Consider the following 288,358-nt stretch of genomic DNA (forward strand, 5'->3'; position numbering starts at 1 on the left):
TAGCCCCCTAGTGTTAACCCCTTTCCTGCCAGTGATATTTACACAGTAATCAGTGCATTTTTATAGCACTGATCGCTGTATAATTGTCAATGGTCCCAAAAACGTGTCAAAAGTGTCCGATTCTTCCGTCACAATGTCGCAGTACTGCTAAAAATCGCAGATCAACGCCATTACTAATAAAAAAAATAAAATTAATAACAATGCCATAAAATGCCATAAATCTTTCCCATAGTTTGTAGACGCTATAACTTTTGCGCAAACCAATCAATATACCCTTATCGCGATTTTTTTTTACAAAAAATATGTAGAAGAATATATATCGGCCTAAACTGATAAAGAAATTTATTTTTTTTTTAAATTGGGGGATATTTATTATAGCAAAAAGTTGAAAATATTGTTTTTTTTAAAAATTGACGCTCTTTTTTTGTTCATAGCGCAAAAAATAAAAACCGCAGAGGTGATCAAATACCATCAAATGAAAGCTCTATTTGTGGGGAAAAAAAAGACACAAATTTTGTTTGGGTACAGCATTGTATGACCGTGCAATTGTCAATTAAACAACACAGTGCCAAATTGTAAAAGATGCTCTGGTCAGGAAGGGGGTAAAATCTTCTGGGGCTGAAGTGGTTAACCAATTGAGCTATTTGGCACTGCGCTACCTTAACTGGTAATGGCGCGGTGATGCAGCACTCTACCCAAATTAAATTTATCAAATTTTCTTCACCCAGATAGAGCTTTCTTTTGGTGGTATTTGATCACCACTGGGTTTTTTATTATTTGCAATATAAACAAAAAAAGACTGAAAATTCAAGAAAAAACAAAAAAACAATTTTTTACTTTCTGCTATAAAACATATTCAAAATCACATTTAATCATAAATTTTGGCCAAATGTTTTCTGCTATATGTTTTTGATTTAAACAAAATCCCAATAAGTGAATATTGATTGGTTTGCATGAAAGTTATAGCGTCCACAAACTATGGTATATATATATATACTGGAATTTTTATTTTTTTATATTACTAATAGCAGTGATTAGCGCCTTACAATGGGACTGCGATAGTGCGGCGATCAATTTGACACTAACTGATGCTGGGGGGAACTGACTAACTGCCACTGACATAACCAGTGACATTAATACAGCGATCAGTGATAATACTATACACTGTCACTGTACTAAGGACAATATCTGGGAAGGGATTAACATCTAGAGTGATCAAGGGCTTAAATGTAGGAATGCGTCAATTCCATATTTTTTTTTAGCGAGTACTGATACTATTTTTTTATTACTCGCCGATACCAATTATCGATACTTGCCGGCAACGGTTTTGTTTATACTTCAGCATTCAGCAGGGTAACCCTGATGACAGCTGAATGAGTGATCAGCGGCCCCGTTTCTTAACTTTTTTTTTTTTTTTTTTTTTTTTGAGCAGTGTTAGTGTCCTGTTTAAAATGACACTAAAATTATAATTCTAGTACAAAGTATTGAAAAGGTATTTACACATGAAATAAATATATTTTTTTCATTTTTGGGCTTTTTCAATGTGATACGTGTAATTATATGATGAAGATGTAAAAATATTAACGAACAAAGCAAACAAAGACCCCCAAAAAGTTTTATTTATTAATAGTTTATAAAATAGCCTCCTTCAGAATCCCGTACGATAAACAGTGGCTTGCCCACGCATGTGCGGGAGTGACATCATTGCGGCTCTGGCCAGTCACACAGCCGGAGTCCTTAGACCTGGAAGGAAGACGGGTAAAGATAAAAGCGGCCTCCAGCGATGACATGGCCTCGCTGGAAGGCTTCATTTTCAGGTAAGTTTCACATAATGTGCTAGTACATAGCTCCCAACTGTCCCTGATTTCGAGGGACTGTCTTTGATTTGGAGCAATGTCCCTCTGTCCCTCATTCCTCCTCATTTGTTCCATAATTTTGGTCTGATCTATATAGTTGTATATAAAATGCACTTTTTATCTATTAAAAAGTGTTTTCCAGCACTAAACCTTTTTATACAATTTCTAAATTGCTGCATTTGTAAATTCCAAAAGCCGATATAAAAGAATAGTAGTGGTAAAAAAAAGCACTTGTGGGTTTAACCAATCTTTTTCTCCTTTAAGGGGCGTGGCCAGGGGTGTGTCCTATGCCTGCATACTTTTGCTGATAGGTGTCCCTCATTCCCATCTCAAAAAGTTGGGAGGAATGCTAGTGTGCGATGCATACTAGCACACTATGGCTTTACTGCAGGTCAGATGAAAAAAAAAGTCACCCAGCAGTTTACAACCATTTTAAAAGTGTGCCTATCTATGTGTAATGTGTGTAAAGTTTGCTGCTTTTTACTAAAGCTTGATCCCCCTGTACAAAGCTCTGTATTGTTTACCAACACAGCTCTGGTCTGTGATTGCACTCAGCCAATCAGCAGTGTTCTGTACACCAGATGTCTTGCTGATTATTTGTACCTTATTTGTACCTGTGTTGTTAAATTCATTTTACAAACTTTTTTATTTGGTACAAAGAAATAGTACAAAAAGCTTATTGACATATGCCATAAAATGTACAATCAAAGTAATTTCTACAAAAAGGAATAACAATATATATTAAGCGGTTCTTGAATAGAGTATACATTTATATATAAATATAGCAATTCCTATTATACATTAAACTCTATATTCATATAATACTCTTTGGTGAACTTCAGTATTTGGTAGAATTATTCAGGGTTAAAGAAGAGATTAGCATGGTTATACCATGGGTCCCATTTCTTTGTGTAGAATTGGTTAGTGTTTTGTTTTGTGTGGAATATTTTTTCCATTAAATTAATATTGTTAATTCTGGTTTTCAAATGTGAAAGAGGAACTGTGGGGGATTTCCAATGGTATGCTATCAACCAGTGTACAGCAACACATATTGTGTGGATCAATCTCATATTATGTATAGAGAGACCGATGATAGGGGAAAATAGGAGACAGTTATATATAGTGAGGTTTTTGTTGCTATTTGAGATTTTGGAGGCAAATTTTTCCAGTTGTTTCCATATCTGAGTAACTCTATCACAATCCCAGAAGATATGAGAAAAGGATCCTGCTGAATTGCAACCTCTGAAACATGTATGAGGGGTGTCAGGGAAAATAGCATGAATTTTAACTGGAGTATAATACCACCTTGTAAAAAGTTTGATTGCAGTTTCTTTGATCGTGATTGATCTTGTGCATTTGTGTAAGTTAGAGATACATTTGTCCCAATTTTCCATTGTAAATGAGAAATCACATTCTTGTTCCCACTTGAGCATATAGGGAAGTTTGGATTGTTCTGCATTATTGACTAGATTAGAGTAGATTTCAGATATCAGGCCTGCTCTCCTAGGTGTTTTTAGACAAATGTTTTCAAAAAATTATGGTGTGAGTGAGTTTACTGTTTGGAAATATGTACTAAAAAAATGTCTAATTTGGAGAAATTTATTAAATTCGGTATTGGGGATCTGATGTCTAGATTCCAATGAAGAGAATGAAGTGAAGTTGTTGTTTTCTAAAAAATTATAGAGGGATATTAGGTTATTATTTGTCCACCATGAAAAGTCTCCTCTCTCATTTGAGGTAAGGGGGAATTTTGGGTCACCAATAAAAGATGCAAGTGGAGGTGTGTTAGAGGTTAAGTTATATTTTTTGTTATGTAGTTTCCATAATTGATATGAATGTGAGACTAATTGATTAAGGTTGTCTAGGATGTGAGTTGATACTTTATTACCCCATAATATACTTGAGATAGAATATGGTTGGATGGAGTCTTTTTTTAAATCTAACCCATGGGACTTTGGGGTTGGGAATGTGCCATTGTGTTGTTTGTGACCATCTGGCGGCTAGGTAATAAAGCCAGAAGTCTGGGAGACCCAGACCACCGTTTTTCTGTGGATTGTGTAATACTGATCTAGATAGACGTGGATGGGAGTCTGACCAGATAAATGTATTGATTTCTGTTTGGAATTTAGTAATAGTTACTTTATTTAATCTGATTGGGAGGGCTCTAAATAGGTATAACATTTCTGGTAAGATTGTCATCTTAATCGCTGTAATTCGGCCAAGAAACGATATTTTAAAAGATTTCCATAATTTGAGCATCAATCTCATTTTTTGTATTAATGGGGTGTAGTTTTTTGAGGAAAGGTCATTAATATTTGGTGTAAGAAATATACCAAGATAAGGAAGAGAATCCATTGACCATGAGAAATTGAATGAGGAACGTAAGGAGTCTAATTGGGATGATGGGATGTTAATTGGCATACCTATAGATTTGGTGACATTCACTGTTAGGCCAGATAGTGAGGCAAATGTGTTAAGAGTATGTAGTAAATTTGGTAAAGCAATATTGGGTTGTGTGAGGAATAATACCATATCGTCCGCATACATACTCAATTTATAGGTATTATTGTTAGAATTATAACCTTTTATATCTGGGTTGTGCAGTATTTCTGTAGCTAAGGGTTCAAGTGCTAATGCGAATAATAAGGGAGATAGGGGACAACCCTGTCTCGTTCCTCTGCCTAGTCTGAAAAAGTCTGAATTACAGCCTGGTAATCTAATCCTAGTAGATGGGTTATGATAAAGAGCGTGAAAGGCGTGGAGAAATTCACCTAAGAAGCCGTATCTTTTCAGAACTAAGTCAAGGAAATCCCAGGATACACTATCGAATGCTTTATTGATATTGAGACTAAGAAGTAAAACAGATTTGGAGTTGATATTTGCGTCTTGTATTATGTTAGTGGCTAATCTAATGTTGTCTGTAATTTGTCTACCAGGTATGAACCCTGATTGGTAGGGGGAGATTAGTGAGGGAATTATTAATGCAAGTCTATTGGATAATAATCTACAGAATATCTTAAGGTCATTGTTTATTACAGAAATTGGTCTGTAGTTTTGTGGCAATGTGTGGTCTTTGTTTGGTTTTGGGATAAGAGACATATTTGCAAGAAGCATTTCTTTTGGGAACTGTTCTCCTTTAAGAATGTTGTTATATAATTTTGCTAAATTTGGTGTTAATAATTGTTGATATTGTTTAGAATAGAATGAGGTGAATCCATCTGGGCCCGGAGCTGAGTTTTTTTTAAGGGATTTTATTATATGATGTATTTCCTCCTCTGTGCATGGGGCGTTTAAAGCATCTATTTGTGTTTGGGTTAGCTTTGGAAATGGGATTTTCTCCAACCAGGACATTGCTGTGGGCGGGATCGATGATTTAGGAGCTGAAAGTAGGTCAGAGTAGAATTTTTTAAAGATAGATAATATTTCTTGTGGATGAGTGACTAGTTGGTTTGAGTTATTTTTGAGTTTATATACATGGGTGGGTTTTATAGATTGGTTAAGCTTGCGAGCAAACATTGACGAATATGCATTACTTGACAGGAAAAATTTTGCTTTTGACCATCTAAGGGACTTTTCTGCTTTATATGTGAGTAATGAGTCTAATTCATTAATTCATTACGTTTTTGGGATATTAATGAATATATGTTTGGGTCGTGCGTGTTGGTATGAATTTTGTATAGGTTGTGAAGATCTTTAGTAAGGGTATGGATTTTTTCCCATTTTAGTTTATTACATCTTGTTGCTCTTTTAATGAGAAGGCCTCTCAGAACAGCCTTATGTGCTAACCATAATGAAGTTGGCAAGATCTCTTGGGTGGAATTTAGATTGAAATAGTCTTTTATTTCTAAAGCGATCTCCTGGTTGTGTATGGGGTCTGTTAGAATTGATTCGTTAATTCTCCACAAATATGGAGTAGAAGTGAGGCCTATAAATTGAGTATTAAACGTTGTGATTTGATGGTCTGACCAAGCACACGGGTGTATTGAGGCGTCGTGGGAATTGGCAAGGATTATTGGGGTGCAAAAAATGTAATCAATACGTGAGTATGAATCGTGTGGGTGTGAGTAAAAAGTAAACTCACGGGCACCTAAATTCAATGATCTCCACGTATCAATTAGTTGTAAACTATTTATGTGCGTTATGGTTGTTTTTGAGAATGTTTTAGAATTTTGATTTTGTTTGCTGCGGTCTAAGTTAGGTTGGTAGGCCGAGTTAAAATCGCCACCTAAAATAATATGTGGTGAGTGGTATTGTTGTAGTATATTAAAGAAATTTGTGAAAAAAGTAGTTTGTAAATCATTTGGTGCATATACATTAGCAATCGTTAGTTCTCTACCTGATAACATTCCTTTTACGATGATGTACCTACTATCTTGATCCTTGTAAACCTGTTGAACCTCCAATGGAAAAGAATGGTGGATAAAAATTGCCACACCTTTAGTTTTGGAGGTGAATGTGGTATAAAAGGATTGATTAAAAGCTTTATGGAAATATGTGGGGTGTCCATCTTTCATGAAATGTGTTTCTTGTAACAATAATACTTTGGCATTTAGTTTTTTATATTGCAAGAATGCTTTTTTCCTCTTATGTGGTGAATTAAATCCTTGGACGTTGTGAGATAAGATTGTTATAGTCATGTGGTTGGAAACAAATTTGGGGGCTCATCAGGAAGTAATAAGATTTGATAAAATAAGGGAAATATGGTGTATAATTGACCAATTGTAATAGGGATAGATCCTGTAAAATAGGCGTACAAGGATTTAATCCAGTGAATAATCTTTACAATCAAGTGCAGCTTGAGGCATAACAAAAAAATTGTACCATCGTTTTTCTGTATAGTGTCTAAGAGTAACATAACATTAATTAAGAGTAAACAAAACTTGTAGTGAACAAACTGTATGGGGATGGAAAGAGAGTCATTTTCCAACCGACCGAGAGAGTTAAATCGAACCATAGAATTTAAACTCAGTCTTTGAGTATATGAGACAAAATTTTTGTGTCTAACAAGAGATAACATTAATAAGAACATAAAAAGATATATGAATAATCTTTTAGGAAAAATAGAAAACATTTCTCTAGTGAGAGAATATGTAGAGACTGAGAGGGGGTCAATCATGTCGGCATAGGCGGAACGCCACCTCCAATGTCATAGAAAAGTATAACTGTGCAGCTTATGTCTAGTATTCTAGAGCTTAAAGACGGTGTAATTGTATCTATTATTGATACCTAAGGGAAAGGGAGCTAAGGAAGAAAAAAAAAAAACTAGAAATAGATCCAAAAGTCTAGTGATGATGAAGAGCACACATATACAGATCAAACTTTAGATCTGTTGTACGGTTGTATACTAATACGTAATGAATAATATGCATTACTACTACTATACCAGAGAATGAAGCGTGTAATTGTAGTATTAACTGTTATATCCAATAGGTATAGTGATCTACTGAAGGTCAGGCCAAATTGTTGGTTAGTATAAGAGATGCAAAACCATGTTACTGCATGGGCGCATGTCTAGTGAGGATTGTGAGAAGCACACCTGTAAGAGAGCAAAAAGTGACTATGGTCTGGTTTTTTTAATTGGTATGTCTTTCCAATATATGACACAAGATGGCAGTGTTATGGTATGGTATAACATATAACAAAACTGCATTGAGACTAATAAAAGCCTGTGTAGAGAAAGATATTTAAGGCTTGTAGTGCCATGTTGCGACAGTAGATGTCAGTGTAGTGCCATTATTCAGATGAGCTTAGAAAGTCCATCTGAATATATTTGCCTTATTATGAAGACATACATTGAATTAATACTGAATTACCCTTAGTTACTCATAGATGTATGTGATTGCAAGACCTCGATAATTAGTAAGGTTGAGTAGGCACATACCAGTTATGTAATAAACTGTAAATAATACTGAAATATATATATAAAAAAAAAAAAGAAATTTAAATAGAATTAAATAAAATAATATGGAGTTTGCAAAAATACGTAAAAATGCATGCATCAAAATTCCCACATCTGCATAAATATAGTGGCAGATGCACAATGACTTATAATAAGCAGTGTATTGAGGAAGTAGAAAAAAATACACAAAAAAACTCCAGAAAAAAAATAAAAATATAAAAAAATTAAAATTAAAAATTAAAAAAATTGTCTTCCTGTTAAAGCTTTATGAGAGAATGAAAAGGGGAACTAAAAAGTCTTAGTAGCTCTTCTCTAGCTCCATTGAGCGGGATCGTGTCTGTATCTGCGTCTGTTTCCACGGGAAGCCGGGGTGTTCCAGATAGGTGCTGGGCTGTTTGTAGAGGGAGTACGTGGGAGGTTGCTGGGGTTTAGAAGACCTAATTTTATCAGGATGTCTTGACCTTCGGTGATGTTGGTGGCTACGTAGGTGGTACCGTTATGAGGAATTATTAATTTAAAGGGGAAACCCCATCTGTAGCGGATCCTTGCTGTAGAGAGAACTGAGGTGATTTCTTTCATTTTTCTGCGTCTATCAAGCGTTGCCTGCGAGATGTCCGGATAGATCTGTAGCTGAACTCCATCTAACGTGATGTTTCTGGTGCTCCGTGCGGCACGCATTATTTCTTCTTTAATTAGGAAATCTTTCATACAAAGTACAATATCTCTGGGGGGTTTATCAGGCGGAGGTTTAGCTCTAAGTGCACGATGTATGCGGTCACATTTGAAGGATTCGGGGTTTTGCTCTGGTAATAGAGATTGGAATAATTTTGTGGAGTATGCGATAAAATCTGTGACAGATTCTGGGGCTCCTCTTATTCTAAGATTGTTCCTTCTGTTTCTATTGTCCAAATCCTCCACGTGCGCTTGCAACTGGGAAAAAGCTGATGCAAGAGATTCATGTTCTCTGGAGAGATCATTATAAGCAATTGATAGTTCATCATGCTTATTTTCTAGCAGGTCAGTACGTGTTCCTATTGCTGCTATTTCCTGGGATAAGGTACACGTGGATTTCTGTATCTCTGTTTGGAATTTAGTGAGCAGTTTAGAGTATAAAGCTTCTAAGCTGTTGTCCAAATCTGATTTAGATAAGGGAGTGTACTCACTGCTTTTTGAAGATCCTGTGTCCATCTGTTGTAGGTCTTTAGCAGGGGGATGGGCGGCAGATGATGTAGGCAGGGTGCCAGCGCCATATATAGCCATGCTCTTCTCCTTTGATCTGAGCAAATAGTGAGTGAGAGAGTTCTGTTGACTCCGTCTCTTTTTTTGAGAATTCGGCATGCACAGATGATAGTCCGAGGGGTTAACTTACTTTCAGGCAGTTTTTATGAGTTTATGACCCCATTTAAGTGGCTTTAAGCCCTGAAGGTGCCAGAGCTCTGATTAGAAGCAGTCGCGCGCAGTCCCATGCCGCACATATACGCCCCTGTGTTGTTAAATTCATATGCAAAATGTGTAATTTACTTAAGACAATCATATGTGGTGTGCAGGCTCCATCTAGTGTTCCTTTTTGGTATTGCTGCAGTACTGTTTTTTTGTTTATTTGTATGTGTAACTAAGGAAGTTGTCAGCAACTAGGGAATTCTGGGTAGAATCTTGGCAGGAAGTGAACCATCCACCATTCTTTTCAACACATTGCAGGAAGTAAGACATGTCTTTCGCAATCTATCGCCATCACTCCTTAGATAACTTAAAATGTAAGTTTTTATTATCTCATCTTGTATTGTACATCATTGTTTCTGCAATGTATGCTGTATTGTATGCAATATTATACTTATTGAAGTCTATTTCTGTTATTTGTAGCTTCACCTGGCTTGTTCCTGGCTTGGGATAAGAAGGTTTAGCTATCTGCTCCTTGAGATAGAACAAGCAGGTCCCAGCCGTGTATCATTGGCCCAGGACTTGCTGACAGGCTCCTGCTGTATACAGTCACAGAGGGAGGCGGGCAGGGGGCGCGCATGCACGCGCCCTAAACCCAGAAGCTGCAATGTACAGGTATGTCGCTTCGCCTGCAGCCACTGCTCACCTGCAGTTAGTGGAGGATTAAGGTGGTCATGGGCCCCTAGGCTACTTTTTGTGTGGCCCCCTCCTAAGTATGCTTTACCAGAAAATAAATTATTTAGTGCCATGTGTAAAAGGGTAGACCTATATTACACGCCTCAAGTGCAACTCTCAGGTCTACAGCCCAAACACATTCAGACATGAGCCTACTATAAACAGCAATGCCACAGAAAAAAAGCATTTAAAATACACCTGCAAGCTGGTAGCAGATTTTACCTTTCTAAACCAACAGTTAGGCCAAAAACGTCTCCAGCGGCGGCTCCTGTTTAACTGAGGCAAAATCACAAAATCCTGACAGAGACCAATCGAAACGCTGTGTAATATTCCAATAAAATAAAAGCCATAAAAATACCATAAACAGCAGCAGCAGCACATAAAAGCAAGCAATAATCAACATCAGAACAATCATACGTTCCAACGGCAGGAAGTGCCAGCATCCATGGGCGCAGCCTTTCCATCGGACACCACTGCAATCCAGGAAACGGACCAGACTCACTCCCAGGATATCCGGCAGCTTTTGCCAACATGCTTGTTCACTATGTACCTTTGTGAGTACCTTTTTACAATTTTATTAAACTCCATGTTTTTTACTGCACTTAGAGTGGCACCTTTGTTTCATTTTCAGAGTACATATAACACGCACCCTAACATTAAGAGGGAAGTTTCAGAAAAAAAAACTTCCCACAGCCCCCTGCACAGTACACAGCCCCCTTTCCCTGCACAGTACACAACCCTCTGCACAGTACACAGACCCCCTGCACATAACGCAGCCCCCTTTCCCTGCACAGTACACAGACCCCCTGCACATAACACAGCCCCCTTTCCCTGCACAGTACACAGACCCCCTGCACATAACACAGCCCCCTTTCCCTACACAGTACACAGACCCTTTACCCTGCACAGTACACAGACATCTGCATAGTACACAGACCCCTTTGACTGCATATCACACAGGCTTCTTTCATTATAAAGACCCCCAGTCTCCTGGGAAAGAATACTCTAAAGTTGAGAAAACATCACTGCCAGCCCTTTCTCATACACCGCTCCTCCTGTGTCACTCATTGTAAATCAAAACTTCTAAATACCTCAATTAACTCAGTTCTTCGTGACCCGGTCATGTGACTGCTCTCCTCTGCTGTTTCATTGATGGTCACATGACCGCTCTCCTCCTGCTAACAAAGGCTACAGGAGGTGGAGTGGGAGGAGGAGAGCGGCCAGACAGAGCAGCTTTTTCCATTTACATTGAGAGTGACACACGAGGAGCTGTGCATAAGAAAGGGCTGGCAGTAATGTTTTTTCAACTTTAAAGTATGCTGGCAGCGCTGTCCCAGAGCCAGGAGAGGCGGTACAGCTGGCCTGATACCCCCCCAATGGGTGGCACCCGGGGCGGACCGCCTGATCCCCGCCCCCTGTTGGTAAAAAAAAAATTATCGGCGTATTTGTATAACACGCAGGCATGGTTTTTATTCTACATATACATAAATATATATAAATTAATAAAAATATCATGGCCAATCAGGGGCCCTTGCACACGTGGGGCCCTGGGCTGCAGCCTAGACCAGCCTGTGCATTAATCCACCACTGACTGCAGTACATTGCGGGTGGGCAGTCGGCAAGTGGTTAATGCATTGTGCCTAATTCAAAATACATCTGTGACAGTTTTGGTTCTGACAGCAACTTCAAATTCAGGTAGTTCTAATTTGCTCAACTTCTGCCGTAACACCCAGAAACAAATTCAAAATAAAACACAGACAATTTGTATCTTACGAAAGTGGAGCTAATTAGGACCGATTTTATTTTGCCATAAAGAGACAGATTTTGTGAAAACGTCTTGCATATGTTCTAAACCTGACGCAAAATGTGCCAAATTCAAGCACAAGCTCTAAACAGGTTAATGAATTTGGTGCGCGCTGCACCACTTGTAGAACATATGTGGGACATGTTCACAACATTTGACTGAGCCAGTCTTTATAAATTCCAGGGTGTATGTTTTAGAACAGTGATGGCAAACCTTGGCACCCCAGATATTTTGGAACTACATTTCCCATGATGCTCAGGTACTCTGCAGTGTAGTTGAGCATCATGGGAAATGTAGTTCCAAAACATCTGGGGTGCCAAAGTTCGCCATCACTGTTTTAGAAGTTTGTGAACACTAAATGCTGTTCTGACATTACCCTTACTGGAACCGGTTCAGAAGTTCTAAAGGGCACCAACAAATAGTAAATCAAACATGATCATACCGCCTGTTATCTGAGGTTATGCCTATTTACTATGTAAGGACTCATTTGTGCTTTGTTTTCTCTAGAAATAAAATTTACCGTCAGCTAGTTTTGAATGCAGAGATTACCTGATGGAAAAATCAATGATTTCAAGTACCAATTTTCCTGTTAAGGTTTGGTTGATTAAAATGTTTATTTTCTCATTAGCATTGGCTAATGATGGCTGTTGTCACTTTATACTAATTATACATGAAATAAAATCCTATTTAATGACTCATCATATCACATACATATTGTATAAATGGGAATTAAGCAGAATTGTCATCATGTATAATATTGGCACAGACAATTGGCTTCTACAATCTGACAGAAATTAACTTGGTGCTTTTACCCAACAATGAAAAGTTACAACACACATGGCAAAGAAACAGGTTCACTTTTCAGCCCAATTTCGCTTTAAACATAATAACTGAAAAAACTAGCCAAGCATGAAAAAGTAGCTTTAACCACATCAATACCAGGCACTTTCACCCCCTTCCTGCCGAGACCAATTTTCAGCTTTTAGCGCTGTCACACTTTGAATGACAATTGCGTGGTCATGCTACACTGTAACCAAATGAAATGTTTATCATTTTTTTTTCCACACACAGAGCTTTCTTTTGGTGGTATTTGATCACCACTGTTGTTTTGGGTTTTTTTGCAAAAAAAAACAAAACGTTTTTCTTAATTCCTTTAATAAAATGTTGTAAATAAGTAAGTTTTCTCCTTCACTGATGGGCACTGATGAGGCTGCACTGATGGGCACTGATAAGGTGGCACTGATAAGATGGCATTGATGGGCACTAATTGGCATCTGTAATGGGCACTGACAGGCATTACTAATGGGCACTTATTGGCATCTGTGATGGGAACTGACAGGCATTACTGATGGGCACTGATTGGCATTTGTGATGGGCACTGATTGGCATCTGTGGTGGGCACCTCTGATAGGGGCTGCACTGATAATCAATGCGCTGATTTTCAGTGCAAACCCCCCCCATCAGGAGAGCCACAGATCGGCTCTCTTCTGCTCGCTCTTTGTCAGCCCGAACTGAGGAAAGCTGATTACCAGCACTTCCTGGTTACCGCTGTGATCAGCTGTGGTTGGTCACAGCTGATCACTTGGTAATGAGCCCACGTCATAGGCTTTTTACAGAGATCAGAGATGCGGTGTGTCAGAGCGACCCACTGCACCACTGATCGGTTTACCGCTTATCCTGCTAGACATCATATGACACCCAGTCAGGATAACTGATCCCCTGCTCGGCCATCATTCTGCTATAGGCCAGGCGAGATGTGGTTAATTGTAATACTCTTGTCCTCACAAACAATAAGAGGAAAACTAATATAAAAGATAAATTAATTTAAAGAATGTTACCCCAACATTTCATATTCCTGATATGTGCCTGTTGTACTTGAGTTAAAAAAAAATCTTGTTCTCTTTGTATTGCTTCCTTTGTGTGAAATACTTGGTTATCTTGCCAGTTTCCCTGTTTTCCTATTTGAAACTGACCATACTAGGCATAGAAGCACATCCATCTCAGTGTGGTCAGTTTTCTGACTATGTTGGGAGAACAGCCTGTTTCTCCATCCCTACCTCTCGAAGCCTCTTATGCAGCTGAGATTAGAGATGATGTGTTCACTTATAAAAAAATAAAATAAAGGCTTTTCTATTTTTTTTAATTTACTGTATAAATGTTTTGCCTTTCATTTCTGTTTTAAACTGCATGGGATGTTTTACAAGAGAATGGTTCATATATACTTTCAATCACCACAATAAACCTAAAAAAAACCCACAACGTTGCCCCAGACAACCACACACACGCACACTCATATACCGCAGCCCTGACTGCTTTATAAACTAAAGCTGTATTCAAAAGTTTCAATGCTGATTACCATCACCATGATGGTGTAGCACCCCCTCAGTAGGCTAGTGTTAGGTACATTTAGTTTTTGGCCTTCCTGTATTCAGGGAGAGCAGTAATCGTTTATTAGTGTCTGTTCTAGGTTCTGCTGTGCAGGCTCAGCTAGTTTCTCCTTCATCCTCCTGATATTTGAGATACAGTTGGTGGGGGAGTTTGACTCTGGCCTACATATTCATGCTAAAGAAAAAGTGTGGTGTGCATTTGTGTTCAGTCCTCTTTACTCTGATATCCTAACTTAAATCTATTGGAACCAATTGCCTTCAGGAGTAGAGATGGAAAATTCCCGAAATTGTTAAGCCATGGAAAAAAACGTTTTTTTCTGGAAAAAAATGAAAAAAATTCAGTGAGTAGTTTTACAAACTGAAAGTAATTTTGTTACACAGAGAATGTGAAATACAGTGTATATAAAAGTATTATGTTTGAAATAAAAGTACAGCTTATTCAGTAAATAAACTAAACATGCTTTTAATATTTTTTTATTATTATTACAAATAGAATACCAAGGACTGTAGATGATAAGAACATTTCAACTATCCATGAGAGATAACCACCCCCCTTTTAGCTCATAATAATTTAAAAGTGTCCTGTCAATATGCATTTTCAGTTATTGACATTGCTGATCCAGAAGCATATATTGCTCTTGCAAGAGCTTGATCAATGTTCACCTGATCAAGTGCCATTTTATCTATAAATTAAGTATTACGTATTTTTGGGAGGCCGTGGTTTGCAACACTTCTTTACTTGAAGATGCTGCTGGTGAAGAAACAGATGATCCAGAAGCAGCAAAAAGAATGTTTGGGGCAGCACAGTGGTGTAGTGGTTAGCACTCTCACCTTGCAGCAATAGGGTCGCTGGTTCGGATCCCAACCAAGACACTACCTGCCTGGAGTTTGCATGTTCTCCCTGTGCCTGCGTGGGTTTCCTCTGGGTACTCCAGTTTCCTCCTACACTCCAAAGACATGCTGTTAGGTTTATTGGCTTCTGTCCAAAAAAATTGGCCCTGGTATGGGTGTGAGCTGGGGCTTTTGGAGGTGGGTGTGGTGGAGCACTGTGTAGATTGATGGCGCTACATGGGTACCTTAAATATATATAAAAAAATAATAATATAGTGGATGGGCATCTTGATGGGATGCAGTGTGTGGGGATAGGGACAATTGTGGGTGCTCACTCAGGTTGAACTGGATGGATTGGTGTCTTTATTCAACCTTACTAACTATGTAACTATGTTATGTTCCTGGAATGAAAACTCTGGAGGGAAAAGCTACTTGCACTTTCATTACGGTCCTCATCATTTCATTCCAAAATGTATTTTGTAGTGTGTTTAGGGCACCTCTGGCATGCAAGGATGTGTTTTGTTATCCTTGTAGCATTTGGAAAAGATTATTTAGTCTCACAATATGTGCAAATTGCAGCTTTGTTCTCAGTAGAAATCATACTGTGGAAATGTTTCCAAACTCTAGATTGAGTTGGTCTCGCCATTTTACTGAGAGGAAGAAAAGAAAAAAAACTATTTACTAAGCAGACTATAGGTAAACGCTATGCTGTGATGGTGGAGAACATTTATAGGAATCATTTAGAGGTTATAAAGATAAACTAATTTGTCAGAAAAATGTACCCTCTTACCGATCAATTCTTCTGGAAATCATCGGTGCAGCCTACTGTATCAGTGCCGCCTCAACAGTGCCCATCAATGCAGCCTATCAGTGACCATCAGTGCAGCCTCATCAGTGCCCATCAGTGCAGACTATCAATGCCCATAAATGCAGCCTATCAGTGCCCATCAATGCAGTCTGATCAGTGTCCATCAATGCAGCCACAGGGAGGAATCGGGAGGAGAGCCGGCCAGATCACACAGAGAGGGGATCTCCCGCTGTGACACAGCTTGGATCTGAAACGCCGGCCGCTGTCAAAGTCCCACCTCTCCCTTCCTCACAGTTTCCTGGCCCATTGCTGGGAGGAGACTCCCACTGATAGGCTGCATTGATGGGCACTGATAAGGCTGCACTGATGGATACTGATAGGCTGCACTGATGAGGCTGCATTGATGGGCACACAGAGAGGGGAACTCCCGCTACGACACAGCCTAATTTCAGATCCAAGCTGTGTCACGAAAGGAGTTCCCCTCTCTGTGTGATCTGGCCGGATCGTCTTTCCCTTCCCCACAGTTTTCTGGCCGATCGCTAGGAGGAGACTTGGCTCTCGGTTAACCCTGTCTGCTGGTGGAGCCCGCCCTCCCCCTTCTGATGCGGCACACACTCATCCTCAGCTATATTCCACTCAACAAATGTGGACAAGTGAGTGGAAAGTTTGAGGGCTGCAGAAAGCTCTACTGAGGATCTAGGTCACAGGCAACAAGTACAGAAGCTGACTAATACTGCAGGTGGCATTACGGTTTACAGGGCACAATGAGTACCTACCATGTGAATTCTAGAGACTTTTCTTTGCACTATTTGGGAAAGCCTACTACAGTACTTCCAGGACTATACTCCTGTTGAGGAGACCCTTTATATAATATAGTTAGCCTTCACATTCAAGAGGGAGGTTTCAACCTGAAAGAGCAGATCAGCATTAGAGTCCTCAGTTATAATTTTGTTAGAAGTTTTCAGATTATCCCAAGGCTCACTCTCACCTTATCCCAGTTCTTTCAGCATATAAATTGTAAAAAGACGTTCATGGGCTGATCTTTGACTTGAGTGACTATGAAAATGCTATGTGCCTGGTCACCATGTGCCTCTCAGGGAATGGAACCTGGTCTGAGGTCTGTGCTACAATGGTATCCTTCAGTGTGCACACAGTTTGTATAGTTTTGTCATAAAATGTATCCAGCTTGGTCTCTTCCCATGGGTGGTGCAAGGCTGCATCAAATGTGATCCAGCCAAACCTGCATTTTACTTTTAAGGCTGTTTCACACTGTTGGTCGGGGAGCAAAACAGATGTCTGAGGCATAGTTTTGCCGTCTGCTGGCTGCCCCACCCACAAATCTAAAATTACAGCCTGATAGGGCTGTACACATGTCGCACCCATGATGTTTCGCTTTGTGGCTGTGGCTTTCCTAAAACTCGGGTTGCAGAGTTTGACAGTTGTCATGCGATTAATTACAAAATTCTCCTTGGAATTGAAAAAAAAAAATAACTCAGATGTTCAGCAGGCAACCCCTGAATGCCTACTAACCACTGCTATACTATCTTGGATCGCTTTTCAAAGGGCGGTAAGTATTGACAACAGTGTGAAATTAGCCTTGGATGGATGTATTGCATTCATTCCAACCACTTTCACAAGCTGATATCACCAAGCTAACTATGGCAGAGCAGCATTGCACATATTAGGAGACTTTTTTGAATATCCAAAGTTATATCATCAGTGTAGGTATGAGAGTAGCATAGTAATCTGCTCCTAAAGTTGTGTGACCCCGCTTCCCTGAGTGTAGTCCACATGGCCCAGTAACTCTGTCCCCACTCTAGCAATCTTCAGACCTTCTTCCACACACATCCACACTGGGTCCTCGTCATCTTGCACGTGTGCCATGGCCATAGTCATGTCATTCTCCAGCAGTCCTGTCAAGTACAATTCATCCTGAATGAGGCTTATGTTGAAAAAAAAAAAAATAAAATGCTACTGCCAACCAACTTGTAAAAATGCTTTTTGCTTGGCTGGTTCTTTGTTGCACATGTAAAGTTTTGAAGCCTTCGGATCAGCATACCCAAACCCATGGCTCTGCTCCAGACTTGCCCCTTTCATCCTACATGGACAACCCAAAATGGACAGTCACTCCAAACCTTAGCTTTTCTTTCTGTGTTTAATTTGTCAAAAAAAGACTGCATATATTGATGTCTCCACCCAAAACCAACCTTTCGTGACTTATTTCACCACTTGCTCACCACCGATACAGGTTCCATAGCCCATCTATTGCTGCAGTCTGCCATTCTTATGCAATCAGCACATGTGTCAGAGCCCATTTATTGCTGCCGTCTATCATTCTTAACCGCTTCTACAAATACTGCCAGCAGGTTATCTGACTGAGTTAACCCCGCTATCCTCTCCTTGGCAGAACTTTGTATTTACTTCAACAGAAGTTCAAGCCTTCTAAGGAAAGAATTAGTTGCTCAAGTTCAACTTTAGTAGCAAATGTAATCACAAAAATGACTCCTGCTTACAAATCAATATTCATAAACTGACCTTTCCCACCAATTTCACATATTGAGTAAAAATCTGCTAATTACTTCACCGTTAAAAGGGATTATTATGGTTTCTTCACACTCTTCACTGTGTGTCAACTTAAGGGCCCAACTAAGCTGGCAGAAGAACCCAATACAAAGTTTAGTTGTGGGTTATAGCTCTGACAAATTTCCTAGAGCTTAAACATGGTCTCTTCTGACTGAGAGTCTACAAGTGAGTTAGCCTTGTGTTTTTTTTTTTTTTTTACTCTGCTTGCTTGGGGGGAAGTCTCTCAGTCTGAGAACTATCGTTTGCATCTTCAGTCTTGCAGGACAGGCGGGCATGTCTTGTGGAACTGTACTGTGTTGCATTATTCTTCTGCTATACTACCTCGCTTGTTGATAGCTTTGGTTAACTGTTTTCTTTGCCTGTCATACTATTCATTGATCATAATACAATCTAATCATTATTTTAGAAGTATGTGCATATTTTTCTTTGTGTGACAGCCAGGAAACTACCTGGCCAAGGTACTTTGGTGGTGTTAGCAGGGAGGGTGTTCTACCCAGGGCTTAGTGACAAACAGAGAGCCCAAATATTCTGTGGGGGCAGCCCTACTGCACATGTTTTATAACAAAAGTTTGAAAAAAATATATATATTTGTTTTAATTGTCTTTTTTCGTTTACATTATAAAAAAAAACAAAAAAACAATAGAGATCAAATACCACCAAAAAAGCTCCATTGTTGTTAAAAAAAAAATTATATAAATTTTATTTTGCGTACAGTGTCACATGACCATGCAAATGCCAGTTAAAGTAGCACAGTGCTCACTAGAAAAATGGTTTGGTTATGAAGGGGGTAAAACCTTCCAGTGGTCAAGAGGTTAAATAAGACCAAGTAGACAGAAATGTGAATGACAGCAACATTTCCAGAGGGTTGTGGTTGTTAAAACTATGACTGACATTGTGCTCATTCTTATGAATGTTTGACACACAGTAAAAAAAAAAGCAAATGTCTACAAGCACATCTGATGTACATGTTGAGACCAGGGGATTTTAGTAATAATTTTTTATTTCTTATTGAGCTAATTATCATTTATTGCATGTATTAATTTACTGTATTTTATCTCTTTTTCTTTAGAGCTGTGGAGGGAAATCTGTAATGGGTGGGGAATTGGGGCTGTTGGGTTAGATCAGTACTCTCACAGTACAATATCAGTATTGGAGGATATGAGCTTGCGACATGTATGGGGAGGAGGAGGTAATTGCCAACTGGCCCATAGTAAAAATATACATCATTACTTTGACGTTTTACCCCCGGTATAATTTATTACTATGAGAGATTCCGCTTCCCGGTCGTTTCCGGGCTTACTGGAGCCGTCTGTAAAGCCCAGAAGCCATCCAATGTGGTAGTTTGCTGGGTAGGATGTCAAGTGAGGGCAAGGTGGTCCCACTCAGCTCTATGCCCTTGGAGGACCGGAGCAACCTCTGACGTCACTTCTAGTTCTCGGGCATAAACAAATTATTTGTATTTTTTTTTTAAGTTAAAAAGGTAAATGTTTTTGCTTTTAAAGGTTAATGGTTGCTTGTAAAGGCAAATGAAAGATCTGGGGTCTTTTTGACCCCAGATCTCTCAATAAAGAGGACCTTATGATGTTTACATTCCTTGTAATAGGAATAAAAGTGATAAAAAAAATAAACAAAGGGACAGTGTAAAAATAAAAAGTAAAATAAATCAGAAAAAATTAAAGTGCCCCAGCTCTCTGTGATCGCGTGTAGAAGCAAATGCATTCGTAAGTAGAACCCGCATATATAAACGGTGTTCAAACCACACAAGTGGGGTATCACCATGATCATTAGAGCAAGAGCAATAATTCTAGCACAAGGCCTCCTCTGTAACTCTAAACAGGTAACCTGTAAAAATATTTAAAATGTCACCTATGGAGATTTTTAAGTACAGTAGTTTGTCGCCATTCCACGAGCATGCGCAATTTTACAGCATGATATGTTAGCTATCTATTAACTCGGTGTAACATCATCTTTCACATTATACAAACATTTTTGGGTAACTATTGTGTTTGTTTTAAATCATTAAAAAAATTCCATCCCAAAAATTGCGTTTGAAAGACAGCCGTGCAAATACTGTGTGACATAAAATATTGCAATGATCGTCATTTTATTCTCCAGGGTCTCTGCTAAAATATATATACGGTATGTATGTATGTTAGTAATTTTCTAGCAAAAAAATACTAATGTAAACTTGTAAACAAAAAGTTCCAAAAAACGGCCTAGTGAGCAAGTGGTTTTCTGACCCCTGCACTCTCTGTCTTACATAATTCTTACCCATGTTCTCTTTGAGTTATGCACTCTTGACCCCTGTACTCTGTGTGCTTTTTTCAATGTGTGCGTAATGAACTTATGAGTTCTGCACTCTGTGCATTATGCATTCCTAAGACCAGTTCTCTGTGCGTTATGAACTTCTGGCCCCTGCATTCTGTGCATTATGCACTCCTGGCCTGATCAATCCCTAAGTACATAAATATTTTGTGTTCATGGTGCTTTTGCAGTGTGTTTTTTAGGCACTATATGATTTTTTTTTTTTTGTGGAAAAAAAATCAGCATGCTGTACTTTATTTTCAGCGAACATGAAGGTATCTCAATGGTGTAAGCTCATTGAAATACATTCATATCTTAATAAAGCAGTACAGGACACAGGCTACATAGTCATAGATCCTAGGTTATAGGCTGCTACCTTCATGTGATTGGATAGCAAAAGCAAAGCTTTTGGACACGTCCGTCGTGGCGTACCCAAATAACCATACCCCACTCTGTGAAATCCTAAGGTTTTTGCTAGTGTCCCTAGGTGATGGACTTATTCTCATTGATGGAGAAGTTCCTATGCTTAACTAGTTCTTATTTACTTTGAATTCTTTAATCAACTCTTCAGTGAACTCTTCCATACCTTCTACTATAACAATGGAAGCAGTACATCTTGGATTGGTGAAACCTCACTAATATAAAGGTATAATAATTTATTATATGTAGCACGGTCCCCTAAGGGACTGCCTGGAATTACCTGCTCATCTGCACTGCCATGACCTGGTGAACATTCCAACCCAGCTGACACTCTGGGTTCAGACATCCTTGTATCACTGTAGAGTAATAAATCAGACAACCCTGCGTATTTATGTTCTGAGAATATTTACTGGAACAAATTAAAGGAGATGTTGTCACAAAAAGGAGTTCGTTGATCTGTAATGGATGTGACTATGAGTGTTTTGGTGAAATGCCTATTTCCAATATAACCATATAGATATAAGTGCTTACTTCAGCCTCTGCTATCAGCTTTAACCATATTCAATTAGATATCTGCCAGCTTACCCTCCCTCCATGTGGAACAGAACTGCAAGAGTTAAGAACAAGCTAAAGAAGATTGCGCCTGTTTTTTTAAGAACTGGAAACAAGACACCCAATTTAGCTATGATAGTTTGCTATTCCCTTATATAGATATAACCCAGCTAAAAGCTTAAACTTTGTCACAATAATGAATATGTATATCTTGTGGTCCACATATGCTTGTCTTATTTGATATTTGATTTGATAACAAAATATCCCGCTCACGGTATATTAGCCAGAGTCCAGGAAGTAATAAAAGCTACTGAACTCATGTATGTCTCAGTAGTTTACTTCAAGTGTGCACACTTTTACATTGAAGGTTAATTTGGCCAGGGAGACAGAAACAAAAGTACCGAATGGTTCTGGTTCGGTCCAAAACAGATCTGCTGAGTTCTAGGCAACAGGGCCAACTCAGCAAGGGAATTCCTCCGAAAGACACAAGGCAAATATTAACAAATGACAATATGATATATATACTTCCTTGAAGAAATAATGCTACCCCTTAAAGGATGTTTTATGCTAGCAGATTATACTGACACTATGCAGAGGATGGAACCTGGCCAGTCTATATTGCTACCCTAAGGAAAGAGTGCAGGTCTAGTAAAAATGATGTAATGGCCCTTGTATTAGCATTAGCATCAATGTCCCCGTTGCAGATCTGATAGTCTTCACTGGTACGTAGGAGCTTGTTAACTGTAATCCAATTAGGTGTGGTAGGAAGCAATATAGTTCATCTGCACTGCCATGACCTGGTGAACATTCCAACCCAGCTGACACTCTGGGTTCAGACATCCTTGTATCACTGTAGAGTAATAAATCAGACAACCCTGCGTATTTATGTTCTGAGAATATTTACTGGAACAAATTAAAGGAGATGTTGTCACAAAAAGGAGTTCGTTGATCTGTAATGGATGTGACTATGAGTGTTTTGGTGAAATGCCTATTTCCAATATAACCATATAGATATAAGTGCTTACTTCAGCCTCTGCTATCAGCTTTAACCATATTCAATTAGATATCTGCCAGCTTACCCTCCCTCCATGTGGAACAGAACTGCAAGAGTTAAGAACAAGCTAAAGAAGATTGCGCCTGTTTTTTTAAGAACTGGAAACAAGACACCCAATTTAGCTATGATAGTTTGCTATTCCCTTATATAGATATAACCCAGCTAAAAGCTTAAACTTTGTCACAATAATGAATATGTATATCTTGTGGTCCACATATGCTTGTCTTATTTGATATTTGATTTGATAACAAAATATCCCGCTCACGGTATATTAGCCAGAGTCCAGGAAGTAATAAAAGCTACTGAACTCATGTATGTCTCAGTAGTTTACTTCAAGTGTGCACACTTTTACATTGAAGGTTAATTTGGCCAGGGGGACAGAAACAAAAGTACCGAATGGTTCTGGTTCGGTCCAAAACAGATCTGCTGAGTTCTAGGCAACAGGGCCAACTCAGCAAGGGAATTCCTCCGAAAGACACAAGGCAAATATTAACAAATGACAATATGATATATATACTTCCTTGAAGAAATAATGCTACCCCTTAAAGGATGTTTTATGCTAGCAGATTATACTGACACTATGCAGAGGATGGAACCTGGCCAGTCTATATTGCTACCCTAAGGAAAGAGTGCAGGTCTAGTAAAAATGATGTAATGGCCCTTGTATTAGCATTAGCATCAATGTCCCCGTTGCAGATCTGATAGTCTTCACTGGTACGTAGGAGCTTGTTAACTGTAATCCAATTAGGTGTGGTAGGAAGCAATATAGTTGTCAGGGTACCATTGGCACCGAGTCGGGGCGTCGGCGTACGCCTATGCGCCGGCGCGCTCCGTTACGCGCTGTTCAGCAAATCCCTGTTGTTGCCAAAGTGCACATAAAAGTCCCCCTGTGCCTCTGGCACATTGCTGCTTCGTCTCAGCTTCGTGATCCTTGTATTTGAACCTGATTACTTGCTACCTATCTGACCCGGCTTGTCTGACCATCCGTCCTGCTCCAATCCGACCCGGCCTGTCCGACTATTCTTCTACTACCTGCCTGATACCGTTGCCGATCTCTGCCTGCCTACCGACTCTGCCTCTGCCTGCTGTTTTTGCCTGTCTCATATCCTTGCTGACCCGGACCGTCTGACCCTGCTTGTTCCTGTATAGTCCTTGCTGTTGCACCTTCAGCCTCAGCTCCAGAGACCTGTGCATCTCCAAGTGTTCCAGTTTGCTGCCTCCAGTCTCACCTGATCTGCAGTCCAGCCATCCCTGTGGGATCTCTCATCACTTTAGCATCAGAGACTCAGCTCAACAGGCACTCCTACCCCACTGTGCTCAGGAGACCACTGTCCCCACTCCAGTGGCTCCTGAACCAGCGTTGTATGAGAGGTCTTCTCCTACAAGTCAGGCTCTACTACCAGGTACCTAACAATAGTTCTTGTAGTGAGGAAGGCTAAAGATGTCTAAGCACAGTGCTCAAATAGATTTAGTAAAGTATTCCTAGGGTAGAGATGTCTGTGTAAAGTGTTCCAGTGAAACTATGACAAAGGATGGGTAAAGGTTGGGCGACTGCCCTCTCACCATCGACCAAACCATTACGATGTCTTCTGGATGGTGACTCGTGTAGCGACACTCATGCAGCGGATCCGCCATCTCGATCTCCCGATGTGAAGCTTGGTACACCGACTGGCAGATGACCGGAGCGGTGCTAGATAGATGTCCGACTTCAACCAGCACCATTAGGTATGGGTTGGAAGGTGGTACACCGCGTGTTAGGCCTCTACCTCTCCCTCCATGCACGGAGAGGGCCTTCTTGTGTCAGGCCCGGGAGGAAGAGAGCCCACCACGGGCTTTTGCTTTTTTTATAGCTACTCCCAGCAATCTTCCTAGTGGTAGCAAAGAACCTTGGGATACGTAATCCAGGTACATAATCATGCAAAGCAATTATTGGACGGGAGAACTACTCATCCCACAATCCCTTTTGTTTGGCACATGAATATTATGTCACCTGATACACTGATCACTAGAAGGACAGGCGATTCTTTGAAACACTGGAGGGCACGGTACTTTACAATTGTAGTCCATATTGCTACATCTAATTATAAGGTATAAGGCACTTCCTCCTGCCCTTTTACAATGAAGACTTAATATCTTCACCACATGCAGTACACTTGTTAAGCATCCCTTGAATAGTATTAATTTTTATGTTAATACTATCAGAAAACCAGAAATTAATTAGACTATGTTAACTATGGAGTGTTTAAACTTTCAAACTTGGTGGTAAAAATTACACCATTCAGAGCTTAGTCTCAGGTAGATTACCAGGTATTACCTCACAACACATATCACACTTTTAACACCACTCCCACCCTTTTGCAATGAGGCCTTTGCTACAGGATGGTCAACATCTTGTTGTGTATCCATCTCTGGACATACTTACCTCATTTTCGCACCCTACTCCATGTGAACCCCAAGGGAATACCCTCACCGATAGCAATGGTGGAAACCAGGTGCAAGGGAACCGTGACAAACATTTGCTCCGCCATCGGGTTGCAAAGCAATCAAAACTGTTCCGAGTGACAATGTTTCCCTTGCACCGAAGCAGGACCCTATTTTACACTGATCTCTGCAGCTGGTTCTAACTCTGTCTCAGGCATGAGACAAGTGGCCTACCTGACCTAGGCAATTTTCTCTGCAACTATGTCAGAATTTCTTTGACAACTAATGGCTTTAATATTATGTTTAACAGTCATGTTCAGAGCCCCAAAGCACCAGGCTTCTTCTCCACCTTTACCTTCTCTACCCGAGTTGGAAGTGGAACTACCTGCTTTAGAAGAGGTAGACTAGACGGAGAACAATAAAGGATAAGTTCACCTTTTGGGAACATGTTACATGTTCCACCCGTATTTATGGTGGAACATGTAACATGTTCCTAATGCTGCAGCCACTGCCCAATTCCCCCCCTCCTGTGACAGCAGTAAGGGAAGAAGTTCCCTGTACTAGCTGTCAGTTTTCGAAATCACACGGCTGCGGGCCCACAGTGCTCTGTGAATAAACTACAAGTTCCAATATCCTTTGCTATGGTACAGTAGTTCATTGATTCTTTCTATCTGTGTATCTGTGTATCTGCTTGCTCGATGTACTGGCACACAGGTACACTGACAGGTCTGCAGGAGACCTGCATGGCACCAGCGATCTGCTGATCGCTGGTGCACTGCTTACAGGCTCCGAAAAAACTAAAATAATAAATGCACATTTTTTTTACCAGCAAGACATTACCAATTTCTGAAAAAAAATATTGCGCAATTTATGAAGACTGGGTTTCTCCTGAAAAGATTTTCACCCCTCCCAGAATCAAAACATTTTGAACTGCTCTGTTCTGCCATTTTAGTCTTAGCCTGGGTTCACACACAGACAGGCACTGCGGTGCCGATCGCATTCGATGTCTGTGCAATGCGAGTTCAGCCATACAGTTGTATGGCTGAACTCACATTAGATTCGCAGGAAAATAGTGCTGGACTTTTTTTTTTCCTGCAGTGGAATCAGATCGCATGGGTATTTTCACCCAAACAATCTGATTTCTGATCACTGCGATCTGTGAACCGATCTAGGGGTGTCATTAACATTGTATTGACACCCACAGTGGTTTGCAGAGGGCAGTGTGAACTGCCTGCAGGAGAGATGCGAAGCGGGAACCTGGCACTGGAATCGCGCCGGTTCCCGCAATGCATATGTGTGAACCTAGGCTAAAATATAAACATCTTAATGTGCCTATAGAAGATGTTCCTTCATTTAAGTATTCTGCAGACATAAAATTCAAGACTATCTTCAAAGCCTTTCTTTACTTTTGCAGGCCCTGCCCTGCAGCCAGGTATTGCTGCAATTTCTGTTTGTCAAACTGCAGCTAATTGGAATAGGGAGGGCAATGATCAACAATCAAGAGGATCCTGTCTTCCAGGACCGAACTCTGGTGGGACAGTTACAAACACTTCCGCCTTACTTTTCTGTGTTGATGCCTTGGAACAAGTCATGACAAACATTCCAGAAAGGCTCTAATTTCTGTCCATATGAACAGAATCTTATGGCTAAAAGCCCGGTCAGCTGAAGCTGCCTATAAAAGACTCCTCACTTGTATGTCCTTTGAAGAAGATAATGCACTTGACAAGTTCATGAGGGGTGTCACAAAAGGGAAAGGTTCTTCTTTCACAGCAGAAGGCTTCAAACCCCCCCCCCCCCCCAGAAGCCTCTACCTCCTCACGATGTTGACTAAGGTCCTCCCCTTACTTCATAGGAAAGCGTTATCACTGGCCAGTGCAGTCTCCAGCAAGTTTGTTAACTTGGAGAGGGGGGGGGGGGAGCAGGGCAGTGGCTTGCCATCATAGGCTCTGTTTTTTTTAATATAGACCAATGTAACCATGTATAAAAACCATACCTATGTATACAGGTGCTTGGCTAGAGACAGAAAGTGATTTAAGAAACTGTATCACGTACCTGGTGACAACTGGAATGTTGTGGAGGCCTCTTTTGCACCTCCTGCTCAACGGCAGAGAGTGTGAGGGCACGAAGCTGGCTGGCAAAGTTTGCTCTTAGGTGGGTGAAGCTAGGGGATGCAAAACAGCTTCACCCACCTAAGAGGAGATTGGCAGCAAAGCAGGAGATGGTATCAGAGCCGATGTGCAGGCAGTGACCAGTGGCAGCCGGGCAACCAGGGACTGAGTCAGCAGGCAGAGCAAGTCCAGGAAGCAGGCCAAAGTCGGTAACAGCCAGGTAACGCAGTACAGAATCAGCAGGCAAAGACGAGTCCAGTAAACAGGCCAGGGTCAGAGAGATCAGTAGAACAAAGTTAATGCAGGAGCAAAGGCAAGGTCCAGGAGAAAGCCAGGTCATACACAGGTAAGCACATACCTCCCAACTTTTTGAGATGGCAATGAAGGACACCTAATAACAAAAGTATGTAGGCATAGGAGACACCCCCTGCCACACCACCTTAAAGGTGAATTAAACAAAAAAAAAATGATAAAAGGTTTAGCAATGGGAAACACTATTTGAAAGATAAATAGTGCATTTTATATACAACTATACAGATCAGAGCAAAATGAGGGACAAATGAGAAGGAAAGAGGGACAGAGGGACTTTGTTCCAAATCAGGGACAATCCCGCCAAATCAGGGACAGTTGGGAGCTATGGGTAAGCAGGTTCAAATGATCAGGTCTCAGGAATACAGGTACAAGCTGAGGACCATTCAGCAACTGCTCATGGTGACAGACCAGTTTAAATAGGCCACTGGGCCAGATGTACAGTGCCTTGCAAAAGTATTCACCCCCTTAGCTTTTTACCTATTTTGTTACATTACAGCCTTTAGTTCAATGTTGTTTTAATCTGAATTATATGTGATGGATCAGAACACAACAGTTTAATGCCGCGTACACACGATCGTAAATTCCGCCAGCAAAAGTCCGATGAGAACTTTTGGTCGGAAAATGCAATCGTGTGTATGCTCCACCGGACTTTTGCTGGTGGAATTTCGGCCAGCAAAAGATTGAGAGCATGTTCTCAATTTTTCGGTCGGAAAAAGTTCTGATTGGAAATTCCGATCGTCTGTACAAATTCCGACACGCAAAATTCTTACGCATGCTCGGAAACAATTGGACGCATGCTCGGAAGCATTAAACTTAATTTTCTCGGCTCGTCGTAATGTTGTACGTCACCGCGTTCTTGACGGTCGAACGTTCAGAGAACTTTTGTGTGACCGTATGTATGCAAGCCAAGCTTGAGCGGAATTCCGTCGGAAAAACCATCCAAGTTTTTTCCGATGGAAAATCCACGCGTTGTGTATGGGGCATAAGTTGGTGAAGTAAACTTCGAAAAATATATACATAAAACTATTTTTCAGAAATAAAAAACTGATAATTGGCATGTGCGTATGTATTCACCCCCTTTGTTATGAAGCCCATAAAAAGCTCTGGTGCAACCAATTACCTTCAGAATTCACATAATTAGTGAAATGATGTCCACCTGTGTGCAATCTAAGTGTCACATGAACTGTCATTACATATACACACCTTTTTGAAAAGCTCCAGAGGCTACAACACCTAAGCAAGAGGCACCACTAACCAAACACTGCCATGAAGACCAAGGAACTCTCCAAACAAGTAAGGGACAGTGTTGTTGATAAGTACAAGTCAGGGTTAGGTTATAAAAAAATATCCAAATCTTGATGATCCCTAGGAGCACCATCAAATCTATCATAACCAAGTGGAAAGAACATGGCACAACAGCAAACCTGCCAACAGATGGCCGCACACCAAAACTCACGGACCGGGCAAGGAGGGCATTAATCAGAGAGGCAGCACAGAGACTGTGTGCTAAGGTAACCCAGGAGGAGCTGGAGAGTTCCACAGCAGAGACTGTAGTATCGCTACATAGGACGACAATAAGCCGTACGCTCCATAGAGTTGGGCTTTATGACAGAGTGGCCAGAAGAAAGCCATTACTTTCAGCAAAAAACAAAATGGCACATTTTGAGTTTGCAAAAAGGCATGTGGGAGACTCCCAAAATGTATGGAGGAAGGTGCTCTGGTCTGATGAAGCTACAATTGAACTTTTTGGCCATCAAAGAAAACGCTATGTCTGGCGCAATCAGTAACACATCACATCACCCAAATAACACTATCTCCACAGTGAAACATGGTGGTGGCAGCATCATGCTTTGGGGATGTTTTTCAGCAGTCGGGACTGGGAAACTGGTCAGAGTTGAGGGAAAGATGGATGGTGCTAAATACAGGGATATTCTTGAGCAAAACCTGTAGCACTCTGTGTGTGATTTGAGGCTAGGACCAGGGCCGTCTTAATGAGAGGACACACCTGGGCACTGCCCAGAGGTCCCAACTGCATGGGGGGCCCCTGCACTTTCCCCAAAGAAGCTGCTCCTTGAGCCCACACTGCCCAGAAATTGGGGGCCCCATGATGGCACTGAGAGTGATGGATAAACAGGGGAGACAGGCTGGCAGTGGTGCACTGTGCTGTGCAGAACGATACCTATTTCACAACCAGCAGGGAGGGGCGGGGCCAGAGCACCAGTGATGCTCTGACCCGCCCCATACAGTTTGCTCGGAGGCCGCTGGGTAGGAGCTGCAGTGGGAGCTGCTGAGTCGGCAGCACTGAGAGCCCGCCTGTGGAAGTGGCATTGTGGATGGTGTCATGGTGAGCCCAGCTGTCCAACACTGTTTTTACCAAAGGGCTTGGAATGCCCGGAGGGATGATCCCTCCTCCACCCCTCCTTCTGCCTGCATGATTTGATTGGTATTGGTGAGTCCAATGCTAGAGGTGGGCACATAGCCAAAAGTTCACATGCACTGTATCTCCATTGGAAAAGGGGGTGCTACATGGATGGAATAATGGTGCTGGGGGATATCAAGGGTGTATGGGGGAAAACAATGCTGAGGAGGGATCTGGGGTGTATAGGAGGTAGCAATGCTTGGGGTATCTTGGGTGGCTATAGTGTTAGAGGTATCAGGGATGTAGAGAGGCTACAGTGTAGGGAGTATCAGGGATGTAGTGGGGGTCACAATACAAGGGGTATCTTTTGGTATATGATAACAGTGCTGGGGGAATATCTAGGGTGCAGAGAGGGATCAGAGTGCTGGGGGGATATCTGAGGTGTAGAGGGGTCAGAGTGCTGGGGGGATATGTGGGGTGCAGAGAGGGATCAGTGTGCTGGGGGGATATTTGGGGTGTAGAGGGGTCAGAGTGTTGGGGGGATATGTGGGGTGCAGAGAGGGATCAGAGTGCTGGGGGGATATCTTGGTGTAGAGGGGTCAGAGTGCTGGGGGGATATCTTGGTGAAGAGGGGTCAGAGTGCTGGGGGGGGGGGATATATGGGGTGCAAAGAGGGATCCGAGTGCTGGGGGAATATCTGGGGTGCAGAGAGGGATCAAAATGTGGGGGGGGATATCTGGGGTGTAGAGGGGTCACAGTGCTGGGGGGGATATCTAGTGTGTAGAGGGTTCAGAGTGCTGGGGGGATATAATATACTTGTTACAACTGTCCTGAGCATCATTCTAGCAAATATATTATATGCACAGTACAGCTTTGTTACTTTATGTATGTAGTATTTTCCCACTGTTTCTTTGCAGTACAGAATGATTGTTCATGCAGTTAAAGCGGAGCTCCACCCAAAAGGTACCTACTTGATGTCTGTTTACCTGAGCTGTCTCCATTGTAGGGGCCCCAGAGCATTACTTTGCCCAGGGGCCCGTGATGCTATTAAGACAGCCCTGTATATAGCTATATAGATATAGATATATATATATATATATATATATATATATATATATATATATATATATATATATACACACAGAGATGTCATGAATAACACATTGCAGTATAAGGTATTGTTGTGGGCTGGCTTGTAATCCACATCATAAAATATTAAAATCAATAATGATTGCAAAATGTTCATATAATTCATTCTAAGCTGTAAATACATGATTATAATGCACCTAAAAACTTTTGCGTTTTGTGGAATTCACTCCACTTCTTTTTCAGGAGCGAGTGCAAGGTGCGTATAAGTCATCTTCAGATTCAGCATGGTGCAAGGTGCATATAAGTCATCTTCAGATTCAGCATGCAGTGTTTCAAATTGAGGGCTGCCAGGGATGTGTCTGTCCTGGGAGCTGTGGCAGTGGCACGTGGAAAACCGAGGTACACACATGCAAACCCCCAATGGCAATTTCTGTTGAACCCACATGTGGTGTGCAATGTCCTAAGAGAAAAGACCGCACACAGAAACACAGACTAGGCACACAGTTAACCCTTTGATCACCTATGATGTTAACCCATTCCCAGCCATTAGTACAGTGACAGTGCATATTTTTAGCACTGATCACTGCATTAGTTTCACTGGTCCCCAAAAAATATCCAGAATGTCAGAATGTCCACCACAATATCGCAGTCCTGTTATAAGTCACTGATCGCTGCCATTACTAGTAAAAAAATAAAAATATTCCATAGTTTCCAATCAATATATACTTATTGTGATCTTTTTACCAAAAATATATAGCAGAATACATATTGGCCTAAATTGTATAAAGAAATTAGATTTTTTCAATTTTTTTAATTGGATATTGAATTTAGACTTTATATATAATCCCTTTTATAATGTATATTCATCAAATAAATATTCTAATGGATGGATTTCTAAAGCTGTGGTGTGTCCTTTTAAAAAGCCATACTGCTGCTTTACAAAAATAAATCTTTATAAAGCGGAGTGGAGTGTGTTACAGAGGTATATGGCGGCACTCTGCTGGCTTCTCAGGACTTCGAACATTAATAAAAGGAATGGGTGTAAAGAAAAATCTGAGTGGTATTTCATGAATTGTGATATACTGAATGGATAAGTTGAGTATGGAGAAATCTAGAAAGCCCTGGAGCCATGAATCCTCTGGTTCCAGCCACACTATGGTGTCTTGGGAGCTGCTTGTGTCGCTGGTTACATGGAATTACTTCAACCTCTTCCCTGAATAAAGCTCTGTTCTGCTTTCTAATGAATCTGATGTCAGTTCAAGGTCATGTACTTGATGAGCTTGTCACAATATTTGTATTAATGGCAGAATTTAGTGTTGCCCATAGCAAGCACTGAACCTCCAGCTGTCTATTTTACAGGCAGGATTGAAAAGACATAAGGAAGCTGATTGGTTTCCATAGTAAACAGGGCTGTTGTATCATTATGAGACATTTCCTGTTATTAGGTGCTATGTTCCCTTGGAAGTGTAAAGGACAAGTGTAGAAACATGTTGGCAATAGCAAGCAATCAGTGTGCAAAAATGGCGTTGTTTGGAGAGCTTTGAATTATTGGACTTTATAGGCTTTTTAGATGAAGCAAAATGAACCAAATGTATTATATTGATTGAATGGGTTGTCATCTATAGATTGGTTATTCCTATTAAAGGAGATCAATCAAAAAAGCAAAAGATTAGTCAGTACCCTGAATTAACCCAATAGCATGTCTTTGGAGTGTGGGAGGAAACCGGAGTACACGGAGGAAACCCACGCAGGCACAGGGAGAACATGCAAAAACTCCAGACAGGTAGTGTCATGGTTGGGATCTGAACCAGCAACCTGGTTGACTTTTCCTACTAGGCAAGAATGCTACCCACTACATCACTGTGCTGCCTGTAGTGCCCAAAGCCCTATATATAAGATATCTTCTAAAAAGGTAAACAACCCTGTTGCCATAGCAACAAGTTTGTGTACATGTTTACAAACCTGAGCTGTAATATAGACAGCAGGAGGCTCTTTTTTATTTCTTTCTAAAATATTTTTACAGCTCAGGTATGTAAACAAAATGGTTGCTATAGCAACAAGGTTGTTTTACCTTTTTAGCTGACATCTCATGTATAGGGCCCTATGTTCTCTAGAAAAAGTATACATACATGTTGCCAATAGCAAGCAATCAGAGGTTCAGTTTTTTTTCATGTGAAGTGTGAAGAAATGACAGTGTTTGTTTGCTATGAGGGTAGTGGGGTCATCTTGTAAAGTCCCCTGGATTGTTTATTATGGGAAACCTGTACTGGGAGAATACAGAGACTGTGACTACTGATGTCTCTTTCTGAATATACTAGTTGCCTGGCTGTTATCCTGATCCATTGGTTTCTGTTCATTCTCCATCACTGATTGGGATCAAGTAAGAACAGAATTTTTTAATAAACATGCGGTAATGCAGAAAGCATGGAAACCAGAGCCAGCCAGGAGTCTAGCATTTTCAGAGGTCAGTTAGCAATGTACACCTTCATATTTCTCTCAGGATGAGTTCCCTTTTAACCATTTGGGGGAATCCTAGTAGTTCCCTAAAGCATTCATCCCTGGAAAAAGAGACTCTGCAATTCACATTGGCCACTGTGCGTACAGTATATTCTCCTTATCCCCTAATTTATTGCTGTCTGGGTAGCTATAGGAGAAATTCTGCTCACTTCTTGTTCTTCTGACCCCAGAGGATGTGAGGGGTAAGTCTTCACAATGGGGACCCAGACAGTGATAGAGACTTGTCAGCGGGATCTAAACCGCTCCCACTCTACTATTGTGACCAATCAGGTTATGGGATTACGTGATGGAAATAGAAATGCATTTTATTGCATTTATGATCTATTAAAATTGTATCCTTTTGATTGAAATCCACTTCCCCAAATGTATTATATTGATTGAATGGGTTGTCATCTATAGATTGGTTATTCCTATTAAAGGAGATCAATCAAAAAAGAAATGTATAATTTATCAAAGCGTGTATGTCCACCATTAGGGTTTAAAGTGTATTTTCTGTAAATGGGTGGTTTCTGAAAGTGCATAGGCAGTGCTGGATTAAAAAAAAAACTCATTGACAATAGTCCTATTTTAATGCTGCTTCAAATATAGTACATATTGTCCAGTGCTATTGTGTTCGCAAGAAGATATTATTTTGAATTTTTTCAATAGCTGTCATACACAATATGTTCCACTAGATGGCACCCTTGTATAAATACTAAACCTTTTATGCTGTGTACACACGATCGTAAATGCTGCCAGCAAAACTCAGATGAGAGCGTTTTGTCGCAAAATGTGACCGTGTGTATGCTCCATTGGTCTTTTGCTGGCGGAATTCCAGCCAGCAAAAGATTGGGAGCATGTTCTCTATTTTTCGGTCGGGAAAAGTTCCTATCCGAAAATAAGTTTGTCTGTATGCAATTCGGACGCGCAAAAAATCACGCATGCTCGGAAGCAATTTGACGCATGCTCGGAAGCATTGCACTTCATTTTCTTGGCTCGTCGTAGTGTTGTACGTCACCGCGTTCTTGACGGTCGTAAGTTCAGAGAACTTTTGTGTGACCGTGTGTATGCAAGGCAAGCTTGAGCGGAATTCCGTTGGAAAAACCATCCAAGTTTTTTCTGACAGAAATTCCGATCGTGTGTATGTGGCATTAGAAGTTCTTTTTTATGAAAAGTATGGGAACCAAGAGTACTGGCGTCCTTATGAAAAATACTAGTTGCCTGGCTGTGTCTGGTTATAACACTTTTGGGTTACAGAACATTCATGCTATGAATGTGCATCAAAATTGTATTTATAATTCCTTATCACATGAGGTTGTGTGCATCATCCCAGGCTCAGGTTTCCCATAGATAAGTAACATTTACATATTTTACATTTTAGACTGGGGTGCCTTTTTTTTTCATTTCTTTATAGAGGGAGGGGTTTGATTCGTAGTTTTTTATTTGTTGTCTGTGTTCTGATTGCAGAGATTTTCCCAACCTTTGTTCCGGTGGCCACGAAAGTGATAGACTTTGAAGAAGATTATCTACTGTAAAAGAAGTAGCTATGAAAAACACCTTACTCTTGTATTATGGAAGATTTCAGGTATGTTAACGCAAAGCAGTAAACCTGATTTTTTTTTACCCTCCTTTTCAACATACAAATGCGTTTTTTAGATCAAATCTTTCTGTTTTAATAACATTCCTTATTTCAGACCAAGTCATATCATTACTGGGTCTCTGTGCTTCTCTATTGAATACAGGTAGATCATGGCTGGTGGGAGGGGCCAGCTGGGTACTATACATAGCTTCCTGAAGACCTCACAGCACCCTGCCTCAGTACTCCTCTCAAGAGCCCTCAGCACTGATGCGAGCAGTGGGCTGGCTTTTGGGACGAGTTATGCAAATATTGAAATGCCACATGGGCGAGTGTCAGTCTGGAGGAGTGGGTTTACCTAGGGAGCCTGCATTTGCATGCAGACCACCATATGTAACACCCACATGTGACGCTGATTGGAAAAACTAAGATCCAATGAGTGAAAAGGATGGACTGGGGAGGAAAGTGCTAAATGATGATCGACATTTTCCAGCCAGAAAATGAGGTGCGCTCTGTCTGACAGGTTGCAGCTGCTCCCCTTAAGAACGTCTCCTATGATGAAACACCTTAGGGCGGGGCTAGTGCTGACTTCATCACGCCGTCGGACCCCCTAGTGGTTCATTTGTATACTGCGCTGTATTACTTTGCATAACGGGAGTACCTTTTCTCTATAATAAATAAATCGTATAAGCAGTTTTATTGTGATACATTCCTGCTGGAGAGGCCTGTGGGGAATGGGACAAATGGGAATCATTTGGTCTGTACAGGACAGTGCATTTGGCTGATCTCTAACGCCACACAGATCTCCTATAATTTGGGGTCTTGTGTTCCGGTAAGAGGCTGGTGTTTTCTATTTGGTGCTGGGATTCACAAGAGGTCACCGATGGATTTATGAATTATAAGTGGTGGACTTTTATGCATTTCTTTATGAATTATGTGCACGATTTGCACATTTTGAATGGACTTACATAGTAGATTGTGATTTAAAAAGCACAGCACAATATTTTTTTGAATTATGCAGTTTCTAATGCACACTGTGAGAAGGTCACAGTGTGCTTCTCACAGTATGCAGTACAATCAGAGTAAAGAATTTCAGTACAGGAGAGGAGCCTGTACAACTGTGCAAGACTCAAGGGAAGGCTTTTATGAAATTAGATCCCCTTGTGGGTTAGCTATTAAGAAGTCCAAAAAGTTGAGATGAATCTATAAATAAAGTAGAAACCCCTGAAACAAATACAATACTTCAAAGAGCAGCACCATGCAGAAACCAATTAAGAGATGACCAAACAGGATTGGACAAATCAGATCCGACACCATGTCAGTGGGCCCTATAGCAATCACCTGGTCTAGTATGGATATAGTTCCAGATTTGTGTCCTTATTCAATAACTTTACTAATTCTTGTGACACTGATTACCAGTCATTCAACCTTTTACTTTCACAAGATAGTTTAAACACTCTTCACAGGGCACTTTTATTAATAGTCTACATGGTAATCACAGCAATGGTCCAGGGCACAGTTATAAGTGTCATGGTGCTTTAACCACTTAAGGTCAGCCTTATAGGAGTTTTCATGCTACAGGGCAGCACCTCTGCTCCGGATCACGTGTATTTATTGTCGGGATCTGAGGGGTTAACGGGCAGCTGGGAGACAGTTCAGTCAACTTAAATGGCTTTATTCAGCAAAAAAACGTAAGAATAATGACAGATTTTGTCTTCATGGGCAGCTCAACACAACACAAGGTGCTCTGCTCATCAGTATAACAGTCCTTTATATCATGTTAGGATCCCATGCCTTCACCAACACCTAGTAAGAGCACCTCCCCCACAGTACACAAAGTGGGTATTAAGGGGGTTTTGGGAATTTAAATGAGGCCTGTGACATTCTATAGCCATACGCCTCCATCCCTGAACCTGAAATTTAAAAGGAATAGGTTTGGAACTTTAAATGAAGCACGTGACACATAGCTGGTAAAGTGGTCAAATGCAAGATAGCACATTGATTCTTTCATATACATTCAGATAACATGATGGCATATTATCATTACAATATATATATATATATACAGGGCCATCTTAATGAGAGGACACACCTGGGCATTGCCCAGAGGCCCCAGCTGCATGGGGGGCCCCTGCACTTTCCCCCAAAAAGCTGCTCCTTGAGCCCACACTGCCCAGAAATTGAGGGCCCCATGATAGCACTGAGAGTGATGGATAAACAGGGGAGACAGGCTGCCAGTGGTGCACCGTACTGTGCAGAACGATACCTATTTGACAGCCAGCAGGGAGGGGCGGGGCCAGAGCGCCAGTGATGCTCTGACCCGCCCCACGCAGCTTGAATGCTCAGGACTTGGAGGCCGCTGGGTAGGAGCTGGAGTGGGAGCTGCTGAGTCGGCAGCACTGTGAGCCCGCCTGTGGAAGTGGCATTGTGGATGGTGTCATGGTGAGCCCAGCTGTCCAGCACTGTTTGCACCAAAGGGCTTGGAATGCCCGGAGGGATGCTCCCTCCTCCACCCCTCCTTCTGCCTGCATGATTTGATTGGTATAGGTGAGTCCAGTGCTGGAGGTAGGCACATAGCCAAAAGTTCACATGCACTGGAAAAGGGGGTACTACATGGATGGAATAATGGTGCTGGGGGATATCAAGGGTGTATGGGGGAAAACAATGCTGAGGAGGGATCTGGGGTGTATAGGGGGTAGCAATGCTTGGGGTATCTTGGGTGGCTATAGTGTTCAGGGATGTAGAGAGGCTACAGTGTAGGGGGTATCAGGGATGTAGTGGGGTGACAATACAAGGGGTATCTTATGGTATATGATAACAGTGCTGGGCGAATATCTAGGGTGCAAAGAGGGATCAGAGTGCTGGGGGGATATCTGGTGTGTAGAGGGGTCAGAGTGCTGGGGGGATATGTAGGCGTTCAGAGAGGGATCAGAGTGCTGGGGGGATATTTGGGGTGTAGAGGGGTCAGAGTGCTCGGGGGATATGTGGGGTGCAAAGAGGGATCAGAGTGCTGGGGGGATATCTGGGGTTTATAGGGGTCAGAGTGCTGGGGGCATATGTGGGGTGCAGAGAGTGATCAGAGTGCTGGGGGGATATTTGGGGTGTAGAGGGGTCAGAGTGCTGGAGGGATGGAGGGATGTGTGGGGTGCAGAGAAGGATCAGAGTGCTGGGGGCATATCTGGGGTGTAGAGGGGTAAGAGTGCTGGGGGGATATGTGGGGTGCAGAGAGAGATCCGAGTGCTGGGGGAATATCTGGGGTGCAGAGAGGGATCACGGTGCTGTGGGGATATTTCGGGTGAAGAGGGGTCACAGTGCTGGGGGGATATCTAGGGTGCAGAGGGTTCAGAGTGCTGGGGGGGATATAATATACTTGTTACAACTGTCCTGAGCATCATTCTAGCAAATATATTGTATGCACAGGACAGCTTTATTACTTTATATATGTAGTATTTTCCCACTGTTTCTTTGCAGTACAGAATGATTGTTCATGTAGTTAAAGCGGAGCTCCACCCAAAAGGTGCCTACTTGATGTCTGTTTATATGAGCTGTTTCCATTGTAGGGGCCCCAGAGCATTACTTTGCCCAGGGGCCCATGATGCTATTAAGATGGCCCTGGCTAGGATGGGGGTTCACCTTCCAGCAGGACAATGACCCCAAACACACTGCTATAACAACACTTAAGTGGTTTAAGGGGGAAACATGTAAATTTGTTGGAATGGCCTAGTCAAAGCCCAGACCTCAATCCAATAGAAATTATGTGGTCAGACTTAAAGATTGCTGTTCACAAGCGCAAACCATCCAACTTGAAGGAGCTGGAGCAATTTTGCAAGGAGGAAAGGGCAAAAATCCCAGTGGTAAGATGTGGCAAGCTCAAATAGACTTATCTAAAGCGACTTGGAGCTGTGTTAGCTACAAAAGGTGGCTCTACAAAGTACTGACTTTAGGAGGATGAATGGTTATGCACATTGACTTTTTTTGTTATTTTGTCCTATTTGTTGTTTGCTTCACAATAAAAAAAAAAAAAAACATCTTCAAAGTTGTGGGCATGTTCTGTAAATTAAATGATGCAAATCCTCAAACAATCCATGTTAATTCCAGGTTGTGAGGCAACAAAACATGAAAAATGCCAAGGGGGGTGAATACTTTTGCAAGGCACTGTAGACTCCTATAGCTTTGAGTACAAACCTTGGGTGCACCGTACTGTGCAGAACGATACCTATTTGACAGCCAGCAGGGAGGGGCGGGGCCAGAGCGCCAGTGATGCTCTGACCCGCCCCACGCAGCTTGAATGCTCAGGACTTGGAGGCCGCTGGGTAGGAGCTGGAGTGGGAGCTGCTGAGTCGGCAGCACTGAGAGCCCGCCTGTGGAAGTGGCATTGTGGATGGTGTCATGGTGAGCCCAGCTGTCCAGCACTGTTTGCACCAAAGGGCTTGGAATGCCCGGAGGGATGCTCCCTCCTCCACCCCTCCTTCTGCCTGCATGATTTGATTGGTATAGGTGAGTCCAGTGCTGGAGGTAGGCACATAGCCAAAAGTTCACATGCACTGTATCTCCACTGGAAAAGGGGGTACTACATGGATGGAATAATGGTGCTGGGGGATATCAAGGGTGTATGGGGGAAAACAATGCTGAGGAGGGATCTGGGGTGTATAGGGGGTAGCAATGCTTGGGGTATCTTGGGTGGCTATAGTGTTCAGGGATGTAGAGAGGCTACAGTGTAGGGGGTATCAGGGATGTAGTGGGGTGACAATACAAGGGGTATCTTATGGTATATGATAACAGTGCTGGGCGAATATCTAGGGTGCAAAGAGGGATCAGAGTGCTGGGGGGATATCTGGTGTGTAGAGGGGTCAGAGTGCTGGGGGGATATGTAGGCGTTCAGAGAGGGATCAGAGTGCTGGGGGGATATTTGGGGTGTAGAGGGGTCAGAGTGCTCGGGGGATATGTGGGGTGCAAAGAGGGATCAGAGTGCTGGGGGGATATCTGGGGTTTATAGGGGTCAGAGTGCTGGGGGCATATGTGGGGTGCAGAGAGTGATCAGAGTGCTGGGGGGATATTTGGGGTGTAGAGGGGTCAGAGTGCTGGAGGGATGGAGGGATGTGTGGGGTGCAGAGAAGGATCAGAGTCCTGGGGGCATATCTGGGGTGTAGAGGGGTAAGAGTGCTGGGGGGATATGTGGGGTGCAGAGAGGGATCCGAGTGCTGGGGGAATATCTGGGGTGCAGAGAGGGATCACGGTGCTGTGGGGATATTTCGGGTGAAGAGGGGTCACAGTGCTGGGGGGATATCTAGGGTGCAGAGGGTTCAGAGTGCTGGGGGGGATATAATATACTTGTTACAACTGTCCTGAGCATCATTCTAGCAAATATATTGTATGCACAGGACAGCTTTATTACTTTATATATGTAGTATTTTCCCACTGTTTCTTTGCAGTACAGAATGATTGTTCATGTAGTTAAAGCGGAGCTCCACCCAAAAGGTGCCTACTTGATGTCTGTTTATATGAGCTGTTTCCATTGTAGGGGCCCCAGAGCATTACTTTGCCCAGGGGCCCATGATGCTATTAAGATGGCCCTGGCTAGGACGGGGGTTCACCTTCCAGCAGGACAATGACCCCAAACACACTGCTATAACAACACTTAAGTGGTTTAAGGGGGAAACATGTAAATTTGTTGGAATGGCCTAGTCAAAGCCCAGACCTCAATCCAATAGAAATTATGTGGTCAGACTTAAAGATTGCTGTTCACAAGCGCAAACCATCCAACTTGAAGGAGCTGGAGCAATTTTGCAAGGAGGAAAGGGCAAAAATCCCAGTGGTAAGATGTGGCAAGCTCAAATAGACTTATCTAAAGCGACTTGGAGCTGTGTTAGCTACAAAAGGTGGCTCTACAAAGTACTGACTTTAGGAGGATGAATGGTTATGCACATTGACTTTTTTTGTTATTTTGTCCTATTTGTTGTTTGCTTCACAATAAAAAAAAAAAAAACATCTTCAAAGTTGTGGGCATGTTCTGTAAATTAAATGATGCAAATCCTCAAACGATCCATGTTAATTCCAGGTTGTGAGGCAACAAAACATGAAAAATGCCAAGGGGGGTGAATACTTTTGCAAGGCACTGTAGACTCCTATAGCTTTGAGTACAAACCTTGGGTGCTTTGGGTTTTTCCTTGCCTCTTATCCCTCTCCCTCCATCTCTCCTCCTTCCCCCCCCCCCCCCCCTCCTCAATCTCTCTCTCTCTCTCTCTCTCTCTCCCCCTCTCCCTCTCCCTCTCCCTCTCCCTCTCCCTCCCTCTCCCTCTCCCTCTCTCTCCCTCTCTCTCCCTCTCTCTCTCAAATTTAACTTTTATAGTAAGTGCTAGCTACCAAGGGTTAGTGTGCTAAGTACTGCTGCCTGAGATACATATTTCCTTCGTACAGTTTCTATTGGTTGGCATTATATTTTGTATGGTATAATCAAGGGTTAATCCCCTTAAATCTGATAAACCTCACAGTCAATAATTTTGTCATGCGATTGGAGTATGCTTGTTGGCATGTGTTTTGTATTGCGATTTGTTCAATAAACATTTCTGTTAAAAAAAATAAAAATAGGCCACTGGGTTGCCAAGTGTGCACATTAATTGGTATGTACGTGTGTAAGTGCACGCATGAATGCGAGCAGGATGATCTATTGCCTCTTTGCCTAGAAGTATGAGCATGTGAGCGATGCACACACATGAATATGAGCATAAGCCTGCACTGGTTTTCTGGTGCTGGGAATCTGGTTTAATTTACAGTGTGCTGCAGTGATTTCTGTGTCTCACAATGGACTTCAGTTGAAATGGATTAACACTACCTTGCCTCCATTCATCAGGTACAGCTGACAAGCAGAAGGAGCTCATAAGACTTGCTGGTGGGCAGCATTAAATCATGGGAGATGAAGTTCAGGAAATAAACTTTACTATGGCAGTTAAGAGACTATCGGACTATAATTTCCAATGTGAGCCTGGTATAAAGAGAAACAGATAAAGAGAGCTGTATTTTACAGACTGAATACATAGAGATTTGGGATTTCCTCTTTGGCTTGAGGATACTGAGGTGTGCATATCTCTGCACCTGTGTGCACATCAACCTGCTACAAGTCTGCAGCCATGTGCCTCAGCAGCCTGACCAGATTTGTTCCAGGCAGATCCAGAAGTGAGCTGACATCTGAATAGCGGGACCCCTGTATCATTGGGACTGGTGAGAGGACACTGCTGCCATTAACCTGTTTCTGCTAGCAGAGACTGAGCACAAGGGGAATGGTCATCAAAATGGCAGCATTATTTATTGCATGCAAACTTTACTGGGGCTGTACTCATGTGCTCCACCATAAAGACCCAAATGCTAGCTGGCTGAAGAACTAGGGCTAAAAACTGCTCACATAGATAGCCGATTGACAAGAACTGCCTATTGTCCATAGTAAGATGTACCTCTTTAGAAAGTCTTAACTTTTATCGCTGCCTTTCCTATAGAGTGAATCCTAAAGTGGATATAGCCTTCTGTTTACAGGGGAGTATTGATTATTATGCTGGTGCTGTTTTCTAATGCCATTACTAATTGCTCTCCTGGCATCTCCTCTCTGGTGAGTGCACCCATAGAAACCCACTTTCTATGGGGACACTTGTGTGGGCTTGCTCCCAAGCCTTGCTGTCTGTGTCTATTGACAGGGACAGCAGGACTCGGCTCCGGCCCGTTCCCTCATCACTGGCTTTGATTGACAGCAGAGGGAGCCATTGGCTCAGCAAAGCCAGCGAGACCAGGGAGTAAGGGGAGAGAAGAGCTGCAGAAGTGCACAGTGCTGGATTGAATGAGGGCTTACAGTAGGTGGGTAAAAAGGGGGGGTGAAATCTGTTTAGGCTTTATAACCACTTTAAAAAGTGAAACGAAAACCCTTTTTGCCAAGGTGTAACTGATGAACAGATGCTCTTGCCAATCTAAATTAAAGATTCCAATTAGTCTCCTGATTTATTTCAGTAACCAAACGTGTACAAAGAAAAAATTGGCCAAAGTTTCAAAGCAGCAATCGTCTTTTGTCATGTTGCATCACCACAATCACAAACTGGTCTAATGATAAGTACTCCCTCTAGCAGAGTGCCTGCTGCACAATTTGAGCCCCACCAATAGGGGCTCGAGAGAAGACCAGGTATGTCTAGAGCCTACACTATGGTAGAAGTCTTAGTATATGTGAATGCTTTATATGGCCCTCCTAAAAAAAGCACCGCTCATCACCCTGAATGTAGCAAATGAGGTAGATATGTAGCATAAAAAACAATAATAAAACAATAATTTATACTTTAGCAGCCACTAAAAAACATGATACATAGTAAAAACAATAAAATAAACACTCAAAGTGACAGAGTCCCTTATAATATTGCAGCAGCGCTCCTTCTCAAATATTCAATGATGGCAAGTTTCAATATACTGTTCATATATAGCAATGTGATTCAGCAATGGATGACATATGTTAGATGTTTTGATCGTGAAGAAACACCTCCCACCAAACAATTCACCACGTGAGATGATCTCCCCTTTGGGAATGCACTCACCACATATGTGGAGATAATGCGCCTTGGATCTTATCACTTAATCTCCACCGCTCAACTCCAACCAGATTTTTAAGCCGCGTCATATAAGGATGTTCAGAATGATTAGTAGATTCAGCGGTACCAGCATCTAAAGTTACTTACAGGTCTTGCTTTGGTCCATCTCCTTCAATGTAATTAGCAGCATTCTGGAGCCAAAGGGAGAATCAGGGCATGCCAAGTTCAACTTTCACATGAAAGAGCTTCGTTAGGCAGGTGCTGGCACTCTCTCCTTCCGTGTTTTTGTTGTTCAGACAGTGGTTTGGCTCGCTGGGACTGGTAGTTCACCACCCCCACGTGGATGTCTTTTAGGAAGCGCACAGTGCTGGATTGAATGAGGGCTTAGGTGGGTAAAAAGGGGGGGTGAAAACTGTTTAGGCTTTATAACCACTTTAAAAAGTGAAACAAATACCCTTTTTGCCAAGGTATAACTGATGAACAGATGCTCCTGCGAATCTAAATTAAAGATTCCAATTAGTCCCCTGATTTATTTCAGTAACCAAATGTGTACAAAGAAAAAATTGGCCAAAGTTTCAAAGCAGCAATCGTCTTTTGTCATGTTGCGTCACCACAATCACAAACTGGTCTAATGATAAGTACTCCCTCTAGCAGAGTGCCTGCTGCACAATTTGAGCCCCACCAATAGGGGCTCGAGAGAAGACCAGGTATGTCTAAAGCCTGCACTATGGTAGAAGTCTATTTACAGTCTACTGTTGACTCTAAGAAGTCTCTGCCATTCTATTTATTTGTGGCAGGTTCCTTTAGGATGATTTTGATGGACCTATTCTTGCTGTACTTTAACTAGGTACATATAATATGTATAGCCAGCAGGGTCCAAGTTACACTAGTAGGTCCCTAAGAATTTCTTATAGATGGAAATATCTATGGAGCCTGGTGTCCTGGTGGATGCTTCTCATTAGAATATATCTCCTTTATATAAATAAGTAGCGGTAGAAATCCTTCCAGATGTACACAATAATATAGAGAAAGAGAACGGGGGACCCCAATAGTGAAGTATGTAAAAACTAGGTATTTATTTGATTACAGCCAAGATAGGTACTCACATAAAAGCAGGTAAATAGAGTAAAAAACAAAACGAGCAGCAAACTCGTGGCCTGATGTCACTTCCAGTGCCTGTCTATTCCAAAGCGTATCGTCACAATCACGTGACTTCACCAGGGACGTCATGTGATCGTGACAATACGCGTCGGAATAGACAGGCATCGGAAGTGACGTCAGGCCTTGATCTTGCTGCTCGTTTTGTTTTTTACTCTGTTCACCTGCTTTTATGTGAGTACCTATCTTGGCTGTAATCGAATAAATACCTAGTTTTTACATACTTTACTATTGGGGTCCCCCATTCTCTTTCTCTATATTAATGATGTGTACATCTGGAAGGACTTCTACTGCTACTGATTTATATAAAGGAGATATATATTCTAATGAGAGGCATCCACCAGGACACCAGGCTCCATAGATATTGCCATTTATAAGAAATTCTTAGGGACCTACTGCAGAACTCCGGAATTCTGGATAACCTCTTACTATTTTACACTGTTACCTTACAGCAGTAAGGTAAGGAGCCATTGCACCCTGAGGTGTGACTGCAGAAAAAATCACTAATTCACACCATCCCTACAACACAGAGGGGTTAATTTACTAAAGGTAAATAGACTGTGCACTTTGCAAAGTGCAGTTGCACTCTGCAAGAGCAGTTGCTCCAGAGCTTAGTAAATGAGCTGAAGCTTTGCCGACTTCCATCATCCAATCATGTACAAGCAAAAATGCTGTTTTTCTATTTTCCTTGCATGTGATTGAGTATTCTTTGCAATACCTTGCTTTGTGAAGCTTTACCTCATTTACTAAGCTCTGGAGCAACTGCACTTGCAGAGTGCCATTGCCCTTTGCAAAGTGCACAGCCTATTGGCCTTTAGTAAATTAACCCCAGAGTGTCAGTTGGAATCCAGCATTTTATTTTCTGCACTGCATCCACCAACATCTGTTTGAAGATTTATGCTCTCTTTGGACTTACCCCCTTTTTTTTTGGCACTAGCACTTTATTCTGTTTAGGATAGCATTGATTTGGATGCTATTCCTTTGTACGATATTCACCTATATCGCACATTGGAAGTTTATCACTCATATAATTTTGAGTACTCAGCACTTTAGATTGTCTACTATTATTTTGTATTTATATTGTGTCTTTTAAAGTGTATGTATTTGAATACTTTGGAGTCTATCATTCTGAACACTTAGCACTTCATAGTAGTCACTTAGCACTTTATTTATACTTGTTTATTATCACTTGGAGCGCAGCACTACCCATTGATTTTAAATTTACTGTGCTTAACCCTTTTATCCCCCTGTCCTGGGAGATCTGCGGAGCAGCTGGGTGGGCTGGTAGTACCTGCAGGCGGTTTAGCTTGGAGCAGTTCTACAAGAGAAGAGGCCCCCCTCGTGTCCTCCTCCTCTGCCCGCTGTGTGCTCCTCTGGCCCCCTGTCCTCCTTTCCGGCCACCTCCGCCCCAAGTGCTCTTCTGGTTCAGTGTCTTCCTCCTCCGCCCCCCTCACCGCCCGCAGCCGGCTTCCCTCCTTGCCTCCTCCGTTGGTTGGGGGGATGAGGGGGCGGAGGAGGAAGACACGGGACCAAAAGAGGACATGGGGCAGAGGAGGACACGGGGGGGGGGAGGACAGGGGGCCAGAGGAGCACACAGGGGGGCAGAGGAGGAGGACACGAGGGGGGCTGAAGGAGGACTCAGGGAACAGCAGGGAATGATCGGTGTGGTGGGAGGGACAGCTGCATGCACTGATCTCCCTGCATGGCTTTTCAGGCGCAGGAGGAAGAGAAGGAGAAGCCGCTGTTAGTTGAAAAGCCATGCAGGGAGATCGGTGCTCACAGCTGTCTCTCCCCCCGCACAGATCATTCCTGGCTGTGAACCAGGGCATGTGTGCAGTGTGGGTCCCTCCTCGCCTCTCCTGCTGGCTGGGAGGGGATGTGTCAGGATGGAGAGCGGAGGAAGGGGCCAGAAAATATGTAATTTCCCGACCCCTTTCTTTTCTGAATTGGACACAGTGAGTGATCGCTCCTGTGTCCTCTGATAACTGAGCAGTTTATGAATGAACGGGAGCTGCTGTCTCCTGTTTATTCATTTTCAATGCTGGGAAAGGGACTGGGGAATCTCTGTCCTCAGTCCCTTTCTCTGTCTCAAAGGGGAGATGTCAGGGGTCTGTTTAGACGCCTGATATCTCACCAAAGCCCATCAACAGGGCTGATTTAAAAAAATGCAATATATATTAAAAAAATTATAAAAATAAAATTGTAAAAAAAATATAAAATAAAAAAACTACCGACACCACTACCCCCTGCCCTACCAACACTGTCCACTGCCCCAACCCCCCCCCCCCCCAAAAAAAAAGCATTGTGAAAAAAATGAAAAATAAATTAAATTGTAAAAAAATAAAAAACTACTGACACCATCCACTGCCCTACTGACACTATCCACTGTCCTACTGACGCCGTCCACTGCAATGGATGATGTCAGCAGTGTGAAAAGCAGTGTGAAAGAAATCTAAAAAAAATTAAATAAATAAATAAACAACAACATTTTTAAAAATAATACTGTCCACTGCCCTACTGACACTGTCCACCCCCCCACCCCCCCAATCATTGTGAAAAACATAAAAATACAAAAATAAATAGTAAAAAAAATCTTAAAAATAAAAAAAATTCTGACACTGTCCATTGCTCTACTGACACTGTCCACTGCCCTACTGACACCATCCACAGGCCCCCAAAAAAGCATTTTGAAAAAATACAAAAAAAAAAAAAAAAATACAAAAAAAAAATTGTAAAAAAATAATAATAAAAAATAAAAAGAAATAACTACTGACACTTTCCACTGCCCTACTGACACCATCCTGCACATACTACCCACAGCTGTACACTCCACACTCTTCACGTGCACATTATATCCACCTTCATACACTCCGCACTCCTCTCCTGCACATGATACCCACCACCACACACTCCATACTCTTCTCCTGCACATAATACCCACCGCCATACACTGTACACTCCTCTCCTGCACATACTACTCACCACCGTACACTCCGCACTCCTCTCCTGCACATACTACTCACCGCCGTACACTCCGCACTCCTCTCCTACACATACTACTCACCACCATACACTTCACACTCCTCTCCTGCACATACTACTCACCGCCGTACACTCCTCTCCTGCACACACTACCCACCTCCATACACTCTGCACTGCTCTCCTGCACATACTACCCACCTTCATACACTCCGCACTCCTCTCCTGCACATGGTACCCACCACCACACACTCCATACTCCTCTTCTGCACATAATACCCACCGTAGTACACTCTGCACTCCTCTCCTGCACATACTACTCACCACCGTACACTCCGCACTCCTCTCCTGCACATACTACTCATCGCCGTACACTCCGCACTCCTCTCCTGCACAAACTACTCATCGCCGTACACTCCGCACTCCTCTCCGGCACATATTACCCACCGCCGTACACTCCGCATTGTACATTCCCAATTAACATTACTGCATTCTGCACTACGTAAGTCATCTCAGACTCTAATTAATTACACCTCCTTTAAGCCACGCCCGATATGTAATGCAATTTAAGCCACATTTCGCCACGGCGCGATATGCGACGCGGTTTTTTTGCAATGCACACGGGCCCACTCATTTCATGATACGCCCCTGGCTACATATAGTAAACTTTATGAATTTATTTTGTGGTATCTGTGTTGGTGTGTTGGTGTGTTGGCTGCAGTATCTGTGCTGAGCTGGTGGTCAGATGTAGAAAGTTGTGGAGCTGATGGAGATGGAAGGATGCATTTTCTGATATAAAGAAACGATCAATACAGTCACAGATTCTTGGTTCATCTGTTGATTTGATTACCATAGGGGAGTTTACACAGGTGATGTGATGATGGGATCTAAAGATTGGATCTATACCCTATATGAACTTCAGTAATGGACATTTGTTTTGATGGTGTTTGGGACATTTTATCATGCACCATTGTGACAATTGTAAATGTGAATTTTTCCAGTGCTGCTAATGTTATAATTCATTGTAACATATTTGTGATTATTTATTTTTTTATGTATAGTAGCAGCTATCATTATTTTAGTAATAGACATGATTATTGGTCTATGAGTGCAGGGAGAGAGGGATCATTTTGATTACTTCTTATGTTTATTTTTATTTTGTGGTACCATTTTCTACATGCCAAAAAAAATTTTATTTATTATTTATTGAAGAATTTTTTACATAGAATATGTCTGAGATGACTGTGGTGCCAGGAAATCCCATCATGGCCATAAACATTAAACATATTTATAATGCATCCTCTTAATAACTACATTAGAAAAGCAACAATAATTACTTAAAAATGCTTAGAAACAGGCTGTGATATCCTGGATATATAAATTCTCTGGGTGTGTGAGTCAGTCTTGTAATTACCAGACTTCCACAGAGTCGATAAACACAGTTTTATTTTACCTAGGAAATCATAGGATAACCATAAAAACAGTCAAAAAATTGTACAAAACGGCTACGCAAACCAAAATGCTCCAAACAGATGTATATTCAACCAATGGCTAAAACCAGCCTACTTGCCCACAGATGCAGATGTTCCGGGATAATTCCTCAGCTTTGACAGGCACCTGCAATGATGTTGTGTAGCCGGGCTGTGCTGAAGAGCTAGTGGGAAAAGTAGGAGCTTGTGATGTCCAGTGCTATCCATGCCACTGGGATCGAAACCTTCCGTCCGATTTCTAAATTCTAAATAAATTTCACCTTATAAGCAACGTTTACTTTTAAAAATAAGTGTGAAATTCAAAACTCCGGTGGATGTAACAAGCTGTCCGCTTGCCCCCTTCTCAGTGTATCCTTAGTGCGGACGAGTGCGGGGTGTAGCAAGATGGTGGCGACGGAACGTCACTTCCTTTACAAAACACTGGAAAAACAAAGAGGAAGCCACTGGAGGGATGGACTATGACAACATGTTTCGTGCACCTCCACCTTGTCAAGATAGAGCACAGCAATGAACTCATCTCTCTGCTCTTCTATCAGCATGCGCCTTGTGAGTATAGGAGCATTGCAACACAACTGACTAGCTTTGTGTGCTGCTTCATTCTCTGGCAGCCTGAGCTCTGTTGTACAGTAAATTGTGAGAGACTAATGTCAAGGAAAAAAGAAGCCATAAGGACTGCCACCAACTCAACCTTAAAGGGCATACCTCATCCTGAATAAACATAAAGCTAAATAAATGGGACTTTTAAGGTTGCAAAAATGTCGAAAAAACACAATTGATTTTATTCAGTACAAAAGAATGAATATAAAAAACACAAGAAACCTCTAAAAAAAAGTGCTATATGTAAAACATGCTTCAAGAACTCAATAAAGGGCTAGTAAAAACATTTCCTATAGGGACATTGTTATGCTTGCAAAATAAATACACATTTACAGATGTATGTCAAAGAGGAAGTAAACTTCCATCTTTAAATGTTACCTACAAGCGAATTCAGCTGCTCCAGGTGTGTAAGCAGGGCTCCAAGTTTAACAGCCCGTAGGTAGGGGTGCACACCCTGTCACTGCAAAAGAAACTTATGTGAAGAAACGGAGGATGACTGCACTACTATACATGATGCAGTTAGGATTTATTGGAAAAGTAAAAACATCAGCACACAATGGTACATGAGAAGGGGGACACGGGTGACGCGTTTCACACGGCTCGCATGCTTTGTCAGACAAAACGTTTATGTAAAACGTAGTGTAGAGACATTCTGCGACAAACGCATGTAATGTGGACAGTGCAATGTGTAGGTGGGGCTTAGTGTTGGTGTGGCTTGAGTGTAGGCGGGGACACAGGGGGCCCCATGATCTTCTATTGCCCGGGGGCCCCATGAGTTGTCAATACGCACCTGCAAGGAGTATTCATTAATTGTGTCCTTTGTTCACATTTTCAATCAAAAGCTGGACCCAATGGTTAAATGAAGGGGAAGGGGGACTCCAGGAGCTACCGGGGGGTATCTAGGAACACCATATTTGAACACCCACACATGTGGGCATCTATGAAGTACTGTGTGAATAGTGGTTATTTTTTCAATCCACCATAAACCTCCTCCCCTTCTTTTTTTTAGCATAGCTCCCAACTGTCCCTGATTTTGAGGGACTGTCCCTGATTTGGAACAAAGTCCCTCTGTCCCTCTTTCCTATTCATTTGTTCCTCATTTTGATCTGATCTATATAGTTGTGTATAAAATGCACTTTTTATCTTTCAAAAAGTGTTGCCCAGTGCTAAACCTTTCATCTAATTTCTAAATTGCTGCATATGTAAATTTCAAAAGCCTGTATAAAGGAATAGTAGTGGTAAAAAAAAGCACTTGTGGGTTTAATTTATCATTTTTTTGTAAAATTCTCCTTTAAGGGGCCTTGGCAGGGAGTGTATATTATGCCTACATACTTTTGCTAATAGCTATCTCAAAAAGTTGGGAGGTATGATTCTAGGCCTTAAAGTGATTGTAAACGATCACCTTGTAAAACAACCAATTCAGTTTAAAATAGAAATGAAAAGCAAAACATTTGTGTATAGATATAAAAATCTCTCTCTCTCTCTCTCTCTCTCCCTCTCTCCCTCTCTCCCTCTCTTTTTTATAAGTGATCATATTCCCTTTGTGCTCAGCTGAATAAATGCTGGGGGAGGAGAAGCAGTTGTACACTGAGCTTCCCAGTGAGATAGATAGTTTAGCTCTTAAGACATTGTTATTCCATCCATGGATTACTTTTGTGAGACTATGTTACTTAAAAACGCGTTACACAATACTTTATTTTCTAAACACCAATGATGTTTTCAGAATGTTTACAGAATGATAAGCAAAGTATATAGTATAATATATTGGCTAACATATGAAATGGAAAGCCCTTTTACCTGCTTCTGAAGCTGGCCATACACATAAAAAAGCGAAATCCGTAGATTCCCCCATCCATGTTAAACAGCATAGATGGATGAATCTAACACTTGCAGCAATTTTATTCTGATGGCTGATTGGTTACATGTAAGCGGGTTGAAATTAAGCTAGCTAGATTCTGCCCCGCACGGAAGGGTAAGAGTTAATGCCTTTCCAGGTTCTCTAATTTTGGTGTTTTTTTTTGGATCCACCCCTCTGGTAAAAGAGGGACAGTGGTCCGGAGCCGTAGTGGAGAAGAAAGAGAGTCCTCCAAGAGGCCCAAGAATTCCAGGGGGCCAATTCCTCCACATAGACAGCTACGCAGGGCAAAACACAGAGTAGCTCCTTATGACCGAATGAGCCTTCTGCAGAGTAAGGACCAAAAGAAGGAAGATAGTACCCCAGGTCCAGTTAGATTAATGACCGCTTCAGGGCTCAGTGAGGGAAAGTAAGGGGGATACATAAAAAACATTGGGGAATCCTCACAAATAGACCATGACTCGCACAGATAGTCGGCCAGACCCCTAAAATGGTAACTCAAGGGGGAACAGAATCTGGATGACATTTTAATCCATTCTGAGTTTACAAAGGTACCGACAAATGAATGGCTTTCAGAATATCCAAAAACAAAAGGGATATTCCACTGTGGAAAGTGTCAAATGTCCCCGTTCGTTGAGCGGACCAATGTATTCACGGATTCTGGGAAAGAAAAGAGGTACCAGATAAAAGATCTCATTAATTGTTCCACGTCTCGGGTGATATACTGTATATGCTCACTTGCTCATGTGATAAGATCTACATTGGTAAGACCAAAAGACAGCTTAAAATACGGGTCGGTGAGCATATGAGGGAAATCAAGGAGAAAAACCCCGAAAAGCCTCTGGCTAAACACTTCTGTATATTTCACAAAGTTAATCTGGGTGGCATGAAGATCAAGGGTATTTATGCCCTAAAATTATCACCAAGAAGAGGAGACTTCAAAACAGTGCTGTTTAGAAAAAAAAATGGTGGATTTATACGTTGAGATCGCTGGTTCCTTTTGGCCTGAATACTGAGATGAACCTTCAGATCTTTTTGGTGGAGTGAAATAGACAATAGTGTCAGGCGGTTTCTCCCAGTCGTTGACATCTTCTCTTGGATTAAACATTATAATAGATGTAGGCAGGCTTATTTAAGCACCTCATATTTTCTTTTTGATTTTTTAAAATGTGTAGTCGTTACACTTTTTGATCTGCCACAAATGTTTAGTGACCTTTTATTGGGTGAGATCCTTGAGGGACATGAGGGAATTGAAGTGCCATAGTAATTGTTTACGTTAGTGAATGGGAATCTGTTAGATTTTAGGATGAAGTTACAACAGTGTCACTTAAGGAGATGTGCAACAGGCGGCTATGGCTATAATCTTTACCAATATAAGGGGACAAATTGACAGATACACGTTGTCCTAACAAAGCTATGCTTGCACATTAGTGAAATGCGTTGACGTCATTGGTGCATCACGGGACGTCATGTAGACACGCCCCAACATTCGAACTTCATCAACAGCGGGATTCTTGAGATGATAGAGAGTTAGACTGAGGCACACCAAGAGCTGCACTATCTGGCTATAGAAGGCAGATGACAGTGATTTAATCATGCTTCAGGAGCACGGTAAGACCTATATATTACATGTAATTTGCTGCCTAGCAGGAGGACTCTAAGCAACAAGTCCCCTTGTGGACTTGTGCTTGGCTGGGTTAAGCTAGGGCTAGCAGGGGGTGTGTATGCACTGCGCAATTGAAGTACTACTTGTGTAACTGCTTTGCCTTTCTGCGGTCAGCTTGCATACTCAAATTTCACCCAAGTGCCTGTCACTATATAAGCTTACTCGCTCGTCACTGACTGGACTTTCTGGTATCTTTATAAATAAAAACAGCGCTCATTAAAACTAAATAAACAAAATGTACCCTTAAAGTCCCATTTCAAAAAGTGTCCTTCTAAAGGATTTATAACATTCCCAAGTCCAAAATGGGTCAAGCAACTCCAGTGATGTCCCCTCTGATGAAGCTTCTATGTGATGTTACCCTCCCGTCTGTGAAAAATCTTGAAAGAAAAAATACTATATACGGTGTAGTATGTCTGATACCATCAATAAATACCATGCGTTTATACTGTGCTTACAAAAAAAAAAGCCCCATCAAATCCAAATGTGTTCATATATACGTACCCTTACCCTCATGTATCTCAAATAAAGCCTTTCATAATATTTGCATGAGTCTGTCGTTTGTTGTCTCAACTTCTCCTCCAGACGGATTCTTTCCCTCCTCATCACAATATGGTGTTTTGGAAACTCCAAAAAATGAAAAAAAAAAACTCACATTAGTGTGATACTGTAACAACTTATTTCATCAACTGCAAAATCATATTACTCACATAACTTCATCTATAAGTACATCTCTTTAAACCTAGTATCAAATCTCCCGTGCATATTATATATATATATGTATCAGCCGCTCTAAGTACCTTACCGAAGGTGAGATTATAAGTGCATCCTCAAATAATCCTGATGAACTTTAATCACTTTTGCATCCAAACAAAATGCATATAGCCTATGATGCCCCTTTAAGCCCAGTGCAGTGTCAGGACCCTTATGCAATATATATATATATATATATATATATATATATATATATATATATATATATATATGTATGTATGTATGTATATATATATATATATACACACACACGCTATATTACCAAAAGTATTTGGACACCTGCCTTTACACACACATGAATTATAATGGCATCTTAGTCCTTAGGGTTCAATATTGAGTTGGACCACCCTTTGCAGCTATAACAGCTTCAACTCTTCTGGGAAGGCTGTCCACAAGGTTTAGGAGTGTGTCTATGGGAATGTGTGACCATTCTTCCAGAAGCGCATTTGTGAGGTGAGGAACTGATGCTGGACGAGATGGCCTGGCTCGCAGTCTCCGCTTGAATTCATCCCAAAGATGTTCTGTTCGGCAGTGTTAATTTTGGCAGCAAATTTGGATTTAGTTTTAGTCTTAGGACTAAAATGGCATTTTAGTTTTAGTCCCATTTTAGTCTTCTGCAATTGTTTTAGTTTTAGTCGTATTTAGTCGACTAAATCCCCAGTACATTTTAGTCGACTAAAATGTTCTACGTTTTAGTCTTACTAAAATCTCCAGTACATTTTAGTCGACTAAAACTCATTTTAGTCGTCTAAAATCTAATGGGTGTAATTAATTGTAATGCATTAGTTAACATTTCTCTACAATTTCCAAACTCATTATATACTGCTGGAGTGAAAAATCGAATATGTTATTTATTATGGCATTGAGGTATGAACATGCACTACAGACCAGTGTTAATTTTGAAGTCAAATTTCAATTTAGCTTTAGTCTTATGCCCCGTACACACGGTCGGACATTGATTGGACATTCCGACAACAAAATCCTAGGATTTTTTCCGACGGATGTTGGCTCAAACTTGTTTTGCGTACACACGGTCGCACAAAGTTGTCGGAATTTCCGATCGCCAAAAACGCGGTGACGTACACCACGTATGACGAGACTAGAAAAGGCCAGTTCAGAACCAAGCGCGGCACCCTTTGGGCTCCTTTTGCTAATTTCGTATTAGTAAAAGTTTGGTGAGAGACGATTCGCGCTTTTTCCAGACTCGTGGCTTTCAGATTGTTTTCTGCGGTTCAGTTTGTGCTTGTGGGTTTGTATCTGCTCTTCAGTGCGTGCAGTCAGTTCGTATTAGAGTTTTCTGTGCGATCTTGTCCGCTCGTTGCTGTTTTTCAGGTCGCTCTTCACAGGCCTTGCTGTCCTTCAGTGCGTTTTGTTACTTCGTTCTGAGCAGCCGACCGTTTTCTAGCCATGTTGCGTATACGTACTCCTCGTAGAGTTTGTGCTGTGCGGGGGCTTGGTGTTGGGGTCCTGACCTTGACACAAGTCCAGTCCATGAACAGGGTGGGGAGGAGTTCATGGACCAAGAATTGGTTGCTTCAGCGTGACCAGTTCTGTCATATGCCTTTGCTCCGTGAGATCCGTGAGAACAATCCTGATGATTTCAGGAACTTTCTCAGGATGACGGACCCCGTATTTCACCATTTGTTGGCTTCGCTGACCCCCTATATCAGCAGGCATCACTCTGGAGCAGAGGCTCGTCGCTACCCTGCGGTACTTGGCGACGGGGAGAAGTCTGCAGGACTTGAAGTTCTCGACAGGCATCTCCCCCCAGGCTCTGGGAATCATTATCCCAGAGACCTGTTCTGCCATCATCCAGGTCCTGCAGAAGGAGTATATGAAGGTAAGATTTTTATCCTTTAATATCACATTTTATTGTATATAATGTTTGCTAATGTATTGTATTTCTTTCCTCATTCCCTAATTGCCATGATTGTAATATGCTGTGAATGTCCCCTTTGTCCTCATTCATGCTGGAATTTTATGTAATTTTTTTACGTCCTTCATACATATTTGCCTTCACTTACCTCCCCAGCATGCTCTCCTGCCCCTATATTCACCTCATGTAGTCACGTAACAATGTATTTTATCAGCTCCATAGTAGTGCTTTACTCCAAACACCCCCTAAAATGTTTAGAAATGTGATTTGTGCTTTAAATTCAGATAGAGTGCTAGAGGCTTTTTTTTTGTGGTGTCCCCAAATCATTTTGAACCCTCCCCCCCCCCCCCCCAACTGCTAAGTCAGCTGATCCCAATTCTCTATCTATCCTCAATCCTCTATCAGCTGACTTTGCCAAACCCATACACACTATACCCACCTCTTTTGTGGATTTATGGATTAATTCCCCAAAGCATGTAGTGCAAGGGCCTGCCTGTATACTTTCAAATGGTACTTTTTCAAGTTTTTGTATACTATTATTATCTTGATAGGTAATAGCAGAATGTCCAAATGTGCTCAAATGTGTATAGTGTGTATTTATATCTTTGTATTATGACACTTCTTACCTGTCCAGTGGGCTGCCAATAGTGTAACTAAGGAGGGGCTGTTCCAAGCAATACCCATTATTTAGGCATTCATCTCTCAATGAAGTGGAGAGGGTTACCTGTCCAAGATCCCCCCCCTATAATGTTAGAAATGGCCCATGAGAGGGGGGGGGATATTATAGGTGTACCTTATACTTTGGTGTTGTAAAATTCCCCTTAATAAATGAATAAAATAAATGTATTTTTGTTTTCCTCAACAGTTTCCTTCCACGCCACAGGAATGGCAGGCTGTGGCCTCCCACTTTGCCCAGCGGTGGGACTTTCCTAACTGCGGAGGGGCAATTGATGGGAAACACGTCCACATCGTCCCCCCACCCAACTCGGGGTCGTACTATTATAATTACAAGGGGTTCAATAGTATTGTGATGTTGGCGGTGGTGTCGGCTACTTACGAGTTCCTGTATGTGGACGTGGGGAAGAATGGCCGGATGTCCGATGGTGGAATCATCGCCCAGATGGAGTTTTACAGGCGTCTCCAGAATGGCAGCTTGGACTTGCCACCTCCAGAGGAGAATGTGGAAGGACTCCCATTCGTCTTCGTTGCGGATGAAGCATTTGTGCTGGGGGACCATCTTATGCGGCCGTTCCCGATGAGGACCCTCACCCCAGAACAGAGGGTTTTTAATTACCGGCTGGCCAGAGCCAGAAGAGTGGTAGAGAACACATTTGGAATCATGGCCAGCCGGTTCCGCCTATTTCTTACACCCATCCATATGGCGGAGTATAAACTGAATCATATAATCCTGGCTGGCTGTGTTCTACATAACTTTTTACGGCAACATTCTGCCAACTATGCTGGCTCAGTTGGGCCTGAGGCCAGAATTATAAATAAAACAACCCTGACGGCGCTTGAAAGTGGCCGTCCTGGCTTGCCCTCCCTGAGTGCCCGTGATGTCCGGCTAAGATACCTTGAGTTCTTTGCGGGTAGGGGGGCCATCAATATGCCAAACAATTTGTGAAACCTTGATCAAATAAAACAAAAATTAAGCAAATCTTTGGTGACATTTACTGCTTGTGTTTGTTTTAGCTGAACCTGACCGAAATGTGGTGAGTCCTGAAACTGGCGTGATTGTGTAATCTTATACAAAGCACAAAGGCAAATACACTTTGCACTACAAGTGCACTTGAAAATGCACAGAAACTGCACTTGTAGTGCAAAGTGAATTTGCCCTTAGGAAATAACACCCATTGTCACAGAAAGCAGCAATTACATCACCACAAAATTAGCGTTGAGACAATAATCCACACATTCTTGATTAACAATCTTTTTAATACCTGCACAATCACATGTGCATTTAGAAAAGGTTTTTTAAAACAAACCAACATGTTTGTTGTATAACAATTTTTGGGGCGGCATTATCAAAAATAGAAATGTCCATTTAAGATAAAACAGGCATGTGTAAAACCAACAAGAAAGACACAAATCTTGAACTTACAAAGTTCACATATGGTAAAACTTGAAGGCAATATCAGACATGAGTATTTAGGAACTGTGTTTGATATTGCATTCAGATGGGGTGAAGTCACCCCAGGAAAAGCCAAATTTTGAAGATGCACACCAGTTTACGAATGTCAACATGTGCTAGCTGCCATCACGGGGGGATCAAGGGACGTGTTTTGGGGTAGCAACCCCTTCCTCTCAGCTACTTTATTATTGAGGAAGGTGTTGCATACCCAAAACGTGTCCATTGATCTCAAATTGATGGCAGATAGCACATGTTGGCACACTGTGTGCATCCTCAAAATTTGGCTTTTCTAAAAATCGCTAAAACATTTTTAACATTGTAGCGTACAAAAAAACAAAGTGATTTGGAAGGGTTTTAAACTCTCCCCAAAACATCAATGAAGTTATTATTTTTTTGAATAACATCATTGATGTTTTTCTTGATGTTTTCCAAAGCTAAATTACACCCCATGATCTCCCTAATCAGGATCTGTGCACTTTCAGAGGTGAAATGCCCTGGATCCACAACATCACGATCACCTTTACCTGAGTCTGTGGTCGCAGACACTGACCTGTTGTGGTGCCAATTTCCACCACGTCTTCTTCCTCCTCCTGCTCTTCTTGGGTTGGGGGTATTTCCCCTTCTTCCCGAGGTGGGGGATCTGTGGTCTCCTCGGATGAGGGGTGTCCTTCGAGTCTTTTCTCCCCTATGTAAAACAAAAATGGTATAATTAGCACACAGATATTTGATGGCCGAAATATAAAGATGAAACATTGCTTGGAAGTGGGGTACAATTGTCTATTTTGGCAGAGTTCCAAGATGTAGCATTTTTATTGTCCGTTGTCAAGCTTCAAGATTTTACCTGTCTTGTACAAGTTTCACAGATGGAGACCCCCCTATAGTATCCACTGGAGCACCTGTGTGGCCCCCCTAATAAAAATGGTGTTCTGGTGTCCCACACTAGTGCTCCAGCGTCCAGATGTGAAAACAGCTGCTGAGTGTCCTCTCCTTACACAGATACTAGTTTGCATTTCATTCTAGGCACAAACCCATCTACACAAACAAATATTTTTCATACAAGTAGGCCCTAAAAAATGTGGGCAAATGCATATGGCCTAAACAATGGTGTTTTATAGGCCGAAAGAAAAATGTTTGATACGAACGAATAATGGGCCCATGAACATGAAAGTTGCCATTTTAAACTGTACAACACTTAAGAAAAGCACATGGAGCAGCACGAATGTAATAAAGACAAAAAGAATAGGAACACAGCGCAACTACTTACTTTTTTGCAGCACTCTCCGGATCTTTCTGTACTGCTCGGGCTCTCTTAATTTCAGGTCCGACCACCGCTTCCTGAGCTGATCTTTCGATCGTCATACCCCGAAATTCCAGTGCAGACTTTTGACCACTTTCGCCATGATCTTGGCCTTTCTGATATTGGGGTTGGGGTAAGGTCCATACTTTCCATCATAGTCGGCCTTCTTCAGGATGTTGACCATCTCCAACATCTCCCCAAAGGACATATTTGAGGCCTTAAATTGTCTCCTTCTGGATCGGGACGTTTCCGGATCCGGGCTCTCCTCCTCCTCGTTGCTATAATTAGCACGCACCTGCTCTGACTTCGCCATGTGCTCTTCACCCACTGCGCTGAACGAAAAGGGGCGGGGAATAGACTAGAAAGAACGTCAGGGGCGGGCGGAGTTACACACATGCGCAGTGTGTATAAAGCGTGACACGCGTGCGTAGTACGTACGATCTGTGAGCGGAGGAAGGAGTATCGGAGGCGCCGATCGTGATAACGAAAGGTAAGAGACAAACTTGGGCCTATACTGCTTCTAGATTGAGGCCTATATTGTAACTAGATTAGGAGAGTTTTGCCTGACATTAGGGTTTGTCTTGTGTTGTGTCTTGCAGTGAAAATGGATATCTTGAACGATATCGACTTTATGGCAATCTTCATTGACATGTTCAGGGAGCTGCCTTGTCTGTGGCAGATAAACCACTAACATTATAAGAACCAAACAAAGAGGAAGGCAGCACTGGATCAATTGCTGGAAATAGTGAAGCAGGTGATCCCCACGGCAGACACCACCTATTTGAAGATTCTAATTGGTGGCCTGAGGAGCACTTATCTAAGGGAGCACAAGAAGGTCCAGGATTCGCAGAGATCCGGAGCAGCAGATGACATCTATGTCCCCAGGATGTGGTACTATGACAGACTGCATTTTCTGGCAGGTCAGACTGAACCCAGGTCATCACTCTCCAGTCTTCCTTCCACGCTTCCTTCCCCCCCAGCTGAGGCTTCTGACGCCCAACCTGGGCCTTCCAGGCAGCAACATGTGGAGGAGCCCAGCTTGAGCCAGGTATAGCATTCCTCTAAATGCTGTATTTATTGGAGTATAACACTCACTTTTTCACCCTGAAAACCAGACGCAAATAGCGTGTGCGTGTTATACGCCGATACTTCAATTTTAGCTGCCTCGGAGGGGACAGGGAGGGGGGCGGGACGAGCGCTGTCAAATTACATACAGTGAGAATCTCCTGTTTACTTGGCACCCTCTGTAATAGGAAGTCCCATCTCCTGGGCCCCCATTGGACCAGTGTTCTCTCTATCATAGGAGATTCTCACTGTATGTAATCTGTCAGCGCTCGCCCCGCCCCCCGACCCCCCGGTCCCCTCTAGGCTACAGATGGGCATCAATCAGGCTGCATTGATGGCAATGGTGAGGCTGCTGCATTGATGGCAGTGGTAAGGCTGCTGCATTGATGGCAATGGTGAGGCTGCTGCATTGATGGCAATGGTGAGGCTGCAGATGGGCATTGATTGGGATGCATTGATGGCAACGGTGAGGCTGCAGATGCGCACTGACCCTTATTTTGCTTCAAAGTTCCTTATTTAAAATTTCATTTTTTTCCTGAAACTTCCCTCTTAAAATGAATGCGCGTGTTATACGCCTGTGCGTGTTTTATATGCCGATAAATACGGTAGTTCAGGTTGTCCAATCAATGATGTTTACTAGATGTTAGTTTGGAGTACTAATTTATGTTTGTGATTGATGATGCAAAAACTAAAACCATGTCCCTTTTTCATACACAGGGAAGTCTCAGCCAGGAGGTGGCCGGGCCGAGCAGGCTGCCTGATATGCAGGTCCCTCCCCTACACCCGCAAAGAGAAAGTGGCAGGAAGAGGAGTACCCTAGAGGAGGCTGCCATAGGTCTCTTTTGGAAGGCTACAGAGGCCCTGGGAGCACCCCACACTGTGGAGGAGGACTTTGCTGGCATAATTGCCTGTAAAATGCAGCGGATGGAGGAGGGCCAACAACTCATGTGTAAGTCCTTAATGTTGGAAGCTCTCAATAAGGGGTTGAGGGGCCAAATAACATCTGCTACCCACATTTGTGACCTCACACATGGTCCTCCTCCTCCAGGTCCTTGTACTTCTCCTCCTCCTCCTCCAGGTCCTACTTGTCCTCCTCCTCCTCCAGGTCCTACTCCTCCTCCTGCCACATCTCCAACAGCAGAGCCACAGCCGGGAAGGAAGCCTGGAAAGAAGACCAGAAAGTGATGACCCTGGGTCCAGTCTGGTCTGGCAAAAGATGCAGCCTCTTGTGGTACCACAGCCTGGGGACACAGATGTCATCTGCTGCTTTCCGGATCTCTGGGACTTCTGGACCAGACTGCACTCCCTTACATATGGACTCCTCAGGCCACCAATTTTGATGTTAAAGAATTGACGTCTGCCCTGGGGGTCCAAGGCTTCGCTAATTTCTGCTGTTTCTCCAGCGTTGACTCCCTCTTTGTTTGGTTCTGAGCCCTTAATAAAGGATTTTTGGTTTCAATTATACTCTCCTATGTGTGTTTTACTTCAAAAAGGACAGTTTGTTTGTGAGGAGGCAGGTACATTTCTAAAGTACAATGTGAAATTAACAAGGGACACCAACACCAAACAATCTCCTTGAGATTAAATAATATAAGATATCAATGGTGTTGTAGTAACTTGGCACATAAAACACACACAAAAATATTCTGGAGTAAAACTACAAATAAAATAAAACAAAGATCAGCCTTGGAAAAAATACAAACCTAAAAAAAAAAAAAAAAAAAAAAAATGCCTTTAAAAAAAAAACAAAATAAAAAAATATTTTTGTCAGATGTGACAAATCAAAACATATTGAGGGAATCCCAATAAATAATAAAGAAAGAAGTTTGTGAGAAGTCTGTGTGAATATGAGCAGCAAAACTACTTTATTCTTCTCACATTATAAAGAAGAAGAGAGTGCGCTGTATTAAACCATTTTTAACATTGCACCGTGATGAAAGTATTGTATACATTGCGAACTCTAAGTTTACCAGATCGAGCTGTTCCGTCTCGGAATTTCTTCTGAGCATGCGTGGCACTTTGTGCGTCGGAACAGGCCACACGCGGTCGGAATTGACGCGATCGGATTTTGTTGTCGGAAAATTTTATAGCCTGCTCTCAAACTTTGTGTGTCGGAAAATCCGATGGAAAATGTCCGATGGAGCCCACACATGGTCGGAATTTCTGACAACACGCTCCGATCGGACATTTTCCATCGGAAAAGCCGACCGTGTGTACGGGGCATTAGTCTTTTGAATACAATGGCATTTTAGTTTTAGTCCCATTTTAGTCTTCTGACTAAAATGACATTTTAGTTTTAGTTACATAGTTAGTAAGGTTGAATAAAGACACCAGTCCATCCAGTTCAACCTGAGTGTGTGTGCGTGTCTACAATTATCCCTATTTATTTAAGGTACCCATATAGCGGCGTCAATTTACGCATCACTCCACACATACATCGCACACTCACGATCCCTACCCTCAAGGAGCCCACAATCCAAGGTCCCCAAACTCACTTTCATATACTAGGGCCAACTTTTGGACAAAAGCCAATTAACCTACCAGCATGTCTTTGGAGTGTGGGAGGAAACCCGAGTACCCGGAGGAAACCCACGCAGGCACAGGGAGAACATGCAAACTCCAGGCAGGTAGTGTCGTGGTTGGGATTCGAACCAGCGACCCTTTTTACTACTAGGTGAGAGTGCTACCCACTACACCACTGTGCCGCCATTTAGTCATATTTTAGTCATTTCAGTTGTTTTAGTTTTAGTGGTATTTTAGTCGACTAAAATAATATTCATTTAGTCGATTAAATGTTTTAGTTGATGAAATTAACACTGCTGTCGGGTTGTGGTGCAGGCCAGTCAAGTTCCTCCACACCTAACGCACTCAATCAGGTCTTTATGGACCTTGCTTTGTGCACTGGTCTGAATCATTTGGTGGAGGGGGATTATGGTGGGGGGTTGTTTTTCAGGGGTTGAGCTTGGCCCCTTAGTTCCAGTGAAGGGAACTCTTAAGGCGTCAGCATAACAAGACATTTTGGACAATTTCGTGCTCCCAAATTTTGTGGGAACAGTTTGGGGACGGCCCCTTCCTGTTCCAACATGACTGTTCACCAGTGCACAAACAAGGTCCATAAAGACATGGATGAGCGAGTTTGGTGAATGGTTTCCGATATCTCAATAACCATATGGACCAGGTGCACATGGCTATCCAGAGACACGTCGAGAAGTGCCACCTTGCATGGAGTACACATGACCATCAGGGTAAACCCCCTGCGGGCAGTCGAACATAGTCAGTGTGAGAGGTAGGGTCACAGTGCAATAAAGCAACGAGTGAACATCAAATTTTGCTACAAATTGGGGAAAGCGACGACGGAGTTGCATGAAATGTTGGTGCAAGTGAATAGAATGGAAGCCATGAGCAGAAAATGTGTTTACGACTGGTTCAAATGCTTTCGCAAAGGGAGGAAAACAACTTTGGATGAGCCACGCTCGGGTTAGCTGTCAAAAAGCAAAACCCCACCCCATGTTCAAGCGAGTGAGACAAATGCTGGCACGAGATCAGCAACTGACTATACAACTGATGGCGGAGGAATTGGGCATTAGCAAAAACACGGTTGCGCACCATCGTCCGCGAAGATTTGGGTAAGCTAAAGATCTATTCCCAGTTTCTGCGGCACAAACTAACAGACAGACACAAAGCAAAATGGATGAAAACCTCTGAAGATTTAATTACCATGCGTGACCAGGATCCATCCTTTCTGTGAAACATCGTTACAAGGGATGAGACCTGTGCATCAATTCTTGGCTCGGAGCAGTATACCTGTTCTCGATCATGCACTGTACTCCCTGATTTGGCGCCTGTGGACTTCTTTCTGTTTGTCCGCCTAAAGAACGTCATGAAAGGCGCATGTTTTTCAGACATGGCGGCAATCCAAGAATGTGTGGCAACAATTCTGCGATCGATTCCTAAAGAGGCCTTTGCTGACAGTTTCCAGAAGATTTATGAACAGTGACAAAACGTGTGTAGTGAAGGATGGAGATTATTTTGAAAGCCATTATAAGTAATTTGTTTGTATCTTCTGTTTTTTTTTTCTGATACCATTCACCAAACTTTTTAGACACACCGGACGTTTATTTGGTGTACGTTGTTTTTATATGCACTTTTGTGTTTTGTGTTATGGTGAAGTAAGCACTGTGTGTTTTTATAATTTAATACATTTTGATATATGTCTTTTACTCTTTAATATTTTTGGAATAAACTTAACTCATTAACTTATTAATTGCATTTTTGGAAGCCTCATATGCCATTGCAGTAGCTGCTATTTTGCCAAATGCAGGGCTTTGCCCTAGTAGTTGGGATTTTTGTCTCTGTAAGCTAAGTTTACCAAGCAGCCTATCATGAGCATGTGCCTGAGTTTTTGGACCTGTAACAGAAAATCAAGCCTGTCTCAGACAATATGATGCTTCTTTGGGTTTCAGACAGCACATTTGCAACATGAGGGTTACAAAGGGGACCAGAGCAGCCAATTATCAAGCAACAGTGCTGAATGGTGCCATGAGAAGATATTGCTCAAAGTGAGTGGCCCATCTCAAGTTTCACTGTAAAATGCCCGTGTTTTGGTATGGCTCTTTGTTTTTGTTGTTCAGTAGTTTAGTCATTAAGTCATGTCTGACTCTTCATGACCTCATGGACCATAGTGCGCCAGGCTTTTTTGCCTCCACTGCATCCCCGAGCTTGGTTAACTTGATGTTGATTGTTTCAATGATGCTATCTATCCATCTTGTTTTCTGTTGTCCGGTTCTCCTTTTTCCTTCCATGTTTTCCAGCATCAGAGGCTTTTCCAAGGAGTCCTCTCTTCGCATTAGGTGGCCAAAGTATTTGAGTTTCAGCTTCAGGATCTGTCCTTCCAGTGAATACTCAAAGCTGATTTCCTTCAAGATTGACTGGTTTGATCTTCTTCCCGTCCAAGGGACTTTCAGGAGTCTTCTCCAACACCATAGTTCAAAAGCATCAATTCTTTGGCGTTCAGTCTTCCTTATGGTCTAACTTTCACAGCCATAGGTTACTACTGGGAATACCATAGCTTTGACTATACGGCACTTTGTCAGTAGGGTGATGTCTCTGCTTGTTATAATGTTGTCTTGGTTTGCCATTGTTTTCCTCCCAAGAAGCAAACGTCTTTTAATTTCGTGGCTACAGTCATCGTCTGCTGTGATCTTGGCGCCTAGGAAGATAAAATCTGTCACTGCTTCCATTTCTTCCCCTATTTGCCAAGGAGTGATGCACATAATCTTAGTTTTCTTAATGTTTAATTTCAGGCCAGCTTTTCCTCTCTCCTCTTTCACCTTCATTGTGAGACTCTTTAGTTCTTCTTCACTTTCTGCCATTAGTGTGGTATCGTCTGCATATCTCAAGTTGTTGATATTTCTCGTGCTTGTGATTCGTCAATCCTGGCATTTCGCAAGATGTACTCTGCATATAAGTTATATAAGTAGGGTGACAATATACATCCTTGCCGCACTCCTTTCTCAATTTTCTTCAAACCAGTCATTTGTTCCATGTCCTGTTCTAACTGTTGCTTCTTGACTTGCATATAGTTTTTTTCAGCAGACAGGTTCTTCAGCCCGGGTTCACACCTATGCGAATTAGATGTGCGTTTCCCAACATCTAATTCGCATAGTAGGAGAATGTGACTGGCTCCCTATGGAGCCGGTTCACATATCTCCGGGGCGGCTGCGGAGCGCACTGCACAAAAACGCTGTACGTCTTTGGCTCCGTTTCAGGGGCAAATTCAGGCATAGAATCAGCCCTGATTCGTCCCTGAAATGGGGAACAGGGACACACAGCTCTCCTGTGCGATCCGCAGCCCAGTATAGTGTAAACCCGGGCTTACATGGCTCTTTACACTCCGGAAAATCAGTCATAAAAAAAAATTAATCGCTACACACTGGGCTGCAGCAACTTTAATTGTATAATAAATTGTAGCAGGGGTCACTGAGGTCTGACTAACTCAAACGGAGTAAGAAGAATGGGAATTTGTATGGAACACAGCGCCACCCTCAAAGTCAGTGATCGACAATTAGATTTCAATCATGAGTGTCAGGGCAGGTAGAGTCGAGAGACACAACTCAATTAACGCTGCTAAATGAGTCAGATTAAGACAGATCAAATTGAATCAAGCAGATTAGTTTGGATTGTAAAAACAGTAGTTAGTAGGGTCTTCAAATCCTCAAAGGATTTCCAATTAAGTCCGATTACATCTCCATAGAGGGGAACAGAAGGTCCAAATGGGTTGAACCGATTGTGTGAAAGGGGCCTAAGGCTGTTTTCTCATTGTAGTTTACCCACACCACGGATGCAGCGCAGTGCACCTGTGGCTTTCCTGCGGTTTAGCTGCACTTTGCCATAGATGTCTATTATATCCTGCAAGTGTGGTGCACTTTCTGAAAGCGCATCAAATCCGCAGGTAATAACAGAAGTCTATGGCTCGATGCAGGTAACCCGCAGGTGCACTGCTCTGCACCTGCGTATCAGTTTGAAAGCAACCCAGTAATCACTGCAGAACAGATGTGCCCATATATAGAATGTGATTTTAGTAATAAGCTTACCTTTAATAACAGTATTCCTTTCAGGTATCACCGGCTGTTGCTGTCCCAGTCAGCGTGCATTTGGTATCACTCTGCCTGTGACAGGAGTTGGCGCTATACAGGAAGCATCAACTTATGCAGCTCTGCTCCGCAGCCGCTTGCTTCCTCTACTGCTGGTTTCATTAACAAAACTGATGCTCTGGGATGGCGGATCAGCGACCAGCAAAATGGGCTTGGTATCTGCCATCCCAGAGCAGGAGGCCTACGGCCACATCAGAGGGCTCCACGGGTCACTGGTTGGGCCCCCCTGGTCTACCCAAATAATGTTGGATGTCTAAACAATGTATTTACCCTCTACCTAAAAGTAAATAGTGGCACTGGTATCAGAGTACTGTAAATAATGCAATAAATACTGTAAAATAACACCCAGTGACAAGTGTTAGTCACTGTATCAACAGTGACTGTAAAATAAAGTTAGTGATTTAAACAGTCCCAATTTTATCTTTGTGACTTCAAATATGCCCCTATAAGGATTGTGATAATCCAAATCTTTCTCCACACCGCGTGTAAATGTGCTTCCGCTCCCCCTAAGAAACACACTCACCAATTACAGATGCCTCGCACTCTCATGCTTGGCAACTAAACATTTACCTTCATAGGGTTATAACATTGCACTTTCTACATGCAAAAAATCCCTTAAAATCAATTTTTAATGGCCAAGTGGGTCCAATATTTTCTTTACCACCTTGTCTCAAAAATTGGGGGCTCTTCTATATATAAACTTGGGACGGTCAGGTAGAACTCCACCCAAATCTCTGTCCATACATAAAATATACCAGTACTTATTGAAAATAGTCTCAATTTCCGGGATATTTTTAATCCATGCCGGGTGATGGCTATTATTGAAAGATAAATAACTGTTGCAATCCGTTGGTTTAAAATAAACCCTAATACTTAGTTCATTCATATTCTTTTCAATAGTAATGTCCAGAAAATGAACGGTTTTTTCACTTATTTGGTGATCCAATACAATATTATTGTCATTGTTATTCAGATGGGAGATAAATTCCATAAACCAAGGGATCGCAACAGCTATTTATCTATCAAGAGTGGCCATCACCCGGAATGGATTAAAAATATCCCGAAGGGACAGATGCTTAGAGTGAGACGTAACTGCACCAAAGAAGAAGACTTCTACATACAAGTGAATGTATTAAAAGAGAAATTTGTACAAAAGGGATATAGATGGGATGTCTTGGATAAAACAATTAATGAGGTAGCCAATATAGCTAGAACCCAATGTCTAATTAGAAAGGATGTTCAGTCATCTACTGACCAATACCAATGGGGTTTCATATCTAACTTTCACTACCAGTACAAGGAAATTGAGAATATTTCAATAAGTACTGGTATATTTTATGTATGGACAGAGATTTGGGTGGAGTTCTACCTTAATGGCCCAAGTTCATATTTAGAAGAGCCCCCAATTTTGGAGACCAGGTGGTAAAGTAAAAATTGGACCCACCTGGCCATGAAAGAATTTTCTTTCGAAAATCTTATCTAAGAATTTTCTTTCGTATTTCGCACCATTGGTGGGCTGCAGCAACAGCTGTTTTTCGTACGGTAATCAAATTTGAGTAGTTGGACATGTTGTAAAATTTTTGAAAAACAAATGATTTTCTAATCAATGATGGGAGAATTGTGCGAGAAATGTAATCGAAAAAGAAATGCGCATGTGCAAGAAAAGAAAATTCCCGCAAAAAAAAAAAAGAAGATTCGCAGCCACGAAAATTCTTTTCTGTAGCAACATGAGGTAAAATTGATGGCTTGGTTGGCCGAATTTCAAAATCAATGGTGGCACCATCGGATCACAAAACGCACAAATTTTCTGATTTTCAAAAGAAAATTCTTTCGAGATTTGACCATGTATGGCCAGCCTTACTCTAAACTAATGACCTGTAGGGGCTTTTAAACATCACCTATGCAAAATATAGGATACTAAAGTTCATCATCGTTTTGCAAGCATGTGCAAATTTAAAACTTAGCATATTGGGTATCTTTTTACTCGGCACAACCTCATATATGCATATTTTACCAGAAATGTGATAATATTTTGTGTTTTTGTGCCCCAAAATTAACTGTAATATATTTTGTGTTAAAATGTTGCGCTTAATAAACTGTTGTGTAAATATTATGTGACATAAAACATTAGAACTACCTCTGACTCTGCTCTCTGAAAATATATAATGTTTAGAGTTTTTACCCAATCTTTAGGCCTAAAATGATTTTTTCTACCACAAGATCATAGATATTGGAATCCTGACGCGTTTTGACCCTGTTTGGGTCTTCTTCAGAGGATAATTGTTAACTGTGGGAATATAAGCATGTGTCAAACCAAATATAAAACTCAGCAATGACAAGCTTGCATATGTAACACAGCATATCTACCAAGATTGTATAATTACCAATCACAAGGTTTCCGATAGTTCAAAGTGTTCATGACGAAAAACAGGTATAGTCACTCCTGTGTCTTCTGTCTCCCCAATAACCGGTCAGCTCCTCAGGAAGCAGATGGTAGACCAACACATGCCTTATGAGGGATCACGCATATATAACCCCCCACAAACACGTGGGGGAGGAAGAGTAGGAAGGCGAACAGCGAAGGCATACACTGCACCCAGGGTGGAGTGACGGTGATGCTAAAATCAAATTAAAAGCAGGAAATAAATGATTTTCCTAGATAAATGATAGTTCCCTTAATACAGAACAGTTTGTTGATATTGGAGTGTGAATGCAAGGGCATGCAGGGGAGCAGAGGTATAGCAAAGATAGAGAGAGGAACGTAAAGGGAGGGGGAGGGGGAAAGGGGGGAAAAAAGAAGTGGGGGGGGAGGGAATGGGGGGGGGGGGGAGAAGGAAATGGGGGAGGAAAGACTAAATAAGGTAGGTGAAGGCAAAGAAGTGGAAAAGAAAAGTGAAATAAGTGAGAGGGTGACATGGTGAAACAGACAAACACCAGATCCCCTGCAACCCCTATAGAGGCATAAAGTAACGATGTTAGAGATGTTAGTACATGCACCAGTGTAAAAAACCAATATACAAGGTGAAGAAGACCAGCCTAGGCTGGAAAAAAAGAAAAAGAAAACAAGAAAGAAAAAAGAAAAAGAAAAAGAAAAAAGGGGGTGAAAGTGATGCAGTGATAGGGTAGAAAAAGAAGTGAATGAAAGTGAAGTGATAGGACGCAGTTATGTAAGTAAGACCCTACAGCAACAACCACCCACAGGATATTGTGAAATGAAATCAAACAAAACAAAGTGAAACAAAAACAAAACCAAAAAGTGCAAGGTGTATAGTGAAATGAAGGGGTGCATGAGGTGACAGCAGTGCTTGTTACCTAGTACTATGGACCGGGAAAGCTTGAATTAATTAGTCCGGTTCTGAAACATATAATGTCAGCATCAGACATCAATTGGATACAAGAGGGGGTATAATGATACAGTGCTCCAATTCCAAACATTTCAAAAGTACTTACCACTCAATATGAGCGGTGGTTGTGTGCCTGCATATGCCAGGGTGAGGAGAGGATCAATGAGCCTCCCCTGTGCCTGGACTGCTTTATAGGGAAGTGCTAGTTAATTGACTCGTCAGGTGCGGGTGCCTCGCCGCTCCCCTCCCCTCTCCCCACCCACCCATTAAGGGGAAGAGCAACACAGAAGTGTGCTCACTGCGTGACCCCCCCGACGTTCCGGAAGAGCGATTGCTCTGGGGTCCCCCGTCGCTTCCGCCGCAACCGACGTGACGTCACGCGCACCAGGTCGCGCGTGCGTGCGCACGGGGTCTAGAAGGGATCCGGGATGCCGCTGGCAGGCAAGAAGCGCCCAACCCAGGTGCTGACACCTAGTGGGCGCATTATAGAGACGCAGGGCCCAAGCGTCTCCCCTCTTGTCAGGAAGGCATGTGTGGCGTAGCTCCGCCCCCTAAAGGAGAACACAACCCCTCAAGGGGAGACAAAAGTATATACAGGAGGAAGAAAGAACAAGATGGTTATAAGTAATATTCAAAAACGTCCACACCTGCCATCGTCAAAACATCAACTGGGCATCTTGTATGGGATATACTAGGTCCTTATTGGCCTTAATGATATACACCGTATTGCACAATATTACAATCGCATTTGAGGAAATTACATAAACTGCAATAACACAGATCATTATAATGTTAAGTAGAAAATAGAAAAAACAGACATAAGAGAACTTTAAATCAAATAATGGAAGAACTGTAAACTGTTTTTCTAGGGCTGTATCGTATAGAGAGTGGGAGGATTGGACAAAGACAAATACCTGCTTTTATACATTATGCTTCGAACGGGAGAGTATGTCCCACTATCATGGATATTGCGAATGTTAGTGGTCAGTTTGTTGGTTATACAATAGCCCAACCACGGGTAAACCATGAGATGAAAAAACATGGTTTCTCCTGTTGGGGAATTAACGCTAATATTAAAGGGAATTTTGGTGAAAAGAGAAAGGAAAAAGAAAAAGAAAAAATATATACATATATAAATATGTATACGCGCATATACACATACGCATACACATCCATACATATATAGTGGTAATGTGATCCCTAACACACATAAGGACAGTAACCTAGGAGATTGGAAATGAAAAATTCCTTCTAGTTGGTTCATTGTGTCTTACCAGAGGAGAACCCCTGAAGGAAGGAAGCGAACGAAATGGATTCATTGAGGCCTGGTGGGGAGGTGGCCTGTAACTGGAATATCCATCTCTGCTCTTTCTGTAGCAGAGACTTATTCCAATCGCCACCTCTGGTTGGAATATGCATTCTGCATAGGGCCACAAAAGTGACTCTTGGGGTCCTATAAATGTGTGTTGAGATCACATGTCTCCCAATGGGGAGGTATGGATTCCCCACTTGCATACTGTATACATGTTGGGAAATACGCTTCCAAAATTCCTGCCTGGTCTTTTCCACATAGTAGGCGCCACATTCGCATTCCATGAGATATACTACTCCCTGTGTATGGCAGTTCACAAATTGTGTAGGAGTAAATGTATTTCCACTGGGAAGAACAAAGGTTTTGTCAAAGCCGACTGCTAGCAAGGGGATACAGTCGCTCTTGTCTTAAGAAGGCATACAACCAAGCCATAGGTCAATCTAGATCCCAGCTGCTATTTAAATCAAATCCCCCTAAGAGCCTTGAGGGCAATATGACCCGTATCATTATGCGCTATTCGCGACAACACAGAGCTATTAATAAAATTATCAAACGTCATTGGAGTATCCTCACGGATGATCCCAAACTGCGTGAGTTTGTCCATACGCATCCTACCATAACCTATAGAAGAGCTATATCACTACGAGATAAGCTTGTCCAGAGCGAATACACCAATGAGAATAGGAGACTAAAACACTGCTCCGTAGTGGGCTCCTTCCCCTGTGGACACTGTTCATATTGTTCATTTATCAAAAAAGACAAAACCTTTGTTCTTCCCAATGGAAATACATTTACTCCTACACAATTTGTGAACTGCCATACACGGGGAGTAGTATATCTCATGGAATGCGAATGTGGCGCCTACTATGTGGGAAAGACCAGGCAGGAATTTTGGAAGCGTATTTCCCAACATGTATACAGTATGCAAGTGGGGAATCCATACCTCCCCATTGGGAGACATGTGATCTCAACACACAATTATAGGACCCCAAGAGTCACTTTTGTGGCCCTATGCAGAATGCATATTCCAACCAGAGGTGGCGATTGGAATAAGTCTCTGCTACAGAAAGAGCAGAGATGGATATTCCAGTTACAGGCCACCTCCCCACCAGGCCTCAATGAATCCATTTCGTTCGCTCCCTTCCTTCAGGGGTTCTCCTCTGGTAAGACACAATAAACCAACTAGAAGGAATTTTTCATTTCCAATCTCCTAGGTTACTGTCCTTATGTGTGTTAGGGATCACATTACCACTATATATGTATGGATGTGTATGCGTATGTGTATATGCGCGTATACATATTTATACATGTACATATTTTTTCTTTTTCTTTTTCCTTTCTCTTTTCACCAAAATTCCCTTTAATATTGGCGTTAATTCCCCAACAGGAGAAACCATGTTTTTTCATCTCATGGTTTACCTGTGGTTGGGCCACTGTATAACCAACAAACTGACCACTAACATTCGGAATATCCATGATAGTGGGACATACTCTCCCGTTCGAAGCATAATGTATAAAAGCGGGTATTTGTCTTTGTCCAATCCTCCCACTCTCTATACGATACAGCCCTGGAAAAACAGTTTACAGTTCTTCCATTATTTGATTTAAAGTTCTCTTATGTCTGTTTTTTCTATTTTCTACTTAACATTATAATGATCTGTGTTATTGCAGTTTATTAATTTCCTCAAATGCGATTGTAATATTGTGCAATACGGTGTATATCATTAAGGCCAATAAGGACCTAGTATATCCCACACAAGATGCCCAGTTGATGTTTTGACGATGGCAGGTGTGGACGTTTTTGAATATTACTTATAACCATCTTGTTCTTTCTTCCTCCTGTATATACTTTTGTCTCCCCTTGAGGGGTTGTGTTCTCCTTTAGGGGGCGGAGCTACGCCACACATGCCTTCCTGGCAGGACAAGAGAGGAGACGCTTGGGCCCTGCGTCTCTATAATGCGCCCACTAGGTGTCAGCACCTGGGTTGGGCGCTTCTTGCCTGCCAGCGGCATCCCGGATCCCTTCTAGACCCCGTGCGCATGCGTGCGTGACCTGGTGCGTGTGCACGTGACGTCACGTCGGTTGCGGCGGAAGCGACGGGGGACCCGAGAGCAATCGCTCTTCCGGAATGCCGGGGGCACGCAGTGAGCACACTTCTGTGTTGCTCTTCCCCTTAATGGGTGGGTGGGTGGGGAGAGGGGAGGGGAGCGGCGAGGCACCCACACCTGACGAGTCAATTAACTAGCACTTCCCTATAAAGCAGTCCAGGCACAGGGGAGGCTCATTGATCCTCTCCTCACCCTGGCATATGCAGGCACACAACCACCGCTCATATTGAGTGGTAAGTACTTTTGAAATGTTTGGAATTGCCTTCCCTCAGGTGTGGTGTAGACCACCGCCATTAGGAGCACTGTATCATTATACCCCCTCTTGTATCCAATTGATGTCTAATGCTGACATTATATGTTTCAGAACCGGACTAATTAATTCAAGCTTTTCCAGTCCATAGTACTAGGTAACAAGCATTGCTGTCACCTCATGCACCCCTTCATTTCACTATACACCTTGCACTTTTTGGTTTTGTTTTTGTTTCACTTTGTTTTGTTTGATTTCATTTCACAATATCCTGTGGGTGGTTGTTGCTGTAGGGTCTTACTTACATAACTGCATCCTATCACTTCACTTTCATTCACTTCTTTTTCTACCCTAACACTGCATCACTTTCACCCCCCTTTTTCTTTTTCTTCTTTCTTGTTTTCTTTTTCTCTCTTTCCAGCCTAGGCTGGTCTTCTTCACCTTGTATATTGTTTGTTTACACTGGTGCATGGCTAGTACTAACATCTCTAACATCGTTACTTTATGCCTCTGTAGGGGTTGCAGGGGATCTGGTGTTTGTCTGTTTTACCATGTCACCCTCTCACTTATTTCACTTTTCTTTTCCACTTCTTTGCCTTCACCTGCCTTATTTAGTCTTTCCTCCCCCATTTCCCCCCCCCCCATTCCCCCCCCACTTCTTTTTTCCCCCCTTTCCCCCTCCCCCTCCCTTTACGTTCCTCTCTCTATCTTTGCTATACCTCTGCTCCCCTGCATGCCTTTGCATTCACACTCCAATATCAACAAACTGTTCTGTATTAAGGGAACCATCATTTATCTAGGAAAATCATTTATTTCCTGCTTTTAATTTGATTTTAGCATCACCGTCACTCCACCCTGGGTGCAGTGTATGCCTTCGCTGTTCGCCTTCCTACTCTTCCTCCCCCACATATTTGTGGGAGGTTATATATGCGTGATCCCTCGTAAGGCATGTGTTGGTCTACCATCTGCTTCCTGAGGAACGTACCGGTTATTGGGGAGACAGAAGACATAGGAGTGACTATACCCGTTTTTCGTCATGAACACTTTGAACTATCGGAAACCTTGTGATTGGTAATTATACAATCTTGGTAGATATGCTGTGTTACATATGCAAGCTTGTCATTGCTGAGTTTTATATTTGGTTTGACACATGCTTATATTCCCACAGTTAACAATTATCCTCTGAAGAAGACCCAAACAGGGTCGAAACGCATCAGGATTCCAATATCTATGATCTTGTGGTCAATAATACATTGTATTGCACATTGTTCCCAACAACGGGCACCGTCCGCTGTGTGTGTTTTTTATTCTATTTTTGCTTATTTAATATTGTAATCCAGTTCATGTCCTGGCTCTATAGGTCAGAATTTATTCATTTGTTTTTCATTATCTTTTTATACTAATAAAATTACGTTTTGACCATTCATTTTGTTTTTTATTGGCTGCTTTAAAGCCCCGTCAGGGGGTTCTTCTTTCATTTTTTTATGCATCTTTATGGGGTGCGCAGTCCATTGGTCTGTACTCATGTGAGTGTCTCCTGTCGATCATGATTTTTTCTACATGTTCAAAAACACCAAAATGGCTCTGGCAGCGAAAGGGTTAAAGGTTTGTCCACCGAATTATAATCAAACTTCAGTACTTCTACATCCAACTCTCCTCTTTTGAATAGGGGTTGGCTCAGTGACACCCTTATCTAGAGGGTCCCTGAAAAGCGGCAGGAATTGGCAGCTGACAGCTCACTCTGCACGAAAGAACAGGTAATCTTTGAAAGTACTGTTCACTTTTATTTCCGTTTCTTTTACTCTTATTGTGTATTTTGTAATATCTTTTTCCTATAAATATTTTCTTGCATCTGTTTTTTTTTTCTTTTATTAAAATAATATTTTTAAATTGTAAAGTGGAATCTCTAAATGCTCTAACCATAAATTAAAGAACCCTTTCCTCTGTGAAGGCTACAGTATTTTACATTCTGCACATTCATGTCTGAATGTGGCAATGGTGCATGTTTCTGTTAAAATGTGTGAAGGCAGCTATGATCAATCTCAGTCTGCTGGCACTAAGATTGTTATCCCATGAGCTGGAAAATCTCTGTATATAATGGGACTGAGAACACAATCGTCACATCGGGTGTTTTTCTTCCCTTCAGGCAATAGAAAAAAGCAGCATGGGAATAAAAAAGAAGGGGAATATCAAAAAAATGTATACACTGGAATATGAAGCCTAATTGCGCTTTCAGGTTCAATTAGCTAAATACACTGCTGAAAAAAATTAAAGGAACACTTTCTAATCAGAGTATAGCATCACATCAATAAAACTCCTGGGATATTGATCTGGTTAAGTAGCAGAGGGGGTTGTTAATCAGTTTCAGCTGCTTTGGTGTTAACCACTTGCCGACCGCCGCACGCCGATGTACGTCCAAACTTTGGCGGTGGATATCGTTGTTATGGCAGCAGCTAGCTGCCATAACCCCGGTATCCCCGTTTTCGTGCGGCGTATGGCTATAAGATAAAAGTGGTCTCTGCGGCGGATTCACCGCGAGATCACTTTTATCGGTGGTGGGAGAGGGGCCGTCGGTAGCGGCGGAGGCGATCGCGTCCTTCCCTGTGCTGTGCCTGGAGACTAGTGAGGCTAAGATGGCGCCCGCTAGTCTCCATCACACTGCTGGGCGGAAGCGATGTCAAAACGTCACTTCCGCCCATACGTCTTAAAAGCACATTTTTTTCAATGTCATTTTTTTAAATGACTTTTTTTTATTGCATTTTAGTGTAAATATGAGATCTGAGGTCTTTTTGACCCCAGATCTCATATTTAAGAGGTCCTGTCATGCTTTTTTCTATTACAAGGGATGTTTACATTCCTTGTAATCAGGGGCGGATCCGGGGGGGGGGCAACAGGGCAATTGCTCCCCCCCGAAATAGTAGCACTGACATGTCTTGATGCCAGTGCCAATGCCGCTGCCTCTACCCGAGTCTCTCTCTCACATCAGCCGATCAGCGGCGCCGAGAGAGAGACTCGCACTGACATGGCAGGATACCAGGAGGAGGAGGAGGTGGGTGGAGCCTCTTCCCTGCACTCGTTGCTAACGCCAGGGCCGCCTGGCGTCTAGCAACGAGTGACGTCAGCGAGTCACGTCGGACTCGCCTTGACTGTGACAGGTTAGACGAAGCTGTTGGCTAAACAGTCATGTAAGTGCAAGTGCAGGTACGGCGCTCGTACAATCACACTGAGAGGGGGGCTGGACGGGAAGCTGCTGGGTGGCTCGGCAGGGAGGAGGATGGACTGGCCAATCAGTGGGTGGCGGAGCAGAGAGATGACATCATCTCTCACCGCCCGGCGCCCGCCCTGCATTCTGGCAGTTCTGCCCTCACTCACTGTGCAGGCAGCAGAGAGATTACATCATCTCTCTGCTGCCTGACTCAGACTGGGATGCAGGAATTGACAATCCCCATTCCCCACCTTAGCAGGAAAGTAACTATCTGCAACTTGTGGCAGGTGATGTGGCAAGTGGACAATCCGCAATGTGTGGCAAGTGAACAATCCGCAATGTGTGACAGGTGACGTGGCAAGTGACAATCCACAACTTGTGGCAGGTGACGTGGCAAGTGGACAATCCGCAATGTGTGACAGGTGACGTGGCAAGTGACAATCCACAACTTGTGGCAGGTGACGTGGCAAGTGGACAATCAGCAATGTGTGGCAGGTGATAGTGGACAATTTGCAACACATGGCAAGTGACAATCCGCAGCTTGTGGCAGGTGACGTGGCAAGTGGACAATCCGCAACTTGTGGCAGGTGACGTGGCAAGTGAACAATCCGCAATGTGTGACAGGTGACATGGCAAGTGACAATCCACAACTTATGGCAGGTGACGTGGCAAGTGGAGAATCAGCAATGTGTGGCAGGTGATAGTGGACAAATTGCAACGTGTGGCAGGTGACGTGGCAAGTGATAATCTGGCAAGTGATAATCTGCATCTGGTGGCAGGCGATGTGGCAAGTGACCCACTCGGGGCTCCCACTGATTCTGCATTATGGTGAGTTGAACTATTTCATTTTCTATAACAATGTAATAATAGAAGTAATGTGTTTCAAACATCCTGACACTATAATAACCATGGTGCCATGATGATTGAAGCTCCGAAATTTCCCTGATAAATTGCCCCCCAAAAAACGTATTTTCTGGCAGTGCCCCTCCCGACACTAGACTCTGGATCCGCCCCTGCTTGTAATAGGAATAAAAGTGACACATTTTTTTTTTTAAACTGTGTAAAAATAAATAAAATCATGTAAAATAAATAATAAAAAATAAAAAAAAAAAGTTTAAAACCCCCCGTCCTGACGAGCTTGCGTGCAGAAGCAAACGCATATGTGAGTAGTGCCCGCACATGAAAACGGCGGTCAAACCTAACATGTGAGGTATCGCCGCGACTGGTAGAGCGAGAGCAATAATTCTAGCACTAGACCTCCTCTGTAATGCAAAACATGCAACCTGTAGAATTTTTAACCGTCGCCTATGGAGATTTTTGAGGGTAAAAGTTTGACGCCATTCCACGAGTGGGCGCAATTTTGAAACGTGACATGTTGGGTATCAATTTACTTGGCGTAACATTATATTTCACAATATAAAAAACAAAAATTGGGCTAACTTTACTGTTGTCTTATTTTTTTATTCAAAAAAGTGAATTTTTCCAAAAAAAGTGCACTTATATGGTGCAAAAAAAAGTATTGCATTGACTGCCATTTTATTCTCTAGGGTGTTAGAAAAAAAATGTATAATGTTTGGGGGTTCTAAGTAATTTTCTAGCAAAAAAACCTGTTTTAAACATGTAAACACCTAAAATCCAAAATGAGGCTGGTCCTTAAGTGGTGAATGAAATAACAATAGGTGCACTAGATGGGCAACAATGAGACAACCTCCAAAACAGGAATGGTTTTACAGGTGGAAGCCATTGACATTTTTTTCCCTACTCATCTTTTCTGACTGTTTTTCACTATTTTTACATTTGGCTAGGATCAGTGTTAATACTGGTACCATAAGGTGATACCTGGACCCTACAGAGGTTGCACAGGCAGTCCAACTCCTCCACAATGGCACATCAATTGCCAGAAGTTTTGCTGTGTCTATGAGTCTCAATAGCTTGGAGGAGATTCCAGGAGAAAGCTCTAGGAAAGCTGGACGGGCCCCTAGAAAGTCCTTAACCCATCAGGACTGGTATCTACACCTTTGTGAGAGGAAGAACAGGATGAGCACTGCCAGAGCGCTACAAAATGACCTTCAGTGGGCCGCTGGTGTGAATGTCTCTGACCAAACAGTCAGAAACAGACTTCATGAGGGTGGCCTAAGGGCCCGACGTCCTCTAGTGGGCACTGTGCTCACTGCCCGGCACCATGGAGCTTGATTGACATTTGCCATTGAACACCAGATTTGCCAGGTCCGCCACTGGCGCCCTGTGTTTTTCACAGATGAGAGCAGGTTCACTCTGAGCATGTGTGACAGATGTAAAAGGGTCTGGAGAAGCTGTGGAGAAAGTTATGCTCCCTTTAACATCATTCAGCATGACTGGTATGGTCACTGATAGTTTGGGGAGGCATATCCATGGAGGGACGCACAGACCTCTGAGGGCTAGACAATGGCACCCTGACTGCCATTAGGTATCGGGATGAAATCTATGGACCCATTGTCAGACCCTACGCTGGTGCAATAACTCCTGGGTTCCTCCTGGTGCATGGCAATGCCCGGCCTCATGCGGCAAGTGTATGCAGCCAGTTCCTAGAGGATACAAATACATAAGTGGTCCATATAGTGAACTTGGTGTTGAGTTATTCACTTCGAGGTCATCACAGAGAACCAGAGGGACACTCTTTACTTCTAGAGGAAAACAGATTTCATCACCAAATACAGAAAGGTTTCTTCACAGTAAGAACTGTGGAAATGTGGAACCGACTCCCTCCAGAGGTGGTTCCGGTTATTTTAACCACTTTAATACCACCCATTGCACATATACTGCAGCAGGGCTGCTCTATTGTACAAAACGCCGTACCTTTACGCCGTTTTATGCAATAGATTCTGCTGGCGCGTGCACACGCCCACTGCGCTCGGCAGGAGCGCACGCGTTGGTCTGGCAGACTCAATGTCCACCAGCCACCAGAAATCGCTCCACAGAGAGGCAGAATGGGGATCTGTCAATGTAAACAAGGCGGATCCCCGTTCTGACAGGGGACAATACTGAGATTCGCTGTTCCTAGTGATCAGGAACAGCGATCTTTGTGTTGTCCCAGTAAGCCCATCCCCCACACAGTTAGAACACACCCAGGGAACACAGTTAACCCCTTGATCGCCCCTAGTGTTAACCCCTTCCCTGCCAGTGTCATTTATACATTGGTCAGTGCATTTTTTTTAGCACTGATCACTGTAATAATGTCACTGGTCCCCAAAAAGTGTCACTTGGTGTCAGATTTGTCTGGCACAATGTCACAGTCCCACTAACGCAGATCGCCGCCATTACCAGTAACAACAATAAAAAAAATAAAAGTCCATAAATCTATCCCCTATTTTCTACATGATATAACTTTTGTGCAAACCAATCGCTTATTGCGATTTTTTTAAATTAAAAATATGTAGAAGAATACATATTGGCCTGATGAATACATTTTTTTTAATATATTTTTTGGGGATATGTATTATAACAGAAAGTAAAAAAATTGTTTTTTTTTTCAAAATTGTCGGGGTTTTTTTGGTTTATAGCGCAAAAAATAAAAACCGCAGAGATGATCAAATACCACCAAAAGAAAGCTCTATTTGTGGGGAAAAAAAGGACAATTTTGTTTGAGCACAATGTCGCACGACCGTGCAATTGTCAGTTAAAGCGGCGCAGTGCTGTATCGCAAAAAATGGCCTGGTCATTAGGGGGTAAATCTTTCCGGGGCTGAAGTGGTTGAAAAAGGTCTGGATTCTTTCCTGGATACTATTTTTATAGGTAAAGTTGATCCAGGGAACTTCAGATTGCCTCTTGGAGGATCAGGAAGGATGTTTTCCCCATGTTGGATATTGGATCATGCTTTACTGGGGTTTTTTGCCTTCCTTTGGATCAACTGTGGGTATAGGATTGTATATATAGGATTATATATTTTTTCTCCTTCTATTGGTTGAACTGGATGGACTTGTGTCTTTTTTCAACCAGACTAAGGGCTCTTTCACACTGACGATCCGTATGTCCGTTTTTCATCCTTCCGTTTTCAGATGAAAAACGGACATACATGTATTCCTATGGAGCGTCGCATGTCAGCGGTGACATATCCGCTGACATCCAACCCGCTCCGATCCGAAAAGTGTACGGTCCGTCATCATCCGATCCCCCATAGGGGAGAGCGGCGCTCTGACAGGTCCGTCGCTGCACAGTGTGCAGCGATGGACCTGTCATCTTTTTGCTCAGCGGGGATCGGCGGAGCGATCCCCGCTGAGCAAGTGGGTGTTCACGGGGGTGAAAGAGCCCTAACTATGTAACAGTCCCCTGGTAATCATTGGGAGGGACACCCTACACTGAACCCAGCATGGCAGGAGTTTTCTTACACTATCCTTTTTGCCCTTGGTAACCAGGCTCTCTGGAAATTGCTGGGATACAATCACTTAGCTTACAAGTGTAGAACGAAAAAATGTGTTTCGTTTTGTTTCAATTCATTATTTACATAAATTTGTTTTGTTAAATTTCTTTAATTTGTTTTCGAAATTCATTTAGTTTATTCAAATTCTAATCAATTCAAATGTTTTGAATTCAAATCGAATTCCATTCAAATTGCATTTGAATCAAATTTCATTCTCAATCAAATTTATTCTATTCGAAATTTGAATTTTGGAAGATGGTTATATTCTTTTCGATTCCATTCTATTCTATTGTTTTTTTCTATTCTATTTTTTTTAATTTTCTATTCTGTTCTTTTCCTTTCTATTATATTCTATTCTTTTCGTATTCAAATTTATTCTTTTTGAAATTTGAATTTCGGAAAACGGTTATGTTGTTATATTCTATTTAATGCTATTCTTTTCTATTGTTTATTATGTTATATTCTTTTCTATTCTATTATTTTATTTTCTATTCTATTCTTTTCTATTATATTCAAAGTTATTCTATTCGAAATTCAAATTTCAGAAGATGGTTATATTCTTTCTATTTTAATTCTAATCTTTTTCTATTTTTTATTCAATTCCATTATATTCCTTTATTTTCTTTTCTATTTTATTTTATTCTGTTCTTTTATTTTCTGTTTTATTTTGTTCTGTTTTACTCTATTCTTTTATTTGCTATTCTGTCCCTTTTTTTCTTTTCTATTTTTTTCTATTCTTTTATCTGTTTTACTCTATTATATTCTATTCTTTTTTTTTATTATATGCTATTATATTCCTTTATTTTCTATTCTATTTTATTCTCTTCAAAATTTTTAATTTGATTAGGAAACTATTTGAATTTTATCAGAAATTTAGATTTATTTCAGATTCATTTAAATTCGTTAATATCGTAATTCAGAAATTCGGATACATCCTAATTTCCGAATAACGAAAAATTATTCTGAATTTCAATTCGGAATGAAACGAACAGCATATTTCTATTACAATGGTTCACCCATTTAGAATGAGCAGTATCTCTGCTCAACAGTTGGTTTCACTGTGCATATACAGTATCTCACAAAAGTGAGTACACCCCTCACATTCTTGTAAATATTTTATTATATCTTTTCATATGACAACAGTGAAGAAATTATACTTTGCTACAATGTAACATAGTGAGTGTACAGCTTGTATAACAGTGTAAATTTGCTGTCCCCTCAAAATAACTCAACACACAGCCATTAATGTCTAAACTGCTGGCAACAAAAGTGAGTACACCCCTAAGTGAAAATGTCCAAATTGAGCCCAAAGTGTCAATATTTTGTGTGGCCACCATTATTATCCAGCACTGCCTTCACCCTCTTGGGCATAGAGTTCACCAGAGCTTTACAGGTTGCCACTGGAGTCCTCTTCCACTCCTCCATGACAACATCACGGAGCTGGTGGATATTAGAGACCTTGCTCTCCTCCACCTTCTGTTTGAGGATGCTCCACAGAAGCTCAATAGGGTTTAGGTCTGGAGACATGCTTGGCCAGTCCATCACCTTTACCCTCAGCTTCTTTAGCAAGGCAGTGGTTGTCTTGGAGGTGTGTTTGGGGTCGTTATCATGTTGGAATACTGCCCTGTGGCCCAGCCTCCGGAAGGAGGGGATCATGCTCTGCTTCAGTATGTCACAGTACATGTTGGCATTCATGGTTCCCTCAGTGAACTGTAGCTCCCCAGTGCTGGCAGCACTCATGCAGCCCCAGATCATGATACTCTCACTACCAAGCTTGACACCATCTGAGCCAAATAAGTTTATCTTGGTCTCATCAGACCACAGGACATGGTTCCAGTAATCCATGTCCTTAGTCTTCTTGTCTTCAGAAAACTGTTTGCAGGCTTTCTTCTGCATCATCTTTAGAAGAGGCTTCCTTCTAGGATGACAGCCATGCAGACCAATTTGATGCAGTGTGCGGCGTATGGTCTGAGCACTGATAGGCTGACCCGCCACCCCTTCAACCTCTGCAGCAATGCTGGCAGCACTCATACGTCTATTTCACAAAGACAACCTCTGAATATGATGCTGAGCACGTGCACTCAACTTCCTTGGTCGACCTTTGTGAGGCCTGTTCTGAATGGAACATGTCCTGTTAAACCGCTATATGGTCTTTGCCACCGTGCTGCAGCTCAGTTTCTGGGTCTTGGCAATCTTCTTATAGCCTAGGCCATCTTTATGTAGAGAAACAATTCTTTTTTTCAGATCCTCAGAGAGTTCTTTGCCATGAGGTGTCATGTTGAACTTCCAGTGACCAGTATGAGAGAGTGAGAGCGATAACACCAAATTTAACACACCTGCTCCCCATTCACACCTGAGACTTTGTAGTTTAGACATTAATGGCTATGTGTTGAGTTATTTTGAGGAGACAGCAAATTTACACTGTTATACAAGCTGTACACTCACTACTTTACATTGTAGCAAAGTGTCATTTCTTCAGTGTTGTCACATGAAAAGATATCATAAAATATTTACAAAAATGTCTGTGTGCTGACACTGTGGAGAGCAGACCTCTGTTGCAGCGGCTCTGTTACAGCGGCTTTGCGAAGCAGCTTCGGCCACCTGGCCTCCCATCCCTGGGTCCCGACCATCCCTGACTCCCCTCACCAGCCCCCCCTCCCTATCTGCTCCTCTACTCACTCACCGCTCATCTTCACGCCATAGCCAGCTGCCCGGCCGCTCAGGACACTCAGCGGCTCCAGCCAGCCCCCCCTGCAGTTGCACCGGACCCCCCCCCTTGTCCGCACCGACCACTGTCACCCTGACCCCTCGGCTGGCCGGCCGGCCGCTCAGGCCACTCCACAGTCCGGCCAGCCCCCCGCTCCATACACCGGGACCCCCTCCCCTCCCATCCGCACTCATCACTCCGGACGCTGCCTTAGTCAGCCGGCCGGCCGCTCAGGAAATTCCTCGGCTCCGGCCTAGCTTCGGCTGCTAGCCGGCAGCACTCTTCACTCCTCCTACCACCGCCCGATCGGCGGGCCGCCCCCCCCTCTTCCCTGCTCGATCATCCTCACCGGATCTCCCGCCACCTTCTGTGGACGGTCCGGGCATCATCGCAGGACAGCTTGGGCCTAGCCGGCGGCCATCTTGGTACCCCCATCACCGTCCAGCCGCGGCTCGGGCCCAGCCGGCGGCCATATTGGCACACGCAGACCTACTGTGCAGCTACTGAGGACCCGGTGCAGCATCGCAGGACACCCCCACTCCTGTGGCCTCTAGTGTCCAGCCACATCACCTCTGAGTGACCCGCTATCCAAGGTCCCTCCTTCAGTCTCCCCCCCTCCCCCCCCCCGGGACACCACCGCAGCCGCAGTCTAACCACCACATTCTAGCCACTAGATTCGGTGGGACAGACCACGGCTGCGGCCCAGTTCCAGCAGCCAGCCTCCCACACCCCCTCCCATTATTGTCCTACAGAGCACGGGCCACTCCACACCTGAAATCACCCATCCTGCGACCACTGGACCTCACCGCAGGGGCTCTGGTTATCCACCGGAGGCCACTCAACTTGAATCATCATAGATGCAGCCACCGCACCACCTACCTGTAAGTAGCATCAGATTCCCCCCCCCTTCGTCCGCTGGACCATCCATTCAGGTAAGCACAGGGGTACGTTAGCAGTTGATCCAAGGATTCCCGATCGCCCCTCGGGGGGTCAGGAAGGAATTTTTTCCTCTGCTGCACCATTGGCACTCGCAGCTAGGGGTTTTTCGCCTTCCTCTGGATCAACGACAGGGGGGTAGGTTAGCCGTACCTCCTCAAGTACCTCCGCACCAACTCCAGCCCGTCACCACACCGCTCCAGTAGCAGTGGTAGTCATCGGACCCCTCCATCCACCTGCAAGCGCATCACCACCACATCAGTACCACCATCAGAACACCCTTCCTACAAGCAACGCCGTCTTCCTCATCATGTGCAGCTTCAAATACACAGCAGACACCCTCCACAGGCTGAGAAACACTGCCGTAACTTTACCGACCGCCACTCAAAAGAGATTAAAAAAAGAACAATTACTAAGGACCAACCCTCAATCAACCAGGAAATGCAGGGAGACACCGACCCAACCGCAACAACTAACATGCGCCCTGATCAACACCAGATCTGCAGTCAAGCACAGGCTGGAAATCCACGACTTCGTCATCGAAAATAACATTGATTGTCTCTTCATTACAGAAAGCTGGCTAACACCTGACTGCAACACCATCCTAACTGAACTGGTGCCCGAGAACTACAGTATCCTAACCGAGCATAGAATCGGAAAAAAAGGAGGAGGCCTAGCAGTGATTTTCAAATCACATCTTGGGTTCACCAAACCAAACTTACAAAAACCAGTGCCTTTCATGGAAACACTCTCACTGCATCTTCAAACAACACCTCAGGACACATACTACTATGCTACAGACCACCAGGACCAAAGACCAATCTCCTTACACCGCTCTCTGAATTCTTCTCAATACACACCTTGAAAACCAAAAACCTTCTGGTACTTGGTGATTTTAACCTCTGGGCAAATTCTGCCCAAGACGCCATCGCAACCGCCTGCGTCAGCCAAATGGAAGAACTTGGCCTTCAACAACTGATGAATTCTCCCACCCATGGGTCAGGACACACTTTAGATCTCATCTTCAAACAGAATATGGACATCAAAGTACTTGACAACACTCCACTACCATGGACGGACCACCATGCTATTAAATTTATAATCACCACTAACGGCATCCTCCAAAAACAGAAACACGCAACAGCAACTCACTGGAATAGATCTCAGAAGAAACTTCACTCCGATCTCTTCAAAACTACATTATCAAGCAAAATTCTTTTGCTAAACTCAAATCTCTCAACCGAACAAACACTCAACTTCCTAAACAATACATTACTACAAGCAGCAGACTCCGTGGCACCAAAACGCAGAACACTTATCCGCAAAAAAAACTCCAGTTGGTTTAATGGTACTCTCACCCTACTCAAGCAAGAACGCAGAAGAGCTGAGAGAGCATGGAGAAGAAATCCCACCAAGGAAAACCATGCTAACTACAAAACACACACTGTGAAATACCACAAGGCAATCTTCAAAGCCAAAAAAGAACATTTCTCAAACACCATCTCATCCGCCCTAAACCGCCCACGTGAACTTTTCAAAATAGTTGCTCAGTCAATGAACCCGACCTGCTTAGAGCCTCCATCAAACGATACACAAGAATTCTGCAATGAGTTATCAGACTTCTTCATCGACAAAATCGACTTCATTCGAAAATCAATCCATCAAAAAATAACAACCAACCTCACTCAACCAAAGCAAAAAGAGGATAGCGTTACGAACTTCACTCAACCGCCAAATTTCTTTCTGTCCCCAATCACCACGGACATGACTAAAAACATCATCAGAAGCCTTCGAGACAGCTCCCTCAAGCAAGGCATCGTCAAACCCCTGCTAAAGAAACCCAATCTCGACCCCAAGGACCCTAACTGCCGCAGACCAATAACCAGCCTCAACACCATCTCCAAGATTCTAGAGAAACCAGTAGTACAGCAGCTACAACACCACCTGGATTCACACCAACTCCTGGACCCTCTGCAATCAGGCTTTCGCCCAGGTCATGGCACAGAAACAGCACTTCGGAAGATATGGGACGACGCCCTTGAAGCAGCAGACGACGGAGAACCGAGTCTCCTGGTACTGTTAGACCTCAGCGCAGCATTCGATACAGTGGACCACAATACTTTACTTGTCTGCCTCGCTGAAGTTGCAGGAGCTACAGATTCTGCTCTAAAATGGTTTACATCCTTCTTAGAGAATCGCTCCCAGACAGTGAAACTAGGAACCTTCACCTCGGAAACCCGGGCAGTCTCCTGTGGAGTCCCACAAGGCTCACCCTTGTCACCAATACTATTCAACATCTACATCCGCCCACTTCTCAATATCATCAGGAAAACCGATCTCTGCTTCCACTCATACGCTGATGACACCCAACTCTACCTTCGCATCAACGGACAAAAAGACCTTCATCAGCAATTACAGAAATGCCTCACTTTAATAGATGACTGGATGACAAGTAGCTCCCTCAAACTCAACGGTTCAAAAACAGAACTTCTTCTCCTTCAAGCTAACAAAAATTCCACAACAAAGACTCCGTGGACACCTCCCACCATCCTCGGACAGACCATCTCTCCAAGCACCAAAGCCAAGAGCCTCGGAGTCATTTTCGACTCAGGAATGACAATGGATGCACAAATAGGATCAGTGGTGAGCGGATCCCACCATCTCCTCCGCCAGCTACGCAGACTAATCCCCTTCATCCCAGAAGAGGACAAAGCGGCAGTTGTGGGAACAATCATCAATTCCCGACTCGACTACGCGAATTCCCTCTACGTAGGACTTCCCCAATATCAGCTTGCGCGCTTACAACTCATCCAAAACACGGCGGCAAGACTGTTAACAGGAAAAAAACCCTGGGAATCCATCTCCCCATCCCTAAAGAGCCTACACTGGCTAACCGTGAAGAATCGGATCACATTCAAGACCCTCTGCCTCACCCACAAATGTATACAAGGAAATGCTCCGCTATATCTCCGGGAGAAAATAAAACACTACACACCGAATCGCAGTCTTCGATCAGCCAACCAAAACCTCCTTATCATTCCCAAATACCGCTACAAAGCAAAGGGAGAACGAAGATTCGCAGTCCAAGGACCCCGACTATGGAATGCTCTTCCTACCAACATCCGCATGGAAGAAAACCACCAGGCCTTCAGGAAAAAACTAAAGACCTTCCTCCTCTAACAAGCTGACAACAGAGAATGTATCTCAGCGCCTTGAGGCGATTCAGTTCGCATTTGCTGCGCTTTACAAATCATTCATTCATTCATTCATTCATTCAAAAATGTGAAGGGTGTACTCACTTTTGTGAGATACTGTATGTGCCTCAGCTTTAAAAAGGGATTCCATGTGCATGCTCTAGTGAACAGGCAGGTAACACAGGAGAATGCAGTTAAGTCAGGGTGTTGTCACATCACCATCCTGGCTATGCAGCACGGCACAACTGTGTGAATTACAAGGGTAGTTGAACAAAATTGTAAATACTTTGGCAGATAAAACAGTTCACATTTTAGCTGTGTATTTAACTGGTTGCTTGGGGTTCTGCTTTAAAGTAGAACTAACGCAAAACATTTTTTTCCATTGTGGATAGGTTAAGGGAAGGTTATAACCCCATCTGTGTCCCTTTAGAGAGACTTCCTTTCACTTCCTGTCCAACAGCCAAAACAGGAAGTAAGAGGAATCCCCTTCAAAGTGGGGCAAACCCTGAATGTCACCAAAACTAGAGTTCTCACTAGAAGATTTCCCCTTTATTCCTGTTCTGGGGATAACCTAAAATTTGGAATTTATGATTACCTTTCAGAGAAAACAGCAAATAGGCAAATCAAGAGACAGATCTCCCTAATGGGGCAAAGACAGCAATAAAAAACTGACAGGTGTCCTAATCCCTATCCACTCTATCCAAAATGAAAAGTGTTGCCTTTAGTTATACTTTAATGTCAATACTGCAAATCATTATTTGCAAAGAACCAGGGTTAATGATTATTTGTACTAATTTCTCAACACTAAAAATTTCACATATCCTTGATCCATATTATGAAATTTGTTTATTACCTAAACACAACCCATCACAGTCAATTCAATTTCAACTTTGCTGAAAGTGCAAGATAAGATCACATGTTTAGTGATACTGTGCTGAGCATCTATTGTAAATCAATAAATCATGAATTGGCAAACATGGACTCTGGGATGACATTGTTACACTCAGAATACAAACCATTCCTGGGAATTTTTCATCTGACTTCTTATAATCTTATGATATAATTTACAATACCAATTATGCAACATGATGTACCCCAATATAAGGATATCAGCAGATTTAGGCAGGTTCATTAAAAGGTAAAGATAGGATAATCATTTTCAGTCTGTACACTATTTGTAACAAACGGTTATTCATTTCTGGCTAATCAGTCAATATTTTAGTAGGATATTTTTTATTTTATCAAGGGAGTCATATCACTTCTATTGATCGATGGAAGAGACAGAGTGTAAGGGCTTGGTCGCTCATGTATTGATTATGAAGAGCAAAGCAATGCTCATTAACGCACCTATAAAATTTATGATGTGTTTTTGTTGTATTTTTGAAGCATTGAAAAAACATCAAAAATGCTTGATAAATGCCCATGAAAGTGTTGCTTTTCTAGTGGGAAGTGCTTAAAGGGGAAGGGATGTAGAGGAAAGTATCTCCTTTGAGGAGGCATGGTTAGGTTGTGGTGTGATAGCAGACATTTTTGTGAATTATTTGCAAGATGGATTTGTATACTTTGATATCTTTGACACCTGGCTTGGTCCAGCTCAACTTTGCTAACACAAAAAGCTTTGCCACTGGCAATAATGCTCAATGCCTCTGCTCCTGCTTGGTACTGTCAATATAGCTGGGTGGCTTGATGCTTTTGCCTGCATTTAGAAGCAATGGTGTTACCACACGGCTGATCTGTACAAACAGAAAGTGACTGGAGCTGCTCTGTCCCATCTTTTTATTATTTCCTAATGCAGTCTGGGATGCAGGAACCACCACTGCTTCTCCCTCAACACTAAGCTATCACTTTATAAATGCATCACTAACATGCTATAAATGCTATAGGTGTAGTTAAGGTGCAGTTACCATTAAAATGCATTAAGGCGCATTACCATTAAAATGAAGTGTCAATGCCTCATGAAACCGGCATTCTGCCTAATTTTTAACACAATGCTACCGCTATTGTGCATACTGCACTGTGTGGTGCCCATTTTAATAATTATGGAAGGCATTGAAGGAGGGTTTAAAAATGCTGCATAAATGTGGCTTAAACACAGGGTAGTGACGCATGTGTGTGTGAAGAAGCACTAAGCAGATTGTGAGGTGATATACGGCAGCAGGTCACAGACCATTGGGAGACTGAAAGCTCAATGAGTACCTTGGGGCAGAAAATAAGAGGCACAATGTAAACATAATAGATATTGGGTTGGAGGGTTTGATTAGAGGAAGCATAACTTCAAATGATGGTGGCCCAGGAGGTATAGATGACTCCTAATTTGGCAGGGTGCAAAGAGGAGACAGGAGTTGCAACTAATTATATAACTTTGTGTGGCAAGCCAGAGCTGCATGAGTGTCCTCATAGCCGGTAGTGTATTAAAAAAGGAAATGGTTTGCAACCAAGTTAGCATATACCATAGCAAATGTAGCACCCCTTTGTGTACATAGTGTGAATAGGTTAGGTATATTTAGTTAAGCTTCACTGCAGCCAGTGGAGCCAGGATTAGGGTCATGCAGAGTTTAGCTGGCAGGCTCTGAGGGCTGAGCCTCGGTCACCTCCTTCTGGAAGCTCCTAGAAGGTTCCTGAACTTACTGGGTGGAGACAGCAGCTCGAATATTCACGAAAGCTCTACCAATCCATGGGTAAGGATGGCCCAGAAGTGTGGAGAGATTGCCCATAGATGTTCAGGAGCCTGGCCATGTGGGGGAGAATCCAGGATCCAGAGGCCTGGAGGGGACCTCTGTGCTGGGGAGCTCTGCCTCCAGGCAGAATGTACCAGAGAGAGAGACAGTGTGCTGAGAGAAAGGAGGAAGGTAGTTAAGAGGAACCCTCACCCCCTTCAGTCTCATCTCAACTGATCGAGACACCCTGGCAAGCAAGTGGGACCTGAACAGCAAGAGGCCTGGGCAGAAGTCACCATCTATACTGCAGGACGTTAAGGGACTGAGTGAGAAAAATCTGCCTGTTTCACCACCCAAAGCCTATAAGGGAGAGGCAGCGAGGTGGAATAACCATCTAGCCATTTGGGAGAGACAGCTACTACAAACCTTCAACCCCTGCTTAGGATAATCTTGTGCTAATGTGCCAGTGCTTTGCCAGTCTGTTGAAAGTAATTTCTTATTATTTAAAATAAACTGGGACAAATCCACACTGTTACCACTTGATCCCCTTGTATCGCCTCTTCCCTCAGCAGCAGACTAGATAAGGGTGGTAGATACATTTCGGTATTTAGGCATAGTTATTCATCCCAACCTGGAACTATATTTTAAACTTAATGTAAATCCCCTGATTCAAAAAATCCAGGAAAAAGCAGCTAGTTGGATTAAACTTCCCCTTTCAGTTGTGGGTGGATGTAACCTGATAAAAATGGTCTGGGTTCCACAACTCTTGTATGTGCTCCACAATGCCCCCATCTGGATTCCTGTACATGTTTTCAAAAAACGCAACACTATATTCTGCTCCTTGATATGGAGGAAACAAGTGCTACGTATTAAATTGGAAACATTACAAGAGGTAAGGGACTCGGGCTGGCTGGCAGTGCCGAACCCATACTATTACTTCATAGCGGCTCAATTGCAGCACCTAATGGGATGGCAGTATCCGGGTCCTCTGACCCCACAAGCAATATTGTACACACCCTACTTTCGAGCGAGGGCCTTGTGGAGTGCATAGAAGCGGAAGAATTTAGAAAGATACCTGAGTACCAAACTATGGTGCTTATAGATAAAATATGGAACAAGACCAAACAACACTTTCAATATGTAGGATACTCTGAATGGTCACATATCTGAAACAATAGCAACTTTCCCGAATTATGTAAATTGCAAGGCTTTTCTGCGTGGTCTAGAAGCGGGGTGGTATACGTCCCGCAGCTATACCGACGCGGACTCCTATGGGATTTTTAATCCCCGAGGGAGGAATATGGTCTACCAAACGTATTGTTTTTTCAATACCTACAACTTAGACATGCCATTTCAGCACAGGCTACGCTATCCACATGGGAATTAACTAGACCCTCGGTGCTAACACGACTAGTAACATCAACATCTAGGAAAGGACAGATATCATCTATATATGACTATATCGCAGGTATCCAAGACTATGACATTAAAATGCAGGACAAGCTGGGGGGAAGATATAGGTCTAATAACAGACGAGGAATGGTCTGCTATAATGGAGAATGTACCCAAAGTGTCACTTTCCTCTTCCCAAAAACTCACACAACTATTCATTATACACCGAACTTACCATACCCCATATAAACTACACAAATGGCATAGAAGAGATGACCCATTTTGTTTTGCAGTGTAGATAATGGTACCCTTATTCACATGCTCTGGAAGTGCCCGAAACTGCAAAGGTACTGGTCTGAAGTAATTAACTCTATTAACAAAATATGGAATCTTACATTTGCATTTGACCCCAAGCTGTGTCTGCTGGGATGGTTTGACGAGGAACTATATCTGCCACACACCTACATGGCCATTCTCAGAGTCTTATTTATTGCCAGAAAACTTATAGCTAGAAAATGGCTTTCGGTGTCGTCGCCAACACACACGGAGTGGGTTAATGCCATAAACGGCACCCTATTGAGGAAGAAGTTGACATACCAACACAGAGGTAGCCCAACAAAATTTGAAAATATATGGAATCCCTGGTTGGAGGTACCTGGTTTAGCCCCCTTCCAACTGGTCCAGAACAAAGTACTTGGTGGCAGAACATAAACGCCTGCCCCCTCTTATGCGGATGGAGGCTGTTTATACTAGGTGGGTAAAGGATGGGATGGTGACATAGAGACTCAGAACGTGGATCAATCTGAAATAATATACCTGATGAGAAGATGTCTCGCTCTGTAGTGACAAGTTATATGGTTTACTTTTATAAGATAGTTAATGGAAGAACACTGGAAACCCCCCCCACCACTGTTTAGGGGGGGAAGTACCTCTACACTGACCAATTGTCCTTTTTAGGCCCGGGAGCGGAGCAGAACACTAAAAGGACACGTTTACTAAAAAAGGAAATATACAAAATGGTAGACACGGTTATATGCATGTAGAGATTTGTCTTCTTAAATTGACTGTAATTTTACAGAAAATAATGATGCAGGAGAAGCGATTCCGATCAGCTGTACATCTAGATAATAATATGTCCTTTGCAATGCTATTTGATGTATGTTTTTGTTTTTGTTTAATGGAAGAGTTTTTCTCTTTCTATGTTTTACCAATAAAAAAAATCTGATTTAAAAAAAAAGTACCTGAAATCAAGTTGGATCTTGTGGCTAGCCAAGTTGTACAGTTATTACAGAAAGAGTACAGTCTGGGATCTTTGCTAGAAGTTTGTGATCACTCGAGTTGTCCTCAAAGTTCTACATTGACCAAGTTCTGGGCATCCCATAACTACCCTAACCCCATCCAAGTTATTTACCCCCAAAAATAACAAAACATGGACTGGTTTTCTGGCTAGATGTGCTTGCTGAAAATGCATGTTGCCTGGCTGTGCAGACAAAGGGGGACCCAAAATCCAGCGGCCCCTAAGGGGGTAGCGCTACACAAAGTGCTGGTACAAAAGGGTTCCAACTATAATAACATATAGTTTCTAGATAGCTGCAAACATATTGTAAACATTTCTCGGCATAAAAGATAAATAAAGATACGTTCCTAAAGTTAAGTACATGTAAAAAAAAGCCCAGTTCCCTGCCCCCTAACCTAGTCTAAGATAGAATTCCTCCACCTAGTTGCTCCACCAAGTTGCTTATTTACTTCTCCATGATGATGGTGTACTCCTCTGGTGTTTTATATACTTGGAACCTGAGTGGAGTGGTTCCAGCTGAGCTTAGCTTAGGGTTCTAGGCAGTGTGGTAGTTTTGTATTTTTAGTGTACAGTCCCTGACAAAAGTCTTGTCGCTTCTCTATTTTGTAGAAACTCCTGCTATTAACCTGACTTTTAATTAATCAATTGGTGTTAGAAATAGCTCATACGAAAAGCTAAAGCCCTCCCAAATGATGTTTAATGCACTGAAATAAATTAGTTTCACTGAAAAAAGATTTATCATTTAATCAGGACAGACAGGTCAAATTTTGGCAAGACAAAAGTTTTGTCGCCTATACAGAAATTGAACAACTTTACTGAAAATCCAAAAATATGTCAGCAAATTAAGTAGTGGTGCTGTGAGATCCAAATTTTATATCTTGTATGACTTCCATGAGCTTGAAGGACAGAATTCATGCGGTTTGGCAAGGATTCATACAATTTACTGATGAAGTCATCAGGAATAGCAAAGAAAACAGTCTTGCATGCCTCCCAGAGTTCATCAATATTCTTCGGTTTTGTCTTCCATGCTTCATCTTACATCCTACACCACATATGCTCAATGATGTTCATGTCTGGTGACTGGGCTGGCCAATCCTGGAGCATCTTGATCTTCTTTGTCTTAAGGAACTTTGATGTGGAGATGGAAGTATGCGATGGAGCACCATCCTGCTGCAAAATTTGGCCTTTTTTATGGTTGGGAATATAAGAGTAAGCTAAGATTTCTTGGTATTTTAGACTATTGATGTTGCCTTCCACCATGCAGATCCCTCGCACACCCCCATACTGGATGTAACCCCAGACCATGATTTTGCCTCCACCAAACTTCACTGTTTTCTGGGTAAATCTCGGCTCCATGCGGGTTCCAGTAGGTCTCCTGCAATATTTGCGGCGACTGTGGTGTAATTCAACAGAAGATTTATCTATAAAATCCACCTTCTGCCCCTTTTCCAGAGTCCATCCTTTTAGCAGGCTGTGGTCCTTGGCAAATGCCGCATGGTTTTTCAATTGTCTTTTGTTTAGTGCTGGCTTATGGGCAATGATTCGACCATGGAGGCCATTTCGAGACAGAATCCGACAAACTGTCCTGGTTGACACAGGGACTTCAGGTGACCAGGTCTCGTGGAGCTCTGCTGCAGTGGAAAATGGGCTGGCCTTGGATTTTCGAGCCACCAAACGGTCCTCTCGAGCAGTTGTCTTGTGGGGTCGGCCTGACCTGGCCTTGTCCAAAACGTCTCCAGTCTCTTCAAATCTTTTTTTTATCCTCTGAACTTGACGCTGAGACACATTGAAGGTGTCTGCCACATCAGCAGTGGATCTGGTCTTCAGGCTCTTGATAATCAACACTTTAGTCTCCGGGTGAATCTTAGGCATGTTTGCAGAGGTCTAGTAGCAGTTGAGAAAGTCTAGTGTACTGGTGTTCTTTTTATACACACCTGAGACCTAATTGATCCATTATTAGTCACAGGTGAAGCTCATATAACAAGGCGACAACACTTATGTCTTGGCAAAAATTGACTCAATGGGCTTTACCAAGCTGTGAATATTAGAATACTTTTTGTCAGTTTCGTTTTGCACTGAAACATTATTACAAAAGCTGTTGGGATTAAAATGACCCATTTCTTGTAACAAAATCTTGATTAGAAATATATTTTAGCGGCACTTCAGGTCAATTTGTACACAAGCGACAAGACTTTTGTCAGGGACTGTACTTATGTAGCACTACCCCCCTAGAAGTTGCAAATGACAAGGTTCCCCACTGCTGCACAGTCAGTCACATAGCATTTCCAACTTACATCCAGACACAGAAAACTGTCCTTGAGCATTGTTTTTGTTGCTTTACTAGGGGATAAAAACTTGGTTGAGGATAGGAATTATGGGATGCCCAACTTGACAGTAACAAAAAGAACCAGGGACAACGTCTTCCCTATTTACAGCTTCCACTTAATTCTCCTGCACAGCTTCGCTTAATCTTCTGTACAGCTCCACTTGATTTACTTTTTTTTTAGAAACTAATAGTCTTTTATTAACTTAGCAACAGCCCCTTACAGGCTAGGAACTTTCAGTCCCTTAGGAAAGTAGCACTTATGTTGTGAACTGCAATCCTGGAGCACATCCACTCCCTTGTAGACACTGGTCCCAGCCCTATATCTGCAGGACATTCTAGCCTTTTTACCACCCCCCCGGCTGCTTCTTCTTCCCAGTCTACCCGACTGACACTCTGGAGATCTCCCAGGGCAAGGCTGAAGACTTAAGCACACCGCTGTCCTCTGGAAAGACCTGCTACATGTGGCTGTCTCTCCCCTGGTCTGTCCCTGCACCGCACTGATATACTCACACTGTCCTTCCTTGCTCCTGCTGCCTCTCAGAAAAGCCTCCTCCAACTTCTTCTCTGGTGGGATCCTTCCTGGCCAGCCACCTGATCCCTGGCCCGAGGTAGAGCCCCTCCTCGGTGGGGGAGTCCCTCGAGGGCTACCCACAGTCTCCCTCCCTTGAGGGCCACCGACTGCATCTCCATCTTCCACCTAACTCCCCTGCCAGCATGACTCATGTCTATTTAAGTGCTCACTTCGTCCCCTGCCAGGCCCACTTGGCACAAATATTTAAATCAGTATTAATCCCAAAAAACAAAATGTAATATGTTGCAGTTTTCCAATCATTTAATGTGGTGGCTGAATTCGATTTTTTTTTGGCTTTTTTTCTGGCCAGTACCATACCTCCTGTTATAGGGTGTCTGCATTCTAGATGAAATAGTAAAGCAAAAACCTTAGTGTGCATGGATACATAGAATAACATGGAGAGGAGGTTTCAAGCTGTAAAAAAAAGAAAAAAACTGACGCTGCTAAAAGCAGCAAGAAAAAAACCCTGTGTGTGAGACCTAAAACTAGACTGTTGAAAACACTTTTCAGTACATAGGTGGACTGGAACCTTTTGACCCGGGGGATCAAAGTCAAAATCTGCAAAGCTGGCCATGAACTGAACAGAAAAAAAAACCTAATAGATTCCTTACATTCCTTTAGCCACGCAAACAAGGTGTCTTATGAAATCCCCTACCAGAACATTGTATTTTGACAGATACACTACTTTAGTCAGGTAGCCAGAGCTGCTAGTCAAAATCACAGGGCCCCATACAGCCTACCTGACATGGCTCCCCCCCCAGAAATATAAAAATTATATTGTTACTAAAAATACACTAAAATCATTATTAGCAGGCACAAACCTAAAATAACTTTTTTTTTTTTAATTCTTTTTATTGAAATTTGCAATATAACACATCACATTTAAACACACATACCACATCGGTAACGGCCACTCAGGGCCACAGACAGAACTAACATAGTTCAACTAACTTCCCTTCTTCCCTCCCCCCACCCCCCACCGCCCACCGCCCACACCCGACCGGTTACCGTAGTTATCCCTTGTGATGATGTGCACCTTATGACAAGTTAACTTCGTACCCTGCTCATGCTTATCGGACATTCATGTTCCTATGCGGGTAAATAACCTGTTACTGTTTTGCAGATGGGGACTTTTTTCATTTATTGCTCAGTGGAGCTCAGGAGCTCTAAGCCTTTGTTAACCTCCTACATACGTATACTTCATCCTTGTTAGCCCACAGTAGCCGAAGAGTCTAGCCAGGCCTGCCAAACCTTTTTAAACTTCTTTTCGCAGCCTCTGGACCTGTAAGTTGTTCTGTATAAATGAATAACTGAATTAACCAGTCCTTTCCAATATGACAACGTGGGTGCAGCAGGCTTCTTCCAGTTTAATAGTATAGCCTTTCTACCATAAAACAGACCAATATTTAGTAAAGTGCGGTGTGCTCTAGATGGGACCACCTCCTCCACTAAACCAATTAAGCAAACTCTGGGAGTCATAGGGACCACGACACTGAGCACCTCTGCAAGACATTTTGTGATGCCAGACCAAAAAATTTGAATCTGTGGGCAACTCCAGAATACATGCTCCGAGTCAACTGGAGAGTGGGAGCATCTCCAGCATTGACTGCTGACTGTAGGATAAATGCGGGATAACCTGGTAGGTGTAAAATATACACAATGAAGGAACTTAAAATGAATTAAGCGGTCCCTTGCAGACACTAAATATTTAAAGGGGTGATCCCACATATCATCACAATCCTCCCCTTGTATATCTGTGATCTCTTTTTCCCACCGCTCCCTACATTTTGATATTCCCAAAGGCGTTTTTTTTAAGATTTATATACTGTGGACAGAGGCTTAACCAGTTCTTCTTTTGACAAGAGGGTCTCCAGTGCTGATGAAGCATATTCAATTCTTTGGCCATTGAACTGGGCCTGAAAAGCGTGGCGCAGCTGCAAATAGCGAAAGAACAGGGAGTTGGCCAAATCATGCCTGGCTTTTATCTGATCAAATGTGCAAAGCTCCCCCTCTCTGGTAATATCATTTAATACCTTGACACCCTTAGACGCCCACAGTGTGGGATCTGGAAGAGAGAAGAAGTGCGGGAGATTTGGGTTCTTCCACAGCGGGGCTGAAGGCGTAATTCCCGAATAACTAGGGGACATCATAGTGGTAGTAATCTCCCATTACTTTATGGTTGCCTTCATTGAACCTGTCAAAGGCAAGAAAGATCTCTGACCCCTATATAAGGCCATCCGCAAACTCTCATATGACCCCAGATGAGCCGCCTCCACAACCGTAGCAGAATCTCCTTCATCTGCCATCAGCCATCTCCTGACAAACACTATCTGCCCTGCCAGATAATATTCCTGCCAGTCAGGTAGTGCCAACCCTCCCTGACCCCATGGCTCCTGCAGAATTTTTATACTTATGCGAGGTGACTGTGGTGACCAAATGAAAGACTTATGCTATTTACAGATTTAAAGAAAGAGGCTGGGACCCACAATGGAGAGTGACGTAAAAAATATAGTATTACTGGAAGAAACTTCATTTTAATGAGGCTAACCCTACCCAGCAATGAGAGGGGTAAGTTCTTCCATATTTTCTGTTTAAGTCTAGTCACTAGTGGAAGGAGATTTAGTGACATATAGTCCTGAGGATTGGCTGTTATTTTAACCCCGAGATAGGTGATCGAGGTGACCCACTACAATGGTAATGTATTGTCTGATAAGTTTTTTGCAGCTGGGCCTAATGGCAGAATCGATGACGTGTTCCAGTTTACCCGTAGACCCGAAAAGATGGTAAATTTGTCTAAAATTTGCAGGGCAGCTCTCAGGGATGGCCCCGGATCCCTGAGAAACAGAAACAAATCATCAGCGTACAACGCAATACATTCTTTAATGTTTCCCACCTGAATTGCTCCCACCTCCTCAGATTGTCTCATTGCCCTGGCCATAGGTTCCATCATCAGGGCAAAAAGAAAGGGGGACAGTGGGCACCCCTGTCTAGTGCCTCTACCTATTGGGAAAAAAATTAGAGACCATGGTACCGAGCCTAACCACTGTCTTCGGAGCACTATATAGCAGCATGACCCAACGGCGGAAACCAGGACCGAATCCCATGGCCTCCAACACCTTGTGCATGAATGGCCAGTCCACAGAGTCAAAGGCCTTCTCAATGTCTATTGAGACAATGACCTCAGCCGGAAACTCTGTACTTACTATCTGTAGATGTGTGAATAATCTCCTTAGGTTCGTGTCTGTTGACATGCCAGGCATTAAACCTGTCTGGTCAATATCCACCAGGGTTGAGATAACCCTGGCCAATCTTGAAGCCAGAACTTTTGCAAGTATCTTGAGGTCCATGTTGAGCAGCAGGGCCGATCCTAGGGTCACAGACGCCTGGGTGCAGAAATATTTCTGGCGCCCCCACATGGGCGTGGTCATCTTACTAACTCCTCCCCTTTACAAATGATTCTATGGCAACGACTCAAATACAGAGCTGCTCCCCTAAGAAGTCTTTGTTACCCTGAAATCCTCCCATGATCTCTTAACAATAAAGAAAATACAGGAAGAGAGAACACTAATGAGACCTGGAGGGGAGTCTCTCTGATGCACACAGAGAGGGCTTCTGTTAGAAAGAGTCCCCAGACATAATACAGGATACGGTCAAAGACTGCAGACATGATACAAGAGATGGTCAGAGACTGCAGACATGATACAGGAGATGATCAGAGACTGCAGACATGGTACAGGAGATGGTCAGAGACTGCAGACATGGTACAGGAGATGGTCAGAGACTGCAGACATGATACAGGAGATGATCAAAGACTGCAGACATGGTACAGGAGATGGTCAGAGACTGCAGACATAGTACAGGAGATGGTCAGAGACTGCAGACATAATACAGGAGATGATCAGAGACTGCAGACTAACTACAGGGGATGATCAGAGACTGCAGACATGGTACAGGAGATGATCAGAGACTGCAGACATAATACAGGAGATGATCAGAGACTGCAGACAGTACAGGAGATGATCAGAGACTGCAGACATGGTACAGGAGATGATCAGAGACTGCAGACATGGTACAGGAGATGGTCAGAGACTGCAGACATGGTACAGGAGATGGTCAGAGACTGCAGACATGGTACAGGAGATGGTCAGAGACTGCAGACATGGTACAGGAGATGATCAGAGACTGCAGACATGGTACAGGAGATGATCAGAGACTGTAGACATGATACAAGAGACAGTCAGAGACTGCAGACATAGTACAGGAGATGGTCAGAGACTGCAGACATGGTACAGGAGATGATCAGAGACTGCAGACATAGTACAGGAGATGGTCAGAGACTGCAGACATGGTGCAGGAGATGATCAGAGACTGCAGACATGATACAGGAGATGATCAGAGACTGCAGACATGGTACAGGAGATGGTCAGAGACTGCAGACATGGTACAGGAGATGGTCAGAGACTGCAGACATAATACAGGAGATGATCAAAGACTGCAGACATGGTACAGGAGATGGTCAGAGACTGCAGACATAGTACAGGAGATGGTCAGAGACTGCAGACATAATACAGGAGATGATCAGAGACTGCAGACTAACTACAGGGGATGATCAGAGACTGCAGACATGGTACAGGAGATGATCAGAGACTGCAGACATAATACAGGAGATGATCAGAGACTGAAGACAGTACAGGAGATGATCAGAGACTGCAGACATGGTACAGGAGATGATCAGAGACTGCAGACATGGTACAGGAGATGGTCAGAGACTGCAGACATGGTACAGGAGATGGTCAGAGACTGCAGACATGGTACAGGAGATGATCAGAGACTGCAGACATGGTACAGGAGATGATCAGAGACTGCAGACATGGTACAGGAGATGATCAGAGACTATAGACATGATACAAGAGACAGTCAGAGACTGCAGACATAGTACAGGAGATGGACAGAGACAGCAGACATGGTACAGGAGATGATCAGAGACTGCAGACATAGTACAGGAGATGGTCAGAGACTGCAGACATGGTACAGGAGATGATCAGAGACTGCAGACATAGTACAGGAGATTATCAGAGACTGCAGACATGGTACAGGAGATGATCATAGACTGCAGATATGGTACAGGAGATGATCAGAGACTGTAGACATAGTACAGGAGATGATCAGAGACTGCAGACATGGTACAGGAGATGATCAGAGACTGCAGACATAGTGCAGGAGATCGTCAGAGACTGCAGACATAGTACAGGAGACTGTCAGAGACTGTAGACATGATACAAGAGACAGTCAGAGACTGTAGACATAGTACAGGAGATGATCAGAGACTGCAGACATGGTACAGGAGATGATCAGAGACTGCAGACATGATACAAGAGATGGTCAGAGACTGCAGACATAGTACAGGAGATGGTCAGAGACTGCAGACATGATACAAGAGATGGTCAGGGACTGCAGATATAGTACAGGAGATGGTCAGAGACTGCAGACATAATACAGGAGATGGTCGGAGACTACAGACAAGATAGAATAGATGGTCAGAGACTGCAGACATGATACAAGAGACAGTCAGACACTGCAGACATGGTACAGAAGCTGGTCAGAGATTGCAGACATGATACAATCGATGGTCAGAGACTGCAGACATAGTACAGGAGATGATCAGAGACTGTAGACATGGTACAGGGGATGATCAGAGACTGTAGACATGATACAAGAGACAGTCAGAGACTGCAGACATAGTACAGGAGATGGTCAGAGACTGCAGACATGGTACAGGAGATGATCAGAGACTGCAGACATAGTACAGGAGATGATCAGAGACTGCAGACATGGTACAGGAGATGATCAGAGACTGTGGACATGATACAAGAGACAGTCAGAGACTGCAGACATAGTACAGGAGATGATCAGAGACTGTAGACATGATACAAGAGACAGTCAGAGACTGCAGACATAGTACAGGAGATGGTCAGAGACTGTAGACATGATACAAGAGACAGTCAGAGACTGCAGACATAGTACAGGAGATGATCAGAGACTGCAGACATGATACAAGAGATGGTCAGAGATTGCAGACATAATACAGGAGATGGTCAGAGACTACAGACAAGATAGAATAGATGGTCAGAGACTGTAGACATGATACAAGAGACAGTCAGACACTGCAGACATGGTACAGAAGCTGGTCAGAGTTTGCAGACATGATACAAGAGATGGTCAGAGACTGCAGACATGATACAAGAGATGGTCAGAGACTGCAGACATGATACAAGAGATGGTCAGAGACTGCAGACATGATACAAGAGATGGTCAGAGACTGCAGACATGATACAAGAGATGGTCAGAGACTGCAGACATGATACAAGAGAAGGTCAGAGACTGAAGACATGATACAAGAGAAGGTCAGAGACTGCAGACATTATACAAGAGATGGTCAGAGACTGCAGTTCCTATGGACGTTAGTAGATAATGGCCGATCGGCCCTCTCACCTGACCCAGCGATGGTTCCTCTGATCAGGAGTCAGCTCACTCTGAATTGCCCATGGCGACTCCACTGGGTAGCACCCAGATCTGTATTCTGGCAGTGACTCCATTCCTTTCTCCGCCAGGCATGACGCTAGGCTGTGTGTCTTTCCCTCTGGTGGCGCAGGGCAGTGGGGTTCCCTCTCTGATGGTGTTCCCTCAGCACTGCCCTCTCCCTCTGGAGTCCTGGGTGTACTTCCCTGAAAGTTTTCCCAGGCTCCTGTATCTCTCTCTCTCCCATTCAGCTGAGCCTGCTGTGTGGGCTGCAGTTTCCGTGTTACAGTGGGGCTGCCAGTCCTCGGGACTACATGTCCCACAATCCTCTTCTGTGTTCCTTTTTCTATTCTATTTTTTCCCTGGCTGATATAAAGGTGGGGAAGAAACATAGTGGGAGGCTGTGCTGGCCAGCGCTGCTCACTAGTATAGCAGGGCACGTGCGGAGGAGAGGGAGAGGGAGGGGAAGGGGCGAAAGAAGAGCCCGCAGCTGCAGTGACGTCACTAGGGTTGGTGTCACCAGGTGCGGTATAACATGGTGTCACCCCCCTTCCGCCAACTTTAGTCACCCCTCAGTACAGACCCCCCTCCACTAAGTATAGACCCCCCTTTGTCAGTGCAGACCCCCCACTAAGTACAGACCCCCACAGGACAAATCCCCCCTTCATTAGTACAGACCCCGCAGGACAAACCCCCCCTCCATTAGTACAGACTCCCCCAGGACAAACCCCCTCCATTACTACAGACCCCCCAGGAGAAACCCCCCTCCATTCGTACAGACCCCCCAGGATAAATCCCCCATTCATTAGTACAGACCCCCCAAGGACAAATCCCCCCTTCCATTAGTACAGACCCCCCCAGGACAAATCCCCCCCTCCATTAGTACAGACCCCCCCAGGACAAATCCCCTCTCCATTAGTACAGACCCCCCAGGAGAAACCCCTCTCCATTAGTACAGACCCCCCAGGAGAAACCCCCCTCCATTCGTACAGACCCCCCAGGATAAATCCCCCATTCATTAGTACAGACCCCCCAGGACAACCCCCCCTTCATTAGTACAGACCCCTGAGGACAAACCCCCCTCCATTAGTACAGACTCCCCAGGATAAATCCCCCATTCATTAGTACAGACCCCCAGGACAACCCCCCCTTCATTAGTACAGACCCCCGAGGACAAACCCCCCTCCATTAGTACAGACCCCCCAGGATAAATACCCCATTCATTAGTACAGACCACGCAGGACAACCCCCCTTCATTAGTACAGACCCCCCAGGACAACCCCCCTCCATTAGTACAGACCCCAAAGGACAACCCCCTCCATTAGTACAGACTCCCCAAGACAAACCGCCCTCCATTAGTACAGACCTCCCAGGACAACCCCCCCTCCATTAGTACAGACCCCCCCAAGACAACCCCCCCTCCATTAGTACAGACCCCCCCAGGACAACTCCCCCTCCATTAGTACAGACCCCCCAGGACAAACCCCCCCTCCATTAACCCCCCCAGGACAAACCCCCTCCATTAGTACAGACCCCCCAGGACAACCCCCCCATTAGTACAGACCTCCCCAGGACAAACCCCCCTCCATTAGTACAGACCGCCCCAGGGAAAAAGAGCAGATCGAGACAGGCAGCAGCTTAGGCGGGAGTGAGAGACAGAGGAGGAGAGAACCTGTGTCAGGCTGCAGGCACGGCCACCCCCCCCAGTGAAGTCACTGCGTGGCTGGTCTCTCTCAACACAGAGACCAGCCGCTCCGATCTCCGGCGACTGGAGAAGAAGGGAGGGGGGGACGGGCCCTAGCAGTGTAAAAAACAGCGGCCGCTCCGCGGCGGTGACCTGCGGACAGAGCTACTTCTGGACACGGAGGGGAGGAGGAGGAAGGAGGGGAGCACTCTGGCGCTTCAGCGCCCCCACCTCTCTGGAGCCTGGGTGCACTGCACCCCATGCACCTGCCTGGGATCAGCCCTGTTGAGCAGCGCAATTGGGCGATAAGATGACCATTCCATTGGGTCCTTGCCAGGCTTCAAGAGAAGCACCATATATGCCTCCATCATTGAGGCCGGCAAGGCTCCCTGCTCCCAACAATGTGTGTAAAGTAGGTTTAGTCTGTGAGCTAGTTGTGACATATACACTTTCTAGAAATCAGCGGGGAATCCATCTGGACCCAGAACCCTCTGAGAGGGAAAGGCAAGTATGGCTGCCTCAATTTCTATAACTGAGATATTTTCATCTAAAATGACAACATCAGTGTCCGCCAGTTTCGGCATTGAGAGGCTCTGAAGTAACTCCTCCAACTCAGCCATATTATAAGATGGGATAGGTGAGTATAGGGACTTGTAAAAACTTACAAATTCCTCCAGAATACCCAGCGGCTCCGTGATCAATTTCCCAGCCCCATTCCTTATCACAGGGATACTAACAGGTTTCCTTTGATCAGCTGCCAGGTTAGCCAAAAGCTTGCCATTTTTGTCACCGTCAGCAAAAATATTTTCTGCCCTTTGCTTTGCTTCAGTATGAGCTAGGCTTGAGAAGTGTAACGCTACCTTTCTCCTAATCTCTAACAATGACTCATAGTTAGCCTCTGAGGGAGACACAGCTTGGGCTAGAGCACACTCCTGCTCTTTGGCCAACAGAGGCTGCACTCCTCATTATGGTCCTTCCTGGCTGCCTTTATTGCCGAGCTACACTCACCCCTTGACACTGCTTTAAATGCATCCCAAACTATGGGTGGATCTGCCAAGTTGACATTAGTTGCCCAGAATGTGTCTATTGCTGTTTGAATTTGAGCAGTCACCTGTTCTTCTTGTAACCAACCTGGAACTAGTCTCCAACCCCCCCTGCCTCCCCCAGAGGGGAAGACCAAGGTAACCAGCAGCGGGTTGTGGTCAGAAGTTCCGTCAGCCAAATGCTCTGACTCATGGATGTTCTTTAACATGGAAGCACTCCAGAAGGCCAAATCTATTTTGGCTGAAGATTTATGCGTGGAAGACAAATGTGAGTATGACACAGCCTCCGGGTGTTTCCACCGCCAAATCTCAGTTAAACCCACCACTGATGCCCAAGAGCACAAATCCACTGAAGCTGGTCTAGCTGCATTGGATGAGTCCAATACAGAGTCTAGGATGGCATTATAGTGACCCATAAGTAGCACGGGTAGATGCATGTATGGTGCCAATGTTACCAATAAATCAAATAATAATTCCCCTGAAACGGAGGAGGCAAGTAAATATTCACCAACAGTATTTTATGAAAAAGAACATCTAAAACTATCGCCACATATCGACCTCCCAGATCAGTGAAAACCTGGTGCATGGTGCATGCAATTAATATAGAGACCCCTCTGGCATATGTGGAGTAAGTGGAATGCGGTGATCTTTGAATCCAGGATTTGCGTAATGAAAGAATTTTGCTGCCCTCCAGGTAGGTTTCCTGGAGGAGGACGATATGTGGTTTTACTTGCCTAAGGTACTGAAATACTGCAGCCCTTTTAAACTTATTATTAAGTCCCCTAACGTTCCATGACAATATTTTTATCTTGTTATCCATAATAGCGATATAATAGAATTACCATTCAGGTTACCCCTGATACCAATAGAAGATCGGTTGTGCAGAATATACTTAAGGACAAATTCCAAGGTAAATTGTAGGTATATGTAGTGCACTATTATCACGATATATATGGCACCGGTCAACTTACCCCACCCCCCTACCCCCTCCCCCACCCCTCCACCCCCATTTTACCAGAAACTAAGAACCAAACCAAAAAACCCAAACAAAAAATTGGCTAGTATGCAGCTCGAGCCCTGTAACGAAGAAAAAAAATAGAGTTCAACCAAAAGTGTCGATAGTTCGGCATAGAAGAAGAAAAATATTCAGTGTCTTTCCAGTGTGACTCCATGCTTAGTTCAAGTACGTCAACCGATTGACCAAACAACCAGGAGTTATTTAAGATGACAGATACAAGAAGCAGGATTGCAATAACTCCCTATGATGTATAGTACATCCTTTGTAAAACATCTCACATTTTAACTGCGTGCAATGATAGCGCATTTGCAACGTCTCATTTGCAAAAGGCGACCCACTAAGTGATAGATATCTGAGTCTCGGGCCAACAGACCCCTAGCACTCCTGCCTTGCGTCCATAACTGATCCAAAAAGATTGAAGGGAGCAGATAACCTAACAAAAATTATAAAAGCGAAAACAACAATTTTTAATCAGGGCACTGATCAAATGAGAAAAAAGTAGAAAAGAAAATTCCTTCCCCAAAGGGACAGTAGCGCTTCACAGATTTTGATCTAGCCAGTCGCTAGCATCCTGCGTGGTCTCAAAGAACTTTACAGTACCTTTATGTTGTACACGGAGACGACTTGGATACAGCATGCTGTATTTCAGTTCCTTCTCTCTTAGCCTTCTCTTCACATCTGTAAAGGAACATCGCCTTTTCTGAGTCTCTGCCGAAAAATCTGGGAACAGCATAATGGGAGCGTTTTCAAATTTGAATTCCTTGTGTTTCAGAGCCTCCGCCAGTAACATGTCTCTGTAATTAAGAAACCTGACGAGAAATGGCTGTCGTGGGGCTCCCGAGGGCCTAGCTCCTGTCGGGACCCTGTGCGCTCTTTCAGCGACATAAGTGAGGGGGAGATCACCGAGTGCCAGCAGGGATTTAAAAAACTGCTCTGCAAATGTGGTCATGGCAGACCCTTCAACTCCCTCAGGTAACCCCACCACTCTCACATTATTTCTTCTCTGGCGGTCTTCAGCGTCGTCTACTCTGCGTTGTAATGCGTCTACTATCCCCTTTAATTCTGCCAGTTGTGAGCCCTGTACATGAGGGGTATCTTCCACCTCTGATATGCTGTCCTCTGCTGTGGTTAGTCTGCCTCTAATCTTGTCGAGATCATGGCGGATGAGATTGCATTCAGATGCCAGCAGATCTATGCATCCCATAAGCTCGGATTTCGATGCTGCAATAGCTTCCAGCATCGGACCTGTTATGGCTGCTGTATCCACCTCAATCTCCTGTGATATGGGAGAAGAGTCCTCCGGTTCCCTGGATACAGAGGCACCTTGCTGCGCCATCTTCACTGCTGCTGGTTTGGCGCGCATCGTTGTTGAGACTGGAGATGAGACGGAAAGGGAGTGGGCGGAGCCAGACGCCATGCTTCCCTGGGAGCGAAGAAGCCGCTGATCCGGCGGCAGCTGTAAATGCTGATTCTTCTGCTATTTTGTTGCTGAAGACGGCATCTTATGAAGCCCGGGTGTTTCCGCAGGGATAATTGTACTGACAATGCTAGTTAAAGCTGGTCAGTCAGCCGTTATCAGGATAATTACCGGGGGATAGCTGGAGCTCCTGAGAAACACGTCCCGCTGCGTTCACATCCGGCCACGCCCTCCCAAACCTAAAATAACTTAAATAAATAAATAAATAAACTCTATTGAGATAATAAAGCACTGTGTGTGAATGAGGTCTTTGATTTACAGTGAACAGATCTATGTGAATGAGCCCCAAGTTTGTTTTTTTTTAAATGTGGATAGACTGCTGTGTGTAGGCAGCCTATTTTATGCTATGGGGACGCAACAGCTGTACAGACACAGTCGCAGGTCCTAATTTGACAGGTGTGTGGATGCAGGTATGGCCTAAAAACACTGACAGTATGTATTTGGGGCCATTCGTCCACACCTGCACACTTATCAAATTAGGACCTGCGATTGTGTTCATACAGTGCTGCATCCTCATGGAGTAACAGACGGCTCCAGCCGCACAAACAAACCCATGTGAATGAGCCCTTAATTTTACCAAAAAAAAAAATTTCCAATTTTTAAACATTATTTTCAAATTTTTCCAATTTTTCAACATTATTTTTTACAATTTGTTATTTTTTACATTTTTAAAAAATAAATATATATATTTTTTACAACTCTGTGGGGGGGGGGGGGGGGGGGGTGAGGGGGAAATATCAGGGGCCTTTGAGACAGAGGAAAGAACCGAGACAGAGGCTCCTGTTCATTCAGAAAAATAAAACTAAAGCGTTTGTTAACCCAAAAAAAACTGATCCTGTTCCTTTAAAGCAGTGGTCATCAACCCTGTTCTCAGGGCCCACTAACAGGCCAGGTTTTACGTATTACCTTGGGGACATACAGACTAGAATACTGCAATCACTGAGCAGCAAATGATATTACCTGTGATGTATTGCAGTTATCTTGCAATCCTGGCCTGTTAGTGGGGTCTGAGGACAGGTTTAATGACCACTGCTTTAAAGCATGTTATACAGCACAGTGCTTGTGCCCCCTGTATACCCTAAAAAGCCTGGCTGATCCTGCCTGGCTATACTCTCCCCCTGCAAACAGACCACGATAATCATGGCTGCCGAGCCCCTGATACCATGGTCTGATGCATGATTCCATCAGCTGCAGCTCTCTTGTCTGCATCTCTCCCTGTGTCTGTGTCCTCTGTCCTCCCCCCTCCCCTCCCTGCTCGTAGCTGCACCCACCCCCCCCGCTCCTGCTCCTCTCATATCTACACATAAATCTTCTTATCCCCTCTGTCCCTGTGTAATATAAAAACTCCGATCTGTACCTGGATAAAACGGCTTGTACTTGTGCAAATGCTCCGATGCTTGATCCGATACTTGGGCAATCAGTGACTCTGTCCATTCATAACTGAGTATCGTAAACTGAGTTTACAGTGCTTCAGTTTATGAATAGAGAGGAGCCTCTGTCTCTTCTCTATTCATCTCCAGTGCAGCTGAGGCTACAGAGAAAGGGACTGGGGATTCTGTGTCCTCAGTCCCTTTCCCTGTCTCAAGCGGGAGATGTCGGGGGTCTGACAAGACCCCTGATATCTCACCAAAGCCCCCCCAACTGGGCTGATAGAAAAAAAAAAGGATTGTAATAAATATTTAAAAGGTTAAAATTGTAAAAAAAATAATAATAAAAAATAAAATAAAAACACACTTTCACAAAATAAATTGTGAAAAATAATTTTTAAAAATAAATTGTAAAAAAAAAATAAAATAAAAACCGACTGACACAGTCCACGCATCATCAGTGCTGAATATTAGTGCCACTGTCACATGGCATAAAAAAAAGCATCGGTAATCGGTATTGGCGAGTATGAAGGGAGGCTCCATCTATATCAAAACACAAGAAGTGGGTGGAGGGGGAGCAGTGACCTTGGAAGCCCATAGTGTTGTATAAAAGTGTAGCGCTACCCCCAGAGGAGCCGCTTGAAATTTTTGTGCCCGGGTCTCCCACTGATTAATCCACAGCCAGTCACAGGGTATTTTCACACAGCCAGGTGCACACACTCTTCCACTCATTGTTTCCAATAACCAGTCTAGGGGATGTATTTTTTTGTTTTATTTGGAGAACTTGGATAGGAAAAGGGATTTACTAGGATACTCCAAATTAACTATTCACAAGTGAGAACAGCTTTCTTAGTAGAACAGTGTAGCAGGTATCAGGGAAAATTTAAGCTTCTCCCTCTAAGCATATAATTTCTTTACAAAAACAGCAACCCATATATAACCCAAGCGTGCTTTGTATTTCTCCAAGTAACACAGACAGATGCTGGTATCACCTTGAATTTAGCAGAATCGAGAGAATAGAGAGAGAATAGCCAGCTCCTTTTATTTATACTATAAACATGAATAACAAAGGAAGGCAGTGGCTTCAGAATCAGCCAATCAGACACTTGTATTCTTTCAAAAGAACCAATCACACACACATGTATATATTCAAATAGAAATACAGTAGTGACGTGTGCAGATGCTCATGTTCAGGGCCATGCGGCGAGTCCTTTGTAAAACACAAAGGACTCACAATTTGAACATTATTTACATGGCTCTGAACACGATTGTGTGCACATTCCCACTGCTACCAATGACACAAGCCATACTCTATCATGGCTCAGTGGGCCATGATTTTGTATGGTTATGCTGTGGTTCCCATGTACGCAAATCTGCTTACTTAGGAGTTTAGATGCGGTCGCTATGGAGTGGCCAGTCCCTTGGTGAGGCATAAACAAACATCCTTAAAAGAGCAAACAGATCTGCCGTGTCCACGGGAAGGTTTCTGCAGTAAATGGTCTTCCACCAACGTCTGTATGTGCGAATACCCTCACATAAGCGTATTACAGCAAAACTGAGGGACATCTGACAACATACATTAATAAAAATGTACACAACACAGGTTGTCAGTAGAACTGTGTAGCAGACTGTACAGAATAAAGCAAGTCCCTTTGTAGCAGAAGGAATTTAGTGGACCTCTGTCATACACTTAGTTGGTAAGGTTGCCACCTGTCCAGGATTCACCCGGACAGTTCAGGTTTGGAATCATGTGTCTGGGTTTCAGACAGCCTGAAACCCGCACACATTATTTAAACTGGACTATGGCTTCCCAGCAGGGTAGCTGGCTGCAGTTGTCTAAGCTGAGAGTGTCTGTTACACTCTCCTTCACACTGCCCAAAGCCAGCACTAACAAACACCCTAAACACACACAGCGAAAGTAGAGGAGAGAGGGCTCGATCTGCACCTCTTCCCCCCACCCCTACCCCTCTGTGTCTGCCCACACTCTAATCCCCGGCACTGTGCCTCAGAAAAGGAAAGTTGGGGCCACAAATTTGAAGTTCAGCAGCCTCAGATACATTTGGATGAGAGGTGCTGACTGCCAAGGGGTAAGTGAGCTCACCACCCTTCCCTGTCTGTGACTGAAGTCTCCCTCTTCTCTCTCCTGCCTCCGAGTAAGTACAATAAGGTAAATCAGGGTTCTCAGAGCACCCCTTACATCAGAGTTCCCCTTTACACCAGAGGCCACAGTGTTTCCCTTTACATCATAGTCTTCTCCGTACATCAGAGTTCTCAGTGTTCCCCCATAAATCATGGTTCCCAGAGCATCCCTTATGTTGGAGGCCCCAGAGTTCTCCCCTACATCAGAGTCTGCAGAGTCCCCCCTTATAGTGAAAGGGAACTCTGCAAGTTCAGATGTAAAAGGGGAACTCTGTGGTCTCTGATGTAAAGGGGGACTCTGTGGACTCTGATGTAAAGTCACTCTTCTTATTAACATCATATGATCAGAAATGTTATTTAATAGCAAAATGTATGTGTAGTGTATACTATAAAAAAAAAATTGCTGTGCGCCACTAAAGTGTTCTGGTTTGACTTGAAGGAAAGGTGGCAACCCTATAAGTTGGGCTGAAGAAGAAACAGCCGCTGGGATCCTCTGCTTCGACTGCACCAACACTCAAGTTAACCTCACCACAGTAGTCTAACCAAAGAACTTCTTTTTCAGCTGTGAGTGGAGGATCCCGGTGGCTGTTTCATCTTCTTCCCGGCTGATTGTATGACAGCAGTCCAGAGGCTGTCCACCGATCTTCTTCCCCTTCCGGAGTCTGGGTTTGGAGCCTCAGCACAGACTCATCTGCCTCGCTGCAGTGCTCTGCTTATGTTCCTGTTTGTGAGTAGAATTGTTGGAGTTTTAATAAGGCTTTTTAACCTTTTATACAGCACTATGAGCTTGTGTGGTCTCTACTCACGCCACGCCTTGTCTCCTGTTCGCTGTGGGGGTCCCAGGCACAAGGGGGTCCAGAGAGCATGGAGAATTGGATGAGGGCCAGACAAGGAGGATGACTGGTGCGGTGGAAGGAGAAATACAAGAACTATGCCTTGTGTGTATCTCCCTGCAGTAACTGAAAGCTGGTTTCTCTCCCTCTCCCTCCTGCTGAATTTCAGCTGCTGCAGGGAGAGACTTTCAGCTGCTGCAGGTAAAGACTGTTCCTTGTCCCCCCCCCCTTCTGCTGCATTGATCATCCTCCCTGTCCTGCTCGCTTCTGATTCCCCCTGCTCTCCAGGCCCCCCTGTGTTCTCGGGTCCCCAACAGGAAGATACTGTAGGTGGTACCCCTCTATTGATGGCTGGCTGCAGCTGATTGGCTGCATCCACTAATTGAGTAAAATTTTCCAACATGTTCTCTTGTTTGATCAACTTCTATTGAGTTGGGACTGCCACAAGCTGACTGAAATTTGGCAGGTTCAGCATGGACTGGCTGAATTTTAACCCCAAATCAGTCTTTCCCCAAGTACTATTTCCTCCCCAGGTCAGTCCGTCAGTATAGTAGTCCCCAGTACAATCCCCCCCCCCCCATCCACAGTACAATTCCCCTAGGATTTGTGTGCTAATTTGGTTGCTCTGTATGTTTAAATATTTGCTGTAGCTTAAGAAAATTGATCTGAAGATGTATGATCATTGTTTAGTAGTATAAGAAATCTTTGTAACAAATTGTTATACTTAATTGTGTGTATCTTTGTTATATTTTGTTAATAAGAGGGTGTTCCTGGCACTACTGCATTTGCTTTCTAGTTATACTGGCATCCACCACTGAGCTCATTGACTTTGTCATAGGAATTTTTTTTGCCAGTTTAGGGGGGTATCACTTTAACATATACCCAACCATAAAATGTTGGAGGTTGTTTGTTGAGGATGTCTTCCCAACTATTAGACCCTCTATGGTTAGGAGTTGGTTTCTGGAACCGTAAATGGTGTGACTATGTTATACATAGTGACGTCATTTTGTCATGACACATATTTGCGACATCATCCTGCTGTGTTTTGCGGCGGGAGTAGTTCCGGAAGCAGGAGGGGCCCAGATCGCTTCTGGGGGGCTAATAGTGCAATCTTAGACATTCCAATCATTCCATATTGTGGTGGCTTGGAGGTAACGTTAGATCTTTTAAGATGGCAATCACATGTGGGAGGAAAGATATGGCTATATAGCTATTTGAGATATGCGATTTTATGCTTTCATCTTTTGCCAACTTTTGAATACAATTTTGCATTAGTTGCTTAGTATGGGACTACACTTGTGCTTTCTATAACACATGTTCTTTTCTTTTTTGATTTATACGATTTCAGTGTTTAGTTTTCTGTTTGGCCAAATTTCATCTGTGATATGATGGTGGGGTTTGAAAGGCCATTTCTGGGCGTGTGTATGACGTGGCAACATTATATGCCATTTGCATCACGACGCTATGATGTCATGAGGAATATATGCTTCATGACATCATCCCACTTAATTTGTTTGGCAGAAGAAATCCTGGAAGTAGGATGTATGGCAGGCCATTTATTAAACTCCTATATTTTGTATTAGGATGAGATTATAAAAAAGGATTCTATGAAGGGAGACCAGGAGTTTTAATAATGGTTAAAAATATACAGTACATTGTATTATATAATAGGGAAAATTAGGCTACTCTTTAAAGTCATTAGTAGGTTATTTAATTTATTGGTCCTTATGTCCATAACTCACTAACTGTTCCCACCAGCCTGTTGCATGGAATTTAAAATATTATGTTTTGTTTTAGCATTAAATTACCAACATATGCTGCCTTAATTCATACATTTTTTAGACATCTGGTACAAGCTGATTATATATACACACATGTAATTTTTGTGACTCATATGGGATTATACTTTCTATTACTTTTGGAGTAATTTATTGAGATATGCCTTCATCGGAGCAATTATGGATTCACCTATCTCCTCTATAATCTTTACTTTAACTTTAGTGATCAACTTTGTTGATCTTAGACCTTGATTGGCTGGCATACGGAATCCATCCTCTGTGGTCAATTTACTGGAGAGCTGGATATGGCTACTGTCCGGGAACTCTGCACTGATCATTTAATTTTGCAGTTAGTATTGATTATTGATTGCTGTTCTGGAGGTAGGCTTTGGTAAATCACCTCTGTAAAAGTGTAATGCCGCGCACACACGAGCGGACTTTTCAACGGACTAGGTCCGACAGTCTTTCCGACGGACTTTGCAGCGTAGGTCCGCTGGACTTTCAAACGAATGGACTTAGACACACACGATCACACCAAAGTCCGACGGATTCGTACGTGATGACGTACGACCGGACTAAAATAAGGAAGTTCATAGCCAGTAGCCAATAGCTGCCCTAGAGTCGGTTTTAGTCCGTCGGACTAGCATACAGACAAGCAGATTTTTCAACTGCACTCGAGTCCGTCAGAAAGATTTGAAACATGTTTTATTTCTAGGTCCATCGGACTTTTGGGGAAAAAAAGTCCGCTGGAGCCCACACACGATCGCATTGTCCGACGGAGTCCAGTCCGCCGGACCAAGTCTCCTGGAAAGTCCGCTCGTGTGTACGCAACATAAGACATTGTCAAGCATGTTTGTTATAACATAATTTGATCTGTATTACATACAACTACACTATATTTCCAAAAGTATTGGGACACCTGCCTTTTAACGCTCATGAATTTTATCCCAGTTTTTATCCGTAGGGTTCAATATTGAGTTGGCCCACCCTTTGCAACTATAACATCTTCAACTCTTCTGGGAAAGCTGTTCACAAGGTTTAGGAGTGTGTCTATGGGAATGTTTGACCATTCTTCCAGAAGCGCATTTGTGAGGTTGGGCACTGATGTGGAAAAGAAGGACTGACACGCAGTCTCCACACTAATTCATCCCAAAGGTGTTCTATCGGGTTAAGGTCAGGACTCTGTGCAGGTAAGTCAAGTTTTTCCACCCCAAACTCGCTCATCCAAGTCTTTATGGACCTTGCTTTGTGTACTGGTCCAAATAATTTAGTAGAGGAGGGATTATGGTGTGGGGTTGTTTTCCAGGGGTTGGGCTTCGCCCCTCAGTTCCTGTGAAGGGAACTCTTAAGGCATCAGCATACCAAGATATTTTGGACAATTTCATGCTCCCAATTTTGTTGGAACAGTTTGGGGATGACCCCTTCCTGTTCCAACATGACTGTACACCAGTGCACAAAGCAAGGTCCATAAAGACATGGATGAGAACATCTTTGGGATGAATTAGAGCAGAGACTGCTACCTAGGCCTTCTCATCCACATCAGTGCCTGACCTCACAAATGCGCTTTTGGAAGAATGATCAAACATTCCCATAGACAGACTCCTAAACCTTGTGGACAGCCTTCCCAGAAGAGTTGAAGCTGTTATAGCTGCAAAGGGTGGGCCAACTCAATATTGAACCCTACGGACTAAGACTGAGATGCCATTAAAGTTCATATGCATTTAAAGGCAGGCTTCCCAATACTTTTGCTAAAACCACTTACCGACTGGCTCCTGTACATATACATCGGCAATTTGAAGATGGATATCTCGGTAACGGCAGCAGCTGCTGCCACAACCAAGGTATCCATCTTTACAGGAGCCGGTTCTGTGTACGATAATGGTGTTCTCTGCGGCGGGTTCACTGCGAGATCACCGTCATCGGCGGCGGGAGAGGTGCCACCCCCCCTCCCACCGCTCTCCCGCGCCCTCCGGCGCTTACCGGAGCCGTTGGTAGCGGCGGAGGAGATCGGGACCTCTCACTGCTTAGGTATGGAGACTAGGGATGAGCTTTGCGTTCAAGTCGAACCCAAATTCGTGTGGGGCGTGACGGCCCATAATTCACTGCGGCATCGCAGTGCATTGCTGGCTGATGATTGGCCAAGCATGCACTATGACCCGCATGCTTGGCCAATCACAGCGCCGTCAGTAGAGAGAGCTGTAATTGGCCAAAGCCAGGGTGGCTTTGACCAATTATGGCTCAGGGGGTTTAGAACACGCCCCACACTATATAAGGTCGCCTGCACGGCGGCCCTGTGTTGTGTGTTCCAGCGTGCTTAGATAGACAGAGAGACAGTGTCATTTCATTTGAGTTAGCTAGATTAGGCAGGACAGTCAGTGAGTTAGCTGCACTTACAGTGTATTGTGTATATATATGCATATATATATATATATATATATATATATATATATATATATATATATACACACTGTATTCAGTTTAGCTAGATCCGTTCCTGTTATCTTCCTACTGACAGGCAGGCTTGTCTTGTTACAGTATTTACAGCTACCTGAAGAAAATTGCTGGTGGTCTTTTGATCCTATTAGTACCACAGTCAGGCAGCTAGACTATTTAGAGTTATGCCGCGTACACACGGTCGGACTTTCCGGCATACTTGGTCCAGATACAACACGAGGGCAGGGTATTGCATCTCACGCTCGCTGCAATAGGAAAAACACATTTTCCTATTGCGGCGAGCGCGGGGCATACCAGGCCCTTAGGTCTGGTATGGATTATAAAGGGAAGCCCCTACGCCGAAAAAAACGGCGTGGGGTCCCCCCTAAAATCCATACCAGACCCCGATCCGAGCACGCAGCCTGGCCGGTCAGGAAAGGGGGTGGGGACGAGCGAGCGCCCCCCCCCTCCTGAACCGTACCAGGCCGCATGCCCTCAACATGGGGGTGGGTGCTTTGGGGGAGGGGGGCGCCCTGCGCCCCCCCCCCCAAAGCACCTTGTCCCCATGTTGATGAGGACAAGGGCCTCTTCCCGACAACCCTGGCCGTTGGTTGTCGGGGTCTGCGGGCGGGGGCTTATCGGAATCTGGGAGCCCCCTTTAATAAGGGGGCCCCCAGATCCCGGCCCCCCACCCTATGTAAATGAGTATGGGGTACATGGTACCCCTACCCATTTACCTAGGAAAAAAGTGTAAGTAATAAAACACACTACACAGGTTTTTAAAATATTTTATTAAACAGCTCCGGGGGGGGGGGATCTTCCTCCGGCTTCGGGGGTCTTCTTCCGGCTTCGGGGGTCTTCTTCCGGCTTCGGGGGTCCCTCCGCTTCATCTTCTCCCGGCGTCCGGTTGGTTCTTCTCCCGGTGTTCCAGTTCTTCGGCCGGCTCCTCTGCTGTCTTCAGGTAGCTCTCTTGCCAGCAGAGGTCCGGACTTCTGGGCTTCTGGGCTTCTGGGCTTCTTCTCTTCTCTTCTCCAGATGTTGACACGACGCTCTCTCCGGCTGGACTGCTCTCCGAGGGCTGCGTTGTGACTTATATAGGCGAAGACCCCGCCCCCTTTTGATGTCACAGTCCCTGGGCATGCTGGGACTGTGACGTTTTAGGGGGCGTGGTCAACATCACCCAGTGACCACGCCCCCTAAAACGTCACAGTCCCAGCATGCCCAGGGACTGTGACATCAAAAGGGGGCGGGGTCTCCGCCTATATAAGTCACAACGCAGCCCTCGGAGAGCAGTCCAGCCGGAGAGAGCGTCGTGTCAACATCTGGAGAAGAGAAGAGAAGAAGCCCAGAAGCCCAGAAGCCCAGAAGCCCAGAAGTCCGGACCTCTGCTGGCAAGAGAGCTACCTGAAGACAGCAGAGGAGCCGGCCGAAGAACTGGAACACCGGGAGAAGAACCAACCGGACGCCGGGAGAAGATGAAGCGGAGGGACCCCCGAAGCCGGAAGAAGACCCCCGAAGCCGGAGGAAGATCCCCCCCCCCCGGAGCTGTTTAATAAAATATTTTAAAAACCTGTGTAGTGTGTTTTATTACTTACACTTTTTTCCTAGGTAAATGGGTAGGGGTACCATGTACCCCATACTCATTTACATAGGGTGGGGGGCCGGGATCTGGGGGCCCCCTTATTAAAGGGGGCTCCCAGATTCCGATAAGCCCCCGCCCGCAGACCCCGACAACCAACGGCCAGGGTTGTCGGGAAGAGGCCCTTGTCCTCATCAACATGGGGACAAGGTGCTTTGGGGGGGGGGGCGCAGGGCGCCCCCCTCCCCCAAAGCACCCACCCCCATGTTGAGGGCATGCGGCCTGGTACGGTTCAGGAGGGGGGGGGGCGCTCGCTCGTCCCCACCCCCTTTCCTGACCGGCCAGGCTGCGTGCTCGGATCGGGGTCTGGTATGGATTTTAGGGGGACCCCACGCCGTTTTTTCGGCGTAGCGGGGTTCCCCTTTATAATCCATACCAGACCTAAGGGCCTGGTATGCCCCGCGACGGGGCTAGTAAGGTGTCAATCTCGCCGATAAAAGCGGCAAGATTGACATCCTTTTCTAGTCCCGTCGCACCTGAGTCACGTTCAAAATGAACGGACTTGTCCGTGTGTGGGCAAGTCCGTTCATTCTGAAAGTCCGCCGGAACTCCGGCGAAAGTCCGTCGGAAAGACGGGCGGACTTAGCCCGCCGGAAAGTCCCGGCGTGTGTGGGCAAGTCCGTCTGTTTTAAAGTCCGGCGCACCTGGCGGACAAAGTCCGTCGGAAAGTGTGCCGGACCAAGTAGGATAGAAAGTCCGCTCGTGTGTACGCGGCATTAGTGTAGTGCGTCCTCCTCACAGTGTTCAGTTAAAGCTACGAGTTAGTTTAGTGTGACCTCTGCACAGTGTTCAGCTAAAGCTAAAAGTTAGGGTAGTGCATCCTCCTCACAGTGTTAGGTAATGCTACAAGTTGGTGTAGTGTGTCCTCCTCACAGTGTTCAGCTAAAACTACAAGTTAGTGTAGTGCGACCTCTGCACAGTGTTCAGCTAAAGCTACAAGTTAGTGTAGTGCGTCCTCCTCACAGTGTTCAGCTAAAACTACAATTTAGTGTAGTGCGACCTCTGCACAGTGTTCAGCTAAAGCTACAAGTTAGTGTAGTGCGTCCCCCTCACAGTGTTCAGCTAAAACTGCAAGTTAGTGTAGTGCGACCTCTGCACAGTGTTCAGCTAAAGTTACAAGTTAGTGTAGTGCGTCCTCCTCACAGTGTTCAGCTAAAACTACAAGTTAGTGTTGTGCGACCTCTGCACAGTGTTCAGCTAAAGCTACAAGTTAGTGTAGTGCGTCCTCCTCACAGTGTTCAGCTAAAGCTACAAGTTAGTTTAGTGTGACCCCTGCACAGTGTTCAGCTAAAGCTACAAGTTAGGGTAGTGCGTCCTCCTCACAGTGTTCAGCTAAAGCCACAAGTTAGTTTAGTGTGACCTCTGCACAGTGTTCAGCTAAAGCTACAAGTTAGGGTAGTGCGTCCTCCTCACAGTGTTCAGCTAAAGCTACAAGTTGGTGTAGTGTGTCCTCCTCACAGTGTTCAGCTAAAACTACAAGTTAGTGTAGTGCGACCTCTGCACAGTGTTCAGCTAAAGCTAAAAGTTAGTGTAGTGCATCCTCTGAACAGTGTTCAGCTAAAACTACAAGTTAGTGTAGTGCAACCTTTGCACAGTGTTCAGCTAAAGCTACAAGTTAGTGTAGTGTGTCCTCCTCACAGTGTTCAGCTAAAAATACAAGTTAGTGTAGTGCGACCTCTGCACAGTGTTCAGCTAAAGCTACAAGTTAGTGTAGTGCGTCCTCTGAACAGTGTTCAGCTAAAACTACACGTTAGTGTAATGCGACCTCTGCACAATGTTCAGCTAAAGCTACAAGTTAGTGTAGTGCGTCCTCTGAACAGTGTTCAGCTAAAGCTACAAGTTAGTGTAGTGCGTCCTCTGAACAATGTTCAGCTAAAGTTACAAGTTAGTGTAGTGCGTCCTCCTCACAGTGTTCAGCTAAAACTACAAGTTAGTGTAGTGCGAGCTCTGCACAGTGTTCAGCTAAAGCTACCTGTCGAAGGTTGGTGGTGTTTTCCTGATCCTATCACTACCGCAGGCAGTTAAATAAGCTACAAGTTAGTTTTTTGCGAGCTCTGCACAGTGTTCACCTAAAGCTACCTGTAGAAGGTTGGTGGTGTTTTCCTGTTCCTATCCCTACCGCAGGCAGCTAAATAAGCTACAAGTTATTTTTTTGCAAGCTCTGCACAGTGTTCAGCTAAAGCTACCTGTAGAAGGTTGGTGGTGTTTTCCTGATCCTATCACTACCACAGGCAGCTAAATAAGCTATAAGTTAGTTTTTTGCGAGCTCTGCACAGTGTTCACCTAAAGCTACCTGTCAAAGGTTGGTGGTGTTTTCCTGATCCTATCACTACCGCAGGCAGCTAAATAAGCTACAAGTTAGTTTTTTGCGATCTCTGCACAATGTTCAGCTAAAGCTACCTGTAGAAGGTTGGTGGTGTTTTCCTGATCCTATCACTACCACAGGCAGCTAAATAAGCTACAAGTTAGTTTTTTGCAAGCTCTGCACAGTTAAGCTACCTGTCGAAGGTTGGTGGTGTTTTCCTGATCCTATCACTACCACAGGCAGCTAAATAATCTACAAGTTAGTTTTTTGCGAGCTCTGCACAGTGTTCAGCTAAAGCTACCTGTAGAAGGTTGGTGGTGTTTTCCTGATCCTATCACTACCGCAGGCAGCTAAATAAGCTACAAGTTAGTTTTTTGTGAGCTCTGCACAGTGTTCACCTAAAGCTACCTGTCGAAGGTTGGTGGTGTTTTCCTGATCCTATCACTACCTCAGGCAGCTAAATAAGCTACAAGTTAGTTTTTTGTGAGCTCTGCACAGTGTTCACCTAAAGCTACCTGTAGAAGGTTGGTGGTGTTTTCCTGTTCCTATCACTACCGCAGGCAGCTAAATAAGCTACAAGTTAGTTTTTTGCAAGCTCTGCACAGTGTTCAGCTAAAGCTACCTGTAGAAGGTTGGTGGTGTTCTCATACTACAGGCAGGCAGTTGATTTTGCTAGCTGCAGTATCAATATATATATATATATATATATATATATATATATATATATATATATATATATATATATATATCCCAGCTTAGTGCAGCTTCAGGCCATTAGTATGTCTGGAAGGTCAACAAGGAGAGGCAGACAGTCACAAGCCAATAAAAGAGGGAAAGCAGGCTCTGTGTCTAGAGGCAACAGTGCTGTTCGTGGAGATGGTGCATCCTCATCAGCACGTGGCCGTGGGACACGCTTGGCCTTTTTTTCAGCAGCTGGCCGCGTTGAGCCGCAACATGAGGAAGACTTGGTCGAGTGGATGACCAAGCCGTCCTCATCCTCCTCATCCTCTCTCACCCTCAGGGTACTTTGTCTGGCAAAGCAGCTGCCAACGCGGCCTCTTCCCTCGGCTCAATGGCATCAGTGACTCCTTCCCTAGTCCCTCAAACTGTTTGACCACAGTGTTGGGTACATGCTCCAGGAGGATGCCCAGCGTTTAGAAGGCTCTGATGATGATACTGAGCTAGATGAAGGCAGTAACGTGAGCATGGACAGAGGGGGTGCCCAAGAAGGACAGCAATCTGGCAGTCATGCTCCCCCTGCTGCAGCATACTGCCAGGTTTGCTCCAGTGATGAGGAGGGAGGGGATGATGAGGTCACTGACTCAACGTGGGTGCCTGATAAGAGAGAGGAGGAGGAGGAGGAGGCACATCACCAACGAGGCAGGATGCCCTCCAGCGGCCAGCCTAAGGGCAGCACACTGACTGCATCACACCCCAAAGCTCCGTATGTGCAGGGCGCTGCTGTCTCTGTGCGTTATTCCAAAAGTTCTTTGGTGTGGGCCTTTTTTGAGACGAGTGCATCAGATCGCACAGCTGCTATTTGCAACATATGTCTCAAGCGTATCTCGCGTGGCCAAAACATCTCCCGCTTGGGCACCACATGCTTGAACAGACATATGTTGACCTGCAATGAAGTTCGTTGGCAAGCGTATCTAAAAGACCCACACCAAAGAACAAAGAGGACCTCTCCTTGCTCCTCAACATCTGAGATCTCCAACCCCACTATACCTTCAGTTCTCTCTGAGACCTGCACTGAGAGGAATGAAGGTGTAGAATTAGTCACAGCCAAGTACTTGTGGGCAATCTGCTTTCGGTACACCGATGTCAGATTGTACCAGGCAAATTTCCCTGCCCCAGCTGCTGCACCGCCAAAAGAAGTTCGCTCCCAGTCATCCACATGCCCAGCGGTTGAATGCTAGCTTGGAAAAATTGCTAGCACTTCAACTGCTGCCTTTTCAGTTGGTAGACTCTGCCCCCTTCCATGAGTTTGTGGAATGTGCGGTTCCTCAGTGGCAGGTACCCAAACGCCACTTTTTCTCACAGAAGGTGATTCCGGCTCTCTACCGGCATGTGGAAGGCAATGTCTTAGCCTCGCTGGACAGGGCGGTCAGTGGTAAGGTGCATATCACCACTGACTCATGGTCCAGCAGGCATGGACAGGGACGTTACCTAAGTTTCACCGCGCATTGGGTGACTCTGCTGGCAGCTGGGAAGGATGCAGGACAAGGTGCAGTAGTGTTGGAGGTTGTTCCGCCACCACGCCTCCAAAATGCCACTACTAATGATTGTGACACACCTCTCTCCTCTACCCCCTCCTCTTCTTCTTCCTCCATGGCCTCTTCCTGTGCTTTGTCCTCGGAACCAGCAGTGCTCCATAGCCGTTCAAGGGGCTACGCAAGTATGCAAGACAAAAGATGCCATGCGGTACTTGAGCTGGTGTGCTTGGGGGACAGGAGCCACACTGGGGCAGAGGTTCTGTCAGCTCTGCAAGGGCAGGTTCAGAGGTGGTTGACGCCACGCTAACTTAAGGCAGGAATTGTGGTTTGCGACAATGGCACCAACCTCCTCTCTGCCCTCCAACAGGGACAAATGACCCATGTGCCCTGTTTGGCTCACGTCCTTAACTTGGTGGTGCAGCGGTTCTTGGGCAGGTACCCAGGCTTACAGGATGACCTGAGGCAGGCTAGGAAAGTCTGTGTGCATTTCCGCCGGTCATATAATGCCAGTGCTCGGCTGGCAGACCTCCAAAAGGAGTTTAACCTGCCCAAGAACCGCCTAATCTGTGACATGCCCACCAGGTGGAACCTTGGCCATGCTGCAGCGGCTGCACATGCAGAAGAGGGCCATCAATCAGTACCTGTGCGATTATGGCACCAGGACAGGGTCAGGGGAGCTTGTTTTTTTTCTCCATGTCAGTGGGCCATGATCAGGGATGCATGCACTGTCCTGTCACCATTTGAGGAGGCCACGAGGATGGTGAGCAGTGACAGTGCATGCATCAGTGACACTGTCCCCCTTGTCCATCTGTTGGAGCACACGCTGCGTGGAATAATGGACAGGGCACTTGAGGCAGAACAGAGGCAGGAAGAGGAGGACTTTCTTAGCTCTCAAGGCCCCCTTTATCCAGACAGTGTTCCTGCGTGCCCGCCGGTCACACAGGAAAAGGACGAGGACAAGGAGGAGGAGGATTGTGTCAGTATGGAGGTGAAGCCTGGCACTCAGCATCAGCAGCAGTCTTTAAGGGATCAGTCCCAAGAAACACATGGACTTGTACATGGCTGGGAGGAGGTGGCTGCGGACCATGTCGTCCTTAGTGACCTAGAGGACTCCGGACCGAATGCCTCAGCAAACCTACGCTGCATGGCCTTCCTGATCCTGCAAAGCCTGCGTAAGGATCCTCGTATTCGTGGTATCAAGGAGAAGGACCAATGCTGGCTGGCAACCCTCCTTGATCCACGTTACAAGGGTAAGGTTGCGGATCTTATCTTGCCATCACAGAGGGAGCAGAGGATGACACATCTTCGGGAGGCCTTGCAGAAAGGTCTGTGCAACGCGTTCCCAGAGACTGGGAGGTTACAAACTCCTGTTTCTGGACAACGTGTTGCTGAGGCTTCGGTCAGTCAAAGAAGGAGCGGCGGAGAAGGTGGCCGTCTGACCGATGCATTCAGACAATTTTTTGGCAGCCCCAAGGTATGTTCGGTTCCAGCTACCATCGCCAGCATCTGTTTTACATGGTGCAGGAATACCTAGGGGGAAGATCTGACTTGGACACCTTTCCCACCGAAAATCCTCTGGGTTACTGGGTCTTGAGGATGGATCACTGGCCAGAGCTTGCACAGTATGCAATTGAGCTACTGGCCTGCCCTGCATCCAGTGTTCTTTCGGAATGCACATTCAGTGCTGCTGGAGGCTTTGTAACCGATCACAGGGTGCGTCTGTCCACCGACTCAGTTGATCGACTGACCTTCATAAAAATGAATCAGTCTTGGATCACCACCAGCTACCAAGCACCTGATGCTGATGTAACCGAATAATTTTTTTTGATATCTCAGATCCCTTCAAAGACTGCCTATGCTGATGCTGAGTGACTATCCTGAGTAATTATCCTCTTCCTCCTCAATGATCACGCTGATAGCTTGTAAGAACATTTTTGGTTCTGGGCGCCACCACCAGTGCCTAAGGCCCAATTTTTTAGCCCCTGTTTAACAGGGGCGTGTAATTACAATTTTTGATGCAATACTTTGCAGCAGGGCTCGTTTCTGCGTTCCAACTAGACTATCTGTGAGGGGTTGCAGTGTTGTGGCACCAGCACCAGTGCCTAAGGCCCAATTTTTCAGCCCCTGTTTAACAAGGGCGTGTAATTACAATTTTTCATGCAATACTTTGCAGCAGGGCTCGTTTCTGCGTTCCAACTAGAGTATCTGTGAGGGGTTGCAATGTTGTGGCACCAGAACCAGTGCCTAAGGCCCAATTTTTCAGCCCCTGTTCAACAGGGGCATGTAATTACAATTTTTGATCTAATATTTCACAGCAGGACCCGTTTCTGCGCCCACCAAGAGCGAGTGAGGACTAACAGTATTGTGGTACTAGCACCATCATAACCAAAGGCCCAATTTTTCTGCCCCTGTTCAACAGGGGCATGTAATTACAATTCTTGATCTAATATTTCACAGCAGGGCCCTGTGAGGGCTTACAGTGTTGTGGCCACAACAACACCTAAGGCCCAAATTTCTGCTGAGTATATAGGGCAGGCCCCTACTTTCAAACATCCAACTTACAAATGACTCCTACTTGCAAACGGAAGGAGACAACAGGAAGTGAGATGAAATCTACCCCTAGGAAGGGAAATTCTCTCCTGTAAGAGTTAATATGGGAAAAACGTTTCTCCTTTCCACTGATGCTTTATCACCAATCCTTGTTTCACAAAAAAACCCACGTTTTCAAAAAACATTTGTCATTGGGACAAAAAGTGAGGTGAAATCTTCTGAAGAGGAGCACAGACAGCAAAACAAATGTCACAGGGGTGATAACCCTTCCCTATGTTTTCCAAAAAGCTTAAAATAGATTTTTTGGCTGGAGCTAAACACGTTAAAAATGTACCAGTTCAAAATTACAAACAGATTCTACTTAACAACAAACCTACAGTCCCTGTCTTGTTTGCACCGCCTGTATACTGCTGTTAAGAGTATATAGGGCCTGGTGGCCCCACGCCTTTCCTTTTTTAAATTTAGGTGTGGGGTTCCCCTTAATATCCATACAAGACCCAAAGGGCCTGGTAATGGACTGGGGGGTACCCATGCTGTTTGTCTCACTGATTTTCATCCATATTGCCAGGACCCAACATTACATTAAAGCCGCAAGCAGTTTTAAATTACTTTTTTTTCTTTAAAAATGACATTTTGTGCAGGGACTGTTCTAAGCACGGGAAACACGCGCCACTTTACAGGCATACTATAGACACCCCCCAGGTACGATATTTAAAGGAATATTTCACTTTTGTTTTTTAACTTTAAGCATCATTAAAATCACTGCTCCCAAAAAAACGGCCGTTTTTAAAAGTTTTTTTGCATTGATACATGTCCCCTGGGGCAGGACCCGGGTCCCCAAACCCTTTTTAGAACAATACCATGCAAATTAGCCTTTAAAATGAGCACTTTTGATTTCGAACGTTCGAGTCCCATAGACGTCAATGGGGTTCTAACGTTCGTGCAAATTTTTGCTCCGTTCGCAGGTTCTGGTGCGAACCGAACCGGGGGGTGTTCGGCTCATCCCTAATGGAGAGGAGTGAGGCTAAGATGGCTGCCACCCGTCTCCATACCATAGGAAGGCGGAAGTGACGTCATGACGTCAGCTCCGCCCATATGTCTTAAAGGCATATTTTTTTTTTATGTAATTTTTTCAAACAACTTTTTTTTTTTTTTGCATTTTAGTCCAAATATGAGATCTGAGGACTTTTTGACCCCAGATCTCATATCTAAGAGGGCCTGTCATGCCTTTTTCTTTTACAAGGGATGTTTACATTCCTTGTAATAGGAATAAAAGTGATCCAAATTTTTTTTTTTAAAAAACAGTGCAAAACATGCAACCTGTAGAATTTTTTAAATGTCGCCTATGGAGATTTTTAAGGGTAAAAGTTTGACGCCATTCCACGAGCGGGCGCAATATTGAAGCGTGACATGTTGGGTATCAATTTACTTGACGTAACATTATATTTCACAATATAAAAAAAATTGGGCTAACTTTACTGTTGTCTTATTTTTTTTATTCAAAAAAGTGATTTTTTTCCAAAAAAAGTGCGCTTATAAGACCACAAATACAGTGCAAAAAAAAGTATTGCAATGACCGCTATTTTATTCTCTAGGATGTTAGAAAAAAAAAACAATATATAATGTTTGGGGTTCTAAGTAATTTTCTAGCAAAAAAACCTGTTTTAAACATGTAAACACCTAAAATCCAAAACGAGGCTAGTCCTTAAGTGGTTAATATAGTGTATTCCTTCATCAGGCGTTGACCCAAGAAACGCATTGAAGCTTGATATCCTGATACGCATCTATTACGGAAATATGTATTAATTAGTGATCTGTATTTTAACGTGTTGGGATATCTGACGTGTAAAAACCATCTATTCCTAATATGTTTGTAGCAGGTACCTCTCCAGGCTGATTAAATCCATGAGGGAGAGAGCTGCCTACTAGCAGCTGCGTGGGCTCCCCCCCACCCCCTTCCTCTCCTCTCACATACACAGGCACACGGAACTGTTTACTTTGTAGGCTCCCTATTGGAAGAGACTGAGAGCCAATCATCAGGGAACAGCAGCAAAGAAGTGTGGAATATGAAGTCCCAGCACAAGACAGCTTGACTGTGTAAGGGGGCAGGACTGCAAATCCCAGGCTGCACTGCAGAGAGTCAAGAGGATTGTGGGAGAGACCATAAAAAGCACAGGGCGGACCAGGCCGAGAGGCTTTGTTTCCTGGAACCCATCGGGAGAGCAACCCTCTGTTGCTGTGTGAGGAGATTGCGGCCTACCAAGTGGCACACAGTTTGCAACTCCGGCCCAGAGGAACAGAACTTGCATGCTTCCAGAAGGACATTCCGCAGCAGTGCGGAATGTCACGGAATCGGACGATTCAACGGGTCAGAGACTGTAAGCCATCGCGACACATCTGCAGCCAGGAGAATCGGTTGATCGCTCTTTGGAGGACCGCTGAATACGTACAGGATTGGTGAGGGGGCTTTGCCCAGGAATCTTATTGCCTTCCATAAAACACCATACCTGAATACTGTGCACAGACACCTGTTATCCAGATCACGTAGAGGAGTGCTATATCACGGCACCAGCTATTTTACATTCCTTCTCATCACCGTTACATTGAGGGACCCTTGTCCACAGAGCTCCTACATGCCGGTGAAGAGAACAAGCACAAAGCTTTGCTCCTGGAACATTATTGTTGTTGCTCTTAAAGGGGACACGCCACTGGTGTTTGTATTACTTCATTGTGCGTATATTGGAGGTACTATAGGCTGGCCTGGGGTTCCCCTTTAGCAGGGCTTTTTTTCAGCGGGAACGTGGGGGAACGCAGTTCCGGCACCTCCAGCACTGAATGTATGTAATAGCATGGGGTGTGGGGTATGCTGGAGTGTCTATTGATGTTGGCTGCTGGGTGATCTATTGTCACTGGTGGGGATCTGATTTTGTGTGAGGGTCTATTGTTGCTGATGGGGAATCTATTGTTACTGGGGTGGGGTCTTATGTTGCTGGAAGAGAACTACTGTGGAGGGAGAGGTCTATTTTTACTGGCTGCTGGAGGATCTGGGGTGGAGTCCATTGTTGCTGGGAGAGTCTATTGTTGTGTGGGGATCTATTGCTGGGATTCTATTGTTGCTGGCTGCAGGCGATCTATTTTACTGCTTTTCTTTTTATCATTAACATGTTCCATACAAATAATTTAGCACCACAAAATGATACTTGGTTCTGTATTCTCTAAAAGGGGCAGCACTGGTAGGTGGGTAGTGGATGGATTCAAGGGATGGTGGTCAGAGGTGGGTAGAGGGCAGAGACAAGGGATGACTCAGACGGGGGAGTTCCTGCACCTATTCTCCGAGAAAAAAAGCCCTGCCCTTTAGCCATAGTATTCTACATCAATCAATAGCTTGTTTGGGGAGCCCATTTAATCTGTGTATGTTGGTATTATTCTTTTATTGTTGCATAGTGTTATTGACTGTTTTGGGAACTGTTTCAACCAAGTCCTGGCTACTTATACAGGACTTGGCTGACTAATATTACTTTAAACTTTTTTCTGGTCCAAGTAAACTTGAGAAAGCAGAACTGAGTTTTTGTGTTACAGTATTACTGGGTTAGTCCATTAATCACATTGCTAGGTATGCCAGAGGGGCTGGGACAGTTCTTTGGGTTTGAGAGGGAGAGTAACGGACCAAACAAACAAAATCAGCTCCTTCGGGGGTATGTTTATATAATGAACAGCATACAATATCTTATCTTGAAGTTTTAAATAGACAAAAAAAACTATGATTTTTAAATAATTAACGAATGGAATGGTACCTTAAAAGTCCTGTATTTTTTTTTCTGTAAGATAGAGAGGCTGACTATTTCCTGAATGCAAATGTTTTTGAGGACAGCGCCCAAAAGTTTACTCTAGACATAAAAAATGTAGTAGTCTATGTTCATGGACCCTAAGTTTCTTGCTTGTAGTTCAGCTTTATTAAAAGTGACAGGTTAATCAAGCAGAACATGGTCTGGAAGTATATTAAACACAGCACAGTCAGATGTTCCGAGACTTGTGTGAAAGAGAACATTGTCTCTTCAAGAATGGAGCATTGTTTATCAAAGAAAAAGAAAAAAAAAAGTAACAATTAGTTTAAGGGTAAACTAAGGAGAAATGTTAAAGTACAGTATGCCTCTTGAATGCTGCATGCTGTTGTTAGCGCATGTAATACATTTTTTTAGATTGTTTGATATTCTCTAGCATGCTAAAACAGACAGGGAAATATTTCTGCCATAGAATGGACAGAAGATTTTGCAGCCGGACAATTTGCTTGATATGTAGCAGATTTACAGTAGAATTCCGGGTCAAAAAAATTGAATCTTAAAGCTGCTCCCACCCCCACTGCTAACTACCCTGTAGAAAAAAAGATGCATATACTTTTCTACTCTCATAGAGCTCTAGTCCAATAATGTGATCTCCCATGTGTCAACCAGTGCTGGCTACATCACTTCGGCAATGTCTGCCTGAATGGTTACGTCACGCATAGGCTTACTATGGGCCATCCATTATCTGCGCTCCTTCCTCTCCCCGCAGTTGTTGATAGTAGTTAATATAGGTGTTAGAAGGTGAGTGGGAACAGTTTTAAGTTTAGCCAGATAAATAATGGCGAGTGAGAGAAATACTGGCCGCAGCTGCTCTCTGTAGCTGCTCCCCTCTGGTGCTGAACTGGTTAACAGCTATATCAGCAAGAGGAGGGAGCTGCTCAGCAGTACAATTTCAATAGAATGAGTAAGGCAGCACTGCACTGTGGGAACTTTAGTCCAGATGATAGAGACTCCACTGTAAAAAAAGAGCTTTTGACGGCATTTCCTTGAGAAAGATTGCCAGAAGGAGGGGAAGGAGCTGCATTTTCTCAGGCTGTCCAAGATACAGCGTCCTCTTGCCATGAGGGAGACCGGGGAGTGCACATCGCTGTCCAGTGTGCACCATCACTGTTGCATATTTGCGGCCTGAGCGGGATCCAGAGCATTGAGTTTGGGGATGTTGACAGCCAGAGTGACTTGGGTGCAGAGTAGAGGTAGGACTAATGGCTGTGTATGACGGGATAGTGTGCTTCAATACCACTGGGACTGGTGTGTTGCTGCTGTGGGAAATTAACTATCTGTTGCTAGAGAGACTGGGCCCTGTGGCCCCTTTCATATAGGCCGGATCTGGTTTTCTCAGCAAGGGATTTGTCAGTTGATCCCCTGCTGAGCTGAAAGGAGCTGCCAGGTGACAGGTCTGTGTCCGCTCTGCTTATGCAGACACGGACACAGCACGCTCTGCTCTATGGCCAGTCAAGTGTAAATGGACCAGTTGTCCGTTTACACCCAACTGCCCTCCGATCCGGCCAGATGGACTGGAATGTATCCCCAGTTGTTTGTTTCTACTGGATCGGAGGTAGCCGGGTGTAAACCGACACAAGTCAGTTTACATCTGACTACCCATAGAGGAGAATGGAGGGTCTGATTGGGTCTGCCTGAAAAACGGACAAGCAGACCTGTTTGGACCGATTGTGTGAAAGTGGCCATTAGGAACTGACCATACAGCCATCTGGTAGCCTCACTGCTGCCTGCAGGCTTGACTGGGACTATTCTCATGAGTGCTAATGTTACAACTAGGCCTCAACGCTAAAGAGTTAGGACTAAAGACTGTCCCTACGCTACACAGGGGCCTTCACGCATTGCTTATGCTAAGAGGTACCTCTCAGGGGATATTGCACTATATCCTAGCCATTCTCCTATTGTGCACTCTAGTTATAATATTACTATTCACATATATGCACTGTTTACTGCTGACTTTGGTGGTTCATGATTAATCCCAGTCTAGTGATGCAGAACTCTAATGCCCCGTACACACGGTCGGATTTTCCGACGGAAAATGTGTGATAGGACCTTGTTGTCGGAAATTCCGACCGTGTGTAGGCTCCATCACACATTTTCCATCGGATTTTCCGACACACAAAGTTTGAGAGCAGGATATAAAATTTTCCGACAACAAAATCCGTTGTCGGAAATTCCGATCGTGTGTACACAAATCCGACGGACAAAGTGCCACGCATGCTCAGAATAAATAAAGAGATGAAAGCTATTGGCCACTGCCCCGTTTATAGTCCCGACGTACGTGTTTTACGTCACCGCGTTTAGAACGATCGGATTTTCCGACAACTTTGTGTGACCGTGTGTATGCAAGACAAGTTTGAGCCAACATCCGTCGGAAAAAATCCTAGGATTTTGTTGTCGGAATGTCCGAACAAAGTCCGACCGTGTGTACAGGGCATAAGAATTCTACGTTTCCATGGCATAGTGATCATATTGTCTAGCAGACTATTTCTGAACCTACCTTCTGTGTGTTCATTTATGTTCAAACCACCATTTATTCAAACCCTTTCCAATACATTGAATTAATTTACTACTAAACAGTCATGTGTCTATTACCTGGTGTTAATTCACAGCTGAGTTAAAGGTATCCATACTTGTGTTCTTATTAGTGCTTGCAGTAACTTTCATTCAAACAGGTGTGTCTGAGGAGCTGAGATTATTCTTGGATTCAGGGCCCAGATCAGAGAATCCAAATTACCAAGCGGCTCCTGTGGGGCTAGCACTACACGAGACTAGATAGTTTTAGTACGGAATCCTAAAATGAGTTAAAAATGAGCCGTGTGCATAGAAGCCAAAAAAACTAGTCTGCAGGTCTCAGAGGCATTTGTTCATACTGTAGTGACTGGATATTAAAGATCAAGGTATTTTCTTCAACTCTATAATAAGATGCTCTAGAATATTACTATAATAAGTAATACGATGTTCTAGACTAGAAAGCAAATTCAAGGAGTTTTGGTGAACAGCAGGTCTTATGGTGTGACTGATCCAACATTATGCTTAATTTATAAAGCTTTAAAACAAAGATTTATATTTTCAGCCATGTGATTTGTTTTTTTATAAAATGTGTTTTTTTTATAAAATGATGACAAAAATCCTGAGTTACTGGGGAACAAATAGACCCCATACACTGAACAATCAATCTCCCTGGGAGTTGCGCAAGATGTTTAATTCTCAATCATTTTTATTGTTTTACAGTGAGTGGCCAAAGCAAGAATGAACTCTTACAAAATCTGTCTGGTACCATATCCATAAAGACGTCAATAATTACAGAATGTCTGTCACTTCTTTCACCTACACAAAGAACCGCTGTCAGATGGTAAAGTCAAAAAATGTAGGGCTCCTCTCAGCCCTTGCCACCTGCTCGGGCATAAGATGTTTATGTATTTTTGACAATAAATAGTGTTAATTTACTGATATTATTTAATGATTTTCTTAATCAGATGCTTCCCAACTTACATTTCAATATTTTTCATGTTTGCCATGCTATTTCATTCCTAGATATGAGAGTTTATGTACAGTACATGAGGGCAATCTCTGCAGTGATATATTAATAAAACTGACTGGTCATAACCAATTGTTAAAGACAGTAACAGCTATAGCAGCTGCTAGCGATAATCGCAAGAGAATCTGGCAGGCTGGTTGTACCCAAGTTGATCGATCAACTTGGTACATTCAGCCTGCCCATTAACGGTTCGAATCTCAGCCAGTTCCTGCTGAACTGGCCAAGATTCAAACCGCGTACGGCCGGCCTATAAAAGATGTTAAATCAACTGATTGCACTGGCTTATCCTCGTTAATTGGTATGGCAGTGTGACAAGATTCAGAAGAACACACATAATTGGATTAGATCCTGATTAGCAGATAGGATCTCCTTTGTGTCTCAATACCATGGCCTTGCACATAGAATTTTACTTATCTTAAGCGGCACTGGCATATTTTGAGAAATAATTAAAGGTTATTGGATCAATATAGATAAATACTTTACCTGCTTTTTGATCTACATAATAAGATGTCCTTGTGGAGTCTGTTACGTAAGAAAAACTAGTCAGCAGGTTAAAGAAAGGATTGCGCAACATAAATATGCTATGAGAGATAAACATATTGAACAATCATTTGTTGCAAGATATTTTGTGGGTCATACCATACTGTGTCCCATTTGAAATATACTGTTATAGTTGTAATCCATAAATTGAAAAGAGATGGTAATAGGGAACCATTTCTCAAGAAGTGGAATGTTTTTGGATAGATAAACTTGCCACTTTATATCCTCGTGGTTTACCTAGGGATTTTGATTTGTATCTTTTTTTTATAATAGTAGGGTGGTGTGTGACTGGCCCCAAATTTATTATGCAGCTGAACAACGATCCCAAATATGCAGCCAATGTCATTAAAGAGGAGCTTCAGGCTCCCCCCCAAAAAAATTAAAAGTCAGCAGCTACAAATACTGTAGCTGCTGACTTTTAATATTAGGGCACTTACCTGTCCAGGCATCCAGCGGTGTCCTCACCCGAGCTAATTCAACAATCGGCTATCGGCGTGCTGGCGCTGCCATCTTGACCAAGAGAAACCAACAGTGAAGCATTGTGGCTTCACAGCTGGTTTCCTACTGTGCATGCACGAAGTGCTCTGCACTTTGTGAATGGGCCTCAGTCCTCTGGGGCCTGTGAAGTGTCCCAGAAGGCTGCGGGGGAACAAGGGGGGCTGTACTTCCGGCTCAGTTCGACTAAAGGCTGAAGGTTTTTTACCTTCATGCATTCTATGCATAAAGGTAAAAAACCTTCTGTGTGCAGCGGCTCCCCCCAGCCCCCCCAATCCTTACCTGAGCCCCCTCTGATCCAGCGATGTTCAGGATAGACTCGGTTGTATGCGGACTCTCCCTCCTCATTAGCTGAGGCAACAGTGGGAGCCCATTGGCTCCCACTGCTGTCAATCACAGCCAGTGAGCCAATAAGGAGAGAGCGGTGGAGGGGTCTATGTGTCTCATGGACGTATATATTAGCGGCTCGGCAGCGAGCACGTAGCGCTGCCCCCAAGGCAAGCGGCTTTCTCTGAAGGCACTGCTTGAGGGGGAGGAGCCAGGAGCTCTGGTGAGGCACACGAAAGAAGAGCAAAACCATTGCACAGAGCAGATATGTAAAACATGTTTGTAATTTTTTTTTAAACAAAGCTTTAATATCACTTTAAGCAAACAACAATTTCTGGATTCCAGATGTGTTTCCGCAGGTACGTTCTTGATGCATTGTTGATGCATTCCTGTGCAGTTTTTCCCCTCTTTTTTTTTCCTTCTTCTCAATTGAGGACATGTGCCTTCTGGTGTGTTTTTGATGTGTGTTGATAAAAAATGTTCTACTTTTGTTGACTGCACTGGAACGCACTCCGATATTGTGAACTAGGACCATTGGAAACCATGTTAAACACTGTCCATGCATTTTTGATGCAGAATAAAAATGCACTGGCCTGCATCTGGTGTGAACCAGTCCTTAGAGGGTGCAGCAAGTAATCAACAAAAGTTAGGAAACCTGTAGGATTTGTTAGCATAAGCTTTCAAGTCTTAGACCTAGTTCACACTGGTATGACATGACAGTCGTATGACTGTGGATCCGATTTTGCCCTGCGACTTGTAGTCCGACATCCGTCCGACTTTAATGAATGGAGTTCCTGACAATACAGGCACATTGTTTCTGGTATGAATCTTTAGGGGGGACTCCACGCCTCCCACCCCAAAGCACCATCCCCATGTTGATGAGGACAAGGGCCTCATCCCGACAACCTTGGCATTTGGTTGTCGGGGTCTGCGGGCGGGGGGCTTATCGGAATCTTTAACAAGGGGGTCCCCAGATCCCAGCCCTGCCGGTTCTTGTCCGATGTCTCTCGCTCTTCTGCCAGGTCTTCCCCCTCTGTTCTTCTTCCGATGTTGACACGATGCTCTCTCCCGCTCTAATGCTGGGTGAGCGGTGTGCCACTACTTATTTTGGCATGGGCGGGGTCACGGGTGACGTCACCAGGAGGCCCCACCCCTTATAACATCACCACTCCATCAGACAACGGACAAGACCCGGCAGAGGCAGAAGACGTCGCCAGAAGAGGGAGAAGAGCCGGAGAGGGGAGAAGAAGTCGGAAGAGATGCCAGAGCTGCCTTAATAAAATACTTTAAAAACCTGTGTACTGTGTTTTATTTTTGACACTCTTTTTTTTTTTTTAGGTAAATGGGTAGGGGTGCAATGTGCCCCATACTTATTCACATAGTGTGGGGGGCTGGGATCTGGGGGCCCCCCTCAGATTCCGATAAGCACCCCGCCCACAGACCTCCAACAATCACCAGCAAGCGTTGTCAGGAAGTGGCCCTTGTCCTCATTAACATGGGGACAAGGTGCTTTGCGACATTTAAAAAAATTCTACAGGCTGCATGTTTTGAGTTACAGAGGAGGTCTAGGGCTAGAATTATTGCTCTTGCTCTAACAATTGCGGCGATACCATGTGTGGTTTGAACACCGTTTTCATATGCGGGCGCTACTCACGTATGCGTTCGCTTCTGCACGCGAGTTCAGCGGGATGGGGCACGTTTAACCACTTAATCCCCGGAAGATTAGGCTGCTCAATGAGCAGAGCACTTTTTACAATTTGGCACTGCGCTGCTTTAACTGGTAATTGCGCGGTCATGAAATGTTGTACCCAAACGAAATTTGCGTCCTTTTTTTCCCACAACTAGAGCTTTCTTTTGATGGTATTTGATTGCCTCTGCGATTTTTATTTTTTGCGATATAAACAGAAAAAGACCGAAAATTTCGAAAAAAAATTATATTTTCTATTTTTTGTTATAAGAAAAATCCAATAAACTCAATTTTAGTCATACATTTAGGCCAAAATGTATTCAGCCACATGTCTTTGGTAAAAAAAATGTCAATAAGCGTATATTTATTGGTTTGCGCAAAAGTTATAGCGTCTATAAACTAGGGTACATTTTCTGGAATTTACGAAGCCTTTAGTTTACGACTGCCTATCTCATTTCTTGAGGTGCTGAAATGGCAGGAAAGTACAAAACCCCCCCAAATGACCCCATTTTGGAAAGGCACGTTGAGCCCATTGAATATTTTATTTTTTTGTCACAAGTTACAGGGATATACAATGTAATACTGACATATAATCACACACATAGGTTGGACTTGATGGATGGTGTCTTTTTTCAACCTCATCTACTATGTAACAAATGATTGAAAAATGACAAAAAAAAAAAATTTCACAAAGTTGTCACTAAATGATATATTGCTAACACATGCCATGGTTATATGTGGAATTCCCCCCCAAAAATACATTCTGCTGCTTCTCCTGAGTATGGGGATACCACATGTGTGAGACTTTTTGGGAGCCTAGCTGCATACAGGACCCTGAAAACCAAGCACCAAAAATAAATAAATACATAAATACATCGGCACAGTGGTGTAGCATACCTCCCAACATTTTGAGATGGGAATGAGGGACACCTACTAGCAAATGTATGTAGGCATAGGACACACCCCCTGTCACACCCCCTTAAAGGAGAATTAACAAAAAAAAAAAGTTAATTCAATCCACAAGTGTATTTTTTTACCACTACTATTCCTTTACATTGGCTTTTAAAATGTACAAATGCAGCAATTTAGAAATTGGATGAAAGGTTTAGCACTGGGAAACACTTCTTGAATGATAAATAGTGCATTTTATATACAACTATATAGATCAGACCAGAATGAGGGACAAATGTGGGGGGAAGAGGGACAGATGGACATTGCTCCAAATCAGGGACAGTCCCTCGAAATCAGGGACAGTTGGGAGCTATGGTGTAGTGGATAGCACTTTCGTCTAGCAGTAAGAAGGGTCGCTGGTTTGAATCCCAACCACGACACTACCTGCCTGGAGTTTGCATGTTCTCCCTGTGCCTGCGTGGGTTTCCTCCGGGTACTCCGGTTTCCTCCCACACTCCAAAGACATGCTGGTAGGTTAATTGGATCCTGTCTAAATTGTCCCTAATATGTATGAATGTGAGTTAGGGACCTTAGATTGTAAGCTCCTTGAGGGTAGGGACTGATGTGAATGTACAATGTATATGTAAAGCGCTGTGTAAATTGGCGGTGCTATATAAGTACCTGAAATAAATAAATAAATAAATAAATAAATAAATTTTCCCGCAACTTGTGGCAAAATATAAAATATTCCATGGACTCAACATGCCTATCAGCAAATAGCTTGGGGTGTCTACTTTCCAAAAAGGGGTAATTTTTGGTGGGGGGGGGGTTTTTGATCTGTCCTGGCATTTTATGCACAACATTTACAAGCTTGTGTCACACATCACCCACTCTTCTAACCACTTGAAGACAAAGCGCTATCTGACACTTTTTGTTTACATGAATACATTTTTTTTTGCAAGCAAATTACTTTGAACCCCCAACAATTATATATATTTTTTTAAAGCAAAGGCCCTACAGATTAAAATGGTGGGTGTTGCAATTTTTTTTATTCACAGAGTATTTGCGCAGCGATTTTTCAAACGTCATTTTTTTTTAAAAACACACTTTTTTTAATGCACTAAAACACACTATATTGCCCAAATGTTTGATGTAATAAAAAAGATGATCTTATGCCAAGTACAAGGATACCAAACATGACATGCTTTAAAATTGCGTACAAACGTGCAGCGGCAACAAACTGCATACATTTTTAAAAGCCTTTAAAAGCCTTTACAGGTTACCACTTTAGATTTACAGAGGAGGTCTACTGCTAAAATGACTGCCCTCAATCTGACCTTTGCGGCGATACCTCAGTTCCATGGTGCAATTGCTGTTTACATATGACATCAGACCGACGCTTACGTTTGCCTTTGCGTGTAAGCATGAGGGGACAGGGGTGCTTTTTAAAAATTTTTTTTAATTATTTATTTTGCTTTTTTATTTTATTTTTAAACTTTTCCTTTCATTTTTTATCATTTTTATAGTTATCTCAGGGAATGTAAATATCCCCTATGATAGCAATAGTTAGTAACAGGTGCTCTTTTTTGAAAAAATTGGGGTCTATTAGACCCTAGACCTCTCCTCTGCCCTCAAAGTATCTGACCACACCAAGATCGGTGTGATAAAATACTTTCCCAATTTCCTAATGGCGCTGTTTATATCCGGCGAAACCTCATGAAAGTCATGAAATGCGTGTAGCTTCCGGTTTCTTAGGCCATAGAGATGATTGGAGCTGTTCTGGTCTCTGATCAGCTCTATGGTTAGCTGGCGGAACCACCGGCTGCATTCTCCGGTTCCCTGTTGGGACACGAGAGCCGGAGAAAACCATGGAAGACGGTGGGGGGGGGGGGGACTTTCCCTTCCACTGCTTGTAAAACAGTCTAGAGGCTAATTAGCCCGCCCTGGATTGCTTTTACATGAAAGCCGACTGCTGGCTGAAAAGAATGATACCAAGATGATACCTAAACCATCATTCTGGTATAACCACTCAAAGTCCAGCAACATACCAGTACGTCGCTGGTCCTTGTTGGGCATACATTGTAATGTTCTTTTTTTCATGCAACCTGTGGGCTGAACAAAAAAAAGAGATTGATCGGTGGGTATGCCCACCATTAGAATACCGCCCTTCATCCACCCACTTCTAATGATGGGCATACATGCATCATTATTTCTTTGACTGTGGTGGTGAAATCACCTCCTACAGCGATGAAGTCGCTGATTTACGTATCGTGGGAGCAAACTCTGTTGCTGTCAAGTTAAATAAATCAGTGTTGCAGCTGAGTGGCATACTTGCTAAGCAAATGATGGTTAACAATAAAACAAAGTAACTGTCAGAGAACTCGTACAGCAAGTGCTCGTTCCTTTGTAGCAGGTGCTAATTCCTGTTCCTCTAATGCTAATGCGCATGTGCAGAGCCACAGGCAGAGACGGGCAAAGACTGGAATGGGCATGCGCAATGTGCGCACGCTGGCACCCACTAATCCCGGCGCACGGCGCCCTATTTGAACTGAGAGTCTGCCTAGCTTCAGTGCTGCATTGTCTTCAGCTCGTTCCTGTGTTCCTGATTACTATTCATATCTGCTGACCTTGTTCCTGAAAACCTGGCCTCCCTCTGACTATTCTCCTGGATTATCCCTGCCTGTTCATCTGCCTTTTGCCCAGTGGCGGCTGGTGCTAAAAAAGTTTGGGGGGCGCAAACAAACTGAAAAAAATTTGAAAAAAAACCCATCAAACGCTGCCACTGTGCCATGAAATGCTGCCACTGTGCCATCAAACGCTGCCACTGTGCCATCAAACGCTGCCACTGTGCCATCAAACGCTTACACTGTGCCATCAAACACAGCCACTGTGCCATCAAACACAGCCACTGTGCCATCAAACGCTGTCGATGTGCCATCAAATGCTGCCACTGTGCCATCAAATGGTGTCATCAAACGTTGCCACTGTGCCATCAAACACTGCCACTGTGCCATCAAACGCTGCCACTGTGCCATCAAATGCTGTGACTGTGCCCATCAAACGCAGTGACTGTGCCATCAATTGCAGCCACTGTGCCATGAAACGCTGCCAGTGTGCCCATCAAATGCTGCCACTGTGTCAAATGCTGCCAGTGTGCCCAAATGATGCCAGTGTGCCCAATGCTGCCAGTGTACCAAATGCTGGCAGTGTGCCCAATGCTGCCAGTGTGCCAAATGCTGCCAGTGTGCCCAATGCTGCCAGTGTGCCCAATGCTGCCAGTGAGCCCAATGCTGCCAGTGTGCCAGTGTGCCCAATGCTGCCAGTGAGCCAAATGCTGCCAGTGTGCCCAATGCTGCCAGTGTGCCCAATGCTGCCAGTGAGCCAAATGCTGACAGTGTGCCCAATGCTCCCAGTGTGCCAAATGCTGCCAGTGTGCCAAATTCTGCCAGTGTGCCAGTGTGACAGTGTGCCCAATGCTGCCAGTGTACCAAATGCTGCCAGTGTGCCAAATGCTGCCAGTGTGACAGTGTGCCCCCCGCCCGCTCTCCTTCTGCCCGGCACTTACCCTGTCTTGTGGGGCAGCGGGTGATGGCGACGAGCGGGGTCCTTCATGCGTTTCCTGCACTTCTTCTCCCGTGCTCTCCTCCTGTCAGGGGTCCAATAGCAGCGCTTGTTGTTTCAGCCAATTAGGTGATAGGTAACCGGACTTGAGCAACCTGATTGGCTGAGAGGCGGGTCAGTGTTAGGGAAGCGATGTATTCGGTTCCCTAACACACCAATGAGTAATCAGCAAACGCACAGCAGTGCGCCCGCTGTTTACTCTTTTGGAAGCCTATTAAAGCTCACGGCTCTAATCAGGAAGCCTATTAGAGCCTATGGCTCTAATCAAGCGCTTCCAAAGAAATCCCGCCGCTGTAATTCATATGCCTGGCGAGTGACAAGGGGCTGGGCACATGAATAGGGGGTGGCAGCGGCGACCATAGATAGATTCATGTAATGCATGAATCTATCTATGTAAGAGAGCGAGTGACAGGAGAGGGGGGCGGCGCTCCTGCTCCCTTTATGAACGCACCGCCACTGCTTTTGCCTATATTACTGACCCCGGCTTGGACTTATGACTACGGCTCTGCCTTCTGATCAGATACCGCATTGCCAGCCATTACCGACCTCTGCCAGTTCCTGACTCTGCAACTGATCCTTAACCTGCACCTGCCTATCTGGCTCCCGCTGAACAAGTCTTGTGACCAGCTTCCACGTCACCACAACAAGAGTTCCTGTGTCTTCAAGCTTCAGCTCGCTCCCACTGCCGGCAGGCACCTGCATCCTTCCACTGCTGTAGCAGTCCCTGTCTACACTACCAGGGGTGCTCGGACAGGAACCATGCAAGACGCCACGCTCATCATGTCGGGCTCCACTGTAAGGTACGTGACAGTAACATTACAGTATAACAGTAAGACATACCATACCTGCAAAGCAAATACAATAAAACATAGTAAAAATTAAATATTTTTTAACGCAATCTGTGCATAAAAAAATATATGCTGAAGCATGGGGGCAATGCTAATGTTAGGATCAAATCGCTCCTCCACCAATGCCCCCATGCTTCGGCATATATGCTCTTTTTTTTTAACTGTGGTGGTAAAATCACCTCCTACAGCACTGGAGTCATGGATTTACGTATCGTGGGAGCAAACGCTGTTGCTGTCAGAATAAATAAACCTGCTGCAGCTGAAAGGCGTACCTGCTAAGCAAATGATGGTTAACAATAAAAGAAAGTAACATTAAAGTATAACAGTAAGACATATCATACCTGCAAAGCAAATACAAAAAAACATAGTAAAAATAAAACATTACAGTTCTAAAATACAGTAACAACAGAGAGAGAACAATAGATATAAAACAATAGTGAGTGAGCAATAGAGCAGACAATAGAGAGCGCACATAAGAGAGAACAATAGACAGAGAAAAGAAAAATACATTCACAACTATTTTTGGCTTTTTTATTTTGTGTTTTTTTTTGCACTTTTATAAAAACTGTAAACTGTGAACGTTCCAGATTAGGGTCTCTCAAAATGTGATGGCCAGCTCTTTTTTTTTTAGACCCTGTGTTAGTGTGACCTACGCTAATACTCCACTAGTGTGTGGTAGCGTTTGAAACAGTCACCGATGCAGAGACCAGGTTGGTCAGGACAGAAGGGGCAATAAAAGCGGGTGTCATGCCTAAATCCGCGTTTTCTGCAGACACGACATCTTCTTTGGGGTGTTCTTTAGACAGGGGTACCAGGGAGGACATATGGAAAATGCCTCTCACTGCATTTGCGTTTGGAAGGTGGGCATATCACCGTCTGGAAACAGAAGGGCTGTGACGATCTCTTCCTGGAATTCAAGGAAGGATCCAGTTCATCCTGAAGCTTTGTATAGCACAAAAGCATTCAGCAGAGCCAATTGAAATAAGTATACAGACACTTTTTTATACCAGCGTTTGGCCTTACAAGCAATTAGGTACGGCCCATGTTAAGGTTGTATTCGTGGACACAGAGGGTTTTTTTCCACAACATCAGTCGCCGTAGGAATTTGGATTGTCGTATCTGCGTGAAGGGAGGACAGAACAAAAACATTCTGTAAATCCCTTCACTTCACTGCTAACAAATTATTACACTTCAAGCAGGCTCTCCCCCCCCCCCATCTAAGTTGGGATTCTACAAGCCATTGGGGGAAGCCCCGGCGACTAGATCACACGGTGCCACATGCGCCAATTCCATAATCAAAAAGGTGACTAAAAAGTGGCACGCTCGTGTAATAATTGTCCACGTACAAGTGGTACCCCTTTCTGAATAAGGGTGACACCAAGTCCCACACACTCTTGCCAGTGCTCCCTGTGTACTCTGGGAAGTTCTCCGACTCTACGTGACTATCTTTTCCCTCGTAAACCATAAAACTATATGTGTAGCCTGTTGCCCTGTCACAGAGCTTATACATATTGACCCCATATCTGGCATGCTTGCTGGGAAGATACTGTTTTATAGACAAGTGGCCAGAAAACTTAATCAGGGACTCATCAACGCAGACAACTTGATCGGGAGTAAACAAGGCTGCAAACTGCTGGTTGAAGTGGTTTACGAGGGGCCGAATTTTGTAGAGACGATCAAATCCAGGGTCTCCACAAGGACGACAGAGTTCATTATCATTGAAGTGCATGAACCGCAAGATCTGCTCGTATCATGTCCTGGTCATGGAGGCAGAGAACACGGGCATATGGTGAACTGGGTCAGTGGATCAATATGACCGCAACTCACTCTTTTAGTTATGCCCATGAGGAGAGATAAGCCCAGGAAGGTCTTAAATTCGGAAACCGTAATAGGTATCCAATCTCTGGCAAGGGTCAACTGGGGATTAGCCGCGATGAATGAAGTGACGTAAAATCAACCTGAATTTCGGGTTGACCAGTGAATGGGGGGGAAGTACGGGTGCTGCAGAAGTGGTGGGCTCCCAATTAGGATTGGCAAATGCAGCAGGAAGGGCACTATGGGCTCAACGGGCCTGTGCTTGTCTTCTTCTTGGTGGCTGTGGGACAATACTCGTGCTTTCCACCTCGCCAGCTTGAACTGCACTTATGGGACTCGCCACGTCACCAAGTGTTTGACATTTTGGTCTCTAAATTTACTGGTACAGTAGTGAGATTTACAGGGAAAAGAGCTCCTGACTGTCAACGACTGCTTCAAACGCTACAAAAAAAACTGCGTTCGCAGGGATCAGGCCTGACTTTGTGAATGCTGCAGTTATGTGTTTAGTGTTTTTGTAAGTGACAGTGATCGATTGATACTGCACTTGGGTGGCCTGGGCTGGGCAGAGGGGCTAAACGCAGGTGCTAGCAGGTATCTGGGCTGATCCCACCAACACTGCATTTTTGAGAAACCTAAACTGCTGGGGACACTAGTATAGATCTGATATCGATCCGTTTAGACACTTTACTACTAAGGGAGGTGTATGATGCGTGCGTGGGTGTTAGCGCTACTGGCACTAATCTGACGCTGCCTGGGGTGACATAGACCCTATCTGACACTAAAACCTAACTGATATCACCCGCTGGGTGACTAGGGGGTTAAACCTTTATTTATGTAATATAGGGTGGGTGCCCTGACGCTATAAAAAAAAAAAAAAAAACGAGCTAACCAGCATCACCCGTGACACTAATACAGTGATCACTGGTGACAGGGGATGATCAAGGGGTTAAACCGTTATTAGGGGGGGTTAGGGGGTTCCTAGACCTATCTGGGCCTACCACTAAGTACCCTAACACTGATTTTTGTCACTAATGACACCAGTACAGTGATCAAAGAAAAATATGAACACTGCACTGGGTAACACAGTGAGAGGGGGTGAAGGGGTTTACTGGAGGGGGGCGATCGGGGGGGTGACAAGTGTACCTACGTGTACTGGTGTCAGTGTAGTGTTGGTGCACTTACTCTGAGATGTCTTTTCTCCTCTCTCTGGAACGAAAAGACTTCCACGAGGAGAGATGACATCACTTCCCCTGCTGTGTTTACACTTATACAGGCAGGGGAAGGATTTCATTCGCCAAGACCGATCACCAGGTCCAGGCCAGAAATCATTGGCCTGGGCCTGGAGACTGATCGGTTCTCAAGCGAATCCGATTGTCATGGCCACCTAGGGGGCGCGCGTGCACCCGATGTATAGCTACGACGCTTCGCCCAGCCGGGCCAACCTGCCGCAGTATAACTGCAGCCGCTGGTCTGAAACTGGTTAAATTAAAAAACATTTTTTTTTTTTTTAAATTTTACCTTTCATTTTTACACTGTTCTTTAAAAAAAAATTGTGTCACTTTTATTCCTATTACAAATAGAAATAATAGTAATAGAAAAAAAGCATGACAGGACCTCATAAATATGAGATCTGGGGTCAAAAAGACCTCAGATCTCATATTTACACTAAAATGCAATAAAAAAAAAATGTAATTTGAAAAAAAAAAAAAAATGTTGCTTTAAGAGCTATGGGCAGAAATGATGTTTTGACGTTGCTTCAGTCCTGCAATGGTATGGAGACGGGTGGGGGCCATCTTCCCCTCACTCATCTCCATACCTAACAGGGAGAAGGACCCGATCGCCTCCACCGGCAGCTTCGGTAAACAGCGGAGGGCTCCTGGAGAGCGGCGGAAGGGGCCCCTCTCTCTCCCGCCGCCGATAAAAGTGATCTCACAGCGAATCTGCCGCAGAGACCACTTTTATCTGAAAGAGGACTACCTTCTGAAGAAGAGGATACCGGGGTTATGGCAGCTAGCTGCTGCCATAACAACGATAGTCCACTTCAAACAGTCGACGTATAACGGAAGTGGTTAAGGGCCGAAGTATGGTCATAGAGGGGGAAACCATTCCGTTTTTTTATAATTTGGACTGGAGTTCCTCTTCAAGATCACCAGAGCACAAGTCGCACGCCAAAGTCGGATCAGTTAAGACCGCAATCCAACTTTGATCCGACTTCAGTGATATTCAATGGGCTGAAGTAGGCTCAAAGTCGGACCAAAGTAGTGCAGGGAGCATTTTCAAAGTCAGACTGACTTATGTCAGACCAGTTAAGACGGCTCTCATCGGAAAACATTGATTTTCACACGTCATGCGACATGAGCACCCAACGTCGGAGCATTTGTCGTACAAGCGTGAACGCAGCCTTAGGGCCAATTCATACTATGTGCCATGACAGACATTTTACTGCATGTGGTCTGTCACCACAATTGTTTCCTGTGTGTCCCATTCATGCTGCAACGCAGCCTAGCGCTGCGCTAAAATGCAGACATGCTGCAAATTATTGCAGTGCACAGGCCTGGATTGCACTGCAATGTCAGGCAGCGCAGATAGAATTGCCACCTCATCCCTTTAAACTCGAACACATATGAATTACACAGGTTCCGAGGCTAATTTAATGCAGATAAGGCACCAATTCGTTTAATTAGCACCTTAATATGCCACAGAACCTGTGTAATTAATATGTGTTCAGTTTTAAAGGAATTAGGTGGCAACCCCATGCGCAACGAATCTCACCGTCTGACACTGCAGCAAATGCAACGCTTTGTACAATTCTAATAAAGCTGATACAAAGCAAAAAAAAAAAAAAGGGACGGTGCAGTGCATTAAATCATGCACCACACTGCCCCCTAGCCAGCCTGAAACGCTGAGCTTCTGGAACGCTTTGCTGCAGCTGCTCTGCAATTTAACAGTATTTTAGTGTGAATTGGCCCTTAATTTACTTACATTGCTACAGAACAACTATGAGTTATTAACCCATTACATCTTCCCTGAAAAAGGCCCTTTTCCATAACTCTGAAAATTATTTCTTAGTTTTTGTTAACCTATACTTTTTTTTTCACCTCTGGCAGTTTACCACTTACCATTGTACCATTTTAGGTTATTCGCTGGACTTGAACTGTTTAAATTTCAATAATAACTGAAAAAATATTTATAATACAGCATACCTCCCAACTGTCCCTGATTTCGAGGGATTGTCCCTGATTTGGAGCAATGTCCCTCTGTCCCTCAATCCTCCTCATTTGTCCCTCATTTTGGTCTGATCCATATAGCTGTATATAAAATGCACTTTGTACCTATCATAAAGTGTTTCCCAGTGCTAAACCTTTCATTTGATTTCTAAATTGCTAGTCGAGAAATTGGTAGTCGAGATGAACTCTCCCAGCTGATGGACTCACTGGCTATAAATACCTATAATTTAGGTTTTACAATGAAATGCAGTCAGTCTAAAATAAGTTTTTTGGACTTGCAAATACATGTGGCTGAGAATGGCGTTCTGCACTCATCCCTGTATCGCAAGTCCTCCTCAGGCAATACGATCCTACATGCTGCCAGTGCACACCCCCAGCCCTTGTTAGATAGTATACCCTATAGTCAATTTTTAAGACTCAGGAGGAACTGTACCCAGGATTCGGATTTTCACCTGGCAGCGGATGACTTATTTGATAGACTTCTTCAGCGGGGTTACAGTCGTTCCTTGCTGAAGAGGTCCTTCAATAGAGTCATTAAACGAAATAGACATGATCTCATTCATTCAACTAAATCTGTGAAACTAAATTCATCGGTCAGAATAATTACTCAGTTCTCTAAACAACACAGTCAAATGAGAGGCATTTTTCGGAAATATTGGCCACTTTTGACGGCCGACAATACCATTAAAAAAATTTTGAAATCATATCCTGAAATTACATACAGACGTGCTCCTTCCATGAGGGATCTTTTAGTTCACAGCCACCACATGGTTCAATGTCCGGTGGACTATTCCAATGTGGGCACCTTCCCATGTGGGGCTTGTGACTTTTGCTCGCTTATTCTTAATTCCAGAGATACTACTCTTCCCAATGGCAGGACCCACTATCTGAAATATAGAGTCACTTGCAAGACAATTGGAGTAGTTTATCTGGCCATATGCTCATGTGGTTGTTTTTATGTGGGGAAAACTAAGCGGCCGCTTTTTTAAACGCATTAAAGACCATATTGCACCCCTATATAAACATCTAACCACTACTGCTTTAAATAGGCACATTGCTAAAGAACATAACTACGATCCCAATGTCATCCATTTAGCTGCCCTCCAGCATGTTCCTTTACATCAGGGGTCCTCAAACTTTTTAAACAGGGGGCCTGTTCACTATCGGTCAGACTGTTAGAAGGCCGGACTATAGTTCGGACGCGCTGTGATAAAAGTCCCACCCTCCTCCTACCTAGACCAGCTTGTGGCTCATTCTATCTCAACACTCCAAATCAGTCCATCATATCTAAGGCACCCCAAAGTGGACCACCCTAACCACAGCACCCCAAAGAACCCCACACTAGGGGGATGCACAGGGGGAGGCAGTGGGGTGGAGGGGGGACTGCAGAGTGGTCAGAAGGACAGTGGGATGCACAGGAGAACAGTGGGATGGGCAGGGGGACAGTGGGATGGAGAGGGGGGACAGTGGGATGGAGAGGGGGACAGTGGGATGGAGAGGGAGACAGTGGGATGGACAGTGGGAAAGTAGGATGGAGAGGGGGACTGTGGGATGGACAGGGGGCAGTGAGATGGAGAGGGGGACAGTGGGATGGACAGTGGGATGGACAGGGGGAAAGTAGGATGGAGAGGGGGACTGTGGGATGGAGAGGGGGACCGTGGGATGGACAGGGGGACAGAGGGATGGACAGGGGGACTGTGGGATGGACAGGGGGACAGAGGGATGGAGATGGGGACTGTGAGATGGACAGAGGGATGGACAGGGGGACAGAGGGATGGACAGGGGGACAGAGGGATGGACAGGGGGACAGATGGATGGACAGGGGGACAGAGGGATGGACAGGGGGACTCTGGGATGGACAGGGGGACAGAGGGACTGTGGGATGGACAGGGAGGCTGTGGGATGGACAGGGGGACAGAGGGATGGACAGGGGGACAGAGGGATGCACAGGGGGATTGTGGGATGGACAGAGGGATGGACAGGGGGACTGTGGGATGGACAGGGGGACAGAGGGATGGACAGGTGGACTGTGGGATGAACAGGGGGACAGATGGATGGAGAGAGGGATGGACAGGGGGACTGTGGGATGGACAGGGGGACAGAGGGATGGACAGGGGGACAGAGGGATGGACAGGGGGGCAGTGGGATGGACAGGGGGACAGAGGGGTGGATAGGGGGACAGAGGGATGGACAGGGGGACAGAGGGATGGACAGGGGGACAGTGGGATGGACAGGGGGACAGTGGGATGGACAGAGGGGTGGACAGGGGGACAGAGGGATGGACAGGGGGACAGTGGGATGGACAGGGGGACAGAGGGATGGACAGGGGGACAGAGGGATGGACAGGGGGACAGAGGGATGGACAGGGGGGCAGTGGGATGGACAGGGGGACAGAGGGGTGGATAGGGGGACAGAGGGATGGACAGGGGGACAGAGGGGTGGACAGGGGGACAGTGGGATGGACAGGGGGACAGTGGGATGGACAGAGGGGTGGACAGGGGGACAGAGGGATGGACAGGGGGACAGTGGGATGGACAGGGGGACAGAGGGATGGACAGGGGGACAGAGGGATGGACAGGGGGACAGTGGGATGGACAGAGGGGAGGACAGGGGGACAGAGGGGTGGACAGAGGGGGGGACAGTGGGGTGGACAGGGGGACAGTGGGGTGGACAGTGGGGAGGACAGGGGGACAGAGGGGTGGACAGGGGGACAGAGAGGGGGACAGTGGGGTGGACAGGGGGGCAGTGGGGTGGACAGTGGGGTGGACAGGGGGACAGTGGGATGGACAGTGGGGTGGACAGGGGGACAGTGGGATGGACAGGGGTCCTCACTTGTTAGTAGGCGGTTGCCTGAAGCCTCCGCTCTAGCTGTCACTCTTCGCGCCTCCTGTCTCGCTGTCACATCTAACCACTACTGCTTTAAATAGGCACATTGCTAAAGAACATAACTACGATCCCAATGTCATCCATTTAGCTGCCCTCGAGCATGTTCCTTTACATCAGGGGTCCTCAAACTTTTTAAACAGGGGGCCTGTTCACTATAGGTCAGACTGTTAGAGGGCCGGACTATAGTTCGGACGCGCTGTGATAAAAGTCCCACCCTCCTCCTACCTAGACCAGCTTGTGGCTCATTCTATCTCAACACTCCAAATCAGTCCATCATATCCAAGGCACCCCAAAGTGGACCACCCTAACCACAGCACCCCAAAGAACCCCACACTAGGGGGATGCACAGGGGGAGGCAGTGGGGTGGAGGGGGGACTGCAGAGTGGTCAGAAGGACAGTGGGATGCACAGGAGAACAGTGGGATGGGCAGGGGGACAGTGGGATGGAGAGGGGGGACAGTGGGATGGAGAGGGGGACAGTGGGATGGAGAGGGAGACAGTGGGATGGACAGTGGGAAAGTAGGATGGAGAGGGGGACTGTGGGATGGACAGGGGGCAGTGAGATGGAGAGGGGGACAGTGGGATGGACAGTGGGATGGACAGGGGGAAAGTAGGATGGAGAGGGGGACTGTGGGATGGAGAGGGGGACCGTGGGATGGACAGGGGGACAGAGGGATGGACAGGGGGACTGTGGGATGGACAGGGGGACAGAGGGATGGAGATGGGGACTGTGAGATGGACAGAGGGATGGACAGGGGGACAGAGGGATGGACAGGGGGACAGATGGATGGACAGGGGGACAGAGGGATGGACAGGGGGACTCTGGGATGGACAGGGGGACTCTGGGATGGACAGGGGGACAGAGGGACTGTGGGATGGACAGGGAGGCTGTGGGATGGACAGGGGGACAGAGGGATGGACAGGGGGACAGAGGGATGCACAGGGGGATTGTGGGATGGACAAAGGGATGGACAGGGGGACTGTGGGATGGACAGGGGGACAGAGGGATGGACAGGTGGACTGTGGGATGAACAGGGGGACAGATGGATGGAGAGAGGGATGGACAGGGGGACTGTGGGATGGACAGGGGGACAGAGGGATGGACAGGGGGACAGAGGGATGGACAGGGGGGCAGTGGGATGGACAGGGGGACAGAGGGGTGGATAGGGGGACAGAGGGATGGACAGGGGGACAGAGGGATGGACAGGGGGACAGTGGGATGGACAGAGGGGTGGACAGGGGGACAGAGGGGTGGACAGGGGGACGGACAGGGGGACAGTGGGATGGACAGAGGGGTGGACAGGGGGACAGAGGGATGGACAGGGGGACAGAGGGATGGACAGGGGGACAGAGGGATGGACAGGGGGACAGTGGGATGGACAGAGGGGAGGACAGGGGGACAGAGGGGTGGACAGAGGGGGGGACAGTGGGGTGGACAGGGGGACAGTGGGGTGGACAGTGGGGAGGACAGGGGGACAGAGGGGTGGACAGGGGGACAGAGAGGGGGACAGTGGGGTGGACAGGGGGACAGTGGGGTGGACAGTGGGGTGGACAGGGGGACAGTGGGATGGACAGTGGGGTGGACAGGGGGACAGTGGGATGGACAGGGGTCCTCACTTGTTAGTAGGCGGTTGCCTGAAGCCTCCGCTCTAGCTGTCACTCTTCGCGCCTCCTGTCTCGCTGTCACCCTCCGCGCCTCCTGTCTGCCACGTGAGGAAGACGTGAATCCGCGCGGGACTGTGCTGGAAACTACACTTCCCAGCATGCAGCGCAGCACACGGAGCCCTCCATCAATGACTGGGGTGGGGGAGGCGGCTTGAGCGGAGCGGATATGCTCCCTGCTGAAGCAGAGTGGACCTGCCCAAGCTGAGCCGACCTGGCCCCGGCCCGAGCCTGGCCTGTCGGGAATCCGGCCCTGGGTGGGGTGGGCCGGATAAATGTCCTCGGCGGGCCGCATGTGGCCCGCGGGCCGTAGTTTGAGGACCCCTGCTTTACATGCTCGAGGCGGCAATATCGACACCACTTTGCTCCAATTGGAGACTAGATGGATACATCTGTTGGACGCTGTAAAATTTCCTGGGTTAAATGAGTATATTAGTTTTAAATATTTCCTTTAAATTGGATGATTCATCGTTTTCAACCGATTTTCTTTTGTTCAATCAGCCTATCCATCTTATGTCTCCTTATTGCTTGACCGTTTTTTGTTATTTAGGCTCTCAGAACCTTACTTCCATCTTATCCCCACTCCTTACCCCCACCCTTTACCTACTGCTTTATTGCCTCTTTAGCTAGGAATATATTCCATATGAATTGGATGATGAACTGTTCTATTTATTCTATAAGAAAAACTCTTTTTGATGTTGCTAATTGACATTATACATGTATTTTTGTTGATTGTAATATATTTATCACAATATATATTATTGACATACAGAATAATATGATTTAAATGTAACATGTTATACTATATAGTAATCTTGTTGATTTTCTTTATATATCAACATATATTTTTTCATTTTTTCTTCTTTATGGGGGCATCATGTCCAACTGGTCACTCTCAGGTGGGTATATAAAAATATGTGCCCGCCTGCTTGTTTGTCCTCCCCTGTACCTTCTGTGTCTCCTCTTACTCCTTGTTTCCATCCCTGGTCTGCTTAGCCACCCCCGCTTTCACTGGAGCTGCGCCTATGGGATGCCTGGGGACTTTGTCTCGCTACAGCCTTTGGCTGCATGGACACTCAAGGGCTGACCTACGAGTCAGCCGCCCCCCTGGTCGGGGCCTTCACAGTGTGTCCGTTTGTCAGTACATCCGGCCTCTTTTTTCTCCCTCTCTGGATGGGCGGAGTGGTTTGTTCTCTTCCCTCTCTTCCATCCACTGTTAGGTCCGATGCCGATATTGCGCCCCTCGACTGTATCGCTGGTAACCTACCACATGATGCGGTTGGCGCACAGCACTCTGGGCGTTGTAGGCGGCTGACTCCGGCCACTGAGCATGCGCTCTGACCGCTCATTGTCTGCTCCCGATTGGCTACGCCGATCGGGTGTAGGACATAAAAGGCTGCCAAACTTTTTCCTTATCCTATTCATTTGTTGCTGGTCATGCGCTGCGGCTGGGCTCTGCTTTATCAAGGTAAAAACTAAACACTCTTTCCTTCCATATTAGAAAGGAGTTTTTATCTCTCCGATCTATGTATAACTATATGATGCTGGGAAGCCCTTATATTGATTATATACATATTGCATCCATACTTAGATAATCAAGTCTGTTGGACTCATTTGGGGGGTCTATTTGTGAGGCTCCCATGTGCAACTTTTCTAATGGCAGGACCCCACACATATCTTGCATCCCATTATCTTTTTTGGTGTCTGCATTTTTATGGTAAGCGCCCACATATATATAACTTTACAATTTGTGTTCATTTAGCTTTGCTTAAAGCATTATGAACAATTTACTAATATCATCATGTATTGTATTGTTTTAGTTTCCTTGGTCATTTATACACCCAAGTACCGTATTGCCACGTATCCAGCGCATCTCTGTATGCATTTTGTGTGTTCAATCAGGGTATGTAATTGAGGCTTGGCCCATATGATTAATTAATAAACAATTACACACTCGTTGTCAATATGTCAATTTCAGCTTTCCTAGGCGCCCTTTTGTGTCCCCTGTAGCCAATTACAGGGTTGAGCTTGACCATTGTCCCCGGCTTCTTGGTGGCGTCTGCTCTGTGTCCTGGTGGTCTGGCACAGTATGTCCGCGGTGTGGGGTTTTGGGGGGCTGGAGGTCTCGGTTGGACAAAATTGTTATCCCTTGTGACATGATTGTTCACTTGATTTATGTTTCAACACTAATATACTTTTTCTTTTTCTTTTTTTCTTTAGTGGTTTTATCTTTTAGCATTAATCTGTATATTCCCCTGATGAAGCCAATGTATTTGCGAAACTAGTTGGGATGAATTGACTATTGACCACCTTTCGACATCTCTGGTGACGGTCAATATTTATAATTGTAGTGTGCATAATAATAATTTTTTCCTATTGTATATGTATGAAATATATATACTTTTTAGATTTCTACGACAATAAAAATATATTTTATAATAACTGTGTTCTAATTTGTATCTGGCACCGCGATAATCCCATTTTCCCTGCTCCTCTTATATATAAAGAAATAGTAGTGGTAAAAAAACATTCTTATTTTTTTTGTACAATTCTCCTTTAAGGGAGTGTGGCAAGGGGTGTGTCCTATGCCTGCATACTTTTGCTGATAGGTGCCCCTCATTCCCATCTCAGAAAGTTGGAGGTATGATACAGTATTATTCTAATCTGATGAAACAAATATGTTTTACTGCTGCAAATTTCGTATTGTGTTTTGGATAGAAGAGGGAAGTGTTACAGCCACTGTCAGGTTTTTCTGCTACTAAAGTCTCCATATTACAGTTTTTCTTCCCACTTCCTGTTAATGGGGTTGGTGCTAGACTATTTTGCGTCCTAGGCAAGACTAGCTACTTGCAACCCCCCCCCCCCCCCCCCAAAAAGAACGCGCTGCAGCAAATATTGGGTGTGATTCTTGAATATTGGCCCTGGCTTAACCACTTAATGACCGCCCACCACAGATATACTGCAACAGGGCAGCTCTATTGCGGGAATCACCGTACTGGTACGGCGCTTCGTGAATTAGATACATCAGGCACGTGGCCGTGGCCGGCGGCCACAATGCCCGCTGGCCACCCGCGATCACTCCACAGAGAGGCAGAAAAAAGCCCCGGGTCTCCGGCATTTCCGATCGCGGCCGAGTGACATAGCAGGTCCCTTTTTCTGGAGCCTGCCGTGCCTATGATGGACGTCCCACTTGTCCAATCCCGGGACCGCGGGACGCGTGACGTCCAACATAGGCACTCCAGGCTCCAGAAGGCGGGAACTACAATGTAGCCGCGTCGAGCACTATGAGATCCCCGCTCGGTGCTTGGGCGGCTCTCCTCTCCTGTCTCTGGCTGCCTGCCTGCTGTCTACTGGGATGGGCGCGCCGCACACTACGGCTGAGCTGCAGGAGAAGGTCACCTGAAGTCTGACGTGTAATGGACAGGTAGGTCAGTGCATGTCAGTGTAGGTCAGGTAGGTCAGCGTAATAGTCAGTGTGGGTCAGTGTAATGGTCAGTGTGTCAGGTAGGTCAGTGTGGGTCAGGTAGGTCAGTGTGGGTCAGGTAGGTCAGTGTAATGGTCAGTGTGTGTCAGTTAGGTCAGTGTAATGGTCAGGGTGGGTCAGGTAGATCAGTTTAGGAAAGTTTAGGTATGTAGGAGAGAAGTGGAATGAGGGGAAGGTGGGTGGGAGTTGCTGTAACCTGAGGGGGTTAGGTTGGTTGACAGGGTGCAGTGATTAGTGCAGTGATTAGGAAGGGATGGAGGGGGGTGCTATACCTGGAAGAGAGAAGGTGAGGTGGTATGAGGGGTAGGTGAGACAGTATGAGGGATGGGTGAGGTGGTAAGACATTTTTACAGGTACCAGCAGCAGGATATTCAGATCACTGAGTCCCTCAGTGCCGCTGGTCAGCCTGCAACATCTCTGCATATCCTGCCCTATGTCCCAGTTTCCTGCCTGCAGTGATGTCACTCCCTGGCCCAGGTAGGTCTGATGGAGGAAGTTCCATCCTTGTCCTCCTCCTTCTATGAATGTTGGGGCATGGGGGCAGGGCAAACACGTGATTGGGTGCTAGGACCGCCAATGTCCCCTGGCCCCAATTTTCAGAGAAGGAGGTGGGCAAGAACAGAGGAGGGGGAAATCTAGGGCCCACACCGCTGCTCAGCCTATACAAATCTGATTGTTGAGGCTGAGCAGTGCAACTTCATGCGGCAGCAGGGACTAACTGGGCATTTTAGCAGGGTGCTCTGGGGGAGGGTTCAGAACCCTCTAACCCCCTCTTATCTACGTCCTTGCAGCAGAGAGTAGGGAAATCAGTGGATGTGGCGGCAGTGCTCCTAGGTGGCTGCCTAGTTCACCTAGCACCAGCCCTGCCTGTCAAGGAAAGGAAGTAATGCAAAATCTTTTCTGCAAGTACAAAGACAAAAACACAATTTTAGTGCATGGGAGAATGTTAGAAATTCTGACAATGTTTTTATGGATGTCTTTGCCTTGATGTCCTGATGACTATCTCTCCCGTTTCTTGCACAGGTGTCACTAGAATAGGAAGTCAGGGGAAATCTTTCCAATAGACTCACAGACAGAAATAGAAACCTGGTAAAACTGTTTCCCACACTAAAACTACAAAAATTGAAATTAGGCTTTAACAGGCATGCTATCTATATAAGCTGTATATGTCTAGCCTTTCAATAGACCAATGCCTTAATAAAGACTGGATTTTATGAAGGAGTTTGATATATTGATGATCAAGAACTAATGACTTGAGTCACTGGGAAACAGTTAACTTTTTGTGTTGTTACCTGCTATCATAGGTGTGTACTCTTCTCTTTGTCACTCACCTCTTTCCTCATTGGCAGAGACATATACTCAGGAAGCAAGCATAAACACCCACAATTAAACACACGTTTCTCATAGTTTAAATAGATATGGATTAGAGTGAAGTCTCCTGTTAAGTACAATTCTCTACTGATAACATGGTGTCCGTCGGGAGATGGCTGCTGGCAAACAGAAAATATTTAATCATCTTTTTGACTCCACTCTTTTGTATCCCTCTGCCTTTGGTAGTGTCAGCAAAAGTAAGTACTAGTTATTCATATAGGTGTGCAACATGACAGCTGCTCAGTAATCACTGCAAGCAAGACTCACAGGGTGAGATTTACTAAAACAGAATCTGGCGCAGCTGTACATAGTAACCAATCAGCTTCCAGGTTTTATTGTCAAAGCTTAATTGAACAAGCTGAAGTTAGAAGCTGATTGGTTACTATGCACAGGTGCACCAGATTCTGTGTGCACCAGATTTAGTAAATCACCCTCACAGTCTTCAGAGCGCCCATGCTTTATGTTTACTCATCTTCAGGTCTCAACATTATCAGCACAGGGAATATTCAATACAGAAATGATAAGTTTGACAATATCAGGCTTGGACTTTTGCAGAAGTGTCTGTGCTATAATGTTATATTATTGCAAAACTAATGTTAATTCACTTATCTTGCAAATGTAATACTGGAGGGCAGGACAGTGAAATAATCCACATTGTAAATTATATTATTTGTTATACCCATATAGGCTATTGAAATTATCCAGATCTTTCAACTGGAAATGTATACATTTTCCTTTGAAAAAAGTTCCAATTAGAGAACTTTAGGTATATCATAGCTTCCAACTGCCTATAGAGGAACTGTCTTTCTTTTGGTACCAAATCCCTTTGTCAGTTGTCCATCGTTTTGGTCTGATGTACAGACCTTTACAGATAATGTATCATTTATTTTCATCCAGCCTCAAAATGATTGCATTTGTTATTTTGAAAAGCCAGTATAAAATAAAACTAGTGGTGAAAAAAAGTACTTGTGGATTTACACAATTCTTTTCTGCATATTATTATGTATATTCTTATTATTAAGGTTTGTGTTGTTACCGAAGGGGGGTGGGGGGGGTCATTGTGATGTGCTACATACTTTGTGCTAAAAGGTGTCCCGCCTTCTCCTCTTAGATAAATTGATAGATATTGTTATATGGAAGGAGATATAAAAGAATTTCTACAAGAAAAACAAAAATGGAATGCGCGCACACCTAGTGCATTACCAAAGATAATTTATTGATAAAGAAAATTGTATAAAGTGGATACTCACAAAATGCAACTGTCCATAAGCCATATAGACACAGTTTATGGACATGCACAGAACATGGGGTACAGCTAACATGTTTCTGGGGCGCACCCCCTTCCTCAGAACTAGTTCTAGCTCTGAGGAAGGGGTGCACCCCCGAAACAGACTGAGGAGCTGCATTGATGGGCACAGACTGAGGGGCGCAGCATTGATGGGCACAGACTGAGGGGCGCAGCATTGATGGGCACAGACTGAGGGGCTGCATTTGATGGGCACAGACTGAGGGGCTGCATTTGATGGGCACAGACTGAGGGGCTGCATTTGATGGGCACTGATAAGCTGCATTTGGTGGGCACTGATGAGGCTGCTTTTGATGGGGACTTGATGGGAACTGGTGAGGCTACGTTTGATGGGCACAGTGAGGCTGCGTTTGATGGGCACAGTGAGGCTGCGTTTGATGGGCACAGTGAGGCTGCGTTTGATGGGCACTTTATATATACACCACAAGCAGTCTTTATATAAATGTTATTTTAAAAACTTATTTGTACTTGTAGAACTAGGCCAGAGAGTAGACAGAGTGTTTCTTGATGGTTTTAATCTAAAATATACCTTGGTGTCCTTCACTAAAGTCTATACTTTGGAAATTTTCTGCCAAAGGGTTGGTCCGTGCCTATCCCTGAGCACCACTGTACTGCCTAAAAGAGATCTAAAGTAGAACAGCTAATGGCCAGAGAAGGGGGGGCTTAAGTGGCCAACGGGGTTGGCTGGCCGGCCGGGTTTGTCCGGGCAGCCAGTATGGGAGAGACCGGTCATCCACACTGCCCATCACCTCAATTCATAGTGCACAACTTGGCTCAGCCTCAGTGCCACGGCATTGCTAAAAGGCAGCCAATGGCTGTGCAGCAATGCCAGTTTCTGAAATTCCAACCAATGAAACTGTAGCAATGTTCCTGCATGATGTTAGCCCTCCCACTTCACGCAGTGATGTGAGAAGGAAGGAGAAGAAAAATACAAAAGGAGAATAAGTGAAATAATAAAAGAGGTGAGTGAGGATGGAGTTTGAGTATATTTTCAGTTAACACATTTTCATACAGAAAAATAAATGTTGTAAAACTTGGAGGACAGATAAATGTTCTGTCCTATGCCCAATACCTTTTATACAACTTACACATGTCATTCTAAAAGGCATCTGTAATGTTGGAATGCATCTTTTTCTCTAAATAAAGAGTTTTTAAAACAAAAGCCATTTATACTTACAGTGGAATGTTTTTACTTATGTATTTGCGCAGTTTATACTGTTTTGTGTGCGTTTGCAAAATTAAAGTAACTTTACCAACTGCTGCGGCTAATTCAGTTCCTAATAGCTCCACTTTATGCACCAATATCAAAAATAATTACCTCCAGTTCCTAGATAACGAAACTGTAGGTAATGAAGACCTACTCTAAATTGTTGTACAGAAACAGGCAGAGTGCCTGTCTCTGTCCGCAGTGTAGCACAGTGGCATATTCGCCACTGCTACTCTCTACCTTTCACTGGTTGTTAAGGAGGCTGTCAGATTCACAGCCAACAGCCTCCTAACAACCAATGATGCTGCAGTGGGTGGAGCCTGATGGGGAAATTTAAACATCAGTTCCCTATCAGGTCTGATCTTGCCTTGTAATTGACAGCGGGCAGAGGGTAGATTCTTTAGCTGATTGCAGGCTGTCTTTTGGTTAATGTGGTTGTAAAGCCACTTTATTTACTTAATGGAATCCCCTTTGTTCCATTAAGTTATGCGCCCCAGTGTATGTGCGTTATAAAAAAATATGTAGCTGTATACCTTATTTCAGACCAGCACTCAGCGCTCACATGACCGCCCGCCCCTGTCTTCCCCGATCTGAGAACTACAGGGGGAGGGGCTGAGAATCCCTTACTTACATCAGCCAGGAGGAGGAGAGGAGCGGGCGGTCACGTGAGCGTTGAGCAGCACTGTGAAATAAGGCATTCGGTAGGAGGGCAGGACCAGGCGTGCTGGCAAGAGACCCAAGAAGAGGTGGATCTGGGCTGCTCTGTGCAAAACCACTGCACAGAGCAAAGGGAGGGGAAAAGGGGGGTATTGGGACTTTAAATGAAACACATCACTGGGGTAGAATGACTCAATCAATTTTGGTAAATGCAATATTTATTAGTACAGACAGGCATAGTGCAACGTAATATACTATAAAAAAGTAACATGCAGAACTATAGTAAACATGATTGCTAAATCACAGAATATAAAAATATAATAGCATAATATAACATTATTCCACATGATTCATAATAAAATAGCAGTATACCCACATATGTAATAAACATGATTGGTAATATATAATTTATTCACAAAATAAAAAAAACTGTGAATAAATAAATACATTTTATTATAGATACTTCCAGTGTACAGCTGCTCCCAATGAGTGGAAACTATCCACGAAACGAATGGAGCCTTTACTGATGCTATGTCACAGCAATCATGCATGTACCATGGGGTTTTTATTTTGTGGGAATGGAGTGTGTAGATGTGTGAGAGGAGTAAGAATGAGGGAAGGGGGAGGATGAATGAGTAGGAGGTTTAGGATAGCAGTGATACGGATTCAATATAAGAATAATATAAGTAAATAAGAAAAGAGAGGTTAGGTATTTGACTACATGTTTATGTGAAAATAGATTGTAATCCGAAATTACTGCTGGACAAAGAATGGTTTTATAAATGTTGGATAATAATATTTGTAAAAAATGTTTTGTTAAATAAAGATTATATAAAAAAAAAAAATACTGCCCTCAATCTGACCATCGCAGTGATACCTCACATGCATGGTGCAATTGCTGTTTACATATGACACCAGACCGACGCTTGCGTTCGCCTTAGTACGTAAGCATGGGGGGGGACAGGGGGTGCTTTTTTAAAAATTTTTTATTAATTATTTTGCTTTTTTATTTTATTTTTAAAGTGTTCCTTTCATTTTTTTAAAATCATTTTTATTGTTATCTCAGGGAATGTAAATATCCCCTATGATAGCAATAGTTAGTGACAGGTACTCTTTTTTGAAAAAATTGGGGTCTATTAGACCCTAGATCTCTCCTCTGCCTTCAAAGCATTTGACCACACCAAGATCGGTGTGATAAAATGCTTTGCCAATTTCCCAATGGCGCTGTTCTTATCCGGCAAAACCTAAGTCATGAAATGCTCGTAGCTTTCGGTTTCTTAGGCCATAGAGATGATTGGAGCCATTCTGGTCTCTGATCAGCTCTATGGTCAGCTGGCGGAACCACCGGCTGCATTCTCGGGTTCCCTGTTGGGACAGATGAGCCCGAGAAACCATGGAAGACGGTGGGAGGGGAGAAACGTTCCCTCCAACTGCTTGTAAAAGCAGTTTAGAGGCTAATTAGCCACTAGGATTGCTTTTACGTGAAAGCTGACTGCTGGCTGAAAACAATGATACCAAGATGATACCTAACCTGCAGGCATCATTCTGGTATAACCACTCAAAGTCCAGCAACATATCAGTACTTCTCTGGTCCTTGTGCATACATTGTAATGTTCTTTTTTTCCATGCAGCTTGTGGGCTGAACAAAAAAAAAAAAGAGATTGATCGGTGGGTATGCCCACCTTTAGAATCCCGCCATTCATCCACCCACTTCTAATGATGGGCATACATGCACCAGTTTTTTTTTTTTTTTTTAACTGTGGTGGTGAAATCACCTCCTACAGCGCTGGAGTCGCTGATTTACATATCGTGGGAGCAAACGCTGTTGCTGTCAAGATAAATAAACCCGTGCTGCAGCTGAATGGCGTACCTGCTAAGCAAATGATGGTTAACAATAAAACAAAGTAACATTACATTATAACAGTAAGACTTACCATACCTGCAAAGCAAATACAATAAAACATAGTAAAAATAAAGCATTGCAATCTTTGCCTAAAAAATATATGCCGAAGCATGGGGGCAATCCATCCCTAATGTTAGGAGCAAATCGCTCTTCCACCCCTGCCCCCATGCTTCGGCTATATATGCTCTTTTTTAACTGTGGTGGTGAAATCACCTCCGACAGCGTCGGAGTCACGGCTTTACGTATCTCGGGAGCAAACGCTGTTGCTGTTAAGATAAATAAACCCGTGCTACAGCTGAATGGTGTACCTGCTAAGCAAATGATGGTTAACAATAAAACAAACATTACAGTATAACATACCATACCTGCAAAGCAAATACAATAAAACATAGTAAAAATAAAACTGAGAGAGAACAATAGATATAGAACAATAGTGAACGAACAGTAGAGTGGACAGTAGAGAGCGAACATAAGAGAGAGAACAATAGAGAGACAGAAGAAAAATAAAACAACAACTATTTTTGGCTTTTTTATTTTATATTTTTTTTGTGTTTTCGTGTGTTTTTTTTTTTTTTTTTTTACTTTTTTAATTTTTATAAAAACTTAAAAATAACTGTAAACTGAACATTGTAGATTAGGGTCTCTCAAAATGTGATGGCCATCACATCTTTCGAGACCCTGTGTATGTGTGCCTAGGACTGTATCGTGCTGTACCCTATGCTAATACTCCACTAGTGTGTGGTAGCGTTTGAAACAAACAGTCACCGATGCAGAGACCAGGTTGGTCAGGACAGGAGGGACAATAAAAGTGGGTGTCACGCCTAAATCCGTGTTTTCTGCAGACACGACATCTTCTTTGGGGTGTTCTTTGGGTAGGGGTACCAGGGAGGACATGTGGAAAATGCCTCTCATGCAGCCGGCTCACTGCATTTACGTTGGGAAGGTGGGCCAGAGCACTATCTGGAAACAGAAGGTTGTTATTCGTGGACACAGAGGGGTTTCTCCACAACACCAGTCACCGTAGAAATTTGGACTGTCGTATCTGCATGAAGGGAGGACAGAACGAAAACATTCCGTGAATCCCTCCACTTCACTGCTAACAATTTATTACACTTCAAGCAGGCTCTCTCCCCCGTCTAAGTCGGGATTCTACAAGCCATTGGGGGAAGCCCCGGCGATTAGATTGCACGGTGCCACATGCGCCAATTCCATAATCAAAAAGGTGACTAAAAAGTGGCACGCTTGTGTAATAATTATCCGCGCACAAGTGGTATCCCTTTCCGAATAAGGGTGACACCAAGTCCCACACAATCTTCATTCCAGAGAGAGGAGAGGAGACATCTCACAGTAAGTTGCACCAACACTACACTAACACCAGTACACGTAGGTATACTTGTCACCCCCAGATCGCCCCCCCCATTAACATTAGCATTAGGGCAGTTAGTGGTAGGCCCAAGTAGCTTTAGGGTACCCCCCCAATAAAGGTTTAACCCCTTGATCACCCCGTCACCAGTGATCACCGTATTAGTGTTACGGATGACGCTGGTTAGTTATTTTGTTATAGCGCCACAGTACCCTCTGTACATTACCTGAATAAAGATTTAACCCCTTGATCACCTGGCGGGTGATATCAGTTAGGTTTTAGCTTCAGTTAGGGTGTGCGTTGCCCCAGGTAGTGTCAGATTAGTGCCAGTAGCGCTAACACCCACACACGCACCATACACATCCCACTCTTCACTACCTTACACAGTTTCGGGAAAATGCCAATACATTTTAGTTATTTTTTTCACAAAGTTGTCACTAAATAATATATTGCTCAAACATGCCATGGTCATATGTTAAATTACACCCCAAAATACCTTCTGCTGCTCCTCCTGAGTACGAGGATACCACATGTGTGGGACTTTTTGGTTTTTCAGGATTTCTAAGGGTGTAAAATGGTGATTTCACTTCTCACTACCTATCACAGTTATGGAGGCCCTGAAATGTCCAGATAGCGCAACCCCCCCCCCCAAATGACCCCATCTTGGAAAGTAGACACCCCAAGGTACTTGCTAAGAGGCATGGTGAGTATTTTGCAGCTCTCATTTGTTTTTGAAAATGAAGAAAGAAAAAGGGAAATGTATTTTTTTTCTTTTTTCAATTTTTAAAACTTTGTGACAAAAAGTGAGATCTGCAAAATACAAATTTTTTAATTATTGTAATTTTTCCGAAACTTGTGGCAAAATATAAAATATTCCATGGACTCAACATGCCTCTCAGCAAATAGCTTGAGGTGTCTACTTTCCAAAATGGGGTCATGCTATCTGGGTATTTCATGGCCTACGAAACTGTATAAGGTAGTGAAGAGTGAAATCAAAATTTTACACCCTTAGAAATCCTGAAGGCGGTGATTGGTTTTCGGGGTCCTGTATGCGGCTAGGCTCCCAAAAAGTCCCACACATGTGGTATCCCTGTACTCAGGAGAAGCAGCAGAATGTATTTTGGGGTATCATTTCACATATGCCCATGGCATGTCTGAGCAGTATATCATTTCAGTGACAACTTTGTGTATTTTTTTTTTGTCATTTTTCAATGACTTTCAATCTCAGCAAATTCCTTGGGGTGTCTACTTTCCAAAATGGCGTCATTTGGGGGATGGGGGGGGGGGTTGTACTGTCCTGCCTCAAGAAATGAGATAGGTAGTCATAAACTAAAAGCTGCGTAAAATTCCAGCTATACCTTTTGCCCAAACCAATAAATCTACACTTATTGAATTTTTTTTACCCGAGACATGTGGCTGAATGCTTTTTTCCCTAAATGTATGGGTAAAATTTACTTTATTGTATTTTTTTATAACAAAAAGTAGAAAATAACTCAAATATCTCAAAATTTTCGGTCTTTTTTCGTTTATATCGAAAAAAATAAAAAAATCGCAGAGGTGATTAAATATCACTAAAAGAAAGCTCTAATTTGTGGGAAAAAAAGGACGCACATTTTAATTGGGTACAGCATTGCATGAACGTGCAATTACCAGTTAAAGCAGCGCCGTGCCAAATTGTAAAAAGTGCTCTGGTCAGGAAGGGGGTAAAACCTTCTGGGGCTGAAGTGGTTCAATTGCGACAGTGGGAAGAAGATCCCCGCCCAGGCCCACATTGAGGGGGGGATTGGGGGGGATAGACAGGAGCTGGAACATGTTATATGCGGGTGGAACGTGTAACATGCTCCAAAAGGTAATGTTATCCTTTAAATCAGTTAATAACAATCAACCAAATCAGGAAATAGCCTAATAACATTTTTTTTTCCAGGATATACTTGTACTTCAATAGCCGAAATACTATGCAAATGTGTAAATAAAAAAATAAAAAAATGTTACTTATCTTAGAACAAAGTCTACTTTAAAATGTATCTGTGTCCAGATTATAGAAATTAAAGTGGTTCCAAAATATACATTTTTTTACCTAAAATAGAAACATGTTATACCTACTCTATGCAATGGTATCCTAAGGGACACAGAGGACTCAGAATTGAATGCTAGTTTGGCCAAATTGCTAGCACTACAACTACTGCCTTTTCAGCTGCAGAACTCATCCTGCCTTTGCAGAGGGAGCAGAGGATAAAACATCTTCAGGAGGCCTTGAAGAAAGGTTTGTACTTCCAGACCCTGGGATGTTACAAATTACTGGTGCTGGACAATGTGTTGCTGAGGCTTCGTTCAGTCAGAGGAAGAGCGGTGGAGAAAACGGCCGGCTGACCGATGCCTTTAAATTTTTCAGTCCTCAGTGCCAAGATCTGATCAGTTCAAACAACCATCGCCAGCGTCTGCATTACATGGTTAGGGGCAAGAGCAGACTTGGAGACCTTTCCAACAGAACATCTACTGGATTACTGGGTCTTGAGGATGGACCACTGGCCAGAACTTGCTCAATATGCTACTGGCCTGTCCTGCATCCAGCGTGTTTTCTGAACGCACATTCAGTTCTGCTGGAGGGTTTGTGAAGGATCAAAGAGTGCGCCTGTCCACAGACTCCGGTGATAGGCTCACATTCATAAAAATGAATCAGTCTTGGATCAGCAGCTATCAAGCACTTGATGCTGATGTAACTGATTGAATTTGCTATGGATGTGGGATCCCTTGAAGACTGCCTATGTGGGCTATCCTATTCCTCCTCAAACTTGATGATGCTAGCTTCAAACAATATTTTTGGTTTAAGGTACCACCACCACCCAAGGCCCAATTTTTCTGCCCCTATTTAACAGGGGCATGTAGTTACAATTTTCGTTCTAATATTTCACAGCAGGGCCCGTTTCTGCGCCCAACAAGAGTATCTGTGAGTGATGTTCGGCTCATCCCTACAATGGAATGGTTTAGAGCAAAGCATATTCATATGTTAGAGCGACCCAGTCAAAGTCCAGACATAAATCCAATTGAGAATCTGTGGCAAAACTTGAAAATTGCTGTTCGCAGACGGTCTCCATCCAATCTGACAGAGTTTGAGCTATTTTGCAAAGAAGAATGGGCAAAAATTTTACTCTCTAGATCAGTGTTTCTCAACTTCCGTCCTCAAGGTGCCCCAATAGGTCATGTTTTCAGGCTTGACATTAGTTTGCACAGGTGGTTTGATCAATTTCACTGCCTTAGTATTACCACAGCCGTTTCATCTGAGGGAAATCCTGAAAACATGTCCTGTTGGGGCGCCTTGAGGACTGGAATTGAGAAACACTGCTCTAGATGAGCAAAGTTGATAGAGACATCCCCAAAAAGACTTGCAGCTGTAATTGCAGCGAATGGTGGTTCTACAAAGTATTGATTCAGGGCGGCTAAATACAAATGCATGTCACACTTTTCAGAAATTTTTGAAAACCATTTATCATTTTCATTCCACTTCACATTTATGTGCCACTTTGTGTTGGTCTATCACATAAAATCCCAATAAAATACATTTAATGGTTGAAACATGACAAAATGTGGAAAATTTAAAGGGGCATGAATCCTTTTTCAAGGCACTGTATACACACAGGGGACTGGTACTTACAGTGTTAGGGTAGGGGTTATCTGTTGGATGTTACAGATACAAGTAGGCTAAATGTGAGGGCTGGAGTTGCAGCAAGGGTTAGGGTTACAATCTTTCTAATTGTGGAGGTTAGTGTTAGTTTACATAGGGTTAATACCTGGGTTTAAGGAAACCCTAAAGTATAGGTGATCCCTTCAAAAGCACCTCACCCCAGATGCATCAGGGTACGTGCAATAGAATATATGAAGCAGGTACCCTGATGCATCTGATGTCAAATTAGTGGTTTTAAAAAGCGACTTATGCTTGGTGCAAGGCATAGCACTTTAATATGTGAGTAAAAATTACCTAGGAGGTTTTTAATTATTTGAATAAAGTTAAAAGGTTTTACACTATGGCAGAGTTTCCTTGTCCTCCCTATGGTATACATGTGAATGCATTCTAATATTGATGAGTAGAAAGGTGGTTGCCCCTGGTCGAATGTGGATGGTGGAATCTCTTGTAAAAACATGCGTTGTATGACTTTCCTGTAGTGGGTGGTCATATCAAGTTGGTGAATTCTCTGGTGTGTTAGTGGAGGATCACAACAGCATATATAGAAGATTATTGATTGCACTGTATTTTCACACTTTGTAGCACAGTGGAAAATGTTTTGAATGCGCTAAAACTTTTTTGATGCATGGACACTTTATCATTAATGACAACTGACAAGTATTCCTGGACTATACATTTATTTTGTTTACATTTTGGTTTATTATATTGAAAAAGAAGGAAAATTCTGTTTAACTACTTCCCACCCACCCACAGTAGTTGTACTGTGGGAGGGTGGTAGCTGTAGGCTTTTCTTCTGGGTTTGGGGAGCACATGTGCAGCACAAGTTAGGCAGCTAATTTCAGCCAATAATTTTGGCTGGAGTGAGCTGATTGGCTGTGGCCAATCACACACAGAGTTCTTTGTTTACAAAAACACAAAACTCTGCGTACAGGGAACAGCGATCTAGCTGTTTCTACTCCATGCAAAGCAGGGAGAAAAACAGTCAGATAGAAAAGTAAAAACAGCACATATTACACACATTACATATTGTTAGGCACACAGTTAACCCCTTGATTGCTCTTAGACGTTAACCCCTTCCCAGCCAGGGTCATTAGTACAGTGTAAGTGTACAGCATTATCACTTATCACTATATTAGTGTCAGTAGCGATGTCAGTGTCAGTTAGTGACCCTCCCAGATAGTGTCTCTTAGCGCCAAATTGCCAGCCACTCTATCACAATCACACTATAGGTCATTGACCACCGGCATTACAGTATAGTGTCTATAGCTGCATAAATTCCAGTATATATACCATGGTTTGCAGACGCTATAACTTTCACACAAAAGAATTATTGGGATTTTTTTTACCAAAGACATGCAGCAGAATACATTTTGGCCTAAATTTATGAAGACTTTTTTTTTAATTGGATATGTTTTATAACAGAAAGTAGAAAATATTGTTTTTTAATTTTCTGTCTTTTTTGTTCATATAGTAAAAGATGTTTAAAAAAAACAGTGGCAGTGGTGACCAAATACCATAAAAAGAAATCTCTATTTGTGTGAAAAGAATGATAAAAATGGAATTTGCATACAGTGTTGCACGACAATTACAGTTAAAGTAGCGCAGTGCCGAATAGCAAAAAATGCCCTGATCATGAAGGGTGTAAAACCTTCTTGAGATCAAGTAGTTAAAGTGATTGTAAAGTCTCATTTTTTTTCCCCTATAAAAATAATAGTATACTTACCTGCTCTGTTGCAGTGGATTTGCACAGAGCAGCTTAGATCCTCCTCTTCTTGGGTCCCTCTTCGGTGCTCCTGGCCTCTCCCTCCTGTTCAGAGGCCCTCACAGCAAGCAGCTTGCTATGGGGGCACCCGAGACGAGTCACAGCTTCCTGTGTCCATTCAGACACAGAGCCTGACCCGCCCGCGCCCCCTCTCTCTCTCTTCTGATTGGCTAGCTGACCTTGATTTACAGCAGCGGCAGCCAATGGCGCTGCTGTGTCTCAGCCAATCAGGAGGGAGAATCTTGGGTGGCTAACAGAACATAAAATTACAGGGCACACATACAAAAATGACATTTAAATCCTGCAATTCCTATTTAAAACACCTGAACATATTCAGCAAAAAATATGGGGATTTGGTCTTGCAGGATTTGAATGTCCTTTTTGTATGGGTGCGCTGAAATTTTTATGTTCTGTTTGCATGGCAGCACCATCTTTAATGCAATTTTAGGGTGTGCCCCCCCAAGTCTTTGTTTGTCTTGGACGGCTAAGACACTCATGGACATCGCTGGACAGAGAGGGACTTCAGGTAAGTGTTAGGGGGGCTGCTGCACACAGAAGGCTTTTTTATCTTAATGCATTGAATGGACTGACAGTCTGACACTAACTGACACTTTTGACACTTTTTGGGGACCACCGACACTAATACAGCGATCAGTGCTAAAAATATGCACTGTACTAATCTGGCTGGGAAGGGGCGATCAAAGAGTCAACTGTGTGCCTAGCTAGTTATTTTGTGTAGTGTGAGAGGTGCTAGAGGAAGGCATGGAATCATGTCCCTGCTTTGCAGGAACACAGGATCCATGCCTTCCTTAGTGACAGAATGGCGATCTGCCTCTTTTACATAGGCAGATCGCTGTTCTGCCTCTGTGCTGAATGATCGGCGGGTGCCAGCGGAAATCAAGTCCGTGGTACCTGCAGATCAGCTCCCGCTGTGTATAATCACAGTGGAAGTGGGTCGCCGGTGGTGCGCATGTGTACCCCAGACCCGGGAGTGTTGAGTCACATACTAGATACGTGATCCAGCGCCAGAGTGCCACCTTGCTGCCGTATAAGTAAGTTATATGGCACGTGGCTAGATCTATACCAGAATTCTGGTAAGGGATTCTTACCAGAGTTCTGTTAAAAACTTTGGTATAGATGTTAGATGGGATCCTCCAAAAAACAAAAACAAAAAAGCCAACAGTGTTTTTTGCAATATAAGCAAAAAGGAGCGAACACTTTGAAAAAAAAAAAAACCTTTTTTTTTAGTTTCTGTTGTCAAATTTTGCAAATAAGTAATTTTTCTTTATAAATTTGGGCTAAAATTTATACTACTACATATCTTTGGTAAAAATAACCCAAATTAGTGGATATTATTTAGTCTGTGTAAAACTTATAGAGTCTACAAGCTATGGTGCAAATCATTGAAAATTGATCACACCTGATGTACTGACGGCCTATCTCATTTTTTGAGATATTAACAAGCCAGGAAAGTACAAATACCCCCTTTTTTGGAAAATAGACAGTCCAAGTTATTTAGTAAGAGGCATGGTGAGTTTTTTGAAGTTGTATTTTTTTCCCACAATTCTTGGGAAATGTAAGTTTTTTTTTTTTTTTTTTTTATACACAAGATGGTCGCATTAACAAGTTATTTCTCTCACACAGCACATGCATATTTGCAATTACAACCCAAAATATATTCTGCTACTCCTCCTGAGTATAGCAATACCACATGTGTGAAACTTTTACACAGCCTGTCCACATACAGAGGCCCAAAATCCAAGTGGTACCATCAGGCGTTTTAGGAGCATAAATTACACATGTAATTTGATGACGGCCTATCACAATTGTGAAGGCCCTGGAGCACCAGAACAATGGAAATGCCCACAAAATTACCCCATTTTGGAAAGCAAACACCCCAGCGTTTAATCTGAGGCATAATGAGTCTTTTGAACAGTTAATTTTTTTCCAGAAGCTTTTGGAAAATGTAGAAAAAAAATTAAAGCGCATTTTTTTTTTTTTTTTTTTTTTTTTTTTTTTTTTTTTTTTTTTTTTACACAAAGTTGTCCATTTATAAGATAGTTCCAACATATAGCATGTACATAGCAAAAATGACACCCCAAAATACATTCTGCTACTCCTCCTGAGTATGGCGATAACCCTTCATATTTCACATGTATATTTAACATGTACATACCAATTACAAACCAAAATACATTCTGCTGACCAAAGGGTAAACAAAAGATTACCTGCGGTTTTAGTAGTGCAGTGGTCCACAGAGGAGAGCATCAGTCCAGGCAGCAGGCAGGAAGATGGACAGCGACAGCAAAACAGGCAGCAGGAAGGAATACTGTCCATAGTCAGTACAAGTAGATATATTGTCAGTACAGCAAAAGCATTGGTCCAGGTAGCAGGCAGGGATGTGATCAGCAGCAGCGAAAGGATCGTCCATGCAGCAGGCAGGAATACTGTCCATAGTTAGTACAGGCAGATATATGGTCAGTACAGCCAAAGTATTGGTCAAGGCAACAGGCGCATGGTCCATAAAATGTCCTGGGTCAGTGCAGGCAGCTATGACTAAGCATCTGTTTGTGATGTGAAATGCACATGTATGTTGGACACTCAGGGTTCTGGAGATGGGAGTCTTTGCCTTCGCACACACAGAAGGCATGCACATATCCGGTGAAGCTTTCACAGAGCTTGTTGAGCTTCAATCCGTACCTAGCCCTCTCACTTGGGATATATTGCTTGATTCCAAGCAGGCCTATGAAATGGACCAGGGATTGGTCCACAGAGATGTTCTGGTCAGGGATATAAAGTTTGGCAAATCTCTTGGAGAAAAAAATCAATTAGGGGTCAAATTTTATATAATTTATCAAAGTCGGGATGATTTCGGGGGGGGGGGGGGGCACTGCGAGTTATCACTGAAATGCACAAACCGCATGATCATGTCATAACGGGACCTGGACACCACAGCTGAAAAAATTGGCATGTAGTGGATGGGGTTGGTAGACCAATATGCATGCACTTCATTTTTTGTAAGCCTTAGGTTGATTGTAAGGCCTAAAAACAATTTAAGCTCCTCCACTGTTAGGGGTCTCCATTCGAAAGGGCGGGCATAGCTTGAGCTGGGGTTGTTTTCTATAAACTGACGGGAAAAAAAAAAGATTAGTTTGGTCCACGATGCCTTGAACTTATTCATCAGGGAAAATAAATTAAAAAAAAAAAAAATCGATTTCAGAGAAACCTTCGGTGTTGACCTGCATACCTGGCTGTGCTGTAAAAGGGGGGATTGTGGCTGACCCTGTGCTAGAAGGCAGCCACAATGGGTTTGCCAAGTTTTCCAGGAAGCTGGGTTTGGGATGACAGGTACTCCTGATGGGATGACAGGTACTCTGATGAGCTCACAGACAGGTATTCAGATGGTATGACAGGTACTCTGATGAGCTCAGACAGATACTCAGATGGTATTGATGACAGGTCCTCTTTATTCGGGGGGGCAATCTGGGCACAGTATACTGACAGTAAAACTGTAACTCACTATTCCCGCGATCCTGGGGGCCCCCAGTAGCAGAGGACGTCATATGACACCTATCCAGGATGGCAGAGTGCTCCTGCGGACGTCATATGACTATAGGCTGGTAGGAAAGTGGTTACGTTTAGTATGAATTTTAAGGGGGTGATATGTAAAAAGGAAAGGGGGGGACCCAGTGGTTGTTGTGATCTGAGGGTGGGAGGGGGGGAGCTTATTGGAATTGGGAAGCACCCTTTAACAATACACCCAGACACCTGGTTCCCCCTATATGAATAAGTCAGTGGTCCATAGTATCCCTACTCACTCACAAAAAAGTGAAAAGTAAATAAAAACACTGTTTTTGACCAGTCCTTAAGGTTGGTGTCACTCTGAAGCAGTTTTCAGGCATTTTAGCGCTAGAAATAGCCTCTAAATAATACCTAAAACTGCCTCTCAATCATTTCAGTGTGACTTTTCACACTGGGGCGGTGTGCTTGCGGGACGTTCTGAAAAGTCCTGCAAGCAGCATCTTCGGGGCGGGATGGGAGTGATGTATACAGCACTCCCAAAACGCCCTGCCCATTGAAATGTATGGGCAGCGCTTCCAAAGCACCTAAAAAGCGATTTTGAAGCGCCGCAACATGGGCGCTTTTAACCCCTTCTTCGGCCACTAGTGGGGGTAAAAGCGCCCCACTAGCAGCCAAAAAGTGACACTAACGCTCAGTGGCCCCATTGTGAAAGTAGACTAAAAAAAAAAAAAAAAAAATTCTAAATCCACTGTCAATTACACCATCCTATAATGCAGATCCACATCAATCATCATGAAGGATGCCCAATGACCCGCCAAAGAATAAAGTGAGCTAATGAGTGTAAGGTAAATTTTAATTTGGTCCTTTTGTAAATTGGCTACTAAGATGAGTTTGCCTACACATATGACAAGAGAAAGAAGGACGGCACCCCCTAAGTGCAGTGTGTTTTACAATAGATTTATTACAAGTGGATTAAAAACACTCACATTTGAGTAGATAAATTCCAGCATATTAGGCAGTAAGATAGGGTCATCCGCATGTTCCCAGGAGATGTGGGTCTCATGAGCCGGTGGAGGGGATCCTGTGTCCTGGGTCCTGTAGCTCTCCGGTGGTACTGTGGGCACTCAGGGCCTCCGGGTGGCTTGGACGCAGGCGGTGGATGCTCCGTGATGCTCCACCACGTCTCCAGCAAACGACTCCTCTTCCTCCTACTTCTTTCCGACCAGTCGGAAAGAAGTAGGAAGAAGAGGAGACGTTGCTGTAAGTGGTAGCAGAGGAGATTTCATTACTTGATCCTATTGGTTGTTTTCAAATAATTTCATTCCCCCATTAAAGATGGCCACCAGGATAGCCTTATGAAGGAGCATGCATGCTTCGAACGCGAAGCGCCGCCCGCCTGACCCCGTTCCCAGAAGTGAAGACACCACGATAACGTGGAGCATCACGGAGCATCCACCGCCTGCATCCAAGCCACCCGGAGGCCCTGAGTGCCCACAGTACCACCGGAGAGCTACAGGACCCAGGACACAGGATCCCCTCCACCGGTCCGTGAGACCCACATCTCCTGGGAACATGCGGATGAACCTATCTTACTGCCTAATATGCTGGAATGTATCTACTTAAATGTGAGTGTTTTTAATCCACTTGTAATAAATCTATTGTAAAACACACTGCACTTAGAGGGCGCCGTCCTTCTTTCTCTTGTCTTGTTCCAGAGCTCCTTCTAGCTTTCACGGACTGGCTGCCTTCTACATACTCAGCATTTTATCATCCTGACATGAACTACATCTTGAACTTGCTGTGAAACAATAATATTTACCACCAAGTTCCCCCTCCCATTTTTGCCCGATCTCAACCTCCCCCCCCCCCCCCCCTGCTCTTTCAGTTATATGTATATAGCTACATCCAGAGTGCGCCATATTAACCCCTTGACTGTTTGTCTGCCTATACATATGAACAGTTGCTGAGTCGAACAAAGGATCTGCATTTTAATTGCAGTGTAAATTTTAACAATTGCCACGTGAAATCTGCAGGATCTGTTCATGCAAACAGTTATAAAGTGGTCATAAAGTTTTTTTTCCACGTACCAGGAACGTTAGTGACCTTCAGTTATTTTTCCACCTTAGAAATAGGTTGGCCCATAGCCGAAGTGTTTACATAGAAGATAAACTTAGTGGACTTTGCATTTATTATACACCAATTTCTTCTCACCTCAAGACTTAATGTTCTGTTTCTCTTCAATAATGCACACTTTAGGCTTGTTTTGAAATCACAAGCTGTTGTGTTATCCTAACTTTTTGATCTAACATGTTTAGCTACAGAGAGCTTTATGTTTGTTTGGATTTATTGATTGATAATACAGTCTTGCACAGCCAAACAAAAATACATTCTAGGACATGGGTCTCCAAACTTTCTAAAGAAACGCCCAGTTTACTGTCCTCCAGACCAGTGTTTCTCAACCTTTTTTCAGTCAAGGCACCCTTTAAAATTATGGACAATCTCAAGAAACCCTTTAAAATTATGGACAGTCTTGAGACGCCCCATTCTGAAATGTAAAAAGCTATTCTTATAATTTTACATAAAGGAGCAACATATACACATGTAGGACAGTCAATGTAAGAGGCGATTTATTCTTCCAAATCAAATACACTTCTGCACATTGATACTTACTAGTATTCCAGTGTTTCTCTTCTTCCTCAGTTTTTCTCCATCATTTAGTGTACACTTCAGGTGGTGTACACAGTATATAATACAGTGCAGCCATTGTACAGTTTCTAATACAGTCCAGGTGGTGTACACAGTATCTAATACAGTGTGTACAGTTTCTAATACACTTCAGGTGGTGTACACAGTATACAATACAGTGCAGCCATTGTACAGTTTCTAATACAGTGCAGGCGGTGTACACAGTATATAGGGAGGAGCCAGTGACCTCACCTCCGGTGTTTTGCTATACTGGACGTGCAGTGAGGAGGAAAGCTGCAATAAAACAAATGTGAGTGAATAGCTTATATTAATCAGGAGTTTATGAATACACAGCAATCTTGCACAATTATGTCTTTTTATCTCTGAAAGCAATCTTTTAGAAATCATCAATTTGGTAGAAAAACAGACCATTTGAACTATGGCAAATCTATAATCTCATTGGAGTGAGGATCCATGCTCTGGAAAGTGTTATTTGACTCAGGTTTTTATTTCATTTGTTCTCTAAAAGGTGAATAGGAACTTTACCTCCAGGTGGTGGTTTATCTTTGTTGGGACTTTTTCTTCATAATCGTTATCATATTTTGATCATTACTGTGTGTATATTTGGATTATACCTCCTCTCACAGAGAAAGGAGCATTAGCAATTGGTTATGTAGCACATTTTTGGATTAATGGATATCACATTGTTGTGCAATACAATAATATTAATAGTGCTATAAATAATAAGTATTATTTTGCATGTGACAACAGAACACATTTAAATAGCTGCAGCTGAACCAGTTTATCACACAATTAATTAGGTCCACATCAGCGCTTTAGTAACTTTCTTTTATATAGTACGTGTACAGTTTCTAATCCACTTCAGGTGAGAGATAGATATAGATATATATTACGATTGGGTTTATCAGACTCAAACGGTAGGTGTGTTTTCCAGTGAGTACGCCAGTACAAAACTGTATTTTTAAGGGCCTGGTAGCCCACTTTTATTTCAAAGCACAGTAAAGTTCACAAAGACATCAGTACCCACGCAGGGGGTTCCACCATTACTGTATCTTGCACACTTAATACTTTAGCCTCCTGGCTTACATTCTTGCCATACGGCTGATTCAAGCCTTTAGCCTAGGCCTTAGGTCTGCTCCTCAGACCCAAAAGAGTTTCCTAGAGTTAAGCTCTCTCCTAGCTCACTCCTGATCAGCACCTTGCTGCTCTGTCACCAAGTACATCTGCCTCTTGCAGACATGCATACTCTGGCTGCTCCCTGCAGCCTCTGATTCCTCTCAGAGGAATTGGAGTCCACCTGACTCCCATGCACAGACTTCCTGTCTGTTGGGTGGAACCCTGAGCCATAGCCAGGTCACAACTAATGCCTCGTTTTCACTGAGCGGATCGGTTCGGTTCGGTTCAGTACGGTACGTTATTTTGGGTGTTTCAATTATGAAAGCGGCCCATACAACCGAACCGAACCATTCCATTCAGGGTCCTGCTTCAGATGTGGGGCCATAGAAAATGGAACGGTTCGGTTAGGGCGGAGCTACGGTACGTTACACTGATTGGTGGACGTGTGACGCCATGACGGCATTTTTTCTAAACCCACGTATGGCCCCTGTCGGTCCGACTTGCAGTGGAAACGCTCGCCTGAATAGGCCGGACCATTCTAGGCTTTCCAAACCGATCCGACCCGACCCGATCAGCTCGGTGGAAACGAGGCATAAATAGCCCAGCACACAGGTGTGCAATCAGCGTGCCTTTCCCTCCACAATCTGGCGTAAACCAGTAATCTTCCAGGTAGCACAGGGTCCTACTGCCACATATCCTCCCCCCTTGTTTCGAACCGGAGGGAGGAACACATAAACCCATCACTAGGAGACACCTCTGTGCCAGCCATTAGCTGCGTAGGCCCATTTCTTTTTCTGGGTGTGTTTCCACCAGCACTTCACCTTGGCACCTCTGTGCCAACTATCAGCAGCAGGAGTCCTAATCTGCCCAACCTTTTTTCCTAAAGGGGCACTCCACCCACCTCTTCCAGGTGTGCTTCCACCAGCACCAGCACTTCTTCCTAAACCATGGGCTCCCACTAACCTCTCTATCCCTTCTACCTTCTGGCCTACTCTCCCGGGACTGTTGGGGACCCACTTCCATGAAACCTGTCAGGGACCCCTTTCACTACCTGACACAGCACTAACCAACAACATCTATTTCTCAGGTTCACTAACCCCTGTGTGGTTACCCTTGGCAACCAAACCATCCGAGACGAACATCACATGCTTCTGTTTAACCTCAATAGCAATGTTCCACAAGGGGTTATTCAACTCATTACCATCAGGACCTCTTGTCACCTTGTTTGCTAGGACAGTGTCTAGGGAGGGACCCTCTACAGGCAAGCAGTTACTCCCTATGGGAAATTCCCACAGTGTTACATCACCCCCTGTTATCCAACACTCCAATAGCAACTGTCCTACCAACACACATTTTTCGCCACATTTTTCTACACCAATCTCTTTAACCATTTCTGTGTCCATTGACACCTCAACCAATACCTCTGAGCTGTCCGACAGTGCTCTACAGTTCTTCTCATACACTTTTTTATTTATTTATTTCAGGTACTTATATAGCGCCGTCAATTTACGCAGCGCTTTACATATACATTCACATCAGTCCCTATACCTTGGAGCTTACAATCTAAGGTCCCTAACTCACATTCATACATACTAGGGCCAATTTAGACAGGAGCCAATTAACCTACCAGCATGTCTTTGGAGTGTGGGAGGAAACCGGAGTACCCGGAGGAAACCCACACAGACACAGGGAGAACATGCAAACTCCAGGCAGGTAGTGTCGTGGTTGGGATTCGAATCAGCGACCCTTCTTACTGCTAGGCGAGAGTGCTACCCACTGCACCACTGTGCCGCCCTATAATTACCGTTACCAACAGTTATTTCCTGTCAGAGTGTCTCCGGGTACCTCAAACTGCACCTCCCTGTGAGTGATGGATTGAATTCCCACTGCTGCCATGTCTGTTCTGGGCCCTTCCATGTACCAACCACTGCTCAGCCGCACCTCGGACCGAACCAACAGGAATGCACCCCGTCACACCAGCATACATGGAGACTTCCACTATGTCTATTATTTCTGTGCGGCTTCTGCACATGACTGCCGCTGGAAGCACTCTCGCAGAGAACTGTGAGACAACTTTCCACAAAAGTAACCAACAGTGCAGTAACAAATTTTTATAAACATTGCTTAACATCACCTGTACCACCTGTCTCCACCAATTGGTACTACGCAGTACCAGGTCGCCCCTCTGCTGTGGATACATGCAGGTGTACGTTGGAAAGATTTTCACCAATTCCAACAACATCTCAGTTATTTCTAGACATGCCGCATCTAAACACAGAACTCTAGGGACTTTTCCTTTACCAACGACATGGAGGGCCTCATTTGCTAAGGCTTGAGAGGCCGAGACACTCAAAGAGACCTCCACATCAGAGGCAACTGACAAAACTTGCGACTCCCCATGTGCACTGCAAATCACACGTGTCACACTCATCCTCTCATTTTCAGCAACACTGAGCCCTTCATTATCCCACCATCCTGACACTCAACAATACTCATCTCTTTTGCTGTGGACAAAACTTCTGCTATGTATGCGCCCTTTTCCGATCCTTCCGCCTGGAGGGGGTTAAGTTCTGCAACAGCCAATGCACCAGTGTCTACTGGCTTTGCAGCCTCTCCATTTGTCACAGCAGCAATAGTGTCCAGCTTACTATTACCTTCAGAAATTTCTTTCCACCACGCTAACACCTTTATGGAGAGACTATCCCAGTCTATCCTGTCTGTGCTCCAGTCACCAGCACTCCGTAGTACTGCTCCCTCTGCCCATGGAGACACAGGTGGGCAGAGTGGTTTAGCAGCAGGCATCCTGCACCAGTCACTGTCAACCACATCAGATTGTGATAATTCATGCTCTATCATTTGAGCTGTTTTCCCATTGTGTTCCACCTGAGCAGTATCAGAGCTGTCCTGGACCCCCACCGACTCCAACACAGGGAGTCCTCGTGAGATTTCCTGGGACACCTCTGCGGCACTGTCTGTGGTTACCATGGGAGACACCAAGCCATCAACATTGTCAGGAATACACGTTTCAACATCATCATTATCCATCTTTCTGCCTTGTATAGGCTGCGTTAGCAGTTTGAGATTGTAGAATACTTAGTACATCGCTTTTCACCTCATGTGAAACACACTTGCCAGTTGGGGAAGCGACACAGTTGTCCTGGGAAACCTTGAGCTCAGACACCATGAGCTCCTGGGTGGTCTCCTGGGACACCTCTGCTACACCTGCCATGGTTGCAAGGGGCAATGGCACACATTTCTCAGTGGTCACCCTTGACATTTCTGGATGCAATATCACATTTTTAATCTCATTAGGGAGCAACACATTATATTCATTTTTACCACTTTCTTCCTGCTACACAGTACACTGCCTGAAGACAAGTCCTTACCAGACCTCAAACCTGCTGCAGGTTCAGCTTCAAACTGGGCTTTGCCACTACACAAGGTATTCACTTGCAGCAAGTCTCTGAAAGCATTTTTTTTTCACTGGACTTATTCCCACTTCACAGGGAATAGTCCCATAACCAGTCTCTCTCACATTTGTAACTGCAACAGTCTTACCATTCCATTTAGCAGGTGTTGAAAGCTTCAATTGAGGGCGTTGTCCCTTCTTTGCTGTGCTTTCACAAGCTAATGCCCCCACATGGACACGGGGCAACATTGCATCCTTCTTTGATTTTCCAACGTCCCCTGTAGGCCAAACAGATTTCCTTTTGCCAGGGTTAACAGCAAACCCACACACATGGTCATACCCCTTGCAGAATGCTGGATACTGTGCTCTCTTCTCTGGGCTGACCACTTCACACAGGCAGCCACAACTTGAAACCACTGGTTTCTTATGCTCTCCATCACCCCCTGCAGGCTGAACAAAATTTCCTTCACGTTTGCCAGGGGGGACAACAGACACTTTTGCACAAACCTCTTCACTCAGAATTTGGGCCACATCTCTGCTGTAGCTCCTCCTTTCTGCAAACAGACTTTCTCCGGTTGCTATGGGAGACCACATTCTACCCGCTGATCTTTTTCAGCGCTCTCTAGATTGGATTGCTCCTAGGAAATTGTCGTAGTCATCTCGGTTATGATACATCCCGCGGTACACGTCTTGGTACTCCTTCATCAGAAAAGGTTGCACCAACTCAACCCAACGACTTTTGGGCCATCCTCTGTAGGAAGCAATCATCGCAAAATCATCCAAAAAGTCTTCAACATGTTCAGAAGGCAGCATAGGCCGTATGAAGTCAGCTGTACAGATTTCTGCTTTGTTGCAACGGGCAACCACACCCATCTGCTCACTCTTTGCACTAAGTGATGGCTTGCTTTCCTTTTTCCTTTGCTCCAGTGCGGCCAAGTGCGTCTTGCACCAGTCTGGGGCTTGTTCTGTCGGTAACAACCCCTCCAGCCACAAGGTTCTGTCTCTCATCTTAGCAACATTGCTTCCTTTTTGCGTATTGCCCGCCCTATCTCTGCAGTCAGGCACAAAACGCTTTTTAACAGCACACAAACAGCACACTTTTACATGCAGACTCCACTGGTTCACATTAGCTGCTCCTCACAGCATTGCTGTAAAACACAGTTTCTTGCTACTCACTGTTTTTGGTATGCGAGGATCTGGAACTCTTTCAAATCTGCCCGCATTTTCCACCACGTGTAAGATTGGGGTTATCAGACTCAAACTGTAGGTGCGTTTTCCAGTGAGTACGCCAGTACAAAACTGTATTTTTAAGGGCCTGGTAGCCCAGTTTTATTTCAAAGCACAGTAAAGTTTACAAAGACATCAGGACCCATGCAGGGGGTTCCACCATTACTGTATCTTGCACACTCAATACTTTAGCCTCCTGGCTTACATTCTTGCCATACGGCTGATTCAGGCCTTTAGCCTAGGCCTTAGGTCTGCTCCTCAGACCCAAAAGAGTTTCCTAGAGTTAAGCTCTCTCCTAGCTCACTCCTGATCAGCGCCTTGCTGCTCTGTCACCAAGTACGTCTGCCTCTTGCAGACATGCATACTCTGGCTGCCCCCTGCAGCCTCTGACTCCTCTCAGAGGAATTGGAGTCCACCTGACTCCCATGCAGACTTCCTGTCTGTTGGGTGGAACCCTGAGCCAAAGCCAGGTCACAACTAAATAGCCCAGCACACAGGTGTGCAATCAGCGTACCTTTCCCTCCACAATCTGGCGTAAACCAGTAATCTTCCAGGTAGCACAGGGTCCTACTGCCACATATCCTCCCCCCTTGTCTCAAACACATAAACCCATCACTATGAATGGGACACCTCTGTGCCAGCCATTAGCTGCGTAGGCCCATTTCTTTTTCCGGGTATGTTTCCACCAGCACTTCACCTTGGCACCTCTGTGCCAACTATCAGCAGCAGGAGTCCTAATCTGCCCAACCTTTTTTCCTAAAGGGGCACTCCACCCACCTCTTCCAGGTGTGCTTCCACCAGCACTTCTTCCTAAACCATGGGCTCCCACTAACCTCTCTATCCCTTCTACCTTCTGGCCCCACCACAATGCACGGAGGAGTCCCCAGAATAATTTGACCACAGTGTCGGTTACATGCTGCTGAAGGATGTGCAGCAATTTGAAGGCTCCGATGTTGGTTCCCAGGTTGAGGAAGGGAGTAACATGAGCCTAGAGAGAGGGGGTGAAGGACAAGAAACTGGCAGTCCTGTTCCCCCAGCTGCAGCATACTGCCAAGTTTGCTCCAGTGACAAGGAGGTAGGGAATGATGAGGTCACTGACTGTACTTGGGTGCATGAGAGAAGAGAAGAGGAAAGAGAGGAGGAGGCGGAGAAGGAGGAGGAAGCAAACTCCAATGAGGCAGGATGTCCTCCAGGGGGCAGTTTAAGGGCAGCCACCCTATTGCATCACACCGCAGAGCTCTGCAGGTGCAGGGCGCTGCTGACTCCCCACTGACTTTTAAAAGTTCCTTGGTGTGGTCCTTTTTTCAACACTTGTGCAGCAGATCGCACCATTACTGTTTGCAACCTATGCCTGAAGCAGATCAAACATGGCCAGAACAGCAGCTGCTTGTGCACCACATGCTTGACCAGACATATGATGACCTGCCATGCAGTCTGTTGGCAACAGCACCTGAAAGACCCACATCATAGAAAAAGGCGGACTTCTCCTTGCTCCTCATCTGGGATCTCCGACCCTACTATACCTCCAGTCCTCTCAAAAACCTGCACTGAGAGAAATGAAGGTATAGCAATAGGTGTCACAAGTACTTGCAGCCAATCTGCTAGCAGTACACCACCAATTGATTTCAGCAGGCAAATTTCCCTACCCCAGTTGTTGAACCGTAAAAAGTAATTCGGTCCCAGCCACCCACATGCTCAGCTTCTAAATGCTAGCTTGGCCTAATTGCTAGCACTGCAACTACCGCCTTTTCAGCTGCAGAACTCATCCTGCCTTTGCAGAGGGAGCAGAGGATGAAACATCTTCAGGAGGCCTTGAAGAAAAGTTTGTGTAACGCATTTCCAGACCCTGGGAGATTACCATTTCCTGGTGCTGGAAAACGTGTTTCTGAGGCTTCGTTCGGTCAGAGGAAGAGCGGTGGAGAAGGTGGCTGGCTGACCGATGCCTTTAAACAGTTTTTCAGTCCTCAGCACCAAGGTCTGATAGGTTCAAGCAACCATCACCAGCGTCTGCATTATATGGCGCAGGAATATCTAGGGGCAAGAGCAGACTTGGAGACCTTTCCCACAGAGCATCCGCTGGGTTACTGGGTCTTGTGGATGGACCACTGGCCAGAACTTGCTCAATATGCAATCGAGCTACAGGCCTGTCCTGCATCCAGTGTGATTTCTGAATGCAGTGCTGCTGGAGGGTTTGTAAAGGATTAAAGAGTGCGCCTGTCCACAGACTCCGTTGATAGGCTTACATTTATAAAAAATGAATCAGTCTTTGAATTTGCTATGGATCTGGGATCCCTAAAGACTGTCTATGCAGCATATCCTATTCCTCCTGAATCTTGATGATGCTAGCTTCCAACAATATTTTTGGTTTAGGGCACCACCACCACCCAATGTCCAATTCTTCTGCCCCTTTTTAACAGAGGCATGTAATTAAAATTTTAGATACAATATTTAACAGCAGGGCCCGTTCCTGCGCCCAACAAGAGTAACTGCGAGGGGTTACAGTGTTGTGGCACCACCACCCAAGCCCCAATTTTTTGGGCATGTAATTAACATTTTTGAAATAATATTTAACAGCAGGGCCCGTTCCTGCGCCCAACAAGAGCAACTGTGAGGGGTTACAGTGTTGTGGCACCACCCACACCACTTAAGGCGCAATTTTTCTGTCCCTGTTTAACAGGGGCATGTAATTACATATTTTGAAATTATATATAAAAGCAGGGCCCGTTCCAGTGCCCAACAAGAGTAACTGTGAGGGGTTGCAGTATTGTGGAACCACCACCACACAAGGCCCAGTTTTTCTGCCCCTGTTTAACAGGGGCATGTAATTACAATTTTTGAAATAATATTTAACAGCGGGACCTGTTCCTGTGCCCAACAAGAGTAACTGTAAGGGGTTTCAGTGTTCTGGGACCACCAACACCTAAGGCTCAAATTTTCTGCAGAGTATATAGTGCAGTTTCTTATAGTATGTATACTGCAGTTCAGAGTATATAGGGCCTGGGGCACCCAATACCATTTTTTTGAAACATTTTGGCGCGGGGTTCCCCTTAATATCCACAAATTTTTTATGTATATTGCCGGGATCCGACAATACATTACAACCGCGAGCAATTTTAAATGACATTTCTTCCTTTAGAAATGTCATTTTGCTGTGGGACTGTTATGAACGATGGGAAAGATGCGCTACTTTACAGGCAGACTAAGGGGATCCCCAGGCACAATATTTAAAGCAATATTTCATTTTTATTATTTCACTTTAAGCATTATTAAAATCAATGCTCCTGGAAAAACTGCCTTTTTAAAACTTTTTTTTGCATTGATACATGTCCCCAGGGGCAGTACCCGGGTCCCTATACACCTTTTATGACAATAACTTGCATATAAGCCTTTAAAATGAGCACTTTTGATTTCGTATCCCATAGACTTTAACGGTGTTCGTGTGTTCGCACAAATTTTTTGTCTGTTCGCATGTTCTGCTGAGAACTGAACCGGGGGTGTTCAGCTCATCCCTACACGAATCATATGAATGTGAGGAAATCTCCAGCCGCTTGACATTCTTGGCACCTGTAGCCACCCATGTACTGTTAACTAGCCAGGCAGGACAAACAATTAATTTACATTACACAAACAAAACTAAGAAAAGTGTATAATTAGCTGTCAGGTACACATTTTCATTTTGAAGGTTATATACCCCCTCATTGAAGGACTTGTCTGAAGGGACAATGAAGAAACTTAACCCATTTTGGATTTACCAGTTCCTTCCAGATAGTGTTGGGCAAACCGTTCCACAGTGCTGCACAGTGCATTTTGTATATTTCAGTATAAGCTGGTTGTTAAGGAGCGGGGCCGGGAAGCCACCTTGGGACATGCTGGCATGCACCAGTCCGTGAAGCCACCAGGTGACATAGCCAGGTGGCCCTGCCTCTTACCTGTATAAGAACTGTCAAACGACGGAGCCTGCAGGAGGCAGCTAGCCTTCATGTTGGCAGGAGTGTTTTTATTTTTTTATATTTCGGGGGGGGGGGGGGGGGGCGGCTTGTGGTGTGATTGACAATGGATTTACATCAGGGGACACTTTTTTTTTGTTTTTATTACTTTTTGACACTTTTTGGGTGAATGGCAGAGCCCCCCTTGCCCCTAAGCACTCACACCCCCATGTTGAGGGCATGTGGTCTGGTATGGTTCAGGAGGGGGGCACTCACTCGTTCTCCCCCTTTCCTGACCTGCCAGGCTGCATGCCCGGATAAGGGTCTGGTATGGACTGGGGTCCCTCATTTTTGCTGCAGCATGTTCTATATGTGCTACAGATGTACCACTTTACAGGCAAACTAAGGGGATGTCCCAGGCACTACATTTAAAGAAATGTTTCATTTTTGTTGTTGCACTTTAAGCATTAATAAAATTACTGCTCCTGAAAAAACGATTATTTAAAAAAAAAATAAATAAAAAATTGCATTTATACACGTCCCCCAGGGCAGTACCAAGACCCCCTTACTCCTTTTATGGCTAATTACTTGCATATAAGCCTTCAAAATGGGCACTTTCGATTTTTTCTGTTCGGCTCCCATAGACTTCAATGGGGTTCCCCGTTCGGGTTAGAACTTTTCACCGTTTGGGAGTTCTGCTGCAAACAGGGGGGTGTTAAGCCCATCTCTACCTCCTGACAGTGATATTCCCTCTCACCTATCTGTATTTCTATAAGTTCTGAGGTTCTGCTCATTCCAGTATAGTATAGAACACAATTAAAGTAGAACTATAGGCAAAACATGTTTTTTTTTTATTTTGGATGAAGTAAGAGAGGTTTAAAACCCCTGTCAGATTTTTTTTTTTTTGCCATTTGTGTCCCATTGTGGAGATTTTCCTTCACTTCCTGTCCCACAGCCAAACAGGAAGTGAGATAATGTCCATGCAAATTAAAGGAATCCCTTGGGGACCCCTAGGTCAGCAGAAATAGTGTTCCCATTGGAAGATTTCCCCTTTATTACTTTTCTGGGGACAACCCAACATTTGGGATTTTCTTTTACTTTCACTTTCAATGCTAATGGTAAACAGGACAAATAGAGAGGGTGAATCTCCTTAATGGGAACACAGACAGCAATAAAACCTGACAGGTGTTCTAATCCCTCTCCATTCTATCCAAAACTAGAAGAAATGTTTTGCCCTTAGTTATACCTTATCAGGAAGGTAGAGGAAAATCGCTTCATAGATAGTTGTCATGGCAACTCAAGAATTTTAATGTAACGTCACTTTTTTTTTTTGTGGTGACATTGGTGATCAGAGCAATTAGAGAGTGAATCTTCCCAATGCGCACACAGACAGCAATAATACCAGCAGTGGTTCAAAACCCTCATTACTCTAAATTAAATTTGAAAAAAAATTGCCTTTAGTTATACTTTAACAATCTTATATACATTTTTGTATTTCTACATATTATTCCTATTTTAAGTATACTGAAAAGCCTGATTTCTGACCAAACCATTTATTTTGTTTTCAATAGAGCAGGGAAGGGTTCAAGCCCCTGTCAGGTTTTTATTGACATCTGTGTTTTGTTTGGCAGATCCCCTCTCCTTTCCTGTCAAGCAAGGAAGTAATGTAAAATTTCTCCAGCAGGGCAGAAAAAAACAACATAGGTTGGACTTGATGGACTTGTGTCTTTTTTCAACCTCACCTACTATTTTTAGTAGAGTGGGAAGGGATTTTTTTTTTGTTGCTATCCACATTCCCCATTCCTGGGACAGTCAATGCCACCATTTCTACAAGGATCACATGGACATGAAGTAAGTGAAAATCTCCCCAATAGAGTCAGAGAAAAAAAGAAATATAAACTTTGAACTCTTTTCTACTCTGCCCAAACCCAAGGAAAATAAATTTGCTGGAGTTAGGCTTACATGAAAAGCAAACAACCTACCAATTTCCTTGATGAAGCTGATATAAAATAGATTTCTGGAAAACTACAAGCTATGTACCCTTGCACGTGTACCTTCAATATTTAACATGTCTTCAAGTATATCTAAATTAAGCAAATAAGTAATAACTTACTCACATTGCCCCTTGGCTTATCATGAAAGAATATGACTGAATAAAATCCTCTGGACCTTGAAACTTCCTCCATTCATGCAAATTGTACTATTTCATCTTCTTGATATGAGTAATTTGCTTGGCTTTAACATACACTATATTACCAAAAGTATTGGGACGCCTACCTTTACACTCACATGAAGTTTAATGGCATCCCAGTCTTAGTCCGTAGGGTTCAATATTCAGTTGGCCCACCCTTTGCAGCTTTAACAGCTTCAACTCTTCTGGGAAGGCTGTCCAAAAGGTTTAGGAGTATGTCTATGGGAATGTTTGACCATTCTTCCAGAAGTGCATTTGTGAGGTCATGCACCGATGTTGGCATGAAGGCCTGGCTCGCAGTCTCCTCTCTAATTCATCCCAAAGGTGTTCTATCGCGTTGAGGTTAGGACTCTCTGCAGGCCAGTCAAGTTCCTCCACCCCAAACTCACTCATCCTTGTCTTTATGGACCTTGCTTTGTGCACTGGTGCGCAGTCATGTTGGAACAGGAAGGGGCCATCCCCAAACTCCCACAAAGTTGGGAGCATGAAATTGTCCAAAATGTCTTGGTATGCTGATGCCTTAGGATTTCCCTTCACTGGAACTAAGGGGCCAAGCCCAGCCCCTGAAAAACAACCCCACACTATAATCCACCAAATGATTTGGACCAGTGCACAAAGCAAGGTCCATAAAAACATGGATAAACTAGTTTGGGGTGGAGGAACTTGACTGACCTGCACAGATTCCTGACCTCAACCCAGTAGAACACCTTTTGGATGAATTAGAGCAGAACACAAGCGTAGAACACAAGCACCCGATGTAATTTCCGGGTGCTTGCGTTCCAGTTGTCGGAAACCCCTGCTCCAAGGTGAGGCACCATGTACAACATCACAGCTAGTTTTACAGGGCACCTAGGGAGATGGGACAAATTACTACATCACTTTCACAATTCTTCTTTAGGCCCTAAAGTACTTACTGCCAGAGTGGATGAAGGAGAAGGATAGGATTCCTCTGCTTCATCCGCAAACCTTTTGCCTTGAGGCAGGAGCACACTCTGGCCACCTAATCATAATGATGCTCCTAGGATAAGGATAGAAGGATAATCAAGTCAGATATTTCTGGGATGCAGCATCAGCATCCCAACTATGCAAACAGAATGCTCTGCGCATCTGTAAGAACATCATCAAATGCAAGACACAAGTTTAGATGATTGTAGCAAGCCATCACAACTAAAGAACAAGGGTCTAGGCATTTGCTCCAAGCAATCTATGAAAAGGGGAGCCCATCCTAACATTGGAGGGATCTCTCTTGAAGTAATCTGCTTAGACAGATTAAAGTTTTCACCAACAGACAAGTTAATTCAAACTGGGATTTAAGGGAGGACTCTAGCTGCCTGTCATTGGAATCCCAAAAAGTGAGTGTGACGGATCTCAGATACCCTGGCTGGGCACCTCCGCCAGACCTGTGTCTCCTGTTCTCCAAACGCACCCGCAGCTGGCAGACTCGCAATAACCAGCCCTTAACCCCCCAATCACGAGGCAAACCACACATGTGTTGAGGGTTAAACATGCAGAGCATAAACTGTTTACTAAGTACAAAACATACATCTTTAAACACAGTTAGGGACACTCCCCTTAGCCTTGTCATAGAGGGGGTAGGGGACAAGGAAGAACCAATGGAAACTCGACACAGAAACTACAGTTGAAACACACAAAGGGATTATAATAAGCAGTCAGCTCCTCCTTACACATCCCCCGCAGGGATGTGTCTCCACACCTTTTGTCTATGTGCCATGACCTAACATAATTAAACACAATAACAAGAGGGGGAGGATGGGGAGAAGGGATGAAGCATTTATAGAGACATCATTACATTATCCCAACGCCATTTTGTCCCCAAGTCTCTCGTTCCCTGCTGGTCCATAGTCTGTGGGTAGAAGGCCAGCCCACAACCCCCTCCAAAACACACAGTGACAGTGGGTTCTGTCACATTTCTCCGCTTTTAAAAACAGACTAACCAGGTCCCTGACCCTCAACAGGTCTGGACCTGTGTTAGTTACAAACTCCCACCCCAGGCAAACAGCAAAAGGAACAGTATAACTCTGGCGATGGGGAGCAAAACCGCACATACGGTCTCCCGTGAATAAAAACAGCCGTTGCAGAGTGGGACCGGCTGTCTGCACTGATCCGGGGCCAGGTTGCAGGTATTGGGGGGAGGTGAATAACTCTCTGTCCTGATGCCAGCACTTCAGCTGGTAGGAAACGTAGGCTGGTAGTGCTAAGCCGTTGGGGAGGAAGAGGTACTTGCTTTCATTCCGGTGTAGTTACCAGCCACTGGAGACTCTCCTAGACTCTCAATCTCTTTTTATGATGCTGGGCAGAGACCAATAGCGCTCTTCCCCGTAGCCAGCGCTTCTGCTGGGGGGACAGATCCAAAGGTAGAGATCAGCCGCTGGGGGGGGAAGGGTTTTCTCCCCTCCCAGTTCTGTGACCAGCCACTGGGGTGACTTCTCCCAAACCCTCCGAAAACGTACTGAGCACTGGACAGAGGCCCCATAGACAGCACTTCTACTGGGGGGATGAACACTGGGGTAGTCTCCAATTGCTGGGGAGGGAGAACGGTTTTCTCCACTCCTGGTGGGGATATCTGCTGCTGGGGAAACAGCTAACGGAGATCATCTCTCGGACTCTCCAGATCCAGCTCTGAGGGTGGGCAGAGGCCAGCGGCGCTCTGCCCCATAGCCAGCAGTTCGGCTGGGTCACCGGATGCAATACTCTGGGCTTGCTGCTGATCACATCTAACAGCCTTCCATCGCCCATCTTAATGCCCCCTTCTTTATGCTATAAGCTTGTCTCGCTGCCTGGGGAACCTCTGGTTTGCTCCAGTATTCTAGCACTCACAGTGCCCTCTGTATCTTCGCCACTTCTTCCATTGTGGTTAGGACGGGAAAACATAGGGGCACCCCCGGCCCCATTTCCTCCTCATCTTCGCGACTGTCCGCTACTTCTCCCGGACAATCCCAGGCAACGGGAGCCATGCTGGGCTGCTGATCACCGCTGAACAGTCGCTTGTAGGCGAACTCGAGCTCCCATTCCTGCTCGACCAGGAACTCCAATTCCTCCAGGTCACATGCCTCTTTGGGGAGGTCCAGTACCTCATCTTGGAAGTCCAGGATGTCTTCCAGCCGCCACTCCCCGTCGCTCCCAAAGTCTGGGTCTCTGTACATTATATGATGGAGCAGCCCCACATTGCCGTAGCCAACGCCTTCTGTTGGGCTGCCATCTGCTGTACCACCAGAGGGCTCTGTAGCTGGAGTCCAGCCTCATCTCCTCCCAGACCAATTTTTCAAGCTCTTTCTTCCACTCATCTCATGCTCGTTCTCTCAGGAACACCTCTCGCGCATGGTACTGTGTCCAGTACATCTCTGTGGAGGAGGGAAGGATCATCTCCTGATGGTGTTTCTCATTGCTTAGCGTCTCTTGCCAGAGTTGCCGGCAGATCGCATCCTCCCAGCCGAGCATGGTGCGCTCTATCACTGGTCCCCAATGTTGCTTCTGCATGCCTTGCAGCCTCCTCCCGAACTCTGTCTCATGCTGGCTGGTCCCTGTACCGCTCCTCGGCGGCTGCCCGGATTTTAAACCCCGATGGTGGTTTGGATGTCCCAGACTGCAGGAGACATCCCACCGCTGACACCAATGTGACGGATCTCAAATACCCCGGCTGGGTACCTCCGCCAGACCTATGTCTCCTGTTCTCCAAATGCACCCGCAGCCGGCAGACTCGCCATAACCAGCCCTTAACCCCCCAATCACGAGGCAAACCACACATGTGTTGAGGGTTAAACCTGCAGAGCATAAACTGTTTATTAAATACAAAACATACACCTTTAGACACAGTTAGGGACACTCCCCTTAGCCTTGTTATAGAGGGGGTAGGGGACAAGGAAGAACCAATGGAAACTCGACACTTGTACATTCAAACTACAGTTGAAACACACAAAGGGATTATGATAAGCAGTCAGCCCCTCCTTACACATCCCCCGCTGGGATGTGTCTCCACATCTTTTGTCTATGTGCCATGACCTAACATAATTAAACACAATAACAAGAGGGGGAGGATGGGGAGTAGGGATGCAGCTTATATAGAGACATCATTACATTATCCAAATGCCATTTTGTGCCCAAGTCTCTCGTTCCCTGCTGGGCTATAGTCTGTGGGGAGTAGGCCAGCCCACAACCCCTTCCAAAACACACAGTGACAGTGGGTTCCTTCACAGTGAGCACATCCCCAACCAGTCTAGTTGTATTCCTGCTAAGGTTGGTTACTGCTGTATCCATGGGGGAAAAGACCACTGACTACAAATTTCCTTTTAAAAAGGAAAGCTCCAACTCTCTTTTAGGTGGGGCCCAGGACCCTTCAGGGTGTTTTTATTATTATTATACACATAGGTGTGCACAGCCTACTGGATTAGGGTGTGCACTCTAAAGCTCAAACACACATGTGTGTGTCTGTGTCTACATGTATATGATCCCAGAACATTGATCTCCCTGCCGACACAGTGAAAGAGAAGTGCGTAAACACTTCTCTTATGGTGGCGCCAGTAAGAGGGAAATCTTTCCCATCTTCCTGCCAGGACACAGAGCGATAATGCTAATGCGCATGGGGTGATTAGGGTGTGTTCAGGCACATTCGGCACACCCAGTGTGCACGCCTATGATTATACAGGATTTATAGTGCAGTGCCAACAGTTTGTGCAGAGCCTTACAAGATAAAGACAGAAAGTTACAATACTTATTAATACAAGCGGGTTACAAGCTTACAGTCTAAAGGGAGGGGAAAAGACATTCATTGTAAAGGATGAGTTGATGAAGAAGGTAGAATTACAGTTTCAAGGTTGAGGCAGGATAGGCTTTCTTAAAGAAATTTGTTTTCAGAGATTATCTAAAAGGAACAGAATAGGAAAAATTTGGACCATATAATGCAATCCCGTCCTGTAGGCTTTGGTAAAATGCAGTATTGCAGCACAACTCCAGGCTGCGTTACAGTGAGAATAGGGCACATAGAAAGCTATTGTTTTCTGTGTGTACTAGCGGTGACTGGCATGCTTCCAGTGCAGAAAACTGCTGGTCACCGCTTTATATGTGAACTGGTATTAAGGCAGGAATGCTGACAAAGGTCCTGTTTTCAACTTCTCCCTCATCCAGTTACTTGCCAATTATATGCAAGTGGGGACTGCCACAAGAAGAAGTTACTCAGACTGAGAAAGACCCAAGGCAACTTTGGGTGCTCCAAGGAGAAAAATTAGGTGGCAAACAGTGGGTTTGGGATGACCTTGGGTTGTTTGGTCTAAACCCAGAAGCTGTCAGTGCTGGACCAATGAGCTGCAGGCACGGGATTCTGCACCTTGAAGCTACACATGGGGGATGCGTGTGGCCATATTAGGTCAATGATGTCATAAGCTTTCCCAAACCTTTGAGTGTTGTAGGAGCATGGAAATCACTGCCTGCAGCTCATTTCCCCAGCAATGATAGCTGCTTTTGGGGCTTAACTAAACATGGGTTCAGAATGAACCCCGAGCCGAACTTAAAGAGGAGCTCCAGGTTCCCCCCAAAAAATTTAAGGATAGCAGCTACGAATACTGTAGCTGCTGACTTTTAACGCAAAGACACTCACTTGTCCATGGATCCAGCAATGTCCTCACCCAAGCTGATTCTTCAATCGGCTTCGGGTGCGGGTGCTGACATCTCTAGTAAGTGAAACAGGAAGGGAAGCCTTGTGGTTTCACAGCCAGTTTCCTACTGCACATGCGCGAGCAGTGCTGTGCCTTGTGAATGGTCCCGTAGTCTTCTGGGACCTTTCATGTGTCCCGCAAGACTGCGAGGGAAGGAGGGGCGAACTGAGCTGGACGTGGGAGCCGGTACCTTTTAAAAACAGATACCCCCCCCCCCCCAAAAAAAAGTGTAAAATGTGGCAGTGGGGGAGGATGCAAACAAGCGGAACTTCCTCTTTTGGGTGAAGTTCAGCTTTAAGCTTCTCCTTGGTGGTTACACTGCGCTGACATTGAAAGGGACTTAAAGGGGCATATATAAATAGAATCCGATTCCACTTACTGAATACGCACCACACATACTGTATGCCACAGTTCTCACACACACAAAATCTACTTTAATAACTGTGCCACACGCAAGAGTTTCACACTCATATAAATATATAGTCTCAACACAGTCATTTTTTTGTACATCTCCAGGCAAAGCTTTTGTTATAGGATTTGAAATGGGGTGTGGAGTGGGGAATGGTTAGAACCCCTTTCAGGTTTCTAGTACTATCTGGGGCCCTGTTAAAAATGATCCTCACTTGCTGCGGGTACTTATGGGTGGCACTGATAGGCAGCACTGCTGGGCACTGCTGGGCACTGCTGGGCATTGACATCACTGGGTACTGATATGCGGCACTGATAAGCATCCCTGGTGGCACTGGCAGTGGTAGGCATTATGAGTGGGCACTGATTGGCAGCTGCCTGGGCATTGATTGGCAGCTGCTTTGGCACAGATTTGCATTTCCCTTGTGGTCTGGGGGGGGCATACCTGGTGGTCCAGTGTGGATGGCCATCCTGGTGGTGCTGGGCAGCATGATGGTTATCCTGGGCGGGATCCAAGGGGGGGCTGTGCTGATAAACAATCAACACAGAGCCCCCCTGTCAGGAGAGCCGCCGATCGCCTCTCCTCTACTCACGTCTGTCAGACGCGAGTGAGGAAAAGCCGATCAACGGCTCTTCCTGTTTACATCGTGATCAGCCGTGATTGGACACGGCTGATTACGTGGTAAAGAGCCTCCGTCAGAGGCTCTTTACCGAGATCAGTGTAGCAGTGTGTCAGACTGACACACCGCACCACTGATTGCCATGATGCGCGCCCCCACGGGCGCGCAGCGGCTGTTATCCTGCAGGATGTCATATGACGCCCAGTCAGGATAACTGAACCACCGCCCTGCCGTCATTAAAAGGTCGGCCCTCTTGTAAAAGCAATCAGAGCGGCTAACTAGGTGCTCGATTGGTATTACAAGCACCAGTAGGGGATGCTCTTTCTGGCTCTCCAGTCCCACCAGGAGACCCGAGCTACTAGCCAGCATGTCCGCAGGATCGGCTTTAAATGGGTCTCCACTATGGTAACCCGGAAGCAATGACATGACATCACTTCCGGTTTACCTGGATGTCAACTGTGCCATTTTTGAAAATCGAAATTTTTAAACACTGATCTTGGTGTTTAGAATGCTTTCAAGGGCAGAGGAGGGAATTGGGGTCTTATAGACCCAAGTTCCCCTTCATAAAGAGTACCTGTCACATCCCTATTGTTGCTGTCACAAAGGATGTTTACATTTCTTGTGACAGCAATAAAAAAATAAAAAAAATAAAGCAACAGTGTAAAAAAATAAAAATAAAATAAAGTAGGATTAAATAAAGTAAGTAAAGTGCCCCTGTCCCCAGCGCTAGAGCGCACGCACGCAAACAGCAAGCGTCCCAAACATGTGAGGTATCGCCTCGAACGTCATATAATTCTAGCACTAGACCTTTACTGTATATCTAAAGGAGTAACCTGTAAAGGCTTTAAAAACAATGCCTATGGATAGTACTGTTTACGTTGTTTGTTGCTGTTGCATGGGTGTGCGAAATTTTAAAGCATAACTTGTGTGGTATCTATTTACTCAGCATAACATCATCTTTTATATTTTACAAAGAAAAACAGGTTATGTATTGTGCTATTTTGCACTAGAATTTAAAAATTTTTATTCTTTCCCAAAAATTGCGTTTGAAAAACCGCTATGCAAATACTGTGACATAAAAAATTGCAAAACCCACCAATTTATTCTCTAGGGCCTCTTCTTTAAAATAATATATAATGTTTAGGGGTTCTTCTGAATAATTTTCTAGCAAAAGAGAAACTGATTGTTACATGTAAAGAAAAAGTGCCAGAAAAGGCCTGGCCTTCAAGTGGATAACAGAGGTTGAAAATATAGCAGGGCCAGGGCTTTTTTTCTCAAACAATAGGTGCTGGAACTCAACCATGACCCCCCAAAACCCCTCCCCCCAAACACACCCTCCAAATCACATCAAATTGTGGGTGTGGTCATATTTCACAAACAGTAGAAGGGTCTTAAAGGGGCATTAAAGCGGGGGTCCACCTATCTATCGTTTTTTTTTTTTTTTTTTAGTTCATTCACAAACTTTTCTTCTCAGCATTACATACTCACATATTGTGTGTAATATGTCCGCCTGTGTCAGATTTCGTCGGAAAGAATAACTTATATTATTCACTGCAGGCGGTTTCCATCTTCATTGTGGGCATTTGAAGCCCACAAGCATGTATTTCCTGGATGTGGTGAATGCTGTGCTCCCAGCATTCACCGCTCATTCCCGCACATGCTCAGTGGCATCCTGGGAAGCCTGAGACTAGCTCTCAGGAGTCTGGGAGAGGCTAGAAACACGCCTACTCCCACGGGAGGAGAAACAGGAAGTGCAAAGAAGAATAGAAAAATAAAAGGTAATTACAGCGATTTAAATTTTTTTAAACGGCATGTCAGCATCTAGGCAAGGAAGAAAATACATACAGATATTGTTCAAAATTTGGGTGGAACCCCGCTTTAAATACCAGGATTGCATTACATACAGAGTGCAGAGTTCATGGGGGTTACACACAGAGTGCATAGCTGTCACTTAAACTGAACTTCTGTGTTTACAAGTGATTGTGGTGAGAACCCCCCCCCCCCAAGGGTCTGAGCCAGAGGTGGTGGAACTGAGTTCCACCAAGTTCCCCCTGAAAAAAAGCCCTGAGCAGGGCTCTTGAAAAAGGTAGGAATTCTTTAAGTTCTGGTTTAGTGCACTGAAGATCAGGCTTAATGATTGTAAAATATATTTTTTTGAAGAAAAGAAAAATGGTGCAAAGATAAAGATTTACAGAAAAAGATATTATACAAAATAGACACTTGTACAGTAGCTGAAGCTAAATAAATGAGATTCAGAATGAAAAAGTACTTAATAAGTTTGCTGGTCTTTGGGGTCAGAATTTCTCAATGTGGTGTAGCGGTACCCCCCTAGGGGCTGCGGGTATGGTTGTAGCAATCTGCCAATCACCCTGCTGCCATCCCCTCATCAATCACCCAAAAGACAATTAACAGTCAGTTGCTCCGTTTTCTTACTTTTATTTGTGGGATGAAATTTGGAGAGATATTAGGGATGTATGAGATGCCCATAAAGATTTCAGAAGGCTAGGTTATCATCTATGGCCTTGGCCTTGTTAATGGATTTCCCCTATAGAATCCTTAATGCAGACTATTGCTTCTTCTGTTATCTATCTGACTAAAGATTTACTACTCACAGTCTCCAGTTAAACAAGGTGAATCACTCTGATTAATTCCCCTGTATTAGACTGATGTGTTATTCCTGTTACAAATAGAAAGCCAAAGGCCTATACCGCCTATCTTCCATGGCTCCATGAACTAACAGCCCCACAGTCTCTGGAAGTTATTGCAAACGTGAACTTGGCACATGATAAACGACAGACTATTGCTCCAGCCCATCCACTTCTGTCCATACTGTGTTCCCCGGCCACACAGCATGTTACGCTACTCTCTCCAGTACTTCTGCTTCTTCAACGTTACACTTACCTTCTCCTTTGTATCAAAGTCCTGTGTTCCCCCGTTACAGAAATCCGATAAGCTGGTCTACTTCTGCCGCTTTACTCCTACTTCCACCACTTGATCCTCTTTACAGTCAAGCACTGTGTTCCCCGGTCACAGAAATCTGGTGCACTCTGCAGAGATGAAGATCCTTCACTTTAGCTCCTTCCCCCGCAGCTCCTCCATCCCTCCTCCGAACGCGGCACATCCCCGCATGGGGATGTCCGGTATAGCACCTCAGCATGCCATGCTGTCTTTCCTGTGCTCCACAACTCCTCCCTGGAAGCATGTGACCCCAGCTTATATGGTAGGCCTGCCCCCTGCCAATGCAAATTAACGATTGGTCAGAGCCCCCCACATGAGCTGCCTGCCACTCAGGTCTCAAGTCCAGCCTCCCTTCCAGAACAATTCCACTGAAAGCAGGAGAGGATCTCTGAGCCAGAGTGTAGGTGGCCACACCCCCCACTATACTAACACTCCCACTCCCAAATCAAAACAACCAGGCCTGAAATAGAAATACAGGCCTGGCTAAATTGACCTGTATCTGAGCCCTACCACTAGAAAGAGACCAATCTAGCACCTACCTAAAAGTGGAGGGTGCTACAGTGGTTTTTAGGGTGGAACATGTAACATGTTCCTGCAGCCACTCAGCGATCCCCACACTCTTTGTGACAGCTGTACAGAGAGAAGTTCTCCTTACTGACTGTCACTTTTTGAAACAAGCGTGGCCATGCAGTGAACCGAATACATGGCCTTGTCATTCATTCACAGAGTTCTGTGCATGTATGAACTACAACTACAGACAGCCTTTTGGAGCTGTTGAGCGCTGTGGTAGTTATTTAACTCTTCCTGTCAGTGTGAAACTGCTTGTTCGTACAGTGTACAGACAGCCAGCTCACACTCACAGTCTGCAGGAGACCTGCACGGCTCCAGTGATCTGCTAATCGCTGTTGCAATGCTTTCCAGGCTCCTATAAAATACCTGCAAAAAAAGTGTATTTGTTATTTTTTTTAAAGGTGCACTTATCCTTTAAACCTGATCTAGTGTATCAAAATCATTGGCCCATAGAATGAATCTCTCTGCATGGGTGCATAACTTCAAAAGAAAATGGAGAACTGCCAAGCTGCAGTTGCATCAGCTTTTTGTGGCTCCTGAGGAGGGTGGTTGCCGAATTGACATAACCATTTGAAGGGTCTGCCGAGTGGCTGAGAGGGTGTAAACATTGTTATTACATTATTATACAGGATTTATATAGTGCCAACAGTTTGCACAGCACTTTACAAAATGTAGGCAGATGGTAGTTACAATATGATTTGATTCGATGATTTGATACAAAAGCAATCAGAAGGCCTTGATCATTAACCACTTGCAGATCAGCTTTCACATATATACTGCAGCAAGGCAGCTTGGTTTGTGCATGTGGTACTGTGGTACTGTGGGCAGATCCCCGTTCTGACAGGGGAGAAGAGAGAGATCAGCTGTTCTGCTCTCTACTCCTAGTCATTCTGTCCCCCATACAGTTAGAAACACCTCCCTAGGCAACACTTAACCCCTTCATCGCCCCCTAGTGTTAACCCCTTCCCTGACAGTTCCATTTATACAATGAGCAGTGCATTTTTATAGGACTGATCACTGTATTGGTGTCACTGGTCACCAAAAAGTGTTACTTAGGGTCAGATTTGACTAGTAAAAACAATAAAAAAAAAAAGTCCCTAAATCTTTCCCCTTTTTTGTAGACGCTATACCAATCAAGATATGCTTATTGCAATTTTTTTAACCAAAAATATGTAGCAGAATACATATGGGCCTAAATGGATAAATACATTTTATATATATATATATATATATATATATATATATATATATATATATATATATATATATATATATATATATATATATTTATTTATTTATTTATTTTTTTGATATGTATGTATTATAGCAGAAAGTAAAAAAAAACAATTTTTTTTTCAAAATTGTCAGTCTTTTTTTGTTTATAGCGCAAAAAATAAAAACCACAGAGGTGATCAAATACCACCAAAAGAAAGCTAGATTTGTGGGAAAAAAGGACATCAATTTTGTTTGGGTACAACGTCGCACGACTACACAATTGTCAGTTAAAGTGACGCAGTGCCGTATTGCAAAAAATTACCTGGTCATTAAGGGGGCAAATCCTTCCTGGGCTGATGGAGAAAGTAAAAGTTCACTTTTAGTTAGAGGTAGAATAGGCCTCTCTGAAGAGATGGGTTTTCAGGGATCGCCAAAGGTGGACAGAGCATTAGTTAGTCAGACGGATTGGTGTTGGAATTTCCAGAAGATGGAAGAGGCTCTTGAGAAGTTCCAGAGGCAAGCATGGGAGCAGGTGATAGGCTAGAGAGCAGGAGGTTTTGGGGGACCTGAAGAGAGGAGTTTGGTTGGTATTTCAATGATTGATTTGGTATGTTTATCATCATTTCATTCACTCCCTCAGATACAGCTTTCTAAATGCATCCATATCTTCACACAGGTTACAGTCTGCTGCTAACCAATATATTATTGTGTAAACTGGAATTACCTTTTGAATGAATCTAAATAGGATATATATCAGATAGCTATATCACTTCAAGGAGATGGAATATGTCTAATCTGCCTACTTTATATAAAAACAAAGGGGATGAAAACGGGCAAAAGAGCCCTAAGTCGGACTTTAGAGGAAACACTGGACGATAATGCAATTAAAGGATATATTTTATTGATACAAAATACAATGATGCAAGAAGAACATAACAGAATGAGATGAAATTTTAACTCACTGTGCACGATTTTAATTCTCATTATTAATTCTCAAATACCACCAAAATAAAGCTCTATTTGTGGGGGAAAAAAAACATAAAAATTTCAGCTGGGTACAGTGTTGAATGACCTCGCAATTGTCATTCAAAGTGAGACAGCGCTGAAAACTAAAAAATTGGTCTGGGCATGAAGAGGGTGAAAATGCCCTGTACTTAAGTGGTTAATTGCATTATCGTCCAGTGTTGCATCTAAAGTCTGACCTAGGGCTTATTTTGCCCATTTTCCTCCCCTTTGTTTTTATATCCATTATTTACGGATATGGCCATAGGAGTGTTTTTGCTTCAGTTACAAACAAACCTACCGTATATAATAGCCTGGTCATGTTTAGTATTTGGTTAATCATGATGTATTGATACAGTCAGCTGACTGTATTAACATAGTTTTATTACATCAGAATTTATGAAACGTATAGATATTGTTATCATCCCTTTAAGATAAAGCATTTTCAGATCAAGGGGACTTGCTGGCTACTGCCAAACTATTCCCACAGATCACAAAACTATAAAAGCACCATCTATGAAATTAGCAGATCACTACATTCATATTTTATAAAGAAATACTAGAAAGAGGCCTTATACGTTCCCATCAGCATTTTTATGGTCTATTACAGAACTAAGCTATAGGAAATACTGAAATGAAAGTATTTTTCTTTTATGTGTCTTCACAGGAAGCAAGCTGTGGATATGTGATTGTTCTAATGGCTTTATTCTGGTGCACGGAGGCCCTCCCGCTTGCTGTCACTGCACTATTTCCAGTTGTGCTATTCCCTATGATGGGTATCATGGACTCAACAGCGGTATAAAGCATTATTTTACTGTATAGTAACATTACTGAAAATTGTATACAGTCTAGCAGCAATATTTGGGTGTGATAACTAACCAACTAACTCATAACAACAAAACTGTGTAAAAAAGTATAGCTTTATTCATACAAAAACCTCTGAAAGTATTAACCACACTAGTGTCATCATAAAATAGAGAAAGTGTGGATATGCATCTTAAAACATGCCTTTGGAAAAAAAACCCCACAAATATAGTTATCCCATTGTAGGTATCTATATTGCGCCATATTGCATAATATTTGAACAATCAATGTTGGAAAACATACCTCATTTTGAAATGATATTACGTATGCATTGAACCTTGAATTCAACATAAAAGCATGTACAGATTTAAGCTTTGGTCCCCTGTATCCAGGTACTGTATATACAAATGTAGCACCCTGCCCTAGACTGGCTAAATTTAGTTTTTGGCTCTGCTCAGATGTACTCATATGAGCATCAATTTAATTTTCAGACCTTGTTATGTCTGTCCCTAAGCCTGGTGGTTAATTACTCCTGCTTGCATCTGAAAGAAGCTTTTAAAAATAGAGTAGGTTATGGATTATGAGCAGGGCCGGACTTACCATTGGGCTTGACTGGGCTCAAGCCCATGGGCCCCGCCCAATAGGGGGCCCCGGCCCATTTAAGTTTTAAATATCTTCATATATCTTCAGCTAGATCGGATGAAACAGCGGTGACTCATACTGGTCCTCACTTGGCTGCAGCGCTGCTTTGCCCGAGTCTCTCTCTCTGTCTCAACAGCCGATCAGTGGCGCAGAGAGAGAGACTCTAATGTGAAATTACGCAGGACGGACCAGGAGGAGCCTGGAGGTGGGTGGAGCTGCGCCGTTGGCTTGGCAACCCTGCACTCGTTGCTAGCGCCTGGGCCGCCTGGCATCTAGCAACAAGTGACGTCATTGAGTCAGTCACGTTGGACTCGGAGTCTCAGACTCAGAGCCAATGTGACCGTGACAGGAGCTGCCTGGAGCGGAGGAGCCTGCCTAAGTGTATCTGTCTTTCCCGGGCTGATAGGCAGTTGTTGCTGCAGTCTGGCACTGTGTGGCAGAGGCCAGCAATCTTCCTCCTCCGTGCCGCCCATGAGTGTTTGGCCCTCCCACCGGCAGCACCTCCTCCATCTTGTCCATACAGTCACTCACACTGACTGCAGGACTCCACCCCTGGTGAGTGTTGGCTCCACCCACCTCCTCCCTCCATCTTGTCCACCTTGCAGTCTGCAGAGCGTTGTGGATACAAGAAGTAGAAGGCTGCGGACATTGACAGTGAAATTAGTGGACCCAACCAACTGGACTCCATTGCTCCTGCATGGGAGCCCCTCCCCCCACCAGAGCACCCAATTAATTGACTAAAAGTGAGTAAAAAAAAAAAAAAAAAAGAATGAATTCATGTGTCAAGTCAAAAAGCAAAATACATGTGTGCCATTATGTATGAAAATAAAATGCCCTTTTAGTCTTGACTTGTTCAATCCTAACCCCTTGACCTTTTACCCCCCCGACCAGGCCATTTTTTGCGATACTGCGCTGCGTTGCTTTAACTGACTGACAATTGCGCGGTTGTGCAACGTTGTAACCCAAGTAAAATTGACGTTCCTTTTTTCACACTCACTTACGTACTACACACACACACACACACAATTTATCTTGCACTTTGTTCAATTAGTTATTTTGCTATATTCTTGCAATTGATTTACAAGTTATTTGTTTGTTTTTCAATATGTTTTCCAGGTAAATAAGTGTTTTATTCTCATTCTGACCAAGACATTTGTGCATTGCAATAAACACATGATCACTTTGAACTTTTTGAATCATTATTTATTTATTGGAAAAAAAGTTTTTCAAGCTTCAATCAGTGGTCATATAAATAGATTATTACGTTTTTTTTAACATATAACACTGTCTACAGTACCAGTCAACATTTTGTTCTATTTAAAGTAATGTATAGAAGGTAGGGCCCGAAAGTGACTCAAGCCTAGGGGCCCCCACCATCCTAAGTCCTGCCCTGGTTATAAGTATTTATCAGATCCTAGCCAATCCCTGAGAGGGAGGCCCAGAAGGTATGGCCGGGGAGAAGATAAATGTTTGGCATGGTCTGATCAGAGCTCTCTCTCCTGGGGTCTCCCCCGGAAGGCAGCCTGTGTGTTACAGAAGAGCTGTTGTTGTTAGGCCTCAGCATGTGCTTGGCTGAGGTCCTTGGGGGAACCTGGACTTAGAGAGACTTGCTGGAAGACGGGCTGAAGAAGGAACACTTTCACTGAAGAATGTCACAGGGAAACTGGTTGGGGAGCTGTCTCATGCCATTTTGAGTAGGACCTTTCTCCTAAAGCTGCAGGTGTACCAGTACTTCAAGAGTTAGATGCCAGAGGTTGCTACAAGGACTGTGACTGCTCATACAGAGTCTCAGATTAGCTGGCTGTCACCTCTACTTTCAGAAATACTTAAGGCTGCTACTGAAGGGCACTGGGACTGTCACTGAAACAGGACTTTGCTAGGAGTTTGTGCTCCTATACCTGAATGTGTTTTTGGAGTACCCTGCACCCACATTCCTCTACCCACCTGTGTTCAAATACCGCTAAAAAAATTCTAAATGACATCCCTAGACTGAGTCTGAAGTTTGTCAGTGTGCCCTGAAATTGGTACCTAAGCTGGCAGCCTCTCTACAGGTAAGGGAGACCCAGGTTATTTCCAGATCACTACATACCTGGATATGGGGGACCAAAGCCTAAAAAAGAAAAAGGAAAAAAAAAGGAATTGGGGGATTTAGAGGAGGCAGAAATCAATATAAACCACTTTCTTGAGTTAGCAATACATACTTTAATAAAAATATGTTTTTTTTAACTAGAGTTCAATTTTAAAGTGACCAGTTGTTTTTATTTCAAATTTACAACATACACAAGCTTCACTTCTCCATTCAGAGAGGACAATTCGATGGAAATAAGGAAAATAAACATGAAGTAATTTAAAGGGAGCAAGAATGATCAGTACAAAGCCCATACAGAAAGTTAATTGCCAGTCTAATATACAGTATATTAATCACTTTGGGTTCCTCTCTGGCTGCCCTGAGGCACATTACCGTTACTGCCTGCTAGAGCTACAGTTTAATGTTATAAACCTAGGCTCATAGTAGCCCTATCTATATATTGAGTGGACCAAAAGTAAGATGGGGGCCAGTTGTGCCTTTACTTTACTTTTGGAATTAAACAGAGCCCCCTTTAAGGCTTTGGGGAAAAGAACCAACAAAAGGACCTTAAAATTGGTGTGCAAATATGGGTCTAACAGTGGTCTAACAGTGGCAAGAAAAAATGGCCCTGGCTTGGTGGTATCACTGAAATGAATAAATGTCCCTGAGTCAGTAGTGTCAATGAAAAGAAAAAAATGCACCTGCTTTGGTCGTGTTAGTGTAGCAAAAACCCCTGCAGGAGCTGCTGTATTTTAATTGGGCCTGTACTCTGCTTCGCTACCCCTTTGGTTTCTCTCAATCCCATTTGACACAGCTGTGATGTAATATAGTGTGCAGTAAAAACCTTTAAAGACAATTTCACAATACACAATGTAACATACCTTTTTGTCTTTACCTTTGATCGCCAGTCTCCACTTGGCTGATAATGCAAAGGAAAACAACACTCACACAAAATTACTTCAACAAGAACTTTGTTTACTGTATTTGCTTTCAAGTAGAACACTACAATAGTTGTACTGTCAGGCCAACGTAGCGTGACAGTCAACAGATTTCAGCTTACAAAGATATTATACAGATATAGAGTGTTTGAATTTACTTGCCAGTATTGTGCTAAGGAAAATAGGATAAATAACAGAGTGAACTGATTTCACTATGAGTACTGTCCCATCCTTTGCACGCTGTATAACTATAAAGAAATCAAATGCCGATTTGATAAAGTATATTACAATATTTAGGGAGCTCCCATTACTTGATATCACAGTACTTCAATATGGCAGTGAAACACAAAGCCTTGTGTTTAATTAGACAGTCCTTCTTTTTGTCTTTCTTCGGCTAGCTATGAATAAAGTGAATTTGTAATCCAAGGGTTAATGGCTCCTGATAAAAACAAGCTGTATATTGAATCAAAGTTATGGTACAGCAGCACTGCAACTATCTTTGATGCCAATGACACAGTACCAGATCCTCAATGAGATACAGGCCTGGGGCCTATTTTTAACTCAGTCTAATCCTTTGACTTGCTTGTGGGACAATGGATCCCAGCAACTCTGTATTGTACAGGCAAACGTGTAAAAGTGCACAAAGGAAACTTTTGGGCAACAGCCCTCTCACCCAACCAGGTCAGCATTGTCAGAAAGTTCTGCTCTGGGGTACTGGGTCCTGACTCCGGCCGGCCGGTACCTCTGCGCTGCTCCGCTCCAAAAAACGAGACACTCCGACACACTCAGATGACTCCGATGGGCTCCTTTGGCTCCTTCCCAGTCTTGCCCCGCTGTCAGCCCAGCTCTCTGGTGTGTCACAGTATCGCTGCTCAGATCGGTCTTCCGTGGAGGTAGCCCACACTGCGCTGGAGACCTCACATAGATCCTCCCAGGCTGGCCATGCGTTCCAAGAGAGCTAAGAAGGCTCTCCTGATGTTCATGGGAATTAATGGGCATTATAGGTATGTCAAGTTAATGTCTAATGTAAACAAACAAACACTTCCATGTTAACTTCTTGAACGATGAAAAAATAAAGATTCAGTCCTAGCATATTTTGGCCACTAGATGGCGCCAGATGCTAAGCTATAACATACATCAATTTTATATATCAAAAATGTGACCGTTACACACTCCCCCTGCTTGATCTCTTTGGTCCCTAAAGAGATGTAAGATTTTGTTTCTGTTACACATTTTTGTTTCTATACGGTTACACAAAACCGACAGGGGAGCTTCCCACCAATTTTCACATGACAGGGAGCTGTTCTGTGCATTCACAGCTGACACTTTAGTGTCGTGTACAAGTGTGTCAGTAGGTGAGACAGGGTTTTGGTTTTCTGAGTCAAAAGCAAGAGTATCAGGCCTTTCAGGGTTTCTCCTGGCAGTAAAATTAGTTCCTTCAGAACACTCACCCAATGTCTCATAAGTTAGTCTCTTTGTGGGACGAATAACTCCTTTGGTCCTCTGTGCTTTTGGCGTTTCAGGTAAGCTGGTATGTTCCTCAACTCCACCTTTTTCTTGTGGCTCAGAATCAGAATCAGCACTTAGATCTCCCAAATCGGTTTCTGGTAGAAAAACTTGAGACTCCTCTGGATCGTCTCTTGGTCTACTTTTGGGTATGAATTCAGGAGCCTCCGGTCTAAGAATTCCACCATCCTCTCTCCCTGCTTGGAATGAAAGGTTCACTTCAGGTGGCCACAACCAACTTATCTCCGTCTCCACTCCTTCTTCTTCAGTAGCTGAAGATTCAGGCCTAAGTCTGGTTACTGGTCTGTGTACAACAGTGGATGTGGATGGCAGCTCCTCTTGTGCGGTAATCCTGACTGCTTCCGTGAGAGGCAAGAGGTGATTATGGTGCCAAGTCTTTATTGGCCCAGGGCTTCCTTCTGGCCGGATTTCATATACTGGGAGTTCTGGAAGTTTCTTGCACACAGTATATGGTTGTGATTTCCAGTAATCAGCCGGTTTGTGTTTGCCTGGTATTCCCAAATTCCTTAACAGAACTCGGTCACCGGGTTGTAAATCTTGAGATCAAAGTTCTTTTTGTTTCTGTACCCTCTGCGGTCTGATGTGACTTGAGCTTTATCGTAAGCAGTTTTCAAACTCTCCCTCAACCTATCTACATATCCTCTGTGAGAAGTCGCTGAAGTATGATCCAGACTGGTTCCAAAAGCCAAATCCACTGGTAGTCTGGCTTCTCTGCCAAACATTAACCGGTAGGGGGAATATCCTGTTGCATCACACTTTGTACTATTATATGCGTGTACTAATGCAGTAATGTGCCTGCTCCAATATGGTTTTTGCTCAGATGTCAGGGTTCCCATCATATTTAAAAGAGTCCGGTTAAATCTTTCCGGCTGAGGGTCACCTTGTGGATGGTATGGGGTGGTTCTAGATTTCCGAATACCTAAAAGATCCAACAACTTTTGAATCAGAGTACTTTCGAAGTCTCTCCCTTGATCAGAATCAATTCGCTGTGGTAGACCATAATGGACAAAGAACTTTTCCACCAGAACCTTCGCCACTGTAGAGGCCTGTTGGTCTTTAATAGGGAATGCTTGAGCATAATGAGTAAAGTGATCGGTAACTATTAGAATGTTCCCCTTTCCACTTAAGTCGGATTCCACACACAGGAAATCTACACAGACCAGCTCCATCGGTCCTTGGCTCTCCAAATGGCCCATAGGGGCAGCTTTCTGAGGCAAGGTCTTCCTCTGTATACATCAGAGGCATGAGTGACAGTAACCCTCTACTTCAGTCCTCATATAGGGCCAGTAGACCCTGTCCTTCACCAGCTGGAAAGTCCATTCCGCTCCCAAATGGCCGTGATGGTCATGCAGAGCAATCAGTACCTTCTCTCGATGCTTTTCCGGTAAGAACAGTTGCCACTTTTCTTCACCGTCATCAGAGGGGCCCCTTCGGTAGACCACCCCTTGTTTGAGCTGTAATAGATCCCATTCTTTGTGTAAGACGCGAGCTTCCTTTTTTGTGCTTTTAAGAAGTAGGTCCGGGTTTTTTCTCTACAAAGCCTTCAGTGACAGACTACAAAGTGGGTCTTCCTCTTGGTCCAACTGAAGATCCCTTCTTGAAAGCTTTTGTAAACCCTCTTCTGCAATCTGAGTGACATCACAGTAACACTTAGGCACTCCAGCAGTAGACACTCCAACTTCTTCTGCCCTAGCCCCACCTTTATTTTGCTGTTGTGCTCCATCACAAAGGGCTCTCACTCCTTCTGGGGTGAGCTGGGTCCATTCTTCTGTTCGACCCTGGGAGCAGTGAGGTTGTCTTGATAATGCATCTGCATCTCTATTCCCAATTCCTGGTCTATACTTCTAGCTGAATGTGTACTCTGAGAGTGCAGCCAACCACCTATGTCCAGTGGCATCCAACTTTGCTTTGGTAAGCAAGTAAGTAAGTGGGTTATTGTCTGTTTTAACCACGAACTCTGCACCATACAGGTAATCCTTGAGTTTATCTACCACAGCCCATTTTAAAGCCAGGCATTCCAGTTTGTGAGTGGGATAGTTCTGCTCAGCGGGGACTAGACTTCTGCTCACATAGGTGATGGGTCTTTGTTGTCCATCATGTTCCTGATAAAGCACTCCGCCCAGCCCGTCTCAACTAGCATCCACATGCAATTCATAGGATTTAGTAGGGTCTGCATAGGCTAGTAAGGCTCCATTTCAGCTGTTTGAAAGCCTCTTCACACTGTGGAGTCCATTCTTCTTGGATGGACTCTTTCTTCTTTCTGGGGCCTTCCTTTGGCTTCCCCAAGCCTTCTGAGTCTGAGCCAGTTCCCTCTTGATTTTTCAACAGCTCGGTGAGTGGGTGGGCTATCTTAGCAAACCCTTCCACAAACTGCCCCTAATAAGAACAGAACCCAAGAAAGGATCTAAGTTTGGTCACATTGGTCGGTCTAGGCCAAGAGGTAACGGCCTCCAATTTCTGCAGGTCTGTTGCCACTACTTCAACGGATACAATGTGGCCCAAGTAATTCACTGAAGGTTGGTAAAAGTGACACTTCTCCAGGGAGAGCTTCAGGCCTTTGTCATGTAATTTCTTCAAGACCTTCTCCAGGCGCTCTTCGTGCTCCTCCAGTGTTCTGCCAAACACTATAACATCGTCTAAATAGACCAACACCTCAATCAGGTTCATGTCACCCACTGTCTTCTCCATTAATCGCTGGAAGGTTGCTGGGGCCTTAGACAGACCTTGGGGCATTCGATTAAACTCGAAGAATCCTATGGGGGTAATAAAAGTGGTCTTCACTCTATCTTCAGGACACATGGGGATCTGATAGTACCCACTCTTAAGATCTAGCACACTGAACCACTTTGCTCCTGTTAAACTCTGTAGGGCATCCTCTATCCGAGGTGTGGTGTACTGGTCTGGGATGGTCCTTCGATTTAGTGTCCGGTAGTCAATGCATACTCGCAAAGAGCCATTCTTTTTCCTTAGGAGGCATATGGACTCCGGGACTCTCGGATAATCCCCATTTTTAGCTCAGCCAGCTGCTCCCGTAGGTCTTCTAGATCTCCCAACGGGATCCGTCTTACCGTTTCACGGAAAGGTTTATCTTCTTCTAACCTGATTTTGTGTTCGGCACTCTTTGCAAGTCCCACATTGAACTCGCTTCTTGAGAAAGCAGTCCTCTATCTCAGGAGCTGATTCTTCGCTCTCTCCATCCAGGCAGGGGTAAGAGGTGTGTTCTTTGGTTAGAACTCTTTTAGGGGAATCTCTCTATCCTGTTCTCCCATGATGCCACTCGGTGAGACTGGGGTTGCTGGACTGACCTGCCCCAGCAGTACTCTGGCAGGTACCATTACAGGCAAAGCTGTTGTGTTGTGAATACTGATGGAGATATGTCCCTTACTTCTCTTCAGCGCCTTTGTTGACAACACTTCAGGGACAACTTCCAGGCCCTCGTCTTCCTTCTGCCTGTCCGTCTCAAGAACGATGAACGGGCCCGGCTGTCTCCAAGTTTTTCCCTCCTGTCCAGACGCCAGACCTTTCCCACCCCTTCTGGTGGGGCCTTCTGTTCCTGCACAAGTTCCTGGTACACCCGTGTTAGTATGGGGTGCACTCCCTTGGCTGGAGTGTTCTTCTCCTGTACAAGTGGAGTTAGAAATCTTCTTACAAAGTCAATGTTGGTCCCAATAATAAGGGAACTTCTATCAGCCCCAGAAGGGCGAGGACACACCACTTCCAAGGTGTCGAAGGTCTCAGCCTTTCCTGCCACAATTGGATCAAAAGGCTCCCGCTCTTCTCTTCATCTTCTTCTCTTCTTCATCTTCTTCTTCATCTTCTTCATCTTCTTCTCTTCTTCATTTTCTTCTCCGGGTCGCTCCGCACCCATGATGGCATGGAGGGAAGCTCCCGCTGTGTGACGCGTCTCCTCTTCTGACGGTTCTTAAATAACGGGGGTCGGGGCCACCCAATGACCCCGCCCCCCTCTGACGCACGGTGACTTTACGGGACTTCCCTGTGACGTCACGGGGAATGCCACAGGGAAGTCCCGTCATGTCCCGTGCGTCAGAGGGGGGGCGGGGTCACCGGGTGGCCCCGACCCCCGTTATTTAAGAACCGTCAGAAGAGGAGACGCGTCACACAGCGGGAGCCTCCCACCATGCCAGCATGGGTGCGGAGCGGCCCGGAGAAGAAGATGAAGAAGAGAAGAAGATGAAGAAGAAGATGAAGAAGAGAAGAAGATGAAGAGAAGAGCGGGAGCCTCCCCCCCCATGCAATGGGTGCAGAACGGCCCGAGGAGAAGAAGATAGAAGAAGCCGCGGAGGAGATGCTGGACGAGAATGCCGTAGGAAGAACCAGAAGAGCCAGAAGAACCAGAAGAAGATGAAGGAAGATAGAAGAAAGAATAAGAATTTAAATAAAGGAATTGTCAAAAACTGTCTCTTGTCATTTTTAACATTTTTGACAGTTTTTAGTGAAATGGTAGGCATTTCACACAGGGGGGGCGGGATCTGGGGGTCCCCTTTTTAAAGGGGGCTTCCAGATTCCGATAAGCCCCCCGCCCGCAGACCCCCACAACCACCGGCCAGGGTTGTGGGGATGAGGCCCTTGTCCTCATCAACATGGGGACAAGGTGTTTTGGGGGGCTACCCCAAAGCATCCTCCCAATGTTGAGGGCATGTGGCCTGGTACGGTTCAGGAGGGGGGGCGCTCTCTCGCCCCCCCCTCTTTTCCTGCGGCCTGCCAGGTTGCGTGCTCGGATAAGGGTCTGGTATGGATTTTTGGGGGGACCCCACGCCGTTTTGTTTTTTTAATTTTGGCGCGAGGTTCCCCTTAAAATCCATACCAGGTCTGGTATGGAATTTAGGGGGTCCCCCACGTCATTTTTTTTTTAATTTTGGCTGGGGTTCCCCTTAATATCCATACCAGACCTGAAGGGCCTGGCATGGAATTTAGGGGGACCCCCACGTCATTTATTTTTTTAAATTTTGGTTCGGGGTTCCCCTGTGGGGAATTCCCATGCCGTTTTTATCAATGAACTTCTATGTGTATTATCGGACCGGCAATGCAATAGCCGCAAGTAGTTTTAAATGACTTTTTTCCTTTGAAATGTCATTTTGCTGTCAGACTGTTCTAAACACGGGAAACATGCGCCCCTTTACAGGCATACGAAATTTAAAGGGATATTACACTTTTATTGTTTGACTTTAAGCATTATTAAAATCACTGCTCCTGAAAAAACGTCCGTTTTTAAAACTTTTTTTTGCATTGATCCATGTCCCCTGGGGCAGGACCCAGGTCCCCAAACACTTTTTATGACAATAACATGCATGTAAGCCTTTAAAATTAGCACTTTTGATTTCTCCCATAGACTTTTAAAGGGTGTTCCGCGGCATTCGAATTTGCCGCGAACACCCCAAATTGTTCGCTGTTCGGCGAACTTGCGAACAGCCAATGTTCAAGTCGAACATGAGTTCTACTCGAACTCGAAGCTCATCACTACTCTGGGGTACGGGCTGTCTTCCAGAGAAAATGCTAAGTTTCTGGTATGCATTTCCAGGGTATGTGAGGTTTCCCTTCTGGCATTTTTCCACAAAATTTCGTATAGCTGTAAGGAGCTCTGGTTCAACTGTGGTCAGGCGTGGCCAGGAGGGGACTTTTACCTTGACTGATTTCACTTGTGTGGAGCTAGTAGGGCTCTCACCTGCCCTCTCCTGATGTGTCAGACAGAATTTGGTTCTGTCAGATAGTTTCACACTGTTACCTTGGAAATTTTTAGGGACACCCCTCCTCCACTCTAGTAGGGCATAAGTGCGAGAGGTCTCATAGTCTGGTCACATAGCGACTACCCAAGCCTTCCTATCTGGGGACAATGCCTGTACAACTTCTTTTACATGTTTTTCTTCCCAGTCTTCCCCTGGGAGTTCAATTGCCACGCTCGCTTCTGAGCGAGCGCCTTCCGCTTCGCACCACTGAACTACAGTGACAGGGTTCATCCTGGTGCTTTCTGGGGTATCTGGGGGGTCAATTGCAGAGTCACAGAATATCCCGGATGAGCCCCCACGTGTAGCAAAAACCCCGCAGGAGCTGCTGTATTTTAATTGGGCCTGTACTCTGGTTTCTCTCAATCCCCTTTGACACAGCGGTGATGTAACATGGTGTGCAGTAAAAACCTTTAAAGACAATTTCACAATACACAATGTAACATACCTTTTTGTCTTTACCTTTGATAGCCAGTCTCCACTTGGCTGATAATACAAAGGAAAACAACACTCACACAAAATTACTTCAACAAGAACTTTGTTTACTGTATTTGCTTTAGAGTAGAACACTACAATAGTTGTACTGTCAGGCCAATGTAGCATGACAGTCAACAGATTTCAGCTTACAAAGATATTATACAGATATAGAGTGTTTGAATTTACTTGCCAGTAATGTGCTAAGGAAATAGGATAAATAAAAAAAGAAAGAAAAAAGAAAAAGGAAAAAAAAGGAATTGGGGATTTGGAGGAGCCAGAAATCAATATAAGCCACTTTCTTGAGTTAGCAATACATACTTTAATAAAAATATGTGCAAGCATAATTCGTTCCAGAAACATGCTTGTAATCCAAAGCACTTGTATATCAAAGCATTTTTTTACAGGGTATAAAAGAGAAGAGAGGCACCTCTAAGTGTAGCAATAAGTTGCTAAATGTTGTACCTTCATTAAATGTAACCATATTGCTACACTTAGAGGCTCCTCTCTTCTTTTTTATACTCAGTTGTGACATGACACTACTCTTATATTAAGACATTGCTTGTATATCAAGGCAAAAATTTCTTGCAAAACGCTCTCAAACCAAGTTACTCTCAAACCAAGGTTTTACTGTAATGTCCCTTCATCGGTGGTGTCACTGGAAGAAACACCATTATAAAGTTCCTCCTACACCCCGGCTCTACCCTTTCTGGCTACAAAGCTCACCACCCCCTCCCCCCTCACCCCCCCTCACCCCCCCCCCCCCCCAGTACAGAGCTCACACTAGCTGCATGCTAAATCTCCTTTGAGATAACTGTCACTGGAAGTTCCCTTTTGGAAAATTTATTCTCACCTCCTGTTCCGGTGGCAGCTGCAAAAGTTAGATTTTTTCCCATCACTTTCTGAGATTCAAAATGTTATTAAAAGTCTAGTTTTTTTTTTAAATAGATTTTTTTTCTTGTTGTTGGCTAGGTTGTTCTCCCTATGCAGGTTTTACCATGTTTTTAATATCTCTATGGTCATTTTCATTTCAGGCTTGCAGCCAGTATCTGAAAGATACCAACATGCTTTTTATCGGTGGGCTGCTGGTGGCCATATCAGTAGAGAAATGGAATTTGCATAAACGGATTGCCCTAAGAGTGTTGCTCCTTGTTGGAGTCAAGCCAGCCCTGTGAGTTACATCTATGAATGCCTGTATAGGTTCAGAAGCAAGGTTGTGGGTGTTATTATCATTATTATTATACAGGATTTATATAGCGCCAACAGCTTATGCAGCACGTTACAACATAAGGGCAGACAGTACAGTTACCATACAATTCAATACAGCAGGTCCATAGGGCCCTGCTTGTTAGGCCTTACAATGCAAACGGGAGGGTCATATGATACAAAATGTAATAACTGTGGGGGATGGGCTGATAAAGAAGATAAAAGCATACAAATAGTATTAAAAGCCACGGGAGGCTAACAGCTGAACCAGGGAGGAGGTGTGAATTAAGAATAGGAGAGATTCCAAGAACAGGACCTTGTGGGACCCCAACAGAAAAAGGAAGAGGAGAGGAAGAGGTAGAATTGTAGGTGACACTGAAGGTGTGGTGGGATAGGTAGGAGGTGAACCAACAAAGAGTACATTCACGGACAGTGACGTTTTTTGAGGTGGAGGGGGTAGTCAACCATATTAAAGGCAGCAGAGAGGTCCAGGAGTACAGTGTAGTGACAATTGGATTTAGCCATTAGTAAATCATTTGTGCATTTTTGGAGAGCAGTTTCTATGGGGTGTTGAGGGCAAAATCCCAACTGAGGAGTATCTAGAAGGTTATTCTCAGTGAAGTGGTAGCTAAGTTGGTTGTAGACCAGGCGTTGAGTTTGGAGGAAACGGAGAGCAAGGAGATGGGACGTGGGTTGCTAAGATTGGTGGGATCCAATGAGGACTTTTTAAGTATGGGGGAGGGACTAGTGCATGTTTTAGAGAGTTGGGGAAGATGCCAGAAGAGGGGGAGAGATTGGAAATGTGAGTTAGAGAGTGTAGTTAGAGAGTGTAGGATAGAGCCATATGGTCACTATAGTATTTGCAAGGGAACAGGGTCCAGGAGGCATGTGGTTAGGTGGGCATTAGAAAAAGGTTTAGCATCCTCATCTATAGTAGTGGGGCTGATTGAGGGAAGTATTGAATTTACCTGTGGACCTGGAGTGTTAAGTGGGAGAGAAATCTGTATAGTGAAGACAGTGGTGCCCTGTCCATTAGGGGCTCACGGGCGCCGCACCCCCTATAAAATAAGTGCTTGGCAATGTGGAGGCAGGAATTGTATTTTTGGAGGACAGCTGGTTGAAGTCTTTCTGAGACAGTCTTATGCCACAGATGCTCTAGAGCAGTGATGGTGAACCTTGGCACCCCAGATGTTTTGGAACTACATTTCCCATGATGCTCATGCACTCTGCAGTGCAGCTGAGCATCATGGGAAATGTAGTTCCAAAACATCTGGGGTGCCAAGGTTCACCATCACTGCTCTAGAGCATGGCTAGGTCCTTTGAGACTTCTGGTATAGCTGTTTTCCAAGGTTGCAGGGGTCAGGGCCTGATTCTGTGTGTAGTGAGGGGGGCGAGCATGTTGCGGGAGGATGACAGTGAACTGTTGTGGACAGAAGTGGCCAGGTCGGGGCAGGACAGGAGTGAGATTTTGTCATAGAGGTGGTCAGTAGCAGAATAGAGAAGAGAAGGGTTAAAGTGGCTAAGGTTTATTTGTGCAACTGTCAGGCAGTTGGAGGAAGAGGAGGTGGAAGATAGGGAGAGAGTGTTGCTGATCAAAAAGATAGGTTAAAAAAATATTTATAAGTTGTGATGTGGTGTTAAAAAAATAAATAAATGGCTAGAAGTGATATTTCAGGCATGTGTGGTTACTCTAGAAATGACTCACTTATTGAGTTTTTATACCTCTTCAAAACTGCCCACCCCAATACGTGCACACACACACACACACACACACACATTTAGGTTTTAGTCTTTCCATTGCTTCTTGGTGGTCAGACTTATTAATTGTGATGCACAGTTCACACTACTGGAATTGCTTAGAGATATAAAAAGCTACCTTTACCATGTCATTAACCTTTTAGCATATATGTGTCATGTCAGTAAAGCAGCTTAATATAGTTATTTATTTCTTATTTGTTTCTGGAAGTCTTGTACATTTGGATTATGTTGCCACCTACAGAAAGTATGGACACTGGCCAGCATGCCTCAGTGTTCTAGGAAGATGGGTGTCTTTTCTATGCTCTGCTGATAAAAATGTAACCTTTTATACTAGCTACAGATTCCAAATTTGTTTCTTATGAGCTGGCATCTATAAGCAGCTTTCCCAAACAGCCTTTCCTAAACTTGACTTTGGAGTGCCGTACCCGGACCACATTTGACTGAACCATAGAGCTATCCTGAAATGTAAACTTTGGGCACTGGAATCTGCATTGTGGTGCTTTTCAGACCTATGCGTACTAGTAAAATTTAGCCATGGAGTTATTTGCTGATCCAGACCCATGGCATTGCCTCAGCACTGAACACTGAAGACTCACTTCTTGAACAGGCTGTGTGGATAGAGTACTGGGAGCTACCTCATTACTAGGAACACTGAGTATAGTTTAGATCTTTAATTGGCTCCACCAGGCACGGCCACATCTTGTTTTATTCAGGGAGGACTTCACTGCAGTTTTGCAAGACTTTATGGACCTAATAGCACTAATAATTGCTGGCTTTAACCACAGAGGCCATAAGCACACTCCCCCACCTTCCCCTGTTTCCTTGATATGCCCACAGCATTTCAGGTTAGAGGTCGACCGATATGGGTTTTTCTCTGGCCGATGCCAAAGCCGATATTTAGAAATCGTGGTGGCCGATGGCCGATATATGAGGCCGATATATGATTCCCTTCATCTCATAAAATCTAACAGTTAGACCCCTTTCACACTGGGGCGTTTTTCAGGCGCTTTTGGGCTAAAAATAGCGCCTGTAAAACGGCTCCCCTGCAGTCTGTGTGAAAGCTCGAGTGCTTTCACACTGAGGCGATGCGCTGGCAGGATGTTAAAAAAAGTCCTGCAAGCAGCATCTTTGGAGCGGTGTATACCACCACTCCTGCCCATTGAAATGAATGCGCACCGCTGCCGAAGCGCCTGCAAAGCGTTTCGGCAGCAGCGCTTCAGGGGCGCATTTAACCCCTTCTTCGGCCGCTAGCTGGGTTATAAGCGCCCCGCTAGCAGCCGAATAGCGCCACTAAAATGACGGTAAAGCGCCACTAAAATTAACAGCATTTTACCGTCAACGCATGCCCGCTCCAGTGTGAAAGCAGCCTTAAGTAATAAGTGATACAGAAAATTTTTTATATTTAAACATTTATTAAACAAAACAAACCTTCAATCAGTTCACTTGTATGTAGAATTTAGATTAAAAAAAAAAACTATATCTTAAATATTAAATACACAAAAACAGGTAATCAAAACTTTTGGACGAAAAAAAATGGGCTAACTTTACTGCTTTTTTTTTTTTTTTTTTTTAATTTCATTAGTGTATTTTTTTTTTTAAAATTGCGTTTGAAAGACAGCTGCGCAAATACCGTGTGACATAAAATATTACAACAACCGCTATTTTATTCCCTAGGGTCTCTGCTAAAAAAATATATATAATGTTTGGGGGTTCTAAGTGATTTTATAGCAGAAAATACAGGATTTTTACTTGTAAGCAACAAGTGTCAGAAAAGATTTAGTCTTTAAATGGTTAAACTGAAAACTTCTCCACGGAGTTCAGTCTATTGATAAAAGAACCTGAAAGAGATACAATGTATCTTCTTATCAGACTTGGCAGGCTGCCCAGGGAGGAGAGAAGAAAACTTCAGACAACTTGCAATTGACTTCAATTACAGAAGTCATTTGCAAGTCCCGCTGAATCGGCTTTTTTTATCAGCACAATCGGCCGATGCCGATTAAGTAAAAAAAGCCAAATATCGGCCGATATATCGGTCGACCTCTATTTCAGGTCCTTGAGAACTCAGCCACTAAGACCCTGTCCAATGCTGAGTCTCTCAAGGCCCTGATGGAGGAGCTTACACCTGAGGAGTCATAGTCTTCTGCCATTACTCTCAAACTGAAAGAGACTGTTTCATTTCCCCCTATTTTAAAACTTGAGGAGCAGCCCATAGCCTTTACCAGTGCTGTCCTTAGTCAAGGCTCATATAGGGCTCCTAGGACTGCCAAGACCTTTTAGGTCTTCTTTTAATGAGACTGGAAAAATCCTGACAAGCTTTTACCTCATTAGAATTAGCCTTGTACTAGTTTGAGGAGGATTTTGTTAAAAAAATGATGGCCCCCTTTCTGGATCCAGTAGTATCCTGTCCTAATAATCCATCCACTATCACAGTGGAGGATGTACCTATCTCTAAGGACACCATTAATAAGTGACTGGGGACCCTTTTTAGAACCTTGGTCTCTTCTAGGCCCTGCACTGCAACCTTTCTTGACTATGACCTTAATCTTTCAAATCTTAGCTGACTGGTCTGTGGCCTCAACCTCCAAGTTTGGCATCCAGTCAATCTACAAATCTTGGAAGTTCCAGTCTTTCAAACTCTCAGAAAAATCTTTGGCATGAGGAGGCGCCCCACTTTTCAAAGTAGGAGGAAATCTATTAGCCTTTACGAACACTTGGCTAGCTTGCATCTAAGGTGCTTGGGTGCAGGTAGTAGTTTTCAGGAGTTGCAAGCTAGAGTTTCACGGGATCTCAAGGCTGTAAATGTCTTCATTTAGGCACAGAAATTCACATGGAATCCACCAAATCTGTCACAGCCTCCCTTCATCAGGGAGGCTTTCTGCCATCTGTGGACATCAAGAACAGATGTCCCTATTTTTCCAGCTCATCGGTTAACCTTTGGCTTTGCTGTGGGTCCCCTAAACTTTGAGTTTGTGATCCTGACATTTGACTTGTCCTCTGTATCTCCGGTATTCACCAAGGTACTGGCCCTTATGCTAGCTAGTAATGAGCTGAACGTACCTGGGTTCAAGATGCTGGATGTTTGCTGAACCACACCAAAATTCCAATGTAAATCTGAACCCAATAGAAGTCATATGGAGCTAAATCTTTAAAATAAATTCTGACCATTTTTAAGGCTAATATGCAAGGGGTTATCAAATAAGGGGCACAAGGAGCTGAATATTACACAAATGCAAAAAATAAAATAAAAAAAGTTTTTAATATTCCGTTTAGCAGGGATCAGCTTTTTTTAATAATACTTAAAGTGAAGGTTTGTGCACATATGTGGGGGTGGGGAGAGCTCTTTTTTTTTTAGGCGGGTTCTTAGTGCTTGGGTGTAATTTTATTTTTGACAAATGTATTCACTAAAACGTTAAACAAAATCCCCTATGTGATATAATTTCTTTGCGACAAGCTCTTTGAGTCATATTAGGGGCCTTTTAAAATTTTGATGTCTCATTGAAGCAAATGGAGCACAGATCATGATCCACTAGCTTCTACCCTGGCTGTTGCAGCTAGAGAAAGTGACCACAGAAACTGGAAGTGACATTATACACATAATTTTTGGGTTCTTTACAGATACCCGGTTGGCACTCTTCATGAGGGTCCAGGGCCCACAGGTGGGAGAGCAGAGCTCAGGAAGCAGGGCAAGAGGGATCATGCTGGGAGGCAAACTTCCAGTGGTCACAGAAATCACCCCCCCCCCTGTCCTGACATATGGAGGTAAAGGGGAAAAGGGGTTAAATTACCAGTGAATGACATTTCCCAGCTGCATTTGTACTGTTTGTAAGTAAAGTGGCTGGGTATTCTCTTCATCTATACATATCCTTAGCCTATATGAGGATTTGGCATAGGTGTTAAGGGGAAGCCCACACAAAAAAAGGTATCAGACCTTTATCACTCATCTGATCCAGATTTAATTGGACAATGCCAAGGCAGCTTCGCTTCCCAGCCTTGTCTGCCATTTACATCTCTGACCTCCAGGGTCAACAGCAAAGTGAACAGATTGGTTTACAGGTAAAGGGATCCTCTAGCAGCAGCAGTGGGTGCTCTGGTAGCTCCATGGGATTACTACATTCTGATCTACACCTTTTCTCAGGTGTAGGCAAGACCAGCTACTTGCACCACCCCCCCTCTCAATAATAAAACTTCTGTACCTCTAAAATATCATTTCTATACCTCTATATGGTATAGAAACGGCGCAAAATAGTGTAGCACCAGCCCTGTTTATACCCCCCTGTGATATTTGTTGCACCCTCATTGAACTGTCGGACACAGCGAGGATAGTTTCCAACATAAAAAAAAAAATTTAGGGATACTTTCTTTTCTATGCGGCAAGAAAGCCACTGTAGGTGGGGCATTACCTGAATTAGGGGTGGGACATTCATTTAATATGGGCATGGCTATGCAACAAAGCAAGATAAACAAAAATGTGATGTAAAGCAAAAGTGGGCGTGGATTAAGTTACGCTGAATAGTGGGCGTGGCTTAAAGGGGTGTGGTTAAATAGAGTCTGAGATGACTTACAGTGCAGAATGTGGTAATGTTAAATAGGGAATGTACAGTGCAGAATGAGGGGGCAAGAGGACTGGGCGTCACCAGGGCAGAGGATTGGGGGACAGCAGAAGACTGGGCGACAGCAGGGCAGAAGACTAGGTGACACCAGAGGATTGGGTGACAGCAGGGCAGAGGACTGGGTGACAGCAGAGGACTGGGTGACAGAAGGGTAGAGGACTGGGTGACAGCAGCGTAGAGGACTGGGTGACAGAGGACTGGGTGACAGCAGGGCAGAGGACTGGACGATAGTAGAGGACTGGGTGACAGCAGGGCAGAGGATTGGGTGACAGCAGGGCAGAGGACTGGGTGACAGCAGGGCAGAGGACTGGGTGACAGAAGAGGACTGGATGACAGCAGAGGACTGGGTGACAGCAGGGCAGAGGATTGGTTGACAGCAGAGGACTGGGTGACAGCAGGGTAGAGGACTGGGTGACAGCAGAGGACTGGGCGACAGCAGAGGACTGGGTGACAGCAGGGCAGAGGACTGGATGACAGCAGAGGACTGGGTGACAGCAGGGAAGAGGACTGGGTGACAGTAGAGGACTGGGGGACAGCAGGGCAGAGGACTGGGTGACACCAGAGGACTGAGGGACAGCAGGGCAGAGGATTGGGCTACAGCAGAGTACTGGGTGACAGCAGGGCAGAGGATTGGGCTACAGCAGAGTACTGGGTGACAGCAGGGTAGAGGACTGGGTGACAGCAGAGGACTAGGTGACAGCAGGGCAGAGGACTGTAGGATAGCAGAGGACTGGCTGACAGCAGAGGACTGGGCGTCAGCAGGGCAGAGGACTGGGTGACAGCAGAAGACTGGGCGACAACAGTGCAGAGGACTAGGTGACAGCAGAGGACTGGGTGACAGCAGGGCAGAGGACTAGGTGACAGCAGAGGACTGGGTGACAGCAGGGCAGACGACTAGGTGACAGCAGAGGACTGGGTGACATCATCTTAATCCTTGTCAGTTTACCTCACCTTTTTACGTCTATCTAAAAGTCTAAGGATAGAAGTAAAAAAGCTGACAAAGATCAAGATGGTATTCATGCAACACTGTCCTGACTGTGAGACATCGGGCAGAGCAGTTTTCAACACAATTTCTCACAGTCCAGTGGCTGCAAAAAAACAAAACAGCATTTTTAGACTTTTTTTTTACCTTCATGTCGCTTTCTGCCTCAGAAAGATGGCGCGATCATCCCTGAGGCTGGCCGCACCCCCCCTCCCCCAGTGATAGGCTGGATCACCCCTTGGCTGGCCACGCCCCCTCATGAGTCCCGACCAGTGGCAATGAAGGAGGTGTGCCAGCTCCTCGGCATCAATCAGAGCCCTAACCAGCTGAACAGCTCTGCAGCTGGGGGAGCCAGAGGAGGGATCTGTTAGTGTACCGCATAGGATAGTCCCCTCCACACACCCCTGCACGATCACCCGTAGCCTAGGGTACTTAGGGAACTCAGTCAAGTAATTGCCAGACCATTTTTCCTAATTTTTTCTGACAGTCTACTGACTGGAATGGTACCAGCTGATTGGAGAAAAGCCAATGTAGCACCAATATTTAAAAAGGGCCCAAAATACATCCCTGGGAATTACAGACCAGTTAGCCTAACATCAATAGTATGTAAACTCTTGGAGGGGATGATAAGGAACTATATACAAGATTTTAGTAATTAGAACGGTATCATTAGCAGTAATCAGCATGGATTCATGAAGAATCGTTCTTGCCAAACCAATCTATTAACCTTCTATGAGGAGGTGAGTTGCTATCTAGATAAAGGAAGGCCCGTAGACATGGTGTATCTGGATTTTGCAAAAGCATTTGACACGGTTCCCCATAAATGTTTACTGTACAAAATAAGGTCCGTTGGCATGGACCATAGGGTGAGTATATGGATTGAAAACTGGCTACAAGGGGGAGTTCAGAGGGTGGTGATAAATGGGGAGTACTCAGAATGGTCAGGGGTGGGTAATGGGGTCCCCCAGGGTTCTGTGCTGGGACCAATCCTGTTTAATTTTTTCATAAATGACCTGGAGGATGGGGTAAACAGTTCAATCTCTGTATTTGCGGACAATACTAAGATAAGCAGGGCAATAACTTGAGGTTATACGATGTGGAAACCTTGCAAAAAGATCTGAACAAATTAATGGGGTGGGCAACTACATAGCAAATGAGGTTCAATGTAGAAAAATGTAAAATAATGCATTTGGGTGGCAAAAACATGAATGCAATCTATACACTGGGGGAGAACCTCTGGGGGAATCTAGGATGGAAAACGACCTGGGGGTCCTAGTAGATGATAGGCTCAGAAGTGGCATCCAATGCCAAGCTGCTGCTAACAAAGAAAACAGAATATTGGCATGTGTTAAAAGGGGGTTAATTCCAGAGATAAAATGATAATTCTCCCGCTCTACAAGACTCTGGTCCGGCTGCACATAGAGTATGCTGTCCAGTTCTGGGCTCCAGTCCTCAGGAAGGATGTACTGGAAATGGAGCGAGTACAAAGAAGGGCAACAAAGCTAATAAAGAGACTGGAGGATATTAGTTATGAGGAAAGGTTGCGAGCACTGAACTTATTCTCTCTGGAGAAGAGACGCTTGAGAGGGGATATGCTTTCAATATACAAATACCATACTGGTGACTCCACAATAGGGATAAAACTTTTTCACAGAAGGGAGTTTAACAAGACTCGTGGCCACTCAATAAAATTAGAAGAAAAGAGGTTTAACCTTAAACTACGTAGAGGGTTCTTTACTGTAAGAGCGGCAAGGATGTGGAATTCCCTTCCACAGGCGGTGGTCTCAGCGGGGAGCATTGATAGTTTCAAGAAACTATTAGATAAGCACCTGAACGACCGCAACATACAGGGTGTAAAGTTCGGGGAACCAGCTAGATCGCAGGACACAGGCTCTTCACTCAAAAGGAGGTTTATTGAGCTTAAATAGCTTTACAGCAGCAAAAACAAAAGAAAGAGATTTCAGTCTCACCGACTTGCAAAGTCCAGAACTGCTATCGCAGTTAAACAGTCCTTGGTTTCTGTTGCAGGTAGCTTCCCCTGCCAGGAGGCTTCCAGGCAGGACACTGCTGTTCACTTTTGTTGCTGCACACAAAAACACCATCCACCATTCACATTCTCCTCTACACTCCTCCACACCCATCTATAACTTCCTGTCTTTTTTAAACCCACTTCCTCTGACATGTGAGTTAACCCTTTTTGTTCCCTTAAAGGGAGCACAGTCCAAACAGAGGGGAAACAGCATCCTTACAGGACCCAGCCACGGCGTCCTGTACATATCCCCCCCCCCCCGTGCCTCAAAGCCAAGGAGGTGGAGGCAACAGTGGAGCTCAAACAATGGACTCGGGAGAGGGCATCTGCATTTTGATGCAGTCTCCCAGGCCTATGCTCCACTACAAATTTAAATTCCTGGAGTGCCAGGAACCACCGAGTAACCCTGGCATTATTCCCTTTACCTTGTCTCAGCCATGTTAAAGGGGCATGGTCAGAAATCAGCCTAAACTTCCTCCCCAAAAGGTAATATCTGAGGGATTCCAGAGCCCACTTAATGGCCAGACACTCTCGTTCAATTATAGCGTAGTTTTTCTCCACTGGTGTTAACTTCCTACTGAGGAAGATTACCAGGTGCTCCTCTCCATGAACAACCTGTGACAACACCGCTCCCAATCCTACATCGGAAGCATCAGTTTGGACAACAAACTTTTTTGAAAAATTGGGTGCTACCAGGACAGGGTGTTGGCACAGTGCCGACTTGAGCTCCAAAAAGGCCTTCTCAGCGTCTGCATTCCACTCCACCATGACCGATTTCCGAACCTTATGGGGCGTACACACGGTCGGACTTTTCGGCTACAAAAGTCCGACGGACGCCGATGAACCAAATCCGGCGTACAATCCGATCGTGTGTGGGCTTCCCCGGACTTTCAGCGGACTTTTCCAGTCGCAAATCTGACGGACTTTAGATTTTGACATGCTTCAAATCCTTACGTTGTAACTCCGCCGGACCCACAAATCCGCTCGTCTGTATGCTAGTCCGACGGACAAAAACTCACACTAGGGCAGCTATTGGCTACTGGCTATCAACTTCCTTATTTTAGTCCGGTGTACGTCATTATGTACAAATCCGTCGGACTTTTGTGTGATCGTATGTAGGCAAGTCCGTTCGTTAGAAAGTCCGCCGCAAGTCCGCCAAAAGTCCGTCGAAAGTTTGTCGGACAGGCTGTCGGACTTTTGTAGCCGAAAAGTCCGACCGTGTGTACGCCCCATTAGTCAGATCGGTCAATGGAGCCGCCAACGTGGCAAAGTTGGGTACAAACCTCCTGTAGTATCCCACCATGCCCAGGAATGCACGTACCTGCTTTTTTGTGAGGGGACGGGGCCAACTCTGTATAGCCTCTACCTTGCTGACCTGAGGTTTCACCACCCCTCTACCCACGATACAGCCCAGGTATTTTACCTCCTCCATTCCCAAAGCACATTTTTCAGGGTTTATTGTAAACCCCTCCTTCCAAAGAGAGTCCAGCACTGCCTGGACTTTGGGCAAGTGTGATTCCCAGTCTCTGCTAAAAATGACTATGTTGTCCAAGTACACTGAGGCATACTTCCGGTGAGGTCGTAAAATCCTATCCATTGCTCGCTGGAATGTGGCTGCAGCAGTTTGCAATCCAAAAGGCATCCTTTTGTACTGAAAACTCCCCTCTGGGGTAGAAAAAGCAGTTTTCTCTCTAGCAGCCTTAGTCAACGGGATTTGCCAATATCCCTTGGTAAGGTCTAATGTAGTGATATACCTGGCTGGACCTAGTCTCTCAATAAGCTCATCTACCCGGGGCATGGGGTAGGCATCAAACCGTGAAATTTCATTAAGTTTCCGGAAATCATTGCAGAATCGCAGAATCCCATTGGGCTTTGGTACCAACACAATTGGGCTCGACCACTCACTCTGCGATTCTTCAATAATCTCCAGGTCTAACATCTTCTTCACTTCCTCTGAAACAGCCTTCCTTTGGGCCTCTAGGATGCGGTAGGGCCGGACAAAAACTTTGACTCCTGGTTCCGTGATAATATCATGCTCTATGATACTGAGCCCTGACAAGTCTGAAAATTTCTCTTTATTTCTCTGCAAGAACTCCTTTGCCTGCTGACTTTGGGTTTTAGACAGGGTATTTGCTACTTGGACACTCTCCACCCCAACCCAAGGCTCCAATCTTGCACTAGCCAGGGAGGTCACTGGTTCCCTCTCTGTCCAGGGCTTTAACAAGTTTACATGATATATTTGAAAGGGTTTCATCTTACCTGGTTGGTGGACTCTTATCATTTACGTCTCCCACTTTTTCTACAACTTCAAAGGGGCCTTGCCACCTGGCCAAGAATTTACTTTCCACAATGGGAATCAACACCGCTACTCGATCCCCCACTTGGAAGTTCCTTATTTTAGCAGCCCTATTATAGACCCATCGTTGAGCCTCCTGGGCTTTTTGTAAATGTTCCTTGACTAATGGCATCACAGTTCAGATCCTCTCCTGCATTTGGGAAACATATTCAAGAACACTCTTATGCTGAATAGGTTCACTTTCCCATTTCTCTTTAACAAAATCCAGTAGTCCCCGAGGTCTCCGCCCATATACCAACTCAAAGGGCGAAAACCCAGTGGAGGCCTGGGACACTTCCTGGATAGCAAACAGGAGAGCTGGTAACAGGCAGTCCCAGTCTTTCCCATCCCTTTGTACAACTCTCTTGAGCATAGATTTAAGGGTCTTATTAAAGCGTTCTACCAACCCACCCATTTGGGAATGGTAGACCGATGTGCGCAGCTGTTTAATCCGGAAGAGCTTGCACACATCGGCCATAACTCTCGACATAAACAGGGTGCCCTGGTCCGTGAGTATTTCCTTGGGAAAACCAGTTCGTGTAAACAACTGGAAAAATTCCCGGGCAATAGCCTTAGAGGAGGTATTTCGCAGGGGTAGCGCCTCAGGATATCGGGTGGCATAGTCGAGGATCACCAGTATGTAGGAGTGACCTCAAGCCTAACTTACCAAGGGACCCACTATAGGCATGGCTATTCTCTCGAATGGGACCTCAATTATGGGCAGAGGGACCAAAGGACTCCGGAAGTGGGTCACCGGAGCGGTCAGCTGACAGGTGGGACAAGAGGTACAGTATCTCCTTACCTCTGTTTTCAGACCTAGCCAGTAAAACCGGTCAGTGATCCGTGCCTCAGTCTTTTCAACTCCCATGTGTCCCCCTAAAACATCGTCATGGGCCAGGTCCAGGACCTTGCTTCTATACTGTTGGGGTACTAATAATTGCTCTACTACATTTTCTCTCACTTTGGTAACCCGATAAAGCAATTTATTACATATGGCAAAGTGTGGGCATCGCTCATTCGCACCTGGCTCTTGGGGAACCCCATTTACTACTACAACCTGTTCCCGTGCATGGGCCAAAGTGGGGTTCCTACATCTGGGCAGTACCAAATGCCCCCTGAGGAACACCCAAATCCGGCAGGGCAGGGGTAGCGGCCACTTCCTCATCCTCTTCCCCCAGCATTCCCTAAAGTCGGGAAGGTCCCCCCCTCTTCAGTGTTCAGGTAGGTCTGTGAACCACACATTTTGACATCCTTAACAGTATCAGCACTACTTTCATCACCATTAACCAAATCATTAGCATTTTCATCAACTGGATCCACATTAAGAACATTCAGCATTTCAGGGTTATTCTTCTTAACAGCAGGGACAGAGGGACTAGTTTCTCCCCAGTCTCTGGACCATTCAGGTAGTTCTCCTTGTCCCCACAGTTTTGCAAATAATGGACAGTCTCGTCCTATGATAACATCATGTACCAAGTTCTTTACCACCCCCACCTCTTGGGTACCAGTGCCACATGCTGTGGAGATGGACACTGAGATGAGAGGGTACTCTCTAGTGTCCCCGTGAATGCACACAACCCGTAAAGTTTTGCTTACTGGACCGATCTTCCCAATTACCCTAGGATGAACCAGGGTTACCATGCTTCTGGAGTCCAGCAAAGCCCGGGCAGGGAGGTGGTTCACTTGGACTTCTCACTCAAATTTCTCTTCTCCAAGGTCAAGATGTGTTGTACATGCTTTATGGGCATAAAAAGACCCCCTCCGAAAAACCCCTCATTCCATGGGCGCCTCTTGCAGTGGGCAGTGGGCCCGGGTATGGCCCCAGGAATGACATCGCCAACATTGTACATCCCCTACTCTCCAAACAGGAACAGATCACTGAGGAGGTATCGGGAGTGACTCTTGACCTTCCGGGGTGTTGGTTCCAGGGCTCTGGGGGACGTCCTTTCGAAGAGCAGCAGTCGATCGAATAGGCTGTGGAAGACTGGGTCCTTGGCGCTTGGTAGGGCCAAGCAGATCCTCCACCACTGTATATCATTCCACCCTCTCGACCAGGAGGTTCACTGTTTTGGGGGTCTCCATGGCTGACCCACCGTTGAAGGTCGTCTGGCAGTGACCTTAGGTATCGGTCCAGCACGACCCACTCCATGATTTGGGGGCCAGACAACACTTCGGGCTGCAGCCATTTTTTTACCAGTTGCACCAGGTCATGCATTTGAGACCGTGGTGGACGATCTGGTCGATACTTCCATTGGTGCGCTCGTTGGGCCCGAACAGCTGTAGTCACCCCCAAACGAGCCAGTATTCCAGTCTTTAGCGTCATCTGGTGGCAGGTCGAAGTAGGCTTTTTGAGGATCTTCGGTTAGGAAAGGAGCAATTAGGCCGGCACCCTTCTCTCTCTGCCGTCCTCTCAAATGTAGCAAGAAATTCCTCTACATCATCACTCAGGGACAACTTCTGCAAAAAATGGCTTGCCCTCACGGTCACCTGGTTGCCAGGGGCAACAGCCGCTTGCTCACGACCCTGAGAAAGCTGCTGCACTACTTCTTTTAAAGCAGTCACCTGAGCCTGCATAACCCCTTGCTGGGTCGCTTGCTGGGCTGCCAACTGGGCCACCAACAGGCGAGTATTTTCTTGCTGTGCCTCCAGCTGGGTTGCTAAGCTCTGATTAGCTTCCTCATGGCGAGTCTGCGCTTGTATATTAGCCAAGGACAGCTGTTTAATTAGCTCCTCCATTGCTTCAGCTTTCAGGGTTTGTGCGTCTTTAACCCAGGAGATAAATCCACTGTACTGTCCCTTTAAATGTCAGGTTTTAAGTCCAATGCAAAAAAAAAAAAACAGCAAGAAAAATGCCTGTTACTCTGTCCTGGCCGCATTTGAGCACCACTTGTAAAGTTCGGGGAACCAGCTAGATCGCAGGACACAGGCTTTTTACTCAAAAGGAGGTTTATTGAACTTAAATAGCTTTACAGCAGCAAAAACAAAAGAAAGAGATTTCAATCTCACTGGCTTGCAAAGTCCAGAACTGCTATCGCAGTTAAACAGTCCTTGGTTTCTGTTGCAGGTAGCTTCCCCTGCCAGGAGGCTTCCAGGCAGGACACTGCTGTTCACTTTTGTTGCTGCACACAAAAACACCATCCACATTCTCCTCTACACTCCTCCACACCCATCTATAACTTCCTGTCTTGTTTTAAACCCACTTCCTCTGATATGTGAGTTAACCCTTTTTGTTCCCTTAAAGGGACCACAGTCCAAACAGAGGGGAAACATAGCGTCCTTCCAGCACCCAGCCACAGCGTCCTGTACAAGGGATATACAATGTAATACTGACATATAATCACAGATATAGTTTAGACTTGATGGACTTGTGTCTTTTTTCAACCTCACCTACTATGTAACTATGTAGCGGACATTCCCTCTCCTCCTCTGGTACACTCCTGCAGACTGGCCACACAGGGACGGTGGCTCCAGAGGTGATATCCACTGGAGATGAGGAGGTGACAGGCAATGGCTGCGCCTTAGGTGGCAGTACCTAATATGATGCCAGCTTTGGTCATAAGGTCCTTCAGGTGGTTCTTGAATAGCAGAAAGTTCCCTTGTTCTGTTGGGTTTTTTGTGGGCCTGTTAGTGTTTTGTTTGCTGTTGTCCACCCCTCAGTTGAGTGGACTGCTGATGGAAGAGAAAAAAAACATGGATCCTTTTCTCCTGTAGACAGCAGTACAACCTGACAGTACAAGACTTCATGTCACTCAATGGACTCCAAGAAAGGGACTTTTACGATGAATAGAAATATCTTGTTTTAACAGCAGTCAACACAGGCTTAAAAAAGTTTTTTTTTGTATAATTTTATATAATGTTGTATTCTGAAAAGTTAATTTACTACAAACTGAAAATATGATAAAACTTAAAAAAAAAAAAAAAAAAACATTTTGTTTCCAGGTTGCTTCTGGGGTTCATGGTGGTTACAGCCTTCTTGTCCATGTGGATCAGTAATACAGCCACCACTGCCATGATGATACCAATAGCTCAGGCTGTCCTGGAGCAGCTTTACACTTCAGAAGAAAAACTAGAAGAGTGTTCAACAGCCTTCGATAATGTCATTCAAAATGAAAATCAAACAAACGGAGGCACCAAACTGACTTTTGAGGATAAAGTAACCAAGGAATCCAAAGCAGAAGATAATCAGCCAAATGGAAACATAAACCAGGCCTTTGAAATGTATGAAAAACACATAGATTCTGATCTCATTAAACAGGAGAAGCCAAGTAAGTTAAATAAACAATTAAAAACAAAACAATGTTTGTTTACAAATGAAATGTTGTTAAGAGTTTTAAATGCTGATTAACAATTCAGAGCTGGGTTTTTAGTAATCGTCCAGAAACAGTATTTTTGTGCATCATTTTCTAGCAATCATTCCTGTTAGACTGCATACTACATTGATGCAGTTCTCTGCCTCTAGAGAAGTTCTTAAAGCATAAGTTCGGCTTTTGTAGCATGTTACACCCATATTCAGGATGTAACATGTTATAAATATACCGGCCCTGCACCCCACCGAGTCTAGGGTTGCCACCTGTCCGGGATTATTATGGACAGTCTGGGTTTTGAATCATGTGTCCGAGTTTCAGGCAGACTGACACATTATTCAGACCAGGCTGTGGCTCCCCAAGTAACCAAGATGGTCACACACAAATCTGTTGCCATCTGGGAGCTGCGGGAGCGGCTGTCTGGGGACAGGTTTGGTATCACTGGGGGCAGGATGATGATGTCAGCAAGAGCAATTTGGCTATACCCACTGTTCGCTGTGGCACATTATGTGCACTCCATTACTACTCTCCTTGGGGCACCCAAAGGTGTCCCAGGCCGCTAAAGTGTTCAGGTTTAACTTGAAGAAAAGGTGGCAACCCTAATCGAGTCCCTGTTTTGGCAACAAGCGGGGGATCTTCTCTCTCGGCTTGCTGCCACAATTAAAAGAAAGCAAGGCTGTGTGGGGCTCCACCTGACCGGTCGCATGATTAATTTACAGTGTTTTGTGAAGGAATAGACTATAACTATCGACAGCCTTTGCGGATGTTGGCTTGTAGTTCTCAATGAACTACCATGGCGCTGTTGAGCGCTCTAGGTAGTTCATTGATTCTTCCTGTTAGTGTAAAACTGCCTGCTCGTATATCGTACATCAGTCGCTAGCAATAATCGCATGTAAAACCTGGCATGCTGGTTGTACCCAAGTTGATTGATTGATCAACTTGGGTACATTCAGCCTGTCCAATACGTGGTTTGAATCTCAGCCAGTCCCTGCTGAACCAATTGAGATTCTAACCATCTACAGCCAGCTTTACTTACATTATCCTGTTACAGCAGTCCTGCAGAATGTCTAAAGCCTTGTACACACGAACAGATTTTCGGACGAACGTTCGTCCGTTTTTTGTGGCATGCTAATCTCATATTGAAAGTGAAGAGGTTACTCACCATACGAAAATTCTCGTATGACAGAATTCAACTTCAGAAGTGGCGTAATGTGTTGAATTGTTTTGTATGTTGTGACACTTCTGTCACATATGTATTCTTTCGTTTCTGAGCATGCGTAGTCTTGCTCTTGTGATTTTTTTTTTGGACGAAAATCGCACTAATTAAAAGAAAATCGGACGTTGTGTTTATGTACGATTAAAATGCTATAGTCTGCACTTCCAGCAATCTGAATTTTCTGTAGAAAACACCATACTAACGATCTGAAAATTGGCAGATCGTTCACCGGATGAAATGTTACTTCCAATTTTCGTATTGTGTGTACGGGCCTTAAGCCTCAGTTCCAGTGCTGTGTCTTGGCCTAGGCCGAGGCGTCACTTTGCGGGGGTTAGCAAAAAAAAGCTGCCCGCCCTGCACGAAAAAAGCCCCTCCTCCTCCTGAGTAAGCCCATTCTCTGCCGTGGTTGCTGGCTGCAGCGTTCGGAGAGCGTCTGTTTCTCTCATGGAGCATAGAGCATGACAGTTCTCCCCTCCCTCCCCTCTGCACAGTCAGGAGAGCAGAGAGAGAGCTGGTCAGCTTCTCCAGGTGCACATAGCACCACATCAGAGCCGGTCATATTGTGGCTTCAGCAGGCGGACCCAGTTACGAAGGACTTTTCAACTGAGTTCCGTCCCACCAAAGTCCGATCGTTACAAACGTGATGACGTACGACTAGAAAGGGAAGTTCAATAGCTAGTAGCCAATAGCTGCCCTTGCGTCATATTTGGTCCGTCAGACTAGCATACAGACGAACGTTTTTTTTTCGATAGGAATCGAGTCCGTTGGAAAGATTTGAGACATGTTCTATTTCTAAGGTCTGTCAGATTTTTCGACAGAAAAGGTCCGATGAAGCCCCCACACGATCGGAATGTCCGACGGATTCGTTCCGTCTGACCTTTTCTGTCGGAAAGTCCGCTCGTGTGTACGTGGCTTAAGAAGTTTATTAGGAAAAAGCTGAGAGGCATAACTGTGTGTAAACCTATGCCGTGCACCTGCCTAATACTCCGTCCTACCCTCCTCATTTCGCAACTTCCTCCCGACCCAGGCTCTGTGTTGATAGGAGAGAGGAGGACAAGGGGAACCCCCCCAGACCAGATACGATTAGAATGCAATTGGAGACCCTTATTGGGCACTGGTGAGGCTGCATTGATGGGCACTGATCAGGCTGCTTTGATGGGCACTGATGAGGCTGTACTTGGTACCCACTTTTAATATACAGAGAGGGAGAGGTGGAGCTTAAAGAAGAAGGGGTGTGGTTTACAGATGAGAGTGTGGGTCTTAAACAGGAAGAGGTGTGGCATTGCCATGAAGGGGTGGGTCATATTTAAATTAGGGGGTGCATGAGCTTAGTCAGGCCTAGGGCAGCACAACACCTAAATACACCACTGCTCGGTTCACACTGCTTTCTGCGAACCGCTGTGGGTGTAAATGTAAAGTTAATGACACCTCCAAATCGATTCACAGATCACAGTGTGAAGTCTGACAGGAATCAGATCGCATGGGTATGAACACCCATGCGATCTGATTCCAGTATGGACCAAAAAAGGGTCCTGCTCCATTTTGGTGCGAAAGGGATGCAATTTCAGTCATACAAACTGGCTGAATTGGCATCGCACAGATATCGCATGTTATGTGCATGGCAATGCAGTGCATATCACATGCGATGTCTGGCAACGCACTAGTGTGAACCCAGCCTGAATGTGACTGCACAGTTCAATAGACATAAATAAAGCCCAATACACACTATTAGATTTTTGTCTTCAGATTTACCAAAACAATGTAATACAATGTCAAACCTTAATGCCGCGTACACACGGTCGGACTTTTCGTCTACAAAAGTCCAAAGGACGCCGACGGACTAAAGCTGGCTGGTAATCCGATCGTGTGTGGGCTTCTCCGGACTTTCAACTGACTTTTTTAGCCTCAAATCCGACGGACTTTAGATTTGAAACATGCTTCAAATCTTTACGTCGTAACTACGACGGACCCCGAAATCCGCTCGTCTGTGTGCTAGTCCGACGGACAAAAACCCACGCTAGGGCAGCTATTGGCTACTGGCTATGAACTTCCTTATTTTAGTCCGGTGTACGTCATCACGTACGAATCCCTCGGACTTTTGTGTGGTCGTGTGTAGGCAAGTCCGTTCGTTAGAAAGCCTGCTGCAAGTCCGCCGAAAGTCCGCCGGAAGTCTGTCGGACAGGCTGTCGGACTTTTGTAGACGAAAAGTCCGACCGTGTGTACGCGGCATAAGAGTTTCAATTTGTATGCAATCAGGCAGGCCCTTGCACTACATGGTTTTGGTAAATCTGAAGACAAAAATCTGCAGAAAATCGAATGGTGTGTATGGGGCTTTAGGCTAGATTCACACCTATGCAGTTTTAGTGCTTTTTACATTTTTACAGATTTGCACTACAGTCCATTTAACATGGTTTCCTATGGAACACATTCTGTAGTGCAAATCTGCAATATGCAAAAAGCACTAAAAATGCAAAGGTGTTACTGTTATCCGGGTCTCTGATAGAGGAATTTTCCCTCACTTATATATCACTGGTCAGGAAGTGGAACATTTATAAAAACCTTCTAATCTACTAATAAAAAGTATTTTTATTTCTGTCTGTGTTGCGTTTGAAGAGTTTCCCTTACTTCCCCATCTGGTGAAACTGTTGTCACTGGGACAGTAATGCCGCGTACACACGGTCGGACTTTTCATCTGCAAAAGTCAGACGGACGCCGCCGGACCAAGTCCGGCGGACAATTCGACCGTGTGTGGTCTCCATCGGACTTCCGACGGACCGTTTCGGGCGGAAATCCGACGTACTTTAGATTTGAAGCCTGCTTCAAATCTTTACGTCGTACCTCCGCCGGACTCAGTTCCTGACGGAAAGCCCGTTCGTCTGTATGCTAGTCCGAAGGACCAGATACGACGGAGGAGCAGGTTACTGCATCTCGCGCTCGCTGCAATAGGAAAAACTAATTTTCCCATTGCGGCGAGCGCGGGGGGCATCCCAGGCCCTTAGGTCTGGTATGGAACTTTAAGGAGAACCCCCTACGCCGAAAAACCGGCGTGGGGGTCCCCCCAAAATCCATACCAGACCCCGATCCGAGCACGCAGCCCGGCCGGTCAGGAAAGGGGGTGGGGACAAACGAGCGCCCCCCCCTCCTGAACCGTACCAGGCCGCATGCCCTCAACATGGGGGGGTGCTTTGGGGGAGGGGGCGCCTTGCGGTGCCCCCCCACCACAAAGCACCTTGTCCCCATGTTGATGAGGACAAGGGCCTCTTCCCGACAACCCTGGCCGTTGGTTGTCGGGGTCTGCGGGCGGGGGGGCTTATCGGAATCCGGGAGCCCCCTATAATAAGAGGGCCCCCAGATCCCGGCCCCCCCACCCTATGTGAATGAGTATAGGGTACATTGTACCCCTTCCCATTCACCTAGGTAAAAAGTGTCAATAATAAAACACAACACAGGTTTTTAAAATAATTTATTAAACAGCTCCGGGGGGGGTCTTCTTCCGTCTTCGGGGGTCCCTCTGGTTCATCTTCTCCCGGCGTCCGGTTGGTTCTTCTCCGCTCTCCGGCCTCTTCTCCCGGTGTCCCAGGTCTTCGGCCGGCCCCTCCGCTGTCTTCAGGTAGCTCTATTGCCAGCGGAGGTCCGGACTTCTTGGCTTCTTGGCTTCTTGTGTTCTCTTCTCTTCTCTTCCCCCAGATGTTGACACGACGCTCTCTCCGGCTGGACTGGTCTCTGAGGGCTGCGTTGTGACTTATATAGGCGGAGACCCCGCCCCCATATGATGTCACAGTCCCTGGGCATGCTGGGACTGTGACGTTTTAGGGGCGTGGTCGACCACGCCCCCTAAAACGTCACAGTCCCAGCATGCCCAGGGACTGTGACATCATATGGGGGCGGGGTCTCCGCCTATATAAGTCACAACGCAGCCCTCAGAGACCAGTCCAGCCGGAGAGAGCGTCGTGTCAACATCTGGGGGAAGAGAAGAGAACACAAGAAGCCAAGAAGCCAAGAAGTCCGGACCTCCGCTGGCAATAGAGCTACCTGAAGACAGCGGAGGGGCCGGCCGAAGACCTGGGACACCGGGAGAAGAGGCCGGAGAGCGGAGAAGAACCAACCGGATGCCGGGAGAAGATGAACCAGAGGGACCCCCGAAGACGGAAGAAGACCCCCCCCCCGGAGCTGTTTAATAAATTATTTTAAAAACCTGTGTTGTGTTTTATTATTGACACTTTTTACCTAGGTGAATGGGTAGGGGTACCATGTACCCCATATTCATTCACATAGGGTGGGGGGGCCGGGATCTGGGGGCCCTCTTATTATAGGGGGCTCCCGGATTCCGATAAGCCCCCCGCCCGCAGACCCCGACAACCAACGGCCAGGGTTGTCGGGAAGAGGCCCTTGTCCTCATCAACATGGGGACAAGGTGCTTTGTGGTGGGGGGGCACCGCAAGGCGCCCCCTCCCCCAAAGCACCCCCCCATGTTGAGGGCATGCGGCCTGGTACGGTTCAGGAGGGGGGGGGCGCTCGTTCGTCCCCACCCCCTTTCCTGACCGGCCGGGCTGCGTGCTCGGATCGGGGTCTGGTATGGATTTTGGGGGGACCACCACGCCGGTTTTTCGGCGTAGGGGGTTCCCCTTAAAGTTCCATACCAGACCTAAGGGCCTGCGACGGGGCTCGCAAGGTTTCAATCTCGCCAAAAAAAGCGGCGAGATTGAATTCCTTTTCTAGTCCCGTCGTACCCAAGTCACGTTCAAAATGAACGGACTTGTCCGTGTGTGGGAAAGTCCGTTCATTCTGAAAGTCCGGCGGAAGTCCGTCGGGAAGACCGGATTCCGGAAAGTCCGGCCGTGTGTAGGCAAGTCCGGCCGTTCAGAAAGTCCGGCGGTAGTCCGCCGGAAGTCTGGCGGCAAGTACGTCGGACCTAGCTTTCTAGAAAGTCCGACCGTGTGTATGCGGCATAAGTGAGGGGAAATCTATTTAACCAAGCCCCAGATAGCAGTAAAACTTGACAGGGGTTCTAATCTTTTACCACTGTATTCAAAACTCAAAGAAAAATGCTTTGGCTGGACATACACCTTAGCCCTTTCATTGCCACAAATGTATGGAATACATTGGCAGCAGCAGGGAGTTTAACACACACTGTGAAAATCTGACAAGCCGACTGTCGGCTGTCAGATGAAAGTGATCGGGCAGTTGTACAGCCACCCAATTGCTTAAAAGCACCCCCTGAAATATTCGTCCCCTCTCTGCGTGCTCCCAGCAGTGTCAGCAGGTAAATGAGGAGGGGGACCATCTCCATTCATTGATCTCCCCTAGCTGGTAAGAACCTGGAAGTGAAGTGTAGGATGTCTCTCTACCCAGGCGTTGTGGCTTACTTAGGAAGAAGCTAATGGAGCACGATCTGTTCTCCATTAGCTTCAATGGAGGGTAGGTGAGACAGGGGTATGAAAGATCTCTGATGTCTCATTAAAGAGAACCTGTCAGGCCAAAAAAATATCACATAGGGAACTTTTTGTCCCCTATGTAATAAAAAATAAAGTTTAGTGTAAAAAAAAAAAAAAAAAATGTATACTCTTTACTTTGTGCTACACATGTATTACATATTAATGTGCATGAGCAAGCGCAATAATTCTATGCCCATTATTCATGGTTAACTGTGAACTGATTACCTGTATGAGCTTTTAAAGCGTTCCAAAGTTTGTTGCCGTTCACTGTAATTTTAAGGCTTGACATGTTGGGTATCAATTTACTCATCATAACCTCATCTTTTATCATGGTTATACAATATACAATTAGGTAGTATATTGCATTTGTGTGCCCTAAAATTTCCTTTTACTTTATTTCTTTCCCAGAGTTTTGCGTCTGATAAACCATTGCACTTATATCACGTGACAAAAAATAAAAAATGGAACTACCACAATTTTATTTATGTGATAGAGTCGTAAACAAACTCATATATATATATATATATATATATATATATATATATATATATATATATATATATATATTAGAAACACAGTGTGTGTGAAAGGTATTCAAAAGACCAGCTGCTAGCACTAATCACATCCCCATATGTATGTACACAGAAATCAATATATAAGAGAGTGCAGCGCTGAATCATGAAACATAAACAAATATCAAAAATCGTTGAATCAAACAACATATAAAGTGCATAATTAAATGTCTATACAAAAACGTGCAAAAAACTCCATATTAAAACAGTGAAAATTCCACAAATGGAGGTGGAATAATAAACGACTAAATGTAATTGTGAAATCCTATATATAAAGCTTCCAGACCACCAATGGATCACCTCACCCGTGCTCCCCTCCAGTGGGTATAGGATCACCTAAGCAGGGTCAGAAAATGCCTGTGAGCCACCCCAGGACTCAGTGAGATATCCAACACAGCTGGCTCCTAAACTTTTCCCAAGATCTCCTCCTTATGTCAGCAGCATAGTATATACAGAGAAAATGACTCCAATAGTGCATGAATTGTTTAAAAAACTTAACATGTGTTTAATAATTGTGAAATCTTGTATGTAAAACTTCCAGACCACCAACTAATTAAGCAGGGTCAAAAACGCCTGTGAACCACCCCAGCACTCAGTGAGATATCCAACACAGATAGCTCCTAAACTTCTCCCAAGATCTCCTCCTCAGTATTTCAGCAGCAGAACATATGGAGAGAAAAATACTCCAATATTGCTTGAATTGTTTAAAACACACAGAGGCGTAACATGCAGGGAGCACCTTCAGGCGTTCTTGGAGCATAAATTACACATATAATTTCTTGACTACCTCTTACACTTTGAAGGTCCTGGAGCACCAGGAAAATGGAAACGCCCCAAAAATGACCCCATTTTGTAAAGAAAACAACCCAACGTATAATGAAAACGCATTTTTTTTTACATAAAAACATACCAAAAATTACACCCCAAAATAGATTCTCCTACTCCTCCTGAGTATGGCATTACCACATGTGGAAGAATCTTACACAGCCTGGCCACATAGAGAGGCCCAACATGCAGGGAGCACTGTCATGCGTTCTAGGGGCATAAATGTCAAATCTAATTTGACTACCTATTACACTTTTGTGAGGCACTCTAGTGGCATGGATGTGGCATGGATGAGCATTAATGGGGACGGATGAGCTGTGGATGAGGATGGCTGAGTATGGATGGGATGACTGAGCATGAATGAGTATGGCTGAGTACGGCTGGGTACGGCTGAGTATGGCTGAGTATGACTAGGTACGGCTGGGTATGGCTGAGTATGGATGGTTACGGCTCTACCCTCTCCCCTCACACTGTACCGATCTGTACAGAGAGGGGAGAGAGGAACCGGACGTGACGCCAGTTTGTTTACAAGTGATCGCTCCGTCATTTGACGGAACGATCACGCGGTAAACGGCCGCTGTCAGCAGCCATTTACCATGATCCATCAGGGATATTCCCGGGTGCTCGCCCCAGGGGGCGCGTGGGAGCAAGATTCTGGGAGAATGTCCATGGACGCCCTCCCAGAATTAGCGGACCGCGCTGCAGCCGTCTTTTGGCTATGGCCCGGTCAGCATGTGGTTAATATAATCAGCAAGCCACCTGGTGCTGGTGGTCTCCTGCCATTGTCTGTTTATTAAGCTATGTGTTTTATGCTAAGCATGTCTGTCCCATGGTTAATTGTTAATTGGGTCACCTATTGTCTGATTAATCACAACATTGTCTGGGTGGGCATTGAGTCACCTAGGCTGGTTTAAGTGACTAGTTAATTAGCTTATGTTAATTATGTTTCTGGTTAAAGTTTGTATTGTTAGGGTTATATGATCAGGAGGGGACTGTTCTCCTGTGGGGTATAAAGTATGTGTCTGAGTTTCAATAAACAGTTCCAGTTTTCATACAAGCTATTTGTTGGCTAGTCTTGTATGCAGCAGCTATAATATCTGGTATCTATGTCCAGACTGGAGGAAGCGGTATACGTTTGGAAGCACCAAAGCTGGGTGCTAGGATGGTTCTGTTACAGGTATTAAATCTTTAAAGAAACCTGCAGAATGGGTTAAATAGGGGTTAATGTTAGACCTAGGATGGGCACTTAAGCATCTCCAACATTTGTTGAGTTTTCTGTTATTCATGGATTTTCTTGTTGTCTTTATCCAAATCAGTCTAATTTAGATTAGGGTTCAGAATTGTGTTTATGCACTCAAAGTGTAACACATTTGTTGAGAGAAAACAATTCCCTCTATGTACATTGCAAAACAATTTAACAAGATTTTTTGCAGATTCCTACTTTTTCCTGTTCTCAAGAAAGAGCTGTTTGTTTCATTAAATACTTTACAGATGGATTCCTGAATGGAAGGGTCTGGTTCATTATAACCACCTGCTGCACTCTCAGTATTCTGATGAGGCAAGCTGCAAGGTCTTCGTCTCTTTAGGACTCATTCACACGGGGTGTACAAAACCGAATGCCCATGGAGGGCCATGTTTACCCACAGAGGGATGCACAGGTGTTCATGCATCTCCTTGCAGGCAGTCTATGTTGTCACTTGCCACTGTTGCCAATGTGACATCTATGTGGATGTGGATGCCAACGCACCCGCACAGATGTCACATTGGGAGCGGCAGCTGTGTCTGTGCAGCCGCTGCGTCCAAATTGACAGCAATGGGACTGCCTGCATGGTAAACCACAGAACACCTGTGCATCCCAGTGCGGGTAAACACACCTCTCTGAGGGGGTACAGTTATGTACGCCTTGTGTGAACAAGGCCTCAGAATTAGTTAACCTTTCACCAAAAATGAAATTCCTATTGCAGAGGAAGCCAAAAAATTTACTAGTATCTTAGTGCAGACATTTGAAAAAAATCAGTGCGCCAATTACAAAAGCAGACAATTGCATTTCTTGGAGCACTCTATACACAATTAGTGTACAGAGACCCTCCAAGTTGTCATGTTGTATTGAATATTTAAACAGTTTTAGAAATTTACAGATTGATATGGAAAGGTTTTTAATATTTTTCAAATACAAAATGGCTTGTGTAGCAAATTTATACTCTATATTAATTTATTCAAGGAAATTAGATATCTTTTATAAAGTATGTTTTATTCCATAGGTGTCACAGCAGTTGAGATGGATTTAGAGGATGAAAAATCAAAGCAGGAGCGACAATCTTTGAGAAAACAGAACCATATGAAATTGTGCAAAGGCATGAGTCTTTGTGTATGTTATTCTGCCAGCATTGGGGGCATTGCAACACTAACAGGAACTACGCCCAATCTAGTCATGAAAGGACAGATGGACCAGTAGGTTGTATTCTTTTAAAAGACTTGTAATGTAGGCTCAAAATGTTCTCTTGGCATATGCAATACCAACTAAGAAAAAATATATACCCTCAAATGCATCAAAATACATTACTAACTTCTATATTGATGCCATATGCTTATCAGGGAATGACTGAAAAAATGACAAAGCTTTTGTCACTATACCATTTTAGACTTTATGGTTAACTACACTATATTACCAAAAGTATTGGGACACCCGCCCCTTTCCACGCACATAAACTTTAATGTCATCCCAATCTTAGTCCGTAGGGTTCAATGTTGAGTTGGTCCACCCTTTGCAGCTATAACAGCTTTAACTCTTCTGGGAAGGCTGTCCACAAGATTTAGGAGTGTGACTATGGGAATGTTTGACCATTCTTCCAGAAGCGCATTTGTGAGGTCAGGCACTGATGTTGGAGAGAAGGCCTGGCTTGCAGTCTGCGATCTAATTCATCCCAAAGGTGTTCTATCGGGTTGAGGTCAGGACTCCACTCCAAAATCGCTCATCCATGTCTTTATGGACCTTGCTTTGTGCACTGGTCCAAATCATTTGGTGGAGGGGTGATTATGGTGTGGAGTTGTTTTCCAGGGGTTGGCCTTGGCCCTTAGTTCCAGTGAAGGAAACTCTTAAGGCATCAGTATACCAAAACATTTTGGACAATTTCATGCCCTCAACTTTGTGGGAACAGTTTGGGGTTGGCCCTTCCTGTTCCAACATGACTGTGCACCAGTGCACAAAGCAAGGTCCATAAAGACATGGATGAGCGAGTTCCAGGTGGACGAACTTGACTGGTCTGAAAAGAGTCCTGACCTCAACCCGATAGAATACTTTCTGGGATGAGTTAGAGCGGAGACTGGAAGAATGGTCAAACATCTCAAAGACACTCCTAAACCTTGTGGACAGGCTTCCCAGAAGAGTTGAAGCTGTTATAGCTGCAAAGGGTGGGCCAACTCAATATTGAACCCTACGGACTAAGACTGGGATGCCATTAAAGTTCATGTGCGTGTAAAGGCAGGTGTCCCAATACTTTTGGTAATAACTGACATTATAGTTACCTCAATGGCATTTATGTACTTTTAGTTACAAAGTACATTCAGCCTATTATGTCATTCCTATACAGATTATAGATGGATTAAGGGCCAGGTGTGGATTTTTTTTTGCATGAGGTAGCCTCTTAATATCAAAGGATCTGGTATACATTTTTTTTCTTATTATTGCTGTAGGATGTGCTACAGTAAAAAGGGCATTTAAAAAAAACAGCATGCAGAGCCCTCTGAAGGTCCCCCAAAAGTACAAAGCAGACTCTTGGAGGGGTTTCATTTGCTAGCAATTTAAACTATTTTTTCAATGAAAATGTCAGTGCTGCTTCAGCACTTTCTGTACACCACGTAGATGCACCCCTTCACAGGCAGGATTAGGCACCAGGTATGTTATTTAAAGGAATTAGGCATTTTTAATGTTTCACTCTAATCATTGGGAAATCACTGCATCATGCTAAGGAACATTTTTTTACATTGGTACATGTTCCACAGGGCACTGAAATCTATGGGTACCTTGTTCATCAAATAACAATCATTGGTTAATAAACTGACCTATCATTGGTTGACTGGATTGCTGCACACCTTTCCCTTTTGCAGTAAAAACTCTTGATTACAATCAGCATTCAAAACACTGCTCTAGTATTTCAAATGAATACATATGGCAATGTCCATAATGCCATCAATTATAATGAAGGATCCAAAAATTTCTGAATCCGTACTTATAAAACATTATACACTGTTTTATAGATTGCCATTGTTTTAGTGATAAATGGACCTTATCTTGCAGGTTATTCCCTGGAAATAATAATATAATAAATTTTGCTTCATGGTTTGGATTTGCCTTCCCTACAATGGTATTGTTACTTGCTCTCGCCTGGATCTGGCTACAGATTATGTTTCTGGGAACCAAGTAAGTCTATATCGCCATCTATTTTAATGGAGTCATAGGTCAGTTTATTGTGAAATTTACTACCTGTGTAAATAGCTGCAGCTTACTGCTTGTCAACCTAAATAGGGATTTATTTCTCATAATTTATGTCCAGCAAAAATATTTTACATTAGTATTGGATAGAAGGGGGAAAGAGTTAGAACACCTGTGTCACGTACCTGGTGGAGGAGCATGACATGGTGAGCAAGGCCTCTTTTACACATCTGAATCGGGGCCCCTGATAGAGCAGACAGGCAGCGCAGGTGTACAGTGTGGCACAAGTGCCTATTGGTCTTGCTAGCAGCAGGGCTAGACGGACTCTCAGGATCAAGCAGGGGTAGTCCCTCAGTAGACCGCAGTGGAGCAGGAGTGCTGGATGGAAACTAGTGAGCAGGAGACAGGAGCAGGCTGAGACCGTCAGTAGACCACAGCAGAGCAGAAATGCCTAATGGACACCATGGGGGCACCTGTGCGGGCTCGCTGCCGAGTCCTGCTGCTTCATCCATTGACACAGATAGTGGGAATTGGCCCCGCCCCCTGCTCCCATATCACAGCTTTTGATTGACAGCAGCGGGAGCCAATGGTTCCTGCTGCTATCAATCTGTCCAATGAGGATTGCGACAGCAGCTGGTGCCGCTGAGCTCATGCACATCGCTGGATCAGATCGGGCTCAGGTAAGAAAAAGGAGGGGGAGGGGGGGGTCTGGGGGGGCAGCTGCAGCACAGAAGGTTTTTCACCTTAATGCATAGAATGCATTAAGGTGAAAAACATTGAGACTTTACAACCACTTTAACTTTTCCCACTCACTTCCAAAAAAAATTAATGCTGGTCTATATATATATATCTATATAGGTCTATATATATCTATATATGTAGCACTGTCCCCGTAGGGCTTGCTGTGTGTTGACTTCTTGGGCATCTCTCCGATTACCTGCAGCCAGTTGCTAAGGATTTCCACTTTAGTTGCTAGGGGTTTTCACTTATCCTCCCATACTCCCACTTGCTCGTTACTCAATGATCAGTCCAGGGTATTTGTGTTTGTGTATTTTTTTTTGGAACTTGGATGGGAGAAGGGATTAGTGGGATATTCCAACTTGAACTATTCACAATGGATAAGGACAACTCTCACTTGGCCTCACCAGAAGATTTGTGGAAGCAGACACACTGCTTTAACCATATTGACACATGTATGAGGAATTAAGTCTTCTTGCTCTCACTAGTAGTAGACTTGATGCAATATTATCTTCAGGACACTCTCTAGCATCCCCTTTACTGACACCCATCCACTGACTCTTCTAGCTGAAGGAGTGGCCCTCACAGGACAGGTCCCAAAGACACAGATCTGTACTCACTGTAGGCAGAATTAGATCCTTCCTGGTTACCCCTTTCCACTCAGCTCTGCAGGACCCCAGGGTTCAGCCTCTCTCTAGGCCATTGGATCGACCACCGAAGGCCACACAACCGCCTCCATGGAGAGGAGGGGCAGTCACCCCCTCCCTCCTGGACTTCGCTCTCCAACTCAACTGAGTCCGATGGGCCATGGGCTTTTGTACAGTATCCCAGCATACAATGCAGCACTTTTCCTCTGCCAATAGCAAGGACTGTAACAAAGTCTGTGCACTCACTTGCCAGGCCCCTCTCCCACTGTCCAATATGCCTCCCTATTGGACCAGTGTGGGACCGTCAGACAAGCTGAGCTGCACCTGAGCACAATGAGCAGGCCTAACCAATAGATCCTGCTCCCTGGTAGGCAGAGAGCACGCTAAGTTTTACCTGACCATCTTCCTGGTAAGCAGAAATATCAAAAACTATACTCTCTTCTAGTACCTACCTAGGAGGTTGCTACATATACTTTAATTATTAATTACATATTTAGCACACCGGCTCATGTACCAGAAAAATGAAGCAACTTTCCAAACAAAGACTTTCTTCCTTCTCCTTTCCCTTGCTGTCCATTGAGAACTCGGGATTCTCAAATGCATGTCAGTCCAGAATTGTTTGTTGATGGCTGATAAAACTGTTTGCACACATCTTCTATCTCATGAAAGAATGACAATAATGCAGAGGATGCCCTATTTCATATAGTAACAATACAGAATGTCCTGTACCTTTCACGCTTCCACTGCTGTGTCTAGAGAAAATTTCTGCGCTATAAAAATGATGATGTTGGGACAGTGAACTCCCCTCAATGTAACAAACAAGTATAATGATTAACATAGATTAATTTTGTTTGTATCACAAACGTACACTTATCCTCTAGAAAACATGGCTGATCATCTGTTGTCTGCATGTGTTCCCCAGATTTAGGCAGAATTTTGGCTGTGGCGGAAAACCAGAACAAAAGGAGAAAGAGAAGAGAGCATACAAAGTAATCTCTGAGGAGCACAAGAACCTGGGATCCATGACATTCGCAGAAATCTGTGTCTTGGTTCTTTTCACCTTGTTGGTTATTTTATGGTTCACTAGAGATCCAGGTTTCATGCCAGGATGGGCAACTATCAGCTTTAACAAAGGTGGAAAAGAGTGAGTTTATAGAAAACTGAAAAAAGTGTAAATTTGTGTCCAGAGACAAACACCAAATATAAAGGGGAAAGTGTAGGGTGTCGGTGCCACAATGAAAACCAAAAAGAAAAAATATTAATTGACTACACCAATGCTGCACCTAAAATTAGTAGAAACTAATACACATTGAAGAAATATATATGAAGAGCGCAAAGGGAACAAATTAATTAAATAGCAATTAAATAATATACAATGTGTATCTAATTAGTAAAGTGCACAATAAAATGAACCATCAGAATTGTCCATAATAAACATATGTGATAAAATCTTCGTGTCTACTCCAACAACGTGAATAATAAAGTGCAAACGTGCGTCAATAAACTTGCTTAAAGTGCTTCACCCGAAGTGATAACAAAATGCGCTCACCAGCCTCGGCCACAAAAGTAACCACAAAGCATGACTTTTAGGAAGGAATCCCTAATTTAATGCTGTATCTCCTTCACGTATCCCATTCCAATCAAGCAATCATGTATGGAGGAAGCTGAATCCCAATCCACTATACAGGTAATGAGTTTTGGAATCTTCACCTTATAACATCTCTCCACTGCATATATCAACTTGCATCAAGTATGGCTGTGAAAAAGCTCCACAACAAAGAGCCACAGAAGGCAGGATATAGTATAATACCGCTTATGTTTTATTGCTTAAAAAGAGCCCTTACATTGTCCAGCATGGGATCACAAACAATCCGCTTAAGGGGAAGCAGTACCCGGTCCAACACCAGTATAAAACTTGCAATATGCGCTGTGCATCTCAGCTGTGCAGACAAAAATATAGGGCTCCTGTGGTTGTAGGTGTCGGGCCTCGTTTCTATGCATTTCACGCTAGAGCGTGCGTCATCAGGAAGTGGGTCTGACTCCATTTTCTTGGAACCTAAACATACCTCCCAACATTTCGAGATGGGAATGAGGGACACCTACTAACAAACGTATGTAGGCATAGGACACGCCCCTGCCACACCCCCTTAAAGGAGAATTAACCCCAAAAAAATGTTAATTAAATCCACAAGGGCTTTTTTTTTTTTACCACTACTATTCCTTTATACTGGCTTTTAAAATTTACAAATGCAGCAATTTAGAAATTGGATGAAATTGGGAAACACTTTTTGAAAGATAAAAAGTGCATTTTATATATACAACCATATGGATCAGACCAAAATGAGGGGGAAAGAGGGACAGAGGGACATTGCTCCAAATCAGGGACAGTCCCTCAAAATCAGGGACAGTTGGGAGCTATGCCTAAATACCAGCAAAATGGCAGTGATTGGTCAGGATCATTAATAATGCTTTCCATACGCAAAAACGATAAAAAGTTTTTGAATTCAGCAAAAAAACAAACAAATAAAAGGCGGATTCTGCTTACCCCTAGGGCGTATACAATCACTTAAAATAGTGCGTCACAAGTACCTTTTAATACATATTTAAAACAATAATATTAAAACCGCTCCAAGCTGAATACAGCCTTAGGAGATAATCCTAGCTAATTATTATTGTGTCTGTCTGCATAATTACTAGCTAGGATTATCTCCTAAGGCTGTATTCAGCTTGGAGCGGTTTTAATATTATTGTTTTAAATATGTATTAAAAAGTATTTGTTTATGATCCTGACGAATCGCGGCCATTTTGCTGGTAGTTAGGCTCCAAGAAAATGGAGTCAGACCCACTTCCTGATGACGCTCGCTCTAACGTGAAATGCATAGAAGCGAGGCCTGACACCTACAACCACAGGAGCCCTATATTTTTGTCTGCACAGCTGAGATGCACAGCACATATTGCAAGTTTCATACTGGCGTTGGACCGGCTTCTGCTTCCCCTTAAGTGAATTGTTTGTGATCCCATGCTGGACTATGTAAGTGCTCTTTTTAAGCAATAAAACCTAAGCGATACACTATATCCTGCCTTATGTGGCTCTTTGTTGTGGAGCTTTTTCACAGACATACTTGATGCAAGTTGATATATGCAGTGGAGAGATGTTATAAGGTGAAAATACCTGGGATTCAGCTTCCTCCATACATTATTGCTTGATTGGAATTGGATACGTGAAGGTGATATAGCATTGAATTAAGGATTCCTTCCTAAAAGTCATGCTTTGTGGTCACTTTGTGGCCAAGGCTATCTGGTGAGCGCATTTTGTTATCACTTCGGGTGAAGCACTTTAAGCAAGTTTATTAAAGCACGTTTGCACTTTATTATTCACTTTGTTGGAGTAGACACACGAAGATTTGATCACATATGTTTATTATGGACATTTCTGATGGTTCATTTTATTGTGCACTTTACTAATTAAATACACATTGTATATGATTTAATTGCTATTTAATTAATGTATTGTTCCCTTTGCGCCCTTCATATATATTTCTTCAAAACACCAAATATACCTTTTAACCACCTTCCACCCGGCCACTGCACATATAAGGGTGGGAGCTTCCTCCTTCTGAGTGGATGTTCAGGAACGTCCCTCAGAAGAAGGGGGATCGCGCGCGTGCCCTCACAGCGGCGCGATCCCAATGCGCTCGTGTCATCCGGATCAGCAGGAGGGCTCTGTCATTGGCCCTCCTGATCACATGATGACTGTGTGCAATCACAGCCATCATGTGATGTAAACAGAGCGCTGTTTGCTAGGCTATCGGCTCTCCTCTCCTCACACGGAAGTTGTCAGTGAGGAGAGGGGATTGCTGCAGCCAGCCGGTGATCAGTGTGTATGAGCTGTTTTTTACAGTTTTTTACACACTGATCACCAGCTCAGTGTCTTCACACAGTGTAAACACGCAATGTCCCCTACATAGTGTCCCCAAAACACTCCCTACACATGTCCCCACACACATGTCCCCACACATGTCCTCACACAGTAAAAACACCTGTCCCACATATGTAACAGTAAAATCATATGTCCCAATGTTCATCTGCACACATATGTCCGTGATCATCTGCGCACATATGTACATGATCATCTGCCCACATAAGTCTGTGATCACACAAACCAATTATTATACACTTAATGGGATTTTTTTACCAAAGACATGTAGCAGAATACATTTTGGCTTAAATTGATGACAAAATTTGATTTTATTGGATTTCTTTTAAAACAGAAAGTAGAAAATATTGTTTTTTTTTTAATTTCCGCTCTTTTTTCGCTTATATCGCAAAAAATACAAAACTGATTTGTGAATAAATACCACCAAAATAAAGCTCTATTTGTGTAAACAAAATGATAACATTTTCATCTGGGTAAAATGCTGCATGACCGCACAATTCTTATTGAAAGTGTGAGAGCGCTGAAAGCTGAAAATTAGCCTGGGAAGGAAGGGGGTGAAAGCGCCCAGTATTGACGTGGTTAAATGCCAGCAGGAGTTATATTTTCTACTTTCTGAAAGCATCTAAAATTTGTACTTGTATATGACATGTAGTAATATACAAGGAAGCCCAGCTGTGTTCCAGTCTTCACTAGATTTTTTAAGGTATTTATATAACTCCAACAGCACTTTCTAGAGTGCATGAATCTATTCACATTAATTCCTGTCTCTTGACGAAGCTTGCAGTTCAATCTTTTCAATACCCTCAGATACACACTATGGGTAATTTAGGGCCAATTAACCTATCAGTACATTTTGGATTGTGAGAAGAAACCTGATCACACCTTCTCAAAAATGCTGAGATCATTTGAAGTGGTTGTAAACCCCCATTCTTGAAATCTGACCTAGGCACATATATCTGTAGTGTTTACTTATCTCTCTCCAAAGCTCTAAGTGCTGTGTCTTTCTGCTGCTTTGTTTCTCTGTTATAATCATGATAACTTTTGACAAGTTCTGCGACACGTGAGATAACAGCAGCTGGAAATTCGGGGAGGGAGTTTAGAGGTAGATTAGCAGAGAGCTGGTCTATTCAGACTGCAGCTCTGCATATTTCTTTGTTCCTCTGCCTATGCTGGGGGGGGGGGGGGGGGTGCCTTTTCCTCCAATAAGCCCAGACTCCACACCCACTGCTGGAAGAGGAAACAAGATTTCTAACATGATCTGCACTTTCTAATGCGTGTAGAAAGCTGAAGACAGCAGATATATAAGTAAAACTTATGTGGGAGGATTTGTTTCATCTCTGTGTATCATCTGAGGCTGTTCACTTTACTGGGTGTATGTAAGGGCTTACAATCACTTTAAGGGTCCGTGCACACTAGCGTATTTCATAAGCTCAAAAAGCTAGAAAAAAATTGTGGATGAAAAAATGCTGATAATAGCATTTTTTGTCAGCTTCTAGTAGCATTTTAGTAGCTTTTAGAAGCTTTTAGGAACATTTAGGAACATTAGCATTTTATTAGGCCCCTTTCACACATACGGACTGTTTGCCATTTTCATCCATCTGTTGACAGATGAAAAACAGATATCAATGTATCTCTATGGAAAAATTGATGTAAACAGACAATCATCCATTTACATCAGATTACATCTATATCTGTCGACATCCGTTTTTTTGGAACGGATCAAAGCCCTATTTTTTTTCCGTTAAAAAAACGAAATGGACAAACGGTCTGTTTTTCCATCTGATTTTGCATTGGTAGTGGGTATAAAAAAAACTGATGAGAAACTGATGCACTTCATCCGTTTTTTTTTTTTTAAGCGTGACTAAACTGATGAAATGAATGGTCTGCATGTGTGAAAGGGACCTAACGTTTTTGCAGTACATGAAGAAAAAGCTAAAAAAAGCAGTTTTTTAGTAGCATTTAGAAGCCCTTAGGAGCATTCAGCATTTGTTTCTGCTGGAAAAACGCTCCAAAAAACTTTACAAAAAACATTTTTTTTTCTGCTCCTAGATGCTGAAGCTCAAAAAATGCTAATAGCCTATTGTAGTGTGCATGGACACATAGGATAACGCTATTTAGCTTCTAGGAGCAGAAAAAATATGCTAATAACAGCTTCTAGGAGCTTAAAAAAATGCTATTGTCCATGGAGCCTAACCCCTTCATGCCGAGTGTACGCAAATATGCAGCCCCACTGTACTGGGCTTTTTTCTTGCGGGGCCGCATATTTGCGTATCTCCCTTTGTACTGAGGGAGCGCCACGCGGTGAGCTCCCAGCACAGAGGCCCGGGGTCTTACCAAGGGTCATCTGATTGCTGTAATAGCCTCTGAATGACTATCATAGTGATTCGTTTTCTCTCTGTGAATGGAGGAGTGAGATACATCGTATCTCTCTCTCTCTCTCTCTCTCTCTCTCTCTCTCTCTCTCTCTCTCTCTCCTTGCAGAGAAAAAAAAAATGTGTAAAAAAATAATAATAAAAAAATTAAATAAAGAAAAAAAAAATTACAAAAAATACCTAGTATATCAAGGTTTGATTTAGGTAAATATCAGGGTTAATGTTTGGGTCAAGGTTAGGGTCAAAAGTTAGGGTCAGTATTTTTTTTTTTTTTGGACAGGATTTTTTCTTTAAATTAGTATCAGTGTCAGTTAGTGTTAGTGTGTTTTATAACAGATAATATAGGGTGCATCAATAGTGCAATATTTTCAATGTGAACCTATTGAATTTTAACATATGTTAAAGGGCTCCAGTGCATAAACAATAAATATTCTGGCTCCGAGTCCATTTCCTGACGACGCGCGCACAGCGTGAAATATATTGAAAGGGAGGCTCGAGACACATTCATGAGTCCTCCGTTCCTGGATCAGCTGGGACGCATGCTGAGACGTTAATCCAGCAACACAAGGTACCGCTCGGTCTCTGCTTTTCCCTCCTCAGCTGTAACCCAGTCTGGTTTTCGTCCTGTACCTGCACATATTTGGAAGCTTTGTTTACTTGGATTAAAGACGTTTTTGCACTATCCAAGCTTTTGTGGTGTTCTTGGGAAGCCATTTTTTGCAGATTTAGTTAATGCATTGATGCACCAAGGCTCAGACATAGAAGCTATATACAATTCCTGCTGACTGGTGACTGAATTTCTTCTGCCAGGATATCTGGAAAAGTACCTTTGGAGATATATAGCTGTTTTCATGCCTGAGGGTCACTTTGTGGCCACTACTGTCTGGTGAGCGCATAGATTTACCACTTCGGGTGAAGCACGAATAGAAAGCATGTGCACTTTATTATGTGGTGATTGGATTTACTAAGAAGAATTTTGTGTGTTTTTCTCAGAAAAATTGGAGGACATTTGATATGTTGCACTAATTCACTTTATTGCAAACACAGAATATTTATTGTTTATGCACTGGAGCACTTTAACATATGTTAAAATTCACATGTTAAAGGTTCACATTGAAAATATTGCACTATTGATGCGCCCTATATTATCTGTTATATTGTTATTAGTAATTACTCATTTAGGAGCAGCATCAGGTTGGGAGATCGCATTTGTTTTTATATATATATATATATATATATATATATATATATATATATATATATATATATATATATATATATATATATATATATATAATTTGTGGTGCCGTGCCCATTAATTATTCACTTAGTGTGTTTTAGGTAGGATAAAAAAAAAAAAAAACAGCAAAATGCGCACTATTGTTTTTGGGCTGTACTACGGGTATAAACAACAACTAACATACACATATGTGGTATCGCCAGGAGTAGGAGAATTTATTTTGGGTTGTTCTTTGGGTCAGTTTTCCTTTGATAATAAAAAAAATCAGGAGATATCCATTACCATTTACCACCAAATGAAAGCTCAATTTTTCCTGAAAAAATACCGCAGTGTAATCCACCTGAATACACAAAGTAGTTGTGATAATATTGGGGAGGGGTAGGACGAAGCTGTCAGCAGAGGAGGAGGATTGCACATGCCATACCGCACGCCATACGATCAGCTGCTTATTATTTTACCTGTACAGTCTGGTGCACTCTAGCACCCATCCAATGTGAGTACCCTCTTGGAGGGCTTATTCTTTAATAAATGTCCTGGCTGTATTGCACTATGGAGTCCCTCTGTTTGTTTTTTCTATGATTTTGGATCTTGGTTTTACCTGAGAGGAGTGTTTTTGCACCATTGTAATCTGAGTGAGCCTAGCAGTTTCACCTGGGAGGAGTGTCTTTGCATCATTGTATCCTGAGTGAGCCTAGGAGTGGCCCCAATGCTTATTTTGACACCGTTTAATTACTGTGTCACAGGACTGAAGGTGAGCGCAAGCACATGTGGGGTGTCACGGGAGAGCACAGTTTTCACGTGTTGTGATTTATACACCCATCAGAAGAAGCATGATGTTTATTCATTTTATGGACACTATTTATTCACGTTTTTTGTGATTTGTATTTATTAATTGGGATATACACTCATTTATCACTGGAAAGTGTTTTGATATTTATATTTTAGCACGTTGCACTTTTATTAGTTACTACCACGATTGCACCTTTATATGCACTTGGTGGTTTATCATTTATAGTTATTTGCATTATATTTTACCTGTATGGTTTTATTTATCACATTACATGTGTTTTATATGTGAAAATATTTTTTATATATTTTATATGTGACACTATACTAGCGCGGGCACATTTATTATATATTAGTTGTGATAATATGTACGGTTTTATGAACACATGTCAAAGTTGCAAAATTGTGCTCAGGCATTATGGTTTGTTTTACCAATTAGGCACAAAGGGGTTAAACTCCATGCATATCCTACTTAACACATAAACCCAGAGCTATAGAGCTATCGTCTGAAAATGTTGCCTGATTTTCCAATTAGTTCTGCGGCTTCATTGCTTTATGAGTCATTGATTTGGAGCAAGTATTCAGTAAGAAAAAGTGGAGTGAACCACAGGATATAATCTACATACCTGATCCAGAGAAATGATTAAGAAAGTATTAAAGCTTTGTCAGCATGTCAGTCAGAAAACGATTTTTAGTCAGTGAATTTTATTAGGAAATTCATGAGTAACATACAAGTGTACAATAGAACACAAGTAGGCAACTATTGATTTTATTTTTTTGAAGAAGCAGTCAGCAGTAGTTATCTACATACAGGAAGTCCCCGAGTTACGAACACAATAGGGACTATAGGTTTGTTTGTAAGTTGAAGTTGTTTGTAAGTCGCAACACTGCATTTGTAAGTGTAACTTCCGGTCGGAACACTGCATTCCTAAGTGTAACGTCCTCCTGTGCATGGATGTGGGATGTTCCGGGTCCTTGTTATGTTCTCTGGGGCTCTTCTGGCCATGCAGTACATATAGTACTGCAGTATGGGATGTGTCCGGAGGTATCCAGGACCAGCGTGGAGCACAAGTGGCCAACATTTGAGGCCGTTCGTAAGTAGGAGTCATTCGTAACTCGGGTGTTCGTAACTCGGGGACTGCCTGTACTTCTCTCAATATATGTTTCTTTTCTTGTTAGTACCATTAGCTTTTTTTTGGGGGGGGGGGGACAGGAGAAGACTTTTAATTTGCTGAATAAATTGTGAAATCTCCATGATTCAGCCATGACTCACAGTATTGGGGTTGATCTACTAAAGTCAAATAGACTGTGCACTTTGCAAGTGCTGTTGCACTCATTTTCCCCAGAGCTTAGTGAATGTGGTGAAGCTCTGCTGATTTCCATCATCCAATCATGTGAAAGCAAAAAATGCTCGGACTTTGGTCAGACTTTGGGTTGACTGTGTGTAGGCCAGACCGCTTGAATGGAACTCCGTCGGAGTTCTGTCGGAGAAACCTCCGGAGTTTATTCCAATGCCGTATGTACGCGGCATAAGCTCTGGGAAAAATTTTTTAAGTCAACCCCAAAGTCTCTCCACTCACACAGGCTGGCTGCAGGCATCTATGTATGGGTCTGATTTATTTTAGAAAAACAATAATGGCTTTCATAAATGCCCTGATAATTTCAGCTGTTAAAAAAGGCAGGTTATGATTTTGACCTGCCCCAATTCTATGCAACATTTTACTTATAAAGTAGCAGCTTTGTGTTAAAAGTTAATCGACCGTCCTGGTGTGATGTCTAATAAGGATACTTGAGAAAGATTGATTACATTTTATTTATTACTGTTTTGTAGGTATGTCACAGATGCTACAGTTGCTGTATTCATAGCACTTATGTTGTTTCTTTTTCCATCTGAATTTCCATCATGTAAAGCCCAAGACCCAGAGCAGACAGGTAAACTTCTTAATATGTTGCAGTTTTTAAAAAATGATAGTGATTCCAGTTGACCGCACGTTAATGGGTTTTTGCTTTCCTTGTTTTATTTTCAGTATTTTTCTTTTGGTCTTATGTTTAGATAGTAAGTAAAAAATTGTGCTAAAGGGTATTTTAGGGCCCTTAGGGTCCCTTAATAGAACTTAAGGCAATTGAGCCTAGATAATAGAAGCCTTAAATTTTGTTTTTAGTTTTGTTTTCATGCAATTCCAGGCATTACAAGATAATGCATATGAGGAAGCCTGCAGTGAACCCCATTGCTTTTAAGGCAGAAGGTGTATGAGTTTTCTCTTGTCTTTATCAGAAACCACCTGACAAGACCTCCAACTTGTGAAAGAGGCGTTTTGTGAGCAGAATGGAGGGTTTTCTAATGCCGTGTACACACGGGCAGACTTTTTGACCAGACTGGTCCGACGGAACTAATCCGTCGGACAATCTGACCGTGTGTGGGCTTCATCAGACCTGCAGCGGACTTTTTCGGTCGAAAATCAGATGGACTTTAGATTTAGAATATCAAATCTTTCTGCCGGAACTCCGCTGGACCCAGTTCCTATTGAGAAATCCGCTCGTCTGTATGCTAGTCCGATGGACAAAAACCGACGCTAGGGCAGCTATTGGTTTCTGGCTATGAACCTCCTTATTTTAGTCCGGTCGTAAGGCATCACGTACGAATCCGTCGGACTTTGGTGTAATCGTGTGTAGCCAAGTCCGTTCGTTCGAAAGTCCGTCGGAAGTCTGTCAAAAGTCCGTTGAAAGTCCATCGAAAAGACCGTCGGACCTTTGATGCCGAAAAGTACGCCCGTGTGTACACGGCATTAGAGCAAGGAGCTTTGCTGATAGTTTTTCTCCCTAACTGAGGGTAGATTTCTTTTTACAAAAAAACATATTAGCTCTTGATTAACAAGCTCAATTACATGTTATTGGTGCATTACAGAGGAAAGGAATTGGTCTGATGAAGTTTTAAGCACTTCAATACGGGGCATTTTCACCCCCTTCCTGCCCAGACCAATCTTCACCTTTCAGCGCTGTTACATTTTGAATGACAATTGCGCGGTCATGAAACACTGTACCCATATGAAATTTTCATAATTTTTTTCCCCACAAATAGAGCTTTCTTTTGGTGGTATTCGATCACCTCTGCATTTTTTATTTTTGCGCTATAAACAAAAAAAGAGCGACAATTTTGAAAAAAACACAATATTTTTTACTTTTTGCTATAAGTATCCCATTAAAAAAAAAAAAAAAAAAAAAAAAATTTTCCTCAGTTTAGGCTGATATGTATTCTTCTACATATTTTTGGTAAAAAAAAATCGCAATAAGCGTATATTGATTGGTTTGCGCAAAAGTTATATCGTCTACAAAATAGGGGATAAATTTATAGCATTTTTATTGTTATTTTTTTTTTTTTAGTAGTAATGGTGGCGATCTGTGATTTTTATCGTGACTGCGATATTGCAGGGGACACTTCAGACACTTTTGACACTATTTTGGGGCTATTCACATTTATACAGCGATCAGTGCTATAAAAAATGGGGTTAACACTAGGGGGTGATCGAGGGGTTAATTATGTTTCCTAGGGAGTGATTCTAACGGTAGGGGGTGGGGACTCATAAGCGGAGGAGACCGATCGGTGTTCCTCTGTACTGGGAACACACCATTGGTCTTCTCTCACCTGACATGACGTGGATCTGTGTGTTTACACACACAGATCCACAGTTCTGCTGTGTTCACGGGCAATCGCGGGTGCCCGGCGGACATCGAGGCCGCCGGTCACATGCATTGGGTGCCTAGTGACGCAGCGGGCATCCTGCCGCCGTCATATGACTATACACGGTAGGGAAGATCGGATTTTCCGACAACTTTGTGTGACTGTGTGTATGCAAGACAAGTTTGAGCCAACATCCGTCGGAAAAAATCCATGGATTTTGTTGTCAGAATGTCCGATCAATGTTCGACCGTGTGTACAGGGCATTAGTGTAAAGCTTTCGTCCAAAATTTTCTGAAAGGACAAACACGAAAATTTTTCTCGCACAATACCAGATCATACGATTTTTGTTTAATCAGTACACTTTTTGTTCGAAAATACAATACAAATACACAACACATGGCATCACACCTGAATTTTTTTCTGTCGTATCAGAATTTTTGTACTTTAGTAACCTCTTCATTTTCAATCAAAATCCCTACTTTGGTTGGTTTATCTTATCTTGGGTTGTAAATAGACAGGCAATCACTTAACAACAATAATAAGAGATGAAATATGATTATTGTTAGCAATACGTGGGCTGGTTACATCATTGTATATTATGAGTTCTTGCGCATGAGCCCATTTAACATAACTTATGGCCTTTCCCCCCTCCTTGTCCTGGCTGGCCAGATGCTGTGTACGGACAAATGCACACAAAAAAAGTTTTATTTTTTGCATATGCCCTTACTCTATACGTGTTAAGATAGCACTGGCATAAGCCCAGAGTAAAGCTGTACATAGCCATTTGTGCCAATGGGAGGCTGTACACAGCACTTTGACTTTCTGGGTGGGGGAAAGACGCTGTAATTTACATTGAACAGGCTCAGGCACCCATGTGCAAGGGCCTATTAGTCAAGATATGGATAGCTTTAGCATGTATGATGTGTAGGTATGGGAGGATGGAACCAGAATATGTTGAGGGACATCAACATCAACACTCAAGGAAGTGTTATATGCTGAAGTGAAGATGCTGGTAGGGGCTGCAGGGCCTGGAATAGAGGGAAGGTAGGAAATCAGGTCCACCACAAAGGGGAGTATAATACTTTTCATCAGTATTTGTTTTTAACTAGACAAGGTTGTTCTTAACCGCTAGCCGCCCGCCCACCGTCAAATGACGGAGGGACGGTGCGGCTCTCATTCTGAGAGGACGTCATATGATGGCCCCGCAGAACGGCCGCTATCGCGCATGTTGCTAGGACACAATGTGACCCCGAACTCTGTAAAGAACCACGGCCCCAGCTCTTTAACCATGTGATCAGCTGTGTCCAATCACAGCCAGTCACATGTAAATAAGGAAGTGCTGGGAATCGGCTCACCTCACCCTGACAGAGTGTGTGGCGAGGCGTGCCGATCAGTGCATCTCTTTGCAGAGGAGACCTGGGCAGATAATCAGGGCACTGATCATCAGTGCCCTAATTACTGGAAAGCCCCAGCAGTGCCAGTGTTGCCACCAATCAGTGCCTATCAGTGCCACCAATCAGTGCCTATCAGTGCCACCAATCAGTGTCCATTAGTGCCACCAATCAGTGCCCATAAGTGCCACCAATCAGTGCCCATAAGTGATGCCAGTCAGTGCCTCCCATCAGTGCTCATCAGTGCTGCCCATAAGTGCCTCCCATTAGTACCGCCCACCAGTGCCCATTAGTGCTGCCCATCAGTGCCCATTAGCACCGCCCATCAGTGCTGCCTATCCATGCCTCCTATCACTGCCCACCAGTGCTGCCTATCAGTGCCTACCACTGCCACCTATCAGTGCCCACCAGTGCCACCTATCAGTGCCCACCAGTGCCACCTATCAATGTGACCTATCAGTGCCCATCAGTGTGGCATATTAGTGCCTCCTCATCAGTACCACCTAATCAGTGCCCATAAGTGCCGCCTCATCAGTGCCCGTTATGCCCCATACACAAAATCGGACATTGATCGGACATTCCGACAACAAAATCTATGGAATTTTTCCGACGGATGTTGGCTCAAACTTGTCTTGCATACACACGGTCACACAAAGTTGTCGGAATTTCCGAACATCAAGAATGCCGTGACGTACAATACCTACGACGGGCCGAGAAAAATGAAGTTCAATAGCCAGTGCGGCTCTTCTGCTTGATTCCGAGCATGCGTGGCACTTTGTACGTCAGAATTCTGTACACGCGATCAGAATTTGCGCGAACGGATTTCGTTGTCAGAAAATATGAGAACCAGATCTCAAATTTTGTGCAACAGAAATTCCGATGGAAATTGTCCGATAGAGCCTACACACGGTCGGAATTTCCCAAAACAAGCTCCGATCGCACATTTTACGTCAGAAAGTTCCACCGTGTGTACACGGCATTTTTTGTTTGTTTGGTTTTTTTTTCAGTAAAAAAAAAATCCCAGCAGTTATTAAATACCACTCTATTTGTGTGAAGAAAAAGAAAAAATGTATTTGGGTACAGTGTTGAATGACCGCGCAATTGTCATTCAATTGTGTGACAGCGCTAAAGGGTAAAAAATGGCCTGGGCCGGAAGGGGATGAAAGTGCCCAGTATTAAGGTGGGTAAAGTGCATATTCAGCTACTTGTTTGGAACTTTACTTTGACTACTACAGACCATCATATTTATTGAATTCCTAGTTGTTAATAAGGACACTAAAGATACATTTTAATAAATGTCTTTACAGCACTTTTCACCTTTCATCTTTTTCTGCTGCTTCATTTAATACTAGGGAAAAAAATAAAAATCCGTGTACCACCACCTCTCTTGGACTGGAAGACTGTAAACGAGAAGATGCCCTGGAATATCGTCCTCCTGCTGGGAGGTGGCTTTGCTCTAGCTAAGGGCAGTGAGGTAAGACACAGTTTTGTCTTAAAGTGTTAGTTTACCTAATACCACACAAAAATTGTTAATATATCATAGAAAAAAATAGTTTAGAATAGAGTCTGTTCTGTCACTTACCCAGTCATGAACTTGTCAGCAAAATACATATAAAACAATTATAAAATGCCTCTCTTGGAGAGTTTTAGGAAAGGCTGTTTGATTTCATGCCACATAGGTAATATACTTTCAGATAATATACTCACCTAGCTTCATATCAAACATGCTTAGAATGAGACATCAATGGGCTACTCTTATGGTAAACTAACACTACTATCTTGCTGTTAGATTTGAATATGTTGGAATAAAGAGTTAATAGCCTATTTTTTTTTTCTCATCTAGGATTCTGGGTTGTCGATCTGGCTTGGAGAAAAGCTCACTCCATTGGAGAGTATTCCCCCAGCTGCTATTGCTCTAGTATTGTGTCTGCTGATTGCTACATTCACAGAATGTACCAGTAATGTAGCGACAACTACACTGTTCCTACCAATCCTGGCATCCATGGTAAGAAACAAAGTCAAATATTAAATGACCAACACATGTTCCATCATTGGGACATGCGTGTGAGAAAGGTATGGTTTGGTGGGAAGTAAACACACATAGTCCAAGTTAGGCAATATTGTTATATTATAGAAAGGTCCAGCACAACCCAACAAGGCCTGGTGGGTAGGCACGGGGCTTCTGTAGCAACGTAAAAGTCTACAAAAGTTTTTTCTCATAGGAAGATATTCTGAGAGACATAACTGAAGGCAGTTCGGTTTGTCTCTTCTTATGCAGCACTTATACAGTAGTTTTAGATTTTTCATTTTATGCCGCGTACACATGGTCGGATTTTCCAACAACAAATGTTCGATGGGAGCTTGTTGTCGGAAATTCCGACCGTGTGTAGGCTCCATCGGACATTTTTCGTCGGAATTCCCGACAAACAAAATTTGAGATCTGGATTTTGATCGTGTGTACACAATTCCGACGCACAAAGTTCCACGCATGCTCTGAATCAATTACGAGACGGAAGCGCTCGGTCTGGTAAAACTAGTGTTCCTAATGCAGATAGCACATTCGTCACGCTGCAAATTTTTTAATCTTTTAATGCAGCGCATTCTCTTCTTCTTTATAATGCTAGAACAATGAAGTTGTTTTGCTGTTCATATTCACACAGAGTTCTGACAACCTGATTTCTTTATTATTTCTCGTGATCTCATAAATATTTTTTTTTTTTTTTTGTCAGATCTCCATAATAATGTTTAGAATTTTCGGTTATAGTGTTTTTTTTTTTTTTTTTATCCAGATCTCCTATATTTTTTTTTTATAGTGATCTCCATAATTTTTTTCTTTCATTTTGTGTCAAGTTACCACAACACCATTATTATATTTTTTAACTTCAAGGAGGTTGGTGTCCCTTCCGGTCCAGGCACAATCCGGTCCAGGACTGCAAGAGATCAGGAACAGCAGCAGATGACAGATCTGTCCCCAGGCTGTGGTCTGACCACAGCCTGCGTCTTTTGTCAGACCAAACTGAACCCAGGCCATCACTCTCTTGTCTTCCTTACACGCTTGCTTCCAGGCTGTGGCTCTGGTGTTGGAGTTGTGGTAGGAGGTGGAGGAGAAGGACCATGGTTGAACTCACAAACTTGGCTTTGGCTTGTGAGTTCGCCCCTCAACCCCTTATTTAGGGCTTGTAACATAACTCCCTCACATAAGAGGCGTTGGCCCTCCTCCCTTTCCTGCATTTTGCAGGCTGCCATGTAGGCATAGTCGTCTTGATTATTGGGGGGGGGGGTTCTGAGGGCCACAGTAGCCTTCCGAAATAGGCCAAGTGCTGCCTCCTCCGGGTTACTCCTCTTCCTGGGAATTTTTTTTTGGAAGGCGGAGGGGAGGGACCTGGGATTCGGGCAGGCTACTGGGCCCAGCCACCTCCTGGCTGCCACTTACTCCCGCCACCTCCTGGCTGCCACTTTCCACATCCTGGCTGAGGCTTTTCTGTGTATGAAAAAGGGACATAGTTTTAGTTTTTGGTTCATTAATTACACACAATTTTCAGCTCATGACTGTTGCAAATTGAATGTTAATAAATAGAAAAGACTATCATTCTGACCCCATCATTTTTCATTCTTGTCCCAATAATTTGTGGCTACTACTGTCTACTGATATGTAAAACACTTTGTAAATTCATAAATTACTGATCAATAATAACATCTAGTTAACATCATTAATTATTTTATTAAAACTGTGAGCGAACAAGAAAACAGGCCCCCAAATCTCATCCTACTACCACTGCGCCCTGGTCTTATATCTGTACTTATGCTAGCTGCCACTTTAAAAATAAAATATTAAAATCTGGATCATCTATACGGTCAAAAGCAATTAGATGAAGAGTGGCGCTATCCCCTATCAGTGGGACTTAGGGTGAGTGTCCACACCGCTTCTAATGTAATAAACCAATCCTAAATCTCAATTATAGAAAGTGGATTATCAGTATTGAATATCAGTAGTCACACAAAACATCAATTGCTCAATGTGATAGTGACTACTACAAATAACCTGAGAGTGTTAATCCTAATATAACATTACTTCAGCATAAAGTGACATGTATATTATTACAAGTGACACCCCGTGAATAGTGAAAAACAAGATTGTGATAACACAAATGTGGAACATTAAATGATAAAATCAGAAAAAGTCCAAAATACACAAATCATGTGCAAAATGTATAATGGAAAAACAAAAATAAGTGAGAAAAAAATCCAAAATACTGGAAAACAATGAGTCCACTTCTATTTTAAAATGATGAAAATCAATATATTAAATGGTGAAAAAAGTTCAAAAGGTGCAAATGTCTTCAATCTGCAAAATGCTGTAATTCTGTGTAAACCACACCTCAGTGCCGTGATTCCTCTCCCTTGTGAATTGCTCACTCACCAGCTGTTAAGGCTTCACACACTCGTGTTTGGCCAGCAAAACACCTCAACCCACTAACATGGGGGTTATTATGCAGCCACCGATATCCGCTGTTGAATGTACCATACACTTTTCTTTGAGAATTTGACTCCACATAAAAAGGAAAAAATGCTCCAAATAGCGTGATACCGTTTAAAACATTTAATCAGAAACTTAAAACAATATCCACTCACATGGTAACTAAAATCAACTCAGCACTTCACAGCAAATGGAACTGTATCACAGCATAATAAACCACAGCACGCAGTAACACTAGCAGGGACGGCCACAGCGGACCCAGGGAGTGTGGACGCCGGCGATCGTCTCACCCGTTCACCGTTCACGCTCTCAGCTGGTCCCCGCTCCGTCTCTCGTCAGATCTCCCTCTATCAGACTCCTACGATTGTCGCGTAGCCACGCCCCGACATGTTTCGTCATACGGACTTAATCATGGGGCTTTTATCATTAATTATTTGACTAGAAATGTTGTACAATGCTATACCTGGCTCAAGCTGGGCTCCTCCACTTCTTCCTTGTTGGAAGGCCCAGCTTGGACGTCGGAAGCCTCAGCTGAGGTGGAAGGAAGCCTTGAAGGAAGATTGGAGAGTGCTGGCCTGGGTTCAGTCTGGCCTGCCAGAAAATGCAATCTGTCATAGTACCACAGCCTGGGTACATAAATGTCATCTGCTGCAGCTCCTGATCTCTGGGAATCCTGGACCTTCTTGCGCTCCCTAAGATAAGTGCTCCTCATGCCACCAATTAGGGCCTTCAAATAGGGGATGTCTGCCGTGGGGATCACCGGCTTCACAAATTCCAGCAATTGATCCAGCGCTGTCTTCCTCTTTGGTTTATTGTTATAAAAGGGGTGGTTTACCTGCCACAGACAGGGAAGTTCCCTGTACATAGCAATGAATATGGGGATAAAGTCCTCATCATTGAATAGATCCATTTTCTCTGCAAGATACAACACAAGACAAACCCTAATGTCAGGCTAAACTCTCCTAATCTTGTCCCAATATAGGCCTCAATCTAGAAGCAGTATAGACCACTGATGCACCAAGTTAAAATTGTACCTTTGGTCTAACGATCAGCACTTCAAATACTCCTTCCTCCGCTCACAGATCGTACATACGACACACAGGTGTTATGCTTTATATACACTGCGCATGCGTGAAACTCCGCCCACCCCTGACCTTCTATCTAGTATATTCCCTGCCCCTTGTCTTTCGGCGCAGTGGAAGAGCACATGGTGGAGAGACAACAGGTGCATGAAGACAGCAGCAGCAACGACAAAAGCCCGTGGTGTATGGCGATCCAAGGATCAACTGAGGAAACGATGGTCAGACCTCAAATTGAGGGAGCAGGATCAGTACAGAAGAATCAAGAGAGTGCTGCAAAAAAGTAAGAATTTTGTCATGTGTTCCTATTCTTCTTATTACGTTCGTGCTACTACATGTGCTTTTCTTTACTGTTGTACAGTTTTAAATGGCAAGTTTCAGGTTCGTGGGCACAGTAATCGTTCGTAGTAAACATAGTTCGTTCGCTCACTAATACGATTTTTTTTGCAGATGCAGGTTAACTACATTTGGTCATGCCTATTTGTCTTAAAAGAAGTTTAATACATTGTTGTCTAGATGGGTTTGTAACTAGAATGAAATGCAAACTTGATTTAGTGTAAGGAGAGGACACTCAGCAGCTGTTTACACATCTGCACGCAGGAGCACTAGTGTGGGACACCAGAACAAACTTTTTAGGGTGTCCCACACAGGTGCTCCAGTGGATACTAGGGGTCTCTACATGTGTGATACTTTAACAAAAAAGGTAAGTATTCCAGCTTTGTAAAGGGAAAAAAATCATGTCTTCAGCTTTGAACAACAGACAGTTGTACAACACTTCCAGGCAATGTTTCATACTCCTATTTCTTGCCTTTAATATCTGTGTGCTAAGTATACCTTTATTTTATTCACATAGGCGAGAAAAGACTCGGAACGTCTGAGTTCACCAGGGACCCCCAACCTCCTAAAGAAGGGGAAATCCCAAAACTACAAGCAGAAGATGTGGAGGAAGGAGAGGTTTATGAAGTGGGAGAAATAGTGACCACAACAGGTGAGTGTCTGAGACCACAGCTTCAGGTAATAGATGGATGCCAGCATATTTATGATACATGGTGTTTTTTTTTTTTTTTTAGGTGATGTGGATGTTGTTGAAGATGAAACACATTTCACAAGTGCAAGTGAACAAGTCCTCATCAGGGAGATCATGGTGTGCAATCGGGATTTACAGAAGATCAAGGAAGACATCAATGATGTGAAAAAAAGACTCAAAAACATCATTGATGTTTTAGGCTGAATCAAAAACACACCATTTATAAAATTCTTTCTATTTTTCTAACTTTTCTCCAAAATGTTGAAAGCCAAATTTTGAAAATGCACACAGTGTGTCAACATGTGCTATCTGCCATCACAGGATATCAAGGTACCCATTTTGGGGGTGCAACCCCTTCCTCGCAACTAAAATAGATGAGATGAAGGGGTTGCACCCCTGAAACACGTCCATTGATCCCCTATGATGGGAGCTAGCACATACATTAGGCATGCGATCAGGAGGGAAATCCCCATTTTGACTCTCAATTTGTGTGCATCTTCAAAATTTGGCTTTTCACAGGGGTGACATCACCCCATCTGATGAAGGTAATATCAACACAGTTTGGACATACTAATGTCTGATATTGCCTTCACTTTGTCAAAGTTGAACTTTGTAAGTTCCTGAGTTGTGTATTGCTTTATGGTTTTAAACATGCCTCTTTTAACACAAAAAAAGGCTATTTGTACTGTCCAAAAAAAAAATGTTATTAATAAATTATGTTGGTTTGTTCAAAAAACATTTTCTAACGCACATGTGAATGTGCACAGAGTAAAAAGTTTTCTACTCAACAATGTATGGCTTCTTCTTTCAAGGCTCAATATAATTTTTTTGGATTAAGTTGGTGTTTACACTGAAATGGGGGTTATTTACTAAAGGCAAATCCACTTTGCACTACAAGTGCACTTTCAGTGCAGTTTCATGTGCACTTGTGCGGTGCACTTTGTGTGCAAAGTGGATTTTCCTTTAGTAAATAACTCCCACAGTGCTTTATAATTTGCCACAATCATGCCATTTTCGTGACTCACCAAAGTTCATTCAAATATATTTTTATCAGTAATGCATTACATACATTAACAACAAAAACAAGGTGTGTGTGTAGCAGACCGACAACATAATATTAGTTTACTGAAGAAGAGATTGTCACCTCACGTATCAAATAAATTACATTTGCACTATTGAAGAAAATGGCCAAAAGAAAAGCCCATTGGAGAACCTAAGAGACAGCTAAAAGAAACACAAGCAGTAAATCTAAGTAAATCTTATTTCAGTTTAACTAAAAAATGTATTTTGAAAATGTTTCTTAAACATTTTCTGGCATATCAAAGGCCCCCCCTACCCGCCAAGTACTCGACATACTTCTGTCTTACTTTGCGGGCGCTTTGGGGGGGCAAACCAGGACGGTCAGCTTCAAGCACCGTCAGGGTTTCTTCTTGAAGACCAGCCTCAGGCCCAGCTGAGGCAACATAGTTCATTGAATTTCTCCTGAAATGCAGCATGCAAGGATTATATGGTTAAGTTTATATTCTGCCATGATGATTGCCGTAAGGAATAGGCAGAACCGGCTGACCATTATCTCGAAAGCGTTCTCCACCACCTTCTGGCTCTGGCCAGCTGGTAATTAAAAACTCCCTGGTCCAGGGTGAGGATCCTCATGGCTTCAAAACGGTCGGCTGGTCAGAACGAACTAACAGAAAGCACTGAAAAACAGAAAGGCCTGAGAAGAACGAGCTGAAAATCAGAAACAAGCGGACAAGAACGCACTAGAAATAAAATACGTACTATAAAATACGCACTGAAGAACAAATGCGAAATGGCTACACGCACTGAAAACCAGATATGAACCCACAAACACAAACTGAAGAATAGTAACGATCAGAAAAGCACGAGGCTGAAAAGCGCGAATCGTCTCTCACCAAACTTCTACTAACACAAGATTAGCAGAAGGAGCCCAAAGGGTGGCGCACTTGGTATTGAACTTCCCTTTTCTAGTGCCTTCATAGGTGTTGTACATCACCACATTCTTGACGTTCTGAATTTCCGACAAGATTTGTGTGACCGTGTGTATGCAAGACAAGTTTGAGCCAACATTCGTCGGAAAAAAAACATGGATTTTGTTGTCGGAATGTGCAATCGTGTGTACGTGGCATTAGAGTGGAGGACTAGCTTACTTTAACTGTTGAGATAAGCTATCCGACATGCTGATATTGTTTTCAATAGGTCAGAACAAGCTTAGGTGAGCTATTTACTTATATATTTATAAACTACACATTGATAGGGTGTATTACATTATATGGATCCACTTACATTAAGCCAACCTGTTTTACATGTGTGTATCTAAAAAAAAAATGCAAAGGGTGTGCAGATTATGTAATTCAAATTGGTTGTTAACAGAAAGTGGATTATAATGGTATGTAAACACTGATAATCGCATTTCTATTTTCTCCTCTGTCCCAGTGGATTGCACTCATATAGCTGATATATAACTATGCAGACAGACATCTTGATAGCATAAAATGTCACCAGTCTTAATTTTTTACTTACCTAAGCAAAGGAGGAGGGGGCTTACCTGAGGGGGGGGGGTGCTAGATCAAAAGGTAGTTGTAGAACTATTTTCATGGATTATCAAAATGTGGACAAAGTCATTATTTGAGCCCAACTAGCCTGTATTTGGCAGCTCACCACAAAGATAAGGATCCCCCCGGAAAGGACATTCACCCAAGTTGAGAAATCCAAGGGTAATGGGTCAAAGAGAGCCAAATAAAAGATTCTTTAGGAGTCCAAAGTCTTTATTGTTAAACTGGTTACAATACACAGAGCAAGGGACAGCCAACATGTTTCGGGGGCCACTGTCAGGAACCATGAATCAGACTGAGACAGAAATACAGTAAAAATCACACCTTTTAATGTAATAGTAAAAGTGGTACAGATCAGTAAACGTAGTCAAAACATAGCCAGGGGTCGAAAGCCAAAGTGGGTAATCAGACAAGCCAGTAATCAGAAAACCAGAAATCAGTGTAGTCGGAGGCAAAAGAACAGACTCAGGAACCAGAAGGAACGTCAGCCGGGCAAAGTCTTTCACACGAACATTGTAGAGAAACTCCAGATATGTTGACCAGGCGAAGGCAGGGAAGGAATGAACAAGGCAGTTTAAATAGCCAGAAGAAGGGGCTAGCTGTAGGCAGGACAGACAAGCAGATAATGATAACCAGGTGAGCCACTGGGGAGTCAATGAGTGCTGACAATTATCCGACAACTGAGCAGCCTGAGCACAGAGAAGAGAGCTGCTAAGAACCCAGCCCTGACAGCCACACAATCCCCCTTCATCAGAGCTGAAAAAAATGGCAAAATGATAAATGGACTCAAAAGTACTCCTAACCAGACTGATCTGCAGGCAGATGATATCACAAAGAACAGTCAGTGTTGGTGTTCACTTTGAATGCTGCGTTGGTGTGACAGACGCAACGAGGACAGGGACTTCTGGAGGGGACTACAGGGTAGCCTCTTGCCTACTGACTATGAGACCTGGCTTTTGAGAGGGCTCTATTCTTGAGAGATGTGTGCCTGGGGGAGCCTTGGAGTGGTCTTGCTACGGATTCAAGTCCATGTTTCCCCATTAAAAAAAAAAAAAAGACTCTGGGAACTGGAGGACCCAGATACATACTGTACATGATATTGAACAACTGTGTATGTCATAGATTCCGTTCTTTATTGTATGTAGTCACAGTTGCTACTGTTTTCCTCTCTTATGCCAATAATTAACAAAGCTTTTTGGAAAAATAAGAAAGTGGAAACTAATTTTTGGTACCAAACAGACAGATGTCCCATGTTTGTATGGGTAAGCCTGACACTGTTATGCCCCGTACACACGGTCGTATTTTCCGATGGAAAATGTCCGATCGGAGCGTGTTGTCGGAAATTCCGACCGTGTGTGGGCTCCATCGGACATTTTCGATCGGATTTTCCGACACACAAAGTTGGAGAGCAGGAGATAAAATTTTCCGACAACAAAATCCGTTGTCGGAAATTCCGATCGTGTGTACACAAATCTGACGGACAAAGTGCCACGCATGCTCAGAATAAATGAAGAGATGAAAGCTATTGGCCACTGCCCCGTTTATAGTCCCGACGTACATGTTTTACGTCACCGCGTTTAAAACGATCGGATTTTCCGACAACTTTGTGTGACCGTGTGTATGCAAGACAAGTTTGAGCCAACATCCGTCGGAAAAAATCCTAGGATTTTGTTGTCGGATTGTCCGAACAAAGTCCGACCGTGTGTACAGGGCATTAGAAATTCTGAATAGAGCTCTACAAAACAAACAGTGCACAGTCCACATTGCTTTGCTGCTTAATGGATTCTGTACAGGCCAGTCAAGTTCCTCCACCCCAAACACGCTCATCCATGTCTTTATGGACCTTGCTTTGTGCATCCCCAAACTGTTCCCACAAAGTTGGGAGCATGAAATTGTCCAAAATTTCTCTCTATGCATGTGTCCTTCCCTTTCTCTTTGGAATGTTTTTGGGAATATCACCAACTTCTTTTCGCTTTTATGGATTTTATTTATATATATTTATTTATATATTGAACTTATACACTATATTACCAAAAGTATTGGGACTCCTGCCTTTACGCGCACATGAACTTTAATAGCATCCCAGTCTTAGTACCTAGGGTTCGATATTGAGTTGGCCCACCCTTTGCAGCTATAACAGCTTCAGCTCTTCTGGGAAGGCTGGCCAGTCAAGTTCCTCCACCCCAAACTCGCTCATCAATGTCCTTATGGACCTTGCTTTGTGCACTGGTCCAAATCATTTGGTGGAGGGGGGAATATGGTGTGGGGTTGTTTTTCAGGGGTTGAGCTTGGCCCCTTAGTTCCAGTAAAGGGAACTCTTAAGGCGTCAGCATACCAAGACATTTTGGACAATTTCATGCTCCCAACTTTGTGGGAACAGTTTGGGGATGGCCCCTTCCTGTTCCAACATGACTGTGCACCAGTGTACAAACAAGGTCCATAAAGACATGGATGGGCGTGTTGGTTTCAGGAACTATACAGAGTCTTATGACTCCTTTCAACAAGCTTTCTGACAAATACAGCCCTGGTCAAAAGGAACAAGAACATTGGGTATGCAGCAACAATGTAGTGAGACATCCAACTGCCATCTTATGCAGATAATGGGTACAGGACATAAAGATTGTTTTTTTTTTGTTTTGTTTTTTTTGAAGCTTCAAAGTTGATCATAAACATAAAGCAGTAAAAGCCTTTCCAGCTTCCAGATGTCCAAAGTACAGCTTGATGATTTGTGTCATTATATTATTTTAAATCCTTATCATGCCTGATATTTATCAGGCTTACATCAGCATTTTTTTAAGGAGAGAGAATGCTTCTTTATACACCCTTAGGGCCTGTTCACACTAGAATGCAGTGCGGGAAAGCCACGTTCCCGTGTGGCTTCTCGCACCGTATTCCATTTGCACTGGCCTTGCGACCTGCTGCAGGGGCCAGTGCAAAGTTAATGGCACCCCAAACGCAGTGCATTTGCCTACACCTGATCACATAGTACAAAAGTACCATGTAAAGCGGTTGACGTGCATTTAAAAAAGTAGTGCATGTGCTAGTTTTGCTGCAGTGCGTTTTCAGCCCATTCAAAATCAATAGGGAAGAAATCACACTGCACAAAACTGCATGTGAATCGCACAGCGTTCCTGTGAGATTCATATACAATTCCTAGTGTGAGTGGGCCCTTAGTGCAGTTTAACACGTACAGAAAATAGATTCTCTTAAATGTCTGGAGAAGTATTTTTGCTGTTTTCGGAAAAATTGGGATAGTCTACACCTGAAGTTAAATATGCTTATATTTTACCTTCCCTGGATTCTCTTTTCTTCGCTCACCAACATGCTAATGAAATGTTTTTAAAAAAAAATCTTTCTGTTTCAAATACATATCTTATATTAAACCCAGTGATGTCATCACTAGGTCTCTGTGCTTCTCTATGAAAAGCAGGCAGAATATAGCTGGTGGGAGGTGCTGGCAGAGTGCATAGCCTCCTAAAAACACCACAGCACTCTGCCTAAGATACTCCTTTCAAAAGTCCTCAGCCCTAAGAGACACAGTGGGCTGGCTCCTGGGACGTGTTATGCAAATATTAAAATGTCGTTAGGGGTGAATGTCAGTGTGAAGTGGGTGTTTAGTGGGCATTCCTACACAGAATTACATGCAGACCGCCCTATGTAAGGCGCACGTGTGATGCGGAGCCTTTATGATGAGGGGACTGAAAACCAATTAAAGAAGGGGGCAGGCCAGGGACAGTAAGGCGCCTTTCATACGGACGGCTGTTCTGCCGCAGTTAAAAGCATATAATATGTTCTGTGAAATTCAGGACTCCAGGCACTGCGATCAATGCGTTTACATGCGGCTGCGTTTAGCTGCGTTTGGAACATTCTTGCCCTTTCTGATGTGCCTCCTGTTGCTTTTCTTTCCTTGTTGCTGCTGCTATCCGCAGGAGAAATAGTACACTGCGATTACCTGCAGTTATGTGCTAAATCGCTCCTGGACGCAGTCAATTCTATTTTTTCTATTCGCACCAAACCACATGTAACTAAATCGCAGCTAAACACAGTGTGGGAATGGGGCCATAGGAAAGCATTGTGTGCTTTTAGCTGCGGTAGAAATCTAGAAAATCCGCAGCTAAAAGCACAATTCTATCCGTTTGTGTGAAAGGGGCCTTAGGCTGGGGAGGAAAGGGCTGGGTGATGCTGGGCATCCTCCTGCTAGGAAATGAGACAGGCTCTATTTGACCTTCTGTAGCTTCTAATGTACACACACTGGCCACTTTATTAGGTACACCTTGCTAGTGCCAGATTGGACCCCCTTTTGACTTCAGAACTGCCTTCATTCTTTGTGGCATAGATTCAAGGTGTTGGAAATATTCCTCAGAGATTTTGGTCCATATTGACATGATGGCATCACACAGTTGCTGCAAATTTGTCGGCTGCACATCCATGATGCGAATCTCCCACCACATTCCAAAGGTGATCTATATCAGCCTTTCTCAACCAGTGTGCCGCGGCACACTGGTGTGCCGTCAGAGGTTCTCAGGTGTGCCGCGGGATCAGGGGAGAGAAGGGCTGTCAGATGAGCCTGATCTCCCGATCCCCTGCCGAACTGTACATCGGCACTGTGATAAGCTCCGTCAACTTCAGCAAAGTGAGAGTAAAGAGCAGGGGAGTGTGCTGTGCTCTCTGCTTCCCCCTACAGTGCAGTACCCAGCTGAATGAGGAAACTGAAAAAGGTACTGTGCTAGAAGCTAGATTCGTTTTAAAAGGGCTTTATACATGTGTCTGTGTGTGTGTGTGTGCGCATGTGTGTACATGTGTCTGTATGTGTGTTTGTACATGTGTGTGTGTGCGTGCATGTATGTGTGTCTGTATGTGTGTGTGCATGTGTCTGGTATGTGTGTGCATGTGTCTGTAATGTGTGTGCATGTGTCTGTATGTGCGTGAGCATGTGAGTGTCTGTATGTGCACGTCTGTATGTGTGTTTGTACATGTGTGTGTGTGCATGTGTCTGTATGTGTGTGTGCATGTGAGTGTCTGTATGTGTGTACGTCTGTATGTGTGTTTGTTCGTGTGTGTGTGTGTGTGCGCATGTGTCTGTATGTGTGTGTGTGTGCATGTGAGTGTCTGTCTGTATATGTGTTTGTACATGTGTCTGTATGTGTGTGTGTGTGTGCATGTGTCTGTCTGTATGTGTGTTTGTACATGTGTCTGTATGTATGTTTGTACATGTGTGTGTGTGTGCGTGCATGTATGTGTGTCTGTATGTGTGTGTGCATGTGTCTGGTATGTGTGTGCATGTGTCTGATATGTGTGTGCATGTGTCTGTAATGTGTGTGCATGTGTCTGTATGTGTGTACGTCTGTATGTGTGTTTGTTCATGTGTGTGTGTGTGCGCATGTGTCTGTATGTGTGTGTGTGTGCATGTGAGTGTCTGTCTGTATGTGTGTCTGTATGTGTGTTTGTACATGTGTCTGTATGTGTGTGTGTGTGCATGTGAGTGTCTGTCTGTATGTGTGTCTGTATGTGTGTTTGTACATGTGTCTGTATGTGTGTGTGTGTGCATGTGAGTGTCTGTCTGTATGTGTGTCTGTATGTGTGTTTGTACATGTGTCTGTATGTGTGTGTGTGTGTGTGCATGTGTCTGTATGTGTGTGCATGTGTCTGTATGTGCGTGAGCATGTGAGTGTCTGTATGTGTACGTCTATATGTGTGTTTGTACATGTGTGTGTGCATGTGTCTGTATGTGTGTACGTCTGTATGTGTGTACGTCTGTATGTGTGTTTGTTCATGTGTGTGTGTGTGTGTGTGCGCATGTGTCTGTATGTGTGTGTGTGTGCATGTCTGTATATGTGTTTGTACATGTATCTGTATGTGTGTGTGTGTGTGTGCATGTGTCTGTATGTGTGTGTGCATGTGTCTGTCTGTATGTGTGTGTGCATGTGTCTGTCTGTATGTGTGTTTGTACATGTGTCTGTATGTATGTTTGTACATGTGTGTGTGTGTGTGCGTGCATGTATGTGTGTCTGTATGTGTGTGTGCATGTGTCTGGTATGTGTGTGCATGTGTCTGATATGTGTGTGCATGTGTCTGTAATGTGTGTGCATGTGTCTGTATGTGTGTACGTCTGTATATGTGTTTGTTCATGTGTGTGTGTGCGCATGTGTCTGTATGTGTGTGTGTGTGTGCATGTGAGTGTCTGTCTGTATGTGTGTCTGTATGTGTGTTTGTACATGTGTCTGTATGTGTGTGTGTGTGTGTGTGTGCATGTGTCTGTATGTGTGTGCATGTGTGTGTGTGTGTGTGTGCATGTGTCTGTATGTGTGTGCATGTGTCTGTATGTGCGTGAGCATGTGAGTGTCTGTATGTGTACGTCTATATGTGTGTTTGTACATGTGTGTGTGCATGTGTCTGTATGTGTGTACGTCTGTATGTGTGTACGTCTGTATGTGTGTTTGTTCATGTGTGTGTGTGTGCGCATGTGTCTGTATGTGTGTGTGTGTGTGTGTGCATGTGAGTGTCTGTATGTGTGTTTGTACATGTGTCTGTATGTGTGTCTGTATGTGTGTGCATGTGTCTGCATGTGCGTATGTACAAGTGTCTGTATGTATGTGTCTGTATGCGTGTGTGCACGTGTGAGTGTCTGTATATGTGTGTGTGTGTATGTTACTTTTAATCCTGACACCCCCCCCCATACCTGTACCATCAGAACTGCTTTTGTAGGTCTTGTTTGTGATAGCAGCAAGGACTGCTTCTCCTCTGAAAAGCAACCTATGCACAGATCGCTTTTCAGAGGCATTTGACAGGCGGTAAAGAGGCATTATGTTGCCTCCTCACCACCTGTTTTAATGCAGCATCACTACACTGCAACCGTGCAATGTACACAGTTGCAGGGTAGTTGCAGTTCAGCCCCATTCACCCTGGGTATACCTCCAGCTGCAGCCAGAACATGTGTACACCCCCAGCTGTTGTCTCTGCAGCTAAAGGGGAAGAATTTGGGTGTGGTAAAAACAGCTTAACCATGTGCTTTTACCACCCCTCCAACCTGACATGTGAACAAGCCCTTGGTTCACATCTGTGTTGCTGCATGCTGCATGCTGCATGTAGTGCAGCCCATTCATTTCAATGGGCTTCCCTAACCACAAAAATTCAGGGAAGGAAATCCCAGACCTTTTTTTTTTTTTAAATTGCACTGCACCAAAAGCACCCCACATTTTCCAATGTGTAAGGTACCATTAAGATTTAATGGCACCCCTAAAGAGCAGAGCATTTGTCTGTGTCAGGAACGAGTGCGATTTTGCGCATGTTCCGCAACACACAGTAACGTGAAGCCTTGGACTGAGGTGCCTCAAGACTGAAAATACTTTTTAAGGGTGCCCTGACTGGAAAAAGGTTGAGAAACACTGATCTATATGATGGAGATCTGGTGATTGTGGACCCCATTGGAGTACAGTGACCTCATTGTCATGTTCAAGAAACCAGTGGTGAGAGGGTTTGAGCTTTGTGACCTGGTGTATTATCCTGCTGGACATGGTCAGCAACAATACTCAGGTAGGTCGTATCATTTAACCACTTGCTGACCAGCTGCTGTCATTATATTGTGGCGGGTTGGCATGGCTGTGGGAATCGCCGTAGGTGTATGTCAGCCACCCGCGATCACTCCTCAGAGAGCCAGAACGGGGATCTGTCAATATAAGCAGACCGATCCCTGTTCTGACAGGGGAGTAGAGAGAGATCTGCTGTTCCTAGTGATCAGGAACAGCGATCTCTCTCCTCCTCTAGTCAGTACACTGCCCCCTCAGTTAGAAACAACTCCCTAGGGAACACTTAACCCCTTGATCACCCCCTAGTGTTAACCCCTTCTCTGCCAGTAACATTTATACAGTAATAAGTGGCTATTTTTAGCTCTGATCGCTGTATAAATGTCACTGATCCCAAAAAAAAGTCAATCTGTCCACCACAATGTCGCAGTCCCGCTAAAAATTCGCAGATCACCGCCATTACTAGTAAAAAAGAAATAAATAATAAAAATGCCATAAATCTATCCCCCATATTGTAGACGCTATAACTTTTGTGCAAACCAATCAATATACGCTTCTTGCAATTATTTTTTTTTTTTTTTTTACCAAAAATATGTAGAAGAATACATATTGGCCTAAACTGATGAATAAATTAATTTTTTTTTTAATATATATTATAGCAAAAAGTTAAAAATGTTTTTTTTCAAAATTGTCGCTCTCTTTTTTGTTTATAATGCAAAAAATAAAAACCGCAGAGGTGATCAAATACCACCAAAAGAAAGCTCTATTTGTGGGAAAAAAAGGATTTCAATTATGTTTGGGTACAATGTTGCACGACCGCGCAATTGTCAGTTAAAGCGACGCAGTGCCGTATCGCAAAAAATGGCCTGGTCATTAAGGGGGCAAACCCTACCGGTCCTTAAGTGGTTAAACTATGCTCAATAGGTTCTAAGGGGCCCAAAGTGTGCCAAGAAAATATCCTCTACACCAATACACCACCACCACCACCAGCCTGATCCATTGATACAAGGCAGGATGGATCCATGCTTTCATGTTGTTTACAACCAAATTCTGACTCGACCATCTGAATGTCACATCTGAAATCGAGACTCATCAGACCAGGTAACTTTTTCCCAATTTTGGTGAGCCTGTGCAAATTGTAGCCTCAGTTCCCTGTTCATAGCTGACAGGAGTGGCACCTGGTGTGGTCTTCTGCTACTGTAGCCCATCTGCTTCAAGGTTTGATGTGTTGTGCGTTCAGAGATGGTATTCTGCATACCTTGGTTGTAACCAGTGGTTATTTGAGTTACTGTTGCTTTTCTATCATCTCAAACCAGTCTGCCCATTCTCCTCTGACCTCTGACCTGGCATTTTCATCCACACAACTACTGCTTGAGACCATTCTCTGTAAACCCTAGAGATGGTTGTGCATGAAAATCCCAGTACATCAACAGTTTTTTAAATACTCAGAGCAGCCCATCTGGCACCAACAACCATGCTACATTCTGTCCCTTAAAACCCTTTTCTTCCCCCATTCTGAAGCTCGGTTTGAACTTTAGCAAGTCGTCTTCACCAAGTCTAGATGCCTAAATGCATTGAGTTGCTGCCATGCGATTGGCTGATTAGCAATTTGTGTTACCAAGCAATTGAACAGGTGTACCTAATAAAGTGGCCGGTGAGTGTATATTGTGGGAAGATCACAGTGTGCAGTAAAATCAGAGTAAGCTATTTTAGTATAGAAAAAAAATATTCAAATCTCAAATTTAAAAATTTTTTTTTGGGGGGGGGGGGTTAAAACCTCTGTCAGTTTTTTTTGCTGTCTGTGTTGCTGCTAGAGGGATTCACCCTCTCTATTATATCATATTGTTAACAGCACAGAAAGCTATGGGAAATCTCACATTTCTAAGCGGAATGGAGGTTCCCCTGTTACATACTGTGAATAGGAAGAGTTTTTGAACTACAATTACCTGCTTGATCACAGGGTTTCCTAGAATGTAAACTGAGCTGCACGTGCACATTTTTTACTTGTTTCTGGTGAGTGGCCATTTCAGAAGGTGGTGGTGTCTCACGAATTGGTGAAAAGTTCATTCCGTTTGTGCATGTGGGATTTGGATGTTTCACATATACAGAGGATCAAGGGGACTGCTTATCTATTGATTATCATCATCATCATCATTATCATCATCACTTTTTATTTTATTCTATTTTTTTTCCCCGCCACACTATGCAGGATTGAGGAAATGTAGTTTTATGCAGTAATTGTTTGAAGTATCACATATAATATTTATTCACGTGCTTTGTGGTTAGATATTTATCTAATATTTTTGAGATCAACGATCATATCTATATATCACACTATATTACCAAAAGTATTTGGGCGCCTGCCTTTATCAGCTGCAACTCTTCTGGGAAGGCTGTCCACAAGGTTTAGGAGTGTGTCTATGGGAATGTTTGACTATTGTTCCAGAAGCGCGTTTGTGAGGTCAGGCACTGATGTGGACAAGAAGGCCTAGCTCGCGGTCTCCGCTCTAATTCAACCCAAAGGTGTTCTATTGGGTTGAGGTCAGGGCTCTGTACAGGCCAGTCAAGTTCCTCCACCCCAAACTCGCTCATCTATGTCTTTATGGACCTTGCTTTGTGCACTGGTCCAAATTATTTGGTAGAGGGGGGATTATGGTGTGGGGTTGGGCTTGGCCCCTTAGTTCCAGTGAAGGAAACTCTCAAGGCGTCAGCATATCAAGACATTTTGGACAATTTCATGCTCCCAGTTTGGTGATGGCCCCTTCCTGTTCCAACATGAGTGCGTACCAGTGTACAAACAAGGTCTGTAAAGACATGGATGAGCGAGTTTGGGGTGGAAAAACTTGACTGGCCTTCACAGAGTCCTGACCTCAAAACGATAGAACACCTTTGGGATGAATTAGAATGGAGACTGTGAGCCAGGTCTTCTCATCCACATCAGTGCCTGACCTCACAAATGTGCTTCTGGAAGAATGGTCAAACATTCCCATAGACACACTCCTAAACCTTGTGGACAACCTTCCCAGAAGAGTTGAAGCTGTTATAGCTGCAAAGGGTGGACCAACTCAATATTGAACCCTACGGACTACTTACTTTTGGTAATATAGTGTATATATGTATGTATATATTTATACTGTTTGTATGTGTATATATATATATATATAGAAAAAACACATGGAACGATGCTTGATGCCAAAAAGTGTCCTTTTACTGAAAAGTTAATCCATTAATTGTTTCAAAATAGTATTTTGAAACAATTAATGGATTAACTTTTCAGTAAAAGGACACTTTTTGGCATCAAGCATCGTTCCATGTGTTTTTTCTATCATTTATGGTGGAATTTTGGGAGTCCACCTTGACGGTGCTTTGATTGAACAAGGACTTCAAGATAAGAGGGTAACCCACCTGATGTTCATTTATATATATATATATATATATATATATATACTTACTATGTGTGTGTGAATATATATATATATATATACACATATATACACATGCATGTGTGTTTGATTTTCGGGGTGTGCACCCTAATGCAATAGGCTGCACGCATCTATGTCTTAATCATTCTCTGCGAAGATTATATATGCATGTGCACGTGTGTGTGCATTTAAAGCCATTTTTTGGGGGAAAATTGGGAAGCTAAACATTGACAATCAGTATATCAGCTACCCAATCAGAAATCATCAGCATGACTGTAAAGTGAATTTTGGGCTCTAATACTTTTTATTCTTTTCTGTTTTTCTTTTTTTGTTTTTATTTTCAGGCAAGAGCAATACAACTGAATCCATTATACATAATGCTTCCATGCACACTTTCTGCCTCTTTAGCCTTTATGCTACCAGTGGCGACACCCCCAAATGCTATAGCCTTTGCATATGGGCAGCTCAAGGTTGTGGATATGGTACGTATGACCAACATGTCCTTCAGTTCTACTAACTGCTATGCTGTTAGAGCAGAACTCTTTTTTTTTCATGCAACTCCTGTAGAATAGCTCGGTACAATTGTGCAAGCATACATGCAAAACGTTCTTCCCTGTGGCTGTATCAAAAAGCCACACCATCTTCGAGAACCTCTTCTGCTACTTCTCCTCTGAACTGATGATGGAGGTGCCCACATCAGAGGGAATAGTAAAGTGATGTCATTTTTCCTTACTGGAAAGAAATCCCCAGCAATTACTGTAATTTTTTTGCCAGCCTTATATAAAACTTGGGGATAGCTATCAAGCCAGAAAGATCCATCAGAAAGATGTCAGAAAGTTAGGGGCAAACAGGGAGGTTCAAGAAATGCCTGAGATACAAATATACCCTTTTTAATCTCAGGCTGCACAGAACTACCATACACTGATATACAACAATCAGCCATATCATTATAGTGACCCGCCTAATATTGATTTGGTCCCCCTTTTTCCACCAAAACTGCAACTTTTGCAGCCAAAACAGCCCTGACCTGTCATGACATGGACACCACTAGACCTCTGAAGGTATACTGTAGTATCTGGCAGATCCCTTAAGTCCTGTAAATTGCAAGATTTGGCCTCCATGGATCAGACTTGTTTTTACCAGCACCCCCTTTAGATGCTTGATGGATTGATCTGAAGAATTTGGAGGCCAAGTCAACACCTTGAACTCAGTGTCCCTCAAACCATTCTTGAACCATTTTTGCAGTGTGGCAGGGTGCATTATTCTGCTGAAAGAAGCAACTGCCATCTGGGAATACCATTTCCATGAAGGTGTGTATTGGGTCAGCAACAATGTTTAAGTAGGTGGTACGTGTCAAAGTGACATCTAGATGAATGGCAGGATCAAGGTTTTCCAGCAGAACAATGCCCAAGGCATCACACTGCCTCCTCCGGCTTATCTTCTTCCCATACTGCATCCTGGTGCCATCTCTTCACCAGGTAAGCAACACACACGCACCCAGCCATCCACATGATGTAAAAGAATACATGATTCATTGGACCAGGCCACCCTATTCCATTGCTCTGTAGTCCAGTTCTCATGCTCATTGTAGGTGCTTTTAGCTGTGGACACAAGTTAGCATGGACACCCTGGAGGGTCTGTAGCTATGCAACCGTCTACAACAAACTGCAATGTCAATTTTGTCAGCTTTAAACACATTAACTTCATGGACAACATGTTTACTTGCTGCCTTATATATCTAACTTACTATCAGATTCCATTGTAATGAGATAATCAATGTTAAATAATGTTTGGCTGATTGGTGTAAGTTCCCAATCTGGGCTTTTATTTTTAAAAAAGAGGAGGGACTTGGAGGCTATAGGGAGAGAGTGGGAGGAGCCAAAACACTCCCCCTCTATATAGACCTAATATATGGTTACTGCTCCCTTCTGGTATTTCCCATTTGCTGTATCCTATCCTTTTCCTTCCTTACTGAACAGGTCCCGGGTGGGCACTACCACCAAGCCCTTTTCAACCACTTGCTCCCCAATAGGCCTGTCCTTACTACGTCAGGGAGGGGGATTTGCTGCCACAAGAAACTTGTACCCCTGTGGAGCATACAATGAAGAGCAATGTTCTGCTACGCCTGATTTCCACAGTCTGTTTCCCTCTTTTGTGTACTCACTGAGAGGGTGGCATTGTGGTCCACTTGGTTTTCTCTTTACTTGACCCACAATGTCACGATTACAGGACTAGGGTATTAAAGATGGTTTGTCTCCATTCTGCTCTGACCATCACTCCCTTTACCCCTTATAAATAACTACACATGACCACAAGCTGAAGTGAAATGGCCATAGCAGCCTTTTATTAACAAACTGTATACATATAACATAAATAACATCTTAAACCCAGTTTAACTGGAGCCTCAACAGTCCTAGTAGGCACGAAGAAGAAAGTACCGGCATCCAACTTAATTAGGCCTCCAACCACCACACCACTGACTCGGAGACAACCAGTCGCAGATACCAACATACCAAATACTGGAAGCCCAACCTCAGACGGGTCCCTACCAAGTAAATGTTTGCCCCATACTAACCTACCAGGACCCCGCTAGCCCTGCAGCTTTCAAACTGATAGCCCATACCTCTGTATGGGCTGAAAGCTGTAGCGTTTGTCTGCAGGAGCCTGACATTGCACCTGTGATCTACTGATCAGGAGGCCAATGCTTTGCAGGCTCCTTTGAGAAAAATAATAAATGCACACAAATAGGATTAAAAATCTGACAGGAATTCTAATCCTTTTGTTTAAAGCTGAAAAACCTGTGTCTACAGGCACACTTTAAAGGGGTTGTAAACCCTCAGGATTTTTTCACCTTAATACATTCTATGCATTAAGGTGAAAAACCTCCTATGCTGCAGCTGCCCCCAGAGCCCCCCTTTTACTTACCTGAACCCAGTCTTTCCAGCGACGGGGACAGGCACAGCAGCTCCAGATGCTGTCTCGGGTCCTCATTGGATAGATTAATAGCAACAGGAGCCATTGGCTCCCGCTGCTGTCAAACAAATCCAATGACGAGGGAGCCGGGGGGAGGAGCCGGGTCCTGCTGTCTGGGTCAATGGACACAGCAGCAGGACTCAGGGGCGCACCCATACGAGTGCCCCCCAGGGAAAGTGCTTCTCCGTCAGAGCACTCGAGAAGAGGAGGACCCAGGAGTGCCACCGGGGGACCCCAGAACAGGAGAATCGGGGCCACTCTGTGCAAAAGCCTTGCACAGAGGAGTTAAGTATAACATGTTTGTTATTTTTTTAAAAATCGAGACTTTAGAACCCCTTTAGGGGCTCTTTTTTGGCAGTAATGCTTACCTCTGTAAAAAGTGATGCACAGTCTATCGCTTTTCAAAAGGGGCTGGTATAGCAACTGCTGTCAGAAATTTAGAAGGTGGCACTAATGCTTACTAATGCCTGTTTTTTTTTAAATTTTTTTATTTCTGAATAGCAACATTACATTGCAAGACTGTGCCAAATCAGCAAGCCAAGCATTTTGCTTGCGGTTGTGGTACAGCCCTATTCATCCCAGATGGTGCTGCCTGTCAAACTGAAGCCCTAGTTAAAAATGCCACAGCCAAAAACTAAAGCATTGTGGCTGCGGCATGTGTACAGCTTGCCTGATGAAGGGAAGTGGCTCCGAAAAGTTGCTGTATGTTTATCACATTAACATGATAATAAAGCTTTGGACCATTTTGAGGAATCCTTGGTGTGCTGATGACATTTCTTCATTTTGATCATGGATAGTTTCCATCATTACAGCACCCAGCATGACTGATCAGCTGGTTTGTTGTATGCGTGCGAGGGGGATATTGCTCTTAGATGTGTACAGCTCTGTCACGCTGTAATGGTAGAATTCCGGTGGGAGGGGGGTGGGGGTTAAGGTGGATTGATAAAACAGTGGCTCAGCTGCCTATTTTTACCACCCACTAGTCATCAATTTAAAAGAACCCTAAAAGCCTGGCAAGCATAATAGACTAAGGTGTTTGAATGAATACAATACAAAGTGCTAACAATTTCACTTACCCTAAGATATCAGGTTTCTAACTAAAGGCATAGTTGTACAACAAAAACATGCAAGTTCATTGTGTAACATACGCTTTCTTTTTTTTTTCTTGTCATAGGCAAAAGCAGGATTTTTACTGAATATAATAGGAGTGCTTGTTATCACATTGTCCATTAACACCTGGGGATATTACATGTTCAACCTACACGCCTTCCCTTCCTGGGCAAATTCCACCGTAAAACCCTGACGGCCTTTGATATCATGTGGACAAATATATAGTGACCTGACAGCGGCTTAAGAATGGCAGCTTTTTACAAGAACAAGAGCATATTACATGCAAAACCCCAAAAAAATGCACTGATGGAACAGTCTGCATATCATCAAGTACAGCATGCCAGGATTTCAGGATGTCTCAATAAGGAAATCTGCAATTTAAATAATAATAAAAAAAGTTGAAGGGGCTTGCCTACTTACTAAGAACTGTCTGGGAATGCATCCTAAAATATCACATGATTAAAACCGCTCAACTATCTGTTTACTTTATTAGTCTGCAGACATTTTTCAGTTTTTTCGGAGCTATATAAATGTTAATGATTTACTTACAACATGAGCAATACATCTCAGGCATCAGTAAACAGTACAGGGTATCTATGTAAAACATGTTTGTGTACACATGTATAAAATGTTACTATCTTCAGAGCAACATATTGTAACAACAATAATTGTAACAATAAATTAATATATTTGTTAACTTTTTTGGGCAATCACTTTGCATTATTAAAGCAGAGGAATGTAGCATGTACAGCTCATAAAAAGTTCCCTTTCAGTAGTTTTTTTAACCACTTCAATACCTCACACTTTTACCCCCTTGCTGCACAGGCCTATTTTCAGCTTTCAGTGCTGTCACACTTTGAATGACAATTGCGCGTCATACAACACAGTACCCAAATTAATTGTTTATCTTTTCGTTTTACACAAACAGAGCTTTCTTTTGGTGGTGTTTAATCACCACTGGGTTTTTGATTTTTTTTGCAAAATCAATTAAAAATAAAATGTTTTTGTTTTTTTTTAAATGTGTTTTTTCTTCTTTTCTGTTGTATACTGCTACATTTCTTTGATGAAAATAACCCAAATCAGTATATACTATTTAGTCTGTAGGAAGGTTATAGAGTCCACAAACTATAGTATATATATCTGAAAATCGAACAATCCTGATGTACTGGCCTATCTAATTTCTTGAGGCCCAAAAATGCCAGGGCAGTACAAATATCCCCCAAATGACCCTTTTTTGGAAAGTAGACAGTCCAAGGTCTTTAGTAAGTGGCACGGTGAGTTGTTTGAAGTTGTAATTTTTTGTCACAATTTTTTACATATTGTCACCAGTGTAGTACAGCGTTATCATGCGACTGGTGTGGCGGTAATCAGGGACACTGATTGGTGACAGTATGTACAAAAAAAAAAGTAACATCTTTTGTACTTTTTTTTTTTAACATACAGTGACCACAGCAATACAGTGTTACCACAGTTATGTCGCGTACACACGGTCGGATTTTCTGACGGGAAATGTTGGATGTGAGCTTGTTGGCTGAAAGTCCCACCATGTGTATGCTCCATCGAACATTTGCTGCCGGACTTTCCACCAACAAATGTTGGCTAGCAGTTTATCAAATTTTCCACCAACAAAAAACTTTGTTGTCGGAAAGTCCGATTGTGTGTACACAAGTCCTTCGCACAAAAGTTCACGCACGCTCGGAATCAAGCAGAAGGAGCCGCACTGGCTATTGAACTTCCTTTTTCTCAGCTCATCATATGTCTTGTACATCACTGCGTTCCCATGTTCATAATTGTTGGCTAACATTTGTGTGACCGTGTGTATGCAAGACAAGTTGGAGCCAACAACCTTCGAACAAGAATCTACGGTTTTGTTGTCGGAAAGTCCGATCCTGTGTACGGGGCATAACACTGTACTACTCTGGGGAGTATGATTGCTTATAACTGTGCATTTTACAGTTATAAGCAACCATTTTTTTTCCTAAATGAAAACTACTCATTCAGTGTTTACTATTGTGAAGAGTTGTGATTGGCCCTGTCTGTACCATGTGATGACTGTGACCAATCACAGAGCTCATTACAATAGTACACAATGAAAGACATGTAACAAAGCCTTTCATTGTGTACAACTGATCTGCTGTGGTTGGCCACAGAGATCACATGGTACTGGCAGCGGGCCGCTACAGTGATCTGTCATCGGTCATGTCCGGTGACAGATTGTGCTGGAGCGCAGCCTGTGGGGCATGTGTGGCAGGATTTTGGGAGGACGTCATATGACATCCTATCAGAACAGCTTGGTTTTATTGAACATATTGAGTAAAAATAAAAGGACATTCACACATCGTGAATTCTAACATTCTAACATGGCAATGTGAACAGAAGCGATGTCAGATTTCACAAAATTCCAAGGATACAAGACAGATAAATCAGGAAGCATAATAGAAGAAAAGAACAAACCTGTAAGAAAAAAGAGAAAACAGCTCATCGAAACTTGAACTAAAAGAACAGTGCCTATGTTCATCCAAGAACTAAATAAATATATATAAGTCAAAGAATAGTGGGTATCTGACTGGCTTTGTTTCTCTTAGCGTTAACACCATCTCACACATGGTTATGGGCATCGTCAGTATGCAGGACAAAATTGAAGTGGAATGTATTGTAGAGGTAGTCTATGGAGAAGGATCGGAAGTTAAAGAGAGGAGAGAGTTACTAGTATCTAGAATGTCTAGCCAGGGTTTCCAGATTTTTAGAACTTCCCAGGGCATCCTCTGTCCTCATATGTTAATTTGTACAGAGGCTAATTGTAGTTGACCAGCCTTTTCCACTTGCCAATATGTAAGAGTTCAGAGTGAATCCACTGCAGGGCTATTGTTTTCCTAGCGTAATATAGTAAGGATCTAGCTGTGATGTCTAAGTTTTCAAAAATGCCCAGCAAACACCATTCATGACTACACGCGTTAGGGAGATCAAAATTACCAGAAAGAAATGCAGTAACTTCTGACCAAAAAGGCCTAACCCTATCACAGGTCCAAACCATGTGTAGGAAGTCCCCATCTCTTTTTTGCACTTATGACATGTAGGGGTGCCACGTTTAGGCATGTAAAAATAATCTCTATGGGGTATAGTATGTTTATGTAAGTACTGCAATTGGATAAATTACCTTTTAGTAGCTTTAAAGCCGGATGGCCATACTGTACATGGATTGAAATTCATCCAGTCCAGCAGGGACCAGCCAAATTTCAATCCATGTGTGGGCACTGAGGTTGTACAGAGGACAATCAGATTGACTTCATTACAACTACCCTGTCAGGTTTTTATCTGCTCGATCAGTGCCGTGGGCTTAGGGTTGTCACCTGTCTGGGATTCACCTGGACACTTTGGGTTTGGAATCATGTGTCCAGGTTTCAGACTGCCTGAAACTCGGACACATTATTCAGACTGGACTATGGCTTCCCAGCAGGGTTGCTGGCTGCAGTTGTCTAAGCTGAGAGTGTCTGTTACACTCTCTTTCATGCTTCCCAAAGCCAGCATTAACAATCCCCCCCAAACACACACACTGACGGGAGAGGAGAGAGGGCTCGATTTGCACCATCAGAGTTCCCCCTTACATCAGAGTCCTCTCTGTACATCAGAGTTCTCAGTGTTCCCCATAAATCAGGGTTCCCAGAGCATCCCTTATGTTAGAGTCCCCAGAGTTCTCCCCTACATCAGAATCTGCAGAGTCCCTCCTTACAGTGAAAGGGAACTCTGCGAGTTTAGAACTCTGTGGACTCTGATGTAAAAGGGGACTCTTGTTATTAACTTCATATGATTAGAAATGTTATTTATTATCAAAATATATGTGTAAAAAAATTGCTGTGCACGGCTAAAGTGTTCAGGTTTGACTTGAAGAAAAGGTGGCAACCCTACGCGGGCTATAGCTGGCAGGATTAGTGTATTCTGATGGCAGGCAAATCTCCCTGATTTCAGAATACTGTAGGGAGGATGCCCCCATCCACATCAAGTGTGCAAATGGGGAATCAAGTCAGTTTTTTTCATTCAACCTGCAGGTTAACCACTTCAGCCCTGGAAGGATTTACCCACTTCCTGACCAGGCCATTTTTTGTGATATGGCACTGCGTCACTTTAACTGACATTTGCGCGGTCGTGCGACGTTGTACCCTAACGAAATTGATGTCCTTTTTTTCCCCACAAATAGAGCTTTCTTTTGTTGATATTAGATCACCTGTGCAGTTTTTATTTGTTGCGCTAGAAACAAAAAAAGAGCGACAATATTTTTTACTTTTTGCTATAATAAAAATCCCAAAAATGTAAAAAAACAAAAAAAAAAAAACAAATTTCTTCATCAGTTTAGGCCAATATGTATTCTTCTACATATTTTTGGTAAAAAAATTGCAATAAGCGTATATTGATTGGTTTGCGCAAAAGTTATAGCATCTACAAAACAGGGGATATATTTGGCATTTTTATTATTATTAATTTTTTTTTACTAGTAATGGTGATGATCAGCGATTTTTAGTGGGACTGCGACATTGCGGCGGACAGATCAGATGCTTTTGACACTTTTTTGGGAACATTGACATTTATACAGTGATCAGAGCAAAAAATAGCCACTGATTACTGTATAAATGTGACTGGCAGTGAAGGGGTTAACACTAGGGGGCGATCAAGGGGTTAAGCGTTCCCTAGGGAGTTGTTTCTAACTGTGGGGTGAGGGGACTGACTGGGAGTAGAGAGATCACTGTTCCTGATCACCATGACCGTGCAATTGCCAGTTAAAATAGCGCAGTGCTGAATAGCAAAAATGCCCTGGTCATAAAGGGGGGTAAAACCTGATTAAATTGCCACCAAAATGTCAGCTGTCAGCGGCTTCATTCTGTTTGTAAACAAAGTGGGCAGGAATTCCATTTATAGAAGTTAATGGGGGACCCCTACACAAAAAGGAAAAATCTGCATCAGGTTCTTCCCTAGTTCATACTAGGCCCTTTAGATCTGATATGAATTGTAAGGAGGGCCTTAAACCCCAAAGAACATTGTGAGGTTCCCCCCCAAATTCTATACCTGACCACATAATATCTGATCTGAGCATGCAATCTGGCAAGCTAGGAACAGGAATGAGTGTGCACCCACCCTACTGAATCATATCAGGCTACATGCCCTCAACATTTGGGGGAGGGGTACTATGTTAAAGGGGACCTCATTCTCGCAACCCTGGTCTGGTGGTTGTGTGGATTTGCAGGCGGTGGGCTTCTGGAAATATGGAAGTCCTCTTTAACAATTAGAGGGCACTCAAATACTGGCCTCCGCTCATGTGAATGTATAAATAGTGCAAAGTACCCCTATTCATTCACAAAAAGTAAAGTGTAAATAAAAAATATAGAGATAGGTTTAGACTTCCCACTAAGTATGGAAAAACCCAACAACTCTTACGTGACTCACCAAATAATAGCTTCCCTAGCTTTTAATATAACAATATAATCAAAGGAGCGGGCATATGCGTGTACAGCCTATTGCATTGGGGTGTGCACCCCAAAGCTCAAACACACATGCATATGCAGTATCTCACAAAAGTGAGTACACCCCTTACATTTTTGTAAATATTTTATTATATCTTTTCATGTGAAAACACTGAGAAATAACACTTTGCTACAATGTAAAGTAGTGAGTGTACAGCTTGTCTAACAGTGTAAATTTGCTGTCCCCTCAAAATAACTCAACACACAGCCATTAATGTCTAAACCACTGGCAACAAAAATGAGTACACCCCTAAGTGAAAATGTCCAAATTGGGCCCTATTAGCCATTTACCCTCCCTGGTGTCATGTGACTCGTTAGTGTTACAAGGTCTCAGGTGTGAATAGGGAGCAGGCGTGTTAAATTTGGTGTTATCGCTCTCACTCTTTCATACTGGTCACTGGAAGTTCAATATGGCACCTCGTGGCAAAGAGCTCTCTAAAGGATCTGAAAAAAAGAATTGTTGCATAAAAATGGCCTAGGCTATAAGAAGATTGCCAAGACCCTAAAACTGAGTTGCAGCACAGTGGCCAAGACCATACAGAGGTTTAAGAAGACAGGTTCCACTCAGAAGAGGCCTCCCCATGGTTGACCAAAGAAGCTGAGGGCACATGCTCAGCTTCATATCCAGAGGTTGTCTTTGGGAAATAGACGTATGATTTCTGCAGAGGTTGGGGGGGTGGGGGGGTCAGCCTGTCAGTGCTCAGACCTTATGGCGCACACTGCATCAAATTGGTCTGCATGGTTGTCGTCCCAGAAGGAAGCCTCTTCTAAAGATGATGCACAAGAAAGCCCTCAGTTTGCTGAAGAAAAGCAGACTAAGGACATGGATTACTGGAACCATGTCCTGTGGTCTGATGAGACCAAGATAAACTTATTTCAGATGGTGCCAAGCGTGTGTGGTGGCAACCAGGTGAGGAGTACAAAGACAAGTGTGTCTTGCCTACAGTCAAGTATGGTGGCAGGAGTGTCATGGTCTGGGGCTGCATGAGTGCTGCCAGCACTGGGGAGCTACAGTTCATTGAGGGAACCATGAATGCATACATGTACTGTGACATATTGAAGCAGAGCATGATCCCCTCCCTTTGGAGACTGGGCCACAGGGCAATATTCCAACATGATAATGATACCAAACACACCTCCAAGACGACCACTGCCTTGCTAAAGAAGCTGAGGGCAAAGGTGATGGACTGGCCAAGCATGCCTCCTAACCTAAACCCTATTGAGAATCTGTGGGGCATCCTCAATCGGAAGATGGAGGGGGGCAAGGTCTCCAACATCCACCATCTCTGCGAGGTCGTCATAGAGAAGTGGAAGAGGACACCAGTGGCAACCTGTGAAGCTCTGGTGAACTCCATGCCCAAGAGGGTTAAGGCAGTGCTGGAAAATAATGGTGGCCACACAAAATATTGACACTTTGGGCTCAATTAGGACATTTTCACTTAGGGGGTGTACTCACTTTTGTTGCCAGCGGTTTAGACATTAATGGCTGTGTGTTGAGTTATTTTGAGGGGACAGCAAATTTACACTGTTATACAAGCTGTACACTCACTACTTTACATTGTAGCACAGTGTCATTTCTGGACACAAGAACCTACATCTATAGATGTAGAACATATGGGTTAAGTTGTTGTTTCCATATGATATAGGAAGTATTATAAATTGTTGGCAGGTCTGTATAGCCAGTTTAGATTATCTCTTATATATATATATATATATATATATATATATATAGATAGATAGATAGATAGATAGATAGATAGATAGATAGATAGATAGATAGATAGATAGATAGATAGATAGATATACAGTGGGGACAGAAAGTATTCAGATCCCCTTAAATTTTTCACTCTTTGTTATATTGCAGCCATTTGCTAAAATCATTTAAGTTCATTTTTTTTCCTCATTAATGTACACACAGCACCCCATATTGACAGAAAAACACAGAATTGTTGACATTTTTGCAGATTAAAAAAGAAAAACTGAAATATCACATGGTCCTAAGTATTCAGACCCTTTGCTGTGACACTCATATATTTAACTCAGGTTCTGTCCATTTCTTCTGATCATCCTTGAGATGGTTCTACACCTTCATTTGAGTCCAGCTGTGTTTGATTATACTGATTGGACTTGATTAGGAAAGCCACACACCTGTCTATATAAGACCTTACAGCTCACAGTGCATGTCAGAGCAAATGAGAATCATGAGGTCAAAGGAACTGCCTGAAGAGCTCAGAGACAGAATTGTGGCAAGGCACAGATCTGGCCAAGGTTACAAAAAATTTCTGCTGCACTTAAGGTTCCTAAGAGCACAGTGGCCTCCATAATCCTTAAATGGAAGATGTTTGGAACGACCAGAACCCTTCCTAGAGCTGGCCGTCCGGCCAAACTGATCTATCGGGGGAGAAGAGCCTTGGTGAGAGAGGTAAAGAAGAACCCAAAGATCACTGTGGCTGAGCTCCAGAGATGCAGTCGGGAGATGGGAGAAAGTTGTAGAAAGTCAACCATCATTGCAGCCCTCCAGTCATAGCTTTATTGCAGAGTGGCCCAACGGAAGCCTCTCCTCAGTACAAGACACATGAATACCTGCATGGAGTTTGCTAAAAAACACCTGAAGGACTCCAAGATGGTGAGAAATAAGATTCTTTGGTGTGATGAGACCAAGATAGAACTTTTTGACCTTAATTCTAAGCGGTATGTGTGGAGAAAACCAGGCACTGCTCATCACCTGTCCATTACAGTCCCAACAGTGAAGCATGGTGGTGGCAGCATCATGCTGTGGGGGTGTTTTTCAGTTGCAGGGACAGGATGACTGGTTGCAATCGAGGGAAAGATGAATGCAGCCAAGTACAGGAATATTCTGGACGAAAACCTCCTCCAGAGTGCTCAGGACCTCAGACTGGGCCGAAGGTTTACCTTCCAACAAGACAATCACCCTAAGCACACAGCTAAAATAACGAAGGAGTGGCTTCACAACAACTCCGTGACTGTTCTTGAATGGCCCAGCCAGAGCCCTGACTTAAACCCAATTGAGCATCTCTGGAGAGACCTAAAAATGAATGTCCACAAACGTTTACCATCCACCCTGACAGAACTGGAGAGGATCTGCAAGGAGGAATGGCAGAGGATCCCCAAATCCAGGTGTGAAAAACTTGTTGCATCTCTCCCAAAAAGACTAATGGCTGTATTAGTTCAAAAGGGTGCTTCTACTAAATACTGAGCAAAGGGTCTGAATACTTAGGACCATGTGATATTTCAGTTGTTCTTTTTTAATAAATCTGCAAAAATATCAACAATTCTGTGTTTTTCTGTCAATATGGAGTGCTGTGTGTACATTAATGAGGAAAAAAATGAACTTAAAGCGGGGGTTCACCCACACCGCCAAAAAAAAAAAATATTAAAAGCCAGCAGCTACAAATACTGCAGCTGCTGACTTTTAATACATTGCCACTTACCTGTCCCGGGGTCCAGCGATGTCGGCAGGGGACGCCGAGAACCCGCTCGGTTCTCGGCAGCTGCCGCCGCCATCCTAGGTGAGGGAATCAGGAAGTGAAGCGTTGCGG

At 43.9% G+C, this 288,358-nt stretch overlaps 1 protein-coding gene and 2 long non-coding RNA genes across 8 annotated transcripts; 2 read left to right on the plus strand and 1 right to left on the minus strand.

Annotated features, from left to right (window-relative positions):
• Positions 1-12,368: 12,368 nt before the first annotated feature.
• On the minus strand, positions 12,369-70,780 carry LOC141129032 (uncharacterized). Of its 6 annotated transcripts, none has more exons than XR_012241761.1 (6): positions 70,518-70,780; positions 70,380-70,422; positions 69,452-69,685; positions 53,776-53,898; positions 50,136-50,213; positions 12,369-14,375 (listed from the first exon to the last, which is right to left on the minus strand). It is a non-coding gene; the product is annotated as an uncharacterized lncRNA (long non-coding RNA). The 6 variants fall into 6 exon arrangements; XR_012241759.1 differs by having other exon boundaries at positions 53,782-53,898; positions 70,518-70,779; XR_012241758.1 differs by lacking the exon at positions 12,369-14,375 and adding an exon at positions 49,096-49,576.
• On the plus strand, positions 34,867-133,001 carry LOC141129033 (uncharacterized). The gene is made up of 3 exons (XR_012241762.1): positions 34,867-34,980; positions 75,749-75,836; positions 132,835-133,001. It is a non-coding gene; the product is annotated as an uncharacterized lncRNA (long non-coding RNA).
• Positions 133,002-155,991: 22,990 nt separating this feature from the next.
• On the plus strand, positions 155,992-279,986 carry SLC13A2 (solute carrier family 13 member 2). The gene is made up of 12 exons (XM_073616762.1): positions 155,992-156,191; positions 199,081-199,209; positions 211,642-211,778; positions 227,467-227,792; positions 238,141-238,330; positions 240,177-240,299; positions 242,619-242,840; positions 251,863-251,963; positions 256,454-256,575; positions 256,945-257,106; positions 275,547-275,684; positions 279,350-279,986. The coding sequence occupies exons 1-12, from the start codon at positions 156,090-156,092 to the stop codon at positions 279,476-279,478; spliced, it is 1,881 nt and encodes a 626-aa protein (XP_073472863.1). The 5' UTR covers positions 155,992-156,089; the 3' UTR covers positions 279,479-279,986.
• Positions 279,987-288,358: the final 8,372 nt, after the last annotated feature.

Source organism: Aquarana catesbeiana, linkage group LG02 (genome assembly GCF_042186555.1).
Source record: "Aquarana catesbeiana isolate 2022-GZ linkage group LG02, ASM4218655v1, whole genome shotgun sequence".
In the NCBI taxonomy this organism is placed as follows: Eukaryota; Metazoa; Chordata; class Amphibia; order Anura; family Ranidae; genus Aquarana; species Aquarana catesbeiana.

What these genes read in the sequence shown, in the direction of transcription:
- SLC13A2 (XM_073616762.1), top strand. Translation starts at nt 156,090, where the DNA reads ATGGTGTCCGTCGGGAGATGGCTGCTGGCAAACAGAAAATATTTAATC. An exon ending in TTTAACAAAGGTGGAAAAGA is followed by an intron (nt 242,841 to 251,862) that starts GTGAGTTTATAG and finishes ACTGTTTTGTAG; the next exon opens with GTATGTCACAGATGCTACAG. An exon ending in CCAAGACCCAGAGCAGACAG is followed by an intron (nt 251,964 to 256,453) that starts GTAAACTTCTTA and finishes ATTTAATACTAG; the next exon opens with GGAAAAAAATAAAAATCCGT.